Source organism: Achroia grisella, unplaced genomic scaffold (assembly GCF_030625045.1).
Source record: "Achroia grisella isolate CSIRO2021 unplaced genomic scaffold, CSIRO_AGI_Agris_v1 utg1470, whole genome shotgun sequence".
Classification (NCBI taxonomy): domain Eukaryota; kingdom Metazoa; phylum Arthropoda; class Insecta; order Lepidoptera; family Pyralidae; genus Achroia; species Achroia grisella.
In genome coordinates, this window is record NW_026712639.1 from 390,581 (window position 1) to 678,938 (window position 288,358).

A 288,358-nucleotide genomic window follows, 5' to 3' on the forward strand; every position below is an offset into this window, starting at 1 on the left:
TATCTCCTCAAGATAGTACTCGTACTTTCCAAAGGAGTATTCATGCATGCATTATCCATGAATGGGCTACAACCTCATAGTATCAATTTTTGACTACCTAGACTCATCAGTAACAAGAATTGAAGGATATTCTTAGGAGCGATGGTTTGTATCTCCTCAAGACAGATACTCGTACTTTCCAAAGGAGTATGCATGCATGCATTATCCATGAATGGGCTACAACCTCATAGTATCAATTTTTGACTACCTAGACTCATCAGTAACAAGAATTGAAGGATATTCTTAAGAGCGATGGTTTGTATCTCCTCAAGATAGTACTCGTACTTTCCAAAGGAGTATGCATGCACGCATTATCCATGAATGGGCTACAACCTCATAGTATCTATGTTTTACTACCTAGACTCGTCAGTGACAAGATTTGGAGGATATTCTTAGGAGCGATGGCTTGTATCTCCTCAGGATAGAGTGTATACTCGTACTTACCAAAGGAGCATGCATGCATGCATTATGCATTAGTGGACTATAACCTCATAGTATGTGTTACTGGAGCGGGAATACAACGACTATTTTAATAAAAACCAAATACTAGTAAAAATGTGTATTATTCCCAAAAGGGCTCACAGGGAAGGAAAGTAACAAAACAATTAGTTAGTCAAAAATGACATATAAAAAATAGATATAAAAAATATGAAGTTTATAAAAAGAATGGTAGACAAGCTGCCAGTAACAGTACGTGTAGTGGCCTTTCCTCCTCAGCTTGGATAAATCTGCAGATTGTTGTTTAGCTAAGGTCTAAGTTTGCTATGTGTCTGTTCTATTTGTAGCGTCTAATGAGGGAGCTAGTCATAATGCATATATTGTTATTATATATCGTAAGGTTACGTTTTTTTTTATAACACAAACGACCACGCGTCTCACCTGATGGTACGTGATTACCGCCGCCCATGAGCATCCGCAATACCAGGAGAATTGCAAGTACGATGTCGGCCTTTTAATAAGTTCTGTCCTTGAAGGTTTTAATATCGTATTGGTTAAATACCATTGCTGGAAGGTGATTCAACAATGTGGTTGTGCGGGGCAAAAAGTTTCTAGAAAACCGCACTGTAGAGGACATTCTTCTAGATGATCAGAATGGTATAGTTTTAAAAGTGTAAGCAAAAACGGCCAGTCTTCTGAAAAACAAAGGTATATATTCTATTTTGAAGAAAATATTTTTATTCCAGGTGTATTCATCATCCAATAGAAAGTGTTTGTTGGACTACAAATAATATTTCCCCAGTTGGCGGCTACCGTTTTAGTCATAAACATATAGAGAAGCGTTTTTATCAGGTGGCGACACGGTATTATTTTGTTTGAACTGCAACAAATACTGAACCCAGTCGAGTGTATTTTTATTCTAAGAGAGGAACAATTTTCATTTTAAAATAGTGTGAAAGAAAATATTCAGATTTATTAAATGTTTTTGTGCTATACACATTCTTCAAAACATTAATAAAGAAATTTTAAATAATAAATTAAATAAATAAATTAAAAATTAATTAATAAATAATAACAAAACATTAAAAATTAATTCTTCAATACATAAATTTATAAGAAACTATATAACTTTATGCATGTTTCTAATCATAATATCATAACTGCAAATTCTAAACTCATGTTTAAAACATCACATGGATATAACATAAACATGACACTTAAATTTTTTTTATACTTAACTTCTAATAAGTAGCTTTTGTTTAGTTTATAATATTAGGTATCTAATGGCTTAAATAATCTAAAAAAAACACATGTCAATGTATATGTATATTATATGTATATTATATGTATAGTATATGTATATTTCTATGCTTACTAGGTCATCCCAACACTATGTTATTGTAACCGAATTGTTTTTTTTTTAAGAAATAAACTTTTTTTCATTTTCTTTATCATTTCATCATTAATTCTTGATTGTTTATCAGTAATTTTATTTTAATTATTATTTTAAGTAGTGCCCGTTCTTTTCTCGTATTGGTGCTAAAGAAAACCAGCGGTAATTTTCATGTGTGCGTAATATTTTTTATTATTTTTTTAATTATTGCTTATTTTAATACTAAACATACCTACGACGACGTCGGTGATCTAGTGGTTTACTGTTCAATATTTATTTCTTGATTAATGATTTGATAGGTTTATTTTACTTCTTTATAATAAAAATTTTGTACGTTTATATAGTAAACATATATATAGTATATTACATATTATAAAATATAATTGAGGGGTAGATAGAATAGAAAATCATTTATTCAAATAAACTTACATTGAAGCACTTTTGAATAGTCATCACAAGAAGAACTGTTAGAACTTATGGAATATCATCACGTGAACTTACAAAATCATTAGAAAATGTGATGGCCGTCGTGATTTTTATATTTGACATATACTGTTAGACTTAGGCTCTGGAGAGAAAAATAAATATTTTTACACGCTATACCTAATTTTTTTTGTGCTTTTGTTTCTACTGTAAAAACATTAACGATTTTTTCTTCCTTTCTAAAATATATGTCGAAAGTGTTAATAATCCTTTGTAATACTGTATAACAACTGTCTAATAATAGTAGGCAGCTGTCACAATTATATAATCAAAATCATTGTATGATTTCGTTAAAGCAATGAGCAATAACTGGGCTGATAATTCAGGATGATCGTATTAAGGTTATTTCATCCACGTCCAAAATTGCTCCTTTCAAGTCTTAATCAAATATATTGGCTGGTCAATGACATTCGACGTCTCAGATAAATTACCTACAAATATAGTTTAAGAATAGTATAGAAAATCATTTATTCAAATAAACTTAATTTAAGCACTTTTGTATATATCAAGCATTTTTTTATATCTATCGCAAGCAAGAAACATGTGTGTTGCTCTTTTAAATAATCCTTGTAAGTTCACATTTTACAAGTCGAAACGTGTGAATACAAACTACCAACGAGCACTAATTTATTTAGGCGCAAATATAAGTGTACAATAAGATTAAATCAGGCCTAATTATAAGAGCAGACCGGATCAGATCAACTTTAGTGAAGTTAAATGTAAACGCTGCAAGGCGACAAACATTTACTAATTGGATTATGTATTTTGCTATTTTATATGTTAAGTACCTGCTTTATAATAGAGTTCGGAGCGCAGAGTAGGGTTTCCAACAGAGTTTGATTCAGCTAATGACTAACTAACTGTGACAGTCTGGAGTGAGGCTAATGTTCGATTTAATGAGGTTTAATGCCAGTAAAAGGAACGGATTGTTACTGTTTGTGATGTTTGCTCTGGTCAGGTGTTCCACAGGAATTTTATGTGCTCTTCAATCAATTTTGTATTTGAAAGATACGACCTCGGTGGTCTAGCGGTTTAGCACACCGCTTTACGTCCGATGGTCGCGGGTTCGATTCCTCGCACGGCACAAACATTTGTACTCATAAGTATGATTGTCTGTATCGGTCTGGGTATTTTCTATGTATAATATGTATGTATTTACGAAAATATAAATTATCTATGTATTTGTATCAGTTATCTAGTACCTATAACACAAGCTTTAGCTAGCTTAACTTGAGTCTAGATGGCGCTGTGTGAATTGTCCTCAGATTATTATCATTATTAAAGATTATAAAAAAAATAATTTATTGTGCGAATAGAGGTATAACATTGATATTTTAAATTGTGAAATAATCGGCTATGTGATGTCGAATCTGATTGTTGAATTGGAATGACTCAACGGTCACCCATCCAACCCCGCGTCCCCGCCTCTTGCTCATTCGCAGGTTACCCGCTATTGGCCGATTAATTAACGTTCGACTGATTGATACGTAGACAGTTAGTAATGTAGATATTAACCCTATTGCTGGCTATGTCAATGTCAAGTTAACATTGGACCTGGTCAGGTTGACCTCCACGCGGTTCCCACTGAAAACCATGTGATTATTCTATGAAATATTAGGATTAATATATTATTAACTAGCTGTGCCCGGGACTTCGCGCAGCACTCGCAATGGAAACCCTCAAATAGCAATAATTTTCCTTGATATTGCACCATTTTTTAAGTCGTAGCGTAATGTCATATAGCTTAAAGCCTTCCTCGACAAATGGACTATCTAACACAAAAATTATTATTCAAATTGAACCAGTAGTTCCTGAGATTAGGGCGTTCAAACAAACTCTTCAGCTTTATACTATAGGTATATGTATAGATTATGGATAAATGCCATGAATGTACCAAGATGGGCTAACTGATCTGACCGTATGCTCATAGTATCATCCTTCACTAGTGCGTTGCTAGCGGAAGCACCATATTCCTTATCACTAAAAAATGCCACTAAAACCTAGGCTTGTATTTTTATCACAAAAATAAAATGGTTGAAGCGGCAACCTATCTAACCTAAGAAGGAGAAGTATAGAAATTATCAGGTTTATACTTAGTTCTCGAAGAGGACGATGTGTTTTTTTGCCACACTCCACCACATTGTGGAATCGCCTTCCAGCACGGATGTTATGGATATGAAATGGATACGGATAGGTTTCGGATATAGGAATGATTATTATACCGGATACGGATGCGGATGCGGATATGAAATTATTTCGGATTATCCGTTTTGGATAACTTCAATTACGAATATTAATTTATTAAGGAATTTCAAAAGTAAAATAGAAATAGCTAATAAAATGGTTATTGAACGTGTCTCAATTAAGCTCCGCCCCTATCCGATATTGTCCGAAACTTTTATTTCGGAATCGGTTACTAATATTTTTTTATCGGATATCTGATAGTTTCGGTTACGGTTACAGAGCTGATCCCTGACTTCCAGCAATGGTATTTTTTTTGTATATGATAATGAAATGGTGCACCCACCTGCGCTAACGGTTTACACTGGCGGGGCACCAGTGGAAGATGATAAGATGAGAATGAGGTCAGATCAGTTAGCCCATCGTGATAAATTCATCTGGATATGTATCACAATGGTTTCCAGGGGGAACCGCGTGGAGGTCAACCTGACATGGTATATTGCTAGCAATGGGGTCGAGAGTCCACATTACTAACCATCCATTTTCCCCTCAGCAATGGTATTACCGATACGATACCTTATTCCTTCAAAGGCCGAGTTACGGATGCTCATGGGCGACGGTAATTCAAAATTCAAAATATCTTTATTCATGTAGGTCTATTACAGACTCTTATGATATGTCAAATCTACCGTAAGTTCGGAATGATATCGAGATGAGAACTGATAAGAAACTTAGCTCGTATTTTTTTCAAATAATAGTGGAACATTTTTATAATAATACACAGTAATTAAAATTCAAATTTGGGAGAATAGAGTGACCACCAGCATATGCTATCGCAAAGAACAAAAAATTTAATCAGTGTTCACAACCTGAACAGACCAGTCCCCACAAGCAGCACCCGTTCACGAGTATGACGTATGAGTCAGCCATCATTGTACTCAACCATATTTGAGTGAGCACATTCAATCATTTATCATCAAGTGAGTCGCAATATTGTTTGTATCCTATGCTATAAAGAGTACCAGTAAGGGCTCTTACGGTATGAGGTCTTACTTTATCATGTTTTTATTTTTAAAACAATTTGTACTAACATTTCGCATGACTTGATGTGCTTGGTTCTTATTTTTTTTTTAATTTACTAGGTGTCCCGGCAAACGTTGTTTTGCCATATAAATTAATAACGCTATAAAATAATAGGGGTTGGTGATAGAAGAGTGAAAATTTAGGGTTGTATTTTATTTTGTTTTCAACCCCTAAATATATTTTATAATAAATATATATTTAGAGATGGATATCCCTTACCACTTAGGGGTACGAAAAATAGATAGCAGCCGACTCTCAGACCTACTGAATATGCTTATATATATATTATATAAGATGCTTATTATATATATATATATATTGTGACACGAGAATTTTATATATAAGATATACACAGAGGGGTAGCCCCTGGTGAATTCGTCATGATCTAACTTGCTCATCCTATCATCCACCATCACCATCAACGCAGGCGGGTGCACCATCCATTACAAGAAAATAGAAACCTAATCCTAGTCCTAAGTCCCAATTTTTCCTCGTCCATTTTCTATAGTGTTCAAGTGCCTTTTTTCTTATTTATTACTACCTACTTGCTCCGGCTTCGCCCTGGTGTATGTATTATATATATAAACCTTCCTTACGAACCACTTCATGTATTACAAATAGCGTTTTAAAATCCTTTGCGTAGTTTTAAAGATTTAAGCACACATAGGGACAGACAGCGACAAATTTATTTTATACTATGTAATGAATAGATACGGGTGTATGGGTTACTTAAATTTAAGAAACAGAGAATAAAACACAAATATATGTAAATAATGATTATATTCTTAAATTATAATGAATACATGTTAACGAAATTCAGTATAACAGTGTCTAATGACGTTACAATTTTAACACCTCGATAAAAGTTACTTGGATACGGCTAACCTCATATTATTAACGTTTGACATAAAACATTTCATTCATATACAATACGTACATAAAATATATATATATATGATAATATAAATTTAATATATTCATAAACATCATATGAGAATAGACTAAGCACATATATAAACATTACAAAGTACTTATTTCCAACTCCCAATTAATTCATAATAGAAGTCATTTGATAAGTATAGCGATGTAGCGCTTTATATATTACTAGCTGATCCCGCGACTTCGTCCGTATGGAAATGAACTTTATTTTTCTAAAATAAAAGTAGCCTAAACTCCTTATTACATCAGCTACCTGCCAAAAATAGTCCCGTCAAAATAGGTCCAGCCATTTCAGAAATTAGCCGGAACTAACAGACCGACAGACTGACAGTCTAAAATTGTAAAAAAATGTTATTTTGGTGTATGTACCGTATTTACATTCAGATGTATGTAGTAAAAAACGGTTACTTCAATATTACTCCAATTTTATTTATATGTATAGATTATACTTACAATAATATATATTATACATGTATTATTAAATTTGTTCAGAGTAATTATCACTTTATTATTAAATTATACACTTTTATTTCTTTATATTAGCTATTAATCGTTAAAATATTATATAATTCAATTTATTAACAAAATAATTAAAATGTCGATTAAAACCTAATTGTATACGCAGAAATTTCGCACTACATCTTTCAAATCTTTGAATTTATCTTTCTTAAAATCCTATAAAATAATACGCATGTATTATACATATAAACGTTCCTCTTGAATCACTCTATCTATTGCTGAAAACTGCATTAAAATCCGTTGCATAATTTAAAAGATATAAGCGTATAGCGGTGGCGTCTTTATTTTAATATAACAATTAGATATTCATATTCTTCAAGTAGTGTTAACAGATTTTATAATGCTCTGTTTATAAAGCATCGAATATAATAATTAGGCAAGACACATTAGTCACAGACAACCTATTACTACTTGAAATATCTTTAAGCACATTTAATTCGAAAGAACATAACACACAAGTTTCACTATTGCTATTTATAAAAATACAAAAACATCTACGGAGATTCGTGTAAATGAGGTACGTATGACCAAAATGGACTGTTGTATCAATATCATATGTTAAAAATGAAATATAATTATATACCGACATGTACTTAGATGGTACAAAAGTCCAAAATTTAAAAAGAAATAAAAAAAAAATATATACTTTTGAAAAAAAAACATGAATATATATACAGCTTCGTTTTCATGTCATTTTATGTTCCGCTAAATGGAAAGACAAATTGGTTGTACAATTTGATATATATTCCTTTATAAAACATCTAAATTGCAAATCAATTAATAAATCAATGGAATTATTGTATAGATTACCAGCTATATACATTTATTCTATGTTTTCTTTCCTACACGATCGATAATAGTTCACTTAAGATACAATTTTTGTGTATATGTGTTATAGTGCTATACGGAACAAAAGTTACTTTAAAATTGCACCCTTGTTTACAAATACGTTGTCGATTAATAAATGATTATTAATATATTATAATAAGAACCCTGGACTATTCACACAGCTCCATCTAGTGGCACGGTAAGCAGAATCTGTGTTACGGGTACTAGACATGTGATGAATATAATACACTTTTTATTGTAGATACTTAAATATACATAGAAAATACCCAGACCGATACAAACAATAATAAGTATGAATACAAATGTTTGTACCATGCTAGGAATCGAACCTGCAACTATCGGCTGTAAAACGGCGTGCTAAACCGCTAGACCACCGTGGCTATCGATCAACTGATTATTAAGTACTATAAATAGGAAATAAATAAGTAAATACATATTTAACGCCAATTTGCAACTAATGCGATTGTAAAATGTTGTATTTATCGAAAAACGAGTACACCGGTAAATCACCAAAGTACTAAAACTTGTATGTTTTTAATACTTTAGTCCATACTATACATATATATATATATACTATCTACTCGCCCCGGCTTCGCCCGGGTGCACATGTATTACATATATAAACTAAAAAAAGTATTCCTCTAAAAAAACCGCTTAAAAATCCGTTGCATAACCATACATAAGGACAGACAGCGACAGCGACTTTATTTTATACTATGTAATGATGATAACGGGTTCATAATATAATCACACTAGTCGAAAACTGGCGATATATTAAAATGTCTGGTACAAAACTCTGTCCATCCCGTTAATATACAACGTAGTCTGATCATAAATATACCTACAAATTATTTTGTGACAACAAAAATATCACTGGACTGTAGCATATCACTCGTATTGTATTTTGTTTCAATTTCCATATCAGTCAATCGCATAGAGGCATCGAATCAGTTCTTAAAAGATTAAAAATATAAAGCTCTCGTTTGGATAAATGGTTTGTAGAAGCTCAGAAGTCACGGTGACAAACTCGTTTATTATTAAACTAAATTAGTGATAAAACATTTTTATTACATATATATATATTTGTTATATATCTTTAAGCTTGTTTCAATAAAAAAATACAATTTCTCTCGTCACGCGCTTTTGCGTCGGTGCAATCGCATAAAAAACTATTTCTAGTATAGGTATCAACAATAAAGCACAAACAACTACGCTATCTCCATTGAATATAAAATAAGATAGACATATATGTAAAATCATTACATATGGTACAATAAAATCTAAATTAAACACCAATAATATTAAATATCTACGGGTAAATAAAGAACCAAAGATGACAGAAGTTTGCGCTCTTAACAGAAGATATATTCGAGAAATGTGAAATAAATAAATAGTTGTTACAAAAAAAATATCCGTGAGTCTCTATGCGAGCTCACGAACATTCTTCGGCACCTTGTAACACTTAGAACAGATATCGAATTTTGTTTAAGAAACAATACAAATTCTTTGAATCGATAAATATAACTTATATAATTATTTTATATAAAAGTAACGTTATTTACAGAAGCGAAAATTATATAATTATAGTAACTTACACTATCGAAATGTTATTACAACTTTTTTTATTATATTTTATTAATTTTTCATTTAATTAAATCATTTATAAATAATTTAATCGTTTAGCCATTTTATTTTAAATCATTTAATAATTTAGACATGTTACACGAGTAGTAAATTAAGTAAATTATTGTGATAATTATTACTAAAAAAAAACATTCGGTATTTTTTTTTCAAGTAATTAAACGCATACAAATTGAACGTTATAAACACATTCATATATAATTTAATATTAAAAAAACATGTCTTATTACATGGAATTACGTATGTCGTGTTTTTAACATTAAAATCATAGTGTATATTTACAAATGTGATCTTCACATTGCATATAAAAGTATGTGTCACGAATAAGTTTAATTGCTATTCCAAATAAAGGTTTTAATATTTGTACCAATCTTTTAAAGTTATTATTATTGCCAAAATTACATATATATATGTATATGAATTCATTAACAATAGATTAGGGACACGGCGTACGAAAATTATATATTTTCTTTAATTATAAAGAAAACTATAAAACCAACATCCCTTTAACTAAAAACTCGCTCGTTGCACTTACACCCGCTGGTATCCCTATTGAGAATTGCCATGTTAAAAAAATATTTACTGACCAGGAGGGGACATGTGCGGCCAAATTTCATTAGCTGTCATCGCACTCGCACTTGTAGATAACGTATATACCTATCCCTCTCGTAAAAAATATTTTGCATTGTAAATTGTTCATTAGTGTACTTGTTTATTCGGTATATGATAATTTCTACAAATGTATAAGTATTTTTCTGCGTGTATTTAATATTATTATTGAATTTGCTTTACTTGTTCGATATCTTGACATACATATGTATATACAACTTTGTATCAAAACAGACTTAACTAATCCTTGTTAGTTATTCTTATTGAAACTGTGTCAAGTTTAATTATATTTTTGGAACGCAGTTTTGTCTGCCTACCCTGCACGGATCCAGGCGTAAGGAAAACTAAGCAACCATTTTATTTGATTCATCTGTATATATAAAATCTACATTGGCATAGCAATTAAACTTACACAAATTAATGAAACAACGCAAAACTAAAAATCCTCGGTTATTAAGCTTGACTTTTACATATGATATTTTCTTATCATAAAATTAACTTACTATATACGTACCATTAGGAAAAATCACGGGATGTTACCATGTTTTATTTATTTTTATTGTGTTCCCGATATTTCGATGAACTTTCATCAGCCACGGGAAAACTGTAGAGCATGAACCAACTAAGACGTGTGAAGAGAGACGAATATGTCTGACCATACATTTTTAACTTTTTATTCACCATCTACCTGCTGCTATTTAATTTACTCGTAAACATGGCAGTTTAGTCACTATCGAAATATCGGGATGAGTTCCCGATATTTCGACAGTGACTAAACCGCCATGATCACAGGATACGGTATAATTATAAATAAATGTGATAAGATCCCGCGATTCTTCTAATTGAGCGTAAATAATGACTTCGTCAAATTTAATACAGTACACGACTTACAGTATATATTTGTGCATATTTATTAATACCATTTCTTAATTTTTGTGATATATAAGTCGTATATATATATACAATACATCAAAACAGTATATCTAAATATAAATACCCAACTTATGGGTAAATTATCAAAACAGAAACAAATAGGAATGTATGAGTTTTTGCGTCATTTCATTCACTTCACTATAAAATATATGATTAATATATACGTTACCGGATCCGTCGACCTATTCCCCTTAAGGGTGTATAATTTACATCATTTCTGACAGATTTCGCTATGAGACACCCTATACTATATCTAACCGTCATCGAGACATTAGAATTAGATAAAAAATATTTTTTTTTAGGGATCTAGAACCACTTATTTATTAAGGTGATAGAGCATCTTAATTTGCATGTAAAGATCAAATAATAGTGACATTAAAACTTACTGATTTTAAAATATCTAAGCTAACAAACGAACATCGAAACTTATTTGTAAGAAACAATTAAATTCAAATATCTTAAAAACGGTTAGATATAGGATAGAATAGAATAGAATAGAAAATCATTTATTCAAATAAACTTAATTTAAGCACATTTGAATAGTTATAACAATTTTTTTAATCTACCGCTCATTCGGAAAGCTTTCATCACAAGAACAACCAGCAACAAACTTGTGTGTTGCTCTTTTAAATAATCCTTCTAAGTTGACATTTTACAGGTCGAAACGTGTGAAAACAAACTACCAACTAGCAAAATATAAAAACAAAATAAGATTAAATCAGTCGTAGTGATAAGAGCAGACCAGTCTATATAAGCAGCACTCGTTCACGAGTATGACGGATGAGCCAGTCATCATTGCGCTCGGCCATATTTTAGAGAGCCCAATGAACCGGCCCACCACAGATTCAGATTTTAGTGAGCATGACTACTCATTCCACTCAACCACGATAGTGTCTCTCATAGTGAAATCTGTTAGAAATGATGTAAAATCTACTCCATTAACGGGAATAGGTCGACTTATCAGTAACCCTGTGTATGTATGTATGGTGTTGATAGTTTACCGAACTAAATGGGCGGTATGGTCCACAATACGGCCGTCTTGTCGGCCGACGTGGACAGGAACGAGAAGTCATCGGGGTGCCATCTTGCAGATATTACTTTATCCGGATGTCGGGCTACGGGCACGCTCGGCAGCGGACAAGTTAGATCACCTGTTGAAATAATAAAAATACGTTAACATGTATACATGTATACATTTGACAGCCTCGCTGGTCTAGTGGTTTAGCACACCGCTTTACTATCCGATGGTCGCGGGTTCGATTCCTCGCACGGTACAAACATTTGTATTCATGAGTATGATTGTTTGTATCGGTCTGGGTGTTTTCTATGTATAATATGTATTTATTTACAAAACAATAATGTAGATCACCTGTTGAAATAATAAAAATACGTTAACATGACATTTGACAGCCTCGGTGGTCTAGTGGTTTAGCACACCGCTTTACTATCCGATGATCGCGGGTTCGATTCCTCGCACGGTACAAACATTTGTATTCATGAGTATGATTGTTTGTATCGGTCTGGGTGTTTTCTATGTACAATATGTATTTATTTAAAAAAAAATAATGTATCCATGTATTTATATCAGTTGTCTAGTACCCATAACACAAGCTCTGCTTAGCTTGGGACTAGATGGCGCTGTGTTAATTGTCCTGAGTTATTATTATTATTACCTAAATGTTTATATAAAGTTAGTAATTCGTTTTCTGGTAAAGTTTTACAATAAACTACCAGAATCTGTTCTAAATCTGCTTGTAAAAAGATTCAAATCACTATATAATATAAAACAAAGTCGCTGTCGTTGTCCGACCTTCGCTATGTAGGCTTAATTCTTTCAACGGATTTCGAAGCGGATTTTTTTAAAAGATAGAGTGATTCAAGAGATACGTTTATATGTTTAATACATGCATAATATTATAATAATAATAATAATCTCAGGACAATTCACACAGCGCCATCTAGACCCAAGTTAAGCTAGCTAAAGCTTGTATTATGGGTCCTAGACAACTGATACAAATACATAGATAATTTTTTTTTTCGTAAATACATACATATTATACATAGAAAATACCCAGACCGATACAAACAATCATACTCATGAATACAAATGTTTGTGCCGCGCGAGGAATCGAACCCGCGACCATCGGTCGTAAAGCGGTATGCTAGACCGCTAGACCACCGAAGTCGTCATATATATTGTAGAGAAACATTAATAAATTTAGGTAATTAGGTATGTTTAGTATCAACATTGCACCCGTGCGAAGCCGGGCGGGTCGCTAGTAATATTACAAACGCGAAAGTTTGTATGGATTGATATTTGTTACTCTGTCACGCAAAAACTACTGAACGGATTTTGATGAAACTTTACAGTAATATAGCTTATACATCAGAATGGCATATAGGCTATAATTTTCACTCAGCTGAAACCGCTACAGCTAGTATAATATAATCGTAAACGATTTGTAATTGAAAATTAAAAATTCTGAATTAGACTTTATATTAAATCTGTGTGGATAGCGAATTCTCATCTATTTTGGTTCTTCTTTTTAGCAAATATTACTGACATTAACATACATTACAAATATAATTTCATTAAGCAGAATGCATATGCTCAGCATGCTAATTTAAAAAAGTAAAACGTCGAGAAAGCGATAGTGGGCATCGCAGTTAAAAACAAACAAAGTGTAGCGTCATTATTTTGTATTCTGTTTTCTCGCAAGTGTGTTGAAAAACACTCTGCTCTATTACGCTCTCGTTTGTTATAACTCACTTATATCGTAATGTACTATAATAATACTTTAATATGCAAATAAATGCATATAAATTATCTATAACAGGTTTAAATGCCACATTTTAAGAAGCTACAATATTCTTAATATGTTAATTGAAATTTGCTTTCTCGTGGTTAGATCACAGAGACCCCTCTTTCTCATTGTATATTACAATTACATAATTCGACTTCATCAATCAAAACATCGTAAAAATATGTTCCAAATGTCTATCAAAGAAACTTAATACAAACTGTTTTGAATAGTCTGTTATATTTATTATACTATTTATTACAAATATCGACTTAGCATATGCAGATTATGTAAAAAACACATATTACTCTTTTAACTTTATGTTTTCTTTCTTTCTATATTTTCAACTTTATATTTTATATGAATCGGTTATGATATAATCTATTAGATACGAAATGGACATAAATTAGAATTACCAAGATTACGACTGTAATGTAATGTAAATGTCTCATTGATGTGCATCTATAATATTACAACTCTACAAATCTAAAAGACAAAAATTTAAAAAGTGTTATGTGATTGTAACTCATTTATACTCGACAAGCCTCTTATAAGATATGCCTCCATAATGTTCAACAGTCAAGTCTAAGGTCTGCAAGTTCCATTAATAAGGCCACGGATTCACTTAAAAATAAAACATGTACATCGACCTCTCTCCCCTCCGATCGATCCCCCGTCCAATTCAAACGGAGATCGATATTACGACGGCCTGAGCCGAGATTCGAACCCCTAGTGGTGCCCTCAGACTAAAGTAGTATTCGTCAGGCGGGAGTTGGCCTTCAGCCGCTCCATAAGTCCTTTCTTTGGTTTGGAGTGCCATCTGCACTCGCCCCCTATCGTCCGGTGAATCTGTAAGGCCAGCTGCGGCCAACAGCATTAGAGTAGTCCGAAAAAAAAAACTATCTACTGTTAAAAATTGTTTAATTAAATTCGTTACGTAGTACAAAACATCTAAACGAACAAACGGCGGAAGCAACTTTGTTTTATACTACATAAAGATATACAAAACTTACCAAATTATGAATATTGATATTACTATATTTAATATCTTCATTATTACATAGAATAAAACAAAGATGCCGTCGCTGTCTGCCTCTATGTATGTATAAATCTTTAAAACTACGCAACGGATTTTGAAGCGGTTTTTTTTTTAATAGATAGAGTGATAGGATAATGTATAGTACATGTACACCCGTGCGAAGCCGAGGTGGGAAGCTAGTATTTTATAAAAAAAAACTGTATGCAAATCGAACTACATTATTTTAAACATCTACCGCATATATCACGGGGAGTGTTCTGAGGAATTGTTCGGATTAATACCAGCTGCTGAGTTTCACCACCGTACCATCCGCCAGAAACTGAAATACCATCCTGATTATCTGGATGAATGGCGGTCTTCCACAGTACGGTTTTCTAGAAACTTTTTGCCTCGCACAACCACATTATGGAATCACCTTCCAGCAATGGTATTTCCGAACCGATACGATATTGAAACTTTCAAGAAAAGAGCTTATTTCTTTTTAAAAGGCCAACAACGTACTAGAAATTCCCCTGGTGTTACGGGTGCTCATGGGCGGCGGTAATCACTTACCATGAGGTGAGCCGCATGCTCGTTTGTCCCCTGTGTTATAAAAAAACAAAAAACCAAAACCAGCGATCCTGTGTCTCTGTTCATGAGATTTTAACCCTTCTGTGTCTCAATAATACAATATCTATTTCAATGATTATTCAATATATTATTATACAATATGTTTAAAATTTATACTATGTTATCTAAATTATATTCAAACTCTGAATGTCATATACGTTTTAAAACAAAATGTTTTAGTTTTACGACTCATTTCCGAGTAGAGCACCATTACGATGTTAATTACAAAATTATTATTACTAAATTAAAAACACATACGTCAAAATAAATTTATCTTATATATAACATTCTCGTGTCACAATGTTAGTTACCATACTCCTTCCAAACGGCTTGATCGATTTTTATGAAACTTTATATTTGTATTTAGTAGGTCTTATAATCGGCTACTATCTATTTTTCATAACCCTACGTGGTAAGGGATATCCAACCCTAAATATGTTTTATTTATTTTTTCGACATAACATTTTATTTTTATTTTATTATTTAGGATTGATTGATTGAAAAATATATACAACCCAAAATTTTCACCCTTCTATCACCAACCCCTATTTTTTGATAGCGTTATTAATTTATATGGCAAAACAACGTTTGCCGGGACAGATAGTTTATTTATAATATTAATTGACATAGAACTAGTTGAATGGTTATATTGTAACTTTGCGACTAATATTGAAACTCGTGCGTCATAATTAAATAAAGCTAGGTGAATCACCTACTTGCAATTTAGTATATTATTATTTATGATAATAAAAAGAAGCAGTTGATGATACTACATATATAAAATATAAAAAAAGTATTTATTTATTTATATATTTATACATTTGCATTCCATAGTGTTACAATAATGGTTAACATAATATTATTAAGAGCACCATGGACCATGATGTGCGCAGCAAGCTACAATGAGATATTTTGGCGTTAAGATGAATTTAATAATTTTTCTGATCGATTTGTATACATTATTACTATATACTAACTTTTACTGGCTCTAAGTAAAATAAATATTATTAAAATTATAAACGCAGAAGTTAGTGATTATAGATGGATGTTTGTTACACTTTCACGCAAAAACTACTGAACTTATTTTGATGAAACTTTACAGTAATATAGCGTACTAGCTACTAGCCGCGGCTTCGCCTAGGTGTAGATGTAGATGTAATACATATAATCCGTCCTCCGGAATCATTCTATCTATTAAAAAAAACGTTTTTTTAAGGACGGACAGACAGCGACCGCGACTTTGTTTTATACTATGTAACGATACATCAGAATAACATATACCCAAAAAAACCGCGGGTAAAACATCGAGTGTAGCTATCATATAATATATATTTATATTACAAAAAAAAACGAGTTCTAATAAGCTATATTAGCACATGGTTATGTCGTAAACGTAAACGGTATGATTTACAAAAATAATCAGCAAAATCAGTTCACATTTCACATGTGAAACGGGATTTCTTTCAATCAGGTGATAAATAAACCTTTTTCGAGCTATTGGTAGAGTATTGTGAATTGCGTGCGGGTGGAATACTTTCAATCTGAATATGTAGCCCTCTATTGTAATAGGGTCTTATTCTTTGAAGAATGACTATTATATACGACGGCCTCGGTGGTGTAGTGCTGTAGCACCGCCTTACCTCCGATAGTCGCGGGTTCGATTCCTCGCACGGCACAAATATTTGTATTCATGAGTTTGATTATTTGTATCGGTCTGGGTGTTTTCTGTGTATAATACGTTTCTATTTACGAAAAAATATATATCTATGTATTTGTATCAGTTGTCTAGTACCTATAACACAAGCTTTAGCTGGCTTAACTTGGGTCTAGATGGCGCTGTGTGAATTGTCCTGAGATTAGTATTATATATAAAATTATTTAATTATTATAATAAAATTATTTAAAAGAGGAACACGCAAGTTTCTTGCTCGTTCTTCTTGTGATGATACAGCTTTCCGAACGAGCGGTAGTTTAAAAAAAATGTAATGACTATTCAAAAGTGCTTCAATGTAAGTTTATTTGAATAAATGATTTTCTATTTCTATATTTCTATTATTGTTGTAAGAGACCCATTGGCCCCTTTGCTATCAAGGTACCCATGGAAATTATAATTAATAATTATGATTCTTGTAATTCAGTTCTATCTGAACCTGATACGCTTTCATCCCGCACTAGAGTACCCTATCAGTCATTAACATTATTATCATCTAAATATATCATCACTATTTTTTCTTTCAAATCAAATCAAATCAAAAATTATGTAGCACATTTTAGCCACTTATGGACGTTAAGTTTTTTGTATTAACTTTAATTTTTTCCCTACCTATTCCCAAATAAATTAGTTTTCCCAGTATGTGCAACACTTTATATCAGTTGCTAATGGCCGCAGCGTGATAAACTAATTACCTGCTCCGGCTTCGCACGGGTATACATATATTATTATACATATAAAACTTCCTCTTGGATCACTCTACCTATTGCTAAAAACTGCATTAAATTCGTTGCGTAGTATAAAAGTTCTAAGTGAACAGACAGCCGATACGATTTAATTTTATAACTATGTAATGATGATATATATGATGAAAGACTTTTTAAAATCTGTTTTTTAATCCAGAGAATACCCTTTACAAGCAAACAATTTATATTATAATTAATTAACATAGTATAGACTATCATATACAGTGATATGGGCATGTAATGCGTTGGAATAAAGAAATAGATAATATTTTAAGTTATATAGATTTAAACAAGAATTACACTGGCTCGTTAAAAAACGTTACTCTTTGCCGGAATTGACCTGACATCTGATATTCTTATTTATAATGTAATTTAATTGTAAAGGTAATTGTTATGAATTGTAATTTGCATGCTCCCTGAATATGAGGCGAACATTTGTACTACTGTTGTAAATATTGAAGTAAAGAAATTATCTATGTATCTATCTAAGGAAGATGTTACATATGAATGTGGATGGTTATAAGGGCAGAGGAAGAAACAGAGATGGACTGTGTGAAAGATGATATGGTAAGAAAGGGAGTCGGCGTAATGTTTTTCTCTTCCAGTCATCCCTGTTCGCAGTCATCTCATTACTGATGACTGCGAACAGGGATGAATGGAAGAGAAAAACATTACGCCGACCACAAATAAATGGGATAAGGAAGCAGCAGGTGATGATAGACAAAAAATATTGTTGATGAAAATTACCGTGATTTTTAAGAATAAAATATATTACCTTGTAAATCTGTGAGCACGACCCTTCCATCGTATCCAGCGGTGAGGAGATAGTAAGCGCCAGGTGAGAAGCGCACACTCCTGATGTCACCGGAGTGCGGCGTGAAGCGCTGCAGCGCTCTCGATCCGCGCACGTCGTGTAGATCACAGGAGCCGTCGTCGTGGCCGGACACCAGCAGCCTCCCACTGGGGTCTACAGCCACGGACGCCACCGCGGACCCCTATACAATAGAATTCAAACTCAAAATATCTTCATCCATGTAGGTCTATTATAGACTCTATTATTACAGGCACAAGGCCCATATTATAAATACCTTATAAACTAACATACGTATAAATAAAATTGGAGTGTCTATTTGTAATATTAAAATAACTTTTACTAGATGCATATATGAATATAAATATAGTACCTACATACACCAAAATAACATTTTTGTACAATTTTTGTCTGTATGTTTGTTCTGGATAATCTTTGTAATGGCTGGTCCGATTTTGACGGGACTTTTTTGGCAGGTAGCTGATGTAATAAGGAGTAACTTAGGCTACTTTTATTTTAGAAAATTAAAGTTAAATTCCACGCGGACAATGTCGCGGGAATAGCTAGTATAAAATAATATTTTATAATTAATATATATTGTCTGTGTGGTCACGGCACTGATGATGGCAACCTGCCATGGCTATCGTGGCAGAATGCCGTCATTTCTTGGTTCGTATATAATCGACAATATCCTGCTACTTAGTGGCGTAGTGTAGATGGGACAGGTACATTGCCGTGGTCGGTGTGGCAGCTATATGCGACGGCGTTGCCCTAGGTACCTTCTTATTGATCCTAACGACCCCATTCACACATTTCATACACACACACACGACACCGTCCTCGCCGGCGAAGACAACGACCTCAAAGAACCGTAATAATGATTAAACTTATAATATAAATTAATTATAGTCGAACTTTGTTAATAGCGTTTATTGTAAGGATACAAAATTACCAAGTTACATAATTTGAAAATTCTGAAGCTTAGCGCTTAACTACCTAGACTTATACCGATAATGAGTTCAATTCTGGACGACAGAAATATCGAATTTTGGAAACATAGATAACAAATGAAACGCGATTGAAGAACGAACGTTGCTCTGCCGCGTTAGGTATTTCATGTTTACACGTTACATACCTTCTTGTTAGCTATTCAAATAAAAAAAAAAACGAGACGACGAGATCTAAATTAGAGATAAAACGGATATCCGGTAACTATCCGGTAACCGGCCTATCCGGCAGTCTTAATACTATCTGGCCGAATACCGGATAACTACTTTTCGGCTGGATAGGCATACGAATTAAAAAAAAATCTGGGTAAAAAAAAATTTTTTTAAGTAATTATTTGCTTTATTCAGTTAGTCTTATTATTACTTAAGGAATAAAATTAGTTTTAGTTTTAAATATTTAATCACACAATAGTAAATGACTGTTATAGAAAGAAAATTAATTTATTAGTTAGCTATTTCGGCCGGATATCCGGTTATTCGGTCACATGGTTGGCCGAATATCCGGTATCCGGCCAAACAGCAATCCGTTTCATCTCTAATCTAAATCCAACTCAACACTTAATGATTCACTTCAGATATTGAACTGATAAAAGGAACGCTGCGTTAGTCCGCTGTAATAAAACAATAGATTGAATCAATACGGAATCGGAGCTAATGTCACAACTATTAAGGAAAGTTATGACTTGTTTATTTGTAATAAAACAAGTTAAGACCATAACTTGGAGCGAATAAATCGGATAACATTGAGAAAATAATATTCTGCGATTGAAATTACAATGGTTAAATATTGGGACCCCACAACAGTATTTGATTATTGATGGAATGTTTCAGCGCGCTATAATCGACTCAATATTAGTTTAATTAATCCTCTGATTTGTAGAATTAGTGTCTTGTGGTTTTATACGAAACTAGTACTAGTCGATGTGGTTGGGTACGTAGAACTATATTCATGTACTAGCTGTACTCGCACTTCGCCCGCGTGATATGTAACTTTATTTTTCTAAAATAAAAGTAGCTTAATTTACGATTTATTACATATCAGCTACCTGCCAAAAAAAGTCCCGTCACAATCGGTCTAGCCATTTCAGAGATTAGCCATAACAAATAGACAAAATTTGAAATAAATGTTATTTTGGTGAACGTACAGTATTTACATTCACATACATGTAGTAAAAAACGGTTATTTCAATATTACAAACAGATAGTCCAGTTTTATTTATATATATAGATTGTAGGGGTGTTCACTTGAATAATATATCGATACTAGCTGTCCCGGCAAATGCTTTATCATATAAATGTTATACTAATATCGCTATTAAAAAACAGGAGTTTGTTATGAATGGTGAAAATTTGTTTGTATTTTTTATACCAAATCATATTATATATAAAAAAAATATTTAGGCGTGGGGCACCATTGTCCCTACGACTAAGATTTTTAACAATATATCGATATAGATATATCTGTTGATAATATTGGCTGGATTGATTTTACACTTTTAATATATGACAGCCTCGGTGATCTAGTGGTTTAGCACACCGCTTTACTATCCGATGGTCGTGGGTTCGATTCCTTGCGCGGTACTTATGATTGTTTATGTCGGTCACGTCGGTACAACAGGTCTCAAACGTGCTTTGTGATGACTAGATACACGTTGTCGGTTGATTGGATTTAGGGGCTCGTATTATAACCAACGAACTTCGATGCAGTACATCAATACTGACGATTAATGAACTATGTGACAGTCTGACGAGCGCCTGGTTTGATGGTTTAGTACACCGCTTTACTATCCGATGGTCGTGGGTTCGATTCCTTGCTTATTCGTGAGTATGATTGTTTGTATCGGTCTGGGTGTTTTCTATGTATAATATGTATTAATTTACAAAAAAATGTATATATTTATATCAGTTGTCTAGTACCCATAACACAAGCTCTGCTTAGCTTGGGACTAGATGGCGCTGTGTGAATTGTTCTGAGATATTATCTATATTTTGACATTAATTCAAAATATTCTTACTTTGTTGCTTTCCATCTTTCTAATAATATCGAATACGATTTCTTTGCTAAACATCGAATACATCCGATATAGTATAACAAAATTGGAACAAATTTGATATATATATATACAAAGTGAATATCCTTATTACGCTGTATCACTAGCTGCAAGCGAGTGTGAATTGGGTGGAAAATATAAAACTCTTGCAAGGTGACAACAAAATATATGTCTATATGTAACATATTGTGATACTTATAAGAAATAAACAAATTTAATCACTTTATTGTTTGCCACCTACGTGGTATAAAAAAATAAAAAAAAGGGATGTGAAGGAGATCCGTAACCGTACCCAAAACCATCGGATATCCGATATTAGAAAAAATATCCGTAACCGAATCCGAAATAAAAGTTTCGGACAATATCGGATATGGGTGGAGCCTAATTGAGACACGTTATTGGTTACATAATTTTATTAGCGATTATTTGAAATTATTTTACTTTCATATCCGCATCCGTATCCGTATCCGATATCATAATCCTATATCCGAAATATCCTACCTATATCTGAAACCTATCCGTATCCGAAATTTCATATCCATAATCCCTGCTTTGAAGTACTACTTTACTAGTACTTTTACTTTTTAGTACTTTGTAGTACTGTACTCAATTATTAAAAAGAACTAGTGGTTGAAATTCGCCCAAAAGTTACATTCAGACTATGGACAAAAAAAGTAAATCAATTGAGTTTCTTGCCAGTTCTTCTCAATTCAATCTATATACTGAACTGGACGGTGGCAATAAAATTATAACATAAAATATTTGACTTTCATAAGCGGCTAAAATATACTACATGAATAATTGATTTTTTAATTAGATTTTGAAATTGTATTGGACAAATATTATTAAAGGCAAACAATATTAATCTATTATCAAGACCAGACTTTAACAATAAACATTGCGTATGTGAATACTCACAGTATCATACTCGCAGTATACATACTGCCATAACGTGCTCGTAATGCTATTGCATCTGCGCACCGTGCAACATTTGTGCATCTGTGGCGAGTTGCATTTGCGCGGGAAAAAACAAACTACATATGGCTTCTTCTGCAAACATTCTTAACAATTATTGTACTTCTTTTATACCGTTCTACATTACTTTATCTGTCTGTAAATTACTTTTATTAGAATAAACCTATATACAACCAGACTGGCATATAAATAAAGCCCCTATAATCATACAGCTAACAGCGTGTATTGTATTTTTCTATTAATTTAGGCATAATTAAAAAAATATATCAGCAGTCATCACTTCTTCATTTATATATAAATTAAAACTGTGTGAAATTTCATACTCGTTTCCGCGCAATTTTCGTAAAAAGGAGTACAAAATGTTTGCTTAACGTATTAATATTGTGATACTCCTATATTGTGTTCACAGAAATATATTTACAAAAGTGTGCTAAACTAAATGCTGCCCTATCGAAGCAGTCTCTTACAGACAAATTGGTAGGTAGCGCTCTATAAAAATAGAAATAGATAATATAATTATTAACTTACTTTGTTGGACTGTCTGGGCGATGGTCCTATGATGTTCACACAGCCGCCGGTACGCAGATCCCAGAAGCGTACAGTTTTGTCCTGACTTCCTGACACGAACATCGCACCACCCCAGTTGTACAGTGACAACACGTGGCCGGAGTGTCCGATCAGTGCCTGGACAAAAACATTACGTATAATACAATATAAACACGCCATTAACACAGTAGACCGTAATAGAATAGAATAGAATAGGAAATACTTTATTCAAATAAACATAATATAATCACTTTTGAATAGTCATAGTGTTTTTTTTTTTAATTTATCACTCATTCGGAAACCTGTCTCTTGAAATGATACCAAAGACAAAGGCTGTATGGGCTTAAGACTCTTTGCCTTTCCATTACGGATAAATAAAAAAAAATTGGAGAAGAATTAAAAACTTCTTAAAAATAAGCTTGCGTATATATGTGTATTGCTCTTTTAAATAATTATTGTACCTTTAGATTTTTAAATTAAAATGTGTGAATACAAACTACCGACTACCACTAATTGATTAAAGTCAAAATACACAACCAAACGGTTGAGTTACTAAATGAGAGTAAATCAGTCGTAGCGATGAGTGAAGGCCTATTAATTATTAAAATCACATGTGGCGTATTTTTTTTTTATAATCTCACGACAATTCACACAGCGCCATCTAGACCCAAGTTAAGCTAGCTAAAGCTTGTGTTATGGGTCCTAGACAACTGATACAAATACATAGATATTTTTTTTTCGTAAATACATACATATTATACATAGAAAATACCCAGACCGATACAAACAATCATACTCATGAATACAAACGTTTGTGCCGTGCGAGGAATCGAACCCGTGACCATCGGTCGTAAAGCGGTAGACTAGACCGCTAGACCACCGAGGTCGTCAAACATAAGGTATTGAACATTTTCACAAAATTATTTCCTCTAATAGATGGAAAATTAGAACTAACGAATTGTCGATGCAATACGAGAGTTTGCGACATTCAATAAAAGCTTGTGACGTTGCTGCGACACTGCGGTTGGTTAACTCTACTTGAGTTTTAAACAACTAGAATATATAATTTCAATATGCAAGCGGTAAATTAATATTTTCCACCCTCAAAAGTTTATATTGTATCGTGAATTTTATAACTATATATATTGAGCTTAGAGATCAGATGGAATGAGGTTGAGGAATCGAACCCGCGACCGTCGGGTGTGCTAAACCGCTAGACCACCGAGGCCGTCGTTATATTTTATTTTTATTCGTTAACTAGCTACTCGCCCCGACTCTGCACGGGTGTACATGTATTATATATATATAAACCATCCTCTTGAATCACTCTATCTATTAAGAAAACTGCTTAAAAATCCGTTGCATAGTTTTAAAGATTTAAGCATATATAGGGACGGACAGACAGCGACAGCGACTTTATTTTATATTAAGTTATGTTATGCTATTATATATATTATATGTTAGTTATGATATATATTATGGCGATGCCAATATTCGTAGATATAACTGTGGTTCTGTGGGGAGGGGGGAAGGAATTGTTAGTAATGTGGACTATTGATCCACGCGGTGCCCCCTCGAAACCATCGTGATAACTTCTTTGTGAATTTGTCAAGATGGGCGAACTGACCTGGGTTCGTGCTCATCTCATCATCCTCCACTGGAGCCCCGCCAGCGTGAACCGTTAGCGCAGGCGTATGTACCATTCCATTATCATCCATAAAAAAAACTTTGGTTTCGTCTTATGCGAAATATAATCGGCCCCTAATGTTAGCTTATGTAATACTAGATACACCCGCGACTTCGTCCTCGTGGAATTTAACTTTACTTTTCTAGCATAAAAGTAGCCTAAGTGACTCCTTATTACATCAGCTACCTGTCAAAATAGGTCCAGCCATTTTAGAGATTAGCCGGAACAAACAGATGGACAGACAAAAATTGTAAAAAATGATATTTTAGTGTTTGTATCGTATTTATATCCATATGCATGTAGTAAAAAACGGTCATTTCAATATTACAAACAGACACTCAAATTTTATTTATATGTATAGATTATATAATATCATGATAGAATAAAAGGGAAGGAAGTGTGCTGTACGCGGAAATAGGTAATATCATGAAGATATTTGTGTCAAAATACAGGGAAATATTTGTATGACGTAGACGTTATCTAAATATATATAACTCAAAGGTGACTGACTATCTAATATCTATCAACGCACAGCCCAAACCACTGGACGGATCGAGCTGAAATTTGGGATGCAGGTAGATGTTATGACGTAGGCATCCGCTAAGAAAGGATTTTGATTAATTCTACCCCCAAGAAGACAAAATAGGGGATGAAAGTTTGTATGAAACTGTCAATTTTAAACCGATCGGACTGAGACTTTGCATGCATAAAGCTACTATGACGTAGATATTCTCTAAGAAATAATTTTGATAAATTCCACCTCTAAATTAATTAATTAACGCAAGCGAAGCCGAGGGCAAAAGCTAGTTTTAATTATATAACTGTTATATTTAAGTGCAATATATAATAGAAGATTGTTGAATATTAGAAGATGAATTTTGCTTGATCAATTCTCTCCTCTGTTTTATATATATAAATTGATATATCGTTTCTTTTCTATTATTTTAATTAAGGATGAGTTCAACAAAATTTTTTAATTTTTCAATAAAATTTTGGTAACATTAAGATTGTTAAGTGAATATGTCGCTGCACGCGATCCCTCCACTGCTGCTACTGCAGCCCAGCGGTAGAGCGATTTTTCAGTAGAAAATCAGTGTTTTGCTCGTTGAGCAAACTGTTCACTAAGTAGCTCAAGACTTTCGTATCCCTGTGGCACCTAATATATATTTTAATGTTTATTTTATGTTTTTATTTTATGTGTAAGTTAATACGTTGTGTTTTTTTTATTATTATTATTCTTATGTGTTATTTTCTTACACTTGTCAATTCAATTTTGTTTGTACTCGTGTTATCTGGATACGAATAAACATTGTTATCTATCTATCTATATCTACTAGCGACGCGCCCCGGCTTTGCACGGGTACAATACTTATACTAAATATAAAATATACCTACCTACTATAGAATGTCCTTATAAAACGTTTACAGCTTTTATATACTTAGACAATACGTCATATGAAAAAAATACTCAACGCTTAAATCTAAGCTCGCAACGTTGAATGTTTGACCCTGCGATCCCTGCATTTTAAATCTGTATTAAAAATATATCTTCGAAAGTATTAATTTAAATTATAATACATGCTGTAAAGGCCCGTATTGATATATACAAAACGTTGTACTTAATTAGATAAAAAATAATGTTGTATTGTTTAAAATCACTTCGTAAATAAAAAAAAAAAATTCAAAATTCGTTGCGTAGTTTTAAATATTTGAGCATATCTACATAGGGACGGAAAGACAGCGACAGCGACTTTATTTTATACTATATAGTGATATATGCCTGTTTCTATTTGTAATTACAATGGTAAACATGCTTATGTCTGATAGAAGCGGTAAGTGTCACCTATAAACATGAGAAGCAATTGTATGCAAAAAAGAAATATTCAAAATCGGTTCACCTACAACAAACTTCTAAAGTAACACATAAAAATACAGTAGAATTAAGAACCTAATCCATTTTTTGAATCGGTTTAAAAATGAGAATTAATCTTGTGTAATGATTTGTATTCCATCTACAAACGTTTATTTATAAGAGTAGTTCTTCTTGTGATGACACAGCTTTCCTAATCGCCCGAATTAACATTATTTTATTATGACAAAAGTGCATGACAATAGTCGTATGTGATTTTCATTGTACAACTAAGAACCTCAAATTAAAAAGCTTAAAAAATATAATATAATAACTAAAATATATTATTAATAGGAGTCCCTTTAGGCAAAGTTCCGCAGATACTGGCAGCGTTCCCTCTTTGAATAGCTAGACTAATTCTTTGTCCGAGGTAGCTGCCAGCTCTTCGGTCTTCTGTGATGTCGACTAACCTTTTCGTTATTTCTTTGAAAAGTCTTATAGCGTTAGGACCCCACGGACCAAGGGTCTCGACACCGAATGGGACAAAATCATATTCGGACCCCTGTATTTACATTTTCATTTAATGTTAAACATACATATAAGTGTACAATAAAATACCCTAGATTTTAAAAAAATCTGTTGACTCTTGCCTTTTCTCAATGAAAAGTGTATACTGAACTGGACGGTAAAAAAAATACAAAAAGCTTGTTGTACATGCTTATGATGTAGCCGTTTAGATAAAATGTCCTGAATAAATTATTTTTGATTTAAATAAAGGATTTTCGGTACATGCCTTATGTTGTACCCACTTGGCTAAAATTTCCATAAATGATTTACGATTTGGTTTGATTAAAGTTATTTCTATTCTATTTTAATCTTATATGTAAGATTCTCGTGTCACAATGTTAGTTACCATACTCCTACCAAACGACTTGATCGATTTTAAAAAAAAATTATATGTATATTCAGTTGGTCTGAGAATCGGCTACTATATATTTTTCATACCCCTAAGTGATATGTTAGTTACCATACTCCTCCCAAACGACTTGATCGATTTTAAAAAATTTTATATGTATATTCAGTTGGTCTGAGAATCGGCTACTATCTATTTTTCATACCCCTAAGTGATAAGGGTTGTCCACCCCAACATTTTTTTTTAATTCATTGAGCAACATTTTTTATTTATATTTTTTTATTATGTATCATTAAAAAATACATACAACCCTAAATTTTTCCCCCGTCTAGCCTCAACCCATATTTTTTAATAGCGATTTTAATTTATATGACAAAACAACGATTGCCGGTACAGCTAGTTACAAGTTATTGAGCACGTATATAACACACTTTTTCAAGTTTTTTGAATGACAATAAACAAGTAGGTTAGCTCTAGTCCTTCCTTCTAAATGCTAAACCTCAACAATATAACCGTGAACTTTGAACATTAGCTAAAATCAGAAATTTCGACTCGTCTAACTATAATATATCATTAATGTTTCATGCCGGCGTTGTTCCGTGCATTAGGGATGGGAGATAGCAATCTTTTTACCTGAATCGAGGTCGTTCACAGGGTATTAAAGGTTAAATGTCGAGAGCGTCTCTAACCAACATACCACTATATATACGTATGGTACACTAATTAAATTAATAATATCAGATTTGTCTAATACTAATTACTAATACCCATAGCAGAATCTAAGTTCATTAGTTCGGGATTAGTCGATGCTATACAAGTTATTAAGGGTTATAAAATAATAATAATCTCAGAACAATTCATACAATGGCACTTAGTCCCAGGCTAAGCAGAGCTTACGTTATAGGTGCTAGACAACAGATATAAATACTTAGATATTTCTTTTGAAATACACAAATAGAAAGCAAAATATTTTATTCAGTGCAATATATATAGTAAACATCCAGACCGATACAAACAAACTCATAAATACCGTGCGAAGAATCGAACCCGCGATTGTTGGGAGTAAAGCGCAAGATTTTCGAGAACGTGAAATATATGTATTTTTTAATTTAATTTAATAAATTTAGACAACTCCGTTTTGTTTGAGGCCGAAAAAGAGATGGATGGACTGTGTGAAAGATTAAGAAAGGGACTAAATAACAAGATGTCTGCGAACAGGGATGAATGGAAGAGAAAAACACGGTAAATAAATACGGTACGTACACCAAAAAAACATTCTTCATAATATTTGTCTGTCAGTCTGTAATCTCTGAAATGGCTGGACCGATTTTGATGGGACTTTTTTTGGCAGGTAGCTGATGTGCGAGGATATTTATGAACAGAATTGGCTACATAAGCCACATGCGAGCACATCAACGGCAAAATTGGAATCGAAGACCGTCGCTGAGGCCGAAATCAGCCGGGATTACATCATCGTCATCAATAAAGACACTGCCATAAATATTATCTACACATATAAATAAAATCGGAGTGTCTGTTTGTAATATTGAAATAACCGTTTCTCACTACATGCATATGAATATAAATACGGTACATACACCAAAATGTTTTTACAATTTTTGTCTGTCTGTCTGTTTGTTTGTTCCGGCGAATCTCTGAAATGGCTGGACCGATTTTGACGGGACTTTTATTGACAGGTAGCTAATGTAATAAGGAGTAACTTATCCTACTTTTATTTTAGAAACATTCTCTAATTAACTTTTTGTTAAATTCCACACGTACGAAGTCGCATGTACAGCTAGTTGTATATAATTTTTTTAAGAAAAATCGTTAAGTTCTCCATGGGGAGGCCCATTAATATATGTAATTTCATTTTATCACTGACCAAATCGAAATGATACGTTTTATACTTGATTGGCAATCGTGTTCTTACGACTAACGTGGTCGTTGTTGGGTTGGTAATAAACGGTTCACATAAAGTAGCATGTAGTAGTGCGATACTATGACCAAATATCATACTATTGTGACAATCTAGATTAATATTATAAAAGCGGAATAATGTCCATCTGTCAATTTGTCTGACTGTCTGCCTATTTGTTACTATATCACGACAAAACACCTGAAAGGTTGTTAATTAAAATTGGCATCCAACAGTTATGATGGATAGGCACGAGAACAGGTTTGTATAGTCCTTTATCTCAAAACAAGATTTGGAACAGACTAGAATAGAGTAGAAAATCATTTATTCAAATAAACTTATTTTAAGCATTTTTGAATAGTCTTAATCTACCGCTCATTCGGAATGCTGTCTCATCACAAGAACGAGCAATTTTTTTTTTATTTATTTATAATTTACAGCTCTGGATACAAGTCCTTTTTAGTCCAACATAAAGTACAAAAACTTAAAAACAATTACTATTTCTTCACAGTGTTGGAAATAGATTTATATAGTATCTTGAATAGTACAAGTCCTTTATATATTTTTTTAATAATGCTTTATTAATGACCATGGATACAAGTCTTTTGGCTGATCTTTGTTTGTTGCCCTTTTAAATAAAAGGAGACGAAGTGGCAAAATTATTATAGCTTAATTACACCTATTACAATATTCCTTTCTATAACTGAAACAATATTAAAACGTGGTCAAGTATTTGTTTAGTATACCCGTTACATTTACTGTGTACGCTTGAGTAGTTGAGGAGTCCATCGCGGCCAAACAACGTGACACGTAATTTTTATATATAAAGATTATAATTAACTGGTTAATAGTTTTCAGGTTTTGCGTTCACTTGCAGCAACCGAGAGCTGCCTTGAAGCCAAGTTTCAACATTCTAGGTCACCGGGTTTAAACCCTACAGATAATAATGATCACTCACTGCAAATAATATGGTAACACAATTTTACGAGCACACGGTCAAAGTACAAGACAACAAAATATACATATCAATAAGATTGCATGCCGATCAACTGATATAATTATTTTTATTGAATTGTGACGTCATTATTTATAATATGTATTTACCAGAAATATATATTTATGTATTTGTATCAGTTATCTAGTACCCGTAACACAAGCTTTAGCTAGCTTAACTTGGGTGTAGATGGCGCTGTGTGAATTGTCCTGAGATTATCATTAATGTTATATATATATTCTATCTATATTCATCCTCTTATTTAGTCGTCCACTCTTGACAGAGTGGTCGTGGCCTTCATGATGGTATCTCTTCGTCCCGTTGGCAACAGAAATCCTTGCAATTTGGCTGCATCTAGTACAGTTTTTTGCCGCACGAGAATATTGTACAAAGGACTGCTGTGCAGCCGTGTTTATAAGGTCAGTCCATCTTGTTGCTCGACCCCGAAAACGTTTGTCCTCAACTGAACTTTCGATGAATAACCGCTACATACAGTTTTGACCTTGGCTCGTGTGACCAAAATTATTGAGAATTCGTATTTGCGCAGTCGACGACAATCTAAATTAAAATTCAAAAATCACTTATTCCTGTAGAACATTTTAGCCGCTTATGAACATTTTTTTTATATTATAATTTTTTAAAAGCCAGTTTATTTACAATGCCTAGGTATTTATATAGGTGTCTATGTTTAACATTAAATGAAAATCCCCAACATGAAAACTATTACCATGCACGCTCGTCATTCAAGTAATCGTTTAGTTCATAATAGGCCTTGCTCAGTAAATATGATTTAACAGATGTTTTGAATTTATTTAAGGGTAATTCCAATATATCCTTTGGTATCTTATTGTAAATTTTTATACCTATTCCCATAAAAGACCTATTGACTTTTTCTAAACGATACTTGGGGACAGTAAGTTTGTCTTTAAATCTAGTATTAATATTATGAATATTGACAAAGATAACTTTGTCCACATGAACGTCACAGACGTGATAACATCATGTCTGTGACGCTGATCACATATATTAGCGACAGTTGTCTGTCAATTTCCAATTACATTAAAAATCTGCTAACTGCCACACCTACACTAAATTCCTTGATATCCTGTAGCTTAGCCTACGGCTTACCTATGGCTTAGATCATTGGGCTCCCTAAAATATGATCGAGCGTAGTGATGGCTGGCTCATCCGTCATACTCGTGAACAGGTGCTGCTATTAGGGACTCTTATCATTACGACTGATTTAATCTTATTGTATTTTTATATTCGAGCCTAAATAAATTAGTGCTGGTTGGTAGTTTGTATTCACACGTTTCGATTTGTAAAATGTGAATACGGATTGTTTAAAATAGCAACACACAAGTTTCTTGCTTATTTGTCTTGTGATGAGGCAGATTTCAAAATAAGCGGTAGATTTAAAAAAAAATTGTTGACTATTAAAAGTGCTTAAATTAAGTTTATTTGAATAAATGATATTCTATTCTATTCTATTAGCGACATACCGCTTTCTACCGCGGATCGTGAATTCGATTCGCGCACGACATATATTACCGACTGCATTTGCTTGATGGTATATTTAGCGGAATCAATTCATGGTGCTGGTGCCCCACCTATACTCCTTCATCCGTCTACCTGGCCTACCATTATACATTCTTCCTTTAGTTAATCATCAAGAAAAATATATAGTTGGCATTTCGTCCACGTGATCCATTTTTCTGAGGTTAGTCGAAAAGAAAAATATATTATTTGCAATAGAGCATTACATTTTTGAAAAACAGAATAACGAATCTCGCTTCTCGCAGAACACCGTCGTAAGTACTTAAGTGCTGGTAAATTTGCCACGTTGTCCCAATTGCTCTGATTTCATCTATGCCCTCTTACCCTTCACGGGTGCCCCGCCGGTGTAAATTATATATAAGAAATCATTAGCATAGACGCGATCGTTATTCAACAACGATCTTCAGACATAAGCCCGTTCATTAGTCAGAATAAGTGATTAAAAAAAAAGACTGTAACTACTTGAGTCATAAAAATTGTATTACAAATGTATATGCTCGATAACAATATTCCCCTAATTGATTTAATGCCCTCGCGAGTACAACGAACATAACAAATGCAGAGGTGTATCGCAGTCTGGCAGTCGACTTACAATTTTAAGTGGCTACTTAAAAAAATAAGTACACTTATACAATAGACCTGTGTAAGGCAAATTTTACCTAATTGATTGTTACATTTGTTATTGTAAGAACATTAAAGTATCAATTACAAAATATCTGAACGTAAGTAGGCTGGAAAACACTTATGATTTCATTACTACGAATTTTCTGTTAATAAGTAGAGCTACTTATGTATGAATATAAAAATGTTGATCAATCAGCTTTTCTTAATAAATACAATCTTGTTAGTGATAAGTAATAATGGAATAAAATTATCAATGCCCATTTCAGAGAAACACGAATAAAATCACATTTATGAAAAATAAAAAATCTATTAGAATAGTATAGTCTTGATTTATATACATATATAATATATACCTATTTGTTTGACGGTTTCGGTGGTCTAATGGTATCGCACACAGCTTTACTTCCGACGGTCGCGGGTTCAATTCCCCGCAAATATTTGTACTAATGTGTAGGTTTGTTTGTTATGTATATTTTTTTTAAAGGATGATAATGGGATTGTTCTTCCTGCTGATCTAACGTTTTATGCTGGCGGAGTACCCGTAGAGGATGATAAGATGAGGTCAAGTCAGTTAGCTCGTCGTGACAATTTCACCAGGAATTTATCATGATGGTTTCCAGGGGGAACCACCTCCAACCAACCACCAGGAGGTCAACCTCACATGGTGCATTGCTAACAAGGGGATTATCACTTCACACTGCTAACAATTCCCTTTGCCTGGGTTTTGTATATTATGTATGTTCATATTTACAAAAAAAACCTATCTATTTCTATCATTTTTCATTCATCCAGTACCTATAACTATAATTATATATATGGTACGTACATATTCAGTTCTATTTTCAATATATCAGGCATACGACCCATCTGATGATACACCGTCATCGTAGCCTATGCACGCCTGAAACACGTGTCACGTGCGCATATATAGACTTAAACACTAAAACTAGTCCACAACGAACGCGGTAACAAAAAACAATATATTCACAGTCCAGTAACAAGGAAGACGATTTCGCAAGTTGTATAATGTTTTTGTTTAGTTGTACAATATGTCAGTATGTCGGGTCGGTACAACGAAAACTCCAAATTGTCGATTTTGTAAAGTAACCTAATTATTACGCTTAAGTAAACCTTACTTGCTTGTAATTTATTAATCATATATCTGTGTATAGTACACTAGTAAGTTGCAGTAACTTACTGGTGTACTATGGTTATTAATAATAATAAACATGTAGAATTGTAACATGTCTATATCAATCTACTAAACCTACATGTTTAGTAGATTGTTATAGATTGTTAGACATAGACACCTATATATATATATATATATATATATATATGTATATATATACGCGGATATTTATATAGGTGTCTATGCCTAACAATAAATGAAAACAACTATTGCTATACACGCTGGTCATTCAAGTAATCGTATAGTGAGTCTTGGTTCTATAAATATGATTTTACAGTTGTTTTGAATTCATTAAATTCAATCTGAAAACGATTTATAACAAGTGTGTGGGACTGTGTATAGGGCGCTGGGGTCGGTGCAGCCAACGATGGTGGTAATTAAAGATGCAATATGTTAAAGTATATTATAAAAATATATGTCGTAACAAACTATATGAAAGCAAGAGCAATACAAGGAATTGTAAAAAGGAATGAATAACAAAACCATAGCAACCGTACAAGATATAAATATTTAAAAATAAGGAATAGTCGTACCAGCCAGCGGCCCAAATGTAAGGAGTCCTGTACAACAAGCGATCGCCTCGCCAATGATACAGTCTTTAATTAAAATTGTCTCTAACATCTTTTGTCTCCACGGAAGTGTTGGTGGCGTGCAATTTAATTCCTCTTCTGATCTGGCGCCGTTCAGATCCAACTTACAAATTAACGACAACATCTCCAGCCCCGGAGAATACTCTATTCAAATAGTCGATTCAACAGACCGTTTAATAAATTTGATTGTTGCTATTAAACACTGTGTTTTAGTTACATTTATACTGTACTAACTTTTACCCGCGGTTTCGCTCGCTTTGAATGCAATATATATGTTTTTTTTTTAAAATAAAAGGTATCCTATGTTCATTGTAATACTTACAAGAACATGTGTACAAAATTTCACGATGATCGTTCGTTCGTTGCGTAATTAAAGATATAAGAACAGACAGCGACAGCGATTTTGTTTTATACTATGTAAGGACTAAAATTTGTTTTAAATACACTAAAAAAACTATTTAGGCGCGTCTACCCAGGACTTATAGGTAATACTGCTCGGGTAAATGATGAAGACGTTTTAATTTGTGTCATGATTTGCTATAAATACTGTCTTAATAATGGAATAAAATGTGGGTTGTTGCCGCTATCGTAAGATAGTTAATAGAGGGCGCCACTGTGTTATGCCGTGTAGATAGCAGCGCCATATTCTCCAGACTACCTTTCTAGAAGGAATACCTGTACCTGTGGCTACTCAATGGCATGCCATGTCACATTGGTGGTGGGGCAATAGTGACTACTGGGGAGAGAATAGATTTGAGAGGACACTTAGGTCTTGATAGTCGAGTAGTGAACAACTAAGTACTACCATTTACAGTTAATATAATACTTGTATGATAAAAAAGAATGAGTAATTACAACTAAACAATAATATGATTTTTTATCGGCTTGTCTATTTGACATCATCATTGTTATATAGTGTAAAACAAAGTCGCTGTCGCTGTCTGTCCCTATGTATGGTTAAATCTTTAAAACTACGCAACGGATTTTGAAGCGTTTTTTAATAGATTCTTTTAATAGATAGAGAATTTTTAATAGATAGAGTGATTCAACAGGAAGGTTCATATATATTCGTCGGAGGACCAATGTGAACGACATAGCTTTCAAAGTATGTCAGCTGAAGTGGCAGTGGGCCGGGCATGTCAGCAGAGTCAGCGAAGATGGATGGGGAAGAAAGATTATGGAGTGGTGGCCGCGTATAGGTCGACGGACGGGCGCCCTCCTGCAAGATGGACCGACAACATTACGAAGGTGGCCGGAGGTGGATGGATGCTGAATGCGGAAGAGCGCACATGGTGGAAGTCTTTGGGAAAGGCCTATATCCAACAGTGGTGATGATGACGATGATGATATATATATCTAATATCGAAAACTCAGTTCATTATCGATAGAATTTTTGGACTGGACTGCTACCATACGATTTGACGTCAAAAATCGGAACTTCTCAAAAGCATGATCCAATCATGATTTTGAGAAATGTAAACCCATCAGAGGCTGCTTACTAAGGAATTGAAGGACAATTTAGCAACGGGCTACTAGTTCATATACCAAGAATACCATATAATCCCAACTGACCTGCCAATACCATTTAAACGGCTTAAATTTCCGGTTAAAATATCTTCTATGTAATAGACCTATGTATGTTTTAATCTTAAAAAACTACGCCGATTTTGATGCGTTTTTATTTTACTCAAGAGGAAGGTTTAGATTATATACTGTCCCACAACTGAACACAGACCTTTAAACGAGCTATAACCTTTATATTCTATGACTACGAGGGCGAAACCGCGGGTGGATATCTAGTTCTATATAATACATGTACACCCGTGCGAAGCCGTGGCGGGTACCTAGTAATATATAATATTTTCCATCGCCGTTTAACCTCGAGTAAGTTGCCTTGGCTCTTTGCCGCTTTGAAGATAGTCCTTTGACAATATCTATACCTTTTGAGCATATTTACGAGAGGAAAATATAACTTGCCAAGGGACATAGTCTCATCATTTGAACGCTATTACTCAAAGAGCGTTTTGTATTCAAATGAAAATAAACACTTGGATAGAAAGTACTTATATCATACCAGATTTTACTCGCGGCTTTGCTCGTTGAATCCATTGAATAAGTATCATTACTGGCTGGTAGACGGCGCAAATAAATGAATAAAATGAAATATACATATTAAAAATAAATTAATAACCAGTTAATTTTAATATCTCCAAGAACATGTGTACAAAATTTCATGATGATCGGTTCAGTAGTTTTGCGTGAACACTTAACAAACATACTTACTTTCACATTTCTAATATTGGTACGGATCTAAATACAATGTGGTACTTTTAATAATATATTTTAGTTATTATATTATATTTTTTAAGGATTTTAGTACCAGGTTAATAATGTTAGCATGTTGGGAAAGTTAGTAATTTCCCAAGCAATTGGCATGTACCCATAACTTGGACAAGAGATGGAAATCCAGATTTTTTATACTTTGTAAAAATACCAACAATGTATAAATATTATTAAAATATATTCATTCATTCATAATTTAAGAGCTACGCTCTTGTCGGTGGAGCTCTTGCCACTTTCCGCGATCTTCCATCGTGCTCTTTAATTCTTGATACGACACGACTCCCATTTTGTCCTCAGTTTGTTTGATGTAGCTATTCCTTGGTCTTCCCCTCCCCCTCTTTCCTTCTATTTTCCCCTCAATCATAATTTTCATGAAATCATCGTGCCGTATCAATTAAAATATATAAACTAGTTGAAATACACAAAATAGAAAATTCAATGACGTCAAACCAGCAAATGTATTTCACAGTCGAGAGAGAGATGCAAGCTGACAGAAACTTTCTAACGCCATCTAGTAATGCATCACCCTTTTGAATGTTTGTACGCATTTCAAGGAATATTAGGGTGAGTGCATTTACTTCTATTTACATTTAAAGCTACAAGTTTGTGAGAGGTTTGAAATATTTTAACGTATTCTAATTCAGTTTAAATTCAAGTAAATACATATAATATTATAGATACTGTGTGAATCTCAACGTGGTGCGTGGATGTAATCATTGTAAATAATTATAAAACACCAAATTGTAAATTAAATCGTAATTATATATACTTACTAAAATGTCGATATAATTAGCAGTGACACAAACATATTGAAGCACATAAAAACAAATGACAATCGATATATCGAAAACACAGCGTTGTGTATTTAAATATTATGAAATAAATAATCGAAGAGGTTTTAGTTTTAATACCTATTCAACCTATTTTAATTGGACTTGCCAACAGTTGGTTGTTACTGTTCAACAAGTTACGTTTGCATAAATCCGATTATTGGAATTAACTGCAGCAATTATGTTGCTTATTGTTGCGGAAAGTTCATCGGGGCGCTTTAAATAAATCATATACACAAACAATTCGAATAAGTCCGATTTTATAGTTTAAGCGATCGCCATTAACAGATGCAATTAAAAAACGAAATACAATTGTAAAATGTGCACGACAATAGTTGTTCATGCGTGGTATCATTTAATATTACACGTATATAAGTGTACAAAATAAAGAAACTGACTTTATCACGTTAATCGCCTCGATAATATCAGAAATATTTTCACATGGGCCATGATAACTTTATTAGATAATTTAGATAAAATGTATCAAAAAACGAATTTTTTTATTTGGCAAAATTCCCAAAATTTTTTTTTATATCACACATGTGACTGACATGGCTCTATATTAATACTTTTTTATCGACAAGCCGTAATTATTATAAATGTCTGACGTTCATTTATTTAATGTTATTGTTTGTAGTAAGCCAAGAAATTTTCATTTTGTTCCTGATAGGTCAAGAACCAAACCAATTAAACCAAGAAATTTTCATTTTGTTCCTGATAGGTCAAGAACCAAGCCAATTATACCGAGAAATTTTCATTTTGTTCCTGATAGGTCAAGAAACAAGCCTATTAAACCAAGAAATTTTCATTTTGTTCCTAATAGGTCAAGAAACAAGCCAATTAAACCAAGAAATTTTCATTTTGTTCCTAATAGGTTAAGAAATAAGCCAATTAAACCAAGAAATTTTCATTTTGTTCCTAATAGGTTAAGAAACAAGCCAATTAAACCAAGAAATTTTCATTTTGCTCCTGATAGGTCAAGAAACAAGCCAATTAAACCAAGAAAATTTCATTTTGTTCCTGATAGGTCAAGAAACAAGCCAATTAAACCAAGAAATTTTCATTTTGTTCCTAATAGGTTAAGAAACAAGCCAATTAAACCAAGAAATTTTCATTTTGTTCCTAATAGGTTAAGAAACAAGCCAATCAAACCAAGAAATTTTCATTTTGTTCCTAATAGGTTAAGAAACAAGCCAATTAAACCAAGAAATTTTCATTTTGTTCCTAATAGGTTAAGAAACAAGCCAATTAAACCAAGAAATTTTCATTTTGTTCCTAATAGGTTAAGAAACAAGCCAATTAAACCAAGAAATTTTCATTTTGCTCCTGATAGGTCAAGAAACAAGCCAATTAAACCAAGAAAATTTCATTTTGTTCCTGATAGGTCAAGCTTTCGAAACATATTGCAAATGTATCGTTTGCGGACATCTGTGATTGCTGTGGCCTTCTACTAAACCGCGTACGGCAGACATGTATGTCTGACAGGACACATGTAGAACTTCTTAGAGTCAGACACATATGACTGACATGGCGATCAACGTGTTAAAAAAAAATGTTTGAGTATTGAAATGAGTTTCTTGTCAGTTTTTCTAAATTGAATCTCTATTCTAAACTGGACGGTGGGAAATATTAATTATAAAAAAAAAACTTCACGTTCATAAGCCTTTTAAGTAAATAAGTTCATAAGACATTTTGACAGCCTCGGTGGTTTAGTGGTTTAGCACACCGCTTTACTATCCGATGGTCGTAGGTACAAATATTTGTATTCATGAGTATGATTGTTTGTATCGGTCTGGGTGTTTTCTATGTATAATATATATTTATTTACAAAAAAAAAATGTATCCATATATTTATATCAGTTGTCTAGTACCCATAACACAAGCTCTGCTTAGCTTGGGACTAGATGGCGCTGTGTGAATTGTCCTGAGATATTATATATTATATAAGCGGCTAAAATGTCCTATATGATAAGTGTTTTTTAACATTTTTCGTTGCAGCTCAACTTCTATTGATCGTATTCGTGATATAGTATATCCTGGCTTGAAAGATGGACTATTCTAGACTGAAAGAATGCTCATAATCGGATTCCGTAACCTCGAGCATCCAAATGACACATTACATAGATATTACAATAGATTGTTATATATGTATATATGTTATATAAGTACTTAGATATAGGCATACTTTAGTTATCCCGTCTAGAGAAATACATTAAACAATTAAAACTTTTGCCGTTACTATAGCAAAAGATTTTCGCGACCGAAATATAAAAATCTAACAATATACACATACTCTTACTTAGGGATATCACTCGTGACGTGTCATATTTTTTTTTGTTTTTATCGTGTACATTTATCAGTTTGTTGGGTTCTCGTCATGCTCGATTTTTTTCGGACTACTCTAATGCTGTTGGCCAGATGCAGATGCAGATAACTTATGAAGCGGCTGAAGGCCATAGCTCGCCTGATGTATTCGACGCCAGCTAAAGGGTCCGAACCTCGGCCCAGATTGTCGTAATTTCGATCCCCGTTTGAGTTCGACGGTGGGTTGATAGGAGGAAAGCATGCTGGGTATGTCCCACACACACATCCTATTTCACTTTTATTGCATCTTGCATTTTAATCTGCGACAAGTTTGGCTCACTTTCATCACTGTGTTCACTAAGCCGTTGGGATGATTTTTATTATTTCCTTGTATGATTTTATTTGTTTCAAAACTTCTTGTTGAACCTACAGAGCACGATGCAGTTGTTTATTAGTGACATACTAAGTATCACATTTTATATAATAATATATTATGTGTATAAATGCAGAAACAGAAATCTGCGAGGTCGATTTCCAATGACGCTGCATCACTCAACTATATAAGATCTTATTAGCGAGGAAGTAGCGAGTCGTATCTTCTTAATGATATAAGTTTTCCAAGTATGTATTACTGTTTATTTATATATAGGTATATACAGAAATGCATTAAATTTATGTGCATCTTTTTCCATAGAATAAGTATAGAAAATCATTTATTCAAATAAACTTAGTGAATAGTCAACAATTTTTTTTAATCTACCACTTATTCGGAAAGCTGTCTCATCACAAGAAGAATAAGCAAAAACTGTGGGACAGCTAGTATATATATATATATATATATATACAAAGCTATCTAACCACGCGATCTCCATTCCGCTTCAGAACTGAATAAAATGCCATAGGTTTATTTAAGTTTAGTAAAGCAATTAATTTCTGAACACACCCTGTTTGACAGGTACGAATAATTTGTATGGGGAAATGAAATTGTTGTTTTCATTATTTTATTTAATTTTTTCATATTATATCAACGTTTTAACCTTCCCTGGGACTTCCACGAATATTTAAGACTAAAATCTGCCAAATTAGTTGAGAGGTTCTCGAGTTTTAGCGAGACTAACGAACACCAATTCACCCTTACGAATATTATAAGTGCGAATGTTACTCTGTCTGTCTGTCTCGCTGTTACACCAAAACTACTGGACCAATTTAAATAAAATTTTGTACACAGTCTATACATAGGCTACTTTTAATGCGATAAAACGGTTGTAAGGCGATGAAACTTTGTATAGAAACTCATCATTTATGAAGTTAGGACTAAGAAATCTTTTTCCTTGGCTATTTTGGTTTAAATTATTGAATATTTTTTCATTATTTCACAGCTACTTTATATATATATATATAACTAACTGTTCCCACGACTTGTCCGCGTGGAATATTATTTTTTTTTAAATAAAAGTAGCCTAAGTTACTCCTTATTTACATCAGCTACTTGCCAATAAGTCCCGTCAAAATCGATCCAGCCATTTCAGAGACTAGTCGGAATAAACATACCTACAGACAGACAGACAAAACTGGTAAAAGATGTTATTTTGTTGTAAGTACCGTATTTATATTCATATGCATGTAGGAAAAAATGGTTATTTCAATATTACAAACAGATAGTCCAATTTTATACTCACTAAACAATTACTTGAATGACGAGCGTGCATGGCAATAGTTTTCATGTTCGGGATTTTCATTTAATGTTAGACATAGGCACCTATACAACTACCTATGCATTGTAAATAAACTGGCTTTAAAAAAAAAGTAATTCAATTGAATTTCTTGCCAGTTCTCAATTGGATCTATATACCGAACTGGAAAAATTATAATGACGACCTCGGTGGTCTAGCGGTCTAGCACACCGCTTTACGTCCGATGGTCGCGGGTTCGATTCCTCCTCGGCACAAATGTTTGTGCCGTGCGAGTATACGGTATTTGTATTCATGAGTATGATTGTTTGTATCGGTCTGGGTATTTTCTATGTATATTATGTATGTATTTACGAAAAAAAAAAAATATCTATGTACTTGTATCAGTTATCTAGTACCCGTAACACAAGCTTTAGATAGCTTAACTCGGGTCTAGATGGAGCTGTGTGAATTGTTATTAGATTATTATTATTATTATAATGTAAAAACTTGACGTTTATAAGCGGCTAAAATGTCCTACATGAATAAATGATTATTAAATTTGAATTTATATATAGGTATGTATAGATTGATGTTTCCAATGTGTGTCAAGTAGTAAGCAACATTCTCGTCTCTCACCTGGAAGGTCTTCCCTGTGGCGCAGTCTGTGACATATATCTTGCAGTCACCGGCGCCACCGCTTACCAGCAAACTGGTTTTGTTGGACGTGTCCTCGATGAAGCAAACATCACGCACCGTGCCATCGTGCATCGCCAGCTCCACCTAGCAACAAAAAAAGGCAATATGTAAAACAATTGCAAGAAATTATAACTGGTAACACCAGTGTCTGAGAATAAGTCCCTAAAATATGGTCGAGCGCAGTGATGGCTGGCTCATCCGTTATACTCGTGAACGAGTGCTGCTTGTATGGAGATCTACTCTAATCACTATGACTAATTTCCTGTTATTAATTGTTTAACCAGTTGTATATTCAATATTTTTTTCTATTTGAGTTTTTAATTGAATTAGTGCTAATTATTCACACACTTAAACTTAAAAATGTAAAGTAATAATAAAATTATTTAAAAGAGCAACACGCAAGTTTCTTGCTCGTTCTTCTTGTGATGAGACAGTTTTCCGAATCAGCGGTAGATTAAAAAAAATTGTGATGACTATTCAAAAGTGCTTCAATGTAAGTTTATTTGAATAAATGATTTTCTATTCTAATAAACTATGCCACTGTTGAGTTTCATTCCCAGTTACTAGTAGAAATAGAAATAAACTTAATATAAACATTTTTAATTCGACCACTCATTCATCACAAGAAGAATGAGCAAGAAACTTGTGTTTTGCTCTTTTTAATATATATTGTTTTAAGATTTACATTAACAAGGATTAGGCATGCGACAATCCATAGAAACCGCTACGCAATTAATCTCTGTTCAATCAGATAACATTGTTAGCGCTATGAATTTTAAGTTAGATTGAGTAAGTAAAGTTAAAAGTATGTTATACGGTATATTTGATTTAGGTATGTATTTTATTCATATTTATCTATAGCTTTATATATATTATATGTATTTGTATTTGTACTTTTAGTAAATATATATTATTTATGCCACAGATATTATTTTTCCTATTGATTACATTTGCACCGCCTACAGTTTCTCTGCACAACCTGCGGTTGACTGGTAGAAAATGCCGAAAGGCGTTAAGGTCCATATGTATGTACTATGTATGTGTATGTACCTTGGTATTTTGTGCATTGAAGTTATATAAATAAATAAAGTAGAAAATTGGTAAGTTCTTAACCAATTTGCAACTTTCTATCTTCAGATGAGTTATGAATTTTTTGAACTGTAAAGTTGGATTTTTCACGTCCCAACAGTTCCGCATTCATCCGTCAACATTCAGAGGTGAATAATGAACACTACGAGTATTTTTAATAGGCAATCTCTGTATTATTCATTAACTGGCTGCACACACGACATCGTCCGCGTGGAATTTGGAATTTAAAATAAAAGTAGTCTAAGTTACTGCTTATTACGTATTACGTATTATTACTTTTTTTGGCTGGTAGTTGCCAGCCAAAAAAAGTCCCTTCAGAATCGGTTAAGCCATTTCAGAGATTAGCCGGAACAAACAGACAGACAGGCAGACAAAAATTGTACAAAATATTATTTTGGTGTATGTACCATATTCATATTCATGGGCATGTAGTAAAAAACGGTTATTTCAATATTACAAACAAACACTCCACTTTTATTTATATGTAAAGATGTATAAAAGTATAGATATGTTAAAAAACGGTTATTTCAATATTACAAACAGACACTCCACTTTTATTTACATGTAAAGATGTATAAATGTAGATATGTATAGATAACATGACACCATACATTTGTTTTAATTGTTGCAGTCGTTTGATTACCATCTATATATGGATTTACAAATGTACACGCCAACAAAATCACTGCGACCATAAATCCAATAAAAACTACACTAGTGGACATGCACTTCCTCGAATAATTATTATAATGGCAGACAGCAGCATTAGTGTTGTGGTCGACGTTAAAATGAAAATCCAATATTAACAATACATTAAATAAATCATAAATATTCTCATCATTTGAATATATCGAATATTGTAACTACCATATAGTAATTTTTAGTAGCTGTGACGTGGTCGAGTGGAATGAGTAGTCATGCTCGCTAAAATGTCCAGACATGTGGCGGCGTGGTGGGCCGGGTCATTGGGCTCCCTAAAATATGGTCGAGCGCAGTGATAGCTGGCTGATCCGTCATATTCGTGACCGAGTGCTGCTTGTAGGGACTGGTCTGCTCTTATCACTACGACTGATTTAATCTTATTGTATATTTGATCCAAAAAAATTAGTGCTGGTTGGTAGTTTGTATTTACACGTTTCGACTTGTAAATGTAAACTTACAAGGATTATTTAAAAGAGCAACACACAAGTTTCTTGCTCGTTCTTCTTGTGATGAGACAGCTTTCCGAACGAGTGGTAGATAAAAAACAAATTGTTATGACTATTCAAAAGTGCTTAAATAAAGTTTATTTGAATAATTGATTTTCTATTTCTATTCTATTCACAAAGCGCCATTCAGTCCCAAGTTAAACATGGGTACTTGACAAGTGATATAAATATATAGATACATTTTTTTTAAATAAATACATATTAGACATAGAAAACACCCAGACCGATACAAACAATCGTACTCATGACTAACTTATGTACTGTGCGAGGAATTGAACCTGCTACCATCGGATAGTAAACCACTAGACCACCGAGGCTGTCATTATAATCCATTTCATTACACTAATTAGTATAAAAGCAAGTCAATGTGCATAACAAGCGGCATTAATTGATTTCGAACAACTCGCAGTATGAATATGGATTATTCCTATAATGACGAAGCTCTAATCCGGCATTATTTGTACCACAAACAAAGCCGTCTGCAACAAATAATAAATGAAATGAAATTTAATTAATTAATTAATTAATTTATTTATTTTATTTAATTATTATGAAATGCTTGTAATCATCACTACATAGTCCGTCCTTAGGTATGTTCAAATCTTTAAAACTATGCAACGGATTTCGAAACAGTGTTTTTATTAATATAAAGAGTCAATCTAGTCTCTAGAGTTATATATGATATATGTCGAGGTCGATGTTCTCCCTCAAATACAGTTGACTGGAATAATGGCTGGCTCATCGTCATACTTGTGAACTGTTCAGGTTGCGAACACTGATTAATTTTTTTGTTCTTAGCGATAGCATATGCTGGTGACCACTCTATTCTTCCAAATTTGAATTTAAATGAATCTGTTTTATTGTAAACATGTACAACATTTATTTGAATACGAGCTGAGTTTCTTGTCAATTTTTCTCATTTCGAAATCATCCCGAACTGATGGTAGATTTGACATAATATATGAGTCTGTAATAGACCTACATGAATAAAGATATTTTGTATTTGAATTTGAATTTAGTTTCACAAAAGTCCGCAGTGTCTCAAGACGAAGGTTTACGACCAATGTGTGTTGCCAGTGATGACTTACGGAACAGAGACGTGTGGGCTAATTATGTAACTTCGTTCGCAACGATTTTCGTATGTAACGTAGTAAAAATGACGTCATCTGTCAATAATGCGATCATATAGACGCCATTTGACGCTGTCAACTAGCATTGCAACGTAAACGCAACTTTACATATCGATAAAAATTATTTCTATCGAATGTCGATTTAGTAACCTCGTTGCAACGTCACGTAATCGCTATTTTGCCGAAATGACAGCGTGGAATTGAAACGGTTTTTACATTATGAGAAACAATTTAGAAGGTGTTTCTTTTGGTTACAATCTTTAAAATATCAGCATTAGCAGCATTATTTATCTTGTTTTGGTAATTTTCAGTATTACATATATTTTTATTATATTAAACATTACGTAGAAAGTCGTGAAAAGGTTTTAAATTTATTAAAATGGGAAAATTGTCACGACTCACAACACGACATCAGTGTTGCCAATTCGATATTTTATTTTCGTCCCAAATCACATAGAATGTTGTATTAACTAGAGTAAATGTTTAATATAAAATTAGGGTTGATTATGATATTAATATAATTAAAAAACTATTTCAATGAATACGGTGCTCTGTGAACGGAATACAACGTTTATGATGCTCTGTGATTTGTTTAAAGTAAATAAATTTATTTGTTTAAAGTTTTTACAATTATGTACAAATTTAAAAAGATGTGCCCATATCATTTTAAATTTATATGGATACCTACGTACTTACCTAGGTATGTATAGCAGAAAAGAAAATTTAATTTGTAGGTTAAATTAATATTATTAATGATTATAAATAGTTTGTATAAAATATGCTTTTATATTCAAAATTATTAACCTTATTTTTTCATTAGAATAGAATAGACTTTCTTTATTTTATTTTATTAAATGTCTATTAATAAAATTAAAATAAAAGAACAAGTGAACGCTGCAGTATATTTTGTAATTTTTGAACGCAATAAAAATTGTTTCAAATCAACCAACTAGTGTAACAACCCAATAAATTAAAATGTATCCCTCTAAAGGTATAAGCTATCTAATGTACTGACTTTTTAAATTGGTCGGATTAACAATATTCCGCTGCAACTTCATAGTAGTGTTTTATCGATAGAAATGATTTATGTTGCGGTCATTCGACCTTACTTGATCGCATTTTTTAAATTGAAATGATTTCATATTGCATCACAACTTCAACAGAAATAATTTCATATCGTGTTACATAATTAGCCCAGTGGTCTCTAACTATGGGCCCCATCAACAAGCTCAGAGTCACTCAGAGGGCAATGGAGAGGGCTTTGCTCGGAGTTACTCTGCGTGATCGAATCAGAAATGAGGAGATCCGCAGAAGAACCAGAGTGACCGACATAGCCCGAAGAATTGCGACTTTGAAGTGGCAATGGGCAGGGCACATAGTTCGTAGGACAGATGGCCGTTGGGGCAGTAAAGTCCTCGAGTGGCGACCACGGACCGGAAGACGCAGCGTGGGAAGGCCTCCAGCAAGGTGGACCGACGATCTGGTCAATATCGCTGGAAGGCATTGGATGCGAGCAGCGCAGGACCGATCGTCGTGGAGATCTTTAGGGGAGGCCTATGTCCAGCAGTGGACGTCTTCCGGGCTGCGATGATGATGATGGCACGTGCATAATGATGATGATCAAATCAAAAATCATTCAGTCATGTAGGTCAATTTAGCCGTTTATGAACGTCAAGATTTTTGTAATTTTTTTCCCACCGTGGAAAACTTTTACAGGTAGGTAAGGAAACAGTTCAAGTATTAACAAAATAAATCAAATTTTCTTGAACTACATGTTATGAAGGTAAGTCGTATCGAAGGTAACTGGTCAAGGGACGTAAGTGAAACCAATGTAATGAAAAGAAAAGCTTAATCAACAGCAACTAATGCTTATAAAGATTCAAAGAGCGCTCGACTGAAAATATTAAATCCGATTGCATTTTATATTTAACAGCAATATTAACTGAGTGAGTCTATTCAATACGGCAAGAGAAATTTATATTTAATAAATCATGTAATATACCTTTAAAGCACTTTACTTTTACTACTATTTTCAACTTTATAGCTGACTTATTAAAGAAATTGATTTCAAATAGACTGCATACTTTATTATAGCTCATCGAATCAGTGATCCAGTATTAATTTAATCCAGTTTTAGACAAAACAAAATGTAAGAAGAACTTATCATTAGATAGTATAAAACAAACTCGTTGTCGCTGTCTGTCTGTCCCTATGTATGCTTAAATCTTTAAAACTACGCAACGTATTTTCAAGCAGTTTTTTTTAATAGATAGTTTATATGTATTATATATAATGTACAACCGTGCAAGGCCGGGGACCCGCCCCGGCTTTGCCGCTAGTATTTTACATAAAGTTTCACTACCTTGCGAGACAGATTACAAACTAATTGAGATCATATTCTTATCGCGATATATAAATTGAGTATAATAATACTCAATTTTAATATTAATAATATTATTTATAATATACTAACTACTTGCACTGGCTTTGCACGGGTGTACTTATATTATATAAACCTTCCTCTTGAATCTCTCTATCTATTAAAAAAAACTGCTTCAAAATCCGTTGGGTAGTTTTAAAGATTTAAGCATACATAGGGACGGACAGACAGCGACAGCGACTTTGTTTTTTACTATTTAATAATAATGATTATCCCTATGTTCAGCCAATATTTTACCTTTCAATAGCACATTTTATAACAATTTCTGATTTCAATTAAAATCGTCCGTTCCGAGAATATTCGGATTCTATTTCAATGCACTTTTTTAAATACTTAACAAGCTGTGCCCACGCATTCACCCGTATAAAATTTATAGTCTACTTGCAGTCCCGGCAAACGTTGTTTTGCCATACAAATAAATATCGCTATTAAAAAATTATGTTTCATGCTAGAAGGGTAAAAATTTAGGCTTGTATGTATTTTTAAATCCTAAATAATAATAAAATAAAAATAAAATGTTATGTCGAAAAAATAAATAAAACATATTTAGGGTTGGATATCCCTTACCACTTAGGGGTATGAAAAATAGATAGTAGCCTATTCTCAGACCTACTGAATATTTATATAAAGTTTCATAAAAATCGATCAAGCCGTTTGGGAGGAGTACGGTAACTAACATTGTGACACGAGAATTTTATACTCTGTGTTATTCTGATGTATAAGCTATGTTACAGTAAAGTTTCATCAAAATCCGTTCTGTAGTTTTTGCGTGAAAGAGTAACAAACATCCATCCATACTGATAAGCTTTCGTGTTTATAATATTAGTAAGATGGCTGCTTTACGCGATCGTTTAGAATAGACTTTCTCTATCTATATATTGTGTTGGCTCATGATCATCGTGTGGAAATATGTAATACTAGCTATTCCCGCGACATCGTCCGCGTGTAATTTATTTCTCTAAAATAAAAGTAGCCTAAGTTACTCCTTAGTACATCTGCTACCTGCCAACAAAGTCCCGTAAAAATCGGTCCAGCTATTTCAGAGATCAGCCGGAACAAATAGACAGACAGACAAGAAGTGTAAAAAAAAATATTTTGGTGTATGTACCGTATTTATATTCATATGGATGTAGTAAGAAACTATAAATGCAAATGTTTGTCCCGTGCGAGGAATCGAACCCGTGACCATCGGTAGTAAGGCAGTGTGTTAAATCACTAGACCACCGAGGCCGTCAAAGTTATTATTATTATTATAATTACGGTCGAATTTCGACTAGCTGGCGAGCACTAGTATACTAAAAGCCATCGTCTCAGGAAGCATACCTACCAGTACATATAATATACCTTACCATAAACTAAATGCATCGGCCGAGTTTCGTCACGCACCAGCATCCGAAGCACAGTATAATATCTATTTCCGTTTACGTAAGACTGGAACTAACCATTCAATTTCCGTGTACTGAACCCAAGTGGAACGGATTTCTAATAGCCGCAGGTTTGGACGTGAAAATTTAATTAAAATTTATGTGTTAATCACTCGATGCAGCAAAGTTAGATAACTATATGACCTTGTTAGGTAACATAATTAATAACATATCAACAGTATTCTAGTTTATATATGATATAAACAACGGAATTATAGTTTACTAGCTGTCCCGGAAAACGTTGTTTTGTTATAAATTAATAACGCTATAAAAAAATAGGGGTTTATGATAGAAGGGTGCAAATTTAGGATTGTATGTTGTATCATAAAAAATGGAAACTAAAAATTTTGTCTAAAAAATAAAAAATAAATTTTAGGGGTGCACTACCCCTAACATTTAGGGGGATGAAAAATAGATTTCGGCCGATTCTCAGACCTACTCAATACGCTTAGAAAGTTTCATAAGAATTGGTCAAGCCGTTTCGGTGGAGTATGGGAACGAAAACTGTGACACGAGAATTTTATAGAATAGAATAGAATAGAAAATCATTTATTCAAATAAACTTACATTGAAGCACTTTTGAGTAGTCATCACATTTTTTTTTTTAATCTACCGCTCATTCGGAATGCTGTTTCATCACAAGAAGAACAAGCAAGAAACTTGTGTGTTGCTCTTTTAAATAATTTATTCTTACTTACAATTTAAGTTTAAGTGTGTGAATACAAACCACCGATTAGCACTAATTCAATGAAATAATAAACATTCAATATACAACAACTGGTTAAACAATTAATAAGAGAAAATAAGTCATAGTGATTAGAGCAGACCAGTCCACACAAGCGGCACCCGTTCACGAGTAGGTCGGATGAGCCAGCCACCACTGCGACCATATTTTAGGGAGCCCAATGACCCGGCCCACCACGCCGCTACAAGTCTGGACATTTTAGTGAGCATGACTACTCAAAACACCAGACCACGTCATAGCTACTCACAATTGCCATCTGATATTTATAAGATATATAAGTTGGTATTAAAAAACAAATGCCATACATGACTGTAGCATTTCCAATGAATCGCTAGAATTTCACTAGAAACCTTAGAACAATATGCATCCCGACACGGAAATCACAGCGCCCCCTCCCCCCAATGCACTCACCGCCGTGGAATCACAAAAGCCGTGATAACGATGTCTGTCAAATGGCTCTATGCTTATAAAGTTTCTGCAGACGACGCGGCAGAATAAATACGACGCCACCGTAATAATACCCCGTACATGAAACGCCGGGGACTTAGTGGAGTAAAGGATTTAGAATTGTTAGCTTCGAAATTACAGATTGCCATACCGTACTTTTAGAGCAAGAGCCCACGACGGCCAGACATACGTCATTTTAGTAAACGTGAAAGTTCTTGTATGTGTGTCCCCAACACAGGTAAGAACGATCCCCAAACATGAAACCTGGATCGTGGTTCCTTTGGCAGGTACCAGGTAACAAAGGTGTAAAAAATACATCCATATTTTCATATATTGTTCGTAGCATTATTATAACTTGCGCTGCTCATTGCCAGACACTTAGTGTGGTTCCAACCCCCCGCCGGACCCCCCTAAACTATACTATTTTAGAATTAAACTTACGTCATAGAATGACGTAAGTTACCAAGAAAACTGTCTGGCAATTTAGGAAACTAAGTTTAATAGTTCTCTCAATAATATATATAAAGTTCAGCTTTATTAAAATGACGTAAGTTTATTATTATAAGCCAAAGGAACCACGATCCAGGTTTCATGTTTGGGGATCGTTCTTACCTGTGTTGCACGCATACAAGAACTTTCACGTTTATTAAAATGACGTATGTCTGGCAGTCGTGGGCTCTTGGGCTATTTGTACGTTGTATTGTATTGACGACCTCCGTGGTCTAGCGGTCTAGCACACCGCTTTACGTCCGATTGTCGCTGATTCGATTGCTCGCACGGCACAAACATTTGTATTCATGAGTATGATTGTTTGTATCGGTCTGTGTGTTTTCTATGTATAATATGTATTTACGAAAAAAAAATTATCTATGGACTTGTATCAGTTGTCTAGTACCCAATAACAAGCTTTAGATAGCTTAACTTGGGGCTAGATGGCGCTGTGTGAATTGTCTACTGAACTGTTGTTATTATCATTATTAAGAAATTAACTGGCAATACCAGTGTCTGAGAATAAAATAATGCCACCGTTGTTTCGTGTTTTTAGTTTCATTCCCAGTTACTTGTAGAAATAGAAATAAATTTAATATAAGCATTTTTGAATAGTCATATTTTTCTATTCAACCACTCATTCGGAACGCAGACTCAACACAAGAAGAACGATTATATTATTATATTGTCTGTAGGCTACAATCCTACTTGCATTCACAACAGACATATAACACAAATACATTTACTGTAAAATGTGACAAGAGTGGATAAGATAAGGAATGAATACATTAGAGGAAGTATGAAAGTGGCGCCGGTGTCGGAGAGGTTGAAGAGTAATCATCTGTAGTGATATGGACATGTAATGCGTAGGAATGAAGATCATATTTCAAGGATGGTGTTACATATGAATGTAGATGGTTATAAGGGCAGAGGAAGGCCGAAAAAGAGATGGATGGATTATGTGAAAGATGATATGGTAAGAAAGGGAGTAAATAACGCGATGTGTTTATTTGTGATCGGTGTAATGTTTTTCTTTTCCATTCATCCCTGTTCGCAGTCATCTCGTTATTTACTCTCTTTCTTACCATATCATCTTTCACACAGTCCATCCATCTCTTATTCGGCATTTCACTACCAGTTTTAAGGACATCCACTATGTAATACTCTCCTTAAAATATTATCTACATTCCTGTGATTATACTACATCGTCAAATTCAAAATATCTTTCTCTTATATTATGCAAAATCTACCGTCAGTTCGGAATGATTTCGACATGAGAATAACTGACAAGAAACTCAGCTCGTATTCTTTTCAAAATAATGTTACACGTGTTTACAATAATACATATTCATTTTTAAATTCATACTTGGGTGAATATACTGACCACCAGCATTTGCTTGATGAGTTCTTATTATACAGGCGATAGTTTGTGAGTATGGATATTTATTACTCTTTCACGCAAAATCTACTGAACGAATAGTGACGCAACTTTATAGTAATAGAGTTTATTCAGGTACATCAGAAGAACACATAAGCAATAATTTCAAAAGATATTATGCAAATTGGACGAAATATATAATGATAAGTGACATGTAAGTGAGACGAGTTGCGAGGGTCAGCTATAATATATTTTTATTCACCCTGGGATGTAGAGAGCGCGACGCTGAGATGTCAAAGTTTCCTCGATGTCAAGAACTTTTAAAACAAATAACTCGTAGCGAGACAAAGCCAGCAACAGTTGGTTGTAGCACGTACACAAACACGAAGCTCAAAACAGCTGATAACTTGCATTTCCTCGAAAATACACAATTGCACGTACGTCTCGATTTGCATTTCGTTCTGCTGATCTGTTGCCTGATCAGCAGAATAAAAATGCAAAACGTGCCACTATTTTTCAATGCATCAATTTTTCTCTAACGAAATGTATCAGCCCGGGGAGGCAAACCATTGTCGCTTTTGTCACTTTTCATTAAATTGCATCTAAGCAAATTTTACATGCATTCAATAAAAACGTCATGTTAACACTTACAATACGAATTTGGAAGTTAGTCTAAACCGAGAATTTTTATGGCTAAATAAAAGTTAATGACAAAAGGAACAGGACCTGTTTATTGAAGATTTTTTTTTCTACATCTTTTATTTAAAACACATATTACCAGCATATGCTATTGCAAAAGCAAAAACTCTAATCAGTGTTCATAACCTTAACAGTATTTCAATAATATGACATCACGAGTACATATAGTACTCAAAGGCAAGCATCAGTCCACACTCAATCATTTATACATCGTAGCAACCAGATTGTTTGGTCACACCAAACAAGCATATGGCTTACCTAGGCCTATGCACGACAAAAATCTGCAGATTCTGTCAAACTGAAAAGGAAACGCCGCTACACATCCTAAGTCGTTGTAACCCACTCATGCATAAACGTAATATCTCCTTTGGAAAGTTTACACTCTTTCCCGAGGAGATAAAAACCATCGCTCCTAAGAATATCCTTCAATTCTTGTCCCTGACGGGTCTAGGGAACTCTGAAAAAGGGCGAGGACAATAGATCTATGCAGCTCGCAGTGCTACAGGTGCAGGTATCTGATAATAACCCAAACAACCCAATAAAAAATTGTTCAGAGTAGACTCATATAATTTTACTGAAATGAATATGTTAATTCTTGTGCCTTATTGATGAACAAGACGAATCTGTCATCCCCATATGAGAGGACTTCGTTTTTCTTTTGTTTTTTTCGGGCTACATAATGCTGTTTGCCGCAGCTGGCCTTTACAGCTTCACCGGACGTTAGGGGGCGAGTGCAGATGGCACTCCAAACCCGCGGAAGGACTTATGAAGCGGCTGAAGGCCAACTCCTGCCTGACGGATCCGACTTTAGTCTGAGGGCACCACTAGGGGCAGGGGTAGGCAACTTCGGCTCAGGCCGTCGTAATATCGATCTCTGTTTGAATTTGACGGTGGGGCGGTCTACGTGCCGATATATACAGAGGGTATTTCAATTATTGAAATGGATCTCCGAATGTATTCGATTTCATGCAAACGGCTTTACCACGTTACCAGACGCTACCTATAATAACGTACGGCTGGCTTTGCTTTGTGCTCGCAAACGTCACGGACAGGCATTTTGTCATATAGGTACACATGCTTTTAATTAAACTAGTTGAGAGGTACGTGTAAGTTTACTAAACAACTTAGTTCCCAAAGATCGAGTTCGAATCTGAGCTACTAATTGTTGTACGTTAATTTATACTTAATACAGTCTTGTAGGTACGATATGAAATATCAGGTAACATATAGAAAATAATATAAAGAGAAATAAAAACTATTGGTCCCAACACGAACTGCAAACTTATATATACATATGAATAAAATTGGAGTGTCTGTTTGTAGTATTTAAATAACCGTTTTTACTACATCCGTATGAATGTAAATACGGTACATACACCAAAATATCATTTTTTACATTTTTTATCTGTCTGTCTGTTCCGGCTAATCTATGAAATGGCTGGACCGATTTCGACGGGACTTTTTTTGGCAGGTAGTTGATTTAATAAGGCGTAATATAGGCTATTTTTATTTTGAAAAATTCTTTTATTTTACAAAAATATAGGTACCTTCCACGCAGACTAAGTCGCGGAAACAGCTAGTTACTAAATAATATTACTCCCTAGACAATTCACACAAAGCCATCTAGTCAAAAGACAAGTAGAGTTAACTTTTGTCTCGGATACTAGACACCTGATACAATTACTTAAATACTTTTTTTGTGAATACATACATATAATAATATACATAAAAAAACACCCAGACCGGGTTCACTTTAGTTTGTATAACAATCGTACTCATTAATACAAAAGTTTGTACCTTGCGAGGAATCGAACCCGCAACCATCGGAAGTAAAGCGATGTGCTAAACAGTTAGATCACCGAAGCCATCAATAAGCCACTAAAAACTGTTGCTAATATACCTGATTGTCCGCTCCAGAGGCACTGGATAACGTTGCATTGTGGACCCAGTGCTTCTGGACGTGGACACAGGTACATGAATTAAATTTATCTACGTATATGTATATTATAAGTTACTAACATAGTTTTATAAGTTTTTTACTAACACTATATGGATGTAATTCCGAATTAAAAATAAATAAATAAATAAGAAATATATATATATCCTGAATGTGTATTGCAAACCAAACAAATAATAGGATTGTGTGCATGTGGTTTTCCAACGAGACTGCAGCATGGGGTTTTTCAAGAAGGATATATTAAGGTTTCTTAAGGGTTGGCTAAACGCATGTCACACCCTTGGTGTTTTAGGCGTCCATAGGCTACGGTGACCATTTACCATCAGATGGGCCGTATGCCACCATAGTAGTATGAAAAATGTGGTTTCTTACCTCTTGTCCTTCCAGATTGCAGGCGCTACTGTTGAACCGCATCAATTTGACGGTCTTGTCGTTGGAGCCGGTCGCGAGGAGATCGCCAGCCGGACTCCACGCAAGGCAATAGATGCTGCCTTTGTGATGCTTGGTTCGCTTGAGGAGTACTGTCGGGGCTATGGGAGCACTCGTGTCCCTGTAACAAAACAGGTTTAAACTTTAGTATAACTATTTCATTAATATATAATATTTATTAATGTACTATTAGGCTAAAAATCAGTTTTAAATTACAAGTAGGACCTACACGGAGAAAAGGAATTTTTATATTTTTATTGGATCGATTCGTATGGTGACTATTTCAAAGTCAAATGAGTGAAAAAATAACAAATAACGTTTTTTATATATTTTTATTATTTGTAAAATTAGCTTTAAATATTTTTAGTTAACATATTTTTAATATAGTTAGGATATTTTTCAAAAACAACAACTTACAATACAATTTTTATAATGGAGTTTGACTTTTTGCATTTATACCACTGTTGAACTAGGGGCATCGCAGGTCTAACTTTAGACCATAGACGAATCACGGTTTAGAGATAAACTTATTTTTCTAATAAGGAATACTTTGGTCAATGGTTTATTACTGGTGCTAAACCAGGTTTATCTTTTTGTTAGTAGAGGTTGCAAAATCTCTGGGGGCAAGAGTTAATGGATATCGAAAAAAAGCTTAAACTGATATATATTTAAAATTTTAGGAGACGTGGTACAGCTGAATCATCTAAAAATGATGTTTTAAGTTTGACGCGGTCATTATTTATAAGTATAATTAGTAAATCACGGGATCTTACCACGTTTTATTTTTATTGAGTTCCCGATATATAAAACGTGGTAAGATACCGTAATTTCCTAATTATACATCTATAAATGGTCTGTTATGTTTTGATAGAATCTAAATAATACTTTATACTAATACTTTATATTATTTTTTATGGGAAAATAGTTACAATTATAATATGGACAGGGCATTGTTAAAAAAGAGTAATTGGAATAATAATAAAGTAAATAACAATTACTTTACCTCAAAAATGAATATTATTATATAATATTCATTCTCTTAGTTCTATAAACAAATAAATACAATTACAACCTAATTTATTTTGATGAAACTTTACACTAATATAGCTTATGCATCGGAATAACACATAGTCTATATTTTATATTGAAATGTAACGCGAGTGTACCCGCGGGCACAGCTAGTCATATCATACACGCTTAAATTCCGCATCCATGCTCAAAAACTAAACTAAAACTAAAGTTTTTCATGGATGTTTGTTTTTCTTTCACGCAAAATCTACTGAACTGGTTTTGACGAATCTTTACGGTAATACAGTTTACACATCAGAACAACATACGGTCTATAAATTACATGCGAGTGAAACCGCAGGCTCAGCTAGTAATATCATTACACATAGTAAAGAACAAAGTCGCTGTCTGCCCCAATATATGCTTAAATCTTTAAAACTAAATGATTAAAAAGCAATGTTTTTTTAAATAGATAGAGTGATTCAAGAGGAAAGTTTATATGTATAATACATGTACAGCCTTGCGAAGCTAGTATAATATAAAAGCAAAAAAAATTAACAGGATTCTGAGAAATATTACATATTCCAATAGAAACTCCCCTTATAAGGGGTGGAGTGGCCACTTCAAATTTATTTCAGTCTAACGAGCATGCCGGCAAGACAGGGGCCCAGGGAGACCGATATGAACGAATAAAGACGAGACGGTAAGGTTCGTTTCAATCACTTTTCATATTAATAACTGCATCGACATATATTGCTTTATTACATTTTATCAAATCTTCCTGGCACGGTTCATTCATTCATAATTTAAGAGCTGTACTTGTCGGTGGAGCTCCCGCCACGTTCCACGATCTTCTATCAGTCCTTTTACCTGTTGATACGACACGACTCCAACTTTCTTTAACTTGCTTGATACAGCTGTGTCTTGGTCTTCCGCTTCCTCTCTTTCCATCTATTTTTCCTTCAATAATGTTGTTAATTAGTTCGTCGTGTCGTATCATTTCGCCAACATTTTTCCCCGCCTGTTCTCAATAATATCTACAATCTGTCTGTTTTCTTTAACCCTTTCAAGCACTTCTTCATTCCTTAATTTATCTTTCCAGCTAATTCTTTCCATCCTTCTCCAACACCACATTTCAAAGACAAAGTTTGCATGCATGGTACTGAGAATACATTCGATAGAAATACAAATAATATCACTTTTCGTTTAGTCACATTATTTTATTCTACCACCCATCGGAGCGCACCCTCATCACGAGAAGAAGCAGCAAGAAACTTGGGTGTTACTCTGTTGCTTTTTAAATAAACGTTTACATATCATAACCTACCCAATAGCAATTGTTAATAAACAAATAGTTACCTGAGTAGCAAAATAAATCAGTAATAGTTATTGGAGTATATTCGGAATGCTGTCTCATCACAAGAAGAACAAGCAAGAAACTTCTTAAGTTTAAGTGTGTGAATACAAACCACCGATTAGCACTAATTCAATGAAATAATAAAATAGAAAAAACATTCAATATACAACAACTGGTTAAACAATTAATAAGAGAAAATAAGTCATAGTGATTAGAGCAGACCAGTCCACACAAGCAGCACCCGTTCACGAGTATAACGGGTGAGACAGCCACCACTGCCCTCAACCATATTTTAGGGTGTCCATTGACGTGTCCCACCACGTCACTAGCTGTCTGGACATTTAAGTGAGCATGACTCGTGACATTAGACCACATCACAACTATGCATTATGTACACATGTTCCAGTAAATAAATTGAAATTGAATTGAATTGCACGCGGATGGGTACATGTATTATACATATAAACCTTCCTCTTGAATCACTCTATCTATTACAAATACTTCTTTAAAATTCATTGTGTAGTTTAAAAGATCATAGCGACCAGACAGTGGAAACGAACTCATTTTATACTAGCTGAGTCCGCGACTTCATTCAAGTGGCTATCAAAAACACCATCATTTTCCCCGTTTTGTCAACATTTTTCACTGATGCTTCGCTTCTATTGCTCGTAACGTAATGTCATATAGGTTAAAGCCTTCCTCGACCAATGGACTATCGACCACAAAAATGTTTCAATTCGAACCAGTAGTTCCTAAGATTAGCGCGCTCAAACAAACAAATTCATCAGCTCTATAATATTAGCACATATAAAGATTTCGAAGCTGTGGCATTCACACAATACACATTAACAAGAAGGAGGCATGCGACAAACATCATAGAAACTATCACAGAGTATCAAGGATACAAGGACACTAAACAATATTTCAAACAGATTATAACCACGACTCGGTCTATTATTATCTTGTTGTCATACAATGTCGATACAGACGGCAACGTTGGATTCCTAATATAACTCTATGTATAAGTTGCTAGTGATACCGCCTCACTGCTAGCGGAGCGAATATATTTACTACTATATTATTTTTTTTAATTATAACAATTATTACTTTTTTTTACATGGGAGAACTTTTTACAGAATATGTTGTCAAATCTAGCTCCTACACGTCACCGACTATTTTAGTAATTAGTTCATATAAAATTCCGTACAGCGTCGTATATTTATTGTTGTCGTTTGATTATTATTAATAAATGTCATCTACCAAATGAGCACCAAATTATATCCGTCAGGCAGGAGTTGGCCTTCAGCCGCTCCATAAGTCCTTCCGCTGGTTTGGAATGCCATCTTCACTCGCCCCATATCGTTCAGTGAAGCTGTAAAGGCCTGCTGCGGCCAAAAGCAATAGTGTAGTCCGAAAACAGAAAATTGTAGGAGCTGCTAATTCTCATATACATATAAGTAATTCTATAAATCGTAACAATAGCATTCCGCTCGCAATGTAACCAAACCTTAAGCGTTGAAGGATTTGAGTCTATCCGTACAAAAGGTTGTCGGTTGTCTATGGCTATGTTATTGGTACGTTTAAATCGAGTGCTTCTGTTAACGATATTGCATTAATAAATACGTACATATGAAAATTATAATCACATATTAACTCGATTAATACAAATATTCTTCATTCAGATAAACTTAATATAACTTTTGAATAGTCATATTTTTTTATTTTACGAGTCATTGGGAACGCAGACTCTTCACAAGGGGAATGAGCGAGAAACTTGTGTACTATTACAATTTTGATTGAATGTTTTTTTTAATAAATACACTTTAACAGGACGAGGCATGTGACAAGGAAATCGCTACGCACTCATTCTTTGTTTAATCAAAGAATATACATATATAAGTAATATATAAAACGTAACAAAATAACGCTATATTCTTTACGTTTTTTTCAACAAAAACATTAACAATTCTTCAATGTTATAATAAGTTATTTTAGCTAATCGTTACATGTGCAATTAATCAATCAAGTAAGTAACCTTCACAATATACGAATCATTATAAATGGAAGTATCCATATCGAAATCTATTACTCAGTAACAGGAAATAAGCTTATAAAAGTCAATAAGGTGAAGGACGTTTGGGGATGTTCCTTTACTTTTCTTTTATACAATATTTCCTTATAAAGTATTTTTAAATTGTTTGAAATACATAACTTTTCTCCTTATTTCCATTAAAATACCAAGCGTATGTAGAGATAAAAAATAATTGTAGTATAGAGATATCCATACATTCAATATGAAATTAAAAAATCTGTTATCCATGTAGGACATTTTAGTCGTTTACGAATGACAAGTTTTTTATAATTAATATTTTTTCCCTTACGGTCCAGTTCATAATAACATTATAAATGAAAACTATGGAGCTGAACAGATCTTAATGAGACTTCATGTGAAATTGATATAACTAGAACGGGCATAAGCTATACTAAAGATAGCATTATAAAATTCCAGGTAACAGCTAGTATATTCAATACTAGCTGTTCCCGCGACTTCGTCGGCGTGGAATTTAACTTTATTTTTTTAAATATAAGTAGCCTAAGTTACTCCTTATTACATCAGCTACCTGCCAAAAAAAGTCCCGTCAAAATCGGTCCAGCCTTCAGAGATTAGCCGGAACAAACAGACCGACAGACAGACAGAAAAAAATTATAAAAAAATGTTATTTTGGTGTATGTACCGTATTTATATTCATATGCATGTAGTAAAAAACGGTTATTTCAATATTACAAATAGACACTCCAATTTTATATATATGTATAGATGTATAGATAAATGTATCACATCATATTGTTTATTTAATATTTGACCTAAATAAATAAGTAGTAGTTGTCTGTATTCACACATTGCAATTAAAAACTATAAGGTTAAAACGTTTATTTAAAAGAGCAACACATAACTTTTGGGGAAAGGGGTATGTTAGTAATATGGACTTATGACCTTATTGCGAGCAATGTACCATGTCAGGTTGATCTCCACGCGGTTCCGTCTGAAAACCATCGTGAAAAATTCTTGGTAAATTTGTCACGATGGGCTGACCTGACCTCATGCTCATCTTTTCATCCTCCACTGGTGCCCCGTCAGCGTAAACCGTTAGCGCAGGCGGGGGCACATTCCATTATCCTCAATAAAATAAAACGCATAAGTTTCCCGCTCGTTCTTGTTGTGATGAGACTGCTTTCCGAATGAGCGGTAGATTAAAAAAAGAATAACAATGTCGATTCAAAATTTCTTAATTTAAGTTAATTTGAATAAATTATTTTCTAATCTATAGTATTCTTGAGATAAATTAAGACAGATATACAACCAACTGTGCGTTTATGTTTACAAGTTGCCAAGATCCCAATCGGAATAGGAGACAAAGGATCCGTTATCTCAAGATAACGAATTTTAGTTAAATCATTTTTATCTATAAGTATTAGTCATTATTGCATAGTACAAAATAAAGTCGCTGTCGCTGTCTGTCCCTATGCATGCTTAAATCTTTAAAACTACGCAACCGATTTTGACGCAGTTTATTTTAATAGATAGAGTAATTCTAGAGGAAAGTTTATATATATAATACACCCATGCGGAGTCGGGCCGAGTAGCTAGTATTATATATACCTCATGTTGTACACGGAACATATACTAGAAGAACTATTATTGAGAACTTTATCAATATAATTAAGCTTAAAACAAGTATTCTTTGAAGTTATGTCTGTTTGTTAGTCAATATGCTTGCTCTAAACTCACAAACAAAAAAAAGTTATAATAAATTATAGCTTAAAATTGGTTTATATTTAATAAATAAAAAGTACAAACTACTGTTGCTCAGAATACTACAACGCAACAAGTCGCGGACTCAGCTAGTTCATAAATAAATTGTGGTCTATAAACAAAGTTATAAACTATACTTACTCCAAATACCACAACGCACGAAGCCGCAGGCTAAGCTAGTTCTTAAATAAATTACTATACGAACAATATAATACATTTATACGCTAAGTACGTACATATTATAAAATTTTTATTACAATAAAAGTGGAGGTAATGTAATAAATTCTTATATTGACTAGTATTGCTGTCTGCAGGAGAATCGTTGTAAATATACGGTGCAGCATGACAAATGTAAGTAAATATAATTTAAAATAGGTGGCTATTTTGAAAGGAATATTGCATATTGCTGCTGTGTACTTATTGAAGAGCGTCGGGACGCTCTGTGAATTGTACAGACTATTTGTTACTAGGTAGTCGGTAGTGCAGTCGCTGCGTACTACACTCGCGAGCAAAATTATGGAATCACTTTGAATTGATTCAGCACGATCCTGAGCACTTAATAGTTAATAAGTAGTTAAAGCTAGTTAATGTTAAACCTACAATGGGAATGACTGGCAGTCTTATATAAAATATTCTACACATATAAATAAAATTGGAGTGTCTGTTTGTAATATTGAAATAATCGTTTTCTACTACATGCATATGAATGTAAATACGGTACATATACCAAAATAACATTTTTCTCTGTCTGTCTATCTGTCTGTTTGTTCCGGCTAATCTCTGAAATGGCTAGACCGATATTGACAGGACTTTTTTGGCAGGTATCTGATGTAGTAAGGAGTAACTTAGGCTACTTCTATTTTAAAAAATAAATTAATTTCCACGCGGTTGATTTCGCGTGTACAGCTAGCTCAAAATATGATGTTCTTTATATACATTTTGTTTTATTTTTATTTACACTTATGTCACTGCGCTCTGCTAATAAACATCTCTACAGGCATCTCTATTAATTTCATTCATTATCACTGGTTATGGGCAAAAATGCTTCAACAAAATATCCTAACTATGGAATCTTATCGGGAAACCCATTTTCTTCAAGTGGAAGTTTAGTCCCAAGTGGAGTCCCACCGATCCCCAAGTTGGAAGGACGTAGCAATTTGGCATCATGGAGCTTCGGCATGAAAATGTTCCCAATTGACTGTGAATTGTGGAACTGCGTCAAGTCACCAGCGGAATCCGCCAGACAGAGGTCAGACTCCAAAGACTAGACTAATAAACTCGCGCTAAGATCTTTCTCAGCGTTTCACCCCGCATTTAGCCGATAACAAAATCGGGATGAACTGCACAAGAAGCGTAGACAAAGCTGCAAAATCATCTTTAAAAGTTTTACGTGAGCCTTCATAGTCAGTCAAAATGGCGCTGCTCGTGACGCATCAAGCAGTTGAAATATATTTTTTTCCTTACTTCTTCACAAAATCCGGGATAATTTCTTAATAATGACGAGATTTAAATTAATTTGGTATCATTTTTTGACGGCCTCGGTGGTCTAGTGGTCTAAGCACACTGCTTTACGTCAATGATCGCGGGTTCGATTCCTCGCACGGCACAAACAATTGTATTCATGAGTATGTTTGTTTGTATTGGTCTGCATATTTTCTCTGTAAAATATGTATGTATTTACTAAAAAAAATCTATGTATTTGTATCACTTGTCTAGAACCCATAACTCAATCTTTAGCTAGCTTAACTTGGGTCTAGATGGCGCTGTGTGAATTGTCCTGAGATTACTATTATTAATTTAAAGTTAACGGTTTAACCTTTCAAATGGAACGATTTTTATTATTCTTAACTAGTTATAAAGTAATTAAGATCTCGCAGAATCTATTCCACCTAAGTGATTCCATACTTTTGCTCGCGAGTGTAATAACAAAGAGTAGCCGGGCCGGAATTTAATGTTACCTCTTCAATGCAGCATGTCTACGAGATTATGAATTTGCTTTTATACAAACTGTTGAATACCTTTATGAACTATGAAATTCAAGTTATTTAGTTAAATACTCAAATTCTTATATTACAAGACTGAATTTTATCTTCATAAAATTTACGTTGATATTCAGTCTCTCTGCATAATCCGACTGTTTTCCAGACGTTTCTATATACAATAGGTATCTATCTACAGTTTAATGCATTGTTTAAATCGTCTATTAAGTTTTTATATCTAAATATATATAACTCAAAGGTGACTGACATAGTGATCTATCATCGCACAGCCCAAACCACTGGACGGATCGGGTTGAAATTCGGCATGCAGGTAGATGTTATGACGTAGGCATCCGCTAAGAAAGGATTTTGATTAATTCTACCCCCAAGGGGATAAAATAGGGGATGAAAGTTTGTATGAAACTTTGTCAATTTTAAACCGATCGGGCTGAGACTTTGCATGCATAAAGCTGCAATGACGTAGACATCCCCTAAGAACGGATTTCTATAAATTCCACCCCTAAGGGGATAAATTAACGCGAGCGAAGCCGCGGGCAAAAGCTAGTTTATTTATATTCCTGGTATCCTAATTATTAAAAATTTAAGTTTGCACCTTGTTTAAGTGCGTCGTACACCCTTTGTACTTTGATGTATTAAATCGACGACTTAATTAATAAAACTTAACTAGACGACGGTGGTCGAGTGGTTTAGCACATCACCTTTCTTGCGGTGGTCGCGGTTTCAATTCCCCGTTTAAAAAGGTCGCTATCGCTGTCGGCTGTCTCTATGTATGTTTAAATCTTTAAAACTACGCAACGGATTTTGAAGCGGTTTTTTTAATAGATAGAGTTTTTAAAAGATTTTAATGATTCAACAGGAAGGTTTACATGTACACCCGTGCGAAGCCGGGGCGAGTAGCTAGTAACAATATATTCATGAGTATGATTGTTTGTATCGATCTCAGTGTTTTTTAAGTATGTATTTAAAAAAAAATTAATAGAATAGAAAATAATAGAAAATCATTTATTCAAATAAACATACATTGAAGCACTTTTGAATAGTCATAACATTTTTTGCAATCTACCGCTCATTCGGAAAGCTGTCTCATCACAAGAAGAACGAGCAAGAAACTTGCGTGTTGTTCTTTTAAATAATTTTATTATTACTTCACATTTTTAAGTTTAAGTGTGTGAATACAAACCACCAATTAGCACTAATTCAATTAAATACTCAAATAGAAAAAAATATTGAATATATAACCAACTGGTTAAGCAATTAATAAGAGGAAATCAGTCATAGTGATTAGAGCCGACCAGTCCCTACAAGCAGCACCCGTTCACGAGTATGACGAATGAGCCAGCCATCACTGCGCTCGACTAATATTTATATCAGTTGTATAGTACCCATAAAATAAACTTTTAGCTTGCGACTGTATAATGCTATGTAAATTGTCCCACTGATTATTATTATTGAGAATATTACTAAAATTGTGTTGGTTCCGTTTTAATATACCGATTTTATTTTTATACTATTTAACTAAAAATATATATCTATTAGCTGTCCCGGCAAACGTTGTTTTGCCTTATAAATTAATAATGCTATAAAAAATAGGGGTTGGTGAGGGAAGGGTGAAAATTTAGGGTTGTATGTATTTTTTAATGACACAATAAAAATAAATAAACAAAAAAATAAAAATGTTAGGGGTGGACAACCCTTATCACTTATGTACGTATGAAAAATAGATAGTAGCCGATTCTCAGACCTACTAAATATGCATATAAAATTTCATAAAAATCGATCAACTCGTTTCAGAGGAGTATGGTAAATTGTGACACGAGAATTTTATATATATATATATATAAGTCTATAAAAATGGGTGTGGGCATGTTATGCGGAGGAATGAGGACCATGTCTTATGGAAAGTGTATAATATGAATGTGGATGCAAAGGGAGGGGACGCCCTAAGAAAAGATGGATAGATTGTGTGAAAGATGATATGAATAAAAGAAGAGTATGTTTAGATATGACGATTGATAGAGATCAGTGGAAGAGAATGACATACTGCGCCGACCCCAAATAATGGGATAAAGGCAAGGCAATGATGGCAATGAAGTCTATAAAAAGCTGTATAAGACAAAACATACTGGTTCCAAGTACGCGACACTCGGTATATAATTATATTAGAAAGCACGCAAAATTTCATCTAGTTCAATTTATAGTTGAACGCAATTTGTAATGGAATTTTTCGTTTATGGCCATTCAGTTTCGCTGTACACAAATGGTTTAATATTTCGTGTAGCTCGGATCATTATAAGTGTCATCATTTAGGTATTGTAATTTAACGATCTATTGACTGCAATTTAACACACCTGCATATTTCTGCAATGGTTGGTAGTGAATGTACAATAATGAAGTATTTTAACACTATGAAACACTTTATCGTGTTACTCGTGAACGAGTGCTTTCGGGGACTGGTCTGTTCGGGTTACGAACAATAAGTAGTCTATTTGCTTTTGCAATATAACGCCCACTCTATTCTCCCAAATGTGATTTCATGTACAACATTTATTCGAAATAATACGAACTGAGCTTCATGTCAATTACTCTCATCTCGCATTCCGAATTGGCGGTGGAATTGACATATCATAATGCTACGTTTACACAGCGTGAGTGGGCAGGGAAGTGAGCAGCGCGAGTGTAAACACGATATTTCCCATGCCATTGGCGCTGCACTCGCGCTGCCCGGCGCTCCCTCGATTGTTGGTTTTTCGTGCGCGAGTCAAAGGACTGGCAGCGCGAGGGACAGCGTGTGTTTACATTCAGCCCTCGCTCATTTGACGCCCGGCAATATTTCCGGCAGCGCGAGTGGCAGAGGAAGCGGCTGAATGTAAACGTAGCATAAGAGTCTGTAATAGAGCTACATGAATAAAGATATTTAGAATTTGAAACTTTTGCGAGTGTGCACAATTTGATCACAGGACAGATCCTGGGGATCTTCCCTTCCCTTTCCATCACCGAACCACGACTTTCGTACGTCGTGTGACATTTACAACATCAAATAGTACTTTTAGAGCTATGGAGTAACAAATCTCTAAATATCCAAACATCTTTACAAACTTTCTCACGTGTATAAATATATGTATAAGTACTTTAATAGTTTCTCACATATACACAAAAAGCGGCCCTCAGAACAATTAAATATATTAGTCATTGTTCGTAGCCCTAACAAAAATATCAACCTCGCGATTCTCCATTATATCAGATTAGATGATTTCCATTATTAATATTACGGAATATTAAAGTTTATTCACAGCGAACGCAAAGTGTGTATTATGTTTGAAGAGACATGTCGTCGATTAAATAGAAAAATTACATTTTACAAAATTAGAATGCGTCCATTTATAGACGTGTGTGGTTAATTTAATTGACTTATCTTTGCCTGTTCCATCACTGAAAAGGAGATGGACGAATATGGGAAAAAAAATAATAATTGACTTATGTCAATTAAATTAACCACGCCGTCTTAATTATTATATAAATAATTTTCAAACGATATATAATACTTATGTGTAAATTTAAAACATTAAAGGAAAAATAATTTAAATAAATTTAGGACAAGCATCTGTTTGTCTTGTAAAAAATGTACATTTCGAATAGTGCCATTTTTCTATTTAACCGACAACATTTTTTTTTGTAAATAAATACATATTATACATAGAAAATACCCAGACCGATACAAATAATCATACTTATGAATACAAATGTTTGTACCGTGCGAGGAATCGAACCCGCGACCATCGGATAGTAAAGTGGTGTACTAAACCACTAGACCACCGAGGCTGTCAAAAGGATAAAAATAAAATGTATACGTTAACTATATCTATACATATAAATAAAATTGGAGTGTCTGTTTGTAATATTGAAATAACCGTTTTTAACCGTATTTATATTCATATGCATGTAATATGAATATAAATACGGTACATACACCAAAAAACCTTTTTTTATAATTTTTGTCTGTCTGTCTGTCGGTCTGTTTATTCCGGCTAATCTCTGAAATGGCTGGACCGATTTTGACGGGACTTGTTTGGCAGGTAGCTGATGTAATAAGAGTAACTAAGGCTACTTTACGTTTTTGACTATATGCATATGAATATAAATACGGTACACCAAATAAGAGTATTAATAATAAGATATACCAAAATAACATTTTGACAACGGACGAAGTCGCGGGTACAACTAGTTTATATATAAATTTATATTTCTTTGACAGTACATTATTGTATGTATAATTCGTTTCCTATACACCTATCTTCTATATATATAAAAATAAATTGATGTTCCTTAGTCTCGCTAACACTGAAGAACGGCTGAACCGATTTGCCTAATATTAGTCTTAAAATATTCGCGAAAGTCCAGGGAAGATTTAAAAGGTGATAAAATATGAAATTGTATGTACAATAATAAAACCAAAAAATTTTATTTCCCATACAAACCGTTCATACCTTCATATACTTCAAAGAACCCTTGACACATTTCATTTTGAAGCGGATCCGAGTTGACGGGGTCAGCTAGTATAAAATAAAACTAAAACAGTTCAGATTTATAGAAAACTAGTTTTTCCTTGAACAGCTTGTACGTTCTGCTACTCTTAAAACCAATTCCGATAGTTTCAATATTTCCGATATTGAAGTGCACCGCTGCCCGCGGGCCTGTGTTTCAGTACTACCAACGTATTGTTCAAATTTGACCACCGAATGAAATTGAATTGTTCGGTTCACTTTTTTTACGGTTTCTATGTTTATTGTCGCATGTAATATAAGTAAATTAATTACTTATATTTAATTAACAACAAGGATAAGGCATGCGACAATCAACATAGAAACCGCTACGCACTTAATCTCTGTTCAATCGAATAACATTGTCAGCGCTATGAATTTTTCGTTAGATATTTTCTACAAAAACATTATTATCATTTATAACTTCTTCAATATTTGAGCTTCAGCTTAAAATACAGCCTTGTTATTATTTGCAGCACATAAAAATTTCACTCAAATCCAGCCATTCGTCAATAGAATGCGAAATATTTGTCGTGTATTCCCATTAATGCTGTGTCACTGTATTTAATGTACAATTTCGATTTTGTAACGCGAATAGACCTCTCAGCGCCGCTGTGGACGTAACCTATGTGAAGTATTTCGTAACCGCCCGTATTTGTGCTGCTGATCGTGTTTACACGGCATTTTCTCGTGCATAGTTACAATGTTTGACCAAATATCAAAACTTGAGCATAGCACATAGCACCGTCATGTGTGCAATGAATTTTGACTAACCCGACATACAGAAAGAGGGTTTTCGTTATATTGTTACTATTATTATAGTTCTTTATAATAATTAAATTATACAAAAATAAAATTTGTAGTTATATACAATTAATTGAACATGCACTATGTCAGTCGGTCGGTTAGTCAGTGAGTCACTAGTTCCGGTGTTTTTTATAATAAACATATATTACATAAATTTACCAGTTTCTAAGTTACTCTGGCGTAAAATAATTTATTTGTATAAATTATAATCAATAATAAAGAAATGATTTCCTTTGCCAATAGGTGATAAATTATTAACTGCTTAAAAAACATGATATTCGTTGATTATTATTAAATCTATACATATAAATAAAATTGGAGTGTCTGTTTATAATATTAAAATAACAGTTTATTAACTACATGCATATGAATATAAATACGGTAAAAAATTTGGTGTAAGACCAAATTTTTTAATACAATTTTCGTCTGTCTGTTTGTTCCGGCTAATCTCTGAAGTGGCTGGACCGATTTTGACGGGACTTCTATTGGCAAGTAGCTGATGCAATAAGGAGTAACTTAGGCTACTTGTATTTTAGAAAAATATTGTTTTTGGCAGGTAGCTGATGCAATAAAGAGTAACTTAGGCTACTTTTATTTAAAGTTAAATTCCACGCGGACAAAGTCACGGGAACAGCTAGTATTAAAATAAAATTCCTAATTGGCAACAGTAAATTGTTTTTATCATTCCTATACTCGTGTATTGTATTAATGTAACAGCTTACGTGTTTCAATTAGAAAATAATATGTTTCCAATGAAATTACACTGAGAAATATTTCTATTTTTGTATCCAATTGGGAAGCTTATGGACTAAATTATAGATGTATAATTTAAAGTTTTTTGTAGAGAATACTTAAAAATTAATAGTGCTGATAATATTATCTGATTGCACTAATACTGGCGCACTCTTTCTTATTGAAATCAGCGGTTTTTATATTGATTATTATTAGCTGACCCGACATACGTTGTTTTGCCATATAAATTAAAATTACTATTAAAAAATAGGAGGGATTGTAGAAGGGAAAAATTTAGGTATGTATTTTTCAATCCTAAATAAGAATAAAATGAAAATAAAATATTATGTCGAAAAGATAAAAAATATGTACTTAGGAGTGGATATCTCTTACCACTTAGGGGTATGAAAAATAGATAGTAGCCGATTCTCAGACCTGCTAAATATGCATATAAACTTTCATAAAAATCGATCAAGCCGTTTGAGAGGAGTATGGTAACTATGTTAGTTAAGTAACATTGTGACACGAGAATTTTATATATAAGATTGCATGCCTCTTACTTGTTATTGTATAGTTATTTATTTTAAATAACAATTATTCAAAAATTGCTCATTCTTGTTATAATGAGTTTGCGTTCCGAATAAGTTTTCAAATGAGTATTCAAAAGTGCTTCTATTGAATTTATTTGAATAAAGATTATTTCAAATTCAAATATAATTCAAAATATCTTTATTCATGTATGTCATTACTGATTGTAGATTTGATACATCAAATCTACCATCAGTTCGGAATAAGAGAAGAGAAGAACTGACAAGAAACTCAGCTCGTATTCTGTTCAAATAAATGTTATACATGTTCACAATAATGCAGATAAATTTTTAAATTCAAACTCTCTATTTCTCATATAACATTGTTCGAACTATCCTCCCTACAGGTACGTGAGAATCCACAATATATGTAAATATTTGATATTCACGAAACTAATATGATCCTAACCTAATCTAACCAAAATAGCTAAAATTCCTAATATTGATAGACGAGGCAAGTGCTCAGGTATTTGCTCCGTCTATCAAACTCTGTCGTTATGTGTATAAAAGTTTTCGTGGCACTGCCAAACTATTCCTTGCACATGGCTTGACTCGACTTGACTATGAAATGTCTTGCACTATTTAACTATACTCCAAACGTTACATTAACATTATATTTGTAATATTAATATGATCGTCCCTCGGTACTCATCTAGTCAACATAAATTTTATATATAAGCTATAGCTTTTGCCCGCGACTTCGCTCGCATTAATTTATCCCCTTAGTTGTGGATTTTATCAAAATCCTTTCTTAAGGGATGCCTACGTCATAGTAGATTTATGCATGCAAAGCTCAGCCCGATCGGTTTAAAATTGACAAAGTTTCATACAAACTTACATCCTGTATTTTATCCCCTTGGGGGTAGAATTAATCAAAATCCTTTCTTAGCGGATGCCCACGTCATAACATCTACCTGCATGCCAAATTTCAGTCCGATCCGTGCAGTGGTTTGGGCTGTGCGTTGATAGATCACTATGTCAGTCACGTATTAAATTTTATATATCAAAATTTAATTCTGTTGAACCTAATTTATCGGTAAACTATAATATATAACACAACTTGCTTCCACGGCTTCGCACGGGTGTACATGTATTATATATATAAACCTTCCTCTTGAACTGACTTTTATTATTGTTGCATGTTCGTCAACTTATGGGATACACTATTACTAGACACTACATTTAAAATGACCTATACTTCGTTTCTTATAAACAATATAAATTCCACTGTATCCATATAAGTAAGTAGTCATGATCGTTGCTTTATGACGTGTTCTTTACAAAGGAAAATACCAATGTTTTTATAGATTTCATTAGAATGTTGACAAAGTACGCAGAAAACATCTACAATATATACCAAAAACATCTGTCCAAACGTGATACTGATGACGACGACCTCGGTGGTATAGCGGTCTAGCACATCGCTTTACGACCTAAGATCGCTGGTTCGATTCCTCACACGGCACAAACATTTGTATTCATGAGTATGATTGTTTTTATCGGTCTGGGTGTTTTCTATGTATATTACGTATGTATTTACTAAAAAATATATCTATGTATATGTATCAGTTGTCTAGTAGCTATAACACAAGCTTTAGCTAGCTTAACTTGGGTCTAGATGGCGCTGTGTGAATTGTCCTGAGATTATTATTATTATTATTACTGATATGCTATGATATAGTATTACAAATGGAAAACAAATTTGACTAATCTATTTTAAGTAATAAAATATTACAATTAACCAATAACAAAACAAACAAGGTACAATAAATTGTAAATCATATATGGTTATGAGTACTTAATATATATCTTTTACATAATATTTTTAATGCAACTCTATTTTGTTGTACACATATATTAATTAAATTATTTTTGATTAAATTTATCACATTCTTAGAAATTATTCCAAATATGTCTGTTTGAATACTTCGGTATTGAAATTACTGTACTACTGCTCTTACTAAATAGCGACATAATATTTAATACGTGTATTAATTTAAAAAAAAATAATGAATATATAATTTTAAGTTTGACGCGGTCATTATTTATAAGCATAGTTTGTAAATCACGGTAAAAATCAATCTTACCACATTATATTTTTATTGAGTTCCCGATATTTCCGCAGCATATCCACGGGTAAATCATACCTAAAGTAAACAAGAGGGTAAACAGAGTTTACCCGTGATCATGATTTACCCGTGGATTCAACCCTCCACGGGTTGCCACTGCCGAAATATCGGGAACTCAATAAAAATAAAACGTAAAAATAAACCATTAGCGCAGGGTGCACCATTCCATTGTCATCCACTAAAAAACAACACAATTTTATGTGTACACTATTTTATATGTATAACACACTATACATAATAATAATAACAATAATATCTCAGGTCAATTCACACAGCGCCGTCTAGTACCAAGCTAAGTAGAGCTTGTGGTTATGGGTACTAAACAACTGATATAAATACATGGATACATTTTTTTTGTAACTAAATACATATTATACATAGAAAACATGCAGACCGATACAATCATAGTCATGAACCATCGACAACTCTATAACGAGTAAAGGAAATAAAAACGTAGATATTTATCAGACAAGTGCTAAATGTATTCACGAGGAAGAGCCACAAATTAAGTGTTAAGAGAGCGAAACAATATAACAAATAATTCAGTGAGATTGCAAAAAGTTCTCACTCGGTTGCGAGCAGTATAGTCTAGTAAGATTTTAAATTAATCATCATAAATGGAATTTGACGTTTGGAGTTTAGACCACTGTTAAACTAACGGCATCGCAGGTCTAACTTAACTTTAGACCATACACGAATCACGGTTTAGAGATAAAATTCGTTTTGTAATAAGGAATACTTTGGTCAATGGTCTATTACTAGTGTTAAACCAGGTTTATCTTTTTGTAATAAGAATTAAGACCAGTTTTTAGCGCATAATAAAAAAATAAAAAATGAACAGGACCTGTTTTGTGCAGAATTTATTTCTCTACAACTTTTATTTAAAACATTTTTTTCATATTTCTTACCGACATCGAATTATTTTGAAAAAAGCATTTTTCAACTTTTAATTTTGTCATCCTTTTTTTAATATTATTATTCACGTATTTGTGGAGTTTTTTTTATATATTACACCAAAAACTGGTCACATCATGTTTAATTCAAAATTTTACTACACAGAAGTTTTAAATACAGACAGACGGACAGACAGCGACAGCGACTTTGTTTTATATTGTATAATGAAATAGATTGTGCGAAAGGCGAACTTAATACTAGAAGCATACTCTACCAGCTAACCTTTGTGGTAACACTTCAGAATGCGATAGTGAAGGCACTTCATTATTACATAGTATAAAACAAAGTCACTGTCGCTGTCTGTCGCTATGTATGCTTAAATCTTTAAAACTACACAACGCATTTTAACGCGGTTTCTTTTAATAGATATGGTGATTCAAGATGAAGGTTTATACATATATATATAATAAATGTACATCCGTGCGAAGCCGGGACGAGTAGTTTGTTAGTTATAATTTACTATAGAACCTGAAACCTCTTAACTTGATTTTTAACACAAGTTGTGTTTTTATTTTATTCAGTCTTCCATCAAGAAGCCAACAAACACTACCACATCTCCACATTTCTATAATCAATTTATATCAAAATACAGTGGAAATATCCCCCAATCTAGCATCACTGTTTGTGATGAACAAAAACTTTAAGTTGGGCTAAAAAGGACTTGTATCCAGAGCCGTAAAAAATACTATAAAAAAAAAAATAACAAAAATCCAGAGTCACCGAGTGATCACCTTACTACAATTATTTTACATCGTATTCAATATGGATGATAGTAATAGAAATATAAATGATCTTTATACTAATAAAGCACTTTTAAAGTATTTTTTATTATACCGTTACGTTCGTAATACAGATTTTTTCAAGAGGCACGCGCGATACGCTTTATACTCTTGACCTAGTTATAAAACTTAACATATTTGTGTATGACTACAAACCAAAAAACATGATATATTATACGTACTGTATGTGTGTATGTGTAGTAAGTATTTTAGTAGGTACCTGTTTATTTTAATCAGGGATGTTAGGGAGCTCCGTAACCGTAACCGAAACTATCGGATATCCGATATAAAAAGATATTCGTAACCGAATCCGAAAAAAAAGTTCCGGATAATATCGGATAGGGGCGGAGCCTAATTGAGACACGTTATGTCACAATTTTATTAGCTATTTGAATTTAACTTTTGAAATTTCTTAAAAAATAAATATCCGTAACCGAAATTATCCGCAACTAACGGATAATCCGAAATAATTTCATATCCGCATCCGTATCCGTATCTGGTATAATAATCATTCCTATATCCGAAACCTATCCGTATTCGAAATACGTTAGATTTTTTAATGTTAGGTAAAATTACGGATAACAATTACCCACTGTTGTCAATTAACCGCTTTCTGTTCTTACCTAAATGCCATATGGCATTAACTCGCTCGACAAATTATAATAAAAAAAAGATAAATACATACAATTAGAATTAAATAACAGAACAAATGAGTATGAGGTTAAAATCATTTGTTTTATTATTTAATTCTATACAAAGAGACCCTACCAATCGCATACGTAAAAAACCATAAATAAAAGTAGCCTAAGTTACTCCTTATTACATCAGTAAGGACTAAAGAGTAACTTAGGCTACTTTTGTTTTATAAAAATATAGTCAAATTCCACGCGGACGAAATCACTGAAACCTTATGTAGATTATAGATAGACATAGATATACTCTTTAGTGTATAGTAGTTTATTTTGTTCCCACGTCTTCGGGTGTCGGTTATCAAAAAAAAAAAAAGTGAACAGTGAGAAACATTTGCTAGTGTCTAATATCCGGTGGATTCAATTTCCCAAGTTCGTAACTGAAGCGGCAATTTCCCCGAGCTAATCCGCTGTCGTTCCATCGGATGCCAATAATATGAGTGGTATGACGTACTACTCCCAAACAATAACCAATTGGCATAAAACTTGGAATTTTTAGTAATTGACTAGTAACCCCATTGCTATTAGGTACTATATCAGGTTGACCTCCGCCCGGTTCCCTTAGGAACAATCGTGTTGATAAATTTCTGTTAATTTTACTATGATGACGAACTACCTAAAGGTAATATATATATATATATAAAAACATGATAATATAACTGACCTGACCTCATCATCTCTGTTCAAGCTATCATCCTTCACTGGTGTCTCGCCAGCGTACGTAAACTCTTAACGCATATTGATAACTTTAGTAATGTGGATTGATTTTCTTATTGCCAGCAATGTACCATGTCGGGTTGACCTCCATGCGGTTCCCCCTGGAAACCATCGTGATAAATTCATGGTGAACTTGTCACGATGGGCTGACTGACCTGACCTCATGTTCATCTTATCATCTGCTGTCCCGCCAGCGTAAACCGTTAGCGCAGGCGGGTGCACCATTCCATTATCATAAAAAAAAACCTATTTGATTGGGAGGACGGGAATTGTTAGTAATGAGAACTAGTAACCCTCATTGCTAGCATTGTACCATGTTAGGTCACCTCCATGTGGTTCCTCCTGGAAACCATCGTGATAAATTCTTGGTGAACTTGTCACGATGGGCTGACTGACCTGACCTCATGTTCATCTTATCATCTGCTGTCCCGCCAGCGTAAACCGTTAGCGCAGGCGGGTGCACCATTCCATTATCATAATAAAAAACCTATTTGATTGGGAGGACGGGAATTGTTAGTAATGAGAACTAGTAACCCTCATTGCTAGCATCGTACCCTGTTAGGTTGACATCCACGCGGTTCCTGGACACCATCGTGATAAATTCCTAGTGAATTTGTCACGTTGGGCCAACTGACCTGACCTCATACGTCATCTCATCATCCTCAACTGGTGCCGCGCCAGCGTAAACCGTTAGCGCAGGCACCATTCCATTATCATCCCAAAAAAACCTATTCCATTATCACCTATTAAAAAATTGGCATATCCGATGCCAACAGGTAGGTACAAGAGATAATTGATGCGTTTTCTTTAAAGCTAGCGAGATCAAAATTATTACTACCTAAGATTTATGAAGACCTGCAGACGTAAAATTTTTAATTGAAAGTGGTTTTTACGTAGATGGTTATAATGTTGAAATATAAATAACTACATTTATTATATAGATAATAAAATATATTAAAACAACCATACACAACGAATCATATTTATACAAATATCTGTATTGCGAGAATCGAACCCGTTCCAATCGGAAGAAACCATCGCGTTAAACCGCTCCACCACCCACGTCAAACAAGACTTTTAAGGACAATGCAGATAACAAAGCATGAGTGATGTCATTTCATCTAATTTTAAAAATTTATAATATGTTTTGATCCGTGTATATGATTCATGAGTACGATAAAAAGTAGCTTCTTCATTCATAATATCAATCATATGTCCAATATTATGATCATTGGTTTTAGCGTCGTAGCCTAAAGTTCGAATCTGGCCGGTATCATAAAGCTAATTTGAGATAAACTACTTCCCCATTACTTCACTGATGCCAAATTGAGTTTCTTCCCAGTTCTTCTCAATTGGATCTATATACAGAACTGGACGGTAGGGAAAAAATTAAAATTATAATGTAAAAATTTGACGTTCATAATCGGCTAAAATGTCCTATTATACATGAATAAATGATTTTGAATTTGAATTTAATTATCAATATAATAATAAAGCAATACTCACTTAACACCTTCAATTTTCGGATACGAGCATATCCTGAGAGTTTTCGTATTAGAGCCGACGGCGTACAGTTTGCCATTGGGGTGGAACTCTGCGCAGCGGACGGCCTGCAGGTCCTCCAGTACTGTGACCGGCTTGAACGTGGGCCTGGAGCCGTTTATATCGTTCCCCACTCCGATGCCACTGGGGCTCGTTATTGGGACACCTTGGTGACTGCCGTTTCTGTTTTGTGGCTGTAAAGATAAACAGCCTGAGTATACTAATTCATAACTATCAAAACAATTAAAAAAAATATTATTAAAGTGTATATAATATAGCAATGCATCATGTCAGTTTAACATCCATGAGGATAGAAATCGAAACAGAAATGATATTTCTTCAAATAAACTTAATATAAGCACTTTTGAATAGTCACAGTTTTTTATTCTACCGCTCATTCGAAAATGAGACTCATCACAAGAAACTGGTGTGTTATAATTACATTTTTAGATTAGATAAATATTGTTTTAATTACTTTTACATTAACAAGGATTAGGCAAGCGACAATCAATATAGAAACCGCTATAGACCTGAATACACCTGGAAGAGATCATGATAAATTCCTAGTGGATTTGCCACGATGTGCTAACTGACCTAACCTCATGGTCATAATAGTGCACAATACAGTTATCATTAAAAAAAACATGTGTGTATTCTGTTCATGAAATCTGTATGATTTTGGAATGTCTTTATATAAAAATTATATATAATATAAAAATGTTACGTAATTTTAATATATAATATAAAAATTACGTGTCACGTTATTTGTCCGCGAATGTTAGCTTCAATACATAAAGAACACTCAGATGACTAATTTGTTACTTACTTAAATTTAAAACCATAACGAGTCACGTGATGTTGATAGATAGATATAGATAAAGAGGCCGGGAACAAGGAGGGAGCGGGCTGCTCTCTCTCTGTTCGAGGTGACCGAGACGACCAGACGTGAATGTACAGCGACGCAATTTATGAAATTTGCTAAAGGAATAAAATAAAAGTACAGCTGCATCGACATATCATTTCTGAAACTTCCCTATACGATGGACTCCTAAACTACTGAACCGATTGCAAATTTGTTTTACACATTATGTGCAATTCGATCCAACAAAAATAGCTTAAATCTCAATTTATAGTCGCAATATTATTTTATTCAAGAACCTTAGCTACAGCAACGCGCGGCCGGGCCTACTAAATATATAAATCACTTTAAGCAAAAAAAATAAACTATACACAAAGAGTTTTTATAACGTTCCATAAAACAAATATAGAGAGTTGAAAAGAAAAAGATAAATTCATCAATAATACTCAATAAGCATAAAACCTTAAGAATTCTTAAAAGAAATGTGTTATATATAGAATAAGTGGGCAAGAGCTCCACCGGCAAGAGTGACTCTTCAATTATGAGTGAATACTAGATCGTCCATTCTTTTGCTGTTTTATAAACTAGAAAACCGTAGAGAGCAATCTGATAGTAAAATTAGATGACCTACATGTTATATTTCAGTCACCTATGTTCAATCTTCAAATATGTAAAGCCATCGTCACGAAATGTAGTAAGACAAGCTGATAATCTATGGATTTAGATAAGATATTCATCTCAAAAATCTATTAACACGGCCGTACTGCGTACCAAGACAATTTTAGGACATCATCATTGCTTGTATCCCATTATTTGGAGTCAGCATAGTCTGTCATTCTCTTCCACAGATCTTTATCTGCCGTCATATTCAAATTCAAAATATCTATTCATGTAGGTCTGTTACAGTCTCTTATGATATGTGAAATCTACCGTCAGTTCGGAATAATTTCGAGATGAGAAGAACTGACAAGAAAATCAGCTAGTATTTTTTTTTTAAATGTCATACATACTTAAAATAATATAGATTCATTTAAATTCAAAATTGCCAGAATAGAGTGACCACCAGTATATACCATTGAAAAACAAAAAATCTAATCAGTGTTCGCAACCTGAACAGACCAGTCCCCACAAGCAGCATCCGTTCACATGTATGACGGATGAGCCAGCCATCATTGCACTCAACCATATTCGAGGGAGCACATCGACCCGGCCCACCACGCCGCCACAAGTTTGAACTTTATAGCGAGCATGACTGTTTCAAGTTACTCCACTACGTCATTTATTTTAATTACAGTTTTCACCAATTACAACATTTTATTTACAATAAGTTTCTTTAGTGTTTGTTTAAATCTGAGCCCTGATACTCTGATACTGATACTCTTTTATTCATATCATCTTTCACACAATCCATCCACCTTTTTTTAGGGCGTCCACTTTCCATCCATCCACGTTCATATTAATGTATGCAGTACGGAAAATACAATTTCAAGATTATAGAACACAAATAGAACACGGTAGCACTCATGCATACACCGCGTCGAATACAATAGAAACGGTCTTCAGTCAAATAAACTTAATGTAAGTACTTTTAAATAGTCATATTTTAATATTGTACAGCTTCATTCGCACAGAGACGAGCTGGGAAGAAAGTCAGCTGTAGCTTTTTCAAACAATGTAGAATTTTACAAGTTTCAGGTTTTGTTTGAATACTACAAACTATCAAATAACAATGTGTTTGTTGTTTGTTGTTTTGTATTAAGTCGTGTCGGTGTCTGTACATGAGCGCGTCTGAGACTCGGCGGCTGTTTTTCTATTGTCAACTTTAATAGGTGTACAATACTCATCGAGACGTACAGACTTACGACTGTAGACTTAGGACAACTTTGTCTCATAAACATCGTATATTTAAAAGTAAATTCGTGTGAACGCAGACAAAATCTTATTTCTATGTCGCATCTCTCTACTAAAAAACGAAACAAAACTTACAATACAAGCTTCTTAGAGGATGATTTACTCTGCACTGCACTATATTATAATAGAAATAAATAGTAGTAAATAACCCTGGACAATTAACACAGCGCCACCTAGTCGCACGGTACGCAGAACTTGTGTTATGCGTACTAGATAACCGTTATAAATACTTCGATTTCTTTTGTAAATACATACATAATATATCTAGTAAACACCCAAACAATCATACTCATGAATACAAATGTTTGCACCGTGCGAGGAATCGAACCCGCGAACATTGGAAGTGAAGCGCAACGCAACGCGCTCAACCGCTAGACCACCGAGGCCGCCTAGTATGATTACAAATGCTGTAGTAGATGCATTATATACATACAAGTTGACTGAGCGGATGATGGAAAGCGTTCCGCTATTGGACATAAACAATATGAACATCGCATAATAGATTGCAGTGTAGTCACGTTATCCTTCATGAGATGACAGACTTGACTATTAAACTGTTCGCGTCTATGTAGCAGGTTGCTTGAGCATAGCCCGTAGCACAATGGATCACAGCATAATAATTACACCAGTCTACACTACCAGGCAACCTAAATTGTGCTTTAACGTAATTAGTGCCAGTTGGTAGTTTGTATTCACACGTATCGAAAAATGTGAACTTACAAGGATTATTTAAAAGAACAACACACAAGTTTTTTGCACGTTCTTCTTGTGATGAGACAGCTTTCCGAATGAGCGGTAGATTAAAAAAAAATTTATGACTATTCAAAAGTGCTTAAATTAAGTTTATTTGAATAAAGGTTATTCTATTCTATTCTAAAATTGTAACAGCATATGCTAGTTCAAACTAACAAAATTATAAAAATAGATCTGTATCTTTGTAATAATGTACAATGTCATTTAAAAACACTTACAGTTGAGTTTCCTGTTATTTGTTTTCGACACAAAACTACATTCTGTAGATTTGACCTATCATTGCTTTCTGTAAAAGATCTACATGAACTATCTTTTGATTACTTTTGGTAAATCATTATAATAGTACCTACCTATTATTTATAAATCTATCATAGGACCTGACATCTTGTATGGATCTGAATGTTGGGCTGTAAAGGGTACGAACGACAGGCGTGTACATGTGGCAGAAATGCGAATGTTAAGATGGATGTGTGCTGACCTCAGGAATGACAGAATAACGAATGTCTATATACGAGGAAGTTTGAAAGTTGCGTAAAGTAAAAAAGTTGTGAAGTAACAGATTGAGCTGGTATGGACATACTATGCGGAGGAATGAGGATCATGTCTTATGGAAGTGTATAATATGAACGTGGATGGATGTAAAGGGAGGGGACGCCGTAAGAAAACATGGATGGATTGTGTGAAAGATGATATGAATAAAAGAAGAGTATGCTCAGATATGACGGCCGATAGAAAGCAGTGAAAGAGAATAACATACTGCGCCGACCACAAATAATGGGATAAAGGCAAGGCAATGTCGATTAGAAGAGTATTGTAGGAACATTTCTGTGCCACATACCCGTATCTTTGCATCTATATATTATATATATTCTATCACGAGTGGACGAGCGGTATCGGTATCAAGTAATCAAGAAGGTTCAGCGATATTAGAGTACCTATTTATATTAACCACAATGACAAATAAGAGCACAGCTAGTCCATTTCATTACATAGTAAAGTAATGACCCGCCTCGTCTTCGCACAGCTGCAAAGTTGATACTAAATATATTTAATTACCTAAATTTATCAATGTTTCTCTACAATACTATGCATGTATTATACAAATAAACCTTCCTCTAGAATCACTATATCTATTATAAAAACCGCTTCAAAATACATAGCATACATAGGGACAGACAGCGACAGCGACTTTATGTTATACTATGTAAAGATCACGTGTACTAGAATGAATTATCTTACTAATATAATAAACAAGAAATTTTGTGAGGATTTGATGGATACATAAACATTTGTTTGTTACTCTTTCAGGCAAAAACTACTGATGTAACTGTACAGTAATGATAATGATAATGTAAGCTTATATATCAGAACAACAAGTAAGGTCAAATACGCGGGCACAGCTACTCTGTAATAAATTTCACAAAATGTAATATTCAAATATAATTCTTCAAAGTATCAAATTCATATTCCATTTAAATATATTTTAACGAATGCAACGAACAATAAATTCTTTAACAATAGATCCAGTTGAATTGTCCAATTTATAATTTTACATTCAATATAGTTTAATAATATTTCAGATAAATATAATACGTAGAAATTACGAATACAACTATGACATTTGTTTCCTTTGTACTTGTGATTCTATTTAGAAATATGAATATTTAATGCGAATAAAATACTTATCAAAGTTCTTGGAATTATTGAGGCACGTATTAATTGTATACAGAATTTTATTAAAATACATAAGCCCCATGTTAATGTAATAAGTATCGTATGTTAATGAAGAATATGACCTACTTATGTGTGTAAATGTCATTAGCTAGACAGCAACAGGCGGGATACATCGTACATTTAGAGTTACATAAATTATTTCTGTGGAGTTATTTATATAGAGGAAAATAAAAATAAAACGGTGCCAAATTGTAAACACGAGGACAAAATCTAGACTATAATACCTACTTTTACTAGACAAACTGGAGGCTTTTGAAATGTGGTGTTGGAGGAGGATGGAAAGAATTAGCTGGAAGGATAAAGTAAGAAACGAAGAAGTACTACACCGGGTAAAAGAAAAAAGACAAATATTGAACACCATAGAAAATAGACGAGGAAAAATGTTAGGGCACTTGATACGGCACGATGATTTCATGAAAATTATTATTGAGGGGAAAGTAGAAGGAAAGAGGGGGAGGGGAAGACCAAGGAATAGCTACATCAAACAAACTGAGGACAAAATGGGAGTCGTGTCGTATCAAGAATTAAAGAGCACGATGGAAGATCGCGGAAAGTGGCAAGAGCTCCACCGACAAGAGCGTAGCTCTTAAATTATGAATGAATGAAGTACCTACTTATGAAATTGTTTGCATTTACTGGCCTAACTATTAAATTGAGACTATCTCAACTACGACAACATTCTCATGACAACACTCTCATGGGACTCATGACAATTCTCATGGGAGCGGAAAATAAATGGTGCGGTGCAGGTAACGCCGTGGGAAATAGATAGTATGAATACATATCTTAGAACTAACGTTTTAGAAAATTGAGCATACTTTGGAAAATATTATAAATTGTGGATTTAACTACCCTGCCGTGGTTTACTCTAGATACTACAATATGGGGTGTTTCTAGAAGGGTATATTAAGGTTTCTTAAGGGTCGGCAACGCACCCTTGGTGTCTCAGGTGTCCATAGACTACGGTAGCCGCTTACCATCAAATGGGATTGCTTGATGGCTTGCTTGTTTGCCACGTACGTAATATAAAAAACATACTTCAACTGTAAATTACGCATTTCATTATATAATTTACAAAGTGGTATGAATCCAATAACACTTCAGCGGTATTGACATAAATGTTAGGTACAACAAAAAACTGTCCGGACTATTGTGTCATCGTAAAGATCATCAGATAAACAACAAGTTAGTCGAAATTAAACGATTCATCTTGGAAGATTCTCGAAAGCGTGCGAACAAACGATTGTTATGCAATTTACCAGCAAATCGTGCATGCAAAATGAGGTTTAATTCATAATCTTATATATTTAATTCTCGTGTCACAATGTTAGTTACGAGTACCATACTCCTCCCAAACGGCTGGATCGATTTTAATGAAATTTTATTTGTATATTCAGTAGGTCTGAGAATAGGACTATCTATTTTTCATAACCCTAAGTGATAAGGTTTGTCCACCCCTAACATTTTGGGCAAATTTTTATTAAACCCTAAATTTTCACCCTTCTATCACCAACCCCCATTTTTTTATAGTGTTATTAATTTATATGGCAAAACAACGTTTGCCGGGACAGCTAGTATTTGTTATTGACTACGATGTTCTGTATAGTTCTTTTATATTTGTGAGACAATTATTAATGTAAAATAAACCAATAAATATAAGATACTAGCAGTCCCGCGACTTTGCGTGGATTAGACGGCGAATGATGAATTTTACTTACATCCCCTGATTTACTTTCCCACTTTAAGGTAAAAATTAATGTGGTATACTTACCACATTAATTTTTAATGACGAATTACCATATGAACTTACAACCTCTATTTTATTTTACTCCTTTTACTTAAGGTTTTTTTTTATCCCCTTTTATTTGTTTCACCGTTTTTTTTTTAATGTATATATTTTGATTTATTTTAAATCTTAGGCTCCCGCTGCGATTTGATACAGGGGAAGTCTTTAATAGAAGTTTTCACTGTAGGGATATATATTATATTAAAATATATAATAGATTTAATACTTAAATATAAAATTTAATCATAAATAGTTTTCGCTTGTATGTAGTGTACACTTATGTATTGTTAATCTGTTTTAAGTTATAAATAATACTTTTAGCCAGGGCTTCATAAGAAGCAAGAGTTTCCGGCTTCTTAATGAGGCTCGTCAAATTATAAGGGGAGTCAATCTCATACAGGCGACACGTTTGCTCGTGCTCATGCTGGGCTCTTCCAAATATGGCGCAGCTACTGAACAAATGTTCTACTGTTTGCTCGCTATCTCCATCACACGGACAACTTGCGTTGTCAATAATACCAAATCGCTTGAGATAGCTTTTATTATATCTAGTTTACTTAAGGTTAAAATTGTACACTTTTAATGTCATATTTATTTATATTCAATCAATAGCCGATACTCTCATACAACCTTTCATCTTGGGGGTAAGGGGATTGTTAGCAATGGGTACTAGTAACTCCCATTGCTAACAATGTACCATGTTAGGTCGACCTCCACGTGGTTCCCACTGGAAACCATCGTGATAAATTCTTGGTGAATTTGTCACGATGGGCTAACTGACCTGACCTCATGCTCATCTTATCATCCTCCACTGGTGCCCTGCCAGCGTAAACCGTTAGCGCAAGCGGGGGCACAATTCCATTATCATACACTAAAAAAAAACCTTTCATCTTTCCGTTCAACCCCTTACTACTCTTTTTTCGCATTAAACAGTAGCAGCTCTAGACTACCTAGAGCTTGAGGAGAGACATAGGCTAACTTACAGTCCAAACGTCCAGTAACGCACCAAATTACAGTCAAATAGGTTCAGTAGTTATAGCATTGAAAGCACGACAGACAGACAGAGTTACTTTCGCATTTACACTATTAGTATTCATTTATTGTATTGTTTATAATAATACTACATGTAATTAACATTAAGCCCGCCTATTGTACAAAATCAATAAAGTTTTAAGTAAATAAATAAATACATCAATATCGTTACTAGTTTAATAAAAAGATAACAACACAATTCCAATATCATTTAATTGAAACTTATAACATTAAAAATTAACTAAACAAAACTCAGCACAAACAACATCAGTCGAGTCAGAGTTAAACATTGATTAATTATTTACGCGCCACAGTTAAATGTTGTAGTTACCAGCACACTTTGTGACACTTTGAGAGCTTCCGCTATTTCGTAAAACATTTATTTACATTTCAAAATAAATTTTAAAAGATCTTTACGTCGATACCAACGAAATGAAATATAAAAATTGGTTTAAACGGACGAGCCTTTCTATATGTAAATAAACACTGTTGTTTGTTTATACTCATTTATAATGACCTAGCTACTCGCCCCGGCTTCGTACGGGTATTATATATATATATATATGTATATATATAAATCTTGCTCTCGAATCACTCTATTAAAAATAACCGCTTGAAAATCTGTTGCGTAGTTTTTAAGATTTAAGCCTACATAGGGACAGACAGCGACAGCGACTTTGTTTTATACTATGTAATGATATATGTAACATTGACATTGTAACATGTATTTCCCACTTGCTTTTCCCCGTCACTTGGCAATGTTATAAGTTAAAATTTAATTAGTCAGTTTATATTCAAAGAAAATCCTAAATATATAATGCAGAACAACATTTATTTAAAGGAGCAACACGCAAGTTTTTTTCTCGTTGTTCTTGTCATAAAGATGCTATATGTGCTCAGCTTTCTGAATCAACACTAAAAAATAAAACTATTATGTCTATTCAAAAGTGCTTACATTACGTTTATTTTAATAAATCCTATTTCTATTTCAAAAATGTTTTTTAGTGGATGCTTTTATTGGAATATAAATCTAGTCCTTTCAGATATTGTAGTTATTATGTACGCATTACTTTTTTTATAAAGGGTATTGACCTTATCAGGTGTGACACTACGACCTGCATGGATCTATAATGCTCACCCTTAAAAGTTATATTGATAATTATCACTGTCTGGACTGAGTATGATCTATACAAATACAAACAGACGTACTTAGCGTTAGTTGTATATATATATGATTTTCAATTGCAATACATGTAATTATATAAATAACTAGCTATTGTCGCGACTTCGTCCGCGTGGAATTTAACTTTATTTTTCTAAAATAAAAGTAGCCTAAGTTACTCCTTATTACATCAGCTACCTGCCAAAGGAAGTCCCGTTAAAATCGGTCCAGCCATTTCAGACATTAATCGGAACAAACAGACAGACAGACAAAAATTGCAAAAACATGTTTTTTGGTATTTATATTCATATGCATGTAGTAAAAAACGGTTATATCTAAATTACAAACAGACACTCCAATTTTATTTATATGTATAGAGTGTAGATAATATGTACTCAGACTTCAAGGAGAACAACAACTGACTTTCTTGCCTGTTCTTCTCAACTAACACCGTCACCTGAATCGTACAATAAACAAAATAGGCTTGCACGATTGACTGAAATATACTATAAGAATATTTTATTTGCGTATATATTATATATAAAACTATCGAAAAATACAGCAGAATCCCAAAAACAATCTAATTGTATCTTATAGTCAGTAAATCGTTTAGATTTGCTGATTATCTAAACGATTAATAATATATAATCCAACAATATATAATAATAAATAATCCAAGAAAACAAGAAAATAGAAAATAGAAATAATCTTTATACAAACAAACTCATCACAAGCACTCTTGAATAGTCATATCTTTGATTGTACCACTCATTCGGAATGCAGATTCATCACAAGAAGAATGAGCAAGAAACTTGTGTGTTGCTCTTTTTAATAGATGTTTTTTTATATAAATAATTACAGAATAACAAGTAAGAGGCATGCGATAATCAACGTAGAAATCGCTACGCACTCATTATTAGTGTAATCAGATAATATTGTCAGTGCTATGGATTTAAAGTTTTTAAGTTTTCACGAGCACAGCTGTTAAATTATTAATGTATAAATGTACATGTATAAGATACTTTGAACTAGCTAAATATCAACCTAGTAACTGGGATGTATTGATTGACTGAGATGAAAAATAATCCGTACATAGATACGGCATCCCAAATCCTAGGCATTATACTAAAATTCACGATCCTCCGTTGAGCAGTTAAGGCACCAACGTAACAAACAAACTCACTTTCTCATTTACAATATCAAATAAGGATTATGATGCTTTAACACGCGGATGAGGCGTCTCAAGGTCACACAGATTGATTCAGCGCTTCTAAAAAAAACAACTTATTAAAAGTCAGCCGATGTAGTCATATTATTTTAAAAGCTGTTATATTAAAAGTCGATCGATATATCGAGTCGATATAGTTATTTGATTTAAAAAGCTGTTAAGACTATTCATAATCGAAAATTTACGGCCTAGGAGGTCTAGCTTAGGTTTAGTACACAGCCTTACTTCCGATGGTCGCAGGTTCGATTCCTCACACGGTAAAGACATTTGTGTTCATGACTATGATTGTTTGTATGGGTCTGGATATTCTATGTATATTAGTATTTACTACCTACCCAGCCCAGCTTTGGACGGGTATTATAAATATAAACCTCTTGAATCTCTATCAACTGCTAAAAACTGCACTCCGTTGCGCAGTTCAAAAGATGTAACGCACAGTTAGAGCGACTTCATTTTATAATATTAAAAGATACATGTTTTATAAATGCACGAAACATTATATTTATGTATTTATATTAGTTGTCTAGAACTCATAGGCTTAGCTGGAACTAGATGGCTCTATGTGAGTTGTGCTAGGATATCTTATATATAAAATTCTCGTGTCACAATGTTAGTTACCACACTTCTCTGAAATGGCTTGACCGATTTTTATGAAATATTTATATGCATAATCTATTTTTCATACCCCTAAGTGGTAAGCGATATCCATCCCTAAATATATTATTTTATTATTATTTAGGATTGAATCACAATACTAAATTTTCACCCCTCTATCACCAACTCCTATTCTCTCTCTCTCCTCCTATTTTATTATAGCGTTATTCATTTATATGGCAAATCAACGTTTGCCGGGACAGCTAGTTATTATAATAATAACGATTAAAATGTTAAGTTTGACCATCCACACAATTTTAAATACTATACTAACAAAATAAAGCGTAAAACATTCTCTTTGTATTAATAATAAATATGTACTTTATAATTATTCGGTATAAATTGTAAATTATTGGCATGTTTCTTTTGCTGTCATAAAACATATTTCTGACCATCTGTTGTATTGCATTGGTTGGTGTAAATAAAATGACCATGAGTTGCCTAGTATATAATTACATAACCAGGACAAACAACTGCTACTTATCGTTATTGATTACACAGTTTTGTAACAAGACTCGAACGTTAAATTATTGAATAAACAGCACCGTACTGTACTAAATGAAGCTGTAGTTAAGGTATAAGATAAATTTTAGACAGTACTTTACGGTTATATCATACGCCTAACAAATATACGTACATAAAGTACTGTCAAATTTTTTTAAACATATACTCAGAGGATAGCTCTCAGACTGAATGAAAAATTAGTAGAATAGAATAGAAAATAATTTATACAAATAAACTCAATTTAAGCACTGTTCAATAATCATATTTATTTTTTAAATTATCGCTCATTATGAAAAGTGCCTTATACAAGATCGAGAAAAAAACTTGTGTGGTGTTCTTTTAAATAATTGTTGATAAATTTGCCATGTGCTAACTGACTGACCTTATAATCATTTTATCATCCTCTATTGGTGACCCACCGGCTTATAACGTTAGCGCAGGCGGGTGCACCACACCATTGTCTTCCTATATATAAAATTCTCGTGTCACAATGTTAGTTACCATACTCCTTGAAACGGCTTGACTAATTTTAATGAAATTTTATATGCATAACCAGTAGGTGTGAGAATCGGCTACTATCTATTTTAATACCCCTAAGTGGTAAGCGATATCCACCGCTAAATATATTATTTTCATTTTATAATTATTTAGGATTGAAAATACATACAACCCTTAATTTTCACCCTTCTATCACCAACCCCTATTTTTTTATAGCGTTATTAATTTATATGGCAAAACAACGTTTGCCGGGACTGCTAGTTATTATTTTAAAAAATATTATACATTCATTTAAGTTGTAATATATTATGTTAAAAAAAAAACATGTGTTCCCTTTTAGCAGCTTAGAGTATTGGATACGTTAAGGTCAAAGTCAAGATGATAGGCTCTTGACCTTTATATTGCGTGACAGATGGACAAACTTATAAACAAAGTTGCTACACAAGTGCGCTGTTCTGAACTCTAAAAGAGTCATCAGAGATTCATTATACAATGTGCAGTTCAATATACAACCAACGCTGGTGTTATGCACAAACATATCAATATGAAAAATAATAATTTGTTACACCTACAATGAAAATCACTGGCACTTTTGTATATTCGTTTATCCATATTTGAAATATGAAAATTCTTTTCACACAATTGTTCTATAATTACTTCTGTCACTTCGCTCTGATATAATAAGCATCTACGTCTCTCTTAATTTTAATTTCTTATTACTTAAATATTTCCTTGTTTTTCTACAACTGTTGATTTATAAGAGTGTGAAGGTAAAACTAAACGCAACTATACATAGTATAAAATAAAGTCGCCGTCGCTGTTTGTTTGCTTATATATATATATATATATATATATATATATATTATTATATATATTATAGATTCAAGAGGAATGTTTATATGTATAATACATGCGTGTTATAGTATAGAACAAGCCGAGAAATTCAGAGATTTGTAATGCACCCGTGCGAAGGAGAGACTGGTCGCCAGCAATATATAAAAATACGTATATAATAATACTCTATTTAATTAAGGTGAAAAATATCCTCACAATTTATTCAAGAGTGCATTATTTTAGTTAGACCTTCTTCAGTATCTTCAGAGGGTTCCAGAGCGTTTAATGATAAAAAACATCTTTTGAGAGCTAATATATCACTCAAAAGATCTCTCAATAGTCCTCTCGGAAACGACTTATCAAGACCTACATCTGGAATACAGCCTTGTATGCCTGTGAGACGTGAACATTGACACAAAAGGAAAGAGACAAACTGGAAGCCTTTGAAATGTGGTGTTGGAGAAGGATGGAAAGAATTAGCTGGAAAGATAAATTAAGGAATGAAGAAGTGCTTGAAAGGGTTAAAGAAAACAGACAGATTGTAGATATTATTGAGAACAGGCGGGGAAAAATGTTGGCGAAATGATACGACACGACGAACTAATTAACAACATTATTGAAGGAAAAATAGATGGAAAGAGAGGAAGCGGAAGACCAAGACACAGCTATATCAAGCAAGTTAAAGAAAAAGTTGGAGTCGTGTCGTATCAACAGCTAAAAGGACTGATAGAAGATCGTGGAACATGGCGGGAGCTCCACCGACAAGTACAGCTCTTAAATTATGAATGAATGAACCCGATCTACGATGAGTAGTCTTAGCCTGTGAACAGATCACTATTAAACTATTGTAAATATAGAATATACGTATATACCTATTAATATAATGATTTCTATATATTAAAATCTGGTTTATTTAATAAATATCTAAATAAAAAACGAAATCTTCTAAAACTGAACCACTTCTACAAAAAGTACGTATTCTCGAAGTAAATAAAAATTTCATATAAGACGTTGGTTGGTTGGTTGGTTTAGTTGAATAATATATTCAATTTTAAAACACGTAATATAACATTGTAATGTCAGTAAACAAAACGGATTCATTCCGAGAAACATTGAAATCTCGTTGGAAACGCTCGAAATCAGGTAAATAGCGTAGCTTTTCGTTTCGTTTTAGTGCACCGACTTCAATCTCGCAAGTTGTAATAGAAAGTGTGCTTTACCGCTTCTTAATTCCATTTTGTTTACCTCAGCGGTTGGTTCTTGTGAAACAGGTATTTAAGTCGGTACTTGTGTATATTCGTGCAACCATTCTCTCTTTCTATCTCTTGTTTACTGACTCCCATGTAATCTTACTTCATGGACCACAGAACATAGTTTTATTCAAAAAGGGTTCTGGTGTGGGGGGAGGGTATCAGGAGGGAGTAATGGAAGTAAATATCCCCGTTGCTAGTCACTATACAGTATAAAACAAAGTCGCTGTTGCTGTCTGTCCATATGTATGCTTAAATCTTTAATACTTCGCAACGGATTTTGAAGCGGTTCATTTTTAATACATACAGTGATTCAAGAGGAAGGTTTATATATATAATACATGTACCCCTGTGCAAAGACGGGACGAGTAGCTAAGCTAGTAATGTATATTAACAGGTCCACCTTCACGAGGTCCCAACTGATAAGTATCGAGATTATCAATTCGTAGTGAATGAACTATAACTAAACTCATACTCATCTCATCCCACTAGTAAACCGTTAGTTCAGAATCAGTTCCCAAACGACGATGTGGCATTTCCTGACCGTAAAGACAACACAAGACTCGATAATGGCAATGCCTGAAGACAACATAGCATCAGAAAACAAATTTGTACAATATTACAAAATTGAAATATCTAAAAGAGACGAATAGTAAAATAGCCATACACCGACCAACTCAGATCAAGAATAGAATAGAATAGAAAATCATTTATTCAAATAAACTTAATTTAAGCACTTTTGAATAGTCAACATTTTTTTAAATCTACCGCTTATTCGGAAAGCTGTCTCATCACAAGAAGAATAAGCAAGAAACTTGTGTGTTGCTCTTTTAAACAATCCTTGTAAGTTCACATTTTACAAGTCGAAACGTGTGAATACAAATTACCAACCAGCACTAACTTATTTAGGCTCAAATATAAAAACACAATAAGATTAAATCAGTCTAGTGGACAGAACTAGTACAGTTACCAGACGGATAAAAATACACGATGTAAAAATCCAAAACATACAACTATAGAAGCATAGGAATACGCCTCAATCTTTCAGACAGAAACTTATGCCTTAAGTTGCTTTTAAAGTAATTCTAAGCCTTAACTATATCAATCAGCACATATACATTTATTAGGACAGTCAAGCTTCTAACGCTTCACGCGTACGAAATCTGAATCTAAACTCATTAGAAACTGTATCTGAATGAAGTAGGAAGCAGAAATAATATTATACTTAGATGCATCCTCGGGCAATCAAACATTGAAGACAATGAAAATGTCGACCAACTGGCAAAGTTAGGCGCAAAAAACCGCCCGGGCCCGTTGCCTAAACTGGGATCTCAAAGTAAAATCTAACAGGAAGCACTGAATCTCTGGCCGAAAAAATACATTCAAAGGCCCTAATAAGGAGCTACTCAAACTAATACTCTAATATACTATTGCTATTGAGTAAAAACTTATATATTGAGTATATACGCAAGACTAGGGCCCTTGCTGGATACTGCAAATGGAATAAACACATAGCAATCTTAGGCCTCAGCTCAACAAATTTCAGGTCTGATTTTACCAAGCTGAAGAAGAAACTCCACTACAAATCCTATATGTTTCTACCCCACTGCATGCATAAACGTAATATCGCCTTGAAAAAGTATACACTCTATCTAGAGGAGATATAAACCATCGTTGCTAATAATATCTTTGTCCCTGATGGGACTAGGTAGCGGTCTTTGAAAAAGGGGGAGCACAATAGATCTATGTAAGTCGCAGAGCTACAAATGTTAACAACCTGACAATAACTGAAACCCCTCAAAAGAAAAAAAAGATAGATGCAGTGGTTCCAAGTTTATTTACCTCATAAAACACGCTCTCTCAGATTATATAATTAGTATAGTTTAAACTTCAATCGTAAAGCAATCAAACACTGATCTCACTATATATTTCTCTAATACAATACAAGATATATGTTACAAAATTAACTTCATTACTTTAATAACTTGATTGGATAAATTGTATGATGTTCTGATAATCCACGAAGTGAGCATAAATACGCAATTATGATAATTTGTATGCAATCAGTAAATTTGACTTCGTATTAACTGATCAGCAACCGACGTAGGTATGCATTAATACTCGTATACTTCAGTTTAAGCTTTTGGTATATTTATAGCCTTATTTCTAACTATCCCGTGTAGTGCCTTCATAAACTTAATATATTAAATCTTATATAGTCTAGGAACATTATAATGAGTTCTAATTTTTTATACCAAGTAATCATATCCCACCAGTAAACCATACTCAGAGTACCACTAGGCGGATCTCTTGGTATTCCCTGACCATAAACATAAACACAAGACACGATAAAGAGTGGCTCATTCAGGGAACGCCTGAAAACAACATGACAGCAGAGTGCAAATTTGTACAATATTACAAAATTGAAATATGTGAATGAGAGGACGACTCACTCACTAAAAAGCCAAAACCTGCAACTATATAGGCATAGGAAAATATATGAACAGTAATCATCGCTTTAAAATGAAAAGATACTAATATTAAAATGTGTGATATTCTACTATACATCTATATATATATATATAACTCAAAAGTGACTGACATAGTGATCTATCAACGCACAGCCCAAACCACTGGACGGATCGAGCTGAAATTTGGCATGCAGGTAGATGTTATGACGTAGGCATCCACTAAGAAAGGATTTTGATAAATTCCACCCCTAAGGGGATAAATTAACGCGATTAAGAGCGAAGCCGCAGGCAAAAGCTAGTGACTAATATTTTGGGAATAAATATATTAGGACATGTAAATTTTAATTTGTAAATGTAAGTATGTATATATATAAGTGATAAATGGCACATGTTGTGTATTGTATGTCAGAAATTACTGTGTTGAACTAATATATGTTCATTATGTTAAACCATCACTGTAAAACCACATTTAAACAATAAATTTCATTTAATTCATTCTTCTTCATTTGAATTTCATTTCATGTATAGCTACTATATTGTTGTTTTGTCGGTCCTACCGGTAAATAGAACTAAGACAAAAATATGAGTTTTAGCATTACTAGTCTATTAGATAATAGAGAATTAGAGAATAAAATATTTATTACACATATGGTGCATCAATTAGAACCTGATGAACAGTTTTATATGATTTATTCTACTCTCGATTAATTAGATAGTATACAGTTATTTTTTGAGAAGACGTTAGAACAATCAAACAGATTGTATAATGTATAGGCACGAGCCTATTCATTGCGTTTAATATCTTTGAATGTTAGGGAACTTTCGAAACTATTCAAGTTAACCAAAGTATGAGTATGAATGTTATAACATTATTGTTACACATTTACATAATCACAAACGTTTCGAAACCCTTGGAAACAATACTTAATAAAAATTTTCACAATGGAATTCTCACTCACATTGCAAAAGAGCACGAGTATGTCGAGTAACGAAACAAAAACTGTCCGAATTACCTGGAAACCTAAATTCGCTTTTATGTATGAAACATAAATATCAGATAATAATGGCGAATACGAATTACAGTGCATGTGAACAAAGTACTAGTATTGAACATCCGTTAGCGTACAGGACGGTGCGTCGCGGTTCACTGGAGCTGAACGGGCTCTGACGCAGTACCCGCACATCCACATTCCCATACTAACACATTACACACGAGTTATCCACACCGCATGCCAATTCTATATTATTATATGCTACATACCATATTATATACTCGCTGTAGCACCGCAAATGCACAAATTATTCACTACGCTCAGCGCAAAGCAGATAACCATTATAAAAACCTAGAAAGTGCGCATAAATACATTCGTAATCATTCTTTAACGTACCAAGTTCGTTAGTAATAAAACCCTTATTAGATATGCAACTGCACATTCTTATGATAAATAAGTACTTGTACTTGCAATAATGTAGTAAGCTAATACGATACCTGAAAGGCGGAGATACGTTTTGGTGGTAACACTTGTGGAGGTCTATCGACTAGATTTTCCATCGAGTGACGTGTGAGATACCCCTGCTTTTGAAACACTGTGTTTGTTTTGTACGCTGTCCGGTTAAATTTTGTAGCGGGTGCGACGATCCGATTGCCGTTCTCGTCGTCATCTTCCCACTCGGTGACGACGTCGGTACGCACGTCTTCTAGAGAGCGCGACCGACTGCAGGGACATTCCGAGGGAGTCGCCGGGTTAGGATGCCTCAGGTGTCGAGGTCTTTCTCTACTCAAGTATAAGTCCGCATGGCTGGGTGTCGGCGCACCCGCCGACCGATAGCTCGGTGACAAGAAATAGTAATCCCGAGACTTATTACTGTAAGCACTCATTGCCGAAAAGTCTGAATATAAAGAGCCCTTCGAGGATGCAGTTTTAAAATTCCTCAACTCCATGGGATCTGGAGGACGAAAGTAGAAGTTGGGTTGCGGTTGGCGGGCCAACGGCGGCCACGGCCTGAACGGCGGCTCCGCGTAGTGTGCCGGTTTGGACTTCATGTTAGATCGCGATAGGGCATCCGAGAGCGGCGGTCTCGGTACCGTGCGGATTTGTTGGAGGGAACTGCGGCACTGGTATCACGAGCGGCGAGCGGCCCGCGATGGCCCACCACGTTTCACGACCATCGCCCCGCGTTAGACAGAGAAGAAAACAAGGAGAAAGGCGTAATCGCGTTCCGCTCGATCCGTTGAACGCGAATACAAGTGAAAGGGGAAGCCCGCGCGCGGTCAACGCGTTCAACATGCGCAGATATCGTTCACAAGCTGCGTACGAGCAGATATCTCTTTGTGTCGTTACTATCGTACGATACAAAAAGACGTTGCCTTCATCACTCACGACCGTCCAATTACAATGTTACGTCGCAATTGTCATATACGTAGTCCTGAACATGGTACTCACTCGACTTTCTCTTGCGCATGCAATTTAGCATTTTATAATGATTTAGGCTAAAATATAATTTTGATGTGATAAAATTAACAGATACTTTATCTGTACAATCGCATTATTTTCTATCGTCTAATTAATGTTAACGTTTAATGAGACGATAGAAAATAATGTAATGCTAAAGAAATGTGACTAATTAAAGTGTGTGTGTATACAAAACTGGCGTGCAAATAAACTTTCGCTTATGAAACATGACATGTAGAAGATGTTACAAAGCGGCAACGTTGGATGGCGATTCTTTGTAGTATAAAACAATTAATCATATACAGATTATATTGCGCACCTTTGCACCCACGCCAATCTAGAAATAACGCTGGAAAATTCAAACATTTAATTAGTCGCCATATTGGTAACGAAGGAACTCAAGGCTGCGCCATATACAGATCACGTAATAAACAAGTTTATGTCAGACAAACTCATCATAATCTTAATTTCAGCCTACGCAAGGGAAACGAATAATAACTATGACTATTATCAACGATTAGTACCCGTAAGTTGCGCTATAAATCACTACAGATCATACAATAAAAAAACAATAGCATCTGAATATTCATAGCATTGTCCAATAAAGGAGCTGTGAAATAACAAATAATTGAAAAATAAATATCTTATAGTCTTAAAGCCATAAAACTTGTACAGTGGAATTTTAATTAGATATTAATAACATAATTTAAATTCTTCTGAAACATGTTAATGTTTAACAGACTATGGCAAATATTAAAGTGGGCAGAGAAATCAGCCGATATAAGTAGCTACTGATAATCATCTCCTATTTAATTTAATATGAATGCAAAATTTATTTGTGGTCAGTTAAATTCAATGCCGTAGACTGTAATTGTACTTACACAACAACACAATAGTTAAAATTCAATATTCAAAGTTTATAAAATAATATTATGCCACACTCGATTGAATAACTAATAAATCGACAATTATATCTAATATATATGTGTTCGATTCATATGTATAAATGATATATTTACTGTTATATCCTTTGTTTTTAATAAATTAAAATTTACATTATCAATGCTGAATGCATTGATAATGTAAATTTTACCGTACCGTTATGTAATTTTACCGCATTATTAATATCCAATTCATATTTTTGTTGATATTTTTATTACATGTCATAATCATAAAAATGTCATCCGCTAATAAAACACTATAAACACTGCCAGTTAATTAACAGACAGTAATATCGTTAATATAAATTAGTAACAATATTGGACCTAGTACTGTTCCTTGCAGAACACCTGATTTATCGCCCTGCCGATCGATACCCCGATCAATCCAAACGGGTATCGAAATTAGAAGAGATTCGAACGTCTAGCAGTCCCCCCGACTAAAGTCGTATCCGTCAGGCGGGAGTTGACCTTCAGCCGCTCTATAACTCCTTCCACGGGTCTGGAATGCCATCAGCACACACCCGCTTTCGTCTGGTAAAGTGTTAAGGCCATCTGCGGCTAATATCATTAGAGTAGTCCGAAAAAAAAAAACTAATTTATTGTGTCTGTAGTCGGAATAATGTGATCCCAAAAATGTTCTTCTAATCAATTTTGTCAATAACATTGTTTTAGACTTTGCAGATATGAGGTGAACAATTGTAAGACTTCTAATTTCAAAAAAATATGAATCGATTCAAAATGGAAAGCTAGTAGTCGAAGAATAAAGCGGTAATGTGATTTTATAAGAATAGTTGTGCTATACCGAATCATTTCATTCTGAAGTTCAATTAATAATTATTATCGCACTAAGTTATATCGTGATCGGGTTTAGTTACAAATAAGTATTAATAAGTTAAGTTATTATACGTTTAAAGCTAGTAAAGTGAAGTCGTAGCGACTGCATTCAAGTAGCTGTTTGCCTTTGAGCCATTGAAAGTACTTAATGGATATTATTGCGTTTTCTACACGATTCAAAGATTTCTCGAGGTTTTCTGCTGTAATATTTATTACTGGCGTAATGCAACTAAAGTATAGAAATGTGTAAATAAAACAACATGAAAAGTGAATTTAACAAGTGAAACTTTTTAGTAATATATATTTCCCTCTAATAAAATAGTATAAAGCAAACTCGTTTTTACTTTGACACAGTTTCACTGTTAATTAAGAACTTTTTTCCGGAAGGTTTATGTGTATCATACACAGTCACAGACTAGCTACAAATTCTAATTTAAAAATCAGATATGATACTTTGATGTATGATTCTTTCGGCTGTTTGAAGTATTTTTTTTTATCACCGCCCCTACCATCCAGTTCGGTTTGCTACTCCAGTTAACAAGAAGTGCATAATCTAGTTCCAATACAGTGTATTATTGTCTAAACAACTAACGCCAGAGTAATACGCTTCATTCAATAATTCTTAAACCCGTGCAAATCCAGAATGGATCGCTTGTATATAATAACTACATTAATTAAATCTGTAGTTTCTTTGTTCAGTGACAGGAATAAATACTGTGAACTTATATAAAGGAAACTCCAAGAAATTATTTCTTTGTAAGTCATAATATTAATGTAGAAAACTTTCTAATAAGTTGGTATTTTATTATTTTTAATATAACTGTGAGCAGCGGACAGTAAACAGACGTAAATAACTGCTACAAGATGGAAGAGAAATTAATTAAACACGTACTAATATTTTACTATGACATGTACAATTATCGCTAGATCGTAATAAACGATTTGTACTTAACAAAGATACAAGTACAAGGTAATAAGGTAAAAACTGACACCTCAACGATAAGTAAGTGGTGTCGCTTGCGATTCACACAATTTCTACTCGTAATCTTGTAATGCCACATTCGATATCGATCGACAAATTGCAATTTGTCGATTAACAATTAATAAACATAGATGATAATCTGGAATATTCTATTATATAACGAGACAAATATAATATTCCGCGACCTATTTACACTACGATACACCTATAATATATTCACATTCCTCATTACATTAATGACGGTGTATGTCTGTACAAAAAGCATGACACTTTCTGTACTATATTACATACCACCACGGCAGGACCGCCCTAGTTTGACTTTATTCTCTACGGTTTCATACTCCAACTTTTATATGAAACATTTCATTTTATAACTTGCACATAACTCAAGCCATATGACATTACCTCCCGTATGATTTTGCTTTCCTAGTATTTTACAGCAAACACACCTTATATCGATCCCGTTTACATTTATTTACATCTATGTATTCTTAAAACGTCTATACAATGTTACCTCCTGCTCGTTTTTACTCTCCTAGTATTTTATGCAAATACACACAAACCAATGAGCGCTTACTAATGTGTGTGTGATTCAAATCATATAATGTAACCTCCTGCTAGGTTTTGCTCCCCTGGTATTACAGCAATTATATCGCACCCACGCAAAGTAATGTTGATATTTATTTACATGTTTATATTATGGAGTAGACAGAAAGAACCTAGTACTTACAATTGGGGAAAATGTGTTTGTAAGCAAATAGTTCTAATGACCAATTGCTCGCAACCTCGTAAATAGTATTAACTAGCTGTGCCTATGGTTTTAAACCACGTAAATTTATAGCCTAAAGAAAGAAAGAAGAAAAGAAAGAAATTGATTATTTGGTACATAACAATAATAAAAATATTTTTTAAATTTTAAATTATTACTGGTTTATAACAATTAGATAGTACCAAATAGGTCTCCGCTCAGTATGTGTCGTGACGGGGTGCCACGACGCTGGTATTCTACGGATACCTTCGTAACATCATCTGATTCTTCCTTATCCCATTTATTTGGGGTCGGCGTAATATGTTTTTCTCTTCCATTCATCCCAGCTCGTCGTCATCTCGTTATTTACTCCCTTTCTCACCATATCATCTTTCACACAGTCCATCCATCTCTTTTTCGTTCTTCCTCTACTCTTATAACCATCCACATTCATATGTAACACCGCCCATAGGATATGATCTTCATTCCTACGCATTACATGTCCATACCAAGATGGACGATTACTCTTTAACCTCTCCGACATCGGTGCCACTTTCATACTTCCTCTGATGTATTCATTCTATATCTTGTCTATCCTTGCATATAATAATAATATACATACATACATAGAACTAGGCTAATAACACAGAGTAAACATTTAATATATTATATATAGCTAGTATGGTAACTAACATTGTGCCACGAGAATTTTATATCTTATATATAAAATTCTCGTGTCACAGTTTTCGTTCCCATACTTCTCCGAAACGGCTTGACCGATTCTCATGAAACTTTGTGAGCGTATTGAGTAAGTCTGAGAATCGGCCAACATCTATTTTTCATCCCCCTAAATGTTAGGGGTAGTCCACCCCTAAATTTTATTTTTTTATTATAAGGCAAAACAACTTGCCGGGACAGCTAGTATAAGATATGATTCTTATGTATAAGCAACTTTGGTTTACGTGTTTTGGGTGAAAGAGTAACAAACATCCATCCATCTATCCTCAATAACTTTAATACTCAAAAACTTTCGCGTTTAATATTATAAGCCTTTACAAAGTAAACTGTTTATATTTCAATATCATAACATTTATTTATCCACAATAGTCCAATTCACGCACAGTCGAATACTCTCTATGTAATATCTACTCATATAGTGTATGTACATTTTGCATAATTGAATAATTTCCCAGTAAAAATGTTTTTCTTTTTGCCTATTCATCAATTTGCACATTGGACATATCTAATTAAATAGGAGTCTCAAATTACTTTCTATTTATTTATTAGAAAGGTACAGAGTAGATATACGTATATAAGTATATATATATATACGTGGTCGCTAAATATGGGCCTCATGAACAATCTCAGAGTCACTCAGAGGGCAATGGAGAGGGCTATGCTCGGAGTTACTCTGCGTGATCGAATCAGAAATGAAGAGATCCGCAGAAGAACCAGAGTGACCGACATAGCCCGAAGAATTGCGACACTGAAGTGGCGAGGGGCAGGCACATAGCTCGTAGGACAGGTGGCCGTTGGGGCAGTAAGGTTATCGAGTGGCGACCGGAAGACGCAGCGTGGGAAGGCCTCCAGCAAGGTGGACCGACGATCCAGTTAAGATCGCTGGAAGACATTAGATGCAAGCAGCGCAGGACCGATCGTCGTGGAGATCTTTGGGAGAGGCCTATGTCCAGCAGTGGACGTGTTCCGGATTACGATGATGATGATCATGATGATATATATATACATATATATATATATATATATATACTAGCTGATCCGGTAAACGCTGTTTTGCCATATAAATAAATATAGCTGTTGCAAACTCCGTTCCGCCTCAGAATTAAATAGTATTTTAAACTTTAATTAGCACTAAATTTCTATTTGACAGATGAGAAGTTTGTATGGGATATTAAAATTGTTATTTTTACTATTTTACATGCAATTTCTTCATATTTTATCACCGTTCAAACTTTCCCTAGAATATTTCAAGACTAAAATTAGCCAACCCGCTAGAAGAAATAGAAATAGAAATAATCTTTATTCAAATAAACTCATTACAAGCACTTTTGAATAGTCATATTTTGATTCTACCACTCATTCGGAATGCAGATTCATCACAAGAAGAATGAGCAAGAAACTTGTGTGTTGCTCTTTTTAATAGATGTTTTTTTATATATAATAATTACAGTATAACAAGTAAGAGGCTTCCGATAATCAACATAGAAATCGCTACGCACTCATTATTAGTGTAATCAGATGATATTGTCAGTTTAAAGGATTTAAAGATTTTTAATAAAAACATTATTATCGTTAACGAATTCTTCAATTAGTTAGAAGTTAATAATAGTTAATTTTTATTTGTATAGATTTTTTTACCAATTTTAAATATATTTTATTTAGAATTGTGGTATATATTTATTGTCACTTTATGCCTCACAACTATTTGTACAGTATCTTCATTATAAGTATTTACCATTTTCTATATATTGTTTGATTTATATCACGCATACAGTCCCATCATTCTATCACCCACAATTCTCTTAAAAAAACAGGGAGTAAGGGTAAAAAGGATGTATTTTGAATAGTAAATCTTTATGATTCACTATTAAAGTATTCAAAAAAGAAATATTTATTTTTGGTTTAGATATGTTTCATATCGCTTACGGATATGACAAATAGTTTACGCCCTATACTCAGACCTACTGTATGTACACACGAAATTTCATAAGAATCGGTAAAGCGTTTGAAACGAGATTTTTATATATCACACTAGCTGTACACGCGACTTTGTCCGCGTGGAATTTAACTATATTTATCTAAAATATATTTTTTTTATAAAATAAAAGTAGCCTAAGTTACTCCTTATTACATCAGCTACCAAAAAAAAAGTTCCATTAAAATCGGTGCCATTTCAGAGATTATCCGAAACAAACAGACAGACAAACAAAAATTGTAATAGGATCAAATGATACAAATGTTTATATTTGGCCAGAGTCGAACCCACGACCCACGTCGGAACGTGAGGCAGTGCTAAACCACTAGATAACTGAGGTCACCACAATCGGTATCATGATCAACAATATTGTTAATTCTAATCAACTCACTCTTACTATTAAGTACATCATCTAGATTGTGTAAGAGTACACGTACCTCAGTTCTTACACATATTAAAGTTAGTGAAACATAACGTAATACAGTAACAATAACATGTAACGTAATTAATACCCACAGTGGTGTATAAGAGATTACGTAAATAAGTTCGCAGTACTGACAAACATGACTTCATAATGAGTCACCATACACCGAAAAACCCTACGCAGAAAAGTAAACTTCGACACAATTAAGACAGCCTGATACACGTAAATACTGAATCATTGGTATTTAGTTCAGTTGAGGCATCGTTGTGTTGCGATCAATTGAAAGTTATTTACTGATTAGTCGACGACGACGTCGGGTCAAACTGTGTATTTATGAGTATCCAGTTATAATGCCAGATAAGTTTTTATTTATATATTTGAAATAAAAACACATGTATAGGTATCAATTTTATAAAGAAACGATGACATTCGGAGAAGTATAGAATATAATAGAAAATCCATTATTCAAATAAACTTAATTTAAGCACTTTTCAATCATAATTTTTAATCTACCGCTCATTCGGAAAGCTATCTCATGACAAGAAGAACGAGCAAGAAACTTTTATGTTGCTCTCTTAAATAATCCTTGTAAGTTCACATTTTTCAAACATACCGTGAATACAAACTACCAACCAGCACTAATTTATTAGGGTCATATATAAATACACAATAAGATTAAATCAGTCGTAATGATTAGACCAGACCAGTCCGTACAAGCAGCACTCGTTCACGAGTATGACGGATGAGCCAGCCATCACTACGCTCGACCATATTTTAAGGTGCCCAAGGAAGGATATAAAACTGTGTTGCGAATATCGACGCCCTCCACTGAGTCTATACATAATTCCAATATATATATGCTAAAGTTTTAAATAAAAAGTTACCAAAAGCAAAGAAAATTTAATCTGCGAACAAAATAACAAGAGCCTATGTCGGCATCCGATAAGTAAGCAAAAAAATTGTCCACTTGGCGCATCGTTGTGTTGCGATCAATTGAAAGTTATTTACTGATTAGTCGACGTCGACGTCGGGTCAAACTGTGTATTTATGGATCTCCAGTTACAATGCCAGATAAATTGGCACAAATCACCTCTGATACACTGGCGTGGTTGGTGGTAACACGAGTCTGATTACGTAAGGTTCGTTATTAACAATTCACAATTGCAACGGATCAAAACCTACAATGCACGGCTTTATTAACCGCGAACCTTGCAGCTTAGCTCGCATTTGCAAATCTAAAATGGTTTGAAAATCACAACCCTATAATTTTTATCCGTTAATAACGTTATTACAAACCTAATTGTCTCTGGACTCCTTTGTTAATTTAAAGGTGTTTTTGTTGGAAGTAATGTAGACTCATAGTCCCATGTCATTCCCTCCCGTCCCATTCGGTTCCCCCTGAAACCATCATGATAAATTCCTAGGGAATTTGTCACGATCAGCTAACTAAATTAAGATTATATTAAATAACCGATAACAAAAAAGATGTTTTTACCGAGTTTCTAAGAAATGTATAACCGTGATAGTTACAGTTATACCATACAATATGGTCAAAAGTTTATTTTTGAACCACAGTTGGTTAAATACGTTTGCCATACATAGTTACAACGGCCGTGACATTAAAGGTCATTGTATTATTTGCGGTTAATTCTAAGGTCAAATTATTCGTTACTTGAGTTTAAACTTACGTATTTAATAGATTAACAGATAAATAATTTACATGTAATAGCGTTAATACCATTATAACTATAAAAATAATTATTATTATATAACTTAACTCTATAATAGAATTAAGTAAACATACATTATGTTTAATAGTATGTTTTTTATTGAAAAACGTTGATAACCAAAGTACTGTAGTACATGGAATATAGTCAATTATAAAAGCAAACAGAATATTTAATATTACTAAATTATTGCACAAAATATTTTTCGTGTGCAAATAAAAAACATTAATCATATAAAATTATGCGCATTAAAATTTTACTTCGCTTCACTTGCGCTCTTTCAACGACATTCCAATTTAGTTTTCTATTAAATATTTAAATTAACAGCTAGTTACAGTGAGCACAAGAAAAAGTGGGGTATTCACATTTTTCCGGGAAAATATTTCTCATCTTAAGACCGTTCCTCGAGCTTCAAGAATAAAAAAAATATGCCACCGTTCTTGAGATTGACACTTAGTATATTATTTTAGCATAGCACAATATATAGTTTTATACAGATATGCTGCGATAAAATATATTGTAATAAACGTGTAAAGCATATGTATTTTTTTAGTAATAAATATCGTATAAGTACAGGAGCCAACAGAATTATGCTGAGTTACCTATCTATCACCTTTGCGACTGATAAGGTTAAGTACATTTTATTTATTAATGATTTATTTTCTGTATCTCATGTATGTTATAATGCTGTTGGCCGCAGCTGGTCTTTACAGCTTCACCGGATGATAGGAGGAGAGTTGCAGATGGCACTCCAAACCCGCAGAAGGATTTGTGGAGGAGCGGTTCAAGGCCAACATTTCGGCGGATACGACTTTAGTCTGAGGGCACTTTTTTTTTAGTCTAGGGGATCGAACCTCGGCTCAGGCCGTTATAATTGCGATCCTCGTTTGTTATGTTATGAGTTTGTAATTGGTGAATAAAGATTTTATCTATCTATCTAAAGTTTGGTGTAAATACGGTGCTATAGCAGAAATACATTGTGTTAGACAGACTTGAGTTATTTCGTTATTAAAGTTTATTATCAGTGACAATAGACACAGTTCACTAGTTATGATTAGTCTAAGTATCTAACTTTACATTTCAATAAGTTACATGGCGTAACTTGAAGCTATGAGTCATGTTCAAAACGTTTTCTTTTCTAATTTAACTAGCTGTGGCCACGGTTTTTTCCGCGTGAAAATAAAGCCTGTGTTATTATGACGTATGTTATTGTGAAGTTTCATTAAAATTGATTCAGTAGTTTTAGCGTGAAAGACTAACAAACTATTCGTGTATCAATCCATACTCGCAAACTTTCGAGTTTATAATATTAATAAAATACATATATTTGTGATTATGTAGGGCTTACTCATCGTTTCTAGAATAGCGCGTATTATTTCAATTACCTATCGTCTTTTGTTTTATAAAACGAAATGAATACTAAATATCATCAGAAATTTACAACAGAAGTAAAAACCATATCGATATCAGTTAAAATATTTTTTTAACATGCTATACTGTCTGACCTGACTTCATGCTCATCTTATCATCCTCCCGTGCCCCACCAGTGTTACAATATAAGCATTACATTTTCATTCTTAAAAAAAAATACTACGGTAATGTACGTGTATAAATAGAAATAATCTTTATTCAAATAAACTTAATATAAGCACTTTTGAATAGTCAAGTTTTTTTATTCTACCGCTTATTCAGAATGCAGATTCATCACAAGAAGAATAAGCAAGAAACTTGTGTGTTGCTCTTTTATAAAAAAAAAACAGTTTTATTATGTACGTGTATGTAACGAACACGGCAGTCTATTTTATAATATTACATACAATATAGCTCACCGTGACCGATGCCAGTTGGCGGCAACACCATGTATGGATATGGCCGACCAAGGACCATGTATAGACGGTACATCATCATATGAGTGTCTTAATATTATACATTGCTTTTACTCATTCCTGTTACGATATAAAAAAAACAAACAAGTTTATTTAAGCAATTCCATTCTATATTTACAATAATATCGCTTTGGACAATTAACACAGCGCTATCTAGTACCACGGTAAGCAGAGCTTGTGTTATGGGTACTGAACAACTGATATATGTACTCAGGTTTTTTATGTAAACACATTTATACTTAATATACATAGAAAATAGCCGGACCGATACAAACAATCATACTTATAAATGAAACAAATGTGTGCACTGTGCGAGGAATCGAACCCGCGACCATCGAAAGTAAAGCTGTACCGCTAGACTACCGAGACAGTTAAACAAAGAAAAAATTAAATTCATGAATACAAATGTATGCACCGTGCGAGGAATCGAACTCGCGACCATCGAAAGTATAGCGGTGTGCTCAACTGCTAAACCACTGAAACCGTCAAACAAAGAATTAAACAGATCTGAATATATTTTATTACTCCTAGTTTTCAGCTTTCAATAAATTTTTTAATGTCTTATACATTTTATTCTGTAAGGTTGTCGTTCTGTAAGATTGAAAATATAACATTTGACATTTTGTAAATTTGATTTCGCTTTTGATCGTGTCGAAAATGCAGACTGCTGTTTTATTATTAATTTAAAAGTACAGACTCAAGGTTGTCATATGACCTGTGCCCTTTCATTTGTTAGTAGCGGTGCCGCGACTTTGTCCGCGTTTACCTTTGCAGGTGCCATATATTGTTTTATTAACGAATTAATTAACAATACTACCTTTTGAGGGTATATTTCGATAGCGTCAATGATGTAGCGGTTTAGCACGCCGCCTTTGGTCGCGGGTTCGATTCCTCGCATGGTGCAAAAATTTGTATTCATAAGTATGATTGTTTGTATCGATCTGGCTGTTTTCTATGTATATTATGTATGTATACAAAAAAAATGTCTAAGTTTTTATATCAGTTGTCTAGTACCCACAACACAAACTCTGCTTAAAGTGAGACTAGATGGCGCTGTCTAAATTGTCTAATTGTGATATGTCCATAGGTCTAGGATTGACTAGTATTGACAAACAGAGAAAGAAACAGAATTTCCAACGGTACAATTTTACTATATTATTATCTATACATCTATACATATAAATAAAATTGGAGTGTCTGTTTGTAATATTGAAATAACCGTTTTTAATTACATGCATATGAATATATATTCGGTACATATACCAAAATAACATTTTTTATTATTTTTATTTGTATGTCTATCGGTGTTTCTTCCGGCTATTGTCTGAAATGGCTGGACCGATTTTGACGGAACAGTTTTGGCAGGTAGCTGATGTAATAAGCAGTAACTTAGGCTACTTTTATTTTAGAAAAATGAAGTTCAATTCCACGCGGACGAAGTCACGGAAACAGCTAGTATGCAAATATAACGATTAAGTAAGTTGTACCCAGATATCTATTCAATTTTCTACAAGACTGCCTCAGATAGTAACTATCGAATTATCTTTCCCTTAAAGTAACTCTTTAGTTACTAATGGGTAACTGCATCATCAATTGCCCTATATACTTAACATATATATTATTTTCTATACAATTTATGTCAACCCAGTAGCACCACTTGTCATGTTGTCTTTGAAGACAAGTAAATACACCTTACTTCCGCCTGGATATGTTCGACATATCGATTTCCGGCGAGGTCTTGGTATAAGTCCGTCCTTGATGTCGCCTAGTACTTTTTGTATATTAAGAAAATCACGTATAGTCGACACCGTAGTGTTAATAATTTATATCTTCTTGGGCAAGGCATATACATAATTATATAAACATGTATACATAGTATAGACTATGTTGACATTTTTTTTTCATAAGTCACAATTTTCACTAAACATCTCTCGTAACTCGTCAACTGTTGCTTACATTTGTATGTCTGTCTATATTTAAATATATATAAAAATACTATTATTGAGCGAGTTTATTAAGCTTGACAGCTCAGTACAATGATCGTTACTATATTTATTTGTTTCTGTTTAATAGATTTGGGTGCAATTTCACTAAATAATTCTAATAAATTCATTCAAATGTTCACTTAAAATTGTCTTAGTTCGATTAAAATCGGTTTATCATTTACATAACTTATCATCAGGTTTACCTTTCATCACCATCAACGCGTTAACCTTTGTAGGTGCCATATATTCTTTTATTAACGAATTAATTAACGGTAGTAACTTTTGAGGGTTTATTGAATAGCGTCGATGATGTAGCCATTTAGCACGCCGCCTTTCTTCCGATGGTCGCGGGTTCGATTCCTCACACGGTGTAAACTTTTGTATTCATTTTCATTGTATGTATCGGTCCGGGTGTGTTCTATGTATTTATAAATAAATAATAAGATCTAACAATAAGTATATAAATCAGTTCTCCAGTACAAATAGATGGCGTGTTAATTGTTCAGGCATATTTATTTATTTAATTACATAAAAAACCGTAACGGGTACGAAGTCCCAGATTCCGTTACTAATTAATACAATAATTAACAACCAATTATCGACATGTACATAATTAAAATATTAATGTTATAAGAAATAAATTTTATTAGATAGACTCTTGATAATTAGACTATGTTGAGTACAAATTAAGAATTACCTCGTAAATAATATCGAAAATTAAAGTAACGAAATATTAAGATCAAATAACGTAAATATTTATTCAATGATCGGTGAGTTCAGTGCTTAAATTTTATTTTCCTAGAATAGAATAGAACAGAAAATCGTTTATTCAAATAAAGTTACATTGAACCACTTTTGAATAGTCATCACTTACTTCTTTTAATCTACCATTCAGTCAGATTTCCGATTGAGCAAGAATCTTGCGTGTTGCTCCTTTTTTTGTAATTGTATGACATATAATAATAATCTCAGGACAATTCACACAGCGCCATCTAGTCCCAAGTTAAACTTCAAAGCTTGTGTTACAGGTACTAGATAACTGATACAAATACATAGGTAATTTTTTTTTCGTCAATACATAGAAAACACCCAGATCGATACAAACAATCATACTCATGAATACAAATGTTTGTGCCGTGCGGGGAATCGAAGCCGCGACCATCGGACGTAAAGCGGCGTGCAAGACCGCTAGACCACCTAGGTCGTGACATATGTACGTATATATTATATATGTATTGTTGGCGACAGACCTCTTTTTATAGATATTTCTATTTTTAATTTTATTGTTTAGCTACATTTTGTCATATATGTATTCTACCACTAAATACATCATTTAAGTTTGGTAAGTTATTTTATTTATTTTATCCTACTTCACTGCCGTTGCCAGCCGTACTATGTATGTTAATAGAATAGAATAGAATAGAATAGAATAGAATAGAAAATCATTTATTCAAATAAACTTACATTGAAGCACTTTTGAATAGTCATAACATTTTTTTTTAATCTACCGTTCATTCGGAATGCTGTCTCATCACAAGAAGAACAAGCAAGAAACTTGTGTGTTGCTCTTTTAAATAATTTATTCTTACTTACAATTTAAGTTTAAGTGTGTGAATACAAACCACCGATTAGCACTAATTCAATGAAATAATAATAACGGCTGTCAATGATTTTTCTTTCTTTCTTTAAAACAATTTAGTTGTACCTTTACATTTTTAAGTTCAATATGAGTGAATACAAACTAACAACAAGCACATACCTGGATATGATACTCGTATATAAAAATGAAATGTACAAATTAATATAACGTAGTTTACATTAATAAATAAACGTAGCTCAGCGCTTAATTGCAAACAAATGGTTTACACTGTATTAATCGTTAACACAAAAATAGACCGTAATCAGTAATAGTTAACGCATGATTTCCTATCAACGCTATACATGTAAGCTTTCGCCGGCCGCTTTTTGTTACCCAATGTTATCCAATACGAGTTCGGAACAAATAATACATAAGCGAAGCGTGATCATTGTGATCGTATTATATTTACTTACGATTCTCATTTTAATCATCATCATCATCATCATCATCATCGCAGCCCGGAAGACGTCCACTGCTGGACATAGGCCTCCCCCAAAGATCTCCACGACGATCGGTCCTGCGCTGCTCGCATCCAATGCCTTCCAGCGATCATGACCAGATCGTCGGTCCACCTTGCTCATTTTACAGATACATAAGTTCTAATAAAGTTATATAAATCACTAATATATACATATAAATAAAATATGAGTGTCTGCTTGTAACATTCAAATAACAGTTTTTTACTACATGTATATGATTATAAATACGGTACATACATCAAAATATCATTGTTTGCAATTTTTATCTGTTTGTTTGTTCCGGCTAATCTCTGAAATGGCGGGACCGATGTTGACGGGACTTTTTCTGACAGGTAGCTTATGTAACAAGGAGTAACTCAGACTAAGTAACTCCTTTTTTTACGTTTATTTTATAAAAATAAAGTTAAATTCCACGCGGACGAAGTAGCAGGAACAGCAGATACGAAAACATTTCTCAGAAATCATATTCTTACAATATAAATACATGTTTTTATACGAAATGACGTATTATTATACTTATTAGTTTGATATACGATTAGACATTTTCACTCATTACGTTCTTTATATAATAAAAATAATTTTGTTTTTTTATACCAGCATATATATATATATATATATATATATTACCAATACCTTATGGAATAAGAGAGGTCTTATGAGTGTGTAAAAACATCCCATGATGTACGCAAAGGTTTTTATTGCAATTTACGGCAATATATAGAGCTATTCAAGAGGAATGTTTATATGTATAATATGTATTATACCACTAAACCGATCTAAAATATTTGTATGTATGTGTTTAAATCGGTTTAGTGGTTTTGGCGTGAAAGCGAGTCAAACAGACAGACAGAGTGACTTTCGCATTTATAATATTAATAAGGCGTAAGGATATAAGAAGGTACCAAGATATAAAATACACATAAGAGATATTCCAGAGTTTTCATAGCTACGTTTATGCTCGATCTGCTCGAAGGTACCGTAACCTTGCATCTCAGTGAACTTGAAACGCCATCTCAATTCGACGACAGCCGGGTAATTGAAAATATATTGCAAATTTTCAAGACTAGCAACGTACACAGGTGGAGCAAAATAAATAAAACGTTGCGAAAAGGAGTAAAGACCCTTCAGAATATTGACGTTTTAAAATTTAAAGTTGCACAATATGCCTTACAAGCAGTGATATGACGTAGTAATAGAATTTTAAAGTAGTGTACATAAATAGTGTAATGGGCATGGACATGTAATGCGTAGGAACGAGGATAATATTTTAAGAAAGATGTTACAAATGAATGTGGATGGTTATAAAGGCAGAGGAAGGCCGAAAAAGAGATGGATGGACTGTGTGAAAGATTATATGGTAAGAAAGGAAGTAAATAACGCGATGACTGCGAACAGGGATGAATGGAAGCGAAAAACATATTACGCGAAAAACATATTACCACAAATAAATGGGATAAGGAAGAAGCAGATGATGATGTAAATAAATAGTGTATAACATACATAATTATCAAGTTCAAAAAATAAGGAGATCAAAACTTACTGTTACTTTACATAATATATTATAGCAGGCTAAATCCAAACAACTACGTACGTAATTGATTAGGTTTATTCTTGTGTTGATCCCTTTGTAATTTACTAACGATTAAAATTAGTTTTCTCCTTGTAAAACAAATATTAGACTATGATGGATCTTTCTTAATAAGCGGTTAACACCTCAATGTAGAATAATCAATCACACATTATGACATCATCCATTCGTCTTGCAAAAACACGAGCATCGCATCACGTTTGTCAAATACGAAATGTACTAACTATGAAGTAATTATTTGCCTTTTAGTCAAAGGTCACCTATTTAAACGTCCGATCGTATTTGTGCAGGCCTGAAACAGGCGCTTACTGTTGCAAATAATTACCTTATTGTATCCATTCGTGATGATGTCGTCATGAACGAGTGAGGACACCGAGTCGCGTCTGTCCGAGTCCCAAGTATGCCACATGTCCAATGAGTCAGTCGAGGACTTCTTTGTGTCAATAGAACTTTTCCTGGACAGAGAATTTGTCGAACCGACGTAATCTCTCTTCATCTCTCTCACCCCATTACCGGAGGAAGAGTCTCTTCTGTTGTAATTAATGATATTGCTTTTGCTCAAATTCGGAAACGAGCCCATGGAATGTCTCTTGGTATAAGATCTGTATGTAGGACTGGGAGTCTCTCTGCGCGGCGGCGTCTGCGACGGGCTGTGCCGGTCGCGACGAAGCAGACTCGGGAACGACGACGGGTGCTCGAGCTCTCTGACCGGCGAGCCCGACATCCCGAGGGAATCTCGACGCCTGTGCCATTACATTCCTCATTAATAACACGAAATAGTAACAACGGAATTTCTTCTGAAAAATATTTACGAACCTGATTATAAGCCCGCTCGTCGGTGACACGGAGTCTCCATAATAGCCGGGGGTGGATTCTCTGCTGTGAAGGTAAATCGAGGATCGATAGGGCGTGCTGCAGCGACCGTGCACGTCACAGTGGGGGTCGTGCTCGATGACCGAACTGACGAGCGGCGAGTGCCGACCCTCGCCCTGCAGCGTCATGCTGCCGAACATGGAATCCAGCTGGCGCATGGCTAGCGCCTTCTTGACCGCAGTCATCCCGGAAAATGGTCACTCCGATTTGCGTTAAGTTTAATTCACGATTTGTAACTGAAACGACTAAGCTCGATCGACGTAGAGTGCGTAAGCGCGAATCATGTGACATGTATAGTCTGTAAGTATGCCGCGACGCGACTGCTCTGTTCGGTCGGTTATGCGCAGAAGGCTCAGCGATGACTCATAAGCGGCATGCGCGCGCGCACCGACACCACGATTATCGACGTGTCCTACAATTACACAGTAGATATAAATAGGTGACAAGGAGGTAAATAATAGTCCAGTACATCTAACAGATCCATCAATAATATAACAAGGACATAACAGCATGTAGGTGTCTTTCAAGTTTAAGCGAAGGTCGTTACATACGCGTCGCCAAGATGTCGGTATCGTTACCAATTAATTTGTAAAGTATTAAACAGACTAAAAACTATATAGGTAATATTGTTTTGTTTTTTTTAATTGCCTGCCCACGCGTGTACATATCTCTCATGACGATATATTTATGAAACTAATCTGTAAGAACGTAAACTAGACTGTAATTTTACGGTTGTACCTGCAAATGTAATTAACTCGATTAACCATGTGGCTAACTGAATTATGCTGCCAATTTTACGGTTCCTTAACGGGTGCCTCCTTGTAAATTAGACGAGACAGTTTACAAGTGGCCGTTTAGTTAATTGGAAATAATAAGCGTGGAAATAAAAGAACGTTGCACGTCGGCGACCATTCTCCATGTATGGTAATATGAAATCGTCCGTACACGTACTGTCAAAGGAACTACTTAAGGTAACAAAATTGCAATACATTTGCTGAAATGGAAAACATTTTCACTTTGCGATTTAGAATTCCATTTAAGAAATAATTTGAACGTATGCATTTTTATTACTTTGGCAAATATTGAATATGACTAGTGGTAAAGGTTGGGAATTGAAATCACAGCGACAACAAACAAAATACGTGTTTACAATTCATAATATTTTTTGGCACTAGTATTTCCCGCAACTTAGTCTGCGTGGAATTTAACATTATTTTTCTAACATAAAAGTAGCCTAAGTTACTCCTTAGCACATCAGCTACCTGCCCATAAAAGTCCCGTCAAAATCAGTCCAGCCATTTCAGAGATTAGTCGGAATAGACAGGCAAAAATTGTAAAAAACTATTCTTTGGTATATGAATATACTGTATCTATATTCATATGCATATAGTAAAAAAGGTTATTACAATATTACAAACAGGCACTCCAATTTTTTTATATGTATATATATAGATATTTATATATAGATATATTTTATGGACATTTATTGAATCTCAGATTATTGAATATTGGATTACCTATCGATTTGGTTTATCATCCAAGAGACAGGGGTTGCGTGACAAATTACATTAATATGTGCACGGCCAATGAAATGTGGAGATGTGCAGTGATGTTTATATAATAATAATCTTAGGACAATTCACACAGCGCCATCTAGACCCAAGTTAAGCTAGCTAAAGCTTGTGTTATGGGTACTAGATAACTGATACAAATACATAGATATTTTTTTTTTGTAAATACATACATATTATATATAGAAAATACCCAGACCGATACAAACAATCATACTCATGAATACAAATGTTTGTGCCGTGCGAGGAATCGAACCCGCGACCATCGGTCGTAAAGCGGTGTACTAGACCGCTGGACCACCGAGGTCGTCATACATACATATATACACGTGACAATGTATCTACCATACCTCAACCGAAATTACGTTCAAAAAGCTACAGTAATATTATAATGAGGTAAAATTTGTGAGTTTGTATGTGTGGAGTCCTCCGGTATCACTGATCGGATTTAGATCGGGTGGCCTACATCAAATAGGCTATCCGACAATTAATATTCATTTAGTGTTGGATAGCCTATATCTTCATGAAGGCTATATACAATAAAAAAAATTACAAAAAGATAATAATGTAACTTAAACGAAATTAGCTCGTCATAGATCTTATTTTCTCATCACAATAAACAAATGTGTGTAATATCGTATTTAGCAATAATATTACAATTAAACTTCTTTGATGTATGTATTGTCATTTGTGAATAACAACCACTAATTCTACATTCATTTATTAAATAGTAGTTTACACTTAAAATATAATATTACAATTTAAATATTAGTATATATGAGTGGGCAGTGACGCGTGTTGGGCACAGGGTAATAACTATATCCGGGCACAGACTAGCTATAGTTCATAATGCTATAGCTATGACAATGTACAATAGTACTGTAATAAAATTATAACAAAAAAAAATCTTAACAATAAATTATGTAACTTTTCAATAATCATACTCGTGAGTTCGTAAAAGACATACATAATCATTCCTGCAGACCAGTGTGATGTGTTCCTCGAAACTAGTTTGATTTATCACTAGGTATATTATTTATTTATTTTTCGGAAAACCAAGACTATATATCTACAGACAGTTATAAACATAATTAAATCAGAACGGCCACTTACAGGTTATCACGGATAGAAACGTAATCTATACATATAAATAAAATTGGAGTGTCTGTTTGTAATATTGAAATAACCGTTTTTTACTACATGCATATAATTGTATATTCGGTACATATACCAAAATAACATTTTTTATAATTTCTGTCTGTCTGTCTGTCTGTCGGTCTGTTTGTTCCGGTTAATCTCTGAAATTTTGACGGGACTTTTTTGGGCAGGTAGCTGATGTAATAAGGAGTAACTTAGACTTTTGTTTCCTACTTCTATTATTCCTATCAGATTGCTTTTGTAGACATATATCAAATAAAAATTATATTCAACTTAAATGCTGTTGTACCCAAAAATCCTCACAAAAAATAATGTTTTCAGTATTAACTTATTTGTAAATTACATGAAAAATTTTATTTTAGAAAAATCAAGTAAAATTTCACGCGGACGAAGTCTCGGGAACAGCTAGTATAAAATAAATAACAGTACTAACACGGGAGGCGTGTATGTGTCATGAGTACTCATAAAATCATCATATTATAAATATAAACCGTATTGTATGCAACGAAATAAAGATATATATATATCCATAGCTGGTGGAACAGGTTCTCGATGGTAGAGACGACAAAAGCAGTCTGAGTAATCCTTCGTTAAAAGAAGCTTAAAAAATCATAAAAGAGCTCTGCACAATACGTAGAAAAAGAATTATACATATTACCTTTAAAAATATAATATTTAGAATAAATAGAATTGATTTTTTTTTAATCTAATAAACTAAATTTAAAGAAGTTTTTTTAAAAAAAAATTGTCTGTACTCTGTTTTTATAGTCTTCATTTCTTTTCATGATTTCAGAAAGGTCTTAAGTTAGATTTGAATGCGATTTCTACTAGCGAATTACCGTAACATTTAATATTATATTCACAACATTCTTTTGATAAAAACTCGAATAACATGATATCTATAAGCTAGTTATTTCTAGACAAATAAGCATTTGATGGTAAATCTTTATAAGATTGACTTTTGAAATACCTACTTATTTAATACAGATCAAATATGTATACATCAATAGTTAAAGATTATTGATGTAAGAATTAATGCTAGAACATATATATATATATACAGCTAGAATACATGCATACTTTTATGACGACCTCGTGGTCTAGCGGTCTAGCACACCGCTTTACGTCCGATGGTCGCGGGTTTGATTCCTCGCACGGCACAAACATTTGTATTCATGAGTATAATTGTTTGTGTCGGTCTGATTGTTTTCTATGTATTTACGAAAAAAAAATTATCTATGTATATGTATCAGTTATCTAGTACCCGTAACACAAACTTTAGCTAGCTTAACTTGGGACTAGATGGCGCTGTGTGAATTGTCAAAAGAAAAAAAAATGAATTCTTCAATCAATGTAGGCGGAATATATTCTTTAATAAAATTCTCAGTAACAAAACAATCAACAAAACCTAAATTCATTACACGAGCTCCGTGTCCAGGTAAACCTTTGTTCCATACTGTATATTGGCGATCTTCTTTTTGCGTATATTTTTTTCTATTCCCAATGAAATATATTGGAATAACTGAGCTCTTTCACGTCATCCGATAGGAACATAGTAAACATAGGAACATAGGAACATACAAAACTGCTACGAATAAATTTTCTTTTAAACGTAAACTACGAGAATATTATTTGAATTTATAACTTTCTCTCTTCTCTGAATTCACTTTTTTTCCATTTAACTCTCTTTAGTTCTGTGACTGTCAGACTATTTGGTATATATTTAAGTTTATTGCATATATATGTGTGTATTTGTGTATATAGGTATCATATTTGTATATATTTATGTTATATATTATTGTATCTCTTAAGTATATATATATATATATTGTATATATATTTATATTTTGTTGCATTTTGTTTATGTTTATAATTTTGCACCGCCAACAATTATTCTCTGCACCACCTATGGTTGACTGGTAGAAAATGCCGCATGGTGTTAAGTCCGCCAAATGTACTATACTATATTTTATATTGTGTGCATTAAAGTTAAATAAATAAATAAACATAGTGCCATACGATGTATTTGTCGCGACTACACTCGGCCGGAATTCGTTCACTTCCGACACCATGGAAACGAGACATGGTTCCTCAGTCGATGCATATTGCATACATCAAGCTCGGCTTTGATAATACACCCTTCGCCTTTTAAACGCACAGCCGAGCACATTTTACAGAGTATATTCATATTTTGTTGAAATCTTCTCTTTATTGAATCTTTCAAATTTGCGTTGCATTTTATGTGAATTTGAATATGAAATTTATAAGCATAGAAAATATGTTGAATAAATGATTTTTCAAGGGCATTTGGACGTTTCTATTGAAATTTCGATATTTTCGACACTTAGACATTTTGCATTCAATTTATTTTACCTGTCCAATAGAAAATAATCCTCAAAGTGGCAGCGCAAAGTAAAATTATATATATAACTATACGAATAGCGTGTTTGCATTGTTCAATGCATAGTCATACTTGATACATCTGCTGGTCACGTGACACTGTCGCGCTCTTCATACACGTTTCATACAATTGCATAAAAACAGTATCTTATAAGACGCGACGTGCATCGGTATTTAAAACTAGTGCTATAAAGTTTCATGCTTACATATTATATATACATTGTAAATATTGTAATTTCAAAAATTACACATGCATAAATATTGTAATTTCAAAAATAATGTATAGTAATCGTAGACCTCCTCTCTCTCTCTCTCTCTCACACACACACACACACACACACACACACACACACACACACACACACACACACACACACACACACATACGCATAATGTTTTACATATATACATATCAAATACAGGCATAGGTTCTTTTTGTTTTGTGCATTCTTTCTTTTTGTTTATAAGTTAAATTTTCTTTGTTTTTGGTAAATTTAAATATTTTGTAAATTTTTTAGACAATACGTGATGGGTAACGACATTGCATGTATTTTTATTTTTAATTTTAGTTTTTGGAATTATATATACTAGGTGGAGGGCGTCGATATTTGCAACACAGTTTTATACTTCTGTGAATATCATCGTTTCTTTAGTAAATTAGTACACATGTTTTCTGTATTAAGTAAATAAATAAAAATAAAATAAACATTGATATGATATTGACGACCTCGGTGGTCTAGCGGTCTAGCGCACCGCTTTACGACCGATGGGTTCGATTCCTCGCACGGCACAAACATTTGTATTCGTGAGTATGATCGTTTATATCGGTCTGGGTGTTTTCTATGTATAATATGTATGTATTAACAAAAAAAAAGTATCTGTGTATATGTATCAGTTATCTACACATAACACAAGCTTTAGCTAGCTTAACTTGGGTCTACATGACGCTGTGTGAATTGTCCTGAGATTATTATTATTATTATATTGTATTTTGTAAAACTTGTAATTATGTATACGAAAATATAAAGACAATCAGTCACAAATAGTTAATTTTAAACTTTCGTGTTTAATATACATTATTTAAATTATTAACCGGGTCTTAACACGAATAATTTTATGGCAAATAAAGGTATTAATCTCTCTCGACGTTTCGACTAGGTTGCACTAGCCGTGGTCACGAGCTGACTAAATACCTTTATTTGACATAAAATTATTCGTGTTAAGACCCGGTTAATAATTTAAATAACAGTCACAAATAGTTCAATATAGAGCTTTAAGAAGTGCTGAACAATTGAAAACTATATTTACAAATTTTAAAAATAACAAACTAAGGTACATCGTATAATATGAAAATTGGAAGAAATAAAATTTCCAAATATAAAGTGTTTTCTCCGTTATAAAAACTTTATACACAGAATAAATGCAATTTAATTCTTTCAAAATTCCGCTATTCTTACCCTGTTTTTTTTTTAATATTTTGACACTCATAAACATTAGATATCCAAACATAGACAAACATAGAGTCGTCATTGTTTAACAATAAATAACTAAATGAAGAAAGTGTGTACTCATCTCATATACTTGTTTATTGTTAAAACATGGTGATACAATCACATAAAGTGAAGTGAAGTGTCATGATAGCACGTGTGTATATGTACCGTACATACATTACGAAACACCGTTACACCACAGATGACAACCATATAATAAAGAAAGATCGTCTCTTGACATTTACCACCAGCCTACCATGGTGATTGTTGTATTATAGAACGGTTCACTTGTAATTATTTAGGTTACTTTTAGATTTTATATGAAGTCATTTGTCCTCCAACCTTGCATCCTTACCAGGGATGGTATGGATATGAAATTTCGGATATGGATAGGTTTCGGATGTAGGAATGATTATTATACCGGATACGGATACGGATGCGGATAGGAAATTATTTCGGACCATCTGTTAGTTTCGGATATAATTTTTTTAAGGAATTTCAAAAGTAAAATACAAAATGGTTACATAACGTGTCTCAATTAGGCTCCGCCCTATCCGATATTTACCGAGACATTTATTTCGGATTCGGATACAGTTACGGATATAATATACGGACGGATTTTTTATATCGGATATCCAATAGTTTCGGTTACGGTTACGGAACTCCCTAACATCACTGATCCTTACATACTGGCAGGGTTGCCATATACAACTACTTTAGTACTACCATATACTATTATTTTAGTAGGAGGATAACACGAGTGAGTTTAAAACTCCGTACTATTAGTGTTCTAGTAGTTTAGCACATCGGTTTATGTCTGCGAGTTGCGGTTTCAATTTCGTACGGTACAAACATGTGTATTCATGAGTATAATTGTTTGCAACAGTATGGTTGTTTTCTAATATTTACAAAAAAAATAACAAAAAGGTTAGTCGACATCACAGAAGACCGAAGAGCTGGCAGCGACCTCGGACAAAGAATTAGTCTAGCCATTCAAAGGGGGAACGCTGCCAGTATCTTCGGAACTTTGCCTAAAGGGACTCCTTTTAATAATATATTTTAGTTATTATATTATATTTCTGAAACTTTTTAATTTTGGGTTCTTAGTTGTACAATTAAGTTATTAAATATGTACATATATATTTACAACAAATATTAACTAAGTATAGTATATATTTCACATGTCTATTTAACATAATCTTCGTTTAACTTGGGACTAGATGACAATGTTTGAATTGACTTTGGAAAAACAAAAACTGAAAACTAAAATTATCGTTGGATCCTAGAAGGTTCTCGATGTAAGTTCGAGCTCTTTATTTGTCCTTCCAGCGTCCGTCTTTGGAACGACAAAAAAGGTTAACAATAAGCTCTTTCTTTGGCTATTTTGGGTTAGATTATAAAATAGTTTATACTATACAATTTTTTTTTTACCACGTAGGTGGCCATCGAGCATACGGTCCATCTCATGGTAAACGATTACCGTAGCCTATGGACGCCTGAAACACCAGGGGTGTCACGTGCGCGTTGCCAACCCTTAAGAAACCTTAATTATACCCTTCCTAAAAACCCACATGCTATAGTATCGTGAAAAAACCTCGGTAGGTAGTTAATTTCACAATCTAAGTGTACGCAGGAGGAAGCTCCTCTGAAACCACACTGTTCGAGACCACTTAGGTTCGAGCGTGTGGGGATGAATTCCCTGTCGATGGCGAGCGGTGCGATGGTAAAAGTTATTATTCCGCACAGTCGCGGGCACAGTTAGTATATATATATAGTATATAATATATAAGGAGAGAATGGATTTCGTTATTTGTAAAATAAAACGTCGGATCGACTGCACCGACTTAAGTACTTATTTCACGATATCAAACATACATTACACCATAGTTCCCGTTTTAATTAATTGGTATTGAAACGGAAACAACTTACAAAGCAACGCCGGAGCTGCTTAACACCGGAAATTGGTGAGACTGTGGTGGCCACACAGGCAATTTTTTACACCAAGTCTATCTCTATTGATTTTCTATAGTTTTTTATTATTTGCTTCCAAAGACAGACGAGTAGAGCTGTCTAACAAAGAACTTTATAATTAAAATATTTCATTATTGATGACTTATTTATTTGTGTAGTTGTAACGTCAGACTCAAATCTACGTAGTTGATACCAAAACCGTATATATCGACATGTGTTGCTTTTTTTCTATTGATGATAATAGAATGGTGCACCCGCTTGCGCAAACGGTTTATGCTGGCGGGGCACCAGTGGAGGGTGATAAGATGAGCATGAGGTCAGGTCAGTTAGTCCATCGTGACAAATTCACCAAGAATTTATCACGATGGTTTCCAGGGGGAAACGTGGAGGTCAATTTGACACGGTACATTGGTAGCAACATGATCATAAGTTCACATTACTAACAATCCCTTTTCCACATGTGTTGCGTTGAACATTTTGTAGTTGGTACACAGTTGGTAGTGTCTTTGACTACTTATATACTTCTTTACTTCCACTTTACGTTTTACTAATATGATATACCGATATTTTCTACCTTTTTAGGCTAAGCCTTTTTAGACAGCTCAGATAGAGTAAGTCTATTTTCAATTGAAAAAATCTTTCATTATTTTCTGAATGATAAAACGGTTTTTAATTACCTGTTGCTGTCATTATATTTATATATTGTACTGTATGTATTAATATGTGTTATAAGGGCAGAGGAAGGCCGAAAAAGAGATGGATGGACTGTGTGAAAGACGATATGGTAAGAAAGGAAGTAAATAACGAGATGACTGCGAACAGGGATGAATGGAAGAGAATAACATGTTACGCCGACCACAAATCCCCAAATGGGAGGAAGAAGCAGATGATGTATTATAGTATTTACCTAAGTTAGGTATAGCTTTGTCTTTTCCACCACTGTCCACAAAATTGTACAATTTTATATGTGCAATAAATAAATATACGCTAACTGTAATCAGAAATTTCAGGTTTATGAGAGTTTGAATGTTAAACATGGGTGCACCCACCCAGTGACAGAGACAAAATTAATAAACTCTGACGAGAGGTGATTCATAACTATTCTATTCGTTCTACAACTCAGTCGCAGTTGCAGTCTACAGGCCAGTTATTAATAAAATTTTACACATCTATACATATAAATAAAATTGGAGTGTCTGTTTGTAATATTGAAATAACCGTTTTTTACAACATGCATATGAATATAAATACGGTACATACACCAAAATAACATATTTTTATCATTTTTGTCTGTCTGTCTGTTTGTTCCGGCTAATCTTTGAAATGGTTGGCCGATTTTGACGGGACTTTTTTTGGCAAATAGCTGATGTAATAAGGAGTAACTTATGCTACTTTTATTTTAGAAAAAATCTCTAATTAACTTTCTTGTTACATCCCACGCAGACGAAGTCGCGGGTACAACAAGTTACACATATAAATGGAAAATTTCATATTTTAATATATATATAACAGTTACAGGAGTTGTAGTTTACGGGACCCGTGTAAAAGCGTTGCAATATCGCGAGCTCATAAAACTCATTACGGTAGACTTCCCGTTTAAATAATATATGCCAACAATAGCATGTCCTGTGCATAACTAGAAACTTCTGCTTTAACCAAAACAAAGTTACAGGGGCGTCAAAGTGCCGTGAGTCGCTGCTACAAAAGGATCGTACGGCGCTGTCTGACTTTACGGAGGCACTCTTTGTTCCTGCTTTCGAACGTACGGACGACAAGGCGTCATAATAAAACGTCAGACGCAATTTAAAAAGTAATTACGTGCCGTAAGTGCAAACATTTGGTACAATCAAAATATACATCAAAGGATTGCGCCCGTTTGTCAGTTGTTTGCCTGAATGGCAAATAACTTGATCAAACATTACTAGTTGTGGCACCTTTATAAACCCAATATTCGTGCAATTTCACAGTTCGTATTGTTTTTTCAGTCTATATAGTATTCGATTGCTGCTCGTGATTGAGTGTCACAAAGCATCGCAAACACAATATGCTGGACTACAAATATTTGGTTTATGACATTGTCACAAAGTAAATCTCAGGTTTTTCGCAAAGCGAAGCGTGCTTTGACCACTCACTATATTAAACGTTTTACACACAGGTTCCAGGTAAGCAATGAATAAAAAAAAACAGCAAATGTTGTACGATTGTTGTTGAACAATAGCAAATTAATTCCACTCTTTAAATCTGGAGATAAATTTGAGCTAGGCAACTATAGACCAATTTCTATTTTGCCAGTTCTAAGTAAAGTATTTGAAAAGATTATGTTTAACCAAATGTTAAAATACTTCAGGGATAACGGACTGCTTCACAGTCAGCAATATGGTTTCACTGCCGGCAAGTCTACTACTGATGCAGGTGTAGCGCTTATTACACATATATTCGAATCATGGGAAAACTCACAGGATGCTCTCGGCGTTTTTTGTGACTTGTCGAAGGCGTTTGATTGCGTAGATCATGAAACACTTTTGTACAAGCTCAAATATTATGGTATTAGAGATAATGACCTAAGTCTAATGAAAACTTATCTAGAGGATAGGGTGCAAACTGTAGATATTGATGGTGTAAAGTCTAAGGGAACTAATATAAAAATGGGCGTTCCTCAAGGTTCAATATTAGGCCCATTTCTCTTTTTAATTTATATAAATGACCTTCCCTACATGGTAGAGAAAGTTGCAGATATAGTGTTATTTGCGGATGATACTTCGTTAGTGTTTAAAATTGGTCGCCAATGTAATCAATTAGACGATGTAAATTATGCTATCTCTGCTATACTAAATTGGTTCACATGTAATAATCTATTATTGAACTCCAACAAAACTAAGTGCATTAAATTCACGCTGCCTAATGTAAAACAAGTAAATACGCAGCTATTGCTTAATGATGAAATAGTAAATTTTGTTAATGATACAGTTTTTTTAGGAATAACAGTGGACTCGAAGTTACAATGGGGGCCCCATATTTCAAAATTAGCCAGTAGACTTAGTTCTGCTGCTTATGCAATTAGAAGGATAAGGCAATTAACAGACGTGGCGACGGCAAAACTTGTATATTTTAGTTATTTCCATAGCATTATGTCATATGGCATACTGCTATGGGGTAAAGCTGCCGATATAAATACTATATTTATTTTACAAAAGAGAGCCATACGTTCTATTTATGGTATGGGTTCTAGAGAGTCATTACGTCAATGCTTTAAACAATCAAATATCCTCACCGTTGCCTCACAGTACATTTATGAAATTATTATGTATACAAGGAAAAACTTAGATAGTTTCAAGAAACTTAAAGACTGTACAAGTAGAAACTTACGCAATAAAAATAAGCTAATTTTACCTAAATGCCGTCTACACAAAGTTAGTAATTCATTTTATGGTAATTGCGTAAGATTCTATAATAAACTGCCAGAGTCTACGCTAAATCTTACAGAGAGGCAATTCAAATCTTATATTAAACAAATGTTATGTAAAAAAGCCTAATAAGATAGATGAATTTATAGATGATAGCAATATATAGCAAGAATAAGTTTATTTGCGGACAACGTTATAATTTTAATTTTCATACTGCTTTCTTGATATATGATAGCGTAGCGGCTTTTGTATTGATTGCCGCATGCATCCTTATGTAAAGTGCGAATACTGTAACTACCATATAGTAATTTTTGTAGCTGTGACGTGGTCGTGTGGAATGAGTAGTCATGCTCACTAAAATGTCCAGACATGTGGCGGCGTGGTGGGCCGGGTCAATGGGCTCCCTAAAATATGGTCGAGCGCAGTGATGACTGGCTCATCCGTCATACTCGTGAACGAGTGCTGCTTGTAGGGACTGGTCTGCTCTTATCACTACGACTGATTTAATCTTATTGCAAGATTATATTTGACCCAAAAAATTAGTGCTTGTTGGTAGTTTGTATTCACACGTTTCGACTTGTAAATGTAAACTTACAAGGATTATTTAAAAGAGCAACACACAAGTTTCTTGCTCGTTCTTCTTGTGATGAGACAGCTTTCCGAACGAGTGGTAGATAAAAAACAAATTGTTATGACTATTCAAAAGTGCTTAAATTAAGTTTATTTGAATAAATGATTTTCTATTCTATTCTATTCTATTCTATTCTATTCTATTCTATTCTATTCTATTCTATTCTATTCTTGTAGACCATTGGCTGATTTTTTTTCATTTGTGTTTTACAAATGAGATATTGTTAGCGTTAAGTTATTTTATTTAATACTAGCTGTTCCCGCGACTTCGTCCGCGTAGAATTTAACTTTATTTTACTAAAATAAAAGTAGCCTAAGTTACTACTTATTACATAGGATACCTGCCAAAAAAGTCCCGTCAAAATCGGTCCGGCCATTTCAGAAATTAGCCGGAACAAACAGACAGACAGACAGACAAAATCTAATATAAATCAATTAAGTAGACAGACAAAAATTGTAAAAAATATTATTTTGGTGTATGTACCGTATTATTTGTATGCATGTAGTAAAAAACAGTTTGTTAATACATTTTTTTTACATGTATAGATGAGATGAGTTGGTTTCGGAGCAGCCGTACGACATATTTTTCATGATAGCACTAATAACTTTATTCAGTGTTGTTTGTTATTTTTACATAGCTATTTCATATGTATTGGCTCACTATATGTTTTGTATTAACTCTAATTGTGGTGAGCAACTAACTAACATATCTATATAAGAATATAATAGAAATTCCTTTATTCAATAAACTTGCACTTCTTAATATTCGTACTCGTTATTTTAAACTACTGCTTCTTCAGAATCTTGTTTCATCATAAGAGCGAGCAAGAAACTTGCGTGTTGCGCTTTTAAATAATTGTTGTAACTTTGCATGTTTCAATTTGAAATGTGGAAATACAAACTATCAACTAGCACAAATTAATTAAAATCAAAATGTTAATAAATATAATGAGTGTGTGCTGGGACTCAGTAGAAGTGAAACTTCAACGGACACGTGGAAAAACGAATAGCAACATTTTTTTTTAATATTAATATACTTGCAAAATTTGAAAATGTGACCGTAAAACTTCGTAAAAATTTTGTGGCTCGAATATTCCTGTATATTCCAGTGTTCTATATAGAAGCTTCACTTCAATAATAGCAAATAACTTAATGACATTGTCAAATATCTTGAGAAAACTAAAATGTCCAGGACATACGACGGCCTGGCGTGCGTATTATTTGGGCTTCCTATTATATGGCCCAATACTGTGAATTCTATACTTTTATATGAACTCTGCTTCTGACCTTTAAAGTTTTAGATTTTGTCTGACTTTTAAAGTTAGCAAATAACGTTACATGGTCAGTCCGATCTGAACCCTACGACTAATTTACTTTATGAGTAACCATTTCGATACCTACTTAAACCAGTTTTACCTAAGTGCCGTTTGACGAAAGTTAGTAATTCGTTTTATGGAAATTGCGTAAGGTTTTACAACAAACTGCCAAATCTGTACTCAATTTGCCAGAAAAAAAAACTCAAATGTATTATAAAATATTTTCTTTGTAAAAAAGGTTATTATTAAACTGAAGAATTTATAAATGATAATGTTGTTTTTAACGCTGACAATGTTATCTGATTGAACACAGATTAAGTGCGTAGCGGTTTTTGATTGTCGCATGCCTAATCCATGTTAATGTAAATATCATTAAAATAATATTTATTTAAAAGAGCAACACACCATTTTCTAGCTCATTCTTCTTGTGATGAGTCTGCATTCCGAATGAGCGGTAGAATAAAAAACTTGACTATTCAAAAGTGCTTATATTAAGTTTATTTGAATAAAGATTATTTCTATTTCTATTTGATTCTAATGAATTTGTGATATTTGATCATTTATATTCACACTTATCTTCACTTAGTGTAAAATAATGTCGCTTCCGCTGTCTGTTGACTTAGATCTTTTAAACTACATAACAGATTTTAATGGAGTTTTTAGCAACATAGCTATCTATAATAGTTTACGTGGATATTCAAAAGTCCTTAAAATTTCTATTTCATTCAGTAACTCGCGTGAATACGTATCACAGACATAAGTAAGGACCTAAGAGAATCAAAAATAATTAAAATATCCATAAAATTCTTTGTATAATTTGTAATTCATAAAACGTTCTAATATTGGGAGGAATAACCATATTCTAGCCGGCTCATCGAAGACGAATTCACCGAGACAAGGTTGAGGTTATATGGCCACTTAAGAAGAGAGTCATGAACTATAATAGTCCTGAACACCAGCCCAGTGAGACCATGAATATTTCTTGGCAGTCCTTTATCAATAACGACTTTAAGGAAACGGAAATAAACGACTCGATGAAACAAGACAGATAGACAGACAGATAATTTTTTTATTTGTATCTTAAAACACACATATAGGCTTGAAAATAATGTCAGGACAATTCACACAGCGCCATCTAGACCCAAGTTAAGCTAGCTAAAATTATGGGTACTAGACAACTGATACAAATACAGAGATAATTTTTTTTCGTAAATACATACATATGATACATAGAAAATACCCAGACCGATACAAACAATCATACTCATGAATACAAATGTTTGTGCCGTGCGAGGAATCGAACCCGCGACTATGGGACGTAAAGCTGTGTGCTAGACTGCTAGACCACCGAGGTCGTCAACTTATAACATCACCTATCACAATCAAATAAGGGTAAACCTGCACATGTGTGCTACAGCAATACAAAACTGGTACATAGCTCAGTGTGGAGAATCACTCAAGGAGCAAATATTTAGAAAGAAAAAGATATCTTCTGTGTAAGCGCTCTACATCCTAGGTCTTGCCATCATTTACCATCAGATGAGGTAAGACCAACGCAATCCCATTATTAATAAAAACAATAGCACAGATTTTTACACACACAGCTATGTCCTCAAATTGTTGGAAATTACATTGTCTTACATACGTAATACTTTATTTATATTATTAAACGGACTTAATTTTATGGCTAATAAAGGTATTTACCTCTCTCGACATTTCGACCAGTTTGCACTAGCCGTGGTCTAGAAATTAGGCTAAAAATGGAAACCGAATAATTAGTATCAATACAAATCTGCAACTGTTGCAAGAGGCACGTAAACAAACAAGAGCTCAAAATAGTTTATAACTTCGATTCCCTTGAAAATACAAACAGTTGGTAGAAGGCACGTAAATAAACAAGGAGCAGTAAACAGCTGATAACTTGCATCTCCTTGAACATCTACAATTGCACGTACGCCTCGGATGCAACAGATTGCCAACAAGATAAATAGAATGGAAGCTGAGATTCACTACGTTTATTATTAAACTTGAGAATAACAAATGGTCCATGTTTAAGAGACTGTGTTTGAACGAATCAGTTATCTGTCTGTTTATGTAATAGTTATTATTTTTAATAATGTTATTTGTAATGGGGTTTAACAGGACAGTTCAATTTCCTTCTTAATGCACAAATAACGAATTGTCCCAGTTTCGCATGGAGGCATTAAACATCTTTGAATTTCTCAGATTGTTCTATACTTATAACACGCGTGTATTATACATATAAACCTTCTTGAATCACTCTATATATTGCTAAAACTGCATTAAAATCTGTTGCGTAATTTATAAGTTATAGGTTCGGTTATTATTTTTAAATTACGCAATGGATTTTAATCATGCAAAGTCGGTGACTTTTGTTATGCGATGTAAAAATACTCATTATTAATAAAAATTCAATACGAATAATTAAAGTAACAAAGGTAGGAACAATCTTTCTTCAAATAAACTCAAAAACTCTTTTAAATAGTCATATATATATATATATATTTATTCGACAATTACGCAAGTTCTTCTTACTCGAGCAAGAAGCTTAAGTGATTTTCTATGAAATAAATGTTTTTTAACATCTCATAGTTACAATTTTAATAATAACAATAATCTCAGGACAATTCACACAGCGCCGTCTAGACCCAAGTTAAGCTAGCTAAAGCTTTTGTTATGGGTACTAGACTGATACAAATACGTGGATAATTTTTTTTCGTAAATACATACATATTATCCATCCATATTATTATCCATTTCCAGACAAACTGACATCCCTTATTGTATTCTCTTAGGAGAAAAAAATTATATCTTTGTACGTCATATTTATTTATTTAATCAACAGCATAAAAATTTTGCTTCGAAAATTACGATACTTCCACACAACCTTTCATCTCCTCTTTCAATCCATTGAAATCCTTTTTTCGCATTATAAAATACACAATGTCCTTTTTCAGGGACTAGACTAACTGTGTACTAAATTTCATTCAAATTAATTCTATTGAATTTATTTGAATGAAATTTAGTATTTTTGGCGTGAAGGCGTGACAGAAAGACACACACACAGACAGGGTTACTTTCACGTTTATAATATTCATATGGAAGTAAGTATTACAACTGTGTTGCCCACACACAAGTTTCTTGCTTATTCTTCTTGTGATGAGACAGCTCTCCGAATAAGCGGTAGAATAAAAAAACTTGACTATTCAAAAGTGGTTATATTAAGTTTATTTGAATAAAGATTTTTTCTTTCTTTCTTTGTGTAATTGTATTTGAAAAGTGTACTATATTACCATAATACTGTCAGTAGCAATCTACGTCAGACATATATTATGAAAGGTATACAATAAAAAAACTTGACTATTCAAAGTGTTTATATTAAGTTTATTTGAATAAAGATTCTTTCTTTCTTTCTTTGTGTAATTATATTTGAAAAGTGTACTATATTATATATATAGTACCTAGACAATTGATACAAATACATTGATATATTTTTTTTCGTAAATACATACACATTATACATTGAAAACACCCAGACCGAAATAAACATACTCATGAATACAAATGCTTGTGCCGTGCTAGGAAGGGAACCCGCGACAATCGAACGTAAAGCGGTGTGCTAAACCGCTAGACCACCGAGGTCGTCATCAAACAATAACGTACCTACATCAAACAAATAAATATTGGTTAACATTACGTTTTAACTTTTTGGGGGATTTCTTTGTATAATTTGAAACCTTAACTTTGATTTACATTAGAATGTAGCATATAATAAATTTTGTACTGCGGTTGGGTTATTGTCAGGTACTTAAACATGTAGCACTACGACCTGCAGAAATCTATTGTGAATTTCCTTAAAGTTCGCTAACTAGACCAGTCGAGTACAAGAGCAGAGATCTATTGTGAATTTCCTTAAAGTTCGCTACCTAGACCAGTCGAGTACAAGAGCAGAGATCTATTGTGCATTTCCTTAAAGTTCGCTAACTAGACCAGTCGAGTACAAGAGCAGAGATCTATTGTGCATTTCCTTAAAGTTCGCTAACTAGACCAGTCGAGTGCAAGAGCAGAGATCTATTGTGCATTTCCTTAAAGTTCGCTACCTAGACCAGTCGAGTACAAGAGCAGAGATCTATTGTGCATTTCCTTAAAGTTCGCTAACTAGACCAGTCGAGTACAAGAGCAGAGATCTATTGTGCATTTCCTTAAAGTTCGCTACCTAGACCAGTCGAGTACAAGAGCAGAGATCTATTGTGCATTTCCTTAAAGTTCGCTACCTAGACCAGTCGAGTACAAGAGCAGAGATCTATTGTGCATTTCCTTAAAGTTCGCTACCTAGACCAGTCGGGTACAAGAGCAGAGATCTATTATGCCTTTCCTTAAAGTTCGAGTATAATAGCAGTGTTCGTTTATGCATGAGTGGGCTACAACCACATAGGATGTGTAGTAGCGTTCCTCTTCAGTTTGGCAAAATCTTCAGATTTTTGTTGAGCACAGGCATATTTGCCATGTGTTTATTCAATTTGCAGTGACCAGTGAAGGAAGAAGAAGTGAGGTTTTCTAGAGAGACTACAGCATGGGGTTTTTCAAGAAGAGTATATTAAGGTTTCTTAAGGGTCGACAACGCGCATGTGACACCCCTGGTGTTTCAGGCGTCCATAGGCTACGGTAACCGTTAACCATCAGATGGGCCGTATGCTTGTTTGCCACCTACGGTGTATATAAAAACAAAAAAACCTAGTCATGGTGCATATATTGTTTTAAGGCCATATGAATAGTCTATTGGAGTATTGATTCGAGTGGGCCGTTAATAGGGCTATTAAGTGTACTAAAATAAAATATATATATTATACAAGCTGGCAAACGTTGTTTCGCCATAATTTATATGGATAAAATCGCGATGAAAGAATAGGGCTTGGTTGTATAAGAGTGAAAATTTGAAATTTTATGTGTTTTTAATGCACAGTATAAAAAATAAAATTGTTAGGAGTGGACAACCCTTATCAATTAATGATATGAAAAATAGATAGTAGCCGACTCTCGAGTCTCGACCTACTGGATATGCATATAAAATTTCATAAAAATCAGTCAAGCCGTTTCGAAGGAGTATAGTAACTAATATTGTGACACGAGAATTTTATAAGATATACGTCCAAATTTGATCCAAACATCGTGTAATTCCGATACAATTATTTTTATTGTGCAACTAGATCGAAATTACGACGCCTCGAGCCGAGGTTCGTACTCCTAGCGGTGCCCTCAGACTAAAGTCGCATCCGCCAGGAGTTGGCCTTCAGTCGCTCCATAAGTCCTTCCTTTGGTTTGCTGTGCCATCTGCACTCTCTGATGCACCTGCACTCTCGTCCGATGAATCTGTACAGACCAGCTGCGGCCAACAGTATTAGTTTGGAAAAAAGCTAACAAGCTAGGCTGTAATATAATATCCGTGGCATCGCTCATGCGCTGTCTCATTCTAAAAGACTAATGTCATGACTCTTAACTTTGAAATTTCACTGCCACAATACTGTTAAATTCGAAAAAGGGACTGTAAAAATATTATGGTAATTGTTAAAGTAAATAAGTCAGCGTGACTACTTTGGCCTTTGTACCCTGTACTACCATAATACTGTCAAATTCAAAAAAGGGTCTCTAAAAAATGTTTTAATTCATAAAGTGAATTAAAAGTCAGATACAGTTGTACCCTGTAATTTCACTGCCATAAAACTGTCAAATTCGAAAAAGGGTCTCTAAAAATTCTAGGCCCATTAATAAACTAAATAATAAGAATAATGATTGCGAGGGTTGGTTTGTAACCTGTTTCGGTTGTAGGATGAGGTTATGCAGCGAATTTACAATAATAGAGTTACATCTTAGTCTTGTAATAAGGCATTAGAAGTATAACATATGTCACATCATACTTTGATGTCTTGTCCTTGATTACTCAACTAAAAAAATACACCAACCAAAAATAAGCGACTAGAAATTCCCCATTCCTTTAGATAGACGCGCATTTGCATGTGTTGATTGATCTCAGGGTTGCCAACCTTATGATAGGTTTTTTAACATTCTAGATATTCTTTTATATTCTAAATATCGTTTCAGTGGGGACTGGGGGCCCTTTGTATCCTCGGGGCCCTGGGCTGCATCCCTTTGGCTTTAGGTAGATCCGCCCCTGCATATGTGTGTTAATACTGGTTGGCAATAAATATTTTTCTTTCTTTCTTAATTTTGAGAATTGGAATAACGGATTTACGCTTACTTAATCTAAATCCACCTTAAGATTTAAAGTCAACGGCCTTAGATCCCAGCCCTGTATGTATTTGGAAAGGCAATGACTTTGCTGTGTGCGCTGCACAAACAAAAAGTTATTTTGCGAAGGCATTCCAACACAAACTAATAAAACACTTTAGAACAAACATGTCAAAGAAACATCCATCGATTTTAGAGTTCCCAATAAAAAACTGAATATTAAAAACGTTTTTTTAAATATATATATAAATAAAATTGGAGTGTCTGTTTGTAATATTGAAATAACCGTTTTTTACTAAATGCATATGAATATAAATACAGTACTTACACCAAAATAACATTTTCACAATTTTTGTCTATATGTCTGTTGGTGTGACTACGTCGGCGTGGAATTTAACTTTATTTTTCTAAAATAAAAGTAGCATAAGTTACTCCTTATTACATCGGCTACCTGCCTAAAAAAGTCCCGTCAAAATCGGTCCAGCCATTTCAGAGATTAGCCAGATTAGCAGACAAAAATTATAAAAAATGTTATATTGGTGTAAGTACTTATATTCATATGCATGTAGTAAAAGACGGTTATTTCAATATTACAAACAGACACTCCAATTTTATTTATATGTATGTATAGATTATAAATGGGTTTGCATTTGGTCTTACGTCATCTGATATGAACTGATGGCAAAAACCCTAAGATATAGCGCCCTTACCCAGAAGAAATCCATTCACCCTACACAAGAATCCGGGGTTGTTATTTTCCAGGAAACAAAAGCCGGAAGTGTGTGTCCCAATTCGACAATGGACTCATAGGCTAGACTTGAGAAGAGATCTACAACGATAATGGGCTGTCGTGGTTATGATTAAGATGCAAATACAAATAAATCTCTATATATGTGAAGTTACCACTAGTAATGCCCGCGTCTTGTACCTTGACCAAATAAAGAAAAAATATTTAATAATCTAACCCCAAAAAAACCAACGAAAAAAGTTTTATCGTTCTAGCTTCAAAACTGACGAACTTCTGCACAAACTTTCATCCCCTATTGTATTTTAACCCCTTAATGGTTATTTATATATTCAATCAACAGCCTAATATATTAATCTCATACTTCTTCTATCTTTAAAAATAACGATACTATTGTATCTTTCACATCCCCTTTCAATCCCGTACAACCCTTTTTTCGCATTAAAAAGTAGCCTATATCCTTTCTCACGGTCTAGACTATCTGTGTACAAAATTTTATTAAAATCGATTCAGTAACTTTGGTCCTGAAGCGCCACAGACAGACATTAGAATATTAGTAAGGATTAGTTTAACTGTTATTTATACTATTTTAATTTAACTTAAGTTTATTTCCCATTACAAAGATTAATTAAAAGAGCAACATACAAGTTTCTTGCTCATTCCTCTTGTGATGAGACAGCTATCCGAATGAACGGTAGATTAAAAAAAATGGTGATGACTATTCAAAAGTGCTTAAATTAAGTTTATTTGAATAAATGATTTTCTATTTTATTCTATTCTATTACAAAATGAACAACCATATATGATCCATTGAAGTAGATCTGTAACTTGAGTTGAGAGATCAGTTTAAACTTCGAATAACAAACATTGGGGTACAATATTTGCCCGGCGTATAACAAATGAAGAGCTAATGTTTACTTTATGTATTTACATCTGAATGAACCAGTAGAAATATATTTATGTTACTTGACATGTTTTTATTTCAATGCAAATGTATTAATTTCATTTCAGGATTTAAGTTTTTTTTCTTGTATAGTGGATATTAAGTTGAAATTCCTAGAATTTTCTAGGGATGATAATGGAATGTACTCGCCTGGGTCACGCTTTGGCTTTGCGCTGGCGGGGCAACAGTGGATAAGATGAGCATGAAGTTAAGTCAATTAGCTCATGCCAACTTCACAAGGATCATAATGGTTTCCAGGGATCCACGTAGAGGACAACGGTCAGTAATAAAGTAAGTAGTTAATATTAGCAACTATAAATACTCACGTAGAATGTAATTTAAAGTCGCCGACGCTATCTGTTAGCTTATATCTTTTAAATTGACGACCTCGGTGGTTTAGCGGTCAAGTACACCGCTTTTCGACCATTGGTCGCGGGTTCGATTCCTCGCACGGCACAAACATTTGTATTCATGAGTATGATTGTTTGTATCGGTCTGGGTGTTTTCTATGTATAATATGTATGTATTTACAAAAAAAAATATCTATGTATTTGTATCAGTTATCTAGTACCCATAACACAAGCTTCAGCTAACTTAACTTGGGTCTAGATGACGCTGTGTGAATTGTCCTGAGATTATTATTATTATTATAAATTATGCAAGTGAATTTAATGCAGTTTTCATTAATCATAGAGTGATACATATAAAAATATATATTCATATAAAAACAAGTGTTTTTGAAGACTACAGATTTTAATATATATCCAATTATATTCATAACTAACTGTTCCCGCGACTTCGTCCGCGTGGAATTTAACTTTATTTTTTCTAAAATAAAACTAGGCTAAGTTACTCCTTATTACATTAGTTACCTGCCAAAAAAAAGTCCTGTTAAAATCGGTCCGGCCATTACAGAGATTAGCCGGAACAAACAGACCGACAGACAGACAGACAAAAATTGAAAAAAGTGTTTTTTTGGTGTATGTACCATTCATATTCATATATGTATGTAGTAAAAAACGGTTATTTCAGTATTAGAACCAGACACTCCAATTTTATTTATATGTATATAGATGTATAAATTATCTGTTTGTTCTTTCAAATTCAAATTCAAAATATCTTTATTCGTGCAGGTCTATTACAGACTCTTATGATATGTCTAATCTACCGTCAGTTCGGAATGATATCGAGATGAGAAGAACTGACAAGAAACTCAGCTCGTATTTTTCTCAAATAATAGTGGAACATGTTTATAATAATACACAGTCATTAAAATTCAAAATTGGGAGAATAGAGTGACCACCAGCACATGCTATCGCAAAGAACAAAAAATCTAATCAGTGTTCACAACCTGAACAGACCAGTCCCCACAAGCAGCACCCGTTCACGAGTATGACGGATGAGCCAGCCATTTTTATAACTTTGTATAATTGTTTGTCTTTCTGGTGCAATAAGCAGTAAATAAATAAGAAAATTAGCTATTTTCCGTATGTACCAAGGTATATATACAAAGGCACGATACGTGTACCTCTTTCTCACAATATTATGTGAGAGGCGCTAATGCCCTAAACACCACGCTTTGCAAGCCGTATGTGTCTGACTCTCAGAAGTTCTACATTAGTCCTGTCAGACATACACGTCTGCCGTACGCGATTTGGTAGAAGGCCACAGCAATCACAGATGACCGCAAACGATACATTTGCATTATGTTTCGAAAGCTTGGCCAATCAGGAACAAAATCTGAAAATTTCTTGGCTTACTACAAACAATAAATTGAAATAAATGAACGTCAGACAGATCGATACGGCTTGTTGAGAAAAAAAATATATAGGGCACAGACATATACGTGTGACATAAATAATAGAGTCTTTCCGGGAATTTTGAAAAAAAAAAATTTATGTGATACATTAAGTTTCCTTGATACATATTTAACTAAATTATCTAATAAAGTAACCATGGTCGATGTTAAAATATTTCTGATATTATCGTGTCGTATCAAGAATTAAAGAGCATGATGGAAGATCGCGGAAAGTGGCAAGAGCTCCACCGACAAGAGCGTAGCTCTTAAATTATGAATGAATGAATGAATTATCGTGGCAATTAAGGTGTTAAAATCTCACCATTCTGTACTCTATGTCATGGCATTAAATTTACGGTGTATAGATGTATAATACTATAGTTATTGTGAAAGTAGTATAAATATATATTACGTCGGATACCTATATAATGTAGGGATCAAATAAAAGTGAGTTATATAATGCAGTTTGTCATTTATCTTTGTCCGGATTCAATTCCCACAATACTATTTGAAAAAAATACCTAAATGAATAATATAATAATAATCTCAGGATAATTCACACAGCGCCATCTAGACCCAAGTTAAGTTAGTTAAAGCTTGTGTTATGGGTACTAGATAACTGATACGAATACATATTTTTTTTTAAATACATACATATAAAACAGCCAGATCGATACAAACAATCATACTCATGAATACAAATGTTAGTGCCGTGCGAGGAATCGAACCCACGGCCATCAATCGTAAATCGGTGTGTTAGACCGCTAGACCATCGAGGTCGTCATAACCTAACCTAAGTGAATAAGTAGTGTGTGCGTGTGTTGGTCATCAAGAGAACCATTTGCTTTTATCAATAATTTGGAAAATGTCACCTCTGAAAACATATGGCAAGAATGAGAAGAATTCAGTTTTTTTTAATTTATTTTGAAACCTGTGGATCAATATATAGTGTAAAATAAAGTATCGCTGTCGCTGTCTGTCCCTATGTATGCTTAAATCTTTAAAACTTCGCAACGGTATTTGAAGGGGTTTTTTTATAGATAGAGTGATACTAGAGGAAGGTTTATATATATAATACATATACACTATTGTACACCCAGGCGAAGCCGGGGCAAGTAGCTAGTCATCAAATAAAAATCATGAAGTGCAGTTCAGTATTATTCTGCTTATAATAGGAAATCTATGAAGTGATGTATCGGAGCAGTTTCAAGATGGTTCAGAGTAGTATATCACAAGTTTTACCCATTTAGGTATTATTTCACTGAACTACTTAATGTATTTATGTTATTTTGTTTAATTCTAGTCCATCAATCAGATAATATTGTCAGAATGTTATCTGATTCAACAGAGATTAACGGCGTTAGAAACGCAGTTAATCTCTTACTTACTAGTTTCTATGTTAATTGTCGCATGCCTAATCCTTGTTAATGTAAATCAATATTTATTTAAAAGAGCAACACACAAGTTTCTTGCTCAATCTTCTTGTGATGAGTCTGCATTCCGAATGAGCGGTAGAATAAAAAAACTTGACTATTCAAAAGTGCTTATTTAAGTTTCTTTGAATAAAGATTATTTCTATTTCTTACCAAAACAGCACTCCGCGTTACTAATAATCCAATTTGTAGAGATGAGTGAGTAATATAAGCTATTTTATCGAATTAGATGTTATTTCGTTGAAGTCCATTTATCTACGTAATGCATTTATATTATTTTGTTTAATTCCGCTACAACATGTGTGACACCACAATTATTCAGTGCGGTACTTGACTACCGTCGTGACCTTCTTTATTCTTCTCTATTCTTCTATTGGTGATCAAATTCCGACCGTTAAGTAGTGAATATCATCACAAAACAAGTCAAAAAACTAGTCCTTTGGAATGACAAAGCATGTGATACACAACGGGCGTCCCGTGATGACGTGATGTATGTGATGCTGTTGAATATATGCGATTGTGGCCAATCACTGACAGGTGAACTGTTAGTCATCTCGCTGTTCCAATTAATAATAATAATAATCTCAGGACAATTCACACAGCGCCATCTAGTCCCTAGTTAAGCTAGCAAAAGCTTGTGTTATGAGATAACTGACACGAATACATAGATTATTTTTCGTAAATACATATTATACATATAAAACACCCAGACCGATACAAATAATCATACTGAATGCTGTAGATTACAAGAAACTACATGAATTTTATCACTATATTATCCAATTCTACCTATGAATAAGTTGCCATTTGGTATGAAAGGTCAATAAGATACTCTTACCAAAATAGCTCTCCGCGTTGCGAATAAACCAATTTGTTGAGATGACAATAGAATAGAATAGAATAGAATAGAAAATCATTTATTCAAATAAACTTACATTGAAGTACTTTTGAATAGTCATCACATTTTTTTTAACCTACCGCTCATTCGGAAAGCTGTCTCATAACAAGAAGAACGAGCAAGAAACTTGTGTATTGCTCTTTTAAGTGATTTTATTCTTACTTTACATTTTTTAGTTTAAGTGTGTGAATACAAACTATCAATGAGAGAGAGTAATATGAGCTATTTTATCGAAATTTGATGAAGTGTGTTCTACCAATTATACAACGGAGTGTGTTCTGAGGAATTGTTCGACGTGATGCCTACAACCACCTTTTACAATCGCACCGCTCGCCATCGACAGGGAATGAATCCCCACACGCTGGAACCTAAGTGGTCTCGGACTGTGCGGTTTCAGAGGAGCTTCCTCCCGTGTACATTTAGGTTATGGAATGAACTTCCTGCCGAGGTTTTCTCACTAGACGCATGGGGTTTTTCAAGAAGGGTATATTAAAGTTTCTTAAGGGTCGGCAACGCGCACGTGACACCCCTGGTGTTTCAGGCATACATAGGCTACGGTAACCATTTACCATCAGATGGGACGTATGCTTGATTGCCACCATCGTAGTATAAAAAAATGTTATTTCTCTGAAGTCCATTTCACTACTTCATGGATTTATATTTTGTTTAATTCCGCTACAATTCGCATGTTTGTGATAACTACTGGTAGAATACGGGTGTGGACTCAAAATTCGATCACCAATAGGGAAGGTACCGTAAGGTCGAAATTATAAATCTATATTAATAATTTCGCCAAGGGGTACGATAGACTCCAACGAAATCTTATGTGAATAACAAAACATATAAAAATGGATTATGGAGTATTTCGTTAAATTCTAATGACACTGACAAACAAACCGCAGTCGCCATCTTTTCATTTCACTAGCATTTTCTTCGGTCGTTGACGTTTCGCGAAAATATTGTTTTTGACACTTTTTTATGTTAAAAGAGTATGTGTCTTTTCTTTAAACCTGAAATTGGCCGATTGCGTGACAAATTTGGCAATTTTTTTTATTAATTTGTTTTACGGCTCTGGATACAAGTTCTTTTTAGCCCGACTTAAAATTTACAAAAAAATAAAAATTACTTGTATAAAAATAACTTTTGCACTTTTTATTTAGCAAATAAAAAGTGCAAATATTTATAAAACACAATGAACGAAGCTTTACAAATCTATGCCTTGCTTACGTTTAATATTCCATGAGAACCGATGACTACAGAAATATCTACCCACATTTCACCCGAGCGAAGCCGGGTTTTCATCTAGTTAACATTATAAATCCATTATACTACATAATATGAAGCAGAGGTTAACTTTTAGTACTATGGTCAATTTTGATATTAGGAGTCCAGGCGTAAAAATTATTTCCATTCAAAGTGGCAAATAGTATAATACCCACACAATGGTATTTTTTTTCCGTATAAACTATCAATAATAGCGCGTTATTAAGTGATCACATTAATTTAATTATAATTAATGTAAAAGTGTTTTTCTTTTTTTAGAAAAAAAATAAACGTTTATGTAGTATAAAATGCTACCGCAGTCTGTTCGCTTAGATCTTTTAAATTATGCAACGGAATTAAATTTAGACGTAGATACAGTGATTTATATGTGTAATACATGTATACCCGTGCCAAGGGGCGGGTAGCTAGTTCATAATAAATCATATTCTAATATTGATTGTCGCTTCCCTACAATAGTATAAAATAATGAAGCATAAAAAAAAAATTCTTACGTTTGCATTGTCTCCAATGTCTGGCGATTTCGGGATGTCATTTTTTCTGAAATTAAAACAAAAATATTTATTATTATTAGTGCAAAACTGTGTATGTAATAATAATATATAATTAGTACCTACTTTAAATAATGAATTACTAGATATCAAAATCCTCCCAAAACTTCATGGAGCTTTGACCATATACTATATATACTCGAAATAGTCTCTCTAATAGAAATAGAAATAATCTTTATTCAAATAAACTCGTTACAAGCACTTTTGAATAGTCATATTTTTATTCTACCACTCATTCGGAACGCAGATCACAAGAAGAATAAGCAAGAAACTCTTTAAGTAAGGAATATTAACGATTTTTTAGTATAATTAGAGTGATAAACATATTAACAAAATTTTATATAGTTAAAGTTAGTATAAAGTAAGTTAACAATTACATTCGTTGCCTCAACGGTAACAAAAACATAAATTTAAATAAACAGAGATGAACAGACCGCGTGAAGCATGATATGGTAAGAAAAGAAGTAATTAATGAGATGACTGCGAACAGGGAAGAATTGAAGATAAAAAACAGATAAAACAAAACAAATGAATTAGATAAGGAAGAAACTGATGATTGTGATGTTGATGTGTGTGATGATTGTGATGATGATGATCAAAACCTTAATTAAAAACTTGAATATAATATTTAATACAATGTCTTATTATAGTGGCTTCGAATGGCAAAAGATAGGAACACATGACAAACTGATTTCCTCTTATTAATTGTTTAACCAGTTGTTGTGTATTCAATATTTTTTCTATTTGATTATTTAATTGAAGTAGTGCTAATTGGTAGTTTTATATTCACACACTTAAATTTAAAATGTAAAGTAAGAATAAAATTATTTAAAAGAGCAACACACAAGTTCCTTGCTTGTTCTTCTTGTGATAAGATAGCTTTGCGAATGAGCGGTAGATTAAAAAAAATGTGATGACTATTCAAAAGTGGGAGTCGTGTCGTATCAAGAATTAAAGAGCGTGATGGAAGATCGCGGAAAGTGGCAAGAGCTCCACCGACAAGAGCGTAGCTCTTAAATTATGAATGAATGAATGAATTCAAAAGTGCTTCAATGTAAGTTTGTTTTAATAAATGATTTTCTATTCTATTCTGGAGGATGCCTTTGTGTCTAAAGGACACGTTGACTCAAGAGACTGGTGAGCAGAATTAAAAGTAACATAAACATATATATAACTAATATCTGTTTTATCTTTTAAACTTGTAATTAAATATTTTTGTTAGATTTTATCATTTTGTGTCAATTAATAAAGGCTTTTAATTTGAATTTGAATTTGAAATCAATGAATTAAAAAGTAAATTCAGAATTTGTGAATTAAGTAGCGTATCTCAAAATCTACATGTAAATAAAATTGGAGTGTCTGTTTGTAATATTGAAATAACCGTTTTTTACTACATGCATATGAATATAAATACGGTACATACACCAAAACAAATTTTTTTGCTATTTGGTCTGTTTGTTCTGGCTAATCTCTGAAATGGCTGGACCGATTTTGACGGGACTTTCTTTGGCAGGCAGCTGATTTAATAAGAAGTAACTTAGGTTACTTTTATTTTAGAAAAATTCTTTGTTAAATTAGAATAATGAAGTTAAATTCCACCGGACGAAGTCGCGGGAACAGCTAGTGTATTAATAAAATTAAACTATAACTGTAGTGCAAAAAAAAATATTTACGACATTTTACGTTAGTAATCTAATACTATTATGATATATCTACATAGTATATAATAAATGCCACCCCCAAGAGGATAAAATAGGGGATGAAAGTCTGTATGAAACTTTGTCAATTTTAAACCGATCGGGCTGAGACTTTACATGTATAACACTACTATGACGGTGCATGCATGCAGGTGCACCATTCCGTTATCATCCATAAAAAAAAACACTACTATGACGTAGGCATCCTCTAAGAAAGAATTTTTATAAATTCCACCCCTAAGGGGATAAAATAGGGAATGAAAGTTTGTATAAATGTTCTTAGATTTTCGACTGATTGAAATGAAATTAAAGATTGGAGCTACTATTATGAAGACGTTCGCTTAAATAGGATTTTGATAAATTCAACCCCCATGGGGATAAAATAAGGGATGATGCAGGATGTAAATGTATTAGTTTGAACCTATCAGTACCTAATTGAACGAATAAATTAAGACGAACAGAATATTTTTTAGTTCTTTAGGTTATTTTTATTTTAGAAAAATAAAGTTAAATTCCACGCGGACGAAGTCACGGGAACAGCTAGTTCAAAATAAACTTAATTAAAGCACTTTTGAATAGTCATCACATTTCAATCTACCGCTCATTCGGAAAGCTCTCATCACAAGAAGAACGAGCAGGAAACTTGAAATAGATCTTAGTTTCTGTTTACTATAGGAATTCCTATGTAACAGTCCGTTTCTAATAAAGATGATTATCCATAATAATAATATATTTCAAGTATATAATTACGTACATTATCGGTAATCATAATTATGACACCGTAATTTGTCAGCTCTCAAGAGAAACCGGCACAATGGCAATTGGCGACTAAACATTCGTATCAAATCGTCTGCTCACTCTACCGATGAAAGAAATGAATGAGGTCTGGTGTACCGCTAGCATGCATCGGTGCACTCGACTATGTTAATGCACATCTCAAGTTATCAACTATATATGTATTTTTTTATTCCATAAACTAGCGTGGAATTTACATTTATTTTTCTAACATAAAAGTAGCATAAGTTACTCCTTATTACATCGGCTACCTGCCAAAAGTCCCGTCAAAATCGGTCCAGCCATTTCAGAGATAACAACAGGAACAAACAGACCGACAAACAGACAGACAATAATTATAAAAAATGTTATTTTGGTGTATGTGCCGCTAAATGCGGTACTTATATATGCATATAGTAAAAAACGGTTATTTCAATATTACAAACAGACACTCCAATTTTATTTATATGTATAGATGATTACTAATTTAATTTATTTCTAATTTATTTATGATTACTAATTATTTTATTATCAACATTCTGTTGCACGACATTTTAATTGAACACACACCGACATAAGCACTCACATATATATATTTTTATACACATACCCAAAAATACAAACTCATGTATATACTGTATACTTAGATTTATATCCTGGCAACAAGTTTTGTAATAATTAATTATTTGTTTAGTTCAACTTTTAGCACTGTTTAGTCTTTTTGATTAACATATTGTTATACTATATTACTTGTATGTGTATATACTTATTACTATGTCAATTGTTATATGTCATATCTTTGCTAAACTGCATTGCTAAGATAATTAATTATTACCCAAAAAACAATTTTGAATCAAAGGTAATTTAAATCGGATGTTTCTTTATTAGTGGTAATCCTTACTTAATCCGCCCCAGTCTCGCACGTTTTAAACCACTAGTTATGTTGACGACTTAGGCCCTGATGCCGGACACCGATGGTTCAGGGAAAGAACCCCAAGTAGTGCCCGTGACTTGTGCATCGGGTGTAGGTTTAAAGGGCCCTTTTAGAATGCACTAACACTTATCTTACTACTTATCGGGTGTAGGTATAAAGGGCCCTTTTAGAATGCACAAGATAAGTGTTAACTTGTCTTCACTACTTGTGACCCCCATGCCTACAATATTCATAATTGCCTATCTCTTATTTGTTTTTATAATAACATAAACACTCGAACGTTTTCGCTCCAAACTCCCGCTACGTCAGTTCCATCCATCCATCAATCTACTTGTCAATGTCACAAAGATTATTAAGGCTCTGGCTTCTGCCGTTTCGTTTCAGGTTACTCTGAATGCCTTAGATAAAGAATCATGATTATTGACTTTACCATTTTTAATTAATATATTAACACACGGATATACATGTATTATACATATAAACCTTCCTCTTGAATCACTCTATCTACTGCCACAAATTCCATTTAAATCCGTTGTATCGTTTAAAAGATCTAAGCAAACAGACACCGTAAGCGACTTCATTATATACCGTGAAAAGATAATATATTTGTGGCACATCGTTTCTATGTACCACTAGCTGTACCCGCGACTTCATCCGTGTGTTACAGTGACCTTGAGGATTCTTCCATTCCTTCATCACCCCTTTCAACCTTACGCCCCTTTTTCTTTAATTAAGTTCGGCCAATAGTCTAAAAATAAGTTTAAGCTTCTGGTTTTAAAAATTACAATACTTCCATACAACCATTCATCTCCTCTTTCAACCCTTTACAACCCTTTTATCGCATTAAAGAAGCCTATCCTTTCTCACAGTCCAAATTATCTGTGTATCAAATTTCGTTTAAATTGGTTCAGTAGTTTTGGATAATTAGGATGGATTGGATAACTAGTCAATGTTTCATAACTCATATAATATAACTAACTTTGGCTGCGGCTTCGCTGGCTATAATTTATCCCTTTAGGGGTGGAATTTAGCAAAATCCTTTCTTAGGTGATGCCTACGTCATAGTAGATTTATGCATGCAAAGTCTCAGCCGAATCGCTTTAAAATTGACAAAGCTTCATTCAAACTTTCATACCCAATTTTATCCCCTTGGGTGTAGAATTAATCAAAATCCTTTCGTAGCGGATGCCTATGTCATAACATCTACCTGTATGCCAAATTTCAGCCCAATCCATCCAGTGGATTGGGCTGTGCGTTGATAGATCACTTATGTCTATGTATATGAGTTATATATATAGATACCGTGAAGTAGTACTAGTAATAATACAGTAGTATATAGTTGACATGTACCTAGCACACTGCTCCTGATTCTGTATCTTGTTCGGAGTGGAATTCTGTGGATAGTTTGCGGCCGCATTAAAACCTAATGCAGCATCACCTATCTGCTCCATCCTGGAAATCAGAAATAATATTTTTTTTAATTTTTGTCATCAACAATTAATATCCTTAATAAACCGTTTGACGAAAGTTAGTATTCATTTTATGGAAACTGCGTAAGGTTGCATAACAAACTTCCAGAGTCTGTCCTCAAAAATCAGAAAAAATATTTTAATGTCATATAAAATAAGAGTCATAGAAAATAATCTTGAAAAGTTAATAAGTAATATGTTTTGGTAGAAAAAATCTAACTTAAAATTCATAGCGCAGATTCATGGTATCTGATTGCACATAGATTGAGTGTGTAACGGTTTGTATGTTGATTATCGCATGCCTAATCCATGTTAATGTATATTTACTTAGAACAATATTTAAATGGGCAATACGTAAGTTTCTTATTCTTCTTGTGATGAGATAGCGATGCGAGTGAATGGTAGAATAAAAAAATGAGACTATTCAAAAGTGCTTATATTACGTTTATTTGAATAAAGATTATTTCTATTTTTGTCTAATAAGTTATTGCTTAGTTGTGTACTATCTCGACAATAGAATCAAAAGGTTTGAAATGGCATTACAAACTTGTTGAATATCAATAGATATTTAGGGAAAATCAAAAGTATCCAACAGACGAAGTTCAAAATAATAAAAAAAAATATTATTTCAAGTAAAATATTCAAAAGTATGTCGACAATTGATAATATCCTGTACTACTCTGTGTTATAATTGATTAGACTAACGTCGTATTTCTTCTTAATCATCTAGCTGTTGATTTATATTGTAGAGAATACTAAGTTATATAGTGAAAATAGTGACTTTTGTAACATATTAAGATATGATATATTAGATACTGTATTATAGTACTAAATACCGCATTTAGAGTGAATGCCTCAGTTGTGAGAATATTATTACTAATTTGTCTGATTTATACTACTTTATTTATAATATAATCCATTAATGTTGCAATTTATGTTTCAGTTTGAATGGAATTGAAAAAATTAAGAGTTAGAAGGTATAGCATCTCGGACAGGACACATTTCATATCTACAGAAGACAGTTACCACTTTCAGGTTTATCAACCTCGTTCTATATTCAAGTAAATCTTATATATAAAATTCTCGTGTCACAATGTTAGTTATGGTAACTACTCCTCTGAAACGGCTTGACCGATTTTTATGAAATTTTATATGCATGCAGTAGGTTTGAGAATCGGCTACTATCTATTTTTCATACCCCTAAGTGAAAAGGATTGTCCACCCCTAACATTATTTTTTTATTTATTGGGCAAAATTTTTTATTGTGTCATTAAAAAAAACATAAAACCCTATATTTTCACCCTTCTATCACGAACCCCTACTTTTTTATAGCGTTATTAATTTATACGGCAAAACGACTTATGCCGGCACAGCTAGTAGTGATATAAAATATACATACGTTTTCTGCGGCCGCAAATCTGAAGAGCAAAGATTGCGCAGATAATCGTCGCATTCGCGCTGTTTCTGCATTTGATATTCCTTCAATAGCTCCCTCCTGAAGTCGCCCTCGGCAACCGGCGTTGGAGACGCCTCGGGCTGTTGCGGTGTCCGATCACCAAGTGACGACCTCTCAGCGGACGCCGCTGTCGTCGATACAGACGTCGACACAGAGTACTCCTGTCCCTTATGCTCGGGAGTAGTCGCATTCGAAGCACCGATGCTACTCGATTCGTTCGTCTTCGTCGAAGCTGTGAACTCTCCTGCGGGCTTTGTTTGCTCTTCGATAGGCTTCAGCGTCGGATCCGTGAAATACCTCTCGTCGTTAATATTATCGAACAATCTATCGACGGACGTGTTCATCAACTTGCTACCTTTTATGCCCGTTAGATGAAATCCAGCAAAACAAGAAGAAGAAGGGCTGTAATCGATCGCAGAGAGCGCCATTATGTCTGCGTGTCTTGGATTACCATCCGGTAGCGGCCTCAGAGATCTAGTCATCGCGTCCGCAGCCGACCTGGGACGTCTGAATGGCATCGCCAGGTGAGGGAACGTACGAGGCTTTATCGGCGTGACGAGCATATGCTCCGTCCAAGAAGTGTGCAGCGAAGGTCGTTCTAATTTCTCCACGTCTACGTTCAACATCCTCTGCTCGAATGGAACACTAAATGTTTCAGCGGGAATAGACTGCAGCCAAGACAGCAAACTCAAATCAGATTCGTCGAATCCTGAACCGTCCAGAAGTCTCGAAAAATTTACTTCATTAGATTGCGTCTCAGAGCCCGTAGCTTTAGCTTGACAATAATTAACGCACGATTCATATAATATACCCTTAATAAGTAATTGCATCAGACGATCATTCTTTGCACATTTCGACACGGTGCCAGTTGATTTTTTATCACAAGGCAAAAATTGTTCAACGAGCGGATAGACTTCACGAAAGCACTGAACACGAGCGTTGCTAGGATTCCATTTCTTAAATTGGGCGTGATCTGTAATACTTGGAAGTGTTAACAGCAAACAGAGATTGGAGTATTCTTCTTTTGATGGCGCTAATTTCTCTAGATCACTAAGTACTTTCACGACTTCGTCTACGATATTTTCTACATTATTGTAAGCTTTAATTTCAGATCTTATACATAACAGTTCTATATACTTGTGTCTAAGGATGGCATAGTTGAATTTGTCGGTTTCGAAAGCTTTCAGTGCACTTAGCGGTTGAATAAACTCGAGGACGTCGTCCCATTGCCCATCGAGGATGAGTTGTCTTAGAAACAGTACGTCGTCAGCGAAATTACCGTTGATCACACCAGTTTCACGCTCGAGCGATAACTGAGTTATATGCAGGTCGCGGTTGTGGAGAAACTCCAGGGACAAACGTACCACATCATCCTCACGTAGGTTTAGGTGGGTAGATGGCATCTTGACTCCTGTTGTTCTTTACCTATAACAAGAGACACACACAATGTAAAAATTTACGTTATTGTACATAAATATATTTTTAGTTAAAGGTAGAATCGCTTTGCTACATACAATTTTTTAATTATTTGGTTAGTGACTAATAATATCTACGCAAGTTTTCTTGACAAAGGCACGATTATGACTAAATTTAATAATACTATAAATTTACTTTTGGTAGAATGTATATTTGTACAACTATTACACAAACATTCAAGATACAATAGGATTTAAGATTATTATTGAAAAACAACTTTCATCCCCGTCATAAGTACATTCCGATGTACATGCAGACAACATCCCATGTAAAAACCAGTTTTAGAAATTTAATGATTATTAAAAGTTTGGGATTTTTTAGGAGCTAATGGAATTCTGTTAACCTACATCATCAGTTTATAAGTAAGGTTAAAAGAATAATATTTTGGCATCTGCTCCAGTATCAACTTATTTACTACTATATACGTAATAATTTTAGATTATTATTCATATTAATTAGTTACAATTTCTTAAATCTAATGTTAGTAGGAGCAAACATAACAATAACAAATGGACACAACTATTGGTATACTATAATTACATGAATATCAACCCCGTAAACCATCCGCTCTTCCGGTGCATGTTTATTTACCGTATGAAGAAATATCCAGCGCTTCAGCAGCGGAGTCCCAATGCTTTGAAAATACGCTCAGAATGCTGTTCGAATCAGCGCGGATGCAACAGTGAGGCACGCTTGCAAATGATAGCATTAAAACCACCTACTCTCGCTTCAGCAAACTAGAGGCACTGTAAAAACGCAAGCCCTTCAGCACTCCAAACGCTTTACTGTATCGTACACGCAGCTTGCTCTCTACGTATAGTTTACCCACAGGCTACGTCTGAAAAATGTTTCAGTCCGTCCAATGTGACGGACAGCGTTCTCAACGTCTCTTTCACCGCATAAGTCCTCTGTGATCCAGTGATATAAATAAATTTAGATACCCTATCCAAACTCGCAGTTTATTCGCCGAACAGTCAACACTAGACCCACACACTTTACCCACAGGCTACACGTCTGAAAAATGTTTCAGTCCGTCCAATGGGACGGACAGCGTTCTCAACGTCTCTTTCACCCCATAAGTCCTCTGTGATCCAGTGATATAAATAAATTTAGATACCCTATCCAAACTCGCAGTTTATTCGCCGAACAGTCAACACTAGACCCACACACTTTACCCACAGGCTACACGTCTGAAAAATGTTTCAGTCCGTCCAATGGGACGGACAGCGTTCTCAACGTCTCTTTCACCCCATAAGTCCTCTGTGATCCAGTGATATAAATAAATTTAGATACCCTATCCAAACTCGCAGTTTATTCGCCGAACAGTCAACACTAGACCCACACACTTTACCCACAGGCTACACGTCTGAAAAATGTTTCAGTCCGTCCAATGGGACGGACAGCGTTCTCAACGTCTCTTTCACCGCATAAGTCCTCTGTGATCCAGTGATATAAATAAATTTAGATACCCTATCCAAACTCGCAGTTTATTCGCCGAACAGTCAACACTTGGTTCTTAAGCTAAATCTGAACTATATTCAAAGCTTGAAGATGCCTCGTCCAGAGACGAAATGTGTCTGATGAATAAAGAAAGAAATGAATGAGTGGCGTAACAGTAGGTACCATATCATCCGCACAACTGACATTATATTTGCAAACCCTATCATTACCAAAAAAAAGAAAAAGAAAAATGGGGAAAAGTGTAATGTTAGTTAGTAAAGTGAACTGATGACCTCTTTGCTAGCAATGACCATGTCAGGTTTATCTCCATGCGGTTCCCCCTGAAAAACATCATGGTGAATTCCTGGTCAATTTCTCATGATGGGCTAAATGACCTGACCTCATGCTCATCTTATCATCCACCAGCGTAAACTGTTAGCGCAGACGAGTGCATTTCATTATCATCTATAAAAAAACACTCATTAATTTGATGATTCATATACAGATTCAAGAATGTGAGAGATTTTATCCCCCTACCTTACTCCACACTCCAACCCATAATTATAGATAAATTCATAGAGAATCAGTAAATTAAAATTCGCATCAGCAGTCACAATTAACAATATGGAAACTTAAAGTTTTTTTTATAATCTAGACACCTTATTGTCATCTCAATGCTGGACCAGATCAATCAATTTATTGGCTTGGTTCCAGTATATAATGAACAGTTACCTGGCTCTCTCCTACTATGTTCTATTCAAACTGGTGATATAATGGTCTTATCGCTTTTTAAAACTTGCAATGATGTATTTGTGTTTTGAATCTGAAATTATTTTTTATAACATCCTCAGGATGAAGAGAAGTTGTGACACATCATTTATACTCTATCATCAGATGTATATATAGACACTGTTCACAATATATGACCTTGCATCTTCATATCAACCAAGTCATCAAAGCCTAAGTAATTATTTGAGGTAAATAACATGACTAATTAACTAAACATTTCCATTCAGAAACAATTGAAGGACATCTAAAACATGGACCTATAACTATCTCTATGGTACTATTACTATTAGCACACCGCTTTACTATCCAATGGTTGTGGGTTCGATTCCTCACACGGTACAAAGATTTGTATTCATGAGTATGATTGTTTGTATCAATCTGGGTGTTTTCTATGTATAATAATAATAATAATAGCCCTTTTTTCCAAAAGCTGGGATACATTTGCTGTTTACAAAATGTCCCGCAACTCGCAAACTTTTTGTATCGGCCTCCTCCAGCTGAGCTCTGTCTTCCGCAACCCTGTTCCAGAACTGTCCCAGAGACAGGTTGATGTGATCTTTCCATCGTGTTCTTTGGCGACCCTGTCTTCTGGTCCCTAGGATACCAGAGAGTCACTTGCTTGCTCCATTTGTTTGTTTTGCACCTTAGCATATGCCCAATCCAGCTCCATTTTAAATGATCTATTCTACAGAATACATCTGTGACTTTTGTTCTCTGTCTGATGTCCTAGTTTGTGTGTATAATATGTACATATACACAAACATGTACATCTATGTATTTATATCAGTTGTACTAGACCTATAACACAAGCTCTGCTTAGTTTGGGACTAGATAGCGCTGTGTGAATTGTCCAGAGATATTATTATTATTATTATATTACAATCCATTGTTTTCTCCTATACTTTGTATTCATATAATTCCTATGCTGATTAATAAGGTAATCTTTAGCCAGCAAAAAATAAACAAACTAAAAGTCAACATTCATAAGTCATACTACATACATAAATGTCGGTTTTGCAAGATATAGAAATGTATGATTAGTGCTTACCTATGAATAACTTACCAAGCACACATATTAATGTTATACTAGCTGTACCTGCGACTTCATCCGCATAGAATTTAACTTTATATTTCTAAAATAAAAGTAAGCCTAAGTGAGTCCTTATTACATCAGCTACCTGGCAATAAAAGTCCTGTCAAAATCGTCCAGGCATTTCAGAGATTAGCCAGCACAAACAGACAGACAAAAATTGTAAATAATGTTAATTTGGCGTATGTACCGTATTTATATTTATATGCATGTAGTAAAAAACGGTTATTTTAATATTACAAACAGACACTCCAATTTTATTTATATATATATAGATATTTTCTCAGAAACAGCATTGACAATTTGTACAATGATAATTTTATATTTATATGTACTGTTTTATGTTACATTTGTATATACTGTTTTTTAGTAAGAGATTTGTAATCTTACTTCCTACTAATATTATAAATGCAAAAGATTGTAAGTATATATGTTTGTTACACTTTCATGCAGCAACTGCTGAATGGATTTCAATGAAACTTTGCAGTAATATAGCTTATACATCAGAATAACACATATATAGGCTATAAAATTGAGGGTGAAACTATGGGCACAGCTAGTGGTATATTCAAGACACTTTTCTCTTTAATATACCATTACTTACTTTACATTGATAAGAATTCTTGTCCATAGAGAAGCGATAAGTCTCATTGTCCCAGAGGACCTTCACTAAATGGCTTTGCTTGCTTTGAACTTATTACATGTGATGTGAAATGGGTTACACTAAATATTCATATTATAAGAGTGCTTCGAAGAACTGGACCAATCCTTCATGTTTCTCCAATAACTCTGTATGTGATTGTAAAATAAAACACCCATGTGAAGCCGGGGTATGTAGCTATGATGTTATAAATGTGAAATTTGAGTATCAGTCCTAGCAAAAGATCCTCAAATGCAGATTAAATAAGAAGATCAAATATTTCCTCTAGAGGAAACAAAATTTCATAGTTTTACATTATCCTGATGCATAATTGTGGAAAGTGTAAGTGGAAAAGGTTTGCTCTACATCCACTGAGGTAACTGGGCAGAATCTGAACTCGGGTGCTATGTTAGCACTTATAATTACTAGTAAAAGTTTGGCCGTCCCATTAATGAAACTATCAATTTGACACAAACTTTGAAAACCTGGGTTACTGTTCAATATGTCTTCAAACTTTTCTTTAAGTTTATGCAGCAATGCCTTTGGCAAAGCGAGTTTATTTGGAGTATGCATATAATCCTGTCTCTAATCTATACATATAAATAAAATTGAAGTGTCTGTTTGTAATATTGAAATAACCGTGTTTTACTACATGCATATGAATATAAATACAGTATATACACCAAAAAACCACTTATTAAATTTTTTTACGGTCTGTCGGTCTTTTTGTTCCAGCTAATCTCTGAAATGACTGGACCGATTTTAACGGGACTTTTTTTGCCAGGTAGCTGGTGTAACAAGGAGTAGCTTAGGCTACTTTTATTTTAGAAAAATGAAGTTAAATTCCATGCCAACGAAGTCGCAAGTGCAGCTAGTAATTACTATTATTTTAATGATATTACCAGAGAACTAACCTTATATGATATAATACTACATTAGTATAATTATAGTATACAATGTATCTTAATATTAATAGTTAACATTACCTTATGATTTACTACATAATAGCAATAAAATAATCACACCATCCAGGACACCAGCACTTATCATCACCTCAACTATGTCAATAACACCATGCAATCCTGATAGATTTTAAAAATTTCTCTTTTAACTGATACTAATTGGCCAACATATATTGAGACATACATAGATTGATTTACATTAAAATATTCACATGTAAACTTGTTTTAATGTAAAATAAATTAATAGAGCAGTAAGTAACAAGTATTATTTTCAATAATAAAATAAAACACTAAGACATGTCAATAACAACATTGAACATTATTATAAACTTTAATATTAATATGTAGATATATATTATTTATGAATAATGAATCTATTTTAAACCGATAAACATATGACTTTCACACGAAATATGTTTACGTGCATAATTTATGCTTCTAGTAGGGGAAAGCACGATGTTATGTACTTAGTGAAATTATTGGTGCATCTCTGACGCATCTCACATAGCGCACGGAGAAAATGTTCTGTTTTTAATTAAGTGCAATCTAGAATACTTTCGTAAAACTAATAATTTGGTAAATAAATACGACACACAGCCATTTTACTAAACTTACGCCTACACACGTTTTCATAGCCATATAAGCTCACTTGCCGACTGGTTCTGATACAATTACTCACAAATAAATTTAATAAAATTCAAAACCAGAATAGTCGTCGGAATTTTTTACAGTTAGAAAAATATTCACTTTAAAAAAGACGTAACGTAAATAATAAATATTATTTACCTTTTTGATTAAATGACCCTTTTATTCAGAACAACGTAGATGAATCCGGATTTAAACCTTACATTAAAACATTGTATAAAATACAGTAAGCGACGAATTTATTCAATTTAAATCACATTTTAATATTGAAGAAAGTGGATAAATCACAGTATTCAAAGATATACTTTAGAAACTACTCTAATTGTCTATGACTGCGTCGATGACTGTCACTGCAGTCTGAAGCAAGTTACGAAGTAAAGGTATAGATACATATATGTCAACAGAATAGATTTACTCATGAAACTTTTATAAGATAGTTACTGGTTTATTTACTAAAAAAGTGCACTTTCTTTCATTGCCGTGATCTAGATTGGAGTGTCGCGCCAGTTTCCTACTGACTAGAGTAGGAAACTGGCGCTACACTGCGCTGTATTACTATGTATATTTATTAATTATAGCCTTCGGTATTTATATATTATATTGGATACAGTTCTGTCAAAACTATCGTTTAAAGATGATAATATTGAATTTATTTTGTCCAGATAAAGTAAATTGTGTTTCTATATAAAAGCAAATAGTATGATTACTCTTTTTACAGCACAAAATTTCGGCTTCTATAAGTGTCCTTTTACTTTTTATTAAATATTTTCAGGGACACAAAGTAATACAAAACCGAATTATTGCAGTTCTTATTATAAATCCATGACAATAAATATTATAATTCAATTCTTACCACGCTACGCTCTTCCGCTCTTATGATACGTTAGTGTGTATAATCCTTTATGTAACATTTGTGTCCAGAGAGCGGAGTGAGAAATTTCTTTTGTGTTTGATCAACGAGGACAAATTAAAAAAAAATAACACTGCTAGTGGCGCCTCTATATCAGGTGGCGGTAAAAGAAATTTAACTATCATTGAAATTGAAATAATTTATATATTTTTTTAAATAATAATTTACTTAAAAATGGATGAGGAAGGAGAAAATATACTACTTGAAGAAAATTACTATCAGCTACTAAATGTCTCTAAAACGGTAAATATTACGTCAGACACTATTATTTCAAAATAATTCCGTATTTTTGAAATTACATAATTATATAACAATAAAAATATTTCGTAGTATAGTTGTACAGTTATATATGTAAATAAATTTGTTTATTCAAAACAGTACGTGGACTATTTATATTATATTTGCCTGTCATATGATGCCTAGTTGATTATTTTAGGTTAGGATGCATCGCTACTAAAACGCATGAATGCGTGCTGCAGTATTGTATAACATAATACTTTTATTATAAGTAATGGCATTAATTATTATAAGATAAAATGTCGTATAAGATTTTATTTTTTCTAAATTTAAAAATGCTGTATAGGGTGTCTAAAATGTTTGGTAAAGACAAGTAGTAAGTGTCCATACAGAAATGTGCAATTGCACTGAATAGTAATTATTTATTATTGAATCAGCCACTGGGGTAACTTATGGCCTGAGGCTAGTGGCAAATTCATAGAATGAGGTTCTCCCTATGTCTAAAAAAGCTTCACATTGTAATTTAGTACAATAATATCTAAATTATATAATAATTTTTGTACTCATAATCTCCCTATTCACTGGCCCCTTCCAGCTTCTACTGTGAGCCCATTGAATTCTTCGGCTCTGTCCTTATTGTTACACTTGTAAGAAAATAAATTAAAATCTGTATTGCATATTTTTTGTACTACAATTAATAGTCATACAATATCTTGATGTACCTACATTTCTATTATTATCTAAATCGGTGAATTCAATTTTATCTCATAATTAGTGAACCTAGTACAGTTTAATGGCTGTCTATTATAAATATATTATGTCATAAATATCATGCGGTGGCAATACTGAGCACCACCTAGCCTGATGAAGCTACATCTGATAAGAAAGGGCCAGATCAAACAACCAGACATTTGTTTATTGAATTGTAATATTTAAAACCTAATATTGTCAGGCAACTCCAGAGGAAATCAACAGTGCATATCGCAGGTTTTCACGCATGTTTCACCCTGATAAACACAGCACAGATCCTATCAAACAGAAATGGGCTGAACAGATATTCAACAAAGTAAAAGATGCCTATGAAGTGTTATCAGATTCACACAAGAGGGCCATTTATGATACACTAGGTATGTATGTTCAACACAACATACAATACTTTAAAATTACCTAATTTACTTGTTCTTAAACTTTTACGTTTGGTGTACATAATGAATATAGTTACATGGGTTTTAAAAGGAATATTTTGATGGTAAATAAATACCTATATTTCCTTTATTTTTTTTCGGACTACTCTAATGCTGTTGGCCACAGTTGGCCTTTATATCTTCACCGGACGTTAGGGGGAGAGTGCAGATGGCCCTCCAAATCCGTGGAAGGACTTATGGAGCGGCTGAAGGCCAACTCCTGCCTGACGGATATGACTTTAGTCTGAGGGCACCACTAGGGGTTCGAACATCGGCTCAGGCCGTCAGAATATTGATCTCTGTTTGAATTGGACGGGGGCTCGATCGGAGAGCCACCCGGGGGCGCCGGCTATATTTACCATAATTAATTCATATTAAATAAAGGTATATGAACCATAAAATTATTCCTGTTGAAACCCATTTAACTATACTATTAATTTGACCCAATTTAGATTTATGTTTCATATTCACATATTACTATTGTATAGTTATACATATATAAGTTATTATATAAATAATTAATACAGTGTCATTGTTTGCCTTAATCATCCATTATTAATGTTTATCTCAGACAGTTCAATAAAAATAATATTAGTTATGCAAAAATATGTCTTATAATTACCCTAGATAAATATTATAATACTTTTGAATATAAGAGCAGAAACACTTGTTAGCCATTTTTACTCCTTTCTTAGTATTAATTATCTGTAAATAAATGCCCCCATGGGCAGGGTCACATAGCTAGGTACAAAGACAAAAGGTGGACTCACCAACTAACAAAGTGGCTGGGACCGACAGGGAAAAGGCGAGTAGGTAGACAGCGAAAAAGATGGTCCGATGACATTAAAGATGTGGCCGGGGAATAGAGGACAATGGAACAAGCTGGAGGAGGCTTTTACCCACATGAGACCATATATATAAAGAAAATAAATTAGTCTTAACTTTAAAATATTAATTAAAATTGTATAAACCACCATATTGAAATCAGAAAGCATATTTTCATTTCATTACAGTCTATTAATCAATAAGTATATTGTTTAACATAATCATAACATTATGTATATTTTTTTATGTACATCTTTTAGGTAAACGTGGTTTAGAAGTAGATGGTTGGGAAGTAATTTTCAGAACTCGTACACCCAGAGAAATTAGGGAGGAATATGAACGGTATGTATTATATCTATTTTATTATATACCATGAAATACTGATGCAGAAAAACAAATCACATCTCTCTTTTACACTCTTTAATAGTATGAATCTTATATAAACATGTTAATAGCCATGCCAGTCATATGAGTCTGACGCTAAGAAGTTCTACATGAGTCCTGTCAGACATATATGACTGCCGTACGCGATTTGGTAGAAGGCCACGGCAATCACAGATGTCCGCAAACGATATATTTGCATTATGTTTCGAAAGCTTGGCCTATCAGGAACAAAACCTGAAAATTTCTTGGCTTACTACAAACAATAAATTGAAATAAATAAACGTCAGACATAAGATTGATAGGGCTTGTCGAAAAAAAAAATATAGCGCCATGTCAGTCATATATGTGTGACATAAAAAATAGAGTTTTTCCAGGAATTTTGACATATTTTTTTTTTATGACACATTAATGTGTGATATTAAATGACATACTGCGCCGACCCAAAATAATGGGATAAAGGCAAGGCAATGTTGATGATTATGATGACATTAAGTTTCCTTGATACATTTTTAACTAAATTATCTAATGAAGTTACCATGGCCCATGTGAAAATATTTCTGATATTATCGCGGCAATTAACGTGGTAAATAAAAAAAAATATATATTTTGTAAAGTAAAAGTGGTTTGAGAAATATATGAGATAAAGGTACCTTCATCTCATCTATTTCCGCAGCCAAATAATGCCTCCCTATTGCTGAACAATGATTCCTTAGTCCTTCAGAATGACAAAACATATCACATATCAGGAATGTGGAATGACAATATGGGTTTGTTCTTATATAGTACAATGCTCACAATTGGTATTAACCATCATGTGTACAGTTGGCTTGTTTACCATTAAAAATACAACAGACACAATCCTATTGTTATTACAAAAAATTTTATAGGCTCATGTAAAGAATAAGCCGAGTAGTGGAGATTGCACTGGTCCACAATTGTATTTTATTTATGTACAGTGTATAATAAAACCAAAATCTGCAGATTTTGACAAACTTTAGAGTAAACGCCACTACACATCCTATGTGGTTGTAGCCCACTTCATGCATAAACGTAATATCTCCTTTGGAAAGTTTACACTCTATCCTGAGGAGATAAAAACCATCGCTGCATATCTTTCAAAACTTTTACCTGATTGGGTCTAGGTAGCAAACTCTGAAAAAGGACGAGCACAATAGATTTATGTAGGTCGCAAAGCTACAGGTCCGAGGACCTGAAAATAACAAACCACTAAAAAAATATATAGTACTAAATGTATTATTTTTATCAAATTGCAGACTAAAGCGTGAGAGAGAAGAACGAAGGCTTCAACAAAGTGCCAATCCACGTGGAACAATCACTCTATCAATCAACGCAACTGATATGTTTATGAAGTATTACGATGAATATGAAATTCTGTAAGTGTTTTTTACTTTATGCTCAGTTATCCTCAAATTATCAAATTCAGATTGTTACTTTTAAACTTTCGTGTGTAATATATACATTTACTAGCTGTCCCGGCAAACGTTGTTTTGCAATATATATTAATAACGCTATAAAAAAATAGGGCTTGGTGATAGAAGGGTGAAAATTTAGGATTGTGTGTTGTATCATAAAAAATAGAAACTAAAAATTTTGCCTAAACAATAAAAAAATAAATTTAGGGGTGAACTACCCCTAACATTTAGGGTGATGAAAAATAGATGTTGGCCGATTCTCAGGAGTATGGGAACGAAAACTGACACGAGAATTTTATATCATATCATAATAAAATATATGCATATAATTACAGAGAAGACAGTGCAGTAATCCCTAGTATTGAAGTGTCGGGTATGACTATACAGCAATCAATAGATGCACCGGTCACATTGAGAAATACTATGACTTTATCAGGAAACATATCAACACAGAATGGAATTGGTAAGTGAAAAGATATCGACACAACATATTGAACTGCCAAAAATATACACGTATAAAAGAATATTAGGCGATTTTTATATAATACTGATTGTGTAAAAATAGCCTAAGATTAAACTATAATAATAATAATAATCTCAGAACAATTCACACAGCGCCATCTAGACCCAAGTTAAGCCAGCTAAAGCTTGTGTTATGGGTACTAGATAGCTGATACATATATACATAGATATTTTTTTGTAAATACATACATATTATACATAGAAAACACCCAGATCGATACAAACAATCATACTCATGAATACAAATGTTTGTGCTGTGCGAGGAATGGAACCCGCGACCATCGGTCGTAAAGCGGTGTGCTAGACCGCTAGACCACCTGACTGTGACTGATCTGCTCTGATAACTATGACTGATTTATATCGTTACTCACGTAACTATTTATTTATATTTGTCAATTTTTACATATTCACAATGCTATTCTGACCAACATTAAATAAAACAGCAACATGCAATTTATTGCTCATTCTTGTGATGAGTCAGCATTCCTAATGAGTGGTAGAATAAAAAAATATGATTATACAAAAATGCTTATATTAAGTTTATTTGAATAAAATTTATTTATTCTCTTTCATTAGTATAGTCTCAGTTCACAAGAATAGAATAGAATAGAAAATCATTTATTCAAATAAACTTATATTGAAGCACTTTTGAATAGTCATCACATTTTTTTTAATCTACCGCTCATTCGGAAAGCTGTCTCATCACAAGAAGAACGAGCAAGAAACTTGTGTGTTGCTCTTTTAAAAAATTTTATTCTTACATTACAATTTAAGTTAAAGTGTGTGAATACAAACTATCAATTAGCATTCATTCAATTAAATAATTAAATAGAAAATAGAAAAAATATTGTATATATAACCAACTGGTTAAACAATTAATAAGAGGAAATCAGTCATAGTGATTAGAGCAGACCAGTCCCTACAAGCAGCACCCGTTCACGAGTATGATGGATGAGCCAGACATTATATTATATTATATATTTTTTTAGGATTTTCAAGTGATTCGCTCTTGAAAATCTTAAAAAAATATCTCTGCCTGTTTGTTACTTTTTTACATTAAATAGCTGAACTAACTCCTAACAGAGAGATAGTACACTTCGAAATTTATATATTTTCATGCATGTTTTACGCACAGATTACATTTATAGGTAAAATAATATTAAAAATCATTACTACAATACACAATATTTATTGTGTGTTTAATTTCAAACTAATATACATTATTTGCTTTCTATAATATTAGTTCTGATGTATTCTTAAATATGTTTTTTTTCGGACTACTCTAGTGCTGTTGGCCGCAGCTGGCCTTTACAGCTTCACCGGACGATAGGGGGCGAGTGCAGATGGTACTCCAAACTAAAGGAAGGACTTATGGAGCGGCTGAAGGCCAACTCCCGCCTGACGGATACGACTTTAGTCTGAGGGAACCGCTACGGGTACTAATTTCGATGCCCGTTTGAATTGGACAAGAGGATCGATCGGAGGGGATTTAAATATATGCATGTTACTTACTTGTTTGTGTAATTGACAGGTACAGGAGCAGTGAATGTTTGTAACCGAAATCTAAGTTCAGAGAAAGGTTGGACTGAAGTTGAGTTTGGAATTGGCAATGGACCACTTGTAGGCTTCAAAATATTCCGGACGCTGTCAAGATTAATGTTTTTAAATTGTGGCACAGTCCTTCAGTTTACGCCTCGAGGGATATCGCCGAGCCTTATTTCAAGTAAGATATTTCTAATAGATTTTGCATAAATGCCAACATTTGATAGTTTATGTGCATAAAATTCTTTAAAACTTAATTCTTAGTTAAAGAGCAACATGTGACTTTTTTTCTGTCTTGTGAGGAGTCTTCATTCCGATTGAGTAGTAGAATAAAAAAAAAGAGTATTCAATCGTCCTTACATTAAGTTTTTTTTTTTAATGAAGATTATTTGATTTCGTAAAATCTGGTTGTACTTTTGATGATGTAGCTTTGTAAAAAATTATTAGGCACCAATGTGCCTAATAATTTTTTCTGCACTTTAAGAGATTTAAGAAGAAAAAGTATAATCCATCACATTTAAAATAAGTAGTAATGTTGCTAAGTAACAGTTTATATGTACGTGCAACTGATTGGAACGAGAATAAATTATATTTACTGCTGTATATGTGTAATCCACTGAATATCTCCATCAAAAAGTACTGGACTAGTGTCTTGTGAGCTTTCATGTTCTTATATCTTCACCTGTTACATGCGTGAGAATTACAGAATAAGGATGCACAACTTCTTAGTTCTCTATGTGATTATTTCTGATAAAAATAATAATAATCACAGGACAATTTACACAGCGCCATCTAGACCCAAGTTAAGCTAGCTAAAGCTTATGTTACGGGTACTAGATACACATTTAATATTATACATAGATACATTTTTTTTTCGTAAATACATACATATTAAACATAGAAAATACCCAGACCGATACAAACAATCATACTTTTGAATATGTTTGTGCCGTGCGAGGAATCGAACCCGCGACCATCGGAATTAAAGCGGTATGCTAAACCACTAGACCACCGAGGTCGTTCTGATGTATGTATTATAGCAAATATTATGTTGTTTTCAGCGATGGCGCTTCAACTAGACGCACACTCTGTAGGATATCTCACGTACCGAGCCGGGGGACAGAGCGGGTCCTCGATGACGTCGATATACGTCAGAGATTCAGAGAAATACCATACAAACACAGCCATACAAATCGGGAATCCACACTCGTTCATATCACTCAATATTATGAGGAAACTGCCGCAACACGATATGAAATTGCGTTTAGCTTTGAAGTAAGTGCGATTTTAAGATGAACTATTTTTATTTACTTCACTAATTGACCCGCAAAACTTCGTCTGCGTTTGATTTCCCCGCCTTTTGCAATATTTTCATTGCAACTCCGCTCCTATTGGTCGTAATGTTATATAGCTTAAAGCCTTCCTCGACAAATGGACTCCACACAAATAGAATTTTTCAATTCGATTCAGTAGTTCCTGAGAGCATCTTCCAACTAACTCTTCAGCTATATAAAATTAGTATAGATTTTATTCGGATGTCCATCCATATTATATTAGTAAAAAACTTTTGAACTATGTTAGTAAATTGCAATTTATATCCTATAAATTGATGTATATCTATGTCGAAGTTCAGAAGCACTGGGTCCGCAGCAGTGCAGTGATGTCCAGTGTCTCTGGAGCGGACAATCCGATATATTTTAGAGTTGCTTTTATGGTGCTTACGCTGGATCTTATTTATTAGTCCTGAAATATGTTGTGGATACTTCGTATGAAGCTTTGAAAGTAATATGCATGAATAAAAACTTACGATTTAAACAAATCAGCAACGCAGGTAGGTATAATGCCATTACACATACTATGTGGTTGTAGCCCACTCATGCATAAACGTAATATCTCCTTTGGAAAGTGTACACTCTAACCCTGAGAAGATAAAAACCATCGCTTCTAAGAATATCCTTCAATTCTTGTCCCTGACGGGTCTAGATAGGGAACTCTGAAAAAGGGCGAGCACATGTAGATCTATGTAGGTCGCAATGCTACAGGTTCAAGTACCTGACAATAGCCCAAACAACCCATTAAAAAAAAAGATATGTACATAGAGGACTACCCCGCTACAGCTGGTAATATAATTTAAAAATTCTACATTTACAGTTATCAATTTAGTCTCTGCGATTAAAAATAAGCCTATGGATGGATGCTTACGTACAGTAATACATTTTTATTTACATATAGTATTGTATTTCAGATTTGGCACGTTTGGTGCTATAGCTGAATATGGTGCAGAGAAAAAGGTATCACAAAACAGCAGCGTCTCCGCAGCAGTGATGCTGGGTGTACCGAGCGGAGTTATGCTCAAGCTCAAGTTAGTTTTATATCCAAATTTTATTATAGATAATGAAATGAAACGTGTGCACAATTTATTTCTAATAGGCACATGTAGTTATACACATTCCACCTTATATGAAGACAAGTATATTATATACTAGCAGATCCGGATGCGCGTTGCTGTGGTTAAGGTTCTTGAATAAAATAATATTGCAACTATAAATTGAGATGTAAGCATCCTATCTTTCAAGTTGGATCAAACTGCACACAATGTGCAAATCAAATTTGCAATCGGTTCAGTAGTTTAGGAGTCCTAGGCGCACAAACAACGTGACACGTTATTTTTGTATATAAATATTTATGAATGTGCTTCTTTAAATAGTGTCATAAATCTAAATAGCATATTACAATATATACTTTTTTTTAAACATGTTATATTATTATTTAGTTTTTATATGTCAATATTATTTTTGTTATTATAATAATAATAATCTCAGGACAATTCACACAGCGCCATCTAGACCCAAGTTAAGCCAGCTAAAGCTTGTGTTATGGGTACTAGACAACTGATACAAATACATAGATTTTTTTTCCTAAATACATTCATATTATACATAGAAAATACCCAGACCGATACAAACAATCATACTTAGGAATACAAGTGTTTGTACCGTCCGAGGAATCGAACCCGCGGCCATCGGACGTAAAGCGGTGTGCTAGACCGCTAGACCACCGAGGTCGTCCTTATACTAGTATAATCCAATTCTTAACTCATTTTAGCATTAATATTCTTAATTTACTTTATTGATTAAAAACATCTCTCAACTTATGTTATGCTATCTATTTCAAAATATTTCAAAAGATATTTCTCGAGTAATCAGATTACTCTATACAACGGCGAAACGGCCTGGCTAATGGTATACATATATCGGGCACTTATATTATAACGTTAGAAATTTCTAGGTACTTTTTATTAATAGAGCTATAATTTTTAATTGCCAAATTTAAATTCATTTTAACCGATTATGATGATTATTTAATGGGACTTAATAACATTCCTACAGATGGACCTGCTCGACCCAAACTATAGTGGTTCCAATACATTTATGTGAGGAAGTGATACCGTCTGCCGTTTTCTACGCAACCGTAGTGCCCGTAGTGTCGTGGCTGGTGCTGAAGAAACTCATCCTGGATCCTATAGCCCGTGAGAAGCAGGAGCGAGAACGGCAAAGGTCTATGGAGGCCAATCACGAAAGGTAAAAAAAATTCACCTAATTGTGTGTAAAAATTCGACGAATGAACATCCGACTATTGTTTGCCATCTTGTTTGAGTGAGGTAACCACTACAATATATTTTTATTTAATTAATATAATAAGCTTATAAACTTGTAGTAAATATATAAATAGTAAAGATTAAATCCAATTATAATTATGTTCTAGAAGTTTGATATAATCATGTTTATTATTGAGTACAAGATATAAGTTCTGATTTGACCATAACAGTCCCATCTACTACTAACTTTAAAAAGAACCACATATTGTGTGAGACCAGTTCGGTTTAGATGCTCGAAGTGAAAAATAGATTTAAGTGAAATAAGAAATTAACACTCTCCTTGCTGTTACTGTCCTGTAACAAATGTAATAGAAACCGAGCAGAGAGGTTATTTCTTTTTTTTTTTACTATTTATTTTATTAGTCAGGTACACTAACTGTAATTCCTACTGTTCAAGTTCCTTTATTATTTATTTATTTCGCATTATTTCGTTCAGTTCATTGTAGTTTTTAAAAAAGAAAGTACATTATTCACCCTCGAGGATATAGCTGAAAATGTGTGTTTTGCTCCTTGAGTGATTCTCCACACTGAGCTATGTACCAGTTTTGTGTTGCTGTAGCACACACATGCAGGTTTACCCTTATTTATTTGTTATACTGTTATGTAATGTTATAATTAAGGCTATATGTGTGTACTAAGGTACAAATAAACTATTATATATCTATTTATTTATACACACTTTTGAAATCAACACATTTGTTGTGGATATTATTCAGAGCATACTACTTGCCCCTGTGTGTTTGTGCTGATAAAAGTAATCCTCTCAGCCGGTAGTTGTTTCATTTTTGTTTATTATTAAGATTTGTTGTAATTTGTGGGTTGACATGTTTGGTAATAAAAATCCCAAAGTAGATTTAGATAATAATAAAAAAGGACTAGTTGGATCTGATCAGTAATGGTTGGAATTTTAACAATTTTAACATTTCTTAGATATTTACTACTGACTTACTGATAAGACATTTTAGTCTCTTATGAACGTCAAGTATGTTATATGAATATTTTTTAAAGCCAGTTATTGACTCAACTTTCTTTAAACTTGTTATATTGTTTGCACTATCCCACTTTATACGGGGTTTTTTTTTTATTTATATTAATAATAATATCTTAGAACAATTCACACAACCAAAAGCTTACGTTATGGGTACAAGACGATTTATATAATCATTCATTTTATTATAAATAAAGATTATGCTACTGTAAATACATATTAACATAATAATAATAATCTCAAAGCAATTCACACAGCGCTATCTAGACTTAAGTTATCTAGACTCTAGATAAAGCTTGTGTTATAAGTACTAGATAACGGATACGAATACGTAAATATATTGTTTTGTAAATACATGTATATTAATTATAATATACACCCAAATTGATACAAATAATCATATTTATGAATACAAATATTTGTGCCACGCGAGGAATCGAACCCGCTTCCATCGGAAGTAAGGCGGTGTGCTAAACCACTAGACTACCGACGCCGTCAATAATGTATAGTCATTTTGGAATAATGCACCTTACTATTTTTTTTTATATTTTTATTGGTATGCAAAACAAATAAAGAAGCATATAATCTTAAAAATACATTAAATAGATTACAGGAAATGCAGCGTGAGGCGAGAGCAACCGTAGAACTGATGAAGGAGACATACTCTAGAATTAAGAATGATGAAGAGAAGAAGAAGGGCTTAGTGATAATACGCGCGTTGTACGGGAAATTACCATCAGGTATTGTGTTCAAAATCTACCCTGTATCATCGTAAGCACAGATATTATATTATATTAGAGTCCGTTAGTTTTCTGTTCCCGCGCGTTCCCTTCCCCTCCCTAACTAGTAACAAACTGACTGTACGGCGGCCATGACGCGCGCGCGCATTGTGTTGTGAATTAAAATAAATTAGAACTGTGTTAAACCTACTGTGAGGCCTGCTGTGAAACTGGAAAGCTAGCGAAGATACCTTCGAGACCCTGAAGCCCAAGAAATCCGCAGAACCATAAAGATAAATGACTGACGCTTCCCTAACATTTTGGTAGCAGAGTAGTTTCCCAAACAGTGCCTTTGTTATTATTATAGCTTTTAATAAGATCAACTTAATAGAAATAGAAAGAAACTTCGTTCAAATAAACTTAATGTTTGCTCTGGTCAGGTGTTCCACAGAAATTTTATTTGCTGTTCAATGAATTTTGTATTTTAAAGACTATAAAATTAATTTATTATTCGAATAGAAGCGTGACATTAATATTTTAAATTATAAAAAAATACGCGACGAATCTGATTGTCGAATTGGAATGACAGAACGGTCACCCATCCATCCGCGCGTCCACGCCTCTTGCTCATTCGCAGGTTACCCGCGATTGGCCGATTAATTAAATTGATGCGTAGAATTACTATTTATTAGACATATTTTTTTCTTTTCTACTACTAATTCGACACGCACTCTCATCACAATTTATTTAAAATAACATTTGTTCAAAAGATCAATAGTCTAGTTTCTTGCTCGTTCTTCTTGTTGTCTACATTCTTCCTAGCATACATGATATTTTCATAAATGTATTGAGAAATTCCTTAAAGCATTCGGGTAAATACTCCCTGGAACCCATACTATAAATGGAGCGAATTGCCCTCTTTTGTAAAATAAATATTGTATTTATATCAGCTGCTTTGCCCCATAACAAAATACCATACGACATAATGCTATGGAAATAGCTAAAGTGGATATATTTAGTTATGTATCAAACCCATAAGCTGTTATCTGTTGACATGTAAGAAAATATTTCAATTATATAATGTTTTTAAATGTTTATATACAAGAAACGTTTTTAACAAATGTCACAGGTGCGTCAAGTCATGATATACCGGAGCCGACGGGAGACTCGATATCACCGGAGTCACCTTCACCCTACAGTGAAGTTATAGATGTCACAATACCACTACAGTGCTTAGTGAAAGACACGCGGTTGGAATTATTGGCGGCTTGTAAGGTCAGTTAGAAATTTATTATACAGCTTCACACTTCTATGACAGTCTTAGTTGTTTAGTGGTTTAGCACACCGCTTTACTATCTGATGGTTGTGGGTTCGATTTTTTGTACGGTACAGACATTTGTATTCATGAGTATGATTGTTTGTATTGGTATGGGTGTTTTTTATGTATAATATGTATTTATTTGTAAAAAAATGTATCCATGTATTTATATCAGTTGTCTAGTATTCATAATGGAAGCTCTGCTTAGTTTGGGACTAGATGGCGTTGTGTGAATTGTCTTGAGATATTATTATATCATATATATTATGTTATAATGAATTAGTGACTATTTTTAACGCGATTAGTTTATATATATATATATATATATATATATATATATATATATATATGTTGCGGACCATGAGTCGGCATCGAAAATATGTAAATAAATATTGTGTTTAAATTTGTATTTTTTCCGTGTTGGATTATTGTTTGGGTTAGACTATTGTTTGTACCGTATACCCTTTGTAGCGGCATAGATACTGTGAATTCTATGCCCGCCCATTGTGTAAATTCTTAGGGATCACAGCTTTAGTGTAGCCTGAACATGTGGCGTTTAGTCGCACGTGGTTTTTTGTAGTTTTTTGTGTTGTTACTATTGTATTTAATTTTAAATGTGTGCGTATTCGCTGTTCCGGCCCGTCGGTCACCGACATGTGCAGGAATTGTCGGGAGGGTGGGACGGCCGACGCGCACGGCTCGGCGGGGGTGGGGAAGGACGCGCTCGGGCGCCCGTAAAAGGCGGGTTGGTTCTCGATCGATTTAAGACCACTCCGATCGTTTTCCCCCTCCGATCGATCCCTCATCCAATTCAAACGGGGATCGAAATTACGACGACCTGAGCCGAGATTCGAACCCCTAGTGCCCTCAGACTAAAGTCGTATCCGTCAGGCAGGAGTTGGCCTTCAGCCGCTCCATAAGTCCTTCCCTTGGTTTGGAGTGCCATCTGCACTCGCCCCCCATCATCTGGTGAAACTGTAAAGACCAGCTGCGGCCAACAGCATTAGAGTAGTCCGAAACCCAGCCGGCCAACCCATAAGACAAGAAAAAAATTGAAATACAGTCCACATACTTTGAAAATCAAAGATCTTTTATTTTACGCACCCCATAATATATATATATATATATATACATAAACTTTCCTCTTCAATTACTATTTTACCGAAAACTACATTAAAATCTGTTACGTAATTAGATATAACTTTTTTTGATTGAAATGGTTTAGTTTTATACTATATAAATAAGTAATTAAAAAAAGTGTAATTATCAATAATGAAATTTATTACCCGTCATACTCGTGAACGTGTGTTACACTAGTCTGTTCGGGTTACAGACACTGATTGTACTATTTCAATAGCATAAGCTGGTGATCTTGGTATTCTTCTGAATCTGTATATTTATCATCATGTACAGAGTTATTTAAAAAAAAATATGATCTGAGTTGTGAACATCTTCCGGACTGCGATGATGATGATGGTGATGAAGAGATGAGTTTTTTGTCAGTTCTCAACTCGATATCATTCAAAACTGACGGTAGATTTGATATGTTTTGCAATGAAACTTTTTATAAAATTGAAGAGTTTGTACACGAAATAATGTTTTTGTAGAAAAAACTTAAAACTCATAGCACTGACAACATTATCTGATTGCACTAGGAATGAGTGTGTAACGGTTTCTATGTTGATTACCGCATATCTCTTACTTGTTATTGTGTAATTATTTATTAAAAAGAGAAACACACAAGTTCCTAGCTCATTTTTCTTGTGATGAGTCTGCGTTCCGAATGAGTGGTAGAATAAAAATATATAACTATACCAAAGTGCTAGTATTGAGTTTATTTGACTAAATATTATTTCTATTTATATTTCTTCCATGTTAGTGATTGATTACGTTTCTATATGTATATGTGTGATGTTTACAGTCGGAGTTACCTGGTTTCTTCGACCCGTGTGCTGGTGAAGACAAGCACCTGACAGTCCAATATTACTTCCACAACAACCTCCACTGCTGCACCGTCACCGACAAGCAAGCTCTAGTCCTGCCACGCAATAGTTAGTACATGTCTATACATATAAATAACATTGGAGTGTCTGTTTTTAATATTGAAATAACCGTTTTTTACTACATGCATATGAATATAAATACGGTACATAGACCAAAATATTTTTTTTTACAATTTTTATCTGTCTGTCTGTTTGTTCCGGCTAATCTCAGAAATGGCTGGACCGATTTTGACGGGACTTTTATTAGCAGGTAGCTGATGTAATAAGGAGTAACTTAGGCTACCTTTATTTTATAAAAATAAAGTTAAATTCCACGCGGACGTAGTCGTGGGAACAGCTGGTAGTAAATATATTTGTATGTAACTGGATTCGCAAACAAGTCGGCAGACCACCTGTTGGAAAGTTGCGAGCGTGGCGAGGCCGCGGCCGGGCGGTCGCGGGTTCATGATATGTGTGTTATTGCGACCAATAGAGTTCGTGTGTCCATCTGTTCGTTGTGTACACCTAACTGCCTAAACAAGCATGCAAAATTGAGGGTAATATTAAAAACATAATAATATATATGAATTAAAACGTCCGACTTATTATTTAGCTCATTTATTACTCTCTGTCAGAATGTCAAAAACAAATGAATATATTTTCTTTAGAAGAAAACACAAATACATTTTATTAATATTAAAAAAAGGTTTACATACGCATCACATAAGTAACAAACTACTCACATAATACACTACATCTTTCCCCTTAGGAAATATAAGATACATAGATACTAGTTACACAATGAGTAGGTAATTAAGATACGGTAGATTGTTAAGCATATGTTGCTACCTTAACCAACATATGCTTAACAAATATATGTAGTAGCTATATTTTAAAATAACATTAATAGTTAAAATTAATAAATATATTATTATTATTAATAATAATGTTAGACATAGTCACCTATATAAATATACATTGTAAATAAACTGGCTTTAAAAAAAAAGTAATTCAATTGAGTTTCTTGCCAGTTCTTCTCAATTGGATCCATATACAAAACTGGACGGTAGGGAAAAAAAAAATAAAATTAGAATGTAAAAATTTGCGTTCATAAGCGGCTAAAATGTCCTACATGAATAAATGATTTATGCTATGAGTGATAATGATAATATAATGAGTTATGTAAATTATATAATTAGTTAATAACTCAAGTAATTTTATAATATAATTATGTAAAATGTACATTGAATTTAATTAAATGATTTTTGTATTTGAATTTGAAGAGTTTACTCTCATTTATCTCTTGTAGGTATGGATATTAGTGGTGCTATGATTCTTGATATTCTTGTATTGTATAATACAGAAGCAACACATTGTACTATATTTACCGCATTTATATATCTGTATAGCTATATATGAGAGTTGTAGTTTGTAATCCTACCAGCAGCCCATATTTTCGGAATATTTTCTTTTGTCCAATCTTTATGATTGAAAATAAAAAAAAAACATATTCGGTGAAAAGTATATAGTAGTAAAAAGGAGAATTCATCCGACTGTGTTCTGTGTCAAAAAGTCGAAGATGTAAAGCACCTCTTGATGGAATGTGATAGGAATAAAGTAGAGAGGGAACTATTTATTAAAGTTTTTAAAATCAACAAATTTGATGTGGGTACTATTCAGAGCATACTACATGACCCTACTACGGATATTGCTCTGCGGTTGTGTGCGCTGATAAAAGCAACTTAATAAATAGATCCCTCGCAGTAGGCAATTATTTGATTGTCTATTATTTTTAAGAATTATTCCGATTAGTTTGTAATAATGGGGTTGACATGTCTGAAAAAAAAAACCCTAAATCTAGATTAAAAAAAAAAGGTTAACTACCGATCTTTGATCGTTATAGTATATTGATATTATTTCTCTTTCTTTCAGATCATCGAATAAAGAATAGATCCTGAAAATTTAAGTCGAAGCGCAAGTGTTTGTTCACTGCGCTAAGAAGGTAACACGCTACCGTAACACTGAGAAGGCATTTGTATATTTTATAATTTATATTAATTATACAATCAAACGTATGCTAAATGCGAAATCTGATATGTATATATACGCAAGTCCATCTATCCATTTGAAAGAATACAACGTCGTCTATTGGACAGAATACATACATTTATATCCAATTCGTTAATAATAGGAATAATATGAATTCAATAATAGAATCTGCTTCTTCCCTTATCCCATTTATGATCGATGTAATATGTTTTCCTCATCCATTCATCTCGTTATTTACTCCCTTTCTTGCCATATCATCTTTCATACAGTTCATACATCCTTTTGTCTGTAATGTCATCAATATTGAACATTTTGTATGTAATCCCTGAGGTCACAAACGTTTTTAGCTGACCTTCATCGTAATATTATAAATGGCAAGTTTTGTTAATATGTTTACCTCTCAAATTATACTTTAAAATTATAGATAAATAATAATAATATCTCAGGACAATTCACACAGCGCCATCTAGTCCCAAGCTAAGCAGAGCTTGTATTAGGTACTAGACAACTGATATAAATACATGGATACATTTTTTTGTAAATACATACATATTATACATAGAAAACACCCAGACCGATACAAACAATCATACTCATGGATACAAAAGTTTGTACCATGCGAGGAATCGAACCCACGAACATCGGATAGTAAAGCGTGTACTAAACCACTAGACCACCGAGGCTGTCAAATAAACACTAAAGTCTTCCTTACAGAGAGACTATGTCATATAAAATGTTTAGCATTTTTTATTATATGCTCATATCCATCCACATTCATATGTAACACCTTCATGAAGATATGATCTTCATTCCTATTCATTACGTGCCCATACCATGACAGACGATTTCTCTATAACGTCTCCAACACCGGCGCCACTAACTTGTGAGGAATTCCATCTTTATCTGGTCCATTCTTGTCACACCACACATCCATCTAAACGTTCGCATTTCAGTTGCTTTAGGGATACATAAAGGACCAGAATAAAAATAAAGTCGATTCACTTAGCCTATTATGACCAAATCGATCTTCGAAATAGATCTATCGTGGTTTGTTGCATGCAGTCGTCTTGCATTCGTCGCCTTTACGGGCCAGCACTCTGATCCATACAAATAGTCTTCCCTTAGTATCTTTAAATATATTTTTTATTATATACTAGCTGACTCCGCGGCTTCGTCCGCGTGGAATTTAACATTATTTTTCTAAAATAAAAGTAGCCTAAGTTATTCCTTATTACATCAGCTACATGCCAAAAAAAGTCGCGTCAAAATCGGTCCAGTCATTTCAGACATTAGCCGGAACAAACAGACAGACAAAAATTATAAAAAAAAATGTTATTTCGGTGTACGTACGGTATATATATTCATATGCATGTAGGTTATTCGAAAAACGGTTATTTCAATATTACAAACACACACTCCAATTTTATTTACATGTATAGATACATACAAAGATTTCTTATCAAGTTTAATTCTATAATGACAAGCTGTCATTGTTAATGGCGCCTTCTCAGTAGTCTAGTTCAGAAGTTTCCTAGTTAATGCCTTGATGTAATGTTTAATATTAAAAGTTTATTGATATGTATCAAAATCCAGAGCAGTGTTTGTATATCTGTATTTATATTAATCGGCAGGTTGTTGTAATGTAACATTCCATTGTATCGATGAACGATGTTGAATTCATTTATTCATAACTAGCAGAGCCCGCGGCCCTGCTTCCGCGTTAAATTTCAATAAGAAATACAGCCTGTGTTATTCTGATGCATAAGCTATATTACTGTAAAGTTGCATCAAAATCCGTTCAGTAGTTTTTGCGTGAAAGAGTAACAAACATTCATTGTTAGAAACTATCGCGTTTATTATTATTAAATCTTAAGAGACACGCTCTTGTCGGTGAAGCTCTTGCTAGAATGGATGTTGAATAGACAATTAAACATTTCCTTAACTTACTTGTTATTAGATGCCGGTTATGAGAATAGTGTTGCTATATTTCGGCGGTTGTTATCAATTCAGGGATGTTATGGATATGAAATGTCGGGTACGGATAGGTTTCGGATATAGAATGATTATTATACCGGATACGGATATGGATATCCGCATCCATATCCGTATCCGGTATATAATATATAATCAATCATGAAATTATTTCGGATTATCCGTTAGTTTCGGATAATTTCGGTTACAGATATTATTTTTTTAAAGAATTTCAAAAGTATAATAAAAGTAGCTAATAAATGGTTACATAACGTGTCTCAATTAGGCTCTGTCCCTATCCGTATATATACTTTTATTTCGGATTCGGTTACGGATACGGAGCTCCCTAACAACCCTGGTTATCATTTAGACTGAAATACACCTGTATTTTGTTAGTTTATGTTTTCTCCGGCAGGTTTTAGTTTAGTTATGTTGATCAAGTTAGGTCTCGTTGGGTCTGGAGGTTGAAGTGTGTCAAAACCTCAGAATACCATCAATTCATAGTGTATAAAGGTACAGGAGAAAACCTACACTACCACACAATTAATATAATATTTTCGTGTAGAAAGCGAAAGAAAGAAGAAAAAAAACAAGATTCTAAAACTAAATGCAAAAGGACATAAAGGTCTATGGAGAGTGTAATGTAAAAAAAAAGTTAGTTTTTACCAACCTTTCAACTGGCCGGTCACAAATACGAATTTCGGAAACAGCAGCTCTATTCTCATTTACTAGCTTCACTTAATCAGATAGACATGTAATAAGTTTTGTTGTAAAATGCTGTTATTATTAAACAATAATTTGACAAATTTTAGTAACAATATCAGTTTTATTGTTGGCATTACATAATTTGTTTTCTTGTTAACATAAAGAGAATATGTGAATGATTAATTTTACAATACTTATTTATTTTAAGAAAGAAGTTTCGGAACGTATGTATGTTTTGCTAAAAAAATCATGAATATTAAGATTATAAAAACTAAATTTAGACATAATGAGAATGTGAGCCTTTTTTGAGACGTCAAGAACAGTGTTGCCAACTTACACTTATTATGCTACTATGTACTAACTAAAAAGTTGTACAAAAATACAAACTTTATAAAAAAATCACTATTTGTATTATATCAATATATATTATATAGAAATATTGTATTTATAATGTCAAATTACGACGGAGGAATGGAGTAATAATACATTGCCTTGAAATAATAAATAATAATTGTTTAAATGTTGCAATATATTAGTTAAAATATTATAAATTATGTTATATATGTAGTTAGTTAAATACCGTTCTTAAATACGTTATCACAACATCACAATTTTAATATAATATTTTAATGATTGTTTACTTAAATTATTGGAATGTAAATTTTAAAGTTGTGTATCAAAATTGTAATATGTAAATAGGAATGAGTATGTTTTAAATTTAAATTAATGTATCTTAATATTGTGATCTAAATTTGTATTCTATAACTGATTATTAAATTGTTATTACATATTAAATTACACTACACCATCTATACTGTATGGATATATAAAAGGGTATGAATTGATTTTATTAAAAAAAAATGGACATCCCTACCTTTCCTCGCATTTTTAAAGCTAGTGGGGGAGGGGAAATCATAGTCATAATCACATTTCAAAATCGAATATGTTTATAACTATTAAGGAAGAAAATGATAGTCCTACTATGTAATAAAACTGCAAAATTTGTGATGACGTCACTAATTGTCACGTCACGTGGTTACGTCTCAAATGTGATTGGTTGTGTTCGTACATTGTACGTACGTACGTACGCGCCTTCCCTATTGTTACTAAAATAAAAGTAGCCTAAGTTACTCCTTATTACATCGGCTTCCTGCTTAATATAAAATAATAAAAGTCCTGTTGAAATCGGTCCAGCTTTTTCAGAGATTAGCCGGAACAGACAGACAGACAAAAATTATAAAAAATGTTATTTTGGTGTATGTACCGTATTTATATTAATATGCATGTAGTAAAAAACAGTTATTTCAATATTACAAACAGACACTCCAATTTTATTTATATTGAAATGATTACAGCATTAGTGACGTCACGTCACATGTTTGCATTTGATATATGATTGGATGTCGTACATTGTACGTATGTACCTACACTCCTCCCCTCAGACATTCAACTAAAACATTAAAAAAAAACTTAAAAACAGGTGAAAAAAAAAATGGAGAGACAGTAGAAATGGAGTGGAGAGTTATTGTATGAAGAATTATGATTTATTATTTGTTAATGTTTATTTTAGAAGAGCTTACGAACCGTGAATGAGTGATGGACGAGCAATTCCTTCTAAGGAACACAAGGCATATGGTCCGTGCTCACTTGTTATACGTTATAAACACGTATCTGGATTTTGTTACAAGTGATCCTCACTGTGGGTCACCGTCACAAATGGATTTCCATCCTGTTACGTTTGAACGGTCCACATGGATGTCAACAATGGTACAAAGTTATTTCGTTGAAGTTGATGCTAAAAGATATATACTGTTGTTATAATTAGATGTAATTAAAAATATTAGATCGGGCTTTTATATCAATGAATTCATATATATACAGTTATATATGTATCTACCAAATAAAGTATAAACTTGTTGATTTGCTTTATTTCGCTTTTATAAATATATAAACCCTTCCCAGATATGTAATCCTTACGTCCTTAGTAATATTATAAATGCTAAGTAACTCTGTCTGTCTGACGCGCCTTCACGTCAAAACAATTGAACCGATTTAAATTCAATTTGGAACACAGATAGTCTAGATCTGAGAAAGGACAGTGGCTACTTTTTATATACGAAATAAAAGGGTTGAAAGGGGGAGGAAAATTCTATGAAAGTATTGTTATTGTTAAGGCTAGAAACTTATGTTATATTCTGGGTAAGCGCGCTACATCCTAGATCTTGCCATCATTTACCATCAGATGAGGTAACACCAAGCGCAAACCCATTATAAATATAAAAAAAAGAACTTAATAACTATTTTCCAAGCTGTTGATTAAATATTTAAATTCAAATTTTGTGAAAATGTTACCCTAACAGCTAAAATAAAATAGGGGATGGAAATTTTCTCTGTCTTTTTTGGGTTAGATTATTGAATTTGTTTTTGGTCAATGACACTATTAGTTGCGGACGCAGTCTATTGCAGACGCATATAAATACTAAAACCATAGACAATTCATGTCATTTAGTCACTAGCTAAACTTGAGTTACGGATACTAACAATTGACAGAAATACATATATACGTATACAAGCAATCATAATGAGGTACAAATGTTTACACCGAGCGAGGAATCGAACCCGCGTCCATTGGTAGGAAAGTTGTATACTTAACTGCTACACCGCCGAGACAGTACAGATGACTGTACATTCATTTAAAAAAAATAGAGCTGACGGATGGGTTGTGGACTGTATATATATATTGTGGACATATTGCTTACAATGTATTATACCATATCGCGGTTGACCTCTACGCGGTCCCCTCTGGAAGCTATCTGATAAAATTTCTGGTGAATTTGTCACAATGTGCTAGCTGGCCTGACCTCATGTTCATTTTGTCCTCTAATGCCCCGCCGCGCCAGCGTAAACCGTTAGCGCAGGCGACACCATCATTTTACAATCCTACTAAAAGAATTGTGCTTAGATGTTTCCATTATTATACCACTTATATCACATACGGAAGCCAGATCCAACATTTGGCAGACAGGGAAACTCGCAGCAGTTACCAGAACTTGTGACCCGGGTGGGCTTCTTTAACATGCACCGCTCGTGTTTCTCTCCCCGCCCAGACACGTAGATCAGTTCCGGAGACAAGTAAATTTCCACCGTAAAGAGACAAATTATATTTAATATTGTACCAATTTTTTTTCTTTAATATAAATCAAATTCTGTTAACATAATAATTCATTGCATTACGTAGTTATATATTATTTTCTATTTAGTTTAATTTTTATTATATAACCTTATCTAGCGTATATTGAATGCGTCTATATAATTTAGCTTTTAGGCATACATAGTGTTGGATTACAATCCAGTTTTATACCGAACTACACGCTCCTAGTTATATTATTATATTGATTATAATCTGTTTTGTTTGCTAATAAATAAATAAACATATCTGAGACTGCAAGTGTATATTTAAATACACGTTGTGGAATACAGACCACTTATTTAATTTAGTCTATGATCTATTTTATAAGCTCTAGTGCTATCTATTGAGCTCCCTAAAATTTGGTCGAGCGCAGTGATGGCTGGCTCATCCGTCATACTCGTGAACGAGTGCTGCTTGTAGGGACTGGTCTGCTCTTATGACTACGACTGATTTAATTATTGTGTTTTTATATTTGAGCCTAAATAAATTAGTGCTGGTTGGTAGTTTGTATTCACACGTTTCGACTTGTAAAATGTCAACTTACAAGGATTGTTTGTTTTGTTAGCACTTAAAAAGTACATTAAATTCTATTCCAAATAGTCATTGCTTTCTATTGTTCCCTTTCAGTTTCCCTTCCTGGCCCTAGTTATTAGACTAGCTCATATACCAAGAATACCGATGATCCCAACTGATCTGCCATTTAAACGGCTTCAATTTCCGGTTAAAATATCTTCTATGTAATTGACCTATGTAAATTTGATTTAAAAAAATTAAGCGGATTTTGTTGCATTTTTGTTTAAAAGACAGAATAGATAGTGACTCAAGAGGAAGGTTTAGGATAATAACGTCCCACTACTGTACACGGATCTTTAAACGCACGATAATCTGTATATTTCATATCCACGCGGGCGTAGCCGCGGCCACATAGCTGGTACACTATATATATATATATATAGGTAAATATATCCTACAATTTCCTTTATCATCCACACACGTTCTAGTATACGAGTAGAAGTTACTGCAGTTCTGTACAGGTCTGATGTTTTACGTCTCTCGTTTCCAGTTCAGCCGCATATAAATGAACCACATATTAATTTTTCATTAATTCGAAATATTATTTGTTATTATTGCTTAAAATCTGTTAACTGTAGGTACTTTACAGTGGAGCTAATAGCTTCTCAATTATAAAATTTGTTTGAAATCCGTTCAGTCATTATTTGGTACGTGTTGACCAGCAAACATACTAATTTTAAGAATGACTGGTCGTGTCCCTCCTCCCATTGTATTGATTGTGTTGACCGTACGATGATGCTGTACGTTGTCGGCTTGTTTTTGTTGGTTTTTGCTGGAAATTCGAATTCATAAGCAAACCATTGTGTTTTTCCACAATTGTACAAACTAGTGTCAGCCTGCGACGGCATCTGCCTGATTGATTTAAATATCAATTACATTCTTATAAAGATTGAGTGCGTTTCGGTTTCTGTGCTGATTATCACATGCTTAATCCTTGTTAATGTGTATTTAGAGACATTAACAAGGATTGAGCATGCGACGAACTACGAACTAGAGAAGAACTTTGGTTTAAAAGAACAAGAGCAACATGCATCTTGACGTCTTGTGATGAGACTGCGTTTCGAATGAGTGGTAGAGTGAAAAAAAATTCTTCAAAAGGGCTTATATTCAAATTCAAAAATCATTTATTCATGTAGGACATTTTAGCCGCTTATGAACGTCAAGTTTTTACATTATAATTTGTTTTTTCCACCGTCCAGTTCGGTATATAGATCCAATTGAGAAGAACTGGCAAGAAACTCAATTGAATTACTTTTTTTTTTAATCCAGTTTATTTACAATGCATAGGTATTTATATAGGTGTCTATGTCTAACATTAAATGAAAATCCCGAACATGAAAAGTAATCTACGAATAATAATATTCCATAAGAGAGTAAACTATGAAAATAACTAAAATATATTAGGTATATAGGTATGAATAAAGATCTATTTATATAATTTTTTCTATTCTCAATGCTACGTCAACCAAATTTCATTACCATTGGTTATACTGTTACAACTCGAGAAAGTAACAATGAACTAAATTCATAAGTTTTGTATAGACATAAGTGCGATGGTGAACGAAATGGTAAGTACACTATAAATAATATTACGGCGCGCTGTACGTTGAAAACAAAAATGTGTAATTGTGTGTGTTTGTTTGTTCTGTAGTGTGTTTTATTTCTTTAGCAGTAGACAGTACAGAGATCATTGCTAAAGGAAGTATTAGTATGTATTTTATAAATTTTAATCTTAATGATATTATAAACGCGAAAGTTTGTAAGTATGGATGTTTGTTACTCTTTCACGTTAAATCTACTGAACGGATTTTGATGAAACTTTACTTTATAGCTTATGCACCAGAATAACACATACTAGGCTATATTTTTTGTAGAAATTTATAGTCCGAAACCGCGGGCACAGCTAGTAAATGAATATAAGTATGTATATTATTCCTATAACGAGATGACTGTGAACTGGGATGAATGGAAGAGACAATCATATTACCCCGACCACAGCTGACGGTGGTACGCGTTCAAGAAGAGAGGATGCTGCTGAAGAAGGAGCGCTGCCCGGCACCGAAGCCGTGATTGTTTCGGCCGCTGCCCAAAGAAATAATTTGTAGGGGTCGGCCAGTATACCCGAGAGGTTGGAATGGCCATGGGTTGGTGGAGGGTTGTACCCCGACCACAAATAAATGGGATAGGGAACAAGCAGCTGATGAATATAACTATATTATTTTTAACTGACTATTTCCTCTACGGCTATCAAAGCTAATTTCTTTTGCATTAGATGAGTTACACGGCCGTTTCGCTCGATAATATATCTCTATTGTATGTACACTACGCTTTTGTATTATAGAACAATGAGCAATTAATACAGATTTGGCGTTTAGCGGCTGTATGTATGCGTTTCGAACCTACGTTCCAATAGTCAAGAACATAATAGGGGATTCTAACTAACTATAACACTTTATTGACAATTAAGTGCTTCTTAAGAGGAAAAATCAGTGAGTTTTTGTGTAGGTGATTGGGTCATTGGGCACCATAAAAGATGATCGAGCGCAGTGATGGCTGGTTCATCCGTTGAACCAGTGCTGCTTGTAGGGACTGGTGTGCTCTAATCACTGCTATTGATTTACTCCTATTTAGTTTATTTATATTATTAACCGGGTCTTAACACAAACTAATTTTATGGCAAATAAAGGTATTTACCTCTCTCGACGTTTCGACTAGGTTGCACTAGATGTGGTCATGAGCTGATTGGAGTAATATCGATGTCAATGTAGACAGGTGACAGCAGTTTTTTCATCTACCGTCACTAGATTATTCAAGGAAAGTTCGCGACATATAGCAACTACGGTATCCGTACACTTATTGACTGTTGATGCTACTGAACTTCCCTTGAATTTGTTCTTAGCTGGGTTCCACGCAGATGATCTTATTTAGTTACTCAACCAGTTGTGTATTTATTATTTCGACTCTAATGAATCAGTGATAGTTGGTAGTTTGTATTCACGCATTTCAACTTAATAATGTAAAACTACAACTGAAATATTTCAAAGAGAAACAACCAAGTTTCTTACTAGTACTTCTTCTGATGCGACAGCAATACGGATCTACCGCTCGTAGATTACAAAAAATAGTGATGACTGTTTGTTTTTTTTTTGTGATAAAACACCATTCCGAATAAGCAGTAAATTAAAAAAAAAAGTGATGACCATTCAAAAGTGTATCAATGTAAATTTATCTGAATAAATGATTTTCTATTGCATTAGGTCGGTCTAGTCATTGAAGTACGTATTGTCAAGACAACAAATCATAGAAGGCCCAAAATAAATGACGATCTAAATCAGTACTTGCCAACGTGTAGTTCACCCCCCAGGGGTGCAATTCGATTGTTAAGGGGGGCAAGTCGAAAATGGCCTCTGGGCCATTTAAATGCAATGCTAGATGTCGGTGCCAAATTTAACGAATTGTTTTATCAATAAATTAAAATTATATTTCGTTCTTCATTCTTCAGATATACAATTATAATAACCAGGTAGTTCTTTTATCCTACATGGCAACTCGCAAATATAATTGTATATCTGAAGAATGAAGACTCATATAATATTGATCGAACTTCATTCTAGAAGTTCGTTTGATCATATATAATAATAATATTAATAATAATATTTCAGGACAATTCACACAGCGCCATAGTCCCAAGCTAAGCAGAGCTTGTGTTATGGGAACTAGACAACTGATATAAATACATGGATACATTTTTTTTGTAAATAAATACATATTATACATAGAAAACACCCAGACCGATACAAACAATCATACTCATGAATACAAATGTTTGTACCGTGCGAGGAATCGAACCCACGACCATCGGATAGTAAAGCGGTGTGCTAAACCACTAGACCACCGAGGCTGTCATATATAATACATTAATATTAAAAAAATCTTTATTAAAATTGTTTGGAACATTAACTTTAATTAATATGATTCACATATGTAATAGTAGCGATGTAATTTTGTAACTCAAAGCATGCTGTGATTACCTATAATTATGAGAACAGATAGTTTAAGACCATTAGAATTGTATAGTATCATGACAGATTTTTATTGCTGTTGATTTTACTCTTGTGTTGGTAATCCTTATAAATAAATAAATAAATTTTAGTTTATTACTATATATTTTATATATGATTTAAAAAATTTTTTCCTTTTTTTTGTGAATTTCGATATGTTTTTATGATTCATAAAAATATATCGAAATTCAAGTGACATCAGTAAAGTCGTACATGCTTGTTTTGTGATTACACATTACTATTAAATGAGTGGCAGTGGGCAGGGCACGTAGCTCGTAGGACAGATGGCCGTTGGGGCAGTAAATTCTTCGAGTGGCGACCACGGACCGGTAGACGCAGCGTGAGAAGGCCTCCAGCAAAGTGGACCGACGATCTGGTCAAGATCGCTGGAAGGCGTTGGATGCGAGCAGTGCAGGACCGATCGTCGTGGAGATCTTTGGGGGAGGCCTATGTCCAGCAGTGGACGTCTTCCGGGCGATGATGATGATGATGATGATGAGTAAATGTTGTGTACCTACCACAATAACCCATTAACTAATAAAATACAGATCTGTCCCCATTAGGGGATAACATTTTTAAGTGCCTGTAAATTACGCTGCCTCTTTTCTTCTTAAACTACGACATATTTCAAGTATTTCACTATCAGGTATGTGTGTGGCCTCACACTGTGTCAAAATGAAATAATCACAATCAATACCCACTAACTCAACTTCAATTATGAAGTTGAGTTATATATAGAATACCCACTAACTCAACTTCATAATTGAAGTTGAGTTAGTGGGTATTGATTGTGATTCTTATTACATATGTATTCATAATCACAATCAATACCTACTAACTCAACTTCAACTATGTTCTAATACATGTTGTATTTATTTGTTGTCTAAGGGAACTAATATAAAAATGGGCGTTCCTCAAGGTTCAATATTAGGCCCATTTCTCTTTTTAATTTATATAAATGACCTTCCCTACATGGTAGAGAAAGTTGCAGATATAGTGTTATTTGCGGATGATACTTCGTTAGTGTTTAAAATTGGTCGCCAATGTAATCAATTAGACGATGTAAATTATGCTATCTCTGCTATACTAAATTGGTTCACATGTAATAATCTATTATTGAACTCCAACAAAACTAAGTGCATTAAATTCACGCTGCCTAATGTAAAACAAGTAAATACGCAGCTATTGCTTAATGATGAAATAGTAGATTTTGTTAATGATACAGTTTTTTTAGGAATAACAGTGGACTCGAAGTTACAATGGGGGCCCCATATTTCAAAATTAGCCAGTAGACTTAGTTCTGCTGCTTATGCAATTAGAAGGATAAGGCAATTAACAGACGTGGCGACGGCAAAACTTGTATATTTTAGTTATTTCCATAGCATTATGTCATATGGCATACTGCTATGGGGTAAAGCTGCCGATATAAATACTATATTTATTTTACAAAAGAGAGCCATACGTTCTATTTATGGTATGGGTTCTAGAGAGTCATTACGTCAATGCTTTAAACAATCAAATATCCTCACCGTTGCCTCTCAGTACATTTATGAAAATATTATGTATACAAGGAAAAACTTAGATAGTTTCAAGAAACTTAAAGACTGTACAAGTAGAAACTTACGCAATAAAAATAAGCTAATTTTACCTAAATGCCGTCTACACAAAGTTAGTAATTCATTTTATGGTAATTGCGTAAGATTCTATAATAAACTGCCAGAGTCTACGCTAAATCTTACAGAGAGGCAATTCAAATCTTATATTAAACAAATGCTATGTAAAAAAGCCTATTATAAGATAGATGAATTTATAGATGATAGCAATATATAGCAAGAATAAGTTTATTTGCGGACAACGTTATAATTTTAATTTTCATACTGCTTTCTTGATATATGATAGCGTAGCGGCTTTTGTATTGATTGCCGCATGCATCCTTATGTAAAGTGCGAATACTGTAACTACCATATAGTAATTTTTGTAGCTGTGACGTGGTCGTGTGGAATGAGTAGTCATGCTCACTAAAATGTCCAGACATGTGGCGGCGTGGTGGGCCGGGTCAATGGGCTCCCTAAAATATGGTCGAGCGCAGTGATGGCTGGCTCATCCGTCATACTCGTGAACGAGTGCTGCTTGTAGGGACTGGTCTGCTCTTATCACTACGACTGATTTAATCTTATTGCATGATTATATTTGACCCAAAAAATTTGTGCTTGTTGGTAGTTTGTATTCACACGTTTCGACTTGTAAATTTAAACTTACAAGGATTATTTAAAAGAGCAACACACAAGTTTCTTGCTCGTTCTTCTTGTGATGAGACAGCTTTCCGAACGAGTGGTAGATAAAAAACAAATTGTTATGACTATTCAAAAGTGCTTAAATTAAGTTTATTTGAATAAATGATTTTCTATTCTATTCTATTCTATTTAATTGACAAGTTAATAGAGAATACAGAATGAGAGAAATAACTATAACAATAATCTAGTTCTTCATCAACTCAAAAGTAATTCAATTGAGTTTCTTGCCAGTTCTTCTCAATTGGATCTATATACTGAACTGGACGGTAGGTATAAAAAATAAAATTATAATGTAAAAACTTGACGTTCATAAGCGGCTAAAATCTCTTACATGAATAAATGATTTTTGAATTATGAATTAAAAAAAAAACAAAATCCTGTTTTATGAGAAAACACTATTCTTGTGGTCGCTAGTTTTCTAGTTTAGTAGAAATAGAAATAATCTTCATTCAAATAAACTTAATATAAGCACTCCAGAATATTTTTTCATTGTACCACTCAGTGGGAACGCAGACTCGTCACAAGAAGAACGAGCAGAGAGCAACCTGCGTGTTGCTCTTTTAAAAAGACGCTGTTCTAAGTAAATTCACATTAACAAGGATTAAACATGCGACAATCAATATAGAAATAGTAATGTTACTATTTCTGTCATATTCCAAATCTTTACATAGTATAGAATGCTATATACCTATATATATCTGTGGTCCTATGTGGTCTAACGGTTAAGTACACCGCTTTACGTCCGATGGTCGCGGGTGCGATTCCCCGAACGGCACAAACATTTGTATTCATGAGTATAATTGTATCGGTCTGGGTGTTTTCTATGTATAATATGTATAATTTACGAAAAAAAAAAAGATCTATGTACTTGTATCAGTTATCTAGTACACAAGGTTTAGCTAGCTTAACTTGGGACTAGATGGCGCTGTGTAAATTGTCCTGACATCGATGACCTATGTGGTCTAGCGGTTAAGTTTATTACGCGCATTACTTTCGATGGTCGGGTTCGATTTCACGTTGCAACCATATGTATGTATTTACAAAAATATCTAAGTGTTTCTATCAGTTGTCTAGTACCCAACACAAGCTCTGCTTACCGTGGGACTAGATGGCGTTGTGTTAATTTGTTAATTGTCCATTGTTATTTATTTAGCTATCCATACTTACAAATTTTCGGGTTTTTTTAAATATTAGTAAAATGGTTTCACTTTCGTTGTACCTACATATATATATAGTAATAAAGGCGTTCCTCCTTGACATCTGTGTTTGTGTACGCGATTGCGTACAATCTATTAAGTTTGAAGCTGTAAAAGGATGCCGGAGCACTTCAATAACTGGCTGTTGAATTTAAATTGTCAGGAAGTGTCAGCGTGATAATCAGGTAGGAATTTATCGGTATGTATAAGTATTTGCTGGGGGACATTTCCTGTATATAACTCTATAACGATGTGCCAGCCGGCCTATTATTCTATAAACATTTATATTCTGTTTTCTTCGCAGTTGACAATAATATGTACCTATAATCCTTATTCTATTAATAGCCTGTGTGATACAACCTGTTGCTATTACAATGACAGATACTTAGTTTAAACTTGAATATAACTTAGTGACAGTAGCGTATTTTGAATGGATTTCATAGAAATAGAAATAGAAATAATCTTTATTCAAATAAGCACTTTTGAATAGTCAAGTTTTTTTATTCTACCGCTTATTCGGAATGCAGATTCATCACAAGAAGAATAAGCAAGAAACTTGTGTGTTGCTCATAGTAGCGTAAGATGTTTATTCTATAATCTTTCCAACTGTATAGATTATATATACATAAAAATAAAATTGGAGTGCCTGTTTGTAATATTGAAATAACTGGTTTTTACTACATGCACATGAATATATATATGGTACTTATACAAAAATAACTTTTTTTATAATTTGTTCTGTCTGTCTATCGGTCTGTTTGTTCCGGCAATTCTCTGAAATGGCTGGACCGATATTAACGGGACTTTTTTTTTCAGGTAACTGATGTAATATGGAGTAACTAGGGCTACTTTTATTTTAGAAAATAAAGTTATATTCCACGCGGACGAAGTCGCGGGAACAGCTAGTAACTAATATCCTTGCTGTGTCGTATATAGATTTATTGTTTTGTTTAATTTCAGGTAACTAATAGCCTGTACTATACAGTGGGTTGCCAAATTAATAGGGACAGTCACATTTTTTATAATTTTTGTTCTTCAAGTGGTCTTGACTACGTTTTTAAGTGGTAAAAGTTTTTTGCTGATATGTTTTTATGTTCACCTTGTCTCTATAACTCAAATTCAAAGTGAATTTCAAGTGCTGAGAGATTTGTTTATTTTGGAAATATATTTTAATGACGGGAGAGACACACAGTCGTTCACACGTGTAAAAGTGAAACACGTAAATTATTCTTTTAAACAGTTCTTTAGTGGTTTTGTGAAATAATCAATACCTGCAAGTAAGTAATATTTTACTATAATTAAAATTAAAGTATTTTGGAGCGGATTTTAGAACAATTTTAATTTATTTTTATATTTTCAGCTTTTGCTATGGGTCGAGGGGTAGATTTGACTCCGAGAAAAAAATTCGAGGTTAAAACCCTTCTCCTACACACAAATCACTCTCAGAGGATGATAGCACAACTGGCCGGGATATCGAAATCTGCCGTCAATAAAATAAAAATAAATTTAGATCAAAATCAGCCACTTTCGCCCAAAAGAAAAGGCAAATGTGGCAGAAAACGTATCACAACAACACGTTCCGATAGGAAAATTCGAGATATCTGCTTGCAAAACAGAAAGAAAAGTGCTGGATTTTTAACTCAGATAGTACAGGAATCTGGAATACGTGTTTCAAAAAGAACTGTACAGCGAAGGTTGGCAGAGGAAGGCCTGACAGGTCATCGTCCAGTTAAGAAACCCCGATTAACAGAGGCGATGAAAAAGAAAAGGCTTGCTTAGGCTCGTGAGCACCGCCGGAAAACTGTTGAAGACTGGAATAAGGTTAGTTCTATGGTTAATTTTATTTGTGTTATATAAAATCATATTTACAAAAATTATAAATAGTTTCTATATTTTTTTAGGTATGTTTCTCAGACGAGTCAACTTTTGAAATTCTGGCCAACAAAAGTAACTTCGTGAGGCGGCGCCCAGGCGAGAAATTTCATCCTGATTGCATAGTGGAACGAATTAAACACCCTGTAAAAATAATGGTATGGTCTGTCATCAACGCAAAAGGAGTTGGGCGCCTCTATATCGTCCAGGGAACCATGAGACAGGACCAATACGAGCAAGTATTAGAAACTCGCCTGTTGCCGCAACTTCAGGAATGGTTCCCGAATGGGGAGGAATTCGTGTTTATGCACGATTCAGCTCCATGTCATAAAGCGAGGAGTGTAACCAAATTTTTGGAAGACCACAACATTCCAGTTTTACCTTGGCCTGGCAATTCTCCTGATATGAATCCCATAGAAAACTTGTGGGAAATTACCAAGGCGGAAATTGCTAAGGAAATCATAACTACCAAAGTAAAACTAATTGAAAAATTAATAAATGTATGGTTTCACAATCCCAAAATAAAAGAAAGTGCTAAACAGTGTATTGAAAGTATGCCGAGGCGGATTCAAGCACTGATAGAAGCAAAAGGAAATGTGACAAAATACTAATAATTTCCCATCATCATTTTTATTATACTTGTTTATATTTTCTAGTTGTTCAAATATTAAATTATTATAGTCTAAATTCATTATAAGATATGTGTCTGATATTATTAAATATAATTATAGCCTAAAGTGACGTTTTTAATTAATTATAGACCAATGTTTTACAAAAAACGAATATTTTGTGACTGTCCCTATTAATTTGTCAACCCACTGTATATACCTGTCTATAAGGCATATATATTGTACAGGCCATTAGTTACCTGAAATTAAACAAACAAATAGATATAATATACAACAGAACAAACAGACCGACAGACAAACAGACAAAAATTGTAAAAAGTGGTTTTTTGGTGTATTTATATTTATATGCATGTAGTAAAAAACGGTTATTTCAATATTACACACAGACTCCAATTTTATTTATATGTATAGATGTATAGCTTAGCTAAAAACATCAAATTATTTTTTTGTCTACATGTGTCTCATTAGTGAAGTACATAGTATATAAATTACCGTTTGTTTATATGTCTCGTCGTTCGGTATCTCAGTAACTAAGTGTAATAGTATTCATTAGCGTTAGATTATAGTTATTTATCTATATGTAGTTAGCATAGTGAACGTGTTTTGTGTGGCGAGAATCACTATTAATTCGTCGTAGCCAATTAAACACGGTGATCTGATCTTTTCAGACAATACCACCACTTGTTATTGTAATAATACTAAGTAATATTCACTTAGTTTGTGTCAGTGGTTCTCAAACGTTCAATGGCGTGGGACCATTTGAATTAATGTCCGGCTCGCATGGACCAACAACTGTTTGTGTGTAATAACAGTATATATAAATTTATAAAGTACTAGTTGTTCCCGCGACTTCGTCCGCGTGGAATTTAACTTTATTTTTCAAAAATAAAAGTAGCCTAAGTTACTCCTTATTACATCAGCTACCTAGTAAAAAAAGTCCCGTCAAAATCGGCACAGCCATTTCAGAGATTAGCCGGAAGAAACAGACAGACAGACATAAATTGTAAAAAAAAAATTGTATTTATATTCACATGCATGTAGTAAAAAACGGTTATTACAATATTACAAACAGACACTCCAATTTTATTTATATGTATAGATTAACATATCTGTAATATATGAGTATGTTCTATATGTACGACGTAAAGTAAAGGAAATAGATATTGTTAATGAATAATAGTGGCTCGAGGCTATATTTCGATTTGACATATCAAAGTTTGACGTGAGTATGTTTTATATATATGTGCTTTTAAATCATATACATTCACAGCAAAAGTAGTGTAATTTTTATATATTACGTATGATATATATGATGTCATACATAATATATAATGTTTAATAATTTTAAAATCTATTTAGAAAACTATTCTACTTAATTATGTTATATATAAAATTCTCGTATCAGTTTTCGTTCCCATACTCCTCCGAAACGGCTTGACCGATTCTCATGAAATTTTGTGAGCGTATTGAGTAGGTCTGAGAATCGGCCAACATCTATTTTTCATCCCCCTAAATGTTAAGGGTAGTCCACCCCTAAATTTTTTCTTATTTTAAGGCAAAACAACGTTTGCCGAGACAGCTAGTTCTTATATAAAGAACTGTAGCTGTTTTTAAAGACCAATTTACACTGCATGTAATATTGCATTAATTATTTTATTTGTATGATATAATTAATGACATTAGGGACGGTAAACTCCAGTCATAATCTATACATATAAATAAAATTGGAGTGTCTGTTTGTAATATTTAAATAACCTAATTTTTTACTACATGCATATGAATATAAATATGGGATATATACCAAAAAAAAAATTTTTTACAATTTTTGTCTGTCTGTCTGTCTGTCGGTCTGTTTGTTTCGGCTAATCTCTGAAATGGCTGGACCGGTTTTGACGGGACTTTTATTGGCTAATATCTGATGTAATAAGGAGGAAACTTAGGCTCCTTTTATTTTTTTTCAGCTACCTCGGACAAAGAATTAGTCTAGCCATTCAAAGAGGGAACGCTGCCAGTATCTTCGGAACTTTGCCTAAACGAACTCCTTTTAATAATATATTTTAATTATTATATTATATTTTTTAAGGTTTTTAATTTTCGGTTGTACTATTAAGTTATGTAAATAGATTATACATATAGACGTATATACTCGAATGTACACTCTGCCCTGAAAAAAAAGCATGCAGATAGTTTGGTAGTATTTATTTAGTATAATATTTTCAAAGTCACATATTTCTTTTTCACTAGTAGTTGCCGCGTGTTATCATATATTTTGACGACTCGGTGGTCTAGTGGTCCAACATACAGCTTTGCTTCTGATGATCGGGGGTTCGATGACTCGCACGGTGCATACATTTGTATTCATAGGTATGATTGCTTGTACCGGACTAGTTGTGTCTATCTATATTATATATGTATTTACAAAAAAAATGTAAGGATCTATATCAGTAGTCTAGTACCCATAAAACAAGTTCTGCTTACCGTGGGAATCGATGTCCGGTCCAGATTGTACAGGGTTATTATTTATTATTTTAAAAAAGGTTCCGAAACTGAAGTGCTCCTCTTCGAAAGTATTCCATTTACGACCCACCAGTGGTGCGCGGACCGTTGTTTTAGAACCACTGGTTTTAGTCTACTCTATAAAAACACGGGTCACTTGCGACCCTGTCACCTGACACGGATATTATTAGCAATAGTAATAAACTGCCTACCACGACCACTACAAGTCCAGACATGTGGCGGTGTGGTGGGCGACTAGAACTTAGGGAGTCCAATGAGCTGCCATTGGGCTCTGTAATGGATCGGTGGACTGTATGGGTGTCTAAATGATGAAAACACGTAGTTTATAATATAATATATTAATGTGCAGTCGCGAACTATCAAAACGACAATGAAAGAGTAATACAATAATGTGAAGTATATCAAATAACACGACATATAAAAAAGAACTGTTCTAAAAATATATATTCAAATACAAATTCAAAAATAATTTATTCATGTAGGACATTTTAGCCGCTTATGAACGTCAAGTTTTTACATTATAATTTTTTTCCCTACCGTCCAGTTCGGTATATAGATCCAATTGAGAAGAACTGGCAAGAAACTCAATTGAATTACTTTTTTTTTCAATTTAAAAATAATATCAAACGACGATCGGTCGCCAATTCCCTATTCATACATTTCAATTTAATTATATATATTGAACGTGGTTTTGAAATTATCACTGTCTCTGACTACAATATCTGGGATAATAGTCGTGATGGTATGTGTTACATACTTCGTTGATAAAACATCTCATCACAAACTAAGCAATTGTAGTAGTTGGGTACAGAAATGAAATATTTGTGACGCCAGATTTGAACCCACGACCATCGAAAGTAAGGTTGTGTGCTAAACATCTACACTACCGAAGCCGGTATTTTTATCGTAGTTAGATGAGTAATTTTCGATGTAGTTCTGTGTATATGCACTTCCTAAAGTAATTAAACAATGCTGAATAAAACCGTGAATGAATCGAATTCAACACTTGATTCATTCATAACTCATACACGTGCGACTGTTTCTGAGACTCATCACTCCTCCTCTAGAATACACTAGATTACATGACCTGTAATTTTTTTATAATTGTTACAGTAATTGACAGCTCACCTGATAAGCGACTGTTGAACTTCGACGTTATCACGTTATCATATTACACACGTAATACCACTCATACAGAAGCGTGGCGTGCCTCGGCGGAGTTGGCGGGGTCCCGTGTAAAAATTTGTTTCAGGGCCCTGAAAGATTTAAAATATTTAAAAAACAATTCATATTAAGATACATCTCCTTGCATTTCTTTCGGCATACTAATTTATTAAATCACTTATAACTCGCTTTTTTTTGCTTTTAACATTTGTGAAATGAAAAGAAATGTGAAGTTATATTTTGCTTACGCACGTAGGGGGCCCGTATAATTGATAGCTACGCCCCTGCACTCATACCTTTGTCATCATTTATAAAGCTAAAACGATGAAACTTTTTCATTTGGATTTTATTGGGTTAGGTCATTAAATATTGTTTTCATTATTTCGTCAAGGTCACTATTTTACACGAACGAAGTCGTGGGTACAGCTAGTACCTTATAATTATAGAGTACTAAGATGCTTCATGCCTGTAATTTCTCTGTATTTACTATCTACTACATCATCACTACTACTATTATGTTATCTGTGCTACTACTATATGTATAGGTTATCTAGGTATAAATCTATTTTTCAGTAAGATTTGTATGTAGAATTCGTGGTTATAATTATTATTTTTATTGATATAGATTACTAGCGACCCCGCCTAACCTCAAAATGGTATATTTAAAATCTTTAATATATCTCGCATTTTTTCTATCAAGATATGCATATTAAATTCCTTTTAATTATCTATCTATTGCTAAAAATTGCATTGAAATCCGTTGAGTATTTGTAAAGATGTAAACGTACAGACAGCGACGAGGAATTTTATTTATAGTAAACACTAGTGACTCTTTCCGGCTTCCCACGGATGCATTACAAATCTTTAAAGTCGTCTTGTTCTATATTATAACACGCATGTATTATACATATAAACCTTCCTCTTGAATCACTCTATCTATAGCTAAAAACTGCATTAAAATCAGTTGCGTAATTTAAAAGATATGAGCAAACAGACAACGTTGGATACTTTGTTTCATACTACGTAAAAATATGCCATCTGAAATATACACTCTTTTTCATATGAACTTATTATGTTACTAAACAAAAAATGTACATAAATTACTAGCCATTTCCCATAACTCTATATTCATTTTTAGCAGGGATGATATGGATATGAAATATCGGATACGGATAGGTTTCGGATATAAGAATGATTATTATACCGGACACAGATACGGATGCGGATATGAAATTATTTCGGATTATCCGCTAGTTTCGGATAATTTCGGTTACGGATCTTAATTTTTTGAAGAATTTCAAAAGTAAAATCCAAATAGCTAATAAAATGGTTACATAACACGGTAAAATATAAAAAAACATTCGTAACCGAATCCGAAATAAAAGATTTGGATAATATCGGATAGGGGCGGAGCCTAATTGAGACACGTTATGTTTTATTAGCTATGCTATTTTTTAGCTATTTGTATTTTACTTTTGAAATTCTTCAAAAAAAGAATATCCGCCTGATTCTTAGTTAAAAGATCCATTTTTAACATACTATTCATCTTCACCAAGAATCATTATCATTACCTCATCTTTAAAACTACGCAACAGGTTTTGAAGCGAGAGTGATTCAAGAGGAACGAATATATATATATAACAATTACACCCGTACGAAGCCGGGGTGAGTAGCTAGTTTCATTGAATCCGTTTATATATCATGAAGTACGTGTACTTGTAAATTGTACAATAGTTAATGTTGTTCAGTTATTAGATCTACAGTACGTACATGAGAGTGTTTAGTCATATGCCACAGCGGTGGATGGTACGAGTGGTCTGTGAACGATCATGGACGGCCACCACACACCGCGTGAGCCTGTGCTCATCGATGCAGAACTCACACGCATTGTGCTACCGCCGACCACGCTGTAATTCGCCTCTTTTTGACATAACGCCTATTTCAATCTGGCAAATTAGAGGCTAGTACCTACATCGTAGTGCTATTTAGTGTACGCCACAGTCACAGATAACGTTCATAGTAAGCCCTAACACATAATGACGAGAATAGAATAGAAAAACATTTCAAATAAACATACATTGAAACTCTTTTGAATAGTCATCACATTTTTTTCAATCTACTGCCCATACGGAAAGCTGTCTCATCACAAGAACAACGAGCAAGAACTTGCATGTTGCTCTTTTAAATAATTTTGTTACTTTTTAAGTTGAAGTGTGTGAAGAATAGATGATGAATGTGTGAAGATATATAACATACGTAATATACATAGAAAACACCCAGACCGATGTAAACAATCCGGGAGGAATCGAACCCGCGACCATCGGAAGTAAAGCGGTGTACCTACTAAATCGCTAGACCAGCGAGGCCGTCAATACATATAGGCTATAAATTTCTTGCTGGTGACATTGCAGGCAGAGTCAATATATTTGTCTTCAATAAACCAAAGGGTCTAATATGTGTAAAATGTACATATTAAGCTCCCATGCCTTTTTAAATAAGACTAGCTGTTCCCGCGATTCGTCCGCGTAGAGTTTAACTTTATTTTTCTAAAATAAAAGTACGGCTAGTAGCCTAAGTTACTCTTAAAACATCAGCTACCTGCCAAAAAATGTCCCGTCAAAACCGGTCCAGCCATTTCAGCTTTAGCCAGAACAAACAGACAGACAAAAATTGTTATTTTGGTGTATGTACCGTATTTATATTCATATGCATGTAGTAAAAATAAATAAGCTAGTTTCCAGGGCTGAGGCCGTACATCTGTAATGAGTGTAGTCGTTCTGCAATAGAGCGAATGTGACACTTTGGACACGACATGATGTGCCGTGAATGAAACACGTGTTGATCACGTTTGCTACAAACTATTTTATTTGCAAGTAAATTGGGTACAGCCTCCCATTTATCATGTACAGTCTTTAAATTATGATTCCCACAGCTCCATTGTACTAAAGTAGGTACAATCACGTGTAATATATATACTTATATATGTTAATGTATCATACATACGTTTCTATTATATCGTTTGCATGCACCATTGTATATATGTGTTAGGGATGTTAGGGAGCTCCGTAACCGTAACTATCGGATATCCGATATAAAAAAATATTCGTAACCGAATCCGAAATAAAAGTTTCGGATATACTATTGAGACATGTTATGTAACGTACAATCCGAAATAATTGCATATTCGCATCCCTATCCGTATCCGGTATAATAATCATTACTATATCCGAAACCTATCCGTATCCGAAATTTCATATCCATAACATCCCTGATATGTACATAATAAACTATCGACTCGCCCCGGCTTCGCACGTGTGTACGTGTATTATATATATGAACCTTCCTCTTGAACCACTCTATGTATTAAAAAATCCGCTTCAAAATCCGTTGCGCAGTTTTAAAGATTTAAGCATACATAGAGACGGACAGACAGCGACAGAATAATAATGATACTACGGTGCATGTGGCTTCATGTGGAGAACTGCTCTTATCTTTGGGCAGGAGCACCTGGATACCGGTTCTGTCCCTTTAACTCGGTTCAGAGACGTGCTATAAGAATCGTCGATGATCCCGATCTCTCTAGCTTCGAACCACTTAGCTTGAGACGAGACTTACACCGAATATACAACTGACTATGTTCTGAAGAATTGTTTCAAATGATGCCCACGGCTACCTTTTTGCCATCGACAGGGAATGAATCCCCACACGCTGGAACCTAAGTGGTTTTGGACAGTGCGGTTTCAGAGCAGTTTCCTCCCGCGTACATTTAAACTGTGGAATGAACTATCTGCCGAGGTTTTCTCGAGACACTACGGCAGGGGTGTTTCAAGAAGTGTTTCAGGCGTCCTACAGTGACCTTTTACCATCAGTTGGGCCGTATGCTTGTTTGCCACCATCGTAGTATAACATATGTATGTAAAAATGAGAATTTTCCGGTGATTCTTGTTGTTATAATGTATTATATTGTATTAATTCTTACTTACGCTTTAGTGAGTTTTATGAGTGATACTGTTTTTCGAACGGTGTATAATTGTCTATGAGTACATTCGGGTATAGCTCGGATATGTAAAAGAAAATGCAGATGCAAATATGTTGACTTGAAATCCAGTCAGAATGTATTTTGTGCGGTAAATGATATCGTTTGTCTAGATAGGCAATAGTACTAAAATAAATATACGAAGTTGTGGCTCCGTTTTATATTGCTTTTATTTCATTATTATTAATGGATTTGCGCTTGATCTTGCCTCTTCTGATGGTAAATGATGGTAAGACCTAGGATGTAGCGCGCTTATCCAGAAAATACCTATTCACCATAGATTTGAATAATCCGGGAGAAGATATCTATTCATTAATTTTTTAGACCCATAGAAATAATGGGTATCTTTATCAATTTCAAAAAAATTGTTCAGGTTTGTAGCGTAATTTGGTATTTGAGAATGTCCTAATGATTATAAACCTTAACCGTGGACATTTTTTTTTCGGTCTACTCTAATGCTGTTGGCCGCAGCTGTCTTTTACAGCTTCACCGGACGTTGTTAACCCTGGACAATCTACACAGCGCTATATATTTTCAAGTAGAGGTTGTGTCATGGGTTTGTTTGTTTGTAATACTTTGTTGTACAATAATATAATAAATAAAAGGACACAATTGACTTAGAAAAAAAATAAACATGCGTACAATGGCGGAATTATCCCAGAAGAGGGATTTCTTCCAGTCAACCTTTGAGTTACTGAGAGGAATTGCGCAGTGGTGGAAATAGATACAATAAATAATACGGGTCACAATGACATATATAGACAATAATATACACAGAAAATACACAAATATATACATATACATACTGGTACTATGAATATATATATTTGTGTAAATGCATTTGCATTTTCATTTATAATTTATGTATCTGCAAACTTATTTATAGATATAAACTATTTTTTAGTGACTTTTCAGTCCCACTATCGTAAAATCAAACAGAAACATTTGGCGTAAACGTACCTTGACACAAAGCATAGACTTCGTACCATAATAAAGCATTTTTGATCTGTAAATAACACGACCCAATAATGATAGGGAAATCATCGTCGAGTCGTCCTTCAGCGGTTTGATTATTGTTAATAACTAACATTGTGCTCGTTACACGGCCGTACCTACAATTCGCATGTGCGAATAATTCCCACATGAAATAAATTGTGCTTCATTCGATTGGCGAAACAGTAGGAAAAATGCGCATTACCTACCGTTTGTTTTAGTAACCTTTCATACATAGTTGTCAAGTGTTTTATGATGTTTACCTACATACATTTAGTGAGTTATTGTATGTTATTGAATGGTAACTATAACGTCTCTAATATACCAAATGTGACGCCATTCCTCACTGCCTAGTCACCTAATTTTCTGCATATTGTAATGTTATTAAAAACGTCTTTGCTAGAAGTCAATTAAAGAGCTGTAATCAAAACAAATAGAGAATCATTTACTCATGTCGGACATTTTAGACTCTTATGAACGTCAAGTTTTTTTTTTATTAAATTTTTTCCCTGCTGTCCAGTTTAGCATATTCAGTCCAGATTGAATTGAGACGAACTGGCAAGAACTCAACTGAATTTCTTTTTTTTTAAGTTTATTTACAGTCCGTTATACTTATATATGTGACAATATCTTTAAATAAAAATCCTATACTTGAACAACTATTGCAATGCATGTTTGTAATTTAAGTAGCCTTTGCTAAATGAATATGTTTTAACAGTACTGATTACATATAATAATGTATATCTCATCGATAAATGGGTAGGGCAATATCTTTCTATAAGTAAGGAAGATATCTGCCTCTATCATGATCCACATTTTTTTCGGCATATAGTAATTGTGTAGAAGACGATTTTATCCAATGTTGTCTATGAAAGACGTTTTAAATTTAGACTCCATAAGAAATCTGGCTTGAAGGTAAAGTAAATACAGAAATTACAGAGGTAATTCTGAAACCAGTCCAGATAAATTGACACGGAATGTGGGAGGGGTTTGGAGCAGTTGAATCCACTAAAAACTGGTTCATATATCTGAAATAAACAACTCACTCTAACTGAAGAAAGCAAAGACTACCTACTGTCTTCTGTAAGTGAAAATTTTGACAAAAAAAACAACTTATTTGATTGTAAATTGTTGCATGTTATCAACCGTTTCAAAATGAAGGAGACGCTCAGTTTGACTGTATTTTAGTGTTTTGTTTCAGAACTTTTTCCTGTGATAATCTATTTGAATGATGGAGTTTCTCGTGTGGTCCTTTTGAGTTCAACCGCCAAGATTACTTGTTTCTCATTTATTTACTAGCTGACCTGCGCGACTTCGTCTAGATCGCACTTATTATTATATATCGCCCAAATTACATAATATCTTTTTAAATTACAGCCTATGTGTTATTCTGATATATAAGCTATGTTACTGTAAAGTCTCAAAATCTGTTCAGTAGTTTTTGCGTGAAAGAGTAACAAACATCCATCCATACTCACAAACTGTCGCGGTTATAATATTAATATTGCTATTAATGTAGGTTTTTTTGTATGAACTCATCATTATTAATCCGTGATATATATACATATGTACTGAAATAATAAGTTTATAAGCGTTACATTTAATAAGTTTTTTTACTGCGTTATGATACTAATTCCTACTAATAAATTATATAAATAACTGATATAATTTGTAGTTATTTATGTACGGATCTTTTACGATATCAATTAGATATTTATAAATTGGCTGTAAACATTAAAAACATTGAAACGACCTGAGTCTTAACCGCAAACAGATAAACATAAAATCTCCCCAGTTCGTGAATGGAATTATTTAACTTACTCATACTGTGTCATATCTTATTTAAAACTAGCTGTACCCGTGACTTCGTCCGCGTGGAATTAAACCATATTTTTTTTATATAAAGGTAGTCCAAGTTACTCGTCATTTCATCGGTTACCTGCCAATAAAAGTCCCGTCAAAATCGGTCCAGCCATTTATTTTACTTAAGATTAGCCGGAACAAACAGACCGACAGACAGACAAAAATTGTAAAAAATGTTATTTTGGTGTATGTGCCGTATTTATATTCATATGCATGTAGTAAAAAAATATTATTTCAATGTTACAAACAGACACTCCAATTTTATTTATATGTGTAGAATATAGATGGAAACATTTTTTTTTAATTTTGTTAAATATCTGCCAGCTCTTTTGGCCTATTCTTTTTAATTTAAATAGATTCAATTATAATACTATTTTATTGTCGGACTCCTGTAAATACAGTTGGTAAAGTCGTGGCGTGGTACTTTACAGCTCTGACTTATACTGCAGAAGGGTACTTTAGTAATGTGGATAAATAACTCCATTGCTAGCAATGTACAATGTCAGGTTGACCTCCACGCGGTTCCCCCCGGAAACCATCAAGTTGAAATCAAAGCTAATTTGCCATGGTGGGCTCATCATGTGCTAACTGACCTGACCTCATGCTCATCTTATCATCGTCCACTGGTGCCCCGCCAGCGTATACCGTTAGCACAGACGGGTGTAGTACGCGTTTTCGTCTGGAAATCATCATGGTCAATTGCCATTTTTTTTTGGATGATAATGGAATGGTGTCTCCGCGTGCGCTAACGGTTTACGCTGGCGGGGCACCAGTGGAGGATGATGAGATGAACATGAAGTCAGGTCAGTTAGCACATGATGAGAAATTCACCAGGAATTTATCACGATGGTTTCCAGGAGGAACCACGTGGAGGTCAACCTGACATGGTACATTGCTAGCAATGGGATCATTAGTCCACAAAACCCTTCCCCCAGTGTTTTTTTTAAATAGTATTTATATATATATATATATAGTACTAATCTAAGGAATAATATATTATTCCCGAGATTAGTACTATAACATAAAAAAGACAAAGGAGTCTATAATATTAGTGTAGGACAAAAAATATTTATTGACGGTTCATATTGTAGGAGTTGACTGTTTTTATTGTGGGAATTAATAGTTTCATTCATTTAATTTCATTTATTCACAACAATTTACATTATGTTGAATTTTATTACATATCAAAATTAATTAGTACTTATTATTAAAAATATATATACTATATATATTTAATTAGATGTCTAAAATAAATACATGTCTAATAAGTAACGATGTAAATTTGTATAATAATAAATTTAAATAAATCCATTCTTACATTTGTTTTATAATTCATTAATTGTATAATAACACTTCTTTAATAAAAAATCCTATTAGTTTGAAATCATCTTAATAAACTTTTTAAATTTATAACCAACTTGTTATTATTCTGGCTTTATGTCTTATTATTATTTCCTCCTTTTTTTTTTATCGAATATGTAATATTATGTTAAGTAGTATGTATGATTTTGTGCTGTGTAAAAGTAAATGTTAATAAATGAAATAATATGCACCCTGGGAAGATATGTGACATCTGAGATACAGTATAATTTTATACTAGTTCAGATGGCACAATTACACTTGTATGTTAAAATTATTGACTCTTATGTACAACTTAATTATGTAACACAACCTTTAACTGCAATAAATATTATTATTATTATTTTTTTTTTTATATTATTTTTTCTCGACTTTCGCCGGTAATCTTGGTATGTACGGGTTTTTTTTTTTTTTTTTTTTTTTTTTTAACTTGGAGAAAATCCCTCATGGAGACCCGCCGGCCCCGGGGGAAGCCCGCGGGTACTGTGAGACTCCTACTCACTAAAAACTCCAAGGTATCCCGACGAAGCGCCTATAGCCGGAGTCGCGGGATCGAATGTCAGTCCACCGCAACTCCGGCGGCGTCGGCCCGCTTTAGTTTGCGGGCCCCTTCGCTTTTATTTTGGGTGTCCACCCCACCTCTCTTGAGAAAGCGCGCGGGGATACGCGCGCCACCTTCTCGGGCTTTTCTTGGAGATGCCACCGCCCCCGCGGTGACATCTCAGGCCCTTGCGGCGATCTGAGGCGCCCATGCGCCCCTCCACCTCGGATCGCTTTGGATGGAGCCACCCTTATTGGGCGGAGTCCATCCTGCTCGGCCCGCTCTCACGGTTGGGGGCTTTGGGGCCCGACCGTTTGCCGACACCTTTACCCTTGGGCGGGGAACAGTTCTTCGCTCCCACCCAGTGGTCTGCCGGCCTGCCTTTAGAGGCACACACCACACACCGCGGCGCAGACGCGCATGAGGCCGCCTTGTGGCCGCTCTCCCCACAGCGATAGCAGAGACCGCTGCGATCCTCCGCTTTGGTGCACTGGGCGCGCACATGACCCTCTTCTAGACAGCGGAAGCATCGCAGCTGTCTCTGTCTGAGCAATTCAGCCCGAACAATCACCCAGCCAACTTTAAGTTTTGCCGCGGTGGTGATGGCCTTCACCGCACGTATTGGGGCGCGGACCCAGCAAGCCCCCGCACCGGTAGGATTCCTGCGAACGTCCCCCACCTTAACGTCCTGGACCTGGCAATCCCCGGCGCTAGCAATGGCAGCGGCAATCTCCTCAACGCCAACGGAGTCGTCCAGACCCATTAGACGCATTTCCGCCTGTTTAGTGGGCCTGGAGACCCGTGCCACCTCCTCCGGGACAAGTTCCCGGAGCTTCGCCGCTAGGGCATCCGCCTTTTCCCCGCTGTCAACGCCGGGGATCTCCAGAATGCGGCCACCCGTCACGGCGACTCGCAACCGGAGAGCGTCTATCCCCAGGGGCCCCAAGTCAATCTTGGATTTTGCCTCCCTGAGGATATTCGCATAGGACGCTCCCACTTTCTCAGCCTGCGGGTCCATCGTTATGATGATTGCCGCAGAGCTAGGCGGCCGCAATTTGGAAGGGGCCGGTGCCGATCTTTTATTCGGCTGCTTTCCAGACGCCTGCTTTTGGGACTTCCACGGCTCACCGGGTAGCCCCTCGGGGACACTACTTAGTTTGCCCCTTTTACCTTTTACAACCGTGGCCCATGACGTCGTCGGAAGTTCCGACTGCGCCACCTCCTCTCTGGGCCCACGGTGATCTCCCTGAGTGAGGGCCTTTTTTGGCCCTGGTCCTTTGGCCTTGGTTTTCGGGCCAGCTTGGGCATTGGGGGCAGAACCCCTAACTGCAGTGGCAGGAGCGGCCTGACCGCTCTTCTCCTGCATTATGACCGGTGGTGGAACCGACCCCATCTCCGGATGTTGGAAGGGATACTCCCTCATCTCCGACATGAAGGACGACAAGCGGTTTTTGACTATGCCGTCGACGTCCCTCATAATTTGTGCCCTCCAGGCCTTCATTTCAGATCCCACCACCGGTCCCTGAACTTCTCCGGTGTTCGCGGCGGGAGCTTCCGCCTTCTTAGCCGCCCTTACGGCTTTGTTCTTCTCGGCACGGAGTTCAGCGACCTCCCGCTTGAGAAACTTCACCTCCTGCTCTAGCCGAATGTTTTGTGCCAAAAGTGGCGACGCAAAACTCGGGATTAAGCTCGCCTCTAGCGCATCGACCAGCCGTTTGATGCTGGCCAGCCCATCTTTCATCGTTTTGACGCAGGTCCCTTTTATATTTGCTGATCTCCGAATGACTTCGGTGATCTCCTCCGCATGCTGGTAGACCTGCATCCTGACTGACCTAATAGCCTGGCTGGCCTCAGCACCGCTTGTTGGGGCGGGTGCACCTTGCTCACTCCTGCGAGGGGGCTCGATTTCTGAGTCCCATAATCGCTCCTGGCTGACGACGACTTGTTTTAGGCCTGCCCTGGCCTCCTTACTCCCATCTGTGGTTATGGCTTTGGATATAGCCCCCTTCCTCTTTGGTGGCAGGGATACCGGTTCAATAAACTTCTCATCTTCGTAGAACCGGTAGCCAAACTCCTGGGAGGGATTTGATACCTTTGACCCTGATGTTCGGGCCTCCACAGCTGCCGAGGGGCTCTGCCCAACCCTTTTGGGGGCCGGAGTAGAACGCCCACTATATTCGGATTCCGACCCTGAGTTGGGATCCGTACGACGTCTCTTCCGCCGCGACGACCTCCGAGTACCTATGGACGACGTCTTGGCATCCTCATCCTCGACTAGAGACATGCAGGAACTGGAGAGGTAATCCGATCCCAACGCCAGTTCCCGCTCCGCCAACTCCAGTTCGCGAGCGAACGTGCTGAACGCCGCCGCATCTTCCGCGCTCATTAGACCTCTCATCTCCATCGCCTCACCGTCCTTAACGGACCCAGCATTTCCTCCGTCCTTCACGGACTCCGTCATCACACCGTCCTTCACGGACTCCTTCGTCACACCGTCCTTCTCGGACCTTTCATCAAAGGGTTTTTTGTGTTTGTCATCCATTTTTGTTCCCACGAGTGTGGGGAAAGGTTGCACAGCCGGCGTTGCCCCCTGCTACCGACTGCGGCCTAATACACTTTGGGTGCGGCTGGTGCCCAAAGGTTGGTGCGCTTGCGGCCGGAGTTACTCCTCCGACCCGGCCGCCCCGGGGAACACGCTAACTGAAAGGAATTTCCAGCAGCGTGCTCCGCGTGACGACCTGTCCCTCGCCAGGCACCGAGCTTAGACAAGAGGTTTTTTATAGAGGTTGACTCCTCGCGGCCCCGGGCAATTAAGCCAAGAGCCCCCGCTCCTACACTGGGCCGATAGACGTGATCACCGACACCCAGTGCAGGTTTACGGTTTGAAGCCAGTTGCATTGAAGTGCTGTCCGGCTGCGCAGTTAAGCACCCACCAGACCTGGCTTCCAGTAGGCAAAGAAGAAAAAGGAAACGAAAACAGAAAGACAGAAAAGAAGAAGACAAAGAAAAGAAAAGACGAAGACAGACAAAGTCAAAGAGAAAGATTTGCCTACTCCTACTCGCCGGACTATCGGCCGACATAGTAGCAGTATCCCGAAGGAACGACTACTATCCCGCCCAGGGCGCACCAGAACCAAACCATTGCTCGGCCACCGTTCCCCGCGGACGTATCCACGAGGATGGGGAAGCCTCCCAATGGATGGCCCATACTTGGAGGTTGTCCGACCACGTCGCCCCTGGTATGTACGGGCCTAAGCCAAGTACATAACAATGTTCTATATCAGGTGGATATACAAATGTAGGCCTAATCTATCTGTAGAAACTTTCTAACAATCCGGCATGTATTTAGAACTACAGCCTTCTGTAGTTGGCAGTATATATTAGGGGGCAAGTTCAGGGTATTTAGTGACTGATGCATGTGTTTCGGTATGACACCTGTAGTTGAGAGGACGATTGGGACTATTGTTACTTTTTGTAAGTGCCAGAGTCGGGTTATTTCTGTTTGTAATTCTTTATATTTTGTTATTTTTTCGGCTATCGTATTATTATTATTATTATTATTATTATATAGTCGTATGGACTGGTGGTGTGAACTCTGCTTCAGCACCTCCAGTGTAGATGACACAGCTGAGTCACAAAATGTTGTCTCCTTGTTCTCTCTCTGGTTTTTCTCTCCTCATCAGTTCCATATTCTTTCAGAGCGCTGTAATAGAACGACGACAAGTACGCGTAGAAACTTAGTACAAAATTTATTTATTGATATTATAAAAAAAAATATATATCAGGACAATTCACACAGCGCCATCTAGTCCCAAGCTAAGCAGAGCTTGTGTTATTGGTACTAGACAACTGATAAATACATGGATACATTCTTTTGGTAAATTAATACATATTATACATAGAAAACATCGTACTCATGAATACAAATTAATTTGTACCGTGCGAGGAATCGAACCCACGACCATTGGATAGTAAAGCGGTGTGCTAAACCACAAGACAACCAAGGCTGTCAATTTCAGCATTAATATGTTATATTTCATTTATGTATTTGACAAACCTGAACCTTCTGTTCTGTTCTGTTCTCATCATCATAGATAGTGCTCTATGTACCTAGAACGCATAATCTATAGACAAATAAAATTGGACTGTCTGTTTGTAATATTGAAATCACCGTTTTTACTACATGCATATGAATATAAATAATGCACATACACCAAAATATAATTTTTTATAATTTTTGTCTGTCTGTAAGTTCCGGCTAATCTCTGAAATTACTGGACCGATTTTGACGGGACTTTTTTTATCAGGTAGCCAATATAATGAGGAGTAACTTAGGATACTTTTATTTTAGAAAATAAAAGTTAAATTCCACGCGGACGAAGTCTCGTGTACAGCTAGTAATAACAATAAATGTATTTATTATGCCACCAATGGCCGATTTGTTAGTAATTTATATATTTTAAATATAAAGTTACTAAAATTCTACTTTTATTATATTATATTTAGTAGTACTACACTAACAGTGACTACAAGTTATTACATCTTTGACTAAGAAGTGTACTAACAAAATGTTGTGTAATTGGTAGGTCAAATTTTTCATCATTTTTTTCAATAGTTGCGATCAGAAGGTATCTAATACAGGATCTTTTATTTGTATACTATACGACAAACGAATTACACTGTTAGCGTGTAGACATATTGACATGCTTTCCTAGATGCAGGATTTAGTTTTAATGTAGTACATAACAAAAAAACTTGGTTATTCGTTTTGATATGAAACCATTTAGGACCATTCCTATTGTAAGAGTCAAAAGACAAAATCTAATCTAAGTGACATTTCTGTGTACTATACCTGTGGCAACACATGTTTTTTTTCCCTTTTATTTGTTTCACAGTTTTTTCTTTTTTTTTATATATACATAGGTACATGCGAAAATTTTTTATGATTAAATTTATATATTACATTATACATAATACACATATATTATATTAAAATATATAATAGATTAATATAATATATATATTATAGTGAATACTACAGTGAAAACATCTATTAAAGAATTCCCCTGTATCAAATCGCAGTGGGAGCCTAAGAAATAAACCTAAATATATCAGTATAAGAAAAAAGAAAAAAAACTGGCAACACATGTTATTGTAATGGTTACAATATAAAACCTAAATTAACCTACCTTTCTGTATACTATATTAGTCACATACCTATTTGGGATAATGTAGAGATCATAATACAAAACCTAACATCTTTCTGTTTACCTTACTGATCTGTGGCCTCAATTTTATGGTAGTCATAACATGAAAACTAACCTTCTGTTTATATCACATTGCCTATGGCTATAATACTTATGGTAATGGTCAAAATACAAAACCTAACCTAACCAACCTTCCTGAGTTACCTTATGTATCTGTGACCGTAATTTATATTACAATGGATATGAAGAGAAACAAAACTGTAGAGGTTGCATATGTTCGCGATCCTCAAGAAGCATACGTCGTGGCTAACTATAGTTTTTGTGTAAATGATCATCCTTTAGAATAGTCACCAGGAAAGGAATTTATATACACATAAGTATCTTGCAAGACAGTTTCCGCAACAATAATAAATCGTAGATGTGATGCAATCTAAAGCGCACTCACAAGTTTTGAGTAGTCATGCTCACTAAAATGTCCAGACTTGTAGCGGCGTGGTGGGCTGGGTCATTGGGCTCCCTAATATATGGTCAAGCGCAGTGCTGGCTGGCTCATCCGTCATACTTGTGAACGGGTGCTCCTTGTAGGAGGGACTGGTCTGCTCTAAACACTATGACTGATTTCCTGTTAATGTATATTCAATATTTTTTCTATTTGAGTGTTTAATTGAATTAGTGCTAATTGGTGGTTTGTATTCACTTACTTATACGTAAAAATGTAAAGTAATAATAAAATTATTTAAAAGAGCAACACGCAAGTTTCTTTCTCTTTCTTCTTGTGTTGAGACAGCTTTCCGAATGAGCGGTAGATTCAAATGTGATGACTATTCAAAAGTGCTTCAATGTAAGTTTATTTGAATAAATGATTTTCTATTCTATTCTATTCTTATAATCGTTACAAGATGTCCCAAAAATACATAAAATTATCCCAGTTTTTTCTTAACAATATAACTCGGCGGCCCTATTAAATTTTCTGTTTTTAATGTAGCCACACCCTGATGACAGAAATACTTCGTCTGTATGTTTGTGACTATTTCTAGTGGTTCCTTAGTACTCACCTTTTACCTTAGTTTGTTATGAAAACCGATGTATAGTGTTACCAGCTAATTCTAACAAAAATAATCTATAGCCATTTTCAGAAAAATGTTTATCACTCTTCACTTTAAAATGTCGACAAATAATCACACATTTTTTTTATCCAATCCCATATTTTAAAAACACCAACGTCAGGTATTTTTGTTTATCACTGGCGTGTGCCCTTAAAACTGCTTTGTAAATATCTCGGACTTTCAGAAACAAATTCAAATGTCACTAAATCGGCGGCCATCTTGCATTATTTTTTTACTTTTAGCCCAAATTACAGCCCTTTCGACGCTCTACGAACGACTGCTTGAACAAAATTGATGCAAGCAAAATTGCCAATGACACCGACTTGAGGCTCCATCTTGGATCTTTCTAACTATCGGAATTTTCTCCTAGATATAAATAAAATTGGAATGTCTGTTTGTAATATTGAAATAACCACTTTTTACTACATGCATATGAATATAAATACGGTACATAAACCAAAATAACATTTTATTGTCTGTCTGTTTTTGTTCCGGCTAATCTGAAATGGCTGGACCGATTTTGACGGGACTTTTTTTGCCAAGTAGCTGATGTAATAAGGAGTATTTTAGACTACTTTTATTTTAGAAAATTCTTTTAATTTAGATAAATAAAATTAATTTCCACGCGAACGAAGTCGCGAGTACAGCTAGTAATTAATAAAATAGAAAAATAACAACAAATTGAGGATGACAATGATTCGATTGATTTTATTTCCGAGTTTCTCTGTACCCGCTTTAGTAATATAAGTGTTAAATGATAAATTAAAAACACAGCTGCTTGATTAATGGTACAGTTATAGACATCAGATTCTGGTGCGAACTGGACAGATACGGTCCTCGGAGTGACGGGCGCCGCATCAGCATCCACATCAATTGATTAATCATACTTGTGAGATGAAAACTATAATAACAACAAAAATAGAATTGTACGTGTAGATGATAGTTTATGATTTACCTATAGACATTACATAGTAAAGTATTCTTAAGTCTTTAATAGTTTATTATTTACCTGTAGGTAAACTATTAATTAATTAATATTAAAGAAAACTATTAATTAAAAATTAAAGCTAGAACGATGAAACATTTTTCTTCAGCTACATTATTACATAGTATAAACAAAGTCGCTGTCGCTGTCTGTCCGTCCCTATGTATGCTATCTTTAAAACTACGCAACAGATTTTGAAGCGGTTCATTTTAATAGATGGAGTGATTCAAGAGGAAGGTTTATATGTATAATATATGTACACCCGGGCGAAGCCGGGGCTATTGGGAATATTGTAAAGAGATATAAAGTTTGTAAGTTTTACGTTCGGGGTATTAGCCGAAACTGAACTGTTCGAATCCGATTTTGCAAATTTCTTTTAGTGTTGGATTATGCAATTTTCGAGAAAGAAATTACTCAAAAAGTTGTATTATATATGTTATATTATTTTATTATATAAGACAATTAACACAGCGCCATCTAGATCCAAGTCAATCTAGCTAAAGCCTGAGTTATGGTACCAGATAACTGATACAAATATATAGATATGTTTTTGGTAAATACCCAGACCGAGACAAACAATTATACTCATGAATACAAATTTGTGCCGGGCAAGGAATCGAACCCGCGACCATCGGAAGTAAAGCGGTGCTAAACCGCTAGACCACGGAGTCGTCATCTAAAGAGAATATAAAAAGGAATTATTTGATGTTTTGTTTGTAGTGGATATTAAAATAGTCATACGTACTGTATTTTGAAAAATCTTTCACCACTAGAGTAACCAGCGAGTAGCGGACGCTGTTTCATGACGGATTCAAATACACTACATACACCAAAATAACATTTTTTACAAATTTTATCTGTCTGTCTGTTTGTTCCGGCTAATCTCTGAAATGGCTGGACCTATTTTGACGGGACTTTTATTGGCAGGTAGCTGATGTAATAATGAGTAACTTAGCCTACTTTTATTTTAGAAAAGTAAAGATAAATTCCACGCAGTCGAAGTCGCGGCGATAACTTGTTGTAAATATAGTGAAGATCTGAAATTTGTTTAGTATTTTCGAGAAATATTCTTTATCTGATTCTTTAGGTGGATGCTCAATAAAAAATTTATAGAACCCAACTTATCATAACTGCCTGAAATTAGTGTTTACCACTTTTTTTCTATTTAGATATTAAAATTCATGTAGGATCTGCTTATGATAGTCAAGTTTCTGTGTAGTCAAGTTAAGTGGCTGGTAGTGATTGCTATTAGCATTAAGTCAGCCTATTGTACAAAATCAATAAAGTTTTAAATAAATAAATATACTATAACTGAATGTTCATAATATATGTACATAAGAGGATACAAAGTTCAGGAAATTTCATAATAAAAACTGCAACCAATTCGTCAATTGGTATCACTTTGTATTTAATTCGAATGCAGTTTGTATTAAATAAAAAGTACATATGAATGTACTTCATATTTAATTCCTACAATTGAATGTTTACATTTTAATTCAAGCTGAATATTTTATATATATAGACCGTTCTACGTACATACACATGGGACACGTGAACGTTGACTTTTTTCAGTAGTTTTTCTGTTTTTCAGCAGACCTAAGAGATCATTGTATTAATGATTTATTGTTATTAATAAAGTCAAACGTTGTGTAAAAGAGTTTTATTGTATTTTTAGGAGTCGTATCGCAGACTATAGTGTAGTCTTCTGTATAGGTTTGTTTCAGATGTTTTTGCTCAATTTTTTTTGACGATATTTTAGTTTATTATATTCATATATTTAAAATTAAAATTCTTGTTGTGATGAATCTGTTTCCGTATGAATAAAAAAAATGTGACTATTCAAAAGTGCTTATATTAAGTTTATTTCAATAAAGATTATTTCTATTTCATGTTTGTGAGAAACGTTTACCAGTTTCCATCAGATGGTTTGTCAGCTTATTTTACATGTAATGGTGTCGAGTCCGAGATGCGTTAAAAAAAGGCTCTTGTATTTGTATTTTTGTATTAGTTAATTCGTGGGGTTAGATTTTTCAGCAATGTTCAGGGCGGGCGTCGAAGCGGGATGCGCCGGCGCAGGCTGCGGCCGCGGCCGCGCTGCCGGCGGGGTGCGCCCGCGCCGTCATAAGGTGCCCCCGCACCTCGCGGCCTTCAGTTGAAGCCGAGAGCCGCTAACGTCAGCACGCCTCCGCGACGCCCACTCTCGCCACGACCCGCCGAGCGACCGCACGCGAGTGTTCACCCGCCATCCAGTCGCCCTTTCTCTCGAGCAGTGCCATCGTACCGCGGTACGTGAATGCAAAACCGGACCGCTCTCATCACGGGACACCTACGAGGGATCCGCAGCTTGGACCTCTGAAACGTTTCAACGGGTGAGTACCACATTGTAAACGGCCGATGCGAATGCTGCGTATGCGAGTTTGCGACGATGGACCGATATATCGGTTTCGGTTCGACTTTCGAAAAGGTGCACACCTCGAGCGGCGCGGCAGGCGGAGGCGCCGCTGCGTACGTTTTCTGCGATCGTCCGCTGCGGTCATTCGCAGATACTTGCATGTCGGGGTACCGTCGGACAGTCGCCGTTCCCCGACCACTCCGACCACTAGTTGGAGCACCAATCGGCCACGGCGCGCCGCATGCACGACGTCTAGCTGCTAAGGTTAACAGCTCCGATGCTATTTGTTAATATTCAGATATGGTGAAGTAATATATACGAAGTCACGACCCGCTCGTCGCCGGTACTCGCGTATTTTGCTAATATTGTATGTGGGTAGGTAGGTACGTTTAAATATTTCATTTATATTGATGTCACAGTGAAAAGTGGCTCTCGATTCGACTCGACGGTCGGTTCTTTTGTTCCCGCATTATGTCAGCGGCCGGTGCGAGGCACAAAAACCTATTTTAATGACTCTACTGAATTGTTGATTTTCATTTAAATATACTATAACATTAAACAACTAGACATGAAAGAATTAAATAACTTTTTTAATGAACGCCTTTATTAAACTATACATCGTAGCCAGAGATTTAAAAAAATGAATTTGTGTTAACTCAACTCAACATCTTATTGTACAATATTTGTTTTTTCCTAATGGAAAAAGCGTAAATATAATTAGATAATAATATATTTGTATATCTCTTTTGTAATATATAAAGCTACATTAGGGTCACTAGACACTAGAGACTATTTGACATAGTCGTTCTCCCAGAAGGAGTTATGGGGGGGGGCGGGACAAAGGTATCTGTATCTTTTGCAAATCAAAAGGAAAATCAAAGATGGCGGTCGAGATAGGGTACTATATGTATGATGACAATTTTAAAGATTTAAGCACATATTTAAGGTATCTCGCGTCCCTGCAGTGAGTCGATGTTTTATGCAAGGGAAATGTCGTACCTAGCCTAAATATCCCCATTTTGGGGTAATTTCGGTGTGAGGATCCAAAAAGTAATAAATTGTTTTTTGGATAAAAAATATATATTCTTTTGCACTTACATATATGCAATAATAAAATATGACATACTTATAAAAAATATGAGCAAGGGTGAGCACTATGAGAGTGATGAGGATTTGCAATAAAAACATATATGTTTTTGTCAACCAAAACTATTTGATTTAAAAAAGAATCATCAACGACGCTTCCCGTGTCTCTCCAGACCCCGGCAGATAAGCTACCTCTTGTCTGTCAATACATTTCTTAATACCATAGTGTATACAATAATGTAACAATACCTACCTCACTATACTATAGTTAGTAGGAGGTGTGCTCAAAAGAGTCTAAAATTATGTTTTTTTCATATTGAAAATAAATAAATAATTTATATAATAATAAAACACCTGGACACACCGCCATCTAGTTCCAAGCTGAACAGAGCTTGTGTTATCGGTACTACACAACTATTATAAATACTTAGATATTCTTTGTAAATACATAGAAAACACCCAGACCGATACAAACAATCATACTCATGAATACAAATGTTTGTACCGTGCGAGGAATCGAACCCGCGACCATCGGATAGGATAGTAAAGCGGTGTGCTAAACCACTAGACCACCGAGCAAAGAATAATCCGTCATTAAATATATCCACCATTAAGGTGGATTCTTTTGTGTCTATACATACATATATCATCCGTCATACTCGTGAACGAGCTGCTTGTAGAGACTGGTCTGCTCTAATCACTACGACAGAGATTTTCTATTTGAGTATTTAATTGAATTAGTGCTAATTGTTAGTTTGTATTCACTCACTTTAACTTAAAATGTAAAGTAAGAATAAAATTATATGAAAGAGCAACACGCAAGTTTCTCGCTCGTTTTTCTTGTGATGAAAGTTTTCTTTCTTTCCGTATGAGAGGTAGATTAATAAAAATGTGATGACTATTCAAAAGTGCTTCAATGTAAGTTTATTTGAATAAATGATTGTCTATTCTATTCTATTCTATTCTATTCTATTACATGTTTGTGTTGCATGTAGTGAAACAAAGTGTGTGAAGGTACGAAACGTGCCTCGCGGCGACTGACCGGGTCCTATTGGTAAATATTACAAGTCTTTGATTTAGTAAGTTGCACAATTGTACATTTTACTATGAATATAATCATAATAGAAACATTAAACACGTATGTATTATTGAATACGTGAAATAATTTAAATTTAAACAGTGTTGCCAATGTTGGTGCTGCACCATCGTTTATGTTTATCATAACTACATACATTGATAATAAACAAGCCATGTCAAAATATATTATGTTAAAAAACATAGTAATTATTATACCGAATAAAAAAATATAACAATAATAAAAATATCTCAGGACAATTCACACAGCGCCATCTGGTCCCAAGCTAAGCAGAGCTTGTGTGGGTACTAGACAACTGATATAAATACATGGATTTGTTTTTTTGTAAATAAGTACATAGAAAACACCCAGACCCGCTACAAATTATATTCATGAATACAAATGTTTGTACCGTGCGAGGAATCGAACCCACGACCATCGGATAGTAAAGCGGTGTGCTAAACCACTAGACCACTGAGGCTGTCTATAATATATATGTATGTCTGTGTGTTCAGACACGCTATACAGAGGACTTAAACGATTTAAATTTGATTTTATCTTATATACCTGTTATATCGGTAAGGCAATATCAGATTTTTCAATTTGATTAAAAAAAACAGTTAATAAATAACAATCGTAGCATGCCACGAGCACAGGTATCAAATAAATATATAAACATTTGTTTGTTAATCAAATTTATTAATATATATTTTCCTTTATGTAATCAAATATATCAAACATTAATCTACCACTAACTGAGTACATATACATTGTATTATTATTTGTTAATATGTACATGTTAATTAAACTGTTGGTATAATGCGTTCACTCATTATTAGTTTGCGGTTAAAGAAACTATCACGGTGTCTGTGTGATTTTCGTAACAAAAACAAATGACGTAAGGCCACGGTCTGCGGTTAGGTGTACACAACGAACAGATGGACACACGAACTCTATTGGTCGCAATAACACACATATCATGAACCCGCGACCGCCCCGGCCGCGGCCTCGCCACGCTCGCAACTTTCCAACAGGTGGTCTGCCGACTTGTTTGCGAATCCAGTTACATACAAATATATTTACTACCAGCTGTTCCCACGACAAATAACCGTTTTTTACTACATGCATATGAATGTGAACACGGTACATACACCAACATTTTTGTCTATCTGTCTGTCTGTTTGTTCCGGCTAGTCTCTGAAATGGCGGGACCGATTTTTACAGGACTTTTATTGGGAGATAGCTGATGTAATAAGGAGTTATTGAGGCAATGATTATTTTAGAAAATAAAGTTAAATTCTGATGAAGTCGCGGGTACAGTTAGTAGTAACTAAAATTTAACAGTTCAATTTGAACTATTTCAAAACGAAGTTGGAATTGTGTTTGCGGTTCGATAACATTCTAGATTGGTAGACGGCTATCAACTACTCGTAAAACATTATGTAATTTCACGTGCCTGCAAACATCGGTACTACCCAATACTTTTACTATTTTATCAAATGACATTATTCATAAATTTATAACTGATATAAATTTACTAGCTGAGCCTAAATATATTTAATATATTCTTTTCACCCGGTTTCTTCCGCATGAAATTTATAGCCTATATAATATTCTCATGTGTAAGCTATTTTACTGTAAGGTTCCACCAAAATCCGTTCAGTATTTTTACGTGAAAGAGTAACAAACATACATACATACTCACAAATATTCGTATATAATTTTAGTGAGATTAGTAAACAGATTACAATAAAAAAACACAATGTACGATACGATGCTTACCACAATACGTTAGTTTTTTATCGGTCTACTCTAATGCTGTTGGCTGCAACTGGCTTTTACAGCTTCTACGGACGATAGGGGGCGAGTGCAGATGGCACTCCAAACTTAACTTATATATGTGTATAAAATTCTCGTATCACAATGTTACTTACCAGTTCCTCCCAAAAAGCTTGATCGATTTTTATGAAATTTTATATGAATATTCAATAGGTCTGAGAATCGGCTTTTTCATAGTTGGTGTATGAAAAATAGATAGTAGTGGTAAGGGTTGTCCACCCCTAACATAAATTTTTATTTTTGTGCAATTTTTTTTAATTTATATTTTTTTATTATGTGTCATTAAAAAATATATACAGCCCTAAATTTTCACCCTCCTAGCATCAACCCCTATTTTTTAATAGCGATTTTAATTTATATGGCAAAACAACGTTTGCCGGGACAGCTAGTATACTTATAAGTGCAGGAATTTCTGCTATGTGCTTAGTAGTTTAGTAAGATTTGTTTTTTTATTTAAACAGCATTCCAGCACCTTTTTTGTATGTAGTTTGGGTAACGATCAGTAGAATTACTTCAGTTGAACGTTCGTCACGAGTTTCAAGAGCTGTAAAAAAACTGAACAAACTTTTTCCTTCTCCAGAGTTATCCTTATTTCTAAAGAAAATGTACACAGACGTCTTTCAAACTACAAAAGCGAATGTTTCTTAGATATTATTTAGGAATATATTAAGAAACTTATATCCATATTTTTCTTCATAATTTTTTTCTTGAATATCTTAGCGAATATGTAGGATACGTTATAATAAAACGTACGAAAATAGATCTTAAACTTACGTCGTTTGAATGTACATACATACATACATAATTAATGCTGTCCATAAATGCGAATGTTTGTGAGTATGAATGCATGGATGTTTGTTACTTTGTCACGCAAAAACTACTGAACGGATTTTAATTAAACTTTACACTAATATATAGCTTATACATCAGAGTAAGCGTGTTAAACCGCAGTCACAGCTAGTAACATATTATACTAGCTTCTGCCCGCGGTTTCGCTCGCGTTAATTTATCCCCTTAAGGGTGGAATTTATCAAAATCCTTTCTTAGGGGATGCCTACGTCATAGTAGCTTTATGCATGCAAAGTCTCAGACCGATCGGTTTAAAATTGACAATGTTTCATAAAACTTTCATCCCCTATTTTATCCCCAAGGGTAGAATTAATCAAAATCCTTTCGTAGCGGATGCCTACGTCATAACATCTACCTGCACGCCAAATTTCAGCCCGATCCGTGCAGTGGTTTGGGCTGTGCGTTGATAGATCACTATGTCAGTCACCTTTGAGTTATATATATATATAGATTTATTTTTCGATGTTGTCCAGTAATAAACAGTTTGGTGTTTGTATGATTAGTTAATTTGTAGTGGTAGATGTTAATTCAATGGACGCGAAATGCTGCAATTATTGTCAGACGTGTATCCATTTCACAAACTGTTTCACAATTATGTGATTTATATTTATTAGAATTATATCTTATTTATATATCTTCGTTTCGTTACGATTTACAAAGATCTAAGTAAATATATTTATTATTAAATGACAGCCTCGGTGGTCTAGTGGTATAGCATACCGCTTTACTATCTGATGGTCGCGGGTTCGATTAATTGCACGGCACAAACATTTGTATTCATGAGTTTGATTGTTTGTATCGGTCTGGGTGTTAACTATGTACTTACGAAAAAATATATCAAAGTATTTGTATCAGTCATCTAGTACCTATAACACAAGCGTTAGTTAGCTTAACTTGGGCCTAGATGGCGCTGTGTGAATTGTCCTGACATTATTATTATGTTATATTTAAATGCCCACACATCGTCTGCAACACACTAACTTGACAGTTATCATTATATTTCGCCAAATTACATTATATCTTTTTAAATTATAGCTTATAGCTATATTATTGTATAGTTTCATTAAAATCCGTTCAGTAGTTTTTGTGTGAAAAGTAACAAATATCCATTCATAATCACAATCTTCCGCATTAATAATATTATTAAGACTCAATGTAGTGATAAGAAGATGAATGTAATATTTATAAGTTTTTGAATTTTGTGATTAAACGACGGCAGATAATGAAAAAATGAAAAGGACCTTTTTTGTGTAGATTTTATTTCTCTACAACTTTTATTTAAAACATTTTTTCATATTTGCTATGGTTATCGAGTTATTTTAAAAAAAGGAGTATTTCAATAATTTTTTTTATATTTTTCAACTTAATTTTTTTTCTGAATATTATTATTTAAGTATTTGCAGACTTATTTTAGATATTGTGCCAAAACTGATCACATCATGTTTAATTATTAATTATTAGTTTAATACTATCGGAACCTTATCTCAAAGTGTTCCTTTTAAATAATAAGGTATAAAGAGAATGGCACTATGGGCTAAAACGAAATACATTCCAAACGAGACATCCACGTTGCATTCCATTTGAAATAATGTGGTCGTTATTAGAAATTAACTAGATGTAACTAACTACCTCGAACCAGCTCGAGGCTGCACATAAGTGTGGAGAAACATGGGAGGTATTGCATAACGAAATCAGGGAGTTTAAAACGCTCCGCGCGGTTTTACATTCGCCAAAGGATGGCTGCACTCGACCGCTTTATATTTTAGACCTTATTCATATTCGGCTAACGTTTCCATTCGTTGTGTACAACATTAATATTCACCACTGCGCCGTGTAAATTATTCTTGTATTATTGTTGTCCAAGTACAAGACACAGTTAAGTTCGCATTTACATGGAACTCGTAGATGTTCGATGACGTCACAACCATCAATAGATTATCGAGTTGTCCGCGAAATGTTTTTGTTTGGTGATGCTTTTTTCTGATTATAGAATAGAATAGAATAGAAAATCATTTATTCAAATAAACTTACATTGAAGCACTTTTGAATAGTCATTACATTTTTTTTTAATCTACCGCTCGTTCGGAAAGCTGTCTCATCACAAGAAGAACGAGCAAGAAACTTGCGTGTTGCTCTTTTAAATAATTTTATTATTACTTTACATTTTTAAGTTTAAGTGTGTGAATACAAACCACCAATTAGCACTAATTCAATTAAATACTCAAAAAGAAAAAATATTTAATACATAACCAACTGGTTAAACAATTAATAAGAGGAAATCAGTCATAGTGATTACATATAAACTAGCTACTCGCCCCGACTTCGTACGGGTGTACGTGTATTATATATGTAAACCTTCCTCTTGAATCTATCTACCTATTTAAAAAAACCGCTTCAAAATCCGTTGCGTTGTTTTAAAGATTTAAGCATACATAGGGACAGATAGCGACAGCGACTTTGCTTTACACTATGTAGTAATAATGATGTTCCAAATTTGAAGAAAAATAAATGGATCTAATAAAAAATAATTTGAAAAATATAACATAACAATCTGACAATGATTGTTTTAGAGTATATTTATTTAAATGAACATTTTTAAGTTTACAATATATTAATAAAGTATTTAAACTTGTTAGTGTGTTAGCTGGAGAGAAATTGAATACAAACACTTGTGTTGCGTCACTTTATGAAGTACTCTTAAATAAATCTTTACATTTGATTTAATTAATATTCACGTGTATACCGTGTGTAGTGTGTAGTGTGTAGTGTGTTGGGTGTACACTACATCAATTACAAGTTCAAATGCTGTATAAAACTATGTAATGTTATGTTATCTGTGATAAAACTTAGCAGGAGGCTATTTTTGTCTTTATTGCTCATCTATACATATAAATAAAATTGTAGTATCCGTTTGCAATATTGAAATAACTGTTTTTTACTACATGCTTATGAATTTATATACGGTACATACACCAAAATAACATTTTTTATAATTTTTGTCTGCCTGTCTGTCGGTCTGTTTGTTCCGGTTAATATCTGAAATGGCTGGACCGATTGTGACGGGACTTTTTTTGGCACGTAGCTGCTGTAGTAATAAGGGGTAATTTATCCTAAGATACTCCTTATTACTGCAGCGATTTCTATTTGTCTATATACAATTTGTCAATACAATTTTTGTTTGTCGGTCTGTTTGTTCCGGCTGATCTCTGAAATGGCTGGACCGATGTTAATGGGACTTTTTTTGGTACCTGATGTAATAAGGAGTAACCTAGGCTACTTTTATTTTAGAAAAATAAAGTTAAACTCCACGCGGACGAAGCGCGGGAAGTGCTAGTCCACTATAAAACTTTATAATATAATGTATGTCTTAGGAATATTGCAGTTAGTTTATTCCCATCTGGTGTTCGCTACTTTATAATGTAAACGATCGATGTTTGATAATGTAACAACCACTAATGCTATTAATGTTTGTCTCGTTTCTTATAACTGGTTTGAATCGGTTTAAACGAGTATTAACAAAATTAATTCAAGTATATGTTCCAATCCACATATTTCTAGTTACTTCTTTGTGTATGTATAACCGGACCAGACGCATTACATTCATTCATTCATTATATTTTTATCTTTAACTTTAACTAGCTGTACACGCGACTTCGTCCGCGTTGAATTTAAGTTTATTTTTCGAAAATAAAAGTAGCCTAGGTTATTATTACATAAGCTACCTGCCAAAAAAAGTCCCATTAATATCGGTCCAGCCATTTCTGAGATTAGACGGATCAAACAGACAGACAAACAAAAATTGTCAAAAATGTTATTTTGGTGTATGTACTGTATTTATATTCATACGCATGTAGTAAAAACGGTCATTTCAATTTTATTTATATGTTGTACTCTCCCACGCAAAAACTACAGTACGCATTTTGATGAAACTTTACTGTAATATAGCTTATGCATCAGAATAATACAAGCTATATTTTATATTTTAACGCGGGAGAATCCGAGGGCGCTGCTAGTGTTAGCAACTATTAGTGATTCATTTTGATAATACCACTATTTCATACAGTATATATATATGTTTGTAACAGTGTGTATATATATGTATATTGACGACTCCAGTACAGACTTCCGTATGATTACTACTGGACTGCCGTTGATGGTGTTTGCACAAAAACGACCAAATCGTGCAAGTAAGTAACGCACCTCGCTGTAAGTTCAAATAGCTATTACACCGTACTCAGGACCTCGCTTATTATCCAGACAGAAACAGCCATTGCTTTCAGTTTATTTTGGTCTTAAACAGAAACCTATTGCGGGCAGAAACCGGTCCCGAAGTGGAATCCGAGATAACTGGTTTTGTTCAGCGGCCCGTCGCATAGGGATTTGGCAATGTACGCAAATGCACCGGCCGGCCACTCAAGGATCTCTTCATTTGACATGTGTCGGTAATTAATACACGTTGACCCGCATTCAATAGGCCAAAAACTTACAATAATAAATATATATAAAAAACGTTATTTGTTATTTTCACTCTTTTGACTTTGAAATAGTCACCATTCTAATAGATACAATAAAAATATCTCGCCGTTCCTTTTCTCTGTGTCCTTTAAAATTAAAACTGATTTTCAGCCTAATAGTACATTAATAAATATTATATATTAATGAAATAGTTATAATGAAGACATAGATAAATAGAAATCAAATTAGTTTTACATTATACATTTTTCTGTGAAGTAATATTATTTTTGATCATTTCAGTTTTCTGGTAAAATGGAACGCAATTGTACGCTGACAGACATGAGTGACTGATTTCTGTATATTATCTGTGGGGAATATATAATGAACGATTTAACTGTAGTACTAAGTAGTGCTCTGTTAGATCTGGATTCATAATAATGTTAGGTTTATTCCAAGTATTAACTTTAGGAATGGTTTAAATCTTGACCATTTAGTCCACGTTTCGTCCGAGTTTTAGTAGATTTTTTGATTTAATTTACGAACTTTATATTTCGACGAAACGAGTCTTTATATTCAACTAGTTACCCACCCGGGTGTACCCGTATTATATATATAAATCTTCCTCTTGAATCACTATATATATAAAAAACCCGTATTGAAGCATACATAGGGACAGACAGTGACAGCGACTTTGTTTTATACTATATCAGGTTGTGAACACTGATTAAATTTTTTGTTCTTTGCGATAGCATATGCTGGTGGTCACTCTATTCTCACAAATTTGAATTTTTATACTGACTTTTTGACTGTGTATTATTATAAACATGTTCCACTATTATTTGAAAAAAATACGCGCTGAGTTTCTTGTCAGTTCTTCTCATCTCCAAATCATTCCGAACTGACGGTAGATTTGACATATCATAAGAGTCTGTAATAGACTTACATAAAAATATTTATAGATATTAAAGATAGATAAAGATATTTTGAATTTGAATTTGAATTTGAACTATGTAATGATAATTTAACAGTTGCAACCTTTTTAACTTTTACAAATGTTTTTTTAATGGACGAATGAGAAATGGCGCTCGTCTGCGCTAACTTAGAATTAACCCACCAGGGTTAATTCTAAGTAATATTAATTAACCTATATAACATTTCTTAGATTACATTTAGAAATGAATAAAGAATATGTTAGATATTTAAATCAAAAGCTTCTCCGTAATAATTGACTTAATAAGGTCAATACAGATTTATGTGAGGTCGCATCGTATTATGCACTAATAAATTTATAATTTGTATCTCTTAGAACAGACACATTTTTTAATTTTTTTTCGGATTACTCTAATGCTGTTGGCCGCAGCTGGCCTTTACAGTTTCACCGGACGATAGGGGGCGAGTGCAGATGGTACTCCAAACCAAGGAAGGACTTATGGAGCGGCTGAAGGCCAACTCCCGCCTGACGGATACGACTTTAGTCTGAGGACACCACTAGGGGTTCGAACCTCGGCTCAAGCCGTCGTAATAGTCGTAAAAGTCAGAGTGTCGGTTTGTAATATTGAAATAATCGTTTTTTACTACATGCATATGAATATAAATACGGTACTTACACCGAAAAACATTTTTTACAATTTTTGTCTGTCTGTCTGTCGGATTGATTGTTTCGGCTAATCTCTGAAATGGCTTGACCGATTTTGACGGGACTTTTTTTGGCAGGTAACTGATGTAATAAGGAGTAACTTAGGCTACGTTTATTTACGGATTTAGTCGCGGGACCAGCTAGTGCAATATACAATACAAAGATAGCCGCTGTTTGTTCGCATATATCTTTTAAATTACGCAACGGATTTTAATGCGGTTTTCAGCAATAGATAGAGTGATTAAAGAGGAAAGTTTATATGTGATACATGAGTATCCGTGTGATGCTGGGACGACTCGCTAGATTCTTATAAAATCTGATTGCAATGTACTTCTCAGCCATATATAGTGATTCAAGAGGAAGTTAAGTTAGAATAAACATTCACGTACACACATATATATGTATGTATGTATTTTTTTTGTAAATGTTAATGGAATGGTTCACCCGCCTGCACTAACGGTTTACGCTGGCGGGGCACCAGTGGAGGATGATGAGATGAGCATGAGATCAGGTCAGTTAGCCCATCGTGACAAATTCATCAGGAATTTAACACGATGGTTTCCAGGGGGAACCGCGTGGAGGTCGACCTGACATGGTACATTGCTAGCAATGAGGTTATCAATGGGATTGTTAGTAACAATCCCCTTCCCACTAAAGTATGTGTTTAATTATAGGAGGTAACAGAATATCAGCGCTGCAGACTTATCTGTAGCTCCATGCTGAGCTGGTTGCCTCTTCATCATTGCGACACATAAAGCCACCTCCATTTTTATTTGATTTTATTTTGTAATATTATATTTCTGCATTATTTAATTTTATTTCTATTTATATAAATAAATGTATCTCATGTATGTTATGTGTTTGTAATTGTTGAATAAAGAACTTATCATTCTATCTATCTAACTAATATATACTTGCGTGTTATATATAGTATAAAATAAGTGAAGAAATTAAAAGATTTGCAATGCATCCGTGTGGTCGCAAGTGTCATACAAAATTATTAGTCTTATAATCACATCTGTCGTAGAATTCGTACTGAATTCTATTTCATAGCATTCCATCAACCGCATTCAATCAATGTAAGTAGTGTATGTATGTATGTATGTATGTATGTATGTATGTATGTATGTATGTGTTAATCAATGTTACGTGAACTGCCTAATCCATATTTGGTTCTATGCTAATACCCGAGTTATTTAAGGCTTGCCGATTATCAAACCGGGTCGCAACCGATTCACATGCCGATCTGTTGGAAACCACCTCAAATAAAACAAGCGCACTGCAATTGCATCATAGCAGACAATGCAATACATATATACATTTAAATAGATAAACATAAATATATATAACCACACACAACGCCGGATATTAAATGAAAGAAGACGACTATTTATTGAAAATCAGAATAGTAGTGATAAATCTATATTTCCCATAAGAAATAACAAGACCAGTCAAAAAAGAGAAATAAAAAAAATCATATCAATATTACAAAGCATATAAAAATAATGGTAGACCAGCTGCCAGCAACATGTTTAATATTTTTTTTTCAAATTTACTTCTAAATACAATCTATACGTATAAATAAAATCGGAGTGTCTGTTTGTAATATTTAAATGACCGTTTTTTACTATATGCATATGAATATAAATACGATACATAGAACAAATTAACATTTTTTACGATTTTTGTCTGTCTGTCTGTCCGTCTGTTTGATCCGGCTAATCTCTATGGCTGGACCGATTTTGACGGGACTTGTTTAGGCAGGTAACTAATGTAATAAGGAGTAACTTAGGCTACTTTTACTTTAGAAAAATAAAGTTAATATCCACGCGGACGAAGTCGCAGAAATAGCTAGTTGAATAATAAAAATGACACAGTGTACAGTGCGTTCGACACATGCATTACTATATTTGATAGTATTAAAAGTTTAACGGTTTTTTTACAGACCTTAAAGTAAACTTAACACAGCGTTATGTCGCTGGCGATGCGACACGAACTGCTGCGGGTCAGTCTGTACACAGATAAATGCGGAAAGGGTCAGATATGTTAATTTAATTAGTTGGAAACGAGTTGTACATATAGCAAGACAACCACTAAAGTTTTAATGATTGTTAATCGTTGTTTAGTGTATTAGATATTATGTATATAACTTTATATTTATACAACACGGACGACGATGGGACGAGTTTATAATGTAATAAACATAATGAAATAAAATATTAATTGCAGTATTATGATGCATTTATTTGAACGTTTCAGTTTGTAATTATTTATTTATATATTAACACTTACCACAAAATTAAATTAAAAGGTTATAAGTTTAGTTTTTTTTACATATTTTATTTATAATTCGATGTAACATACAATAGGTTAGAATTAAAATAATTATTTCATTACTGTAACATTAAAGAGAGTGTAACTCGTAGATGTAATGTAATGTTGTAACACAAATGTATACGAAGACAGTCTCAATAAATTTCGAGGTGTTATTTATTATCGCATCAAATCATAAATATTTACTGCATAAATATTTATAGCTTTATATTACGAAATAAGGAAAACTGAAGGTAAACTTTGAATTGAACACTTGTCAACTGATGTACACGAGTGAACCTTAGCGGGTTAGTGTTGAATACAAAGTGGTGAGCAGTTCTGCTTAAGGAAAATGGTATACACTTTCACGGTATCTATACATATATATATATACATATATATATTGTAGACCGACATCATGTTTACAGTACCCACAGTTCGGAATACACACCTATCGCTGCATACATTTGAATGAAAATACACATACAAACTCAAAATATCTTTATTCACGTAGGTCTATTACAGACTCCTATGATATGTCAAATCTACCGTCAGTTCGGAATGATTTCGAGATGAGAAGAACTGACAAGAAACTCAGCTCGTATTTTTTTCAAATAATAGTGGAACATGTTTATAAAATACAGATTTTTTTAAATTCAAATTTGGGAGAATAGGGCGACCACCAGCATATGCTATTGCAAAAGCAAAAAGTCTATCAGTGTTCGTAACCCGAACAGTACCCACAAGCAGCACCCGTTCCCGAGTATGACGGATGTTTGCATGAAGTGTTTTTATTATAATCACCAAAAACTATGAATGGCGGATATACAGTTAAATAATATAATGTACAGTTTATTTTCAATTATTTATTGATATTGTCGGTAATTTAGTTTAATGCCAAGTAATTATAATAATGTGTGTACGTAGTTATGTACCTAAACACATTACCTACACGCGTACAGACACAGCGGAATTAGGAAGACTCATGAATATTAATGGGGCGCGGGCCGGGCCGTGTGTTTTATCTAAATACATTAAACTCCGTAAGATGTAGTGTATTGTCAGCACACTTATAACTACTTCTGCAAACAATTCAATTACTTATCGATTCATCACGTAATTGACAAGTTTGCGGTGTTTTAATTAAAGCACATTATGCATTTATAAGAGACGAAATCTGTTCCCACGACTTCGTCAGCATTGAAATTAACGTCATTGTTCTAAAATAAATGTAGCCTAAGTTGTTCCTTATTATATCAGCTACCTGCCAATAAAAGTCCGTCAAAATCGGTCCAACCATTTCAGAGATTAGCCGGAACAAACAGATAGACAAAAATTGTAAAATATATTATGTTGGTCTATATACATGTAGTTAGTTATGCGGTTATTTCAATATTACAAACAGACACTCCAATTTTATTTATATATATAGATTTATATTATGAAATTGTTATTGTTATTGCAATTATCGTTTTGGTTTTTGTCTTTGTTCATTTTTGGGCTTCTGAATCCTGCTATTTTTATGTATTTTATTAATTTATTTTTTAATGAGAATGGGTGAATTGTAGTTATTTTATTTCAGACTACTAATGCCCCATATTATAAATACCTTATAAACAAACAAACATATGTAATAATAATATAAATCGCCCGTATGATCACGGCACTGACGACGGCAATTTGCCATGATAGCGCCAATACTCCACCCCTTTCGGCCAGTAGTCCTTCATGAAGGTGGATCCGGACCACAAACGCATTGAAACTCGCGCTGTGTCACCCTCGATGTCAAGTGGTGGTCCGCATGTAGTCGACGATGTCTTATTCGTTGGTAAATTTGACGTAAAGATAAGATCATAGGGCGCATAGAGTATGGCTTATCTAAAAAAAATAACAAGTATATCATTAAGTTTTATCAATATGGGTATAGTGTTTCTTGTGTGGAGCGCATTAGTTTATCGGCCATGGCACAGCTGACGTTATCGGATATCGGAAGCAGTCCTCAATACGGAATAAGACACGGTTGTGTTTTAACGAGTTTAAAGTTAAATCAACGTTCAAAATTATACAATATGCACTGAACTGTATCCGAACTAATATTATAAATGCAAAAATGTATCTGTAATTTACATAACAAAAATATTTTGTAATCAAATAAAAACAGAAATAATATTTATTGAAATCTATACATATAAATAAAATTGGAGTGTCTGTTTGTAATAGTGAAATAACCATATAAACACCGAAATGTCATTTCTTACAATTTTTGTGTATAGGTCTGTCTGTCTGTTTGTTCCGGTTAATCTATGAAGTGGCTGGACCGATTTTGACGGGATTTTTTTTGGCAGTTAGCTGATGTAATAAGGAGTAACTTAGGCTACTTTTATTTTAGAAAAATAAAGTTGAAATCCACGCAGACGAAGTCGCGGGTACAGCTAGTAAACAATAATGTAATAAAATTTTTTTTTAAGTAGACATTTTTTTTCATTCAAACCACTCATTCGAGAACGAGCAAGAAGCTGGCGTGTTGCTCTTTTAAATTAATGTTCAGAATTACATTTTTAAGAAGTGTATTTAAACATAAACTAACGTGACAATACATTATATCTACCTAAAGTAATAAATATTTGCAGTTTTTTTTTATATGAAAAAAAAATAGCAGCCAGATGCATTACTGTTTTTTTAAGTAGCGTTTATCCGGAGATTTTACGAAATGCTCGGCTTTTAAGAGAGAAATGTGATGTATAAGCGCAGGTTCCTATATGGTAAGATCGGAGATTAGCTCTTTCAAACAAACAAAGTTTGATGTCCGCGGTGGTCCAGTGGTTTAGCTCACCGCTTTACTTCTGATGGTCGCGGGTTCGATTCGCACAACACAAACATTTATATTCACATCGGTCTGCGTGTTTCCTATGTATATTATGTATGCATTTATTAAAAAAATCTATGTGTGATCTATATAGTTGCCTACTGACCCATAACACAAGCTCTGCTGAATTGTCGTGAAAATGTAAAATATAATTTATTTATTACCTTTATTACGTTGGTATAGGTTTAATACGGTGAATCAAAGTGTAGTGTTGCACCGGCACCGGCTAGGCGTCATGTTCTTGGACAGCTGCCGGCGTGGAATGGGGCTGGCATGGCGCCTTGAGGTTCCGGGTGTCTCACGCTCCTACTAACGGTCGCTGGCTCGTTCTGCCTCTACACATTATAAATACCTTTTTATAATGTTTATATCTTCACGACTGCTATCCCCGATGGGGTGGCCAGAGGAGTTGTAAACTGACAACATTGTTTCCGAACGCTATACTTGAAATACAGCTAGGATCCAACGTGACTGGTCAGCTTACCGCTGTTACTGAGATTAGTTTGTTTTGTTGTCGGTGTTTCCGTCACCGGAGAGTTAGTTAGATATATAGATTAATGCAGAATGTTAGTATAGTCTGGTTTGAAATTGGAACATTTCGGTCTAAGTCCATTACAGTTTGATATTTTCCTCACCACGACAATAAATGTTACTAATATTATAATCGTGAATGTTTGTGTCTGTCGATGGTTGGATCGGTGTTTGTTACTCTTTCACGTAAAAACTATTGAATTTGATGAAATTTTACGGTAATATAACTTTTTAACTTTCATTTAACACCTCTTTTCGTTTCGTTATTTTATTTTTTCTTTTTCCCTCGTGAGAATAATATCGATTCAAACCAAGTAATTGATAGGTAAGTGTGACGTTGATGGTCGACAATGGGGTCCTTACAAATGCCGCTGGTTACATAAAGCTTAATATAAATATTTATTGATATCTGTTTTACTCATCACAAAAACGTTAATTGACATTACTACCTATATTGTCGGTAATAGGGTGTTTATTCTTTTACACGCGCACTTTGAAATATAATGTTAACAAACATTAATTAATTGGTTCTTTAAAATGATCATATATCTAATAATCAGGGTATGTACTAATAAAATACACGGCAGAGGCTATCAAACGGCATTGATAGTCCAGCGGTAAAGCACACCATTTATTTTCTGATGTTCGCGAGTTTGATTCCGTCGAGGTAATTTCAGGTACGTACTAGCTGTACCTGCGACTTCGTCCGCGTCGAATTTAACTTTATTTTTCTTAAGTGAGTTTTTCTAAAATAAAAGTAGCCTAAGTTACGCCATATTATATTAGCTATCTGCCAAAAAAGCCCCGTTAAAATCGGTCCAGCTATTTTAGAGATTAGCCGGAACAAACAGGCAGACAGACAGACAGACAGACAATAATTGTAAAAATGTTATTTTGGTGTACGTACCATATTTATATTCATATGTATGTAGTAAAAACTGTTATTTCAATATCGGACAATCCAATTTTATTTATATGTATAGATAAGACAAAAGTACATTTACTTCATGACAAAGAAAGAAAATTTTATATGACTCTTGAAGGCTGACCTTGCTGACTGAAATTTTAATTGTTTATTATTTAGTGTACTGTGTACACGAGCGCCACGGTCATCACGCCATCATTCTATCATGTTTCGCGGCGACATATCGACACTCATTTATTACACTTTGTATTTGTATACACTACTTAATATTACTTCTAAAAATAAGAGATACAATACAATACTTATTTATTTTGTGAGTCACTGCCTGATAGTGTATTGATGGCTCGGAAAATTCTAGAATAACAGATGTTTTTTCAAATCCATTTCGTGATACCAAACATGCGCCATTCACTGTAAAGTATATTAATATGCATATATAGTATATACATATATATATATGTCAATAACAGTTGTCAACATTTGATCACTGTATGATAAACTGTAAAACAGTTTATAAAGTAACCTGCTTGGTCACAAAATTTGTTATACAACTTAGTTAGTAGATGATTTTGTGCAAATTCTCATTTTTTTTCATTTGTCTGAATAATAGCTACGAGTATTGTATTTGCTTGTAATACAGCACGCAGCAGTTGGATTCCGCAGCTCCGTAAATACTTCTGCGGTTTAAAGAGCCCTCTTGGCTCATCCCCATTTTAATTCGCTAAACCTGTAAAGGCCAGCCAACAGCATTTTAGGTGTGTCTTATTAAATCAGGTTCATGAAAGTGTAGCATCAGATTTTTTCCTATTATCATTATTCCTTTTTAAAAGGCAGACAACGTACTTGCAATTCCCCTGGTGTTGCGGCTGCTCATGGGCGGCGGTAATTAGTTACCATCAGGTGGCCGCATGCTCGTTTGTCCCCTGTGTTATATAAAAAAAAAATTACATAGTTTAAAACAAAATAAATCTTTAAAACTACGCATCGGATTTTGAAGCGGTTTTTTGTAATAGATAGAGTGATTCAAGAGCAAGGTTTATATATAATACAAGTACACGCGTGCGAAACCGGGGCGAGTAACTAGCGATTGATAAGATAAAATAAAAATAATATATATTGAGGTGAGTCGTTCTAAACATTTAGCTAACTCTCGAGTATAATGTATAGTGTGTAACATTGGCGGCACACGTGACGCGGGATGTCATACACGCGGATGGTTACAATGGTTTGCAGCCAACATGGTTATGCCAAGTTAATGCTGCGGCCGGTAATTGTTTCAACTGACGGACATTCTGTCGTTGTTTCTATGTCAACAACAGACTGCCCGAGCTGTTCGAATAATAACAACTGAACTATTATTAACACTTCAGGGCAGTATGGAGTATGGCTGTACGAGTTCAGTTTGTACTGTAGCACGCGTCAATTACTTCAAAAATGTCATACACTTTAGAATATAATAGAAATCTTCATTCAAATAAACTTAATACAGGCACTTTTTTATTTTACCACTCATTCATTGTGTTAATAGTATATGATTATATGCGTGTTAAATTAAAATTCAACGATATAACATATAGCATAATTGTGTAATATATATCGGAATATCATTGAAGTATTTTAAGTAAGTTATTGTAATAAATAGGTCTAACATACAATATGAATTGTATTCTAAGTTTATAGCCAAACTATTTTAAATACTAATACAAATAATCACTATTTTTAATCAATAGTGATGTATATTTTAGTTTTACGTTGGAACTTTTTCCATTCTAATATTATAAACTGATTAGAGTTTCTTCTTAGCTAGAAAGCACTCCGAATTAACGGTGGATTTGACATCATAAGAGTCTGTAATAGACCTACATAAAAAACTCAAATATTTCTAATTTTTAAAAAATTAAAAAAACACTGTTATACATCAAAAAAGTCAACGGATTTTATATAGAAAGAGTGAATATATACACATTGAGTTTTCATAAATGAGAAGATTACAATAAGTTCTCTTCCTGTGTATTTGATAGATCATATTTAAATGATATAAACTTTTCGTTCATTTAAAATTCTGCAGATATTTACGCAAAGTATTTAAGTAAAATATAAATGTTTACGTTATATTGCTGTAAGTTTATTACTCCATTTTACTGTAACAATACGGAACTCAGAGTGCAAGTTGAATTCTCGAATCGTTGCAGTTTCCTTCATTTTTCTAGTCAGCAACATTGACAATAGCTCACGTACGTTTGCTGATGGGTGCTATAATTTCCTTGTATAATGCTTTACATATATTAAAGTTCAAGTTCAACGCAGTCGTCATCACAATTCATCATTAATTAAATCGTTTGCCATTAAAATACACAGACCGAAATATTTACGGAATTACATTATAATATAGTCCGTGCTTTATTAACACTGGCAATTATATTGTTTTGGATTACGGCAATAATGAGCATAGCTCTTGGACTTGTCTAGCGTTAGGTCTGCTGGGTGCTACTTATATACATATATATATAAATAAAATTGGAGTGTCTGTTTGTAATGTTGAAATAACCGTTTTTTTCTATATAATTATGAATATAAATACAAGGTACAAACACCAAAAAACCACTTTTTACAATTTTTGTATATATCTGTTGTGTCTGTGATATCTGATTACAGCGGTCTAAAGTGAGTAAATTTCATGACATTGGTAGGCTTTTTTATTTTTAATAATGTATGTATTGAACAAAACACTGCCTCAGTTCTATTTTATTAAATGTTAATCTTCTTTTAATAATGTATGTTTGTCTATTGTGAACATCTCACTTATGTTGAACAATTCAATTGGAATACAATAACTCTTAAGTATATAAATACACAGACAGATTGGCTTCTATGCTTATTTTTTCCGCGTTTAATAATATATTAAACTTTTCCCTTTTTTCTTATTTACGAGACAAAAATTGAGCGATTGTTGAAATTGTTAATAGCTAATTGAAAAAGGGGCTTAGAGTTTGTTTGGTCATTTCGAAAGGATGAATGAAAGGGTAACCCGAAGTCGGGGAGCGTCGGTCCTGACAAGGAGGCAGGGGAGAATCACTCGCAAAGGTCACACGACGCAGATATCATAGATGACGGAAAAAGAGTCCAGTAAAATATACTCATAACCAGATTAATAAATACAGATAACATTAATGAGATGTTTTCTACAGTCTCTGTCCACTCTTTACTTCCGATGGTCGCGGGTTCGATTCCTCACACGGTGCACACATTTGTATTCATGAGTATAATTGTTTGTATCGGTCTGGGTGTTTCCTATATATATATTATGTATATATTTACAATAAAAATATCTAAGTACATATTTATATCAGTTCTTTAGTGCACAAGCTCTGCTTACAGTGCGACTAAAAAGCGCTGTGTTAATTGTCCAGGGTTATTTATTATTTATTTATTTCTACACGTCTGCAAAGCAGTGAATTTTAGAAATATAATAAAAACGTACATAAATATCTTAATTCGTGGTATATATTTCCTGTGTCCATAAACCATAATTTAATGCAATAATACAAGTATATATACACAGTTGCGGCGGCTAAAGATTACCTAGAACCGATCGGGCCTTTGTCCTCCCTTATATACTTGAAAACATTCTTGCATTGACAGCGACGTCGCAGTAAATTTAGTCGCCGACTCGAGGTGAACTGGATCGCTACTTAAAAATTGGTATGCAATCCAATAATTGAAAACAAATATTTTGTAAACGACCGCCGAAGAAATATTAATGTAATAAGTTGTGAAAACCAATCTGTTCAGGTTATGACTACAGATACAATTATTTTCTTTTCACAAAAATGCAATAACATATTCTGATGGTTACTATGTTTTCACAAATATAATCTGTATCTTTGTAATGATGTATTGATAACATAACAACTCAATTGATATTAATAATATTTTATATTTATTGAGTTTCTTGTCAGTTCTTCTTAGCTCTAACTCACTCTCAACTGATATTAGACTCGACATATCATAAGACTCTGTAACAGACTAACTATATGAATAAAGATAGATTTTGAGTTTGTATGTTCGGTATAATTTCTGGTACTTGTGATACGGTTTTAAACATTATATTAATGTTGGGTAGAACATTTATCGAGGTATGCTACATACACGATTATATATAAAACATCACGCTACGATCGATATAAGGGTTGCAATGAAATACGTTGCTAACACGCCGTCGAATAGACGCAGACGAGATGAGACGAATCAGATCAACTGATGTCAACTAGAAGGAAAATATGTACAAGTACTGAGAGGATTTTGATAAATTCTAATATGGATTTTAACTAATATTATAAATGCAACAGTTAGTCTGTTTGTCACGCTTTTACATTATATTATGACAGTCTAACTAATCATCATGAAATTTGAATATACTTTGTTATTAGTATGTGAAGGATACAGGCTATCGTTTACAGCGGTCAATCATGGTCACGCACAAATTCGGGGCCGAAAGTTAGTCTATGATTATATGCAAAATACAATAACCTTAACTTGAAAAAATACCTAATATTTATATTTTATGTATATTTATTTCCTTAGAATTATACTAAATATAAATGTGTGAAAACTTATTTGGTTATTATGACATACAATATTGTCAGTGTTTACTGCTAGGCCGTTGTAACTCTTTTTCTTTCCTGCATTTCTATTTGTAACTCTATCAATTAAACTTTAAACAGTTATCTCGTGACAAGTAGACCATACATAATATATATTTCATTAATACTTACTTTTTTAATATGTCAATTAATAAATTTGTTAATCTATACATATAAGTAAAATTGAAGTGTCTGTTTGTAATATTGTAATAACCGTTTTTTACTACATGCATATGAATATAAATTTACAATTTTTGTCTATTTGTCTGTTTGTTCCGGCTAATCTCTGAAATGACTGGACCGATTTTGACGGGACTTTTATTGGCAGGTAGCTGATGTAATGAGTAACTTTTCCTACTTTTGTTTTAGAAAATTTCTCTAATTAACTTTTTTGTTAAATTCCATGCGGACGAAGTCGCGGATACAGGTAGTGAACAATTAATATAGATGTATATTACTAAATTTAGATTATACCCATTCAGAGATCTGACACCAAAACTTCCAATAATAGCCAGGTACCTGTACCACCTATTTAGCAATACTAGTTTATTAATGACTATTCTCATTAGCTCAGTATCACGCGCACTGTTCACTTCTAAATATATATTTTATCCGTTTTAATTCAAACACGTCATATAATAACATAATCTGTATTAAACGAGTTAGAAGAAATTATCCGAAAATATTTTCTACATTCCATATACAATGTTTATATAGTAAAACTAGCTACTCGCCCCGTCTTCGCACGGGTGTACATTATTATATATATAAACCTTCCTCTAGAATCACTCTACCGATTAAAATAAACCGCATCAAAATCCGTTGCGTAGTTTTAAAGATTTAAGCATACATAGGGACAGCGACTTTGTTTTATACTATGTAATGATGATGATGTTGCGTCCACTGTCTGTTGCTTAGATCTTTTAAAATACAAAAGATTTTAATACAGTTTTCAGTAGATAGAGTGATTAATTGAAGGTTTATATGTATAATATATACACTCATGAGAAGCCGGGGCTGGGAGCTAGTATGATATAAAATGAATCCCTATTTCCCTTGGCCACGATCACTCATGAACGGCTGGACCGATTTCACTACATCTATTTCGTTGATTGTTATTGCGAATATAAAGTATTCGGATAGTTTCGTGGAATCTTAGATAAGTTAATTGAGAATTTAATGTTCATAGTAATATATATGTATTTTAAAAAAATCTGGTCCTAATACTATTATTTTATGGATAAGAAGGTATTTACCGTCAGTCAGCTCGTGACCACGGTTATTGTAACCTAGTCGAAACGTCGAGAGAGTTTAACCTTTCTTTATCGTAAAATGATTCGTGATAAGACCCGATTAACTAAATGAATACTATTTTTTATTTTTTTTTATATTCGTAGTTTTATAGTTGTAGTTGTATATTATATAACATCTGTTTATTTACAATGCTATTGAGAAATTTTCCTTATAGATTGAGTTTAGTATAAAAATTAAATAACTCATTTGGTTGCGGCCACTATTGAGGTCACTCTCAATAGATTTGTGGTCCAATGTTAGAATTTATTTACATAATAATAATTGTATAACCATATACGAGATGAGACACAGTTATGATTGTGTGTTATTGTGTATAGAAACTGAGATGAACAGCTACCGGAGCAGTAATGTGTGTGTACTAAATGGAAAACACTAACAATTAGAAAATTCTTGGAAACCAATTGTACGGACAAAAGAAAAACTTTGAACACTATTTGTAAAGGTGACGCCTTTGTTTTGTGAATGTTCAGGTGCAGTTACGAAGCTTTGTCAGATGTTACTAATGTTTTGTGAGATAAAGTACAGTTCATTTAGGTACTAATACATATTAGTCACTGCACACTCGGTTAGTGTTGGACGTTTAACTAATACTCGCATTGTACTGCAACGATTACGTTCTATGTTTTGTTGACCGATCCGATACTATTATATATACTTTAACAGGGCTGTCGAATTACCTATAATAATATGTAAACGATTACTATAGGAGTTATTAATATATTTTATATGGCCCCGTACGGAAGAGCGGCCGATATGATTTTCCACAGAATATTTTTTTCAGTTATAAATATACATAACTACATAATTCTAATTCTTAATATATTGCATGAATGTCCTTAAAAAATATGACGACGTTATATATTATTGTGCAAGAATGTACTGTACTGTCCTGATTTATTAAAAAGCTAATATTACACGGACTGTAGATAATAATAAAATGATGCCTGGTATAAACCAAATGTAAGGGACCTCTGGAAAATTATACATGGCAGACCTTGACCTCACCCTGCTGCTTAAAACTTTGGGAGTTTTTATATATTAACATAATGTATATATACGTAGTCTATATTTACTCTCTCTCTCTGGAATAATGTGGCTTTAAACAGTTAAGATATTTTTTAAAACGATGCAGAATTAGAAGTTTCTTTCCCCACAACAAATACGCTGACTCTTTATAATATTTAAATATTACTTTATTAATATAATAATTAAACACGATTACACACCACACATTTAACTTTGACAGTTCCCGCCATTTCATAATACAGACTCATTGTGTCAATTACACAGAGTAGGTTATAACCATCGACAAACGTTACAGATAAATTCGAACAAGACAATAGTCACAAATACTACCAATAGATGTATACATCTCCATCGGTAGGTTTCACAAGTACATCCTATTATGATTTGTGTAAAGTGGGTTTTTAGATCCCCAGGAATAATGATTTACATAACATAGTTACAGCCAATAACTTTCTATATACTTATTATATATAGTGTGCCGTGAGTATACCTGCGCGTGCTGTCGTAATGTTTGTTTTCATAGTTAGCTTAATCTCGACATCTGTGGAGGTAACTTTAGTATTTACTGGACGCAACTGGTTGGGAAGAGATTGTTAGTAATGTCTGTATTACTACTCAGTATCCCTGCTATCCCTATATTACTGAAAAGTTTCATAGAGATCCGTTCAGTAGTTTTTGCGTGAAAGAGTATCAGATATTCATACTCACAATCTTTCGCGTTTAGAATATTAGTAAGAAGTAAGATATATATTAAAAGATTATCTCCATTCAGCTTGGAGACCATCGCAGATCCTGCCTGGTGACAACATTACGGCTGGCCTGGCAATCTACCGGAAACGAATTACAATCCAATAGCATACGATAGCGCTTTTCCCTATGAAAATGGTGGTCAATTAATGAAGTAATTGAGAGTATTATTCCGTTAGTTCAGTTTAGTATTGTATACATTTTAAAAGAACATAACAAAGTAAAAGTACATCCTACTTCAGACTCACCCTATTCATCGCCCTGTTCAGAACCCCGCCAGCATATGTCATTAGTACCTATAGTCGTCTGTAACGTGTTATTATTATTTACTTAACAAACTCTGCCACGTGTCTCCGTTCGGTTGAGTTCCTAATCGTGGTGACTACTTTTCAACCGGTATAACAACTATTAAGTTGTTATCTATCATTCTAAGTTGAAGGGATTATTGGAGAGTTTTAGCGAGACAGCTGGCGCGCTAATGCCGCACTACACGAACAATCCGCACTCCGTAATACATCTGTGAAAGTTATTCTATCTGTCTTTCTGTTTATTGCCTTTTCAATCTAAATACTTATTTATAATTTTAATCACTTTTAGTACAGAGATGTACCTTGGTGTACCATTTTAATCATAGATTTTAATTAATTTTGGTACAGATGTAGTCTGGAGGATTTTCCGGTTTGCATTTTTGGGAGATTACCTCATTGGCACTTTATGTATACTAAGAGTCTTTGTGTACTCTCAAAAGAGTAACACAATATGACTATTCAATATATGACTCTTCAAAAGTGCTTGTAATGAGTTTATTTGAATAAAGATTATTTCTATTTCTCTTGATATATACAATACAATCCTGTATTAGATACCTTCTGATCGCAACTATTGAAAAAAATGATGAAAAATGTGACCTACCAATTACATAACATTTTGTTAGTACACTTGTTAGTCAAAGATGTAACAACTTGTAGTCACTGTTAGTGTAGTACTACTAAATATAATATAATAAAAGTAGAATTTTACTATTACAATTTTATATTTCAAATACATAAATTACTAACAAATCGGTCATTGGTGGCATAATAGATACATTTATTGTTATTACTAGCTGTACACGAGACTTCGTCCGCGTGGAATTTAACTTTTTTTTCTAAAATAAAAGTAACCTAAGTTACTTTTATTACATCAGCTACTTGCCAATAAAAGTCTCGTCAAAAACGGTCCAGCCATTTAGGAGATTAGCCGGAGTAAACAGACAGACAGACAAAAATTGGAATAAATGTTATTTTAGTATATGTGCCGTATTTATATTCATATGCATGTAGTTAAAAACGGTTATTTCAATATTACAAACAGACACTCCAATTTTATTTATATGTATAGATTATTATTGAAGGCTTCCTGTTTGAGGAGACCAATCCTGTTACGTCTTTAATCAGAATCAGGAGTTTAATACATTTTTATTGTTATGTCAGGCATTACATTTATTCATGTAATGACCACGTATTATGTTTTGACGGCCTCGGCAGTCCAGTGGTTTAGCACACCGCCTTACCTCCTGGTCGCGGGTTCGATTCCTCGCACTGCACAAACATTTGCATTCATGAGTATGATTGTTTGTATCGGTCTGGGTATTTTCTATGTATAATATGTATGTATTTACGAAAAAAAACTTATCTATGCATTTGTATCAGTTGTCTAGTACCTATAACACAAGCTTTGGTAGCTTAATTTGGGTCTAGATGGCGCTGTGTGAATTGTCCTGAGATTATTTATTTATTATGTGGCTAGTAAGTACGCTAGTATACAATTTTAATTAGTACAAAAAAGTGGGGAAACTCAGCAATTGTAATGCGGTTCGAACAGAATTAGTTACAGACCGACAGACACGAGTGGTAGACGATTCAGTATCAAATTGGCCACGTTTTTTCTGCATGACATTAAAAAATAAACCGGATTCAATAGAGATATAGTGATTACGGTATCCTGCCTTTTTTTAACAACTCGACAACAAATTAACTATTGAAGATGATTATCAAGATTCCTACAAACTGACGCTAATACACTGTGTACAGTACACTGTGTACCACTCATTGTGTGTTTGTATTTGATTAAATTCAAACTGACTAGTATTAGGTATTAGTTAGTGCTCACATATTTGGCCACAGACATCATTAATAGTAATAGCACACATAGCGTAAAATAAATAATTTTATGCTACCTGCGATATTGGAAATTCTTGTAAAACAATTTATTTGTTATATAATTATTTTATGTTAACATTTAGACTTCTTTTTTTAATATGAATTTAAATAAAATCTCTAAACCTTAAGAAAACTTAATATACAATTAAAAAGAAATTCGCTTATTAATTACAAGCCACTCGCCCCGGCTTTTCTTGGGTGTATTATATAAATAAACCTTCTTCTTGAATCACTCTATCTATTAAAAACCGCTTCAAAATCCGTTGCGTAGTTTTAAATATTTAAGCATATATAGGGACAGACAGACAGCGACAGCGACTTTATTTTATACTATATAATGATGATTATTAATGAGTATTCATTAGAAATGACTTCAATGACCTTTGAAAAAAAATGCACATAAAAAGGGTGGCATTCCGTTACGAGGGTAGTTATTATTGCAACTCTAGTACAATTATATGTATCTAACTATAATTATAAACAGAAAACAAGAAAGAAATAAATAGTTATAAATGATGGTCAAAGTCCTTTTTATTATAAAAACATATGTTTAGAATTGCGAAACCATAATATATAACCTTTACATGGAATATGTGCATCTAAATTGTGCATTACTCAATATTATTGCAATTTTTAATATTAGCTTTGCCTTCCGATCGTAGATTCCTTACAGAAGTTACTTCCTTATACATAATGTATACTAATTGCACATTGTATGTACGGAAATGTTAGTTAATAATACGATGAGATGCGTCGGAGGCATATCAAGACACTTTACTAAGCGATCCTTAAATCAATGTTCTAATAAAGTAGCAATTTAACGATAAGTTTCCGATTAAATTTCAATACATCAATGTATTTAATGATGTGTATAGTAATAACATAGAAGTAATAACGTTTGAAATTATCGACAAGTGATAACTATTGAAAATCTAATTATTGAAATAAAATTACTAGTATAATTAGTAACAATCACGGGATCTTACCACGTTTTATATTTATTTGCTGAGTTCCCGATATTTCGGCAGTGTTTCAACCACCATGATCACGGGTACACCGCCACCACCAGTTCAACAGTTGAGCAAATAAATATAAAACGTGGTAAGATCCTGTGATTTTTACTAATTATACGCAAACAGAATATGAAATGACTAGTCTTTTTTATATTGTGACAACGCTACCGAATTTCTACAAGTGTAAATACTGTTTTGTGAATAATATATGAAGAAAATATATGTAGTATATACATATATAATATGAAGAAAATATATATGGTATGCTCTTCACTCGTACGCAGAGTTGAGAAGGTTTCAAAAGACAGATTTTTTGTAGGACAGAACAGAATGGGATATGAATGGGCAAAAAATCTATAAGGAAAATATAAAAAACATCTAACACATAAAACATTACAGTCCAATTGAGAATCGCCTACTATTTATGAACTCGGTTGAATGAGGCAATAAATAGTGCTACAATCAGGTGAATATGTTCCACAAACGCTGGCCAGATAGTTGAATGTAAACTTGTGTGGATATTTTCGAAATGAACAAAGTAAATATCAAAGGAGCATGGAACCGTTAAGTTGGCACACATAATCCCGCCTGACATCGTTTAGAACGGGGCCTACTGCTGGCCTGATGACGATGATACCTCTACACCTGACGGCCGCCCCGCCGCCCCGCCCCACCCCGCACCGCACCGCCCCGCACACCTCATCCAATGACACCTAACCTGACTACCGTTAGATAGATAGATAAATAGATAAATTCTACAAATACCGTATCCAACATTGTTATAACACTCCACTGACAAATTGGTCCAATTAATATCACACGATACGACAACAACATATATACATTAATGTATAAATATATAAACTAGCTTTTGCCCGTGGCTTCGCTCGCGTTAATTTATCCCCTTAGAGGTGGAATTTATCAAAATCCTTTCTTAGTGGATGCCCACGTAATAACATCAAATTCAAATTCAAATTCAAAAATCATTTATTCATGTAGGACATTTTAGCCGCTTATGAACGTCAAATTTTTGCATTATAATTTTATTTTTTTCCCTACCGTCCAGTTCGGTATATAGATCCAATTGAGAAGAACTGGCAAGAAACTCAATTGAATTACTTTTTTTTTAAAGCCAGTTTATTTACAATGTATATTTATATAGGTGTCTATGTCTAACATTAAATGAAAATTCAGTGCATGAACAACTATTGCCATGCACACTCGTCATTCAAGTAATCGTTTAGTGAGTAATAGGCTTTGCTCAGTAAATATGATTTAACAGATGTTTTGAATTTATTTAAGGGTAATTCCAACATATCCTTTGGTATCTTATTGTAAATTTTTATACCTATTCCCATAAAAGACCTATTAACTTTTTCTAAACGATACTTGGGGACAGCAAGTTTGTCTTTAAATCTAGTATTAATATTATGAATATTGCTGTTTTTTGGAAATAAGTCAAGATTTTTATGAACATATAGGATATTTGAATATATAAATTGAGAAGCAACGGTGAGAATATTTGCCTCTTTGAATTTCTCTCTTAATGAGTCACGACTCTTCATACAGTAGATCGCTCTACAGTAGATCATCTACCTGCATGCCAAATTTCAGCCCGATCCGTCCAGTGGTTTGGTCTGTGCGTTGATAGATCACTATGTCAGTCAGTTTCGAATTAAGTAGATATTGTGCTGCGGCTACTAGACAACTTATAAAATTATTCTATCACTTTATTTTATAAATACACGCATAATATCAGTGATGATACCTTTATGCAGATATCGAACCTGAGAACGTCACAAAATAACAATAGTAATGTGCACGACGCACCCTATAAACTTTTTTTTAAGATGGAAAGTCATGTATATAAAATTGGGACTTAATCGAACAATAGAAAAAATTATTTTAAATATATATGAAAAATACAATAAAAGTCAAAGGTGTGTCGTGCTATTAACATTGCTACTTTGTGACGGTCTCAGGTTCGATTTCTAATTATAATACTATTAATACAGGCACTAAAAAATAAATTGTTTTAATTAATACGTAAGGAAAACGTTTCTTATGACATAATTATCAATGAACAATGATTTATCCTCATTATACAAAATTAAATTTACGTTACACTAATTATTTCTGATTTATAAATAGAAGCTCTTTTAAAACTACGATAATAGTTGCATGCGCATATTAGTTGTAATCAGCAGCCAGTAAACATATCGCGATAGCTAATAATTATACAAAAGTGAAAGTATTGCTAATAATATCTCTTATTTGCACTGATTCAGCTTGACTGATTATTTTGCATAGAAATACATGACTGTTAAACAATTTACAATTTTTTTGCTAACATTCTCATCTATTATATAATAAAAGTAATGTTCCTTCTGTACGTAAATTGTATACTTACAACACTACTAACCGACTTCGTCCGTGTATAATGACAATGCTTCTATATAACCCTTCATCTCTTCCTTCAATTATTTGTGTACAGAATTTCATTTAAATCGGTTCAGTTTCAGCGTGAAAGCAAGACATATTATTAGTAAAAACTAGTAAAGATTCTAAAATAACACACCCTGTTTCAATTCGATCCGAAATATTTTAAAAATCAAATTCGTATAAATGATGTCCTGTCTGTGAAAAGTAACATTAAATTTCGTACAACTTTTATAAACAGGTATCTTCTATTTACAGGGCCTTCTCTATATAAAAAGGCAACGCATGAGTGTAAAAAGCTAGTTTTTAAATAGCTGATACATAAGTCTTATAATGAAACTTAATAACTCATTGTTCCCGTATGTTAGTGTTTATTTATCTTTGTGTTCATAATTAAAAATTGTATATTATCTAAGTAAAATTAATTAGTACGGGTCAACAATATATACTACATTTGTGTCACGGTAGTGTTGTTGGGAATGAGAACTGCTTATCCTAAAGTACAGGATTTTTCCTATTTAGAGAGCAGAGTTTCATCTTATATCATAAGGATATATGTAATACTGTATTGTCTATGTTATATTGTATATGTTACCATTTACCAGCAGGTGGTCTGCCAGCTTGTTAGCAATTCAACTCGCATAATAATATAAGAGAAACAAGTATAACAAAACAACGAAGAAGTTACGATGCAACTATAGATATACTAACTTTGCCCGCAACTTCATTCGCGTGGAACAATGAACTTGGATAGCATTTTAATTATTTAAATTAAGTAACATTTTAAGAAAAAAGTTTCACCGTTCGAATTTTCATCACTTATTTTATTTTACCCCCTTATTTGTTATAATTTATTATATTAATTCCACCTGTTATCTCCTCAGAACCCTTATTTCGCAATAAAAAATGTCCTTTCGAGGGTCTATACTGTAATTTTCATTTAAATCAAATCATATTTTATTACACAATGTTTTGTTTAAGTTTTTAATATATTTTTTCCTCTTCCTCCCCTCGATGTGACAGTAATTTAGTATCCAACATTCACGGATAGCATCCACGTCATAAACTATATCTCGTGAGTTACCATTCCTGAAGGCTACGTTAATACGCGTATATGTTCATATCTCTGTACTATACCTACATATACTTTAAAACAGGTTTCATTGCAAACTGCTGGCAAATGATTCAATTATGGTTTCCAGTTTCGACCAAATCTCAAAGAGAAATCTAAATTCGAGATTAAGTTGTCTGAGGTAGACTGATAGTGACCAGTGAATGGCAACCTATGAACGGATTTTCAACAAGATATATTAAGATTTCTTAAGGGTCGGCGACGCACACGTGACACCCCTCGTGTTTCAGGCGTCCATAGGCTACAGTAACTGTTTACCATCAGATGGGCCGTATGTTTGTTTGCCACCTACATGGTATAAAAAATCGAAATTATCAGTATGAATAATAACGTGTTTACAATACTTTTCATACATATACGGTTATCACTTACCATCAGGTGAGCCGTAAGCTTGTTTATCAATTGTATAGATTAATTTCTTGTAAAATTGTTCACTAATCGTATTTCAACTGACATGTTAATAAACTACTAGTTAACGTCCCGGCTTCGCACGGATGTATCGCAAATATTTAAATTTCACGGCCATTCCTATACAATAACACGTACGTATTATACATATAAAGCTACCTCTTGGATCGTGTATCTATTATATTACTGAAAACTGTAATAAAATCCGTTGCCTAATTTAAAAGATATAAACGAACAGACAGCGGCTGTGACATTGTTTTATACTATGTAAAGATTGTTCATTGTACCTCGTGTCACATGTCACGTGTCGGTACACATTGCCCGATGAGCTCCACTGTGGGAAATTCAATCCAATTAGACACAGCCGCTGTATCGTAACTATTGAATACAAATCCGATTGTGCACATTCTCAATTTGTTATTTTGTTTTACGCTACGTCTCTTTAATTTTAGATCAAAACTCTTAATTTCAAAATTAATTATCGGAATACCCTGAGTGAAGAAGACGACGGAAGGTGACCCTTCAGATCAGGGTGCATATATACTTCATACGGCGCTCGTTGATGGAAATTAAACTTAATTATAGCAGTTTAAAGTTAATATTTGTCTGAAATGTTATCAATTTTGTCACTTCGCTACCCGTGAGCACTGCGATAATCTGAGATTTTATTGAACTCCTTAAATTACTTGTACATATATAGTAATAATAATGATATTTCAGGATAATTCACACAGCGCCGTCTAGTCCCGAGTAAAACTTGTGTTAATGATATTAGACATCCGATATAATAATAATACACAGTTAGATTTTTAGGACATAATATGTTTCACAATAATTTACAGAATACTAATGTTAGTATCTAACTAACTATTTATAATACTAAAAAACTGTAACAATTTTAAAGGTATACATAATTTCCCATAGGGCTCAAAAACAAGTCGAAATGTACATACGTGACATATCAAAAAGTGGTATAAAATAATATAATATTTATAAATGAGCGGTTGATAAGCTGCCAGCAACAAGTACAGTACAAGTATACTTGACAGATGGGTGGAAATGTAACTTGCGAGGATTTGGAGACGGAGTCCACTTTCTTTTTACACTGGTTTTAAATTTCTCTATATACGTATTACAATAATTATAAATCAACACATTCAATTATCGACTATAAACGAATACATTACGATTTATTTTCAAGCGACGGTAACAGCCCTAGTGTAATGTATCGTCTATTTAGCAGGTCATTTAAGTTGATATGATAATTAACTACAAATATTTAACAGTTCGTTAGACCGCACTGACTAGTCCGCTATGTTATCACACATGTAATAACTATATTGACTGCATATATACATATATAGTATGTTTATATTTTTTTTATGGATGATAATGGAATCGAGCACACGTCTGAACTAACGGCTTACGCTGGCGGGGCACCAGTCGAGGATGATCTCAGCTCATCCTGAGCATGAGGTCAGGTCAGGTAGCTCATCGGGACAAATTCACCGAGAATTTATCACGATGGTTCGCAGGGGGAACCGCGTACGAACGAACAGGGCGAACTTGATAGTAATGAGGTCATGAGTCCACAGTCCTAACAATTCCCTACACCCTATAACACATTTATATTATACAATTGTTGTTACAGACACTCACACTTAGATTGCATATATATGTTAACTTTACGAATGCAATGTGGATGGAGTAGCCAGAGATATTGTCAGAGTCTATATGAATTGTCATCGACAAGGGACGAACTTGTTTTAGCATTAGATTGCTTTATGATTTTCCATCACAGAATTTTTTTTTTCGAATCTGTCACTTTAAACTATTTGTTTCAAAGGTGACCTGTAAGATCGCAACATTATATTCTAAACTAGATACTCGCCTTGGTCTCGCATGGGTGTACATGTATTATATATATATAAAACTTCCTCTAGAATCACTATATCTATTTAAAAAAACCGTTTCAAAATCCGTTGCGTAGTTTTAAAGATTTAAACATAAATAGGGACAGACAGCGACAGCGACTTTGTTTTACACTATGTAATGATATTAGTTGTTTGTAGTTTACTATATATGTAGTATAATTAGTAATGTACCATCATTGAACCGTAACTGTGTTTTTTTAATATAATACCTATGACGCGTAGTGTTGTATTAAGACTGCAATATTACAGTTCGGTAATAGTGATAAACGTGGTTCAATATTTGTTCAATTATCTACGTCATAACTATACGTATCTTCTGTTACATATACCGTAAAGTAAATATTATTTTCTTTAAAATCGACGTCAGTTTTATATTTGCTGGCACTGTTATTGTGTCTGGTAATCGATTTTACAAAAACTTTAATTGAGTACAATAGATTACCGGTTCTATTGAGCCCATAACCTGTTAAATTGTAACACGCAGTTAATGAAACAAAAACATTACATTATTAATAATAAATACATTTTGGTCGTAATATTTGTGCGACTTTGCTGATGAGGATAACATAGAAAGTTATTAGTTGACATAGAATCAGTGCTAATTGGAGGTTTGTATTCACGCACTTAAACTTTAAAATGTAAAATAACAAAGTTATTTAAAAGAGCAACACACAAGTTTCATGTGCTCGTTCTTCATGTTCTTGTGTCAACTAAATGACCATACCTCACATAGGTATGACACTGTAATTTCTATCAATTGCTAGCAGCTGGCTCAGTGTTATAAATACTTTATGGCCATATATAAAACTTCAAAGCTTTAATATAAAAACAGATTAATTTATTTGAACATTGCTACCATAAAATAAATTGTCAGGATAATACAAAGTGGTGTCGTAAATCGACTGATGACCTAATTGTTCAATCCTCTCCTTTGTATTACAAAGATAAAATATCCTTATTGAACTATCAAGAACAACTAGTTCACACTATTTTCAATTGTTCACTTCACTTTAATCTGTTAGAAGACAAAGACATATATGTAATAACTAGAAGTAGCCGCGACTTCGTCCGCGTAAATTGTCGATACTTCCATATAACCTTTCATCCCCTATCAACCCCTTACAACAGTTTTTTCGGATTAAAAAGTAGCCTATGTCCTTTCTCAGGTTCTAGACTATCTGTGTACCAAATTTCATTTAAATCGGTTCAGTATTTTTGTTATACTAAATTATAAACTAAAGTAATATAGTTTATACATCAAATTAACACATAGGCTATAAATTTGTCGCGTGTAAAACCGCAGGCATAGCTAGTTTCATATAGGAATTGCCAAATAATGAAATTTAACGCCTCTGATTTGGATTGTAATGAATGAGTTCTGGCTGACGTTGCACTCTCGACTATTAAGATAAGCAACGCTTTGTTACGTTCAGTCAAATAGTATTGTTATGCACTTGTTATGTGACTTACATACCAAACATGAAGGGACTTTGTTTGTATGACCACTGTTGATGTTGCATTGATGGTGAGGCTGCGTGCACCAACTAGTTCTAGTGGCGACATATTCACGCGATTGTCTATTATATATGTTCAATTTATTTAAATGCCTCTCGTACAACGAGCTACCCACCTAGCCAGGGGTGTCAAGCGTACCTACGGATTGTTTGGAGGACACCCTCATACAAGTTTTTACGATATTTTAATCTATCAGTCAAAATACTACTAAGAACATAGTACGGTTAGACTTAATAATTGATATATTATTTGGAATGTGTTGGAATGGATTGTAATGGAATGTATTATAGTAACCTGTACTATAAAACAGGTGACATTATATATATGTAAAAGATATATTTAAAACAGTACAGATTATATTAATAACTAGCTGATCTCGCCACTTCGCGTGGAATTTAACTTTATTTTAATAAAATAAAAGTAGCTTAGGCTACTTTTATTTTATCTCTTATATTATATCTTACTCCTCATTACATAAGCTACCTGCCAAAAAAAGTCCCGTCAAAATCGGTCCAGCCATTTCAGAGATTAGCTGAAACAAACAGACAGACAGACAAAAATTGTAAAAAATTTTAATTTTGTGAATGTACCGTATTTATATTCATATGCATGTAGTAAAAAACGGTTATTTTCAATATTACAAACAGACACTCCAATTTTATTTATATATATAGATTCACTGGTAGTGGTGTATATTGTATACAGTATTCGGTTATTATATTCAACTATAACAATAACGACATGCAAGTCTGTCAAACTTTGCAAAACTCTTCATTATATCCGTATCGACTTACAACCTCGATACCGTCCCGGGATCGATTCCTCGCTCGGTGCAAACATTTGTATTCATGACTATGATTGATCGTATCGGACTGGGTGTATATGCATGTATTTACAAAAAAAAATCTAAGTATTTATATCAGTTGTTTAGTACCCATAACACAGATGGCGCTGTGTGAATTGTCCTGAGATATTACAGATATTATTACAACTAGAGACTAGAGATAGAGATACTAAGAAGCAATAAAACCAATCTCATTGACCATCAAAATCCGTTCTACGTAAACAACAATAGTAATTTGGTAACAGCCAAAACCGTAAACTGATTGGTGCTCTCTTTCCGGCCGCAGCGGGTGGAACGACCTGAAATATTGAAGGCCCATTATATTTTAATATCGTGTCATATAATTTAAAGTAATAAAATGTAATTCGACGATCCTGCTTTAACTGCCTTTAGAGCGAAAATATTTGTTCGTGTTTCATTACATAGTATAAAACAAAGTCGCTGTCGCTGTCTGTCCCTATATATCCTTAAATCTTTAAAACTACGCAACAGATTTTGAAGCGTTTTTTTAAATAGATAGAGAGATTCAAGAGGAAGGTTTATATATATAATACATGTACACCCGTGGGATGCCGGGGCGAGTAGCTAGTATTGTATAAATTGCAAGTATGAAAATATCTTTATTCATGTAGGTCTATTACAGACTCTTCTGATATGTCAAATCTACTGTCTTTTCGGGAGAAGAACTGATAAGAAATTGGGCTCTATTTTTTTTTAAATAGTTGAATGTCACGTACATTATAAATATATAGATTCATTTTTAAATTCAATTAAGGACAGTTTATTGACCAGCATATGCTATTACTGTGACTGGAGCGGAACACAACTACTATTTTAATTAAAAATCAAGTCATAGTAAAAAATGTGTATTTTTCCCAAAAAGGCTCACAGCGAACAAGTAACAAACAAATAGTCAAAAGTGACATATATATAAAAATATAAAGTTCATAAAAGAATGGTAGACACAAGTTGCCAGCAGCATCAAGTATAGTGCTTGCATCTCGTATGACATCCCATCCCATCATTTACAATTAACTATGATAATGTTTAAAACATCTAGTTTTAAGTCACAACACAATGTACACGGCATTACAGGCTGCACGGTGAGATTTTTTTTTATTTATTTACTATGTTTTACGGCTCTGGATACATGTTCTTATTCCGATAGTGTCGCCATCGGTATCGTAAATATTTATTGAGAGATTGATTGAACTGTATTTTCAATACCATCCCCCATAGTAAAATGCCAAGATACATACACGTAACATTTTATATTTTTGGAAATGGTATCCAACTCCATGGTGTCAAATCCAAGGGACATAACGTGGAAGAAGTTTTTGTATATAAGCTACGTTACTGGATACCAAAAAACCTTGTAATGCTAACTTGTTTATTGTATGTAACGTATTCATATTTTTTTTTATTACATTATAAATATATTATGTAATAATATTAAATGGAATATGAACTATATTAATATTAATCCATTACCTATCATGACTCTGACAAAAAACCAATACACAACCGAATAAACAACGCAAAATTAATAGGTTCTTATGTACTAGCTGTTCCCGCGACTACGTCCGCATGGAATTTAACAAAAAAGTTAATTAGAGTATTTTTATAAAATAAAAGTATCCTAAATTACTCCTTATTACATCAGCTACCTGCCAATAAAAGTCCCGTCAAAATCAGTCCAGCCATTTCAGAGATTAGTCGGAACTAACAGACAGACAAAAATTGTAAAAAATGTTTTTTTGGTGTATGTTCCATATTTATATTCATATGTATGTAAAAAACGGTTATATCAATATTACAAGCAGACACTCCAATTTTATTTGTATGTATAGATGTGTCTGTGTGTTGTGTGTGTTGGGTATGAGCACATTGCGTGTGGTCATCGGATGAGTTTTTGTATTTATTGTATAGAACATGTTCACACGGTCACGAATGAACGGTGACTGTTATAACTGGACAACTTCAATCAAACCGGCCGACGGTCAGACGCGCGCTAGGGTCAAATGAGACGAGACTAAAATTAAACACAATTAAAATAGCCACGCGGATCTGTTCCGCGGCGACCCGCGCACATCTCATACACTCTATACATATAAATGACATTGGAGTGTCTGTTTGTTATATTGAAATAACCGTTTTTTATTACATGCATATGAATATAAATATGGAACATACGCCAAAAAAACATTTTTCACAATTTTTGACTGTCTGTTCCGATCTCTGAAATGGCTGGCCTGATTTTGACAGGACTTTTATTGGCAGGTAGCTGATGTAATAAGGAGTAATTTAGGCTAAGTTTATTTTAGAAAAATAAAGTTAAATTCCACGCGGACGTAGCCGCGGCTGCAGCTAGTACAATATAAACGTGATTCAAACTGCCGACGCTATCTGAACAATTCACATTGAAGCCGCAGCACGTGTCTGATGCATTGTTTTCTTGTCGTGTTTATAATTAACTAGGATTATATGAAATACCTACAAAAATGTTATAATAATCATAACGGGGCAAAATAATTATAAATCTCCATACGACAAAAATATTTAGAAAATATCGTCAGTTTAACAGTTGACTGACTGTTCCGTTTCTGGTTTTAAATCCTTCAATTATTTTAGTATGTTGATATATATGTTAATCGAATAATGAATTTAATAATCGAGTAAAACAGTGCGACGACAGTCCGATAGTTTTTACTAGTTGTTAAGATTGTAAAGTTGCTAACTGGCCTCGCTATACAATCTTTATCTATACATATAAATACAATTGGAGTGTCTGTTTGTAATATTGATATAACCGATTTTTACTACACGCATATGAAAATAAATAGGGTACATACACCAAAATAACATTTTTTACAATTTTTGTCTGTCTGTCTATTTGTTCCGGCTAATCTCTGAAATGGCTAGACCGATTTAGACGGGACTTTTTTTGGCAGGTAGCTGATGTAATGAGGAGTAACTTAGTCTACATTTACTTTAGAAAAGTAAAGTTAAATTACACGCGGATGAAGTCTCGGGAACAGGAACAGCTAGTATATTATAAAATGAAGTCGCTTCTGCTATCCATTCGCTTATATCTTTTAAATCACGCCACAGATTTTAATGCAGTTTTCAGCAATAGATAGAGTGATTCAAGAGGTACGTCTATATGTATAATACATGTATACTAGTAATATATACCTAGCGTTACGTCCTAACAAAATATATACATATAAATAATATTGGAGTGTCTGTTTGTAAAATTGAAATAACAGTTTTTACTAAATGCATATTGTATAGTATGGATGCATTATAAATTCAAAGGTTTATAATACATCCGTGTGATGCTGGGATGGGTGGCTTGTGAAATCTGATGTTTTAATGAAACTGCATCTATTTTTTAACATCTCATATTTACAAGCTATTGTTTGTATAGATTGTAGACTCACCCTGTACCGATTAATATTTATTTATTTATTCATAACAATAATAATTGCATCGGATTACAAAGTACAAAATTAAATAATCTAAATCTAAAATAACAATGTCAAAATAACAATAATACCAATAATAATTTCCGAATTGAGTTACAGTAACGGTTACTCATCAAAAAATATTTTAATAAATATTTTTTAAGTTCAGTTTTGATATTGGTTTTATAAATAGCTTCTTTTAAATGACTAGGCGATCTATTAAATAATTTTACAGAAGTACTAATATTACAAATCGCAGAAGTTATTTTATAATAATAATAGGTCAAGTTTATTTTTTACAAATGTTAACCTTGCTGCATACATTGTCCGTCTGTCCATGGACATACAATATACATAAAATACATATTGATAAGAATGCATAACAGTGCATTAAAAAGTTATATAACTGTACGTGTATGTTTTATTATTTATGTGTTATATGGTTTATGTCGTTGGCTGTCGAGAACACCGGCCAATTCAGGGTTTTGTATTTTATGTGTTTTATTAATGAAAATAATTCCAAGCTACGCTCAAAGTGCAGCGTTTGTTTTTCACTCATTGTTAGTCACACCTGCTGTGACAGACAAACAGGAGGTGACGAAGATAAGGAGGAGTGGATAAAAATGACCCAATTTCATCTATATATCTTTACATATAAATAAAATTGGAGTGTCTGTTTTGTAATATTGAAATAACCATTTTTTTACTACATGGCTGAACCGATTTTGACGGGACTTTTTTGGCAGGTAGCTGATGTAATAATGAGTAACTTATGCTACTTTTATTTTAGAAAATAAAGTTAAATTGCACGCGGACGACGTCGCGGGAACAGCTAGTCTAAAATATAATTATGGCTGCATAATTGGTAGGACACTAGTGTGAGTACCACACTCAGCGTTTGGGGTGAGGGGTGCGAGGTGAGGGGGAGGGTACGTACGAGCGAAATTTAAATGAAGGAGTCGCACGCGCAGCCTCAATCCTCGTCGAGTTGAACCAAAGAGCCTTGCGACAAGGTTGTATCGCAGCGATATCAGTAGTAAGTACGTGCGCGGAATATACAGCACCTCGCTAGTATAGATGGGTGCGAGCACCCAAAATATATCATACTACAATACACCGAAAGTTCATTTTTAAATAAATCCACACTGTTATATCATAAAGTGCAAAGATTTGCGCGTTTGTACTGGATAAACTAAAAACTATCTGATTAAATAATTTTAATTAGATAGTTTTTATAGGAAAGTGTTGTAAATTGTTTTATGTATTAATTCTTGTATAAGTTTTTTGTATTAATATTTTTGTGCTCTACCGTCCAGTATAGATTCAATTGAAAAGAGCTGCCTACAAACTCAACTGATTTCCTTTCCCTTCAAAGGCTGTTTGTTTACATTGTTAGGTGGCCAATATTAAATTTAAATCTTGAAGATGTAATATGTTATTTATTTTAATAAATACGAAGTTTACTTACGAATTAAAAAAATTGTTTATCTTTGCACAGTATAGAATGAAATCGCTTCCGATGTTTGTTCACTTAGATCTTTTAAACTACGCAACGGATTTTAATGCGGTTTCCATTAATAGATAGGGCGATTCAAGAGGAAGGTTTATATATATAATACACGTACAATAGTAATATGTATATAACTAGCGTTACGACTAAACAAAATCTATACATATAAATAAAATTGTAGTATCTGTTTGTAATATTGAAATAACCGTTATGTATATGAATATGAAAACGGTACATACGACAAAATAACATTTTTTACAATTTTTGTCTGTCTGTCTGTTTGTTCTGGCTAATCTCTGAAATAGCTGGACTGATTTTGACGGAAATTTTTGGCAGGTAGCTGATATAATAAGAAGTAAATTAGCTACTTTTATTTTAGAAAAAATAAAGTTAAATTCCACGCGGACAAATTCGCGGGAACAGTTAGTTCATTTATAAATGTTTCGATTTCAAAAATGTGTGTGGATACAAGAGAGGCGTCGCGACGGGTGGATCGTGCACACGTTTTAATTTCAAGTAACAATTAATGATATTAATTACTCATGTAGTGGCCGTAAATGTGAACATTATCATGAACTTAACACACTGCAACAGCACGAGTTACGATTAATAATATCAACTGTCCAGGCAATACATTATTTACATCTGCATCGCTAATAATTAAAATATAGTTTTAGTTTCTCGCGATTTTATAATAGATGCCCGTTCTATTTGTTCTTATATTAAATTAATAATGTTATGAATTCATGAATTAAAATGTGTGTGTGTATCTTTCGTGTTTAATGTACATTATTTGAATTATTAACCGAGTCTTAACACAAAAATCGACAACCACACAAATCAGCGGTTGCCGATCATCTACTGAACGCTGGAACAAATCACTGGATTGAACTACATGCGCCTAAGGTCCTCTCTACTGATCGCCACTATTATCCACGAATGGTCCGGGAGGCGATTGAAATTAAAAAAACATCCCAATTTCAACAGAGAAACAGCTTAAATTTATCATCTGAGTAGAATCCAGTCATAAATAAATTCAAGCAAAGTTAAGTAGCATCAACAGTCGATAAGTGTACGGATACCGTGAGTGCTGTGTCGCGAACTTTCGTTAAACAATCTAGTGACGGTAGATGAAGAAAAAACTGCTGTCACAAAACACCTATCTACATTGACATCGCTGTTACTCCAGTCAGCTGGTGCAACCTAGTCGAAACGTCGAGAGAGGTAAATACCTTTATTTGCCATAAAATTATTCGTGTTAAGACCCGGTTAATAATTCAAATACGACTGAAACGTTCTATGTATATGAATAATGTAATGTAAATTTGTCTTTGTAATATTTTAAAATTTATGTAATTAACATGTGAAAGCAATTTATATAGTTACTTTTATTTTATTTAATAAAATAAGAGTTTATTGATACTAACTACCGTCCCCGTAAGCTTATTAGAGATACGTGATGACGTGATGACGTGATATCAGAGACATTGTAAGCAATTTGGCGATGGTAGTAGTTATAAATAGAGAGGCGCTAAATCTAACGATTCTATAGAGAGTCCACCTTGATAAATTATATAAACATTTCAACGAAATATCAAATTGTAATCCCAAATCGGAGGTCATATTAATTCGCGCAGTATATTGTATTTATTTATTATATTTTTGCCATACGATTTGAAGAGAAAATCAATCAAGTACACTTGAATGATTGATTGATCAATGCGTCAATCAATTTAGCATTGAAATTACAATTTCGTGACGCGACGTATGTAATTATCGTGTACATGAACTGCAGCCTAATATCAAACGCATCGCGGTGGAGTTGTTCAATTTATCCAACACTAGCTGTACACGCGGCTACGTCCGCGTGGAATTTAACTTTATTGTCTAAAATAAAAGTAGCATAAGTTACTTCTTATTACATCAGCTACCTGCCAATAAAAGTCCCGTCAAAATCTGTCCAGCCATTTCAGAGATTAGCCAAACCAACATACAGACAAAAATTGTAAAAAATAATATTTTTATGTCTGTACCGTATTTACAATTTTTGTCTAAAATAATGGTTGTTTGAATATTACAAACAGACACTCCAATTTTATTTATATGTATAGATTAAGATAGAGTTCTGAAGTTATCTGAGTGGACTTTCCAAATCTGTACAAGTGTCAGTCACATCTCAATAGACACGGTGTCAGTGTGGACGGCTTTATCTGCGGCCAACGTAAACATCAATCAAGGCCACTATCGTTCGTTAGAACAACATTGATTATAAACAAATTATTTGAACAAACAACACCACTCGGAAGACATGTGTCATGTCACAGTGAATATTTACAAACGAGATACATAATTTGTAACGACGGCGTGTAGCCGCCGCGCCCGCCCCGGTGACAGCGTGACACCGTACACTATGCTAATTTATATTTAAGGGCTTCTGTTTGATTTCAGCAAAACTATTTCTATATTCATGAATGAAGACAGAATTGTTTATATTATCACTGGCTACCCGCCCCGACTTCGCACGGGTGTACATGTATTTACATATAGACTTTCTTCTTGAATCAGTCTATCTATTAAAAAAAGCGCTTCAAAATGAGTTGCGCAGTTTTAAAGATTTAAACATACATAGGGACAGACAGCGACAGCGAATTTGTTTTACACTATGTATAAGGACATAGTATCAATCAGCTTTGTCTGCTTACCCCGTGAGGGATCTGGTGTGAAGATAATTGGATATATGCTTTATTTTGTAACACTATTCTAATTTATATATTATGTTTAGTTGACGAAGTATTTTATGTTGTTTTGTATATGTATAGTAACACTAGCTGTCCCGGGAAACGTTGTTTTAAATTAAAATCGCTATTAAAAAATAGGGGTTGATGCTAGAAGGGTGACAATTTACGGTTGTATGTAATTTAAATCCTAAATAAAATATTATGTCGAAATAATAAAAAATATTTAGGAGAATGAAAAATAGATAGTAGCCGATTCTCAGACCTGCTGAATATTCATATAAAATTTCATAAATATTGATCAAGCCGTTTGGGAGGAGTATGGTAACTAACATTATGACACGAGAATTTTATATATAAGATAATACGCTCCTAAAATACTGATGTTTGTAATTATACAAATATTAAACTAATGCCGCTCAGTCTTTGCGCTGGTGCATGTTAAGGATATGATAACTGTACTTCACAAACTCTCAATACATTTTCTTCATCCCCTCCGATCAATCCCATGTCCAATTCAAACGGGGATCGATATTACGACGGCCTGAGCCGAGGTTCGAACCCCTAGTGGTGCCCTCAGACTAAAGTCGTATCTGTCAGCCAGGAGTTGGTCTTCAGCAGCTCCATAAGTCCTTCCTTTGGTTTGGAGTGCCCTTCCTTTGGTTTGATCTGCACTCGCCCTCTATCGTCCGGTGAAACTGTAAAGGCCAGCTGCGGCCAACAGCATTAGAGTAGTCCGAAAAAAAAATTATTTTCTTCATCTCATTATTAGCTGTGACTGCGTTTCACGCGCATCAAATGTACAGCCTGTGTGTTATTCTGACCTAACGTTACTCTGTGTGACTCTAACCTATACGTTATTGCAGAATTTCCTTAAATTCAGTTCAGAAGTTTTTGCGTCAAAGAGTTACAAACATCCATTCAATGATCTCATCAACTTTTACGTTTAAAATATTAGTGAGAAATATTTCGGGCAGTTGTGTAAATATTCCTTAGAATAGTTTTGCATTGATACAAATACAGTCAAGTTAAATTATTTATTTACTCCTTCGTTTTGAGATACTCTCAATGCACAAGTACAGCAGCTGTATGTAGATATGTAATGTATAAGTACAACAGATATACTATGTTCGTTGCATGTACTCACACACACTAGTGTACGGAAGGTGTAGCAAACGAGTTTGCAACTCTGTGAAACAAATGATTAAGAATACTGCATCTTGTGTACCCACTTTCCAGCGTTGCTATTTATATATCAGGACGAGTAGTGACTCCATCAGTACCGTACAGATACGGGACAGTTCAAAATGTTTATTTGTATATTTTTAAATTCCAGTTCAAAAATCATTTAAACATATAGGACAATTTGTATAAGTATAATACCATCCAGTTCAGTACACATTCAATTGAGAAGAACTTGCAAGACGCTCAACTGAAATCTGCTTTCACTTTATTTACATCGTATGTTAATATATAGCTAGGTATCTAAGTCTAATATTAAATGAAAATTTCGTGTATGAACAATTTCGTTAAATGTGATAGATACATTGCAACGTTAGGATGGCCCCATGCTATATTTTATGAGAGTAACCAGAACTAGCGGGTAATAATGTAGTATGTAGTAAGAATTTAGATATATTTATCACATTTTAATTGAAATTGACAAGTATGACAACTATATAGAGTTCGTAAGGTCGACCACCCTGTACAGCGTTTGTTTGACAATCAAAATATTTGACTAATGCTTGGCCTTTTATATAAACGAGTACAGAAACAAAAATGTAAAGCTAGCGACTGACACGATCCAGGTTAATATTGAATACGCGCAAATGTGTCTGTATGTCAGTTTGTTTATAAGTTACGTTTGTAAAGTAAACCAAAAAGTTAAATAAAAGGTTACATGGACCATTGCGTGGTTAATTTTGCGTTTTAGGTTCAACCAAGTCAGACGTATATATGTCAATAGATATATATGTCTCTTTTTATATGTTATATTTGTTAATTACATCTAAAAAGCGAAAATGTTAGGAAGCTAAATCATAACTTTGCTATGGGTTTTGAATTCGATGTGATATGCCCAGGATATAGTTCTGGTTTGTCTGTAACTCTACCTGAACGCGTTATATTACGTTAAAAACTGCAAGTCAGTCGTCAGTTTTGTAAAACTCATATCTTGTTGACATACACATACATACACACAGGTGACAAACGCCATTGAAACGTTACGTAGCATTGATTCATTTCTAGTATTGGACCTCCATAGTGGGTTGTCTCGCGCATTCTCTACACATGCTTAACGCTCACTAAATCAAATACAACAAATTTAAAGTCATATTTTCAGTTTCTTTCCACTAGATGATAATGAAATGGTGCACCTGTGTAAGTATTTGCGGCGGGTACTAGTGGACGCTGATAGGCTGAGCATAAGGTCAGTAGGTGACAAATTCACCAGGAATTTATCTCGATGGTGTCCACCTGACATGGGACATTGCTAGCAATAAAGTCAAGAGTGCAAATTACTAACAAACCTTATCCCCTCTAACTGAGCGTCGCGGCCTCGTGGTTAAAACAACGACATAAAGGAAATGTTATTATGTTACGTCATCGATAAGAAACCAAATATTCTGAGACGGCGGTAGACTCGCCCCCGTCATATTGTATTTAAATATACCGAGGGAAATGTGGTCATGTCAAGTGTTGAGGTCACTATAACCAACCCCTCTGGGTTGACCAACCCATCCCAGATAACAATCGATAAGAGAGTAATACACATTTGTATATATATAAACGCAAATAAATGATGAAATAATAAAATAGAAACTTAAAATAACTAGTGCGTTGCTCTGTTCCCATCGACTGAATAGGTTTACTAGGCGTCACCCGGAGAATATTTACCGCCCTAATTTTGAAAGGAAACAACAAAAGCAATAAACAAATAATACATATTTTGAAAACAATAACAAAACAATACAATACAATGTTGATTTACATGCAATTCAGATTATAAACATCCTGACAAATATTATAATAGAATATAAATACGAGTTAGTTTGTTACGTTACCTCGTACTAAAGAGTTATATCTTTAATACGTGATGAAACTGTGTCCAACATCACATATATATATATAGATGACGGTAGCCATTTTCCATCAGATGAGCCAATAGTGTGATTACCATTCACTGTCAGAGAATGTCTGAAGGTGTCATATACAAAAGTCCTATTCAAAGAGGGAACAGTATCTTCAGAAGTCAAAAGGGGTCCCCCCCTTTAATAATATATTTTAGTAAATAAAATATAAAGTGCTAGTTAAGTTTACCATTTGATTTGTTGCATGCTGATACAAAAGTATATTATATTTTATTACCTCGCCGCGCCCTATGCCGGACCTGGCGTGCTCGACCCTAAATCCGCCCCTGCTACAAACTAGTATTCCATAGACTATAAGAAGCCAGACTACATATTATTATGTATGTAGAGGCACAAACCAGTACTACGAACATAAACTGGCGCCAACCTGTGTTGAAAAGTCACTTCATTATATTTTGTCGATCCGCTGGTGATTGTACTATATGTAATTTTTTTATATGAAACTTTTTCCTTATGTTCATTTATGTAGAACAGACTAGAGGAGAAAACTGAAAAATACGTAAAGATTGACAGAAAGATTGTTTTAGAACCGTAATATTTAATTCGCTTTCTATAAAGGCAACTTTAGTATTATTATTTACAAAATTGAAGGTTATATTTTTATATGAAACAGATTTATTATAATTTACTGGTGTTTATGTAAACTGATTTGCGCACCTTCTTAGGCGTTTATTGTATTTTTTTTAATATTTGTGTTTCACCATCAGCGAGCGTAGTTTCTCTTCGACTTAAAAATATAATATAAATATAGTCCTTTAAGAAACCTTAGTCGGTAAAAGATTACAAGGAAAAACAGAAAATAAATGTAAAAGTTGACAGAAACGTTGGTTTAGAAGCGTAATATTTTCTCGTACTTAAATTCACTTTGTATTCTTGTAGTCTTCTACACAAAGTGTTCGCAGGTGTGCAGTGAGTTTAATGTAGAGAAATGAATAAAATAAGAATAGAATATTTCAGTAATCTATTCAGTTGACGTCAGTTACAAGTAATGGAAAATAAAAAATCGTGTTCCGAGATGTTTCATTGACGCAATATCTTCCAAGTTATAAAAAACACAAATATTGAACTACTGGCTGTAACTTTTTACTTTGTCGGCGTGAATAAGGATAAAACCGCGAAAAATAATAATCGTTTGACAATAATAACTAATTTCATTGTAATTTGTTTAACCAGTGTGAACTAGTGAAACTAATAGCAACACCTTACAAGTTAATATAATCTGTACTCGTACTACATGCTATTTTAGAATTTCTAATATACTAAGAACTAAGCTAAAACTGTTTTTCGGTGCTTCGGGAAATTTTCTATAAGTGCACTCGTCTCGTAAAGAAGTATCCACTGCTGTACTTCTATGGGATCAAACCCTAAGCTGTACCTCTTTTACCTTTTATTATAATCGTAGATTCCATGCAGATTACACTGACTGGACCTAAAACCTACTTACAGCAATTCTAGTCAGGCCAAGTTTTTTTTAGAAATTGTTGAGATGTATATATAAAAAAATATAGTAGTAGTTTTAATATAACAGTTAAAGCTTATTCCTTTTTAAAAACGGCTTTTAAAAAGGAATAAGCTTTAACTGTTCAAAATTCATAGAATTAATTTTGTATTTCTATATCTCCACTGTATTATATATTAGTGTGGATTCTATTATAATTGGTATTACGAGTGTATTAAGTGACTGAAACTGGTGACTGACTTTCTTTTTGACTTTAAATGAAAAATTACGCATGAATATTTCATTTTACCTTGACATAAATAAAGAACTGAGCAGATTTTAATTAAATTTAACGTGAATATAGATTGTATTAAATGTCGCAAACCGGTATTGTTTATCTATAATACAATTCGCTACCAATAGTTATTTTCCAGTGAATGAATCAGTTTTAAAGTTAAAAGTATGTTATTATCAGCAACTGCAACTGCGGTATGCAAACAATCCTGTACACGGATAATATTTCTCGAAACGTGATCATTTTTCAAAAGTTTCAAGTTGGAATTTCCCGTTATCAGCACCATTACTATATCGTAAACACAACATGCGGCTAACAACACGTATGCTCATTTAACAGTAGCGTGTCATAATTGACAGCTATTTTATTTTATTATTTGCCACCTAGTTGTATATTAATTATCTAAAATGTCTCCATTAGAGCCGCCCCGGTGGTCCAGTGGAGATGCACACCGCAGTACTTGAGATGGTCGTTGGTTTATTGCAGGTTGCGATAACGGTTATTATGATTATAATTTAAAATGCAGGTTAGATAGAGAATATAATTTTTTCTATTGGGTTGTCTGGTCTGGGCTATTGTCAAGTGCCTGTAGCACCTGTAGCACTGTGACCTACATAGATCTATTGTGCTCGCCCTTTTCAAAGTTACTATCTAGAGCCGTCAGGGGCAAGAATCGAAGGATATTCTTAGGAGCGATGGTTTTTATCTCCTCGGGAAAGATTGTAAACTTTCCAAAGGAGATATTAAGTTTATGCTTGAATGGGCTACAACCACATGGGATGTGCAGTGGCGTGTCCTCTTCAGTTTGGCAGACAGAGAGTATCATACTCTGGAATCACTTTTGTTTCCTTCATATAATATATATTATATGTCATTCAATACTGCATATATTTGGACGAGTGCACTTGTTATTTGTTTGTCGCTATGATCGATCGATTCATGTCATTCTAATTATATTAACTATTACGACTCGCCGCGGTTACTATTAACTGAAACATTCCAGACAATAAAACTATGGAAAGATACGAGACATGGAGGCAATAAAGAATGAATCATCAGAAGGCCGCCCCACTCTATAATTATAATATAATACATTGTGCTCGTTCGTATATATTGGACGGTGCATCTGTCAACACGGCCTGCATACATTACTCAGTTTGCATACATGTCGAAATTCCCCGTTAAATATTATCATTCACATGTTAATTGGAAAAATGTAAAAATAAATTAAGATGTTTGGGCAATCTAAACTAATATTAGGTTTCAGTCGAGCAGCGATTCCATGTTTTGTTTGCGATGTACACACGAGGAATACTTAATATGTTTTAAATATTCTTTCGCCCGTATATAAGTTACGTTATGAACTATTGACTTATATGTATAGTAGTTTTATTAGAAAACAACTACTACTGTACACGCGACTTCGTCCGCGTGGAATTTAACTTTATTTTTCTAAAATAAAAGTAGCCTACGTTACTCCTTATTACATCAGCTACCTGCCAATAAACGTCCCGTAAAAATAGGTCCAGCCATTTCAGAGATTAGCTGGAACACACATACAGACAGGAAAAAATGGTAAAAAATGTTATTTTGGTGTATATACTGCATTTATTTTCATATGCAGGTAGTAAAAAACGGTAATTTCAATGTTACAAACAGACACTCTAATTTTATTTATATATGTAATAGATTAAGGGACTATAAAAGTCGAAATCTTTGGTATTGTATTAAGAAAATTGTTATTATATTTAAAGAACTGCTGTCCATTGAAATTTAAAGTTATACAAAACCTATTATTATCTTCATCGAATTCTTAAATACTACACTGTACTGCAGGTACGTAATTGAAAGAAGTTAATATTTTTTGTTACACAATCAAAACTATTATCAATTATTTTATCCAAATAGCAATGGACTCATAATTATTAATATTGAGTAGAGATTATTGAACCTTCAGATTAAATAGTCGTATTTCAATACTAGCCGACACGTGCACACACACGGCCCGCCTCATGCAAGGACCCTGATTTTACAATATTTTTCATTGAAGTTCCGCACCTCGACTACTACTACATGTAACACATATATACTAAAACAATTTATCATTTCGAATCACTAGTTTGTCTCACAAATGAGAGAATCAATTTCAACACATACAAAATCTTCATTTTTATAATTAGTGATATTTATTTAGTGGATTTATTTCTTATTACCGTTGGTGATAAAAATAAACTACTATTTCTAAGATATCTATACTTTACTATTGTTAATATTTGTCAAAAATGCTACTATAATTGTAAACACGAAAGTTTGTGAGTATGGATGAGTAGATGTATGGAAGGATGGATGTTACTCTTTCGTGCAAAAACTACTGAACGGATTTTGATTAAACTTTACAGTAATACAGCCCATATATCAGAATAATATATCTCACGTGAGTAAACCGCGGGCACAGGTAGTAACCTATAAATTTTCTTTTTTATTACGCATTACGGTACACTCGTATTGGATTCTTGCAATACAAAATCGAGTGATTGCGTCTGTTCTTGAATTGTTACCAGATTGCCTTGGTTTTGTTTTTAAATCGCGTATAAAATATTCGCATCATAGACAGCCGTGCAACTACGCGACGTATACACTTACTGGCTGTATTTATACACTAGCTGAGCGCACGACTTCGTACGCCTATATTTGTTTCTTTATAATGCACGCGGTATAAAATAAACAAAACATTTTTAGTGAAATTTACTACAACATATTAATGAAAATCTAATAGGAATCGGTGAAGCCGTTTCTGAGATTGATTGACAAGCGCACATATGTACATACAGATACAATTTTAAACAAGGTTTTGAGTTGTGCTACAGTGATAAAATTCCCCAGTAATAGTTTTTGCAATAATCTTTCATGTACATTGTTACTATATGATACTATATGTGTAAATATACATATATATAGCGGCCGTACCTCGGTCCTTGACTAAGTCCTTGTCATAAAAGTAAATAACCGCCTCGTGAGAATCATTCAGAAGATTTCACATGTTGCTTTCACCAACTTTTGCCGACTTATTTCACAAACCATCCAACTATACGGAACTCGTAAGCATCGTTAAAAAATCCACAGCGAGCCGTTCAAATATTTAGAAATGTGGTCGAAGGCCGCGGATGCTCGCCGCGACCTTGTCGTTCAGATAAAACAATTTCATTCGTCATTAATACCAAACTTAGCATTATAACATAGTTTAGGAAACGTTTAGGAAACGATACGTAGCGTTCTTTAAAGAGATACCGGAGTAGTGCTCCCGGCACGGTGTTAACCATAGAGAGAAAAATAATCTTTATTCAAATAAACTTAATTCTTTTCTACCGCTCATTCGGAACGCAGACTCATCACAAGAAGAATGAGCAAGAAACTCGTGTGTTGCTGTTTTAAAAAAAGTTTGTTTTAAGTACATAAACAAGGATTAGGCATGCGGCAAACAACATAGAAACCGCTACGCACTTAAGTGTTTGTAAGATTAATCTCTGTTCAATCTAATAAAAGTCCCGTAAAAATCGGAGCAGCCATTTCAGAGATTAGTAATGAACCATATATGTAGTAAAAAACGGTTATTTCAATATTACAAACAGACACTGCAATTTTATTTGTAGGTATTGATGTGTCTGTTATCGTTACACTACCATACTATGTAAAATAATATTTTTGAGTTTAAATAAAGAAATCTATACATGTAAATAAAATAGAAGTGTCTGTTTGTAATATTGAAATAACCGATTTTTACTACATGCATATGAATATAAATACGGTACATACGCCTAGATAACATTGTTTACAATTTTTGTCTGTCTGTCTATCTGTGTTTGTTCTGGCTAAGCTATGAAGTGGCTAGACCGATTTTAACGGGACTTTTTTTAGCAGGTAGCTGATGTAATAAGCTTTACTTTTATTCCACGTGGACGAAGTCGCGGGAAGTTAGTATTGAATATAATTATTTGCCGCCAGCCGCTGGTGGTTATTTAATTTTGTTTTAAAAACAATCGGCACGTGGTCGCGGACAATGGTTGTGGCGGTCGGTGTGGTCGACTCACAGTCACGGTGACCACATGATTTCTATCTCATTTCATTAACAATGGTCAATAATTTACGGTGCATCTGTTTATACAATAAAATTACCGGCCATAAATTATGTACGAGTATGTAGAGCCAAGCAAACGGCAACACCAACATTATAGCTTACAACATTGTAATGAAAACAGTGAATTAGATTTGCATATACACGCACGTACATATTATGATATTGCCGATACATCTGATCACAAACAAACATATATATATATATATATATATATATATATATCTTCACACTATATCAGAGCTTGTGTCCTGTGTACTACATACATAATATATATAGAAAATATACAGACAATACAAACAATCGTAGTAAGAATAGTAATGTTAGTACTGTGAGAGGAATCGAACCCGCGACCATTGAAGCAAAAGATGTATTAAACCGCTGAACCACCGAGGCCAAGGCAATACAACTTACTTGCATTTATTATAAGAAAAACAAATAACATGAGTAAAATATGTTAGCAACTTGCCCCAGCTTCATATACATATGTATAATTTTTTAAGATCTCTATTTATATGTATATGTTGTAGCTACTGTTATTAATAATATATCTTTATGTAGGCCTAATAATGTTTTAAAACAGTTTACGTTATTTTCTTTTATTTATTCAATACAAACAAAGGTAAATCTAAATTTTCCTCCTCATTCATATGTGTCTAGATATGAAATAATATTTCTAAGAACAAACAATTTGCGCGTTATCTAACAATATCATTGTCGTTATCACATCCCGTCACCTTGTTACTGCCGCTGTCCGCAGCCAGTCGACGTAGTCGTGTACGCTCATCAAGATATTCCTCTGAGGTAATTGCTCTTAACGATGCCAGATATCGCGGCCCGTTCGATACTCTGCCTCTTGAACTAATGACTTACACGCTACAGTTTATCTCTGTTCTGATGCGGCTGTGGCACACGTTTCATTATTTACACACGTATCACCTTGACATTTATTATTTATTGCACTACAAGTATATAACAATGTATATAGCTACTTTACACTGTAATACACTTATTACTAGCTGAATATTCAAGTTTCTATACCTGTCCCTCGAGGAAAGATCTTCCAGACAACGTTAGAGTAGAGAAGAAAACAAAATAATAGACAAACGTATCTAAACACGAAACTAATATAGTATCATCGGCATCAATTAATATCTAAATAAAGTTATTAAATTAATATCTCTTATTTAAAATATTACTTGAGAAATTGTGAAGACACTTTTTCAATATATCCTTTCATTTCTTCATTCGTACAATCAAAAGTGGTTTATAAATAACTAGTTACTCGTCCCGGCTTCACTCGGGTGTTCTGTTCTCTTGAATCCCCTATCTATTAAAAAAACCCGCTTCAAAATCGGTTGCGTAGTTTTAAAGATTTAAACATATATAGGGACAGACAGCGACTTTATTTTATACTATGTAATGATTATACTTGTGCTTTGTTTTTACCTTCCATTCTATTGAAGACGCTGTTCACTTGATTGTTATTTCACAATTAAATTTAACAATAATTACGCACAATTACTGCCATATTAAAACTTAATACATACAAACATATGTATATATATATATATTTAGTAGCCCGTTGATGTCTTTTTGTCAAGTTATTTTTTGTAGCGACTTATTCTCAAGATGTGCGTAAAAAATATTGTACGTAGTAAAAAAGATGACACGTTACACGTTACAGATGACGTCAGAGTTCGGACCGACCGCGACCCTCGCGCTAATGCAAATAAATATACAATTTGTATACTGACTTAGCGTCGGCCATACGTTGGCTTTTACGAATTACAATATTTTAGTCTAATCTATGTACATGTTGTGAGTAACTGATATCCACAAATATATATGTATGTATATGTTCCAATATCTATATATGATAATATCTATATAATACTGATAACAAATATGTGTCACTGATTACCATGTTCAGTATTAATACATAGATATTATAACTATATACGCTTTTTATTGCCATCGACTAGTATAAGCCTACAACTACAGCAACGCTCTTGTCGGTGGAGCTCTTGCCACTTTCTACGATCTTCCATCATACTCTTCAAGCCTTTGATGTAGCTGTGCCTTGGTCTTCCTCTCCCCCTCTTTCCCTCAATAATTAGTTTTAAAAATCATCGTACCGTATCAAGTGCTCTAACATTTTGCCTCTTCTTAAGCCTACAACAATGTATTAATATAAAAATTCTGATTTTATTTTTAGAACTGCTTTAATCGTTTCATAATACTTTTTTTTATAACTACTGACATTCCTATCAAAGATGATCATTATTTAAATTCGATGTTTATATAACTAGATTTTGAACATGATGTATTTGAGAATATTAAATATTTTTTTTTGTAATAATTTAATTAAAATATATATTTTATTATGTTAATGAAGAAATAATCTATTAATTCATTGTAAGCTAAATATTATTTAGATGGAATCTCTTATAAAAACACATAAAAATTGTGGAAGGTTGGTTAACGAAATGAAGTGTTTGATTTATTAATCTCATCCACTTTGAAATAGGTCGTAATTGTTAGAAAAAAAACTCCTGTAGAAACGATTTAGAGTGGGCTACTGATTATAATAAAGTGTAGGCCCAGTGAGAACACAAGTGGCTGCTCGTACTTGGCGCGCGACATCAAGAAAGCCAATCAGCTGAGTTTGCAGCTGCGTGTCCGTTGGTTTTTTGCGCCGAAATGTTCTACAATCGAACAAACATGGGTTTATTTGAAGGCACACTGTTCGTCGAATTTAATGTTATTTGGGTCTTTGACCTCAAAAGTTCCTTCAAGACGCCGCAACATGCTCTCAGTGATTGACATCCGCAGTGGTGAGGTTTGCGAGTCGATTGAATACCTATTGTCATACACAATTATTAATACGACAAATAATATATTTCTTTTTTTTATTTTTAAACAACGACTATCGATACAATGTTCTTACGAGTATCGATAATTCAGCGCAAATATACAAACGATTTGTTGATTATATGTTTCGACTCACAAATATAATTGCATTCATTAAATTCAAAGTTAAAATATATAAAGGCGCTTCATCTTATGTATGATTCGGGGTGACGAACAAGTATATATAAATGTAAAAAAACTTTTATTTTTAAATTATTATAATAATAAACATAACTTATACATAGTCCTATTCAATACTACCAACCAATGGGTGTCGGTGGAAATATTGATAAAATTGTATTTCTGATATTACCAACTTCACCTTCTTTGTCACTTCAGTATCATAATAAATACTATAAAATACACGTATTTGTTATTTGTTATTTGTCATACGTATTTGTTTTGCTGCACTATCACAAAAAGCTCATTTAAAACGAGTTCAACTCGTAGCGTGTCGTAGCGTATCTTTTTTTTCGTATTCCAAGAATTCGTGGTACAAGTGTGGCGGATCTGTTGAACGACCGAATCAATTAATGAATCCCAACAATTTATAATTATGGCGTCATCCCAACAACAACCACTTATAAAGGCGCGCTCACACTGACCCGCTCTCTGTCTACTCATACATCCATACTATATACTATTGACATCGAACTACCGAAATATTATGTTATAAACATTGATCTATTTCATAGATCATAATATTTGGAGTCTTGAATGAGTTATCATCGTTATTGGTGACTTAACATAGATAAAAATATCAACTAACACCTAAACATCAATGTTAAAACATCTACATTTTTTATCGATCACTTCTAAGTTTCAATAAACATTGAAATTAATACAATCCATTTCTGAAACATAATCTTTAAATGGTATTAAATTAATCGCTTACGGCTTGCCTGTTCGCTTAGATCTCTTCAACTGTGCAACGGATTTTATATAGTTATTGGCAATAGAGAGAGTAATTCAAGAGGAAGGTTTATATGTGTAATACATTTACAAGCGTGCGAAGCCGGGGCGAGTAGCTAGTCAAGAATAAACCAAATCAACCGATAGTTATGTAAGTGAATTGTTTCACTAAGCCCACAATATGGTATTAATAACATAGATGAGTATAAAAATGGGCGAGACGGCGCGGCGCCGCGGCGCAGACTGATGCCATTCAATATATTGTTGTCTGTCATAATCTTTATTCGACACTAAAAGGTTCTCTATACAAATATATATAATTAAATTCTTAATAGAATATACTATCTAAATATGAAATATATAACTATATGGCCAGTACGACAGCAATACCATATGGTAATGGATAGAGTCATAGTAAGGATTTTGTTCTCTTTATATATTTAGGAGCTTAGAAACACAGTAGTGAACATGTTACCTCCGTGTTGGCTTCTTAATTACAGTAGTTACATACTTTTATATTAAATTTACTGTAAAGACAACTCTTGCCTACAAATTTATAAATTAGTACAGACTGTGTCAAGTTACTTAGTATAAGATAATGTTTATACTCGGTAACGTTTGAGTTTGCGGAAAGTGTAGGTCCATTGCACCTGTTCTTATGTATGCATAATATAAACACAGGTCGTTGGTTCGATGACACGCCAGGTGACGTATGAAAATCATATGTTGTATTAGTTTAAGTGACGTATCAGTATCGAGTCATTCCCATTATAAAAACGTTCTTTGAGTTCAATTATCCATGAGAAAATGTTCGATTGTATTTCAAGCTTGGATCTTAGGACGCGACTGGCTGCTCTGATTCTTGTAGATAAATATAAACTTATTTATAAAATTACGTGCTCCCGGTGAGTATATATATACAGTATAATACTAATGTACACACCAGGAATAAACTTACGAAATACATATATTAATAGTAATAATAACAACAATAGAGAAATATATATATATATAGAAAACAACAACTATATAAATTACAATAATACTCTAATACTGAGACTCCACAATATTTGTTACCGCTCTGTGAAACTCTGGGGCAGTACAGTTAAATATGTAAAGTGGATCAATTACAGATACCTCACGAAGCGGACGGAGTGCTCTTGGGATTGGTGCATGATCAGCATATAGTTCTGCATCGGGGCAGGGCAAATATTCTATGTTTATCAATTTTTGGGACATGTAAGCTGATCAGACCCTAGTGACAGTGATCTGTAGGATAAGAGGGATGATAGCATAGTCCTCCGCAGTGGATGGAGTCGATCAACGTCTGAACGTGATAATGTGTACTACGTAGAGCTGTAGAGTAGAGTTCATGTATACAGCCATCAGGCGAGCCGTCAGCTTTTTTGCTTACTTTGATCACTTGTGGCGTATTCATGAGAAATGGGTGGATACTCCACTGCATTCTTCATGAACACGCCACAGTGGGCTAACCGAGCGTTGAGGAAAGAATTGTAATTCGTCACTTCACTAGTCCCCTACATTTGTATGCCGTTAGTGCAAACGAGATTATTATTTGGAATGTCCGAAACATAAATAAACAAATAAATATATCACCAACGCCAGCGTGAACCGAGCTTAAGTTGTTGGTACAAAAAACAGCCGACTGGAAGTAGTCAGTATCTCAAGTAAGTGATCTCTTAAAGAATAATGCTATATACCTAATTGTCTTCTGTTCGTGTCACTAGTAGTTATATATATATAACTATAAGTGAAGCTCAATTCATTTGAAATATACACGTACTAGCCATTACCAGTAGGTTCGTCTGCGTTTTATTATATTATTGTAAACATGTACAACATTTATTTGAAAAGAATACGAGCTGAGTTTCTTGTCAGTTCTTCTCATCTCGAAATCATTCCAAACTGATGGTAGATTTGACATATCATAAGAGTCTGTTATAGACCTACAGGAATAATGATATTTTGAAATTTGATTTTTTTTAATGTCTTAGGGATAGAGTCTATTTTTAACTCATTTTTTTAATCTGTACAGCCGTGCAGTCGTAGTTTTGTATTTATATTATTAGTATATATACAGAGTTATATACATACATATTTAAGTTTGCGTTGAATGTTGAAGACCCAGGTGATACAACGGCTTAGCACATTGCCTTACTTCCTAAGGTCGCCGGTTCAATTTTCGCACAATACAAACATTTGCATTCATGAGTATGATTGTTTGTATAGGTGTAACGTTTTCTGTAGAATAACATTATATTTAGTTCTTTTAGTTGTTTAATACGCGTAGTACAAGATCTTAATTCGGAACAGGACGGCGTTGTGTGAACTCTCCTGGGCTTATATTATTATTACACAATATATACTGTTATTTCATTTGTCAAACGTAGATAGATATATAAGTTACTAGCTACTCGCCCCGACTTTGCACAGCTGTACAGGTATTATATATATAAACCTACCTCTAGAATCACTCTATCTATTAAAAACGACCGCTTCAAAATCAGTTGCGTAGTTTTAAACAATTCGCCGTAGAAATAACGTACATTTATAACCTGTTTACTTATTTTCTACTTGCTACCCGCCCAGGCTTCGTACGGGTGTACATGTACATATAATACATATAAACCTTCCTCTTGAATCACTCAACCTGTTGCTAACAACTGCATTAAAATCCGTTGCATAGTTTAAAAGGTCTAGCGAACAGACACCGGAAGCGACTCCACTTTATTCTATGTAAATAATACATGAATTAAGACTAGATACATTTATTCTTAGAACTAGTAATATTGTATACAAGTTATAACAAAGGCTTCGTTCGTATGCTGATGATGTTAGAACAAGTAGTGATGGTTGGCCATTTCATGTTCAGGATTCATGTGAAACGTGGCGGAAGTAAGTAACACCATTATTAAAATTACTGTAAAAAAAAAAGTTTACACTTGACTAGAACAATAATGCTCGTGTGGGGTGAGACCTGTACCCTACAGCTAAACGGTAATATTTACGGCTTGGTATGTAAAAAACGACTGATAAGTAGTACAGTCAGCTGCACCATTACGTAGTATGTATGCTTAAATCTTTAAAACTGTGCAACGGATTTTGAAACGTTTTTTTTAAATAGGTAGAGTGATTCGAGAGGAATGTTTATATATATAATACATGTATACCCATGCGAAACCGGGGCGAGTAGCTAGTATAGTATATATTATAATAAAGCCATCTTGATCAAAATTTTTTTATGTTAAACTAAAAAAGATATTACACATAAAATATAAGAAAAAAAACATACGAATTACAAATTAAGAACAATTTATTGAGGTTGATTGAAAAAAGTCCAATCAGTTGCATAACATATTTACGTAGCCAACTGTACAGACAATTTACGTACACGTGTTTGCGAAATTATGTGAACGGAGTAAATTATGTTTACTCGGGGTTCTGTCTGTTTACACAGCCTATTATTTAACACAATGTACAACTAAATGAACCAGTGTACATACACAATACATATCTATTTGTAACACACACACACACACACACACACACACAGTGGTAGTGGCATTAACGAGTACGATACGGTACGGTTTACGATATCTCCATTACTCTATGGAAATCACATGGCGATGACCTTCAGTCATATTTTTAAATATTGTGATGATTTGTACATGTTAATGAGCACAATATAATATAATATATAAATATATATATATATATATTATATTCATTCCACACTTTTGTTTTGCTTAGATACAATAATTGATATTACATCAGTATGTTTTTATTACATAAAATATTAAGATGAATGATTTTACTACTTATATTTGCGAAATGATAGATTTCAATGTATTAATAATACAGTATCGGCACTTTTTATATAGAGTGAACTGAACTTGAGCATAAATCTTTATTAGAATTGATATAAAGATACGTTGTATCACAAGAGCGGAATATTGTAGCAGTTGTGTGTATAAATTTTCATCCTTTATTTTACCCTCTGCCTCCTCTCTCTCATTTCCTCTCATCGGAAAATTTAAAAAAAGCAGACAATGTGCGGTAAAAAAGTAGTAATTTACAATAATGTCAATTTAAATTGAAGATTTTGTAATGCAGTAAAAAAGTAATCAAAACAATCGGCCGGTTTATTTTTAGACATGTTTTTGCACCAGAATCTTGGTGTCAGTTGTAGGTTTGCACATTTTTTTTTAATTTGATGATGTCAATGGGTGTTGGAGTCGTTGGCGCGTACTCGTGGCAGTGAGGTATCTATTTCTGTAATGTTCGACTATTTATAAAGTAATTTACCTCGACACCTTTCGTGCAGCAGCGTGTACAAAAAATGCAAACAATAGATGTCTGAACACATCGGTCGTAGTTATGGCAGCCACCGGGCAAAAAACAGAAGACATCTTTGAGAATCCGCTAATACTTGTCAACGTAATGTGGCCACTGAGCATACTTTGAACCGACAAAATACAAATACTTTATTGTCGATTCCATTATTCTGCGAAGTACTAAAATATATTAGTGGTGTTTGTTAATATAGACAGGCATTACCGACTGTGCCGTGCATATCTAACACTAAAATAAAGTCAAAAGTTTTATAAGTAAACCATTCGATGGCTGTTGACAATATTTGACATGAAGATAGTATAGTACACTATCTTGTAAGGGGTGAAATAGTGCATAAAAGTTAGTATAGTGCAGTTGCACTCAAGAGCTGTGTATGACTAACTTTGGTTCTATACCTATTTGGGTCTAGCTGTACTAATTTGGAAATAACTGAAATGTATTTTAGTTCGGTTGCATTGTGTATGCACATATATACCTATATTAAGTAGGAGCAAGTTGTCGAGTATTACTTTTGTTTCTTTTACTGGTTATGACTCGCCGGGTGGGTCTTAAAAACTTCCCACCACTTCAGTTATCCATTTAGCTGCATTCCCTACTAGCCAACCTTTGGTAAAAACAGGAATTCACGAATGCGGTACTTACTAATTGCAGTTATTTATTGCAACGGCCTAAAGATAAATATATGTATACGTAACTGATCGAATACGAGCTGTTACTCTGTTAGTCTAATGACTATGACTGCTACGGTAACAAACAGACAGACAGATACTCTTTGTCGGTTGTAATATTATAATAGATTGTCAATATAAAACGATGAAATAAGATAGATGTATTAGTTACTAGACTTCCCACGGATGCATTACAAACCTTTGAGTTTCTCGGCTTGTTCTGTACTATAACAATCATTTATTATATAGATATATTTATAAACCTTCTTCTTGAAACTCTCTGTCTATTGCTGAAAGCTGCGTCAACTACGTTGCATAACTTATATAATATTTATATATATATATATATATAATCAAACAGACAGGGGCTGAGACTTTAGTATAAAATAAATCGTATTATTTATGAATGATAATGTTGTACCGGCAATATAGTATTACAGCGACCACCACAGTGTACCGCAACGTTCAGTACACGCGTATTAATATTGATTGTATCATGAACTTGTAAAAACCCATTTGAATTGCATACCACACTGTTTTTTATCAATCAAAAAGGTTTGCAATGCAAAAAACAAGGTACTTTGTACTGTGATAAAGTCATAATGACGGAGGGCATTTTGAAAATGTGCGTTTGGGACTCAGGTTTGGGGACGTAAGGTCATGGACAATTTAGCCCCTTGTCGAGTCCTTTAATTAAAGTACTGCTGAATAGAATAGTAAACTATTAAAAGTTAACCTTCGTTTTCTCGTGAGACGGCAAATTGCATGCAAGAATAGTACTTGTAAATGTAAATGTAAAATGGACTCCATTCTCCACAATGGGTCGTTGTGCGTGTAGGGCCAGTCTACTACAGTGGCCAGCCAAGCTCCTCCCAAAAGCGCAGAAGTCTCCTGGTGTCTTCACAGGCTTCACGGAGCGACCTCACCGTTCCGAGGATTTGTTTTCGTAGTGTGGCCTTTAAAAAAGTGAAAGAAAGGTACTTTAAAAAAGTGTACTTTCTTATTACAATTAATTATATTTATCGGTCGGTTGTTAATTTAGTGACTTTGTAACGGATCGGTGGACTGATTGTGATAAAAAAACATATTAATATGCAGCTACCAACTATGGTAACGATAATAAGACAAAGTATATATCGCAACGGAATTACTGTAGCAGGTCAAAGATAAAAATATTAGTTGGTTGTCAATTGAGTGGGTGACCGAGTTGATTTGTTGCTATTATTGCCAATTGACTTGTCTATTTGTATCTATATTAGTATTACTAAGTCACGTTCACGAGCATGATGCACCATGCTACAATCATAATAATAATTTCTGCTTTCCGTTTTCAACTCATAATTACAATTGTAGTTGTTTTTGGTTGGTGATGTTTTTCAGTGATTTATTAATTTGTGATATCTTTAAAAGAATATAAATAAATAATAATAGTAACTCAGAACATTTTAAACAACGCCCTATATTCCCAAAGTGAGCTGAACTTATGCAGTGTATAATAAACAACTGTTGTTTTATTATACACTAGCTACTCGGCCCGACTTGCACGGGTGTACATGTATTATATATATATATATATATATATATATATATATATAAACCTTCCTCTTGAATCACTCTATCTATTTAAAAAATCACTTCAGAATCCGTTGCGTAGTTTTAAAATTTTAAGTATACATAGGGACGGACAGACATCGACAGCGACTTTGTTTTATACTATGTAGTGATATATATTGTAAAAACTATATAATATTATTGTTTATTATGTATTTACAAATGTATATATACGAGTATATAGTTATTTATTATTTATATAGAAATTGTTAGTGTTTTATAATTGTTTATTAATAATTGTTTTCATTAATTCCCGTGGTTTGCTGAAACAATCGCTATTTGTAGCCGGATGTTAGGCGTCGTGTGTATGGATGTGCTCCGAAAACAATGCCATAAATCCGGTATATTGGTAAATATTTCACTTAATTAACTAAATAATACTGACTAAGAACAAATTATAAACGTAAATAACGACCTCTGTTCTTTGAATATAAGAAGCATAGGTAAATTTTATAATCTTATCTTATCTTCAAAAATGCATTGTGCATGAAATCAATATTTCTACTATACTAACAAATCCGTAGGTATACGAGTGTTAAAAAACAAATCTTGTAATCTTTTTAAAACTTGATACTTTCATCCGTAAAATATATATTAGATCAATTATTATTAATGAGAGTTGTGAAATCAAGTCTAAATATTAGATAAATGTTTTGACTAATTATTATTTCTATGTTAGGTGCTATTCGAGATATACGGAAGTTTGTGAGTGTATATGTGATATGTTATATCCAGTACTAGTTATTCCCCTTTATCGAAGAGCGCTATATCCCTGTAGGAGTGGAACTGCAACGAAAAGGCTTTATATAATCATTGGAGTGTACCACCAGCTGTAACATCCAGTATAGATGTCCAATTAGACAAACAGCATTCAATGTTTGTTTTGAATTAATACTGATAACAACTCTATCTACGTTTTCCTACTACTCATAGACGACACTTTATCCTTTTTTTAAGAAATTTTATAGATTTTATTCTCCGTAACGTTATTTTCTTGAAATTAATAACCTTAAGACATCTTAATAAGAATTTTATACAAATAAACGGTGTTAAACAGAATATGTGTTAAAAACAAATGTACATTTATGCATTGGTATAATTTATATTTCTATCGCCTACCGGTTCATTAGACTTAAGGTTGTAGTAGCCAAGTGTAGATTGACTATAAATAGAAATAAAGTTATGCAGCTACACGCGCAGGTAACTCGGTGAAGTCTCTAAAAATAAAGCCTGCCGCGGCGCCGCGGCGTCCGAGTTAACGCCATCTAAGTGAACAAGACATTTAAGTGAACGTACTCGTACACCTCCACAGGACAGTGAGTTATACACATTTTGAACTTAGATATTTCAATAATTAGATATACACTAAAGACCTTAGATAAGTTTAAATAATATTACTTTAAAACTTATCTAAGGTTTTTCGAGTTCTCATTTCGTGTACAGTCTTATAGTAATGATGATATTATTCTAGTGATGGTATTATTATAAATTATGAACTTGTTTAGATATTTTTTATGTATTTAACATTCGAATAAGCTAATCACCGACTGATACTATTTGCATGAAGCCTAAAAAGAATCATTTTGACGTCCGTGATATCTGTCATCGAATTCTTTTCCTGACTACTATGTTGTTTTGCCTTTAGTTTAAACCAAAACAGATTTATCTCCGCACTCTAGTCCATACTTTATAAAATTAAACGAAGTATTTTATTGGCGTTATAAAATAGCTTTGAAGAGGCAACAATTTTGAATATAATTCCAAGACCATTGCCATTTATCTTGGCAAAGGTTACCGCGGGCACGTTTCGCTAATTAATACGAGAACTTTATTTGTTCAAATTGCATTTTGTAACGCTGTGAGAACGAGTGGTGTGATCACGTGCCGACGGCTCCTCAGATGCACTGCACATTGTCAGCTGACCGTGTGCTGCGTATCATAAAAATTTCCGCAATCCTCCATCACATGTTAAAAGCGTTTAATTGATAAGCCCCAGTTTGTACTTGACTTCAATATACGCCAAGGTTTGCGATTTAATATTACAATTACCGTCACACGCACATATATATATATATACCATTATACATATAGAGTTGCCAACCGTCCTGTTTTCCCAGGACATGTCCTAGTTTTTGAAGTATCCTGGGAAGTCCTCAATAGTTATTTGTCAGCGTGCTGGGTTTTTAAAATATGCGCGCCTCTTAATACACTCAATAAAAAGTATTTCATAAAATTATACTGTAGATAACCTGATTATATTAATTACTTGAATTTTACTACATATTCATATAACTATTGCAACACTATTACCGTGTTTTGTTTTTAAACTGGGTAGTCCTGGTTTTGTTAATTTGGGCTTGGCAACCCTATACGTAATATATATACATTCACGCCGGTAATCCCGTTATAGAGTAGTCAGAAGCACCTATATTTAAATTCAACTTGCAACATTAAGTGCGTTCAATATATTCGCCTTCTATGCCACCGACTTTGATCAGCCACACGGTCATTTGGTAAAGCCAAATTCAAAGTTTTTGTGATGTAGGTTAGTTTAGAACTCACGACCTTCCGGGTCAATAACTCTGATTTGTTTAACAGCTACGGCGCGACGCTCTTACGTGGATTGTAGAGATTTTAATTTAAAGGACCATTCCCTTAAAATATCTGCCTAAATAAAATACCTGCTGCTAAAATACTGTATTCATTTATTTTATTATTTACTGTTTGTCTCCAATTTTATTGTCTAAATTGTTGTAATACTTTAAAATTTCTAATCTATTCGTGAATATGGAAATATTACTAATACATATGTTAGTGGACATAAATGATTTAATTCTACGTTAACATATTATAAAAAATAACAGAATTCTAAAATGGATAAATGTCAGTATGTGCGTATTGAGGAAATAAACGCTATCTCCCGTCGCGTCGCGTCGTGTGCTTTTAAGCGTAGCGAATTTTTTTGTATATAATATTTTATATGTGAAATACAATAGAGACACTGTATAAATAAATAATATAATATAAATGTAGAATTTGTTTAAATCTTCTACTTCTTCCTCTTGGCTCTCCTAACTTTTCCGCGCCAGACCAGTCTGTACTGGGTTGTCGGGTCGGGCGATTTTTCCGTAGCTACAAGCATGCTCATACCACCAGGTGGCTGGAGGACGTCCTCTACCTCTTTTGCGTTCAGAATTCATTTAAATAAATGACTAAAATTTCAAATCTGACTTGTAAGCTGCGTTTTGTAAACTAAACCGCACTCGTATAGAAGACAGTGATGTAGTAAAATTAAAAACATCCGCTTCTTAGTGGCTAGATATGTTTATAGTTTCTGTTTGATTGTCACCTTTACAGTGCTAAAAGGTTAAACGTAGCTACGTTTAGACATTTGACAACATGTATATTGGTCAAAAAGCTTCAATCGATGTAATTTACCTTCTCAGCCTGTTAAACGTACTTCAACACTCTATCTTTACTAATCTTCTCATCACTAAACTATTAACGTAGCTTACGTATAGCTTTTTAGTACTGTAAAGGGTACCCTTTACAGTACTAAAAGGCTAAACAGACAGATTCACTTGTTTTACATTAGTATCGAGTTTTAAGAACTATGATGCTACTTTTTTATATATTCACTGGTACTGTTACGATTTTGTGCTAATTGCAGTAAAAAAGTTAGGTCTATGGCACTGTTTTATTAACAAGGTCATATTTTATTGTCAGTTTTTTTTTTACTTTGGGAAATAGAACCGGCTCCGAAATGTTTTGTTGTATTTTTTCGATCCGGGTTACATCATCTATTCAGAAAATATTATTACCATCAACGTTCAGTCGCCTCGCATGAAGAATTAATTAAAAATGATCAACTTTTTGATGTGCTGAGATAACAGAAATATGGTTTTCCTTATTTACAACTTATTTAAAATTGTCACGCGAATTTATTTATAACTTGATTGTTTAAACTTATAACTTGATTTGATGATTCTCTCTAATCTTTTCCTGGTTGATAGTAAATATAAATATGAAATTGAGTATATGTCTGCCACTATTATTACCTTTTCACGACTGAACGGCTGAACGAATTCAAAAAAATTTTGACATGAAGATAGACTGTGCACAGAGGACGGACAATAGCTGTCTTTTATGCTATAAAGTATCTACATGGGGGTGAATATTTGTGCAGACGAAGTCACATGTAACACCTAATATAGATATATATATATACGTATAATAAAAATAAATTATTAAGATATCATGAAAGTCTAATATTGAAATGTCTCGTTTCGCGGAACTTTGTAGATACGTATGAATGTTTTTAAAACTTACAGCTCAGTATTTGAAAACATCCTTAATATGGTCAAAAACAATTAAAAAGAATAAATTAATGCAGTTGTTTTTCTTGTAATTCTTCCTTATAGCGAACTCGAGAGAAATCATGTAAATAATATTGTAAACTAGTTGATTCTCTAAACATTTAATTTATATTATAAGATCCGTATGAAATATACTCGAAAAATATATAAAATTCAATAGATAATGGATTAAAATATGTATTGAATAGAAAATATATAATATTACGGACGAGATCTCATTGATGTCGTTTACTTCAGAGGTTCTACTGTTTAATGTATGAAGATTTTTTTATATGCAATTTAAACACAACATTGAGACATTAGAGAGCTTGACTTAATCGACGTGGGAGCTGGAACATGTGCCGTGTTTTGGGACAATTACTATTATTATTATTAGACTAGTGTTGCCTGCGGACTTTGTATGCGTGTAGATTTTGTATAATACCTTTCTTTAGTATATTTATTGACTATTCTGTCAATAATTTCATCCCTATTCTTCGAATCGTTTTCAACTTCAAACTTAACGCACACATTACACAGACAAATACACAATTTCCGCTACGTCTCAATATTATTATATATATTTATATATATAGAAAGAAAACAAAGATGTATATAAGGAATGGACCATTGCTTGCTGTGCGGATCCGCTTCTTGATGCAAAAGCGAGTATGGCTGTGCGGTGTGTGAGTGTTGCACTAAATGGTGGGTGTTGGTGGTGTGCAGCTCCCGAGGGCTGGCCTGCCACTCGCCGGGACCCCGCCACGCGCCCGCGGGGCTCCACCGCTGTCTCCACCGCAATAACAACGTAGTATGTATTGCCTTCTCTGTTACTTGTATCGGTCACACGCTCTATACCGCCGCCTGCTTCACATCACCCACGACACATCCCATCATATATAGCTTTCTATCTGGTATATAGTTTGTCTTTATAATATCAGCATAGACTATTGACTGAACCTGGCGTCGCACATGTTTTATTACAAACAAAATATGTCCACCTAAAATTAATTGATTTATCGTTGATATACATTTATATCATTGATAAATATTTTCAATTGTATTTAAAAAACGGTTCTGTTATACTTGATTTGTTTGAGTTAACGCAAGAGTAAAATTAATGTTTATGTACTGCCTCGTGTACTGGCCCGCTATGTTTTGAAGTCATTGGTCTACAGTACATAAACCCATTGTCCTACTACCAATATATCTTAAAGGAAACCATTTCATTATATATGTTATTATATATGATACTGCAAAACATCAACTTCGAACATTGGAATTACAGACGGCAAATTACTTACTAATAACTTATTGTTTAACATACTACCAACCATTCATATAGTGCAATTTGAACAGACATACAGCCCTGAAATATATTAATCTTTATATATCAGTACACAGTATAGAACAAAGTCGTGGTCGCTGTCTGTCCATCCCTATGTATGCTTAAATCTTTAAAACTACGCAACGGATTTTGAAGCGGTTTTTTATTAGATAGAGTAATTCTAGAGGCAGGTTTATATGTATAACACATGTGCGTTGTAAAATATAACAAGCCGAGAAATTCAAATATACTGTACGCATCTATGTGAAGCCATCGAAGTCGCTAGTGTTAAAATAAAACAACGTTGTAATAGTACAATATTATCTTTACCTACGTGTTTTATCTTTGTTTCGTCCCTACGACATATATTTTATGAACTGATATTAAAATTACTTACAAACAATAGCAATTTGGATTTTCTGTAACACTGCTGTAACATTGTTGAAATATATAAATAAATTCTGAGCCCGCTATTGGTTCTTTTCTAACTTTTTTGTTTATAAACCTAATATAGAACAAACACAACATTTTAAGTGAAGATTATCAGAATACATTTGTGAAAACTGCATCCAAATCGAATAAGCACTTTCTAAGATTAGGGCGCACAGAAATAGACAAAAATCTAATAATCACTGTTTGGGGGACTTACGTCCTCTAATAATAGTTTTAGTTATGTATCTATCCTGTACAATACAATACAATTTTTCTATATATATTCATCATATACTCGTATATATTCCACTATTACTACTAACCGCTAGACGGCCGAGGTGTCCACCACGAGTTACTTGTAAATATATAACGGTAAACAAACAATATGTAAGGGGCACAGTATCGAGAGCAGCGATTGTAATCTGTAACTGACTTATTGAATCTAGCACAAATGCTCACTATACCAACGTACGCTTATCCGTGTCGGCTGCACTGTTTGTCAAATGTTTGTGTCAAACGGAACACGCCGACGACACGGCAGTGGTGTAGTAGTGTAGTAGACTACCAGCTCCGCCTGAAGCTTCACTATAAAGTCAGGGAACTCATCTCGAAGGTTTCCACAACTACCGCACGGAGTGCCACATGTCTTTGCTAGCAAGGGACTTAGTCGTATAGTGATTACCACACCGCCTTACTCCCAGTGGTCGCTGGTTCACTGTACAAACATTTCTATTCATAAATTTGTATATTATTTACATACTAGTTACTCGTCCCGGCTTCACCCGGGTGTAAATTTATTATATATACAAACCTTCCTCTAGAATCACTCTATCTATTAAAGATTTAAGCATACATAGGGACAGACAGCGAATTATACTATGTAGTGATGATGATGATTTACAATAAACAAATTATTTAAGCATTTCTGTGAGTTGTTTAGTTGTTTAGTATCCACAGGACGAGGTCTTGCTTAGTATATAACTTATATAGGCTTGTGTTAATTTCTCTGGTTAAGTTAATAGTAACTAGACGAGCGCATCAGTGTCCGTTAGTACCGAGCCCCTCGCTCCAATGTTTGTAGTCATACAAATCTCTCCGTCACTTTACCTTAACCCTGCCGATCGATCCCCCCTCCAAGCGATCCCCCGTCCAATTCAAACGGGAATCGATATTACGACGGCCTGAGCCGAGGTTCGAACCCCTAGCGATGCCCTCAGACTAAAGTCGTATCCGTCAGGCGGGAGTCGGCCTTCAGCCGCTCCATAAGTCCTTCCTTTGGTTTGGAGTGCCATTTGCACTCGCCTTCTATCGTCCGGTGGAGCTGTAAAGGCCAGCTGCGGCCAACAGCATTAGAGTAGTCCGAAAAAAACCTTTACCTTATACCAGCTCTCTTGTGATTGTTTCACGGATACTTTCTACGGAGCGAGGTCAGGCTATCGTCGGCTGGCGACAGCGACCTTCAGACATCCACTCTATCGATGTTTCTAATTTCGTTCACACAAAAAAAGTAAATCGGACTTCATTTTTGTTTTGTATTTCGTGCAATACAAATACTCTTTTGAAAATTGTTAATAGAATTGTATTTAGTACCGGCAACGCTCACGTGACACCCCTAGTGTTTCAGACGTACGCAGGCTACGGTAACCGTTTACCATCGCCGCCGTATGCCTGTTTGCCACCTACGTAGTGTGAATTTTTTTTTTGTAATAATAGACACTATCATTATTATATGCAACTCTATATGCAACGGAGGTTGGTTTGTCCGTCTTTTTATATAAAAAAAAAGACTTCTAATTGACCCTATTCTTTTTAAAATTAATATTAAACATCAATAATTTTTCTACACTACCAAGCAGTGTAGAAATAATTACAATAGGATAGAAGTAATATTTATTCGAATATAAGCACTTTTAGAAAAGGAAAGTACGTATATTTTTTTTATTCAATCGCTCATTCGTTTATTTTAGAGGAGAAACGATGGCGACCGCGGCAATATTCGAATGGCATGAAAAATAACTATCTATTGCAAAAATTATCACAAATAAAGCAGCTTTTAATGTGGCTACCAAAAATATGCAGACTCTCAGAGGAGAGTTTTAAAACTTACTGAATTTAGACGTTGGACAGTTAGTGTCAGCAAATAGATCTCGTAACCAGATCTCAATTTGACAATTTGATAGTATTTTGACTAAAAACTTGAAAATGTCTGAAACCTCGTACGTACACCACGGATTCTCGCAGGGTTGACGCGACTGGTTGGTGTCGCCTCGTGTGCGCCACTTACGGTAATCGAGAAGTAGTGAACAAAAATTAATGAAACGTTATCCGTCATATAAGTTCAGGAAGTTTGAGCGAATTTGGAGCAGATTCATTAAAGATTTGAAGGCGTCGTTGGGTGGGTGCAGCCTCTAGGGCCGCGCGGCCGCCGCGCCGGCCCGCACCGGACCTGTGACCGGTTGTAACCGGTTGTATACCACAAAAACTGAACGTCGCGGAACATGTACCGATGTTTTTATGACTGACTGATCTAACAACGCACACCAAAAACTATATGGTTCATAAACGTACACATAGATGGAGGAAGCTTTTTTTTTAGAAATAAAAATTGAAATTTTCATACCTGGGCAGATCCGAAGACCGTATACATCTGTATTGTTCAATTCTCAATGTTTGGTAGTTGCTCATCAGGCACACTGACTTACTTCCGATGGCTGCGGATTCGATTCCTAGCGATTTAATTTTTTTACGATACGCAGTATGTATTTATAAAGTAAGTATTTCTATCAATTGTTTAGTGCCTTATTATAAGCTCTGCCTAATTTGGTGCTAGATGACGCTAATATTATTATATGTATGTATAAATGAAATAAATGCAGACAGATTTGATTCATGTTAATAATATATTAATTATATCAGGAAATGTATAACATACGTTATACAATACAAACAATAATACTTACTGTAGCTATACGAAATTACATGACGAATTGTCAAGCCTTTATGGCGCCAAATAAAATGTTAAACATCAAAATACTCAATAAGCAGAACTAATCACAAACTAGTTTAATTTGTAATAACATAATATATATTATTTTATTTATTATTATTATATATATAAAGAAACGATCGTTAAAAATTAAGATCAGTTAATGATTTATAGATCAAAGAGAGACAGAGCATAATGAAACATTTGTTCACAAAAACTAAGAGCTGTAAATATCGCATGTAGGCCAGCAGACGCATATGAACGCGATGGAATCCAAATAAAATCGATGTCATATGTTACTCTAGATTACCGATTCAAATTCAAATGTCGCAGAAATGTATATAAACACTACAACTTCAATGCCATTAACTTGACTCCCCTTTATTCATGAACCTGATGAAAGTCCTATTCGAGCTGTGTCTATTTTCGTTGTTTGACAGAAAATAGCAACATTAAGTATTAAGAAAAGTTCGTAGAAAGTTTAATATAATAGTGGCACAATGTTATCTATTTGATGCCATTTCCAGATCATCCTAATATATATTGTGTCATAATTACACTGTGCTTTAATTTAGGTCAGAGGAAATCTTGTACATAGTAATGTTTTACTTAACATTACTTAGACTAGTAAGTAATATACAAATACATTGATAGATTATCTGTCTGCATCTTTAGCGAACATACAATAAATAAATATATGTAGTAAAAAGATTAAATAAAACAGTAGTATATTGTAACAGATGTGGCTGTAAGTTACACTCACTCCACTAATAAATAATATATGTATAATAGGCGTGCGTTGTGTGCAGGGTGCACATAGTACATAGTTGTAAAGTAACACGTAACATGCTGTATGTTGTCTGTATACAATGAGCCGGTCCGGTCGCGCCTCTATATGAACATGATATTCGCTGATAATTTCCCTGTACCTATTGATTGTTTTCATGACGTACATTACATGGTGTATTTGTATAGAAAAAGGTAGGACAGGAAAAGATACAGACTCGTTATCCTCGACAAAAAAAATGTGATAAAAAAATGTACGGAGCGTATTCCGGTTGCGCGGCGGCGGCGGCGCGGCGACGCGGTGGTTGGTGTTATGTGGCGGGCCGAGACTCGGAGAGGCTCGATCCAATATGGCCCCTATTGCCAATATTTAAAGCGCAGTCTGCGTCAATTATTTCAATAATGTGGTTTAGTTCCGCCGTCACGGCCGCTGCTCTAATGTTTCGATATGGTAACGGCGACGCTCATATGTTTCGGACCGTGTTTTGTTTCAATCTAGTAAACATAATCTTTTCCAACACCTAGTTAATATTTTCACGGTTGTGGCTCCACTCGGAGGCGACGTGACAGTTCCATTTCATCGAACAATACCTGTTTACGTTTGTTGACGCTCGCTTTATCATTTCTTATTGGACCTTCTCGATTCACATACGGATAAGGTACCTATATTCATATGCCTCAGGAAAAAGTAAGCGAAATCTTTCAATATTGAAAGCCTACCGTACATCTGCGAATAAAAAAACAGCAACAGGCGTGTTGGTCATTCTGATGTTATCGATCGATTTATTTGTGGACAGTGTCAGATTTCAATCGTAGTTAATACAATACCATACATACATAGAGGACAATTCACACAGTAATCGCGCAATCTATTCACAAACTAAACACTATGTTTTAGTTTGTACTATGGCTGCAAAAAATATTTCAATACATATTTTTAAGTAGATATGAATATACAAGCAATACAGACAATCATACCTACTTATGAATAATATTTGTATTGTGCAAGAATCGAACCCTCAACCATGGTGAATATTATTCTTGGTAAGGAAATTTTCGCCCTTGGCATGTGACCTTTTTACAAAAAGGAGTTTCCACAAGTTCGTAGAACAAAAAGCGTCAGCTGAAAGTTTATATTGAGTTGTTTGGTTGCGTGCGTGCTCGGCTCGCATCGGCCTCATGATTGCAGCAATTAAAAAAAAAAACAATGGCCTGCACACAGGGTCGACACATGCCTATTTATTTGCGACGTCTTAGGGTTGACACCGATTACGAAACAAATATATTTTATGACATATACTCGTATGTGTGTATGTTCATATATAATAATGGTAATTTAAAGGTACATATATAACTGTGTTATAACAGTGTTCTATTAATTGTTAGAGTTTTTATTTACACGTATACCTATATGCAACTCGTAATAAGGATTTTAATTGTTCTGCTTAATAACATTTAAGCGGCAACCCTAAACGAAGCACGATGTCATCAGAAAGGAAGTTGACTATAACAAATACAACAACATTTCAAGATTGTGTTCATAGATTCTAGCGGAGGCGTAAACCAACATATATTTGAATAGGTTTCTATTGACAATATACTTTGCGCTGTTTAAACGGTTTCAAATATTATAAAAAACACTACTACACATTTGAGAATAAAATTACGTATCCATCGTCGTTCTAGAATGCAATGCCATTCACATCAGTCCAGCCGTTTAGTCGTTAAAGATAATCATAGAGACAACAGCTGTTTTATATACAACGCACTATTTGCATTTATTAAGAATATAATTTTTTAGAAAAAGTATTAGTATAAGTAAGTTTTGACGTCACGAACTCGAACTTACATCATTATCCTAATCACAGATAATATCACATATCCTAAAGTAGTAGATACATAACAACTATGGTCTGTAGAAGGGAATACAGATAATTTGGTATCGGTATAACCTGCGCAATAAAAAAATAAGTCACTTCACGATATAGATTTAATTTTTAAGTTAAAACGCAGCCTATACTTCCAATCAGACATTTCTCAGTCGGATGAAAACTGTATTCAATTCCATGAATATTTTTAGTGACAAAAGACCGTGTACAAAAAAGTACAGCCGGAGAAATAGACGAACATTATACAACTGTTGTTTTGTCTTCTATTGCTGTCCCTCCTTTCAGTTGTTACAATCAAAATAACACTCGTTTCAGTCTATTATATTACAGAGCCCGTATATTATATTATTTACTTGACTATCTGTAGTGAACGTTTACAATTGTATTGTAGGTACGTATTACACTGTAGGTAGTGCAGCAGTACATCTGAGAGGGTTGTAGTTAATTGTGGTCATTACTTACAGTCGACACAACGTAATTAGTTAAACAATTGGCGATATTAAACTGCCAACAGTAAGTACTAATTTTACTGTGACTCTACATTTTTTTCTTAGATATATACTTATATTCATAACAAAACGCAGTTTAGCTCCAAGTGATGAGAATGATAACGTAATGAGCCCTGTTTAAAAGTATATTTTTATCATGGCGCATGGCGGAACACTATACTGACATTACATTACTAGCTGTCATTATGCCTCACTAGCATCAACCCGCGAATTCGTCTATATTTTTTTAATAAAAGACAGTCTACACTAATTAGATAGAAATAAGAATGAAATTTTATGTACAATTCCGTTAGATTCTTTCAGTTCGTTACACGTGAAAAGTTTGGAAAATAATAAACAAACACAAAGCGGCAGAGTTCTAGTTTTCTATTTCAGAAATAATTGTAAAGGACGGACCGATGTACACGTGGCTCGGCGTCCACTACGCGGAAGTGCAACAACGGAAACATTGTTATCTGTCAGCTATAAATCAGTGATGTAATTGAGCGTGCGCATCTTTTATTGTATAAATATAGTACCATCACTACCATCCTTGTCTTGCCTTCATTACATTATCTGTGAGCCCTATCGGCCGTCACTTCTTAACTGTCTCTCTTCGCTTCTTTTCTGGTACACTTCTGATAGAGCTGTCGTGGCCTTCGTGGTAGTATCAGTGGATTCCTGTCGTTGTCCTCCGCGGTGACAGAGCTGAGTTTAATCTCTCTTCTGTCATCATCGACATGACCTTAGTTTCCTTTTATACATATCTTTTTGACACAGCCCATCCATATTCATTTATGCGATGAATACAAACACATATAGAGATTTTTTTTTCAAATTGACCACGTATTATTAATT

At 33.9% G+C, this 288,358-nt stretch overlaps 6 protein-coding genes across 6 annotated transcripts in view; 2 read left to right on the plus strand and 4 right to left on the minus strand.

Annotated features, from left to right (window-relative positions):
* Window positions 1–11,956: 11,956 nt before the first annotated feature.
* On the minus strand, window positions 11,957–96,381 carry LOC131855714 (WD repeat-containing protein 47). The gene is made up of 7 exons (XM_059207014.1): window positions 95,827–96,381; window positions 77,626–77,855; window positions 55,952–56,129; window positions 42,514–42,657; window positions 23,386–23,541; window positions 18,789–19,008; window positions 11,957–12,258 (listed from the first exon to the last, which is right to left on the minus strand). Exons 1-7 carry the CDS (start codon window positions 96,379–96,381, stop codon window positions 12,113–12,115), a joined length of 1,629 nt encoding a protein of 542 aa, XP_059062997.1. The 3' UTR covers window positions 11,957–12,112.
* A 16,611-nt stretch (window positions 96,382–112,992) lies between these two features.
* On the minus strand, window positions 112,993–113,914 carry LOC131855716 (uncharacterized). The gene is made up of 2 exons (XM_059207015.1): window positions 113,553–113,914; window positions 112,993–113,479 (listed from the first exon to the last, which is right to left on the minus strand). The coding sequence occupies exons 1-2, from the start codon at window positions 113,792–113,794 to the stop codon at window positions 112,993–112,995; spliced, it is 729 nt and encodes a 242-aa protein (XP_059062998.1). The 5' UTR covers window positions 113,795–113,914.
* A 19-nt stretch (window positions 113,915–113,933) lies between these two features.
* LOC131855709 (WD repeat-containing protein 47-like) lies at window positions 113,934–155,119 on the minus strand. Its single transcript, XM_059207007.1, has 5 exons — window positions 154,979–155,119; window positions 147,739–149,220; window positions 146,221–146,322; window positions 141,409–141,454; window positions 113,934–114,021 (listed from the first exon to the last, which is right to left on the minus strand). Exons 2-5 carry the CDS (start codon window positions 149,196–149,198, stop codon window positions 113,962–113,964), a joined length of 1,668 nt encoding a protein of 555 aa, XP_059062990.1. The 5' UTR covers window positions 149,199–149,220; window positions 154,979–155,119; the 3' UTR covers window positions 113,934–113,961.
* Window positions 155,120–155,881: 762 nt separating this feature from the next.
* On the plus strand, window positions 155,882–177,164 carry LOC131855711 (dnaJ homolog subfamily C member 11). Its single transcript, XM_059207011.1, has 14 exons — window positions 155,882–155,990; window positions 156,937–157,111; window positions 158,254–158,335; window positions 159,652–159,771; window positions 160,146–160,273; window positions 161,864–162,055; window positions 162,936–163,149; window positions 164,120–164,236; window positions 165,264–165,455; window positions 167,127–167,260; window positions 168,369–168,514; window positions 170,479–170,608; window positions 172,472–172,541; window positions 176,835–177,164. The coding sequence occupies exons 1-13, from the start codon at window positions 155,922–155,924 to the stop codon at window positions 172,495–172,497; spliced, it is 1,725 nt and encodes a 574-aa protein (XP_059062994.1). The 5' UTR covers window positions 155,882–155,921; the 3' UTR covers window positions 172,498–172,541; window positions 176,835–177,164.
* Window positions 177,165–201,802: 24,638 nt separating this feature from the next.
* Window positions 201,803–204,094, minus strand: LOC131855717 (uncharacterized). The gene has a single exon (XM_059207016.1). The coding sequence runs from the start codon at window positions 204,092–204,094 to the stop codon at window positions 201,803–201,805; it is 2,292 nt and encodes a 763-aa protein (XP_059062999.1).
* Window positions 204,095–211,012: 6,918 nt separating this feature from the next.
* LOC131855718 (UNC93-like protein) overlaps window positions 211,013–288,358 on the plus strand; it is a gene marked incomplete at its 3' end in the record, with an annotated part of 102,326 nt that continues 24,980 nt past the window's right edge. Inside the window, exons 1-2 of the mRNA XM_059207017.1 lie at window positions 211,013–211,219; window positions 280,319–280,403. The remainder of the gene's footprint in view (window positions 211,220–280,318; window positions 280,404–288,358) is intronic.

Excerpts from the sequence above, each read along its gene's own strand:
- LOC131855714 (XM_059207014.1), bottom strand. The coding sequence starts at position 96,381 with ATGAAGTCCAAACCGGCACACTACGCGGAGCCGCCGTTCAGGCCGTGG. Across the intron at positions 42,658-55,951 it reads GCAATCTGGAAGGACAAGAG|GTGGAGCTGGCGATGCACGA; the intron begins GTAAGAAACCAC and ends TTTTGTTGCTAG. Across the intron at positions 19,009-23,385 it reads CGCCCAGACAGTCCAACAAA|GGGTCCGCGGTGGCGTCCGT; the intron begins GTAAGTTAATAA and ends TCTATTGTATAG.
- LOC131855716 (XM_059207015.1), bottom strand. The coding sequence starts at position 113,794 with ATGACTGCGGTCAAGAAGGCGCTAGCCATGCGCCAGCTGGATTCCATG. Across the intron at positions 113,480-113,552 it reads ACGAGCGGGCTTATAATCAG|GCGTCGAGATTCCCTCGGGA; the intron begins GTTCGTAAATAT and ends GTAATGGCACAG.
- LOC131855709 (XM_059207007.1), bottom strand. The coding sequence starts at position 149,198 with ATGCCATCTACCCACCTAAACCTACGTGAGGATGATGTGGTACGTTTG. Across the intron at positions 141,455-146,220 it reads AATCAGGAGCAGTGTGCTAG|AAAAAATGACATCCCGAAAT; the intron begins GTACATGTCAAC and ends TTTTAATTTCAG. Across the intron at positions 114,022-141,408 it reads ACATTGGAGACAATGCAAAC|GACACGTCGATAATCGTGGT; the intron begins GTAAGAATTTTT and ends GTGTAATTGTAG.
- LOC131855711 (XM_059207011.1), top strand. The coding sequence starts at position 155,922 with ATGGATGAGGAAGGAGAAAATATACTACTTGAAGAAAATTACTATCAG. Across the intron at positions 164,237-165,263 it reads GGAGTTATGCTCAAGCTCAA|ATGGACCTGCTCGACCCAAA; the intron begins GTTAGTTTTATA and ends ACATTCCTACAG. Across the intron at positions 167,261-168,368 it reads GTACGGGAAATTACCATCAG|GTGCGTCAAGTCATGATATA; the intron begins GTATTGTGTTCA and ends CAAATGTCACAG.
- LOC131855717 (XM_059207016.1), bottom strand. The coding sequence starts at position 204,094 with ATGGATGACAAACACAAAAAACCCTTTGATGAAAGGTCCGAGAAGGAC.